This window comes from Thermobia domestica, chromosome 13 (assembly GCF_964235325.1).
Source record: "Thermobia domestica chromosome 13, izTheDome1.hap1.1, whole genome shotgun sequence".
Classification (NCBI taxonomy): Eukaryota; Metazoa; Arthropoda; class Insecta; order Zygentoma; family Lepismatidae; genus Thermobia; species Thermobia domestica.
This window is the reverse complement of record NC_137466.1, coordinates 24562420-24850777: the sequence shown is the minus strand read 5'-3', so window position 1 is coordinate 24850777 and position 288358 is coordinate 24562420. Positions and strand designations below refer to the sequence as shown.

Genomic DNA, 288358 nt, shown 5'->3' with positions numbered 1-288358 from the left:
ATTAACTCTACTAAAACCTACAATGGTTCAAATCAATTATAATTTCTGCTTTCAATAAATATTGATCTATATATAGCAAAAACGGTTAAAAAAAAACAGATGAAAACGGTTTCTTCCAATCGAGCAGGTCTCAAGCGTCTCAGGTGTACCTTTCATCTCCTCTTGTGATCTTCAATTGAAAGCTCGGTTTCAATAGTGATCTCCATAGAACAGGAATGAAGCGGGTTTTTGGTTTTTATTCAGCTTTCTAAAAATAACTACTATATTCGGTCTTCCAAAAGATGTGGAAATCAACTACGTCCGATTTTAACTTTGATGGCTATAGAATAAAAACTGTAATAGATAAGAAGCGGTTTTCTGCAATTAATTAGGCGTCCCAATAATATATTTCGACTCTAATATAATCTCTCTACTAAAATCGGAAGTGGTAGAAATCTACTACAATTTACAGTTTCAATATTAATTGTGAAAGTAACGTACCACAGATACCAAACTCTTTTGCGTGATGTACATGTGGCACTGCTACTTGTTTTTGAACCATTTTCTTTATCTTGTGGATAATCGTGGCCTCTATTTTTTAAATAATAAAATAAGTCAAACTCGAGGTCATATGTAAACTAGTTTTACAAATGATTTACCAGTAGAGCACAAATTATTTACTAGTCTGACCATTCATTACTGTTCAAGATTGAATAAGCCAAACCGAGTAGCGTGTCTGAACAAAGGAGTGAGTTAGGGAAGCTAATACATGAGATTATTTGCATGAATAAAATCTACTTTAGATATGTAATAAGGGATAAGAAATCTTAAACATCTGAGAGATTATTTGGTTCACACAGTTACAGTTAAGAAATTGATAAGAGAATAAGATATATTGGGCTGGAGCCTAAGTTAGGATAAAGCGGGAAGTATAAAACACATTTTTGTAATGAAAGTCTTGATTCTGAGCGAAAACAGCTAGTTGACCTTTGACCTCGAGTCAGACCGGTTTACGGTCACTTCTTAAGATTGAGACCGAGATCAGTCGAATTAGCACCCTCAAGTTGCAGTTATTCATTAAAAAAAAAAAAAAAAAAAAAAAAAAGAAGGGGCCATGGCTACAAAACTTTTACTTTATTTAGATTACATATGGATAGAAATAAGTTTTTTTAGGCCCATTCTTATGTAACAGGGGGTTATGAAGGACGGGACCTACAGTTTAAAGTGGGTTACAAACCATTACTCGGTTTGAATCGGAGAGAAATTGTCCTCTAGCTGGGCTCAAACCTGGGACCCCTGCTTGATTACAAAAGTGACAATTCTACAGACTCATCCACGGAGAACACCTGATAAAGATATATTGTACTGATCTTGCATGTACTGTACTTGTGAATATTTTAAGAATCACTTTACAAGAGGAGAAAAAAATGCACAAGTGAAATCAGTACAAAGTACAGAAGATATACTTTATTCCTCCAAGTTAGTTCACAGAGTCAAAAATTTAGCGACTTAATTTAATTTGCATATAAATATAAGAAGTGAATAAAGATATGAATCATTTGAGTTCACTCTGGTTCTGAACCATTTCTATTATTTTATTGGTTTCAATCAATTGTTTGTTTAACATACACATACAAATTCTAATTATATGTATTTATTTGAACTTCAATAGGAAAATAATTTTGGATCACACACAGCGGAACAGGGATGGGCACCAGTCGAGCTAAAACTCGACTCGACTCGAAACTCGAGTCAAGTTTAGAGTCGAGTCAAAGGTAATTTTCTCGAGTGGAGTTCCGAGCGGAGTCACTGTTTTTGACGTCGAGTTTCGAGTGAGTCGAGTTTGATAAATGGCTCGCTCGTTCAGCTCGTTTTAACTCGTTTTGAAATCATGGTCTGATTAGACTGGAAAGCGAAAGCCATGAGAAATGTAAGCAGTAGTGTGTAATACTTTTAGTGTTGCTCAGGACAAGGAACACTACTCGCATCTCGTCTCGTCTCGATAACGAGACGACAATAATTTTTATAACGAGAGAGCCTCAAGTGTCATGAGCACCAATATAAGTATATACTGTAGCTCTTACTATCAAAGCTGAGATCTGCACGTTCGAATTTTTGAGCTCAAGCAGAAGCCCAACCCGAGTGGTGATGTCAATCGGCTCGGCACTCGGTTCAACTGAGCGAATAACTCGAGCCGGCTTGGTTCAGATGAGCCATCGGCTCGGCTCAATTGAGCCAATGGCTTGAGCCATCTCGGTTGAGACGAGCCGTCGACTGGCACAATTGAGCTTTTGGCCCGAGCCTGCTCCGTTGAGATGAGCTACCGACTCGGCTCAGATGAGTCACCAACTCAGCTCAGATGAGCCATCGGCTCGAGCCAGCTCCATTGAAACGAGTTCATCGCCTCGGTTCGACTCGGCTCAACTGAGCCGATTGCTCGAGTTGGCTAGGTTGGGTGAACTGTTGGCTTGGCTCACTTCTCGGTTCGGCTCGATAGTGAATGAGCTATGAACCAAGCCGCTCGAGCCACTGACAACCCTAAACCCGAGCCGAGCAGTTTTGAACATGTTTGACCGGTGCCCTATAACTTTTAACAATTTTTGGCTCGAGCCTGAATACTTGCTTCTCCGGAACTCAAACCCAGATCCTCGTGAACAATGTCCTTGTCTCCTGAAGACTTCTCGGCGACCGAGCTCGGAAGTCAACTAATTTTTAGTATACAGGTACACCCCGCCTACTTTCTTGGTTATACATGATATAATAATAATAATAATAATAATAATAATAATAATAATAATAATAATAATAATAATAATAATAAGTAGTAGTAGTATTATTGACCTATTATCTATGTTGGATACTTAAAAATAGTAATTGAAACTACACACGACTCGACTCGACTCGAAACTCGACCTGAATTCGGAGCTCCCTCGTGGCTAAGCGGTTAGCATACGCGCCTTTGGTGTGGGAGACCCGGGTTCAATTCCCGGCGGGAGCTCATGTGGTTCGGATTCCACGTTAATCAGTAGGTCCACGTCTCATATAGCCTCGCTGCTGAACGGGACGCTAAACTAAAATCACCTCACCTCGACCTGAATTCGAGTCGAGTTGGTGGAAATTTTTCGAGCCAAGAACGCGAGTCGAGCTCAAAGATGTCTGCTTCGAGTCGAGTCGAGTTTCAAAGAAAACTCACTCGTATCCATCCCTACGGTGGAATAGGTATGAAGTTCGTGACCCGAGGTCTCACTATGTATGTTCACAGGGTGTTCGAAAACGATATCAAATTACTTAAGGAAATTAATCCTTACACGAGAACATAAAATAAAAGTTACGGGTCACCGTACTATAAAGATTTTCGCTTAAATGTTTGAGTTAAATCATATTATGTTGCAGTCAAATACAACAAAACTTTAAGGCGTTTTCAGAAAACTCCAAAATATTGCTCGAGTTGTTGCTTTCTTGTACCGTTACGACCAATTTTCTGTGGACAATATATCTGAAATAACGCAACTGTGCACCAAGGTTGGTCTATAGGCTTTTTCATGTTTTCGTCCCAGAATTCACATCCCGAAGTTATTTCCTGACACCATGTGTATATATTATATTTGCTTATTTTCGAGTAACAAGATCTAGAAATGTTCGAGGTCCTAGTTCCACTTATATTTATTACCATAATGAAAACTTTAAAAAATCGTTCACGTAGTCTAAATTATAGTGACATTACTATGTCCGTTCTTCATTAGCTTGGTTGGTTTGGTGGGTTTAGAGTTTATTGTCCCTTTCTGTACCGATGTTATAAGAGACGTGAGCCTTCAGTGGAATCCGAGTCCTTAGTGATCTGTTGATATTTCAAGGCTCTTCCGCCGGGTATCGAACCCGAGATCTGTGACCCAAAGTTGCGCGAGCTAGCCACTAGACAGACGAACGGGAAGGGTTATTGTATTTTTTTAGAATGTTACCTATGTATGTTTATTCACGGGAAAGTTGGTTCATCGGGTTCAATCCATCGTTTCAATCTGTTGAATTAAGCTTGAAGTAAAGTTGATTTTTTTTATTACATCCAGAAAAATATGTGTTGAATAGCTAATGTTGCCAGAAAGTAAAAGTAACTACCTGTCACGAATTTCAAATCCCAGTTACTAGAGGGAATTTTGTAGTTTGTATCCATGCAAACGTCTCATACAAACTTAGTGCTGCAAAGGAAGGCTAAATTTCAACCATGATCTGTATCAAATTGTTGATCCTCCTCTTTGGAACGTACTAATATGAAATTAGTGGTTAGCAATAATTATCTAACTAGAGTTACTAGTAATGAAGAAATTGGCGTTCTCTACCTGATCTTTGCTTTCGCAGTATACATCATACAGTATGAAATCGCAAGAAGCAAATATTTCAAATTGTCTTGGAAGCAAATATTCTTTCCTTGTGACATTTACAGAAAATGTATCCGCTCTGCAGAAACGAAGGAAAGAAATGGGATGAGGGTGGCACCCCGCGGCGTTCTACCACACTCATTGGAAAAGGACTTAAGAGAGGGAGGGAAATACCTGCCTGTCAGCACGACATCAGTTCGCGAAGATCACATTGGAACACACAACCTTCAATATATAGTCCATTACAATGTTACTTTAAAAAGTTCATTACTCTTGATCTACGTCATTAAGCGTGAAATTGAAACAACAATTCATTTCTATTGCTTTTCTGTATACATATGAAAAATTTTAAGTTGTTACGTACCGGTACCATATTTCATTAGATATTCATGAATTACAATTTACATGTTGTCTTATGGGGACTGAGAAACCAGTTGAAAAAGGTATAAGTTCCCCTTAAGGGGATGTCTTCCCATCATCAGAGGCTTCAGAATCTTCATAAAATAACATGTAAAATTTAATTCATAAATATCTTAGAAAATACTGCATTTAGGAAATGGTAATTTTGTTGCCAAAGAGTAATACAATTCAGATGACTGTCACAATTTTGCACCTAATTACTTGGATTAATTGTAATGCATTCTTCCGTATTGAGTTACTGCAGGTAAAGAGTCAAAAGACCACTTGCAAACCTCATGAACTACTATGGATGACATTCTTTGAAGAACAAATGCTGAGGAGGGATGTATTATGACAATTTGAAAAGTGAAACCCGTGTCTACCCCTCCAGTTTCATAATTATTTATGCCTTGAGCAGTTTTCCTTTCCACTCCCACCTCCCACTTCCCACTGATTTCCCACAACTTTACGACACAACTATCTGAATGTGCTTTTTCGGCGTAAGTTGGTATGATTCACGTGTCAACAAAATACTTCATAGAACAAAGATAATGATCTTTAAAACCTCAGTATGGAATGTCTTTCCAATTGCTTTTCTACATCTTTTGTTGGTTAAAACGGATGGATTCTCCTTCGAAGCAGTAGCTTTAATCTCTTCCACTCACAAATGTACAACCAAAAAAAGTCTAAATGTTTCTTATAAATTTGCCTATTTCTTTTATTTTCTGGAAGGATAGATTTCTTTTCATTTTATAATATTTATCACAAAAACGCTCACAGTGCGATGTTTCTGTGGTTAGAACGGATTAATTGTGTGTAGGGATGGCAAAAATCAAGTTTTCGTTTTTTTTTTTTTAAATAACTAGAGTTTGGTTTATCGAAACTCCATTATATATTTACCATATTCGCGTGTGTCAGTGTGTGACAAAAATAAATATATAAATAAAGTATTTCATGGATCATCACCAAATTTGGTAAAAATACAAAGAGTCAAGAATTAGGAAGTGAGTTTGTTATTAAAATAGTCTTCTCAAACCGAAAGTGTTTTAAATAAACCATTTCCGGTTTGATCATTGATCATCATAGATCGAAAAACGTAATACGTATTAAGATCCGGGTTTCTGTTTCGTAAGAACATATTTAATCTCTATTATTAACTCTCTAATAAAACCGGAAGTGGTTCATTCAACTATAATTTCTCGTTTCTATAAATATTGGTCTAGATAGAGCAAGAGCGGTAGATGAAAGCAGTTTTCTCCATTCGGATAGCTCTCAAATGTCTCAAAAGTGCAGTGGCGTAGTCAGAGGGGCTCACCCGCCTCAAGCTCTCCCCATTAGTGTTGTAATGTTGAAAGTGGATTCTGCTTACATGAAGTATGTTCCATTTGTAATGTTAGAACTTTTCTTTTTAGTTTCCTTAGTAAGCATAAGGGAGCTTGTAGTTTTACTCCAGATGTAATTAAGTATGTGTGTATGTAGTACTTTATTCCTCGGTTTGCTGCAAATCATCAAGGAGGGATGGGAGATTTATGGGACTATGTTTACTGGTTTAAATTCATCCGAGGTAATATAGAGCAGGCCGCAGAAAAACAGCAAATATTCGCCATTGTACGTTACAGTTCGAATGAGATATTGGATATTTGAAGCGAAATCACATGTTGAATAGAGATTTCTTGGGTGACTTAGAGTCGGTACCTGACATCTTTCACAACATCCGCCAGCGAAGTCCGATGCTTCCCTGTCTTCCTCAGAAGCGATCCTGTTTCCTGCAATTTATTCAGTAACGACCATATTATGTCCCTGTCTGGGGCAGAACGTGAGGCAAAGTTGCGTGTAAATGCCCTTTACGTAGCAACAACAGATCCCGTTCTCCAAAAACTTTTTAACGATAAAATCACGTTGCTCCAAAGAGTACATTATTGTAACCGTGTCCTGATCATATTGATACAGTAGCACAGCATAATTCTCAATACAACGGCCCAGTTTCTTGTTTCTTATTGACCGTCGCGAGATTGCCATCTAACAAAAAAACTCAAATCTCCACACCGCATCTCACTTAATTCCAATTCGATACAGTGGTGAATATTTGCTGTTTTTTTTTAGAGGCGTAGCCGATATTACACCAAATGAATTTAAACCGGTAAACATAGTTCCATAAATCTCCCATGTTCCTTGATCATTTGCCACAAACCGCATGAAAATTGGACTTCAGTTAGAGATTCTAGACCCAAATGAAATCCGTGAGTTTTAAAAGAATCACCTTGTATATCGTCGGCGGCAATTCAAAACCTGCTATGTGCATTTTGCAGGAGAAGCGAAAAACAGTTCCTGGTTAGCTTTTTGGCTTTATAAAAGTGATGTTATAAGTAATATTTGATGCTGCACGTAACTTGATATCTTTTCAAGTAACTTGAGAAGGTACCAGTTACGTGCAGCATCAAATATTACTTATAACATCACTTTTATAAAGCCAAAAAGCTAACCAGGATACTGTTTTTCGCTTCTCCTGCAAAATGCACATAGCAGGTTTTGAATTGCCGCCGACGATATGTTCTATGATGTATTATAGGAAAGGTGTTTTTAGTTGTTCCTATAAATATTCTCTGAACTTATAATTGTTTTATTTCTGACAAAAAGTGTCAGCTTCATTGTGTGATGAAAAGTAGTTTATAGTAATACCCCGCGAAAGACATGCAAGAGGTAGTGGACTGAAGGCAAAAAAGTAAATTTGCTTTTCTTGAAATAGGAAATACCATTTTATTCATTACATTTTATGGTTTTCGTTTTCACAATATGAAGTGTCGTAAATTATCGTAAGTAGTAATATTCAATATGTATTACACCGAATCTACCTTACACCTAAATTTCCCCACACCGAGTTTTCCGTACACCGAATTTTCTGTACACCGAATTTTCCTACACCGAGTTTTCTTACACCGAAATTTCCTACACCGAATTTTCCTAGACCCGGCCTACATGTATAAACTTTCAACATGAGATTGATTTTACTAACTCCCTTCCCCCTTTTATACTTGATGAATTGCAACCTCAAACAACAGCATTATTCCTTAAGTAAAAGGAAGGCACATAGCACGTAACCGGACTCCGCTAGTCTACCGTAAGCTTTTCCATTGTCTCAAGATACTGAATCAACGCCGGAAAAGTACTTTAGCTCCCACTGGAAATTGAAACCAAGGCCTATGTGGGGATCCACAGGATTCAGATTCCTCCCCACAAAACTTCGCAAGTCGACGAACATTTGTGAACTTTCTTACTATAAGTATACTTCTTTGTCATCGAAATGATTGACATACCCTAAAAATTTTAATACCTTTAGCTCTATCATGTTTAATAAGAGGCACTAATTAACAATTACTTGTCGTCTTTTCGGGTGTTGAATAACACAGGTTAAATACTACATATACGTATTAGACCTGCAAAAATCTTTGGATCCCTCCAAACAAAAAAAATTCTGGGCGCGTGCCTGGCGTGCTCTAAACATTCATTTATTTATGTAAAATATTTCAAATGCAGCTTCTAAGGCCAATTTACAACAGAATATTTTAATATCAATAAGGGAAAAAGGAAAGGAGAAAATCAGGCAGGATTTATGCTTAAAGATAACATCCCGACATTCACTTTGTGGAACAACGAAAAAAGCTGGTAAAACCAGTCAGGGTAGCAGGCCACAAGCTTTGAACCCAGGATCTCCCTTTTGCGAAAGAAGAACGCTAGCCACTAGGCTATGCTCGCTAGACATAATAATAATAATAATACCAGGTAATAATATAGTTTGATTCAATATAGTGAACAAATTGGGGATGTGCCTGGATTAAGAATCAGCAAACAACGGTGAAATATTCAAAAAATAATGCAGATTGATAGCCAATGACGTGGCCATGCATCACACAATTTCCTAGCTATTTTGTGGGCTTTGTTTTAATAATAATAATAATATGATTTTCACAGGCTTGCGCCCACCATTCATGGAACAGTTCTTACATAAATTAATCCTACTCTTGTTGTGGACAGCGAAGAGCGCTATGAAAACAAAGCAAGATGAAGAATGAAAGAGATTGTCTATTTCCCCCCCCCCCCTTTGCTATTTTTGTCTCACTCTGTGCTTCCCCCTGACCCTGCTGTCCCCTTCCACCTGCCTTTTTCCTTGTATGTGACTGACTTCCTCCTATGATATTCACAGAAATCGATCTCTTTTTTCTCCCTGTCTCTACTTCATATTTGCAATAACAAAAAATGAAAGTGAAATATTCATTCTGCTTCACCACCTGAAGAACGAAATTCAATGTGACCCTCTGAAGAACAATACAATAGATACCATGTCCGAGGAACTCTCCAAAGATCTGATAAGATCTGTAACTGATGAACACAATACCTTTACCAAACCTGTCTGGTCAACTGTGTTACTCATGTGGCAAATAGTATTTGTAACGAAATAGCTTCTGTTCCACACATTTTCGTTCCATTAGATACCCGCAGAGGAAAGAATCTCATTCAGCTGGTACCAGTTGTTGATTTTCTCCCACCAAGCGTGAAAGGAATACCCGAAACAAATTTGTTCCTTCAATTAGTTACGGTACAATAACGTTACATGCTCGAATAACGTTACGGTGTCGTAACAAAAATTGGTGTTATACCTTGTACCTACCTACATTAAATAACCAATAATTTTGTTACAGAGAACTATTTTCGTTACGTTACAGTTACGTTAAGTTATCCACCCCTGATTAAATTTCCGTGTAGCGTAAATTATTTAGGGACGCGGTCCTTGGTTTATGAACCTATAATTAAATTAGAATTCGTAACAGCAAATGTTTTTAAAATTACTGTTTGAATAGTATTTGGTTAATCTTGATTAAACGAAATATTGCATTGTTAGAATTCCCCTCCCCCACCCCACCCCTGATTTTTTGTAATAGTAAAGAAATTTACTTTTTGGTACCTATAACTAATGCAAAGGAATTCTTGTTACTATTCTAATGAATAAAAGGAAATAATTGTAAGATATATTCTTCTTAAGGAGATTTCGACTTGGAATTTACTTGATTGTGACGTATGACTATTCAATACCCAAGTAGACATTTTTAAGTAAATTTGAATTGGAACAGATTACGTTGCCGTAAAAGATTTGTTTGATAAAATTGCAATTTGAGCTAAATAATATAGAGCAACTCAAGGTAGGACTAGATTCTTGGCGAGTATTTGGAGCTGTTTTCAACTTGAATATAAATTGTATGATTAATTATAATAAAGTTTGTTATTTGGAATTTATTGTTGTTATTTATTATATATTCTTAATATTGTTGGTATATTTTGTGTAATAACTGGATTATCAATAGTAGTATTCATTGAACAGGTTCCCCCGGCTGGTCTAAGCCTCCGTAGTTCCTTCGGCAGCCTAACTATACGGGCTTAATCTTGTTATATTTGGTTTATGTGGAGCGGTAGTGGACAGGAACGTTACAGAAGGAAATAAAAAAAAGGTCATCTCACGTCAAGCAAACCAAACTTTTGTCAGTTTTGAACCTGACCATCTTTGATTTTATTCATACTTGGTTGTAATGAAGTATCACCTGAGGCAAGAAATATTGCAAAATATTAATTTTTACACGTTTTAGTTTTGAATTTGAATTTGAATTTCTCTTTATTTCAGCGGGCGAGGTTCAGCCAGAGGCTGCTCTGCCACCTAACCCTTGTCATCATTACAAAGAAAAGAAAGAAAAAAAATAAAGACACAAATAAGATACAAGATACAAATAACAACATAACATGATACATTCAATAATAATAATAATGATAAATAAAACAGTAAATGTAAATGAAAAAAAAAAAACTATACTCATACTGCTAGTCCAATTTCATACCAATTTCAGTCCAATTTCAAACTGTAGTAAACCTGTCATGTGTGCCAATGCTTTGTCTCTGATCTCTAAATAATAATGTTTGGAGTGATGATTTAAATAAATTATACGATTTGCCAGTGATTGACTTTGGTAGGGAGTTCCAGATTCTTACTGCCGAGATTGAAAATGCCTTCTCTGTTATTTTTAAAGAATGCCGGGGCATATTCAGCTTATTACTTCCTCGGGTATTGTAACGGTGAATTTCTGATCTACATGTTAATTTATGATGCAAGTAAGGTGGTGCTTTATGTGAATTTATTTTGTATAGTAAACAACAGTATCGGAGATATCGTCTTCTGGACATGGTTAGGATATTGTTTTCATTAAGTACCGGCAGAATATGCTGAGACTTCCTGTAATTGAGAGAGAAGCGTATAGAGTAATTCTGTATTTTCTGAATTGCTCTAGTATTTTGAATGAAGAGAGAGCTACCATATATTGAATCGCAGTAATCTAGTTTTCCAGTTAGAGCTCTCTGAAATATGGAAAATAGCGCTATTTTTCGCACACGTACAATCAGAAAATCATTCGTATATCAAATTGACGTAGGACCTAATTGTACGTTTTGCTATGAGCTCTAATTAGACTCACACCACATGACTATCTTTTGAAATTTTTCTCATCAAGGCGATTCATTTTTTTTTTTTTTTTTTTTAAAGAATTTTCAAAAACCTAGAAATATATAACCCATGTACAAATATATATATTTCATTAGCGTGTCTTAAAGTTCTATTATAGGATTACTATGGAATTATATTTTTCTACATTTCTTTTCCTTCGAGAGGTAGTAACTACGGCCACTGAGACACGTGGGTGAGGATCTGAAAGACAGGCACTTGTAGTTTATATGCGGTCACTTTTCAAATCAAACGATGGGTACAGAAACTCCATTTGTATGGCCTTGACTGTCCTATTCTTGTCCAAAATTACATCAAGTCATCAATTATTCTTGCTTTTACGTTACCTATCCTTTCAGCCTCTATCAGTATGACTGTTCACTTGTTGAAAATTATCCTATCAACAACTCTTTACCTACCACCGTGATGAAACTTTGGAACTTCAGTGTGCCTGGTATTGGTATTGAATCAAGAAATCTACCTGTTTATTTCCTTCTTTACTGTGTTACTTTTCATTCAAGAGGAACTGTGTGTAGTCGATATTTTTCTCACTCCCTGTAAAAAGCTGTGATGGTGTCATTACTTGATCGTCATAGAATTCTGTAAGACTTTTATCAGTACCTGCCGATAGTATCACACATTCTTTTCGCATGGTCTGTTTGGATAGAAATGTCACTCCGCCAAGACTCAAACTATATTTGAGAGATGTTTTTTTTTTTTTTTTTTTAAACTGTACAGTTCACACCTCTGAAAAGTACTAATTTTTTTTTTCAAATCACTAATTAGTACCAATCTACGATTTTTTTTTTTTAAATAAATGAATAAATGAACGCAACACTGCCATGCTGTAGGCTCTCAAGAGACATAAAATGATCCTAAATTTTACATTATGAACCTTGTAGTAAACTGCTATTGTAAAAATAGTTGCTTCTCATTGTTCAAATAAACTATTCATATTTTAATTAAAATGAATAATTCTATCTGCTAAGCCCATAGATGCCAAAGCCTCATTTTCTCCGATATTCTATTTCAGGTAATTGTAATAATCTGTCTACTTTCTTGCAATAAAAGAATGATATTTCACAACCAACAACTGTTCATAAAAGGATTCTATAAACTCACCTGCAGTTTTGGTGAATGTTACTAAATTATATCTGTCAACAGCCGCCCATTGTCTGTATGTAGGTGATCCACCAGTTCATTATCTAGCTGCAAATGTAACTCATCTTTCAAATTATCTACAACTCGACATATAAGATATTCATTAGGGTGACATGCTGTACGTGGCTAAAAACATACAGTATTATCTTCGCTAAACAGCATTTATGCTCACAATTGCGACATCATTCAATGTACTTTTTTTTTTGGATTTCAGCAGGACTTTTGCCTATCAAAACACAATGTTTAGGCTGTGAAAAAGCGCACTTTGAAAATCCAGCATTATCAGTAAAATTCTTGGTTCTGAGTAGCTTAACAAAGTTTCTTCTTTTATTTTCAGACATACGACACCAGACATCACTGTTGAAACTGGACTTTTCAATTACAGATCCATTTAAACTTTTCCAATTTAGGGTTGATTAATTCCAAAATACTCTTTCCTTTAACGAATGCTTTAAATTTTCTTGCCATTTTGGTACTAACTTGATTTTTCTTTTAGGGCCCATCACCAGTTTTTAGATAGTTCTGTTTATACTCGTATTTGCCTTTGTTCACTGACGCTTATATTTTCTTGTTGAAACTTTCGTTTCAGCTAACTGATAATTACACATTTTGAATTATTTTTAGCAGTTTCATCTGCGTCTTTACATATTTCTGGTAGTACTTTTCATGTCAAACATTTTTATTGTAATGCTTTTCAATCACAGTACGATTCCATCTGTTACCTCCTCTTAGCAACAGGTGATTCTCCTAGGGAGCTTAGAGACTAAGATAGTTTAAACGACATCTAAGGCCACAAGTGTACCAACACTACTAGATTCTGGCCTACGCTACGGAACAATCATCTGCCTCCTAATTTGTAATGTATTGCAACTTCATTTGTTTACTATAACTAACATACTGTAGTACTTCTCACAATGGCACGTCACACATTCAGTCAGTAACAGGCTGGATACTTCTTTTAACATTCTGCTGCCTGTCTTTCTCAAAGGAGGCTAATTTCGGTAACAATGACTATATTCACTGAGTCTGCTACTTCACTTGCTGAAATGCAGTTTGAATTAACAAACTTATACTGGTTTGAGCTGCTTCAAACTTACATCCACTACTGATGCACGACTGTGGTATGCTTGCAGACTGCTCAGTTATACCCACTTCATCATTTGGTCATGTTGGTAAATAACATAGTTTTTCTAAAAAGAAATGGAAGTTTACAATTAAAAATGCAATATTTCCCTGTAATATGGCTTTATCTGGCGTACATAGTATTCTTTATAAAATTCAGTTAAAAAACTTTGAATAACCTTGAAGTATTAAAAAAAGTAATAATGTGGCATAGCAATTTCTGGCTTATCTCACCTTTCTATGTCAATTCTAGATTGCTTATGAGTGATTTTGTGACAGCATGCGTGCGGAAAATTGCACTCTGTTCCATATTTCACGTGACTCTAACTATAATATTACAACATATGATATTTTACAAGTTTTCTTACCTCAGGTGAAACTTCATGGCAATCAAGTATGAATAAAATTCTTCCCAGGAACTTTTTATTGGTTTACTTGACACGGAATAACCCTAAAGAACTAAGAGGAAAATCAACTTTAGAGGAGAAGCAGTTCTGAAGAAGGAGTACAAAACAAACGTAGGATGGAATAGGGAAAAAAAATAAAAAAAGAAAAAACGCTGGCATTACACAGTTTACATAGCGGTTAATGTAAGAAGTTTAACGTGTTAAGTGGGAAAAATTTGAATAAAGAATATAGTCGGAGAAACTACGGCCTAAGTACATTGCGCTTAACGTACAGGTAGGACTTGCGACAACGGCCGTACGCTTCCCGTCCTTATCGAGGAATACATCCACTAGATACGATAACCATCAAAAACTACCAACTATAGAACAATCCCATTTAAATCTATAATGAAATGAGGAAAGAGATTTAATTGGACTATACAAGTATCAAGGAATTAACTATTCTCATGAAATATCTCAATTCCTTTTCTTCTCCCTTTCTAACCTTCTACTGTACTATCCCGATCTTCCTCAAAATGAATTATAAATGGATTTATCATCGTTACCCTTACTCTTGTGAACTTCCTTCTCTTTTCCTTTAACTCATCGAGAAATAGGTTTGCGCAATTAGACACGCTTATTATAAATTATACTAAAATGTCTAGGGGAATTTATGTCTTATTTATCTTAATCTCTCGGGAACGATTTTTAGACATAGAAATCATATAACACCTTTTTTGATTTATTAGTTTATTTACTAATTAAAAGTGTGTTTTGGTGTATGAACTTCTCTAAGTTAAATTTTATTTGTTCCTGACTAGAATTCTCTAAATTAACTTGTATCCCTAATTATTTACATGACACTAAATTGGGGTAGGTCTGTGGAGTACTAATCCGCGTTCTCTTTCAAGCTGTTAGTACACTCCTTAATTTGTTTATATCAGCACTGCTAGTCACTTATAGAGTGCGTCACCTAAAACCCTGTCGTGGAACTCATCGGACCTAGATTCCGTTCCACTTAAGGAAACTAAGTAATTTATTCAGGTTATGTGTAGGTTAGGAAAAGGTACATTTTGGATCCGTACATCGAATCCCAGGTAGAATTCTTAACTAAGGAAATTCTCTATCAGCTTCGTCTATGTTTCAAGACACGGTCTCAATAACGCAAAATCCCGACTATAGAATTCTTACTCTTAATAATTCAAAACGTGCACTCGCTGTGTGCTCTATGGAACATCACTTATGTCCAATTCCACTATTCCTTCCCTAATCTTGGGAATCGAGAAATTAAATATTAATTACTCCCTAACTAAAATTCATCTAAAACACTTCTCAAAATTTTACGTCCTACACTTCGAACAAATTAAATATTATGAAACTTAATAAAACTAAAATAACCAGGAACTAACGGATTCCTAAGGGAAAAAAAGCCCACTAACTTTAATATATATATATATATATATATATATATATATATATATATATATAATATTGGTTCTCGCTCAGAACCAAATAACCTAAGACCACATTACTCAGTGGCATTCCTAACAAACTGAATCCCTACTTTGGTTCTCACTAAGAACCTCCTATACAGCCACATCTCTCAGAGCTAGATTCAAAGGTATTTAAGCCTAAACAGATCATCATTCAGAACCTCCAACCAATAAAAACCACATCATTCTGTGGCTGTCTCCAGAAAGTGATGCCCTCTTACCCAATTTCGTCTCGTATTTATAGGAGTCCACGAAGACTAGCTAAGGGACGTATCTCGGAGGGCGGGGAACAAGTTTCCTCTCCAAAGAAGAAAAAATCGCTTCTGCAAACCAGGCGAGAATTCTACCCTAAAGAAAAGTTATTAAGCACACATGATATACAAGTAATTTACAAATCAATATACAAGTTAACTAAATATAATACTAATATATATATATATATATATATATATATATATATATATATATCTGGATTATTAATTTATAAATATAACTAAGACCAGGCCTGGTGTTATATACTAATTCTATTTTGCATATGTCGAGCTCAGTTACAAAACGTCTCTTGTTTACAGCAACATGCCGGACATTTTTGAGCAAAGTAATTTCAAAACAAAATGTCCCTTTTCACAATGATCTTAGATCAAAATTTCAACTGTTTTGTTTCAAAACGTTTCTTTTCCCCTAAATTTAACTGAATGTTACTAGGATTTAATATACTGTTAAATTTTTAGTTTTGTAAATTAGTGATGCTCTATTCGTTGATACAGACGAATTTCGCGGCATTCCATTGAATTACGCGCCAAAATACCTTACGTTTCAACGATAGGTTTTCGTTCCGCTGTAGTGTTTTAGGAGGTTCCATAGCTACTGTTCGCTTTGAGTAAAATATACGTTATTTTCAAGAAAGGAACATTCAGACGTGATTTCTTAGTTATGGTAGCTATCGCAGAAGACAAGCAACAAAAGTATATTGTTCTGTGCAGACATGAGAAAGGAAGAAAGTAGAAAGTTAACCCTGCAATATGTCAACGAAACATAGCAAAGAGTCAGCGGTATTCGTCTAGAGCTTTACCTCGGATACCTGACTGTTACCATGTGGGTATGACTTTTAAATGTAAAGAACTTTCTCTACAAGAAGTACGCAAGTTCCACCAGCGTTATTAGAGGACAAGAGCAAAGTGGTCCAAGACAATTTCATACTAAAACATACAATATGCGTATCACGTAAACGGAAGCGAACAAGGAATGAACAAAAGCAAACTAATGAAATATGAGTTCACTATTTTGTTTCCAAATCAGAAGAAGATAAGAAATCACTTCTACAGGTTTGTAAGAAAACATTTTGCAATATACTGGTTGTGTGTGAGAAAAGGGCTCAGCGTGTTTGTAAACCTTAATTTAACAGTGCCACGATGGCAGTGGAGAAGAATGGTTGGCTACATCGGATTTGCCATTCTACAAGGAAATATTTCGTAGGGAAACTACCGAGTAGGCTTCTGAAGATGAATTTGAAGAAGGAATGATGGAAGATCCGGAAGATCTTTAGTGTAAAAGTAAATGCACTCCGTTGTATTTTTTTCTAGTTTCACACTCAACTACTCAGAGCATTCGCGAGAATTTTTATACAATAAGGTGTTTTTTTTTAAAACATATTTGCTGACATTCTTTAAAAACGAGCTATTTTTTTCCTTAGTAGAATTATTCTGTTTTAAGGTAACAGTAAACATATACATCACATGTCCGATAAATATAAACCCTTTTCCTTTTATTGCATACATTTAAACGAAAAATGATGCTTACCAAAAGGTTTTTCTTTTCAAACTGTCTTTTGTCCTGAGTTTAGTTTCAAAACGTCCCTTATCCAAACAAATTCACGTAATTTCTCTTTAATATTGAGCACTACAAAGACATTTAGCAGGAAAATAAAATATTATTGGCTCTCGAGAAGCTTTCTGAGTAATACAATGCATGGCACGACGAAGACGTTAAACGTTTTTCTTGTTTTCCCAAAAATTTAGAAAAGTGGACAAGAGACGTTTTGAAACTAAGCTCGACATATTATTCATTACAATATAAATCTATACGTGTATATAAGAATATTAAATAACCAGCAAGGTGCGTTTTGCAGACTATTCTTTTAAATGTACTTTTTTGCTTTTTAATATATCAATATCACAGAACCAGCTAACGAGCTTGCTTTCTTTGTGCGTGATCCCAAATTCGATCTGACAGTGTGGACACAAGATCATACGTGAAGTCCCGAGTGGGATTCGGATCCCACTTAAGTAGTAGGGAATTACCTTGGTGCTGAAAAGGGGTTTTATACTCCAGTTATCAGCAACAATGTACTGTACACATATTTCTGTAAGTTTTATGTTGGATTCGAACAACATGCTTTCCCATTGGGAACTGAACTAGTCTTCCGCACGAAGGACAATAAAGGCACGAGGGAGCTCATTCTGTACAACTGTCTGTCTACAACCGAGATTTTAACTTTTAGTTTTGCAACGACATATCGTTTTGAAGAAATATAATTTTTTTTTCTTAAAACTTACCCTTCGATATTTTCATTTTCGTCTTCTGCAATATCATCACCAGAAACTAATTCAATGATACGGTTCCTGGCACTAGATATGATATTCTCTTCCACAGAATCATACGTAGTTGATGAGCTGTTTTCTTCCACAGAACCATTGACAGTGCCTTCGTTTATTGTAGTATCAGAACTTTCAACAACAACAACAGTTTTATTATCATTATGATCCATAGATAAACTGTACACAACTTCTACTACACTAGAATCACTATCGTCAACTTCCTGATTCTGCTTCGTTCTCAAAGCTGCAAGATATTCTTCGGGAACCACGTATCCATCCTCTGAATCTGCTAGATCTATTTCAGTTACAAGTGATACTCCTTCAATTGGGAAGTATTCTTTCCCATCGCTTGGCGATTCTTCCTTGATCAGAGATTCCAAATCGTCAATACTATTCATATTGATACATGTTACCATCGTTTCGAGATACAATATTTTCTTTGAAGTTACTTTGTTCAAAGAGTTTATCTGTTACCATTACCGTACTTTCAAAAACAGGAAGAAAGCACTTCTTATATTGTATTTTAATATGGTACACGCTATTGAGTTTTTAACAACGAACTTCTTTATCCAGGAATATTAACTCCCTGAACAATGTAAGTACCTGTAACAAAAAAAAAAAAAAAAAAAAGGAAGTTTTAACATTTGAAAATGCAATTAAATTACGGCTTTGATAACCCTTATAAATGTGTAGGTTTGTAATTAATCTACTAAATAAAAATAGCGATTAAATTAATCAGTTAAAATGTTTAATTTTTTCTCAAAAACCATGCGAAATTATTATTATATAAGGATATACGAAGTCTGTTCAAAAAGTATCGAATCTTATTTTTTTTCCCCTCGTAAAGCAATGAAGCGTGGGAGACTACTTTCAGTGTACATGTAGAAGGGCACTCACGCGCAGTCACGAATTTTTTCTCTCACGCAAAAAGCGTCAGGCGCTGGCAGTCGGCCAACAAGTGAAGACGTGTAGTGAGCGGTCGTCGGATTTTAGTTTTTTGTGAAAAGAGAGAAAAATTTGAGCAGCGAATTGCATCAAATTTTGCCAAAAGTTTGGCAATACCCAAGCGGAATCCATTGAATCGGATCGATACATTCAATTTTGAACGAGAATTTGGGCATGAGAGTATCCGCGAAATTTGATTGAGGCTTTCGTCGCCAAACACAACATTCCTGTGTGTCATAAGGTTCCCTATTCACTTGACATGGCTCCGTGTGACTTTTGGTTATTTCACAAGCTGAAAATGCCGCAAAAAGGGACCCGATTTGAGTCAAGTGAAGAAATCATGCGGAATAAGACGGCACGGTTGCTCACCATTCCAAAAACTGCGTTCCAGAAGTGTCTCCAACAATAGCGGTTGCGCTCAAAGGAGTGTGTTCATTACCAAATAAACTACTTTGAAGGGGATTAGTGTTTCAGATTTCCAAATCAATAAATATATTTTTGCCAACCGAAGGCTCGACACTTTTTGAACACACCTCGTACGTAACATTGCCATGATATACAATAATCACTGTTACTATTATCTGTTCCGCCTTATCTCTAAACCGCGATAAATGTAACCAACGCACGCTGATTTTCTGTTGGCCTACCGACGTTGTACTCCTCAAAACAGTTCACCACTTTTAATTAGAAGACTTTTACTACGAAACAACCATACACAACTATAGCACTACCGGTATTATAAATGACAAAAGTATAATACAGATTATCTAATAATATTGCAATTGAATTTGCTTAGTGAAATAATGGAAATATTACATTAATCATATTCAGTAATTATGGAGCCAATTCAATTGTATAGGTGTATTCTACTTTTTCTACTGCAATACTTCCTAACACTTAAAATACACGTGTATAATTTGCTTCTTTCCGTGCGAAAGTAGGAGTAATGTATCACTAGCCAATCGTATTTTTGAACAGCGGAAGGATACGGATATTGTTGTTTATCTCCGTTTAGAGGTAAGGCTGAACAGATAATATATTTCAATGTTATATATAAACAATAACTTTTCATAATAATGATTTTCCATGCTCTTAATTTTTATCTGCTAAATTTTACATTAATTTTCACAACTCACGGACATCTCATTACACAGCAGTGAAAATTATTAATTTAAGTTTAATTAGTTAATTTTAACAGTTACTTTTTTTCTAACATTAACTTTAATTTATTCAATTATGTTTTCATAGCTTTAATTTTTAATTATAGTTCCTTAAAATTTACGTTTATTTTTCCAACTAAAATGAATAAAGCAAAGAGTGAAAAAGTGATTGACTGGACCGGGACTCGAACCCGGAACTGCCGGCATTACCGTACCGATGCGTTAACCACTACGCAATCCAGTCCGCTTCCCAGAAAGCCGGTTTTACTCTCTGTGTTAGAATTCGTACCTATAGAGGATTTGGCGTGTAAAATAAAAAATCGATTGTTTCTTCTTTCATTAGTGTATATAAAATGCATCATTTAACAAACTGAGCCAAAATATCGTAGTTGTTGTACCGTACAGAAAGTTCAAACCGAGGAAAATTAATTAAATTTGATTAAGCACTAGTTAAATTAATGCACCAAACAGCTGCCTTCGGCTACATTTCAAACCTGAATCAGTATTTGAAAAGAAGAGCTACGGCGTGCCCCTTGCTTTGACAAATTAGTTCTATTGAGCGACCACCACTGGCTCTACTGAAAACGGTTGTATAAGAAGGATGGTCGATTAATAGGAGTTGACTTAAGGAAAGAAATTCAGTATCATTGCTAAGCTTGCGAAACACGTACAATACAGTAATACGAATATGAGTAGGGAGACATCCGAAAAGAATCTTTTGCCACCTTTAATTCCCTTACAACCAGAATTTGTAAACACCTGCATTTTTTTCTGAACAATGAGAAAAAAAGATAAGAATAAAAAGCTAATCCATCTAGACAAATGAAGATTTTTTCGAGTTTAATTTGATTTACTCGGATTCTGTAATTTCTTTGGAGCAAAAATCTTAAAAATGTAACTTATACATGAAGATAATATCATTATTATAATTCAACAATTTTCTTTTCACTGGTAGATAAAACATTTTCTAATTTTATTTTCGAGCGACGAATATGAAAGAACTAAGTGTAGGTATTGCGGACAACACTCGATTTTGGTATCTCAACGAATCTAAACGTTCCATGGTTCCTACATGTCAAAGAATAAATATATAAACAAATAAATAAAATAAATAAATAATAATAATAAATAAATTACTTATTTGAATGTATGTTCGTCCGTTCGTTTGTCCCGATGTATACTTCAAGCCCTGGTCATAGTTCACGTAGGAATGGCATGTCTCACAGCTGTTCTCTACAGATCCGGTATCTACAATCAAAAACAAGTTAAAAAAAAAAAAAAAAACTTGGGTAGACATTTTGAATTCCGGGTAGATTTTTTCTATGACATCAATATGGCCGCCAACAAATTTCGACTTACCAAATTTAAAAATGTTATAACTTCGTTACTATTCAAAATAAAAGCTTCGTTCTTCTTTTATTTATCAGAGAATATAATGGGCTTTTATTGTAATTATAAAAGTTTGAATTCTATTACCGTCATTTTTGAATATGGTCGCTCAAACTAGAGAAATGATAATTTTCACATTATTTCTTAAAATTTTATGGCAAATAATTTTGAAACGGCTATGTTTAAAGAAAAACATCTTCAAACAAACGTTATGGAGCATTACAATGCTTTCAAATGCGAGCAGAATCATTGATGTATCTCAATTAATAACGAAAATATTCAATTTTATGTTAGGTTAAGTGTAAAATTTTCTTCAGTAAGTTCGAAGTATTAAAATTGTATCCATTGATGTTGGCGCCGTGAACTTTCGGTGCCATAGCTAAAAATGCCGAGAAATAAGGTTTGAAGAAATGTTTAGAAATAATTTTGCCTTGGAAACGAGAAGTAAAGTTGGATAGCTTTAAACGACTAAGCCGCAAAACTCGAAAATCAAAATTAGGTTGGGTTGCAGATTTTTAAAATATTAATCATTTCGAACCTTTGGGCTCCGAAAAATAGCGTACCCATAACTTATTCAGTAGTCTGACATAATTATTATTATTTTCTGTAAAATAACACGATACTTAGCAAAACTAAGCACTACATTCTTTCAGGTCTATATTAATATTATTGCTACTGGAGTTAGGAATTTCTTTTGATATTTACAAAAGTACTATTTCCACTTTCAGGATGATTACGAGAGGCGCAATTTATGTTTAAATTATTTATTCGGATTATACGAGGGTCATTCGGAAAGTAAAGAACGTTTTGCGCTAGCGCGTGCGCGTGTTCCCCCACCCCCGCTGCCGCTGGGTTATTGACCTGGGCACGCTTTAGCCTCAGTCTGGCACCAGCTGCGATCCGCTACGGTCCGTTATTGCTTCGCTGTGCGACTGTAAAATGTGCGATACAATTACTGATCCCGCCAAGTGTGAGGTTCGTAGTGTGATATGTTTTTGAACGCAAGAAAAGTGCGTCCGATAGAAATTTAGACAAATCACTGAGGTGTATGGAAATGTAATGAATGAAGCATCAGTTCGTAAGTGGTGCATTATGTTTAATGACGGACGGACGAATGTGCACGATGAGGAACGCTCGGGCCGGCCTTCTGTTGTGACTGACGAACTCAAAGGAAGAATTGAGCGTAAAATTCAAGAGGATAGGCGAATCACTATTGATGGGCTGCAGGAATTCTTTTCTGAAATTTCAAGAACTGTGTTGTACGAAATTGTCAGTGGTGAACTTGGTTACAAAAGAATTAGTGCAAGGTGGGTGCCTCGACTATTATCGGAGGAACACAAAACCAAGCGAATGGGAGCAGCATTGACTTTTCTCAACCGTTACCATAAGGATGGCGATGAACTTTTAAATCGTATTGTTACTGGAGATGAGACGTGGATTTCGCACATCACTCCAGAAACAAAGCGCCAATCCATGGAATGGCACCATTCAAATTCTCCGAAAAAGCCGAAAAAATCCAAACAAATTTTGAGCACCGGAAAGGTTATGGCTACGGTCTTTTGGGATCGTAAGGGTGTTTTGCTCGTTGACTACATGCAGAGAGGTGAGACCATAAATGCAGCTGCCTACTGTCAGACGTTATGTCGACTTCGCCCCGCGATTCAAAACAAAAGGCGCGGATTGCTGACCAGCGGCGTCATCCTCCTCCACGACAACGCCCGTCCTCACTCCGCGGCATTGACGAGGGACTTGCTTCAGAAGTTTAAGTGGGAAGATTTACTACATCCACCCTATAGTCCAGACTTAGCTCCCAGTGACTTCCACCCATTCCCAAAGTTGAAAGATGAACCTTTATCTAAAATATCTTTAATTAATGGAAAAACATCTTGCAACATTTCTTCTTTGTTGATTACCTGTACTGACTTTTCTTTATTTTTATTTTCTTTCTGCTTTCTTCTGTACTTTATAATGTAAGTTTCAAAACATATCTTGTGATAGAACAGGTCAGCTAAAAATACAGATGTTTCATCTTCCAAGTCTCAGCTGATGTTTCATCTTCCAAGAATGTACATGATCTTTCATACAGAAAGTTGCTTCAAGAAATACTGAATCTCTGGAACTTTCACAAACACGATACTTTTCTTTGATATCGCCACGTTTCTTATAACCACACACTACACAATTCATTCCGAATAGATTTATGTTTTGGGGTGGCTTTTCTCGAGATGTGATACTTGATCGAAATTTTTTTCCTTTCCTACTCAATATTATCAAGTCCATCATCATCATCTTTTCCTTCTTCTCCAATTAAGCTTTAATCTAACTTCAGCAATGTCTTCTTTAAATTGTACTGTTTGTAACATGTAGTAGTGCAATAATAAATAAACTCTATTCCTGATTGGAGAATTCTTGTAGAAATTCTTTGATAAACTACATCTTTCCTTATTTCAACAGCATGAAGAATATTTTTCCTTCCAAGGACTGACGTACATGTTTTTTCTTGAAATCATAGTTTGTGCACAGAAAATACCTTAGTTAATGTCAATATGGATACTAGTCTCATGATCTTTCATTCTTCCTGCTGGCAATTTAATTATAACTAATGATTGAAATGAATAGGGTTTTGATGCCATGATACACGATGTTTCTGATCGTTACAAATTCAATACTTCATATAGCCTGAAACGAAGAAAAATATAATTAGAATTATTGGTGTATATATATATAATCCGAATAAATAATTTAAACATAAATTGCGCCTCGCAATCATCCTGAAAGTGGAAATAGTACTTTTGTAAATATCAAAAGAAATTCCTAACTCCAATAGCAATAATATTAATATAGACCTGAAAGAATGTAGTGCTTAGTTTTGCTAAATATCGTGTTATTTTACAGAAAATAATAATAATTATGTCAGACTACTAAATAAGTTATGGGTACGCTATCTTTCGGAGTTTTTTTTTTTTTTTTTAAAGGAATTACAGCCGAAATTTTAAGGTAAATAAAGTGAAAAGGCATTTAAAAGGTTCAAAATGATTAATATTTTAAAAATCTGCAACCCAACCTAATTTTGATTTTCGAGTTTTGCGGCTTAGTCGTTTAAAGCTATCCAACTTTACTTCTCGTTTCCAAGGCAAAATTATTTCTAAACATTTCTTCAAACCTTATTTCTCGGCATTTTTAGCTATGGCACCGAAAGTTCACGGCGCCAACATCAATGGATACAATTTTAATACTTCGAACTTACTGAAGAAAATTTTACACTTAACCTAACATAAAATTGAATATTTTCGTTATTAATTGAGATACATCAATGATTCTGCTCGCATTTGAAAGCATTGTAATGCTCCATAACGTTTGTTTGAAGATGTTTTTCTTTAAACATAGCCGTTTCAAAATTATTTGCCATAAAAGTTTAAAAAATAATGTGAAAATTATCATTTCTCTAGTTTGAGCTTTCATATTTAAAAACGGCGGCTATAGAAGGCAAACTTTTATAATTACAATAAAAGCCTAATATATTCTCTGATAAATAAAAGAAGAACGTAGCTTTTATTTTGAATAATAACAATGTTATAAAATTTTAAATTTGGTAAGTCGAAATTCGTTGGCGGCCATATTGATGACGTCATAGAAAAATCTACCCGGAATTCAGAATGTCTACCGAAGCTTTTTTTTTACTTGTTTTTGATTGTAGATACCGGATCCGGAGAGAACACCTGTCAGACGTACCATTTCTACGGCGCCTATGGCCAGGGCCCGTACTAGTATGTACACTCGCCCGGAGGCCATGTAGGTCGACGTATCCCCCATTAACTCTTCCACTTAAAGTTTTTATAGGATTACCCATTTCCTTTTCCAAAATTTTCTTTCTAATTCCAAAAATACGGGTAGTTTACTGAAGGGAAGAGAAAAGTGCTATTTTCTTCAACGGCTTAACGGTTTTGTTTATATTTCATACATCTATTTTTAATAACAACAACCCTATACTGGCATAAGCCCTATGGGGAAATCTAGTAGTAGTAAGTAGTTTGCTCTTGGAGATGAGTTCTAGACGATTTTCCCAAACATGTTTCAGTCGATTTTGTTCATACTTCATAAATAAACGTTGAAATACTCCCGATAAAACGGCTTAACTTGTCCTGAAAAAAACTCTCACAGAGTGCTTTATTCTTGGGGGTGAGGTCTATACGGACGCTTTTCTCTAAAACGACTCAAGTGATTTTGTTCATATTTTATCAATAAGTATGTTATTATTAACCCTATAATACGGAATAAGTCATTCCTCATTTAAAAATTCGTAAGAAGTGGCTGTGGTTTAGTCGTAGAGCGTTCACCTTTAGTGTGTGGGGACTCTGGTTCGATTCCAGTTCTTGACAAATGGAGTTTGTGGTGGGCAAACACCGTGTGCGTGGGGTTTCACGAATTTCCCGCGTTTTAGAAAAAAAATCGAAAGCGTAGCTTACTCTTGGAGATAAGTTATATATGGATGATTTTCTCAAAAACGATTCAGGCGATTTTTTTTAATAATCTATAATGCGAGATAAGTCATTTCTTATTAAAAAAACAACACAAAACGCTGCTTACTTTTGATGCTTAGGTTTATTCGGACGATTTTCTCTAAAACAACTTAGACGATATGTTTTTTTATATATTCCATAAACAAATATTTCGTTAATAACCCTAATCAGGGCCGGATCCACAAAATATAGCACCCGGAGTAAAGACGTTTTTCTGGTGCCCCCTTCCTCCCAAGTCTATATACGTTATGTTAGGGATTGGAACAAATCCTAGGTTAAAATATAAATTGTAAAAAGTTTAAATCATTTGTCATCTTTCTTCCTTTTATAACTTTTACTGAAATTTGTGTTCACATATGAGCTTGAAACCAATTACGAAGCGTATCTAAAAGTTACAAAGTGTGAAGTATTAAAAGTACACTGCAGAAGACATTTTTTCATTTAATCGAAACACAATCCGATACATTATGCAATGTTTACGTTTTATTTATATTTATTGAAACTTAGATTCTGAAACCGGTTCTTTTGATTAAGCTCATTTATTTCCGAAATAAAATACTTTGTTATACTGAAAACAAAATTCTCAAGATCTTCCTCGTAAGAAATCTACAAAAGATATAGTTATAAACGTTGCAACTTTGTTGCATACATTTATTAGGACCTATTGTTAAATGTCCTACAGATTCAACGCAAAGTAATATTAGTGTTGTAAAAAAATAATACACAATAATTCAAGCAATCTATTTAGAAACATTTTTCCATAAATACGAATCCTTAACTTGACAACCTGTAGCTTCCTCTTCTTCTGTTGACTCAGGAAATTCTTCTTCATTGGCTTAGTTTATGATTCCTCTTGTACGAGTATATTGGCTCTTCAGTTGTATGCTTCACTTTACTCTATGTGCGGGCCTTCCACCTGTGTGTAGACAGTTCTTCTAGTAATGTATGCTTAAGTTTAAAGTAGATAATTAAACATTTCACGTCCATTCATATGTACCAATAAATATAGAGAAAAAGCACTTTTATTTATAGTACCTATTAGTAACAATATTCTATATAACTTCCTTCTCGTTTTGAAACGTGCGCTCACAAAAATACTTTTCTGACGTCCTTTTCTGCAAAGTTCTCAATAATATTTTCATAAGAAATTGATTGAGCGATCTTGTTCTCTATAGCTAATGTTGCCAAATCTGAGAGTTTTTCCTGTCCCGTGGTTGAAAGTAAGTATGTTTTGATGCGTTTTAGTTTGCTGAAACTTCTTTCACAAGATGCCACACTGCACGCAAGGGTAAGAAAAATTTAAGAGACATTGAGACTTTTCATAGGCACTTTGAAGATCATTGGACATCTTGAGGACAGGCAAGAATACATCATCTTGGTCTTTAAGATTCAATTTCTACACATAATTCTACAGCATTCAAATCGTCTTGGTATTACAAAGTGAGATTTGAGCACGATGTTTCAAGTCCTTTGAAAAAATTTCACACAGTGAGCTTCCTCTAAGGAAGCTGAAGTCCTTGCTTACTTCTTTGAGCCTATTCTACTAAGGCTAACAGTTCTTCCCGTAAGAGGTCAAGAATTCTGAAGAAAGATCGTCTAAGGCGATTCTCTTCAGTAAACATTTTGCTTCATCCTCTCCCTTCTCTTCTGGCATTCTCGTCTTCTTCGAGATACGCTTTTCTTTGAACTGATCTTCCACATCTATCAAATTAAATATAACCTTTGCTTCCGACAGTCATCTGTCGAATCCTTGATTCCTGAACCTTTAGGTGGTGTTCAAAAGACCTGATAACAAATCAAGAGACCTTTGAAAAGTCAATCCTTATTCTCTATTTCCTTTTGATTTTCTAAGTTTTTTTTTTTTTTTTTTTTTTTCAATTGATTTGACTTCTAGTTATAATTTCACGAAATGCTGCTAGATCATTTTCCAGTTCAGATTTCAAAGCTGTCACTGCTTCTGACTTTGCACTCCATCTTGTGTCCGAAGTACCTTTGAGAGTGATTTTCACGTTTTTCAAAAGATATTGTACCTTATTGTCGATGAAATTTAAAAATTGTACACTTTCTGAACGATTCTAAACAGGTTTTCAGTTTCTGGTTCTGATTCCAATGCAAGATTCAAGATTCCTTCTATAAGATTTAAAGAATGTGCTATGCATGGCACAAACAACGCAAGGTTGTTTAACGATTGGATCCTTGCCTGAACTCCACATTTCTCAGCAATATTTGCACCATTGTCGTAAGACTGTCCTCTACATTCTGCTAAATTGAGACCATTTTTCTCTATCCTTTGTACAATATTTTCCACTAAATCTTTGTCAGTTTTCCATGAACTTTACTGAAATCAATGAAGCTTACTTTTATCTCACACTGCTTCACTTTCTTTAAACGTGACATAGCGTAGAACCTGAATCATTTGCTTAGTGTGAGATACGTCTGGAGTCAAACATTATGTATTAGTATTTAGCCTTCCGCACTTCATTAAGAATTTCTTGCCTTAATTAGTTATTAAGCCGATGAATTCATTTTGAATGTCATATGAAATATAAAACCTGGCTTTTATTATTAAAAAAAAATCACCGTTTCTCGTAAGGTAGGATTGTGCTTTGAGAGAAGAATGAGTGTAAGAAAGTTCCCATTCTCTAGGTCAAAACGGTCAGGGCAACGTAGTTCTGTGTTGCCTCCCTTACTATCATGGAAAGATAAGTAACATGTTGATAAAACAACACTGCATCAATAATACCCCTTCCACTTCTCCTTTTCTGTTCGAATGCATTTTACTCCTTTGTCTAAATTGAGGGAGTTCAGTAGACACTTCTAATGCACAACAAACTTCTTATGGGAGACTGAATTTTCATGATTTGGTATTCTTTCAGATACTTTCTTCCAACCGCTAAACCCAGAACTTACTAATTTTAATATGGCACTAGAAGACGAAGATGTAATTTGTTTGGAGTCAGAAAATAACTTACAGGGAAACCAAAGGAGATTCTTTTCACTTTTTGAATACACGAGCCAGGACCAATTGGTTTTCTCTCCGTTTAGAAGAACTTTGTATCACATGTGGTGAGTTAATCGTTTTCCTTCTCTGGTTGTACAAGAAAAGTCTATGTTGTCTGGATTCAATGACAAAACCCTGAAACTTTGTGCAAAATAGCAGCTTTCTCTTTCTGATATTTCGCTTGGTCAAGTACTAGGATCTTCAACGCACATATCAACTTTTTTTCTCACATCTTGGACTTGTCGTAATTTCTTGTACTGGTATTTGACTATGTGTAGCAACTGGGAAAACAGTGTACTCATCTGGTTCAGAAGGGTCGTCACTATCATTGCTAGAAAGCAATTCAGGAAAACTGTCTTCATTTTTTACAATACTTTGAAATGCTGAACACGGTCGTTTTCAAATTTTTCCATATTTTTGGAAGAGGAATTATCGAAGCTGTGAGAATCATCCTTTTTGTGTAACCACTTCATTGCCATTTCATATACCTTATTTTCATCCTCTCTTAGTTCCCTTTTGTTCTATTCTCGTTGTCAGAGAATTCCTTTCTTCCAGACTCCAAAGCCATTTCGTCAACGTTTCTCTAACCTACAACATAAAAACAGTATGCTCTTTAAATCGAAGAGATATCGTAATTTCATAACGAACAGCTTTGATTAAGAGAAGTAACGGGAAGACAAAGAGAATCGTGCGTATCAAACCTAAAAATATTATACTCTGACTATGGGGTAATTTTGTTTCATATTTCTTTTCCATCTTCTACAACAATTGAAGGGTTTACCGAGAGAGAGGGCCAAACCACACACCGACGAAAAATGAGATTATGGAGGAAATGCATTGCGCTGTCATCTGTCTATCAGTTTCCGAACTAAGTGTGTGTGTGATTTGTTCCCTGTGTCTTCAAAAATAGGAATGAAAATATGTGATGGTTTGAGGCACAATAACTAGTGTCCTGAGAGAAGGGCTCAAACCACAGTCCAGCTAGAACCACCAATCAGAAGACATGTCTGCTTGTACAGGGTGTTTACTGAGTTGCATTTTCAAAATTTCAGTACCTAATACTATTTTATTATTATTATTATTATTTCACACTCTTGATTACTGTAGGTTTGTAATTGTTTTATCATCAAAAAAAAAAAAAAAAAATTAATAAATTTAGTTAGCCTTGATTTTTTTTTTTAAATTCAAATGATTTTTTAAACATTTTTAAAGGATCTCCCAACTTCCCTTACAGCCTTCGACTCCACTCATTGCTTTAAATGTCTAATTACAAAATGTATACATCTCAATGAATACAAAATTGTTTCTAAGATTATCAAAACAATTACAAAAAAGTACTGCTGACAAATTACCAGTTTTACATAAATGATGAAAATCGTTGTATAAATTTATAGCTTCATATGTAACTGTTCATTTTTAATTCACAATTGTATAACACACACAAAATATATTTGAATAGTATTATCTAATATCACTGCATCTAAGTGACAATGCATTTTCGGCTATGTGGATCACTTCGTGAAGACTTACACCCAATAAACACAGCCAAAGAAACAGTATCACACAACATACACTGTGCAAGTAAACAGTTCTTCAGTAGATTCTATACCAGACTTATTCTAAGTAAAAACTTGTTCTAAATAATGTCATAAGGCAGACATATGCAGATATGAAATCAACCATTTAATATACAACAGAGAAAAAAATTTAATACATTAGCCTGCATACAGTACTTTATACGCTGTATAAAATATGTAACACAAAACTTTATGTGCTATGCTATATAGTTTACAGTATACATCTTACAACAAATTTGTGAATTATTATTAATTCACAGTGATTATACCTTATACTCAAAAGATACACACATTTAAGATAGTATCTTTTCCAAACTTTTCATCTTCTCCAGTTCTTTCTTCCTTAGCACTCTGCATAATACATCGTTTCTTTAATTCTAATTGTTTTATTTCCTCTGCTGCTAACTTTATTTTGGATGCATTGTTATTTTCACTTTTCTAAAGCTTCATTTCTCAATGTTGATGCATTTTTGGACGCATGGATCATCTTTTTTTGAAACACTAATAGCTAATACCTCGCCAGCTGCAGATACTGCATCATACACCACATGCTGTGCAATCAAGCTATTTTCATGAAGGTTCTCTATAGCTATTTCTTATTTGTGGAAAAACTTCATTCAATAGCAGTGGTGCAGTGAAACAAAACCAGTACTTTTTGTGTGAAGTGGATCAGTTCTTTGGAAATATTGTGTTTGAAATAGACAGTGCTTAGAAAATGGTCCAATCGATCAGTTTTGGGATCATAGTTGTTAGATATTTCACTACTTCTTCCTTTGATGAGAAATCTAAGTAGTCTCGTTTAGCAATGTCAGCTTCCATACTAAAGTTCATTCAACGAACCTTCTGATCCTGATGTAAACATTGCAGAATTGTATTACTCCGCCAGTCATCGGATGATTGGCTATCAGTCAGAGCTTCTTTCGAGAAGCACGTTTTACTTATTCCCCGCATGTAACAATATGACCATATTGTTAACTCTGATTCGCGCTAAAGTTGGGTTGAAACCACTTTCAATGCATGCGTATTCTCTTTTATTGCATTAATTCAATTTAGTTCTTAGATAAAGTGTTGTTTCTGTTGTCTAATTCTAAGGAATTCTGGTAATGAGCCTTATAAGCAAGGACTATTTTCTTCTGCCGCATGGGTGTTCTAAGGCTCTCTAACCAATAAAATCAAACAATCACACATGTATTTGTTTACATGAGGTACTGAACGTTCCTTGAATAAACTTTAGATAATTGATTTGTCTCAAAAAGAACTTCTAATGCAGGAGTTACCCTGTAGGTCTTAATAGAAGAATTGCTTATAATTACAGGATTGAAGCAGCTGGCACCTTTAACAAACTTGAAAGCAAGAGGATTTTGACAAAAATCTTCATGTATATATTAACAAGGAACTTTCTGCAGTCTTCATAGAACTGAGGAACTTTCCCATCTTTTATTACCTTACCTTACCTTTTAAAGCTGCTGAGGCTGCAAATCCAATATCAACAGCACGGAAGGTTTTCAGGTTTTCTGCCTTCTTCAAATCAATTCAGAGAAGTTTCTTATTAGTATTTGCCGACTTCGAAACCTGATTCTTTACAATGCTTCTCAACAGGTGTCGAAGCATAGTTCTCAGATCAGTGAACATAAAAGGCAAAGAGGATCATTATTCTGATATTTGGAAAGATACTGTTTTACTTCAAGAGAAACTGAACGCATGAATGTCAACTGGGAGCATGTCATATCTTACAAAGCTTTTTATGATTACGAAGTTGTATGATGGAGGTTATTTCACAAAAGCATCGACATACTTCTTAATGTGTGGCAGCACTTTCACAGCTCTTTCAATAACTTTTGAGTTTTCGCCCCATATGATAGAGCAAAACTTCAGCGGAAAGAGATGTAACCCTGTTACGCGTTTGTAATCTGCACCTCTACTTGGGTAGTCCTTGAAGAAGGAATACAGAGAGCGTAACAATCTGTGAATGTTCCATTTGGAGTTGCTGTGTGCTGTTTCATATGCACCATCAATAATATCCAAGGAGCACGTACCGAAGTCCACCAACTTCGGATCTGAAGGTGAATCACTTAAGTACTTCTGTAGTTGTTCGAAAACTTATGGTTTACATTCGACCCGTTATTGACACTTGCAGCATCTTTTTCTCATCCAAACCAGTAACTCTCAAGTTTTGCAAGAATGTCATCAGAAGGTTCTCAGCAATAGCATGACATAAAAATGCGGACGTAAGATATCTTGTTTGAACCAAGTTTCCGTCCCAAAATCTAATAGCTGTGTCCTTTGACCCTTGACAGAATTTAATCTTTCATCAAAAGAAATACAGACAAAAGGACCACGTTTGTCAAAGTAAGGACCAAGTTCATATGTAACTAAGTATCCAAGTTTATCCTTGTGCATCTTCTCAATTTCGCTGTCGGGAAACATTACTTTTAAAAGATCACTAAAAATGCCAACACTTCTACAGTGTCTCCACTCTAACTCAATTCTGAAATTCCCTGACATTTCCCGGTTTTCCCTGACAACAGGTAATTCCCTGACAAACAATTTCAGCCTATGAAAGGCATTTTCTTCCATATACAATATTAAATTCAATGATTAAAAGATGAAATGTTAAGGCATACACTAAAAACGAAGATCCTAATAAAGATTGTAATTACTTGCCTTTATATCAACTGAACACTGTCTTGTACATGTCATAAATATGAGATAGGTACGTACTTACTTTGTTTCATGATTCTAATATGATCCTTAGCATGATCCTGGTATGGGTTTTGCACCTTTCTTCCTTTCTCTTGTGTAACTCTTCCAAATAACTGAAACTAACTATTGGTATTGCCAGTAACTATATTGTTAATTAATATCTACAATTAATCATCACAACTTTTATACACTGGAAACTACTGCAGTCCTCTTCTTTCCACTTGAAAACACATTTATATTCTTCTACATACAAATAATTATAAAGTTAGTAACTTACATATATGTAAAGAGTTAGCACATATCTCGCTGTTTAATTGTCACTATTTCTTCTTCAACTGCAGCAAGGGACTGTCGTGCCTCCTGCATGATCTTCCTTTTTTTCTCTTCTAAGTTCTTCAGCTGTAGGGCTGTTGTCCTCTTCTTTAATTTCTCCGCATCACTTACCGCTTTTGTCTGACTCTTTTCTTTCAGCTTCTCGGTGTACATAGCATGAGCATTGACTGCAACATGGGTCATATCCTTTGTAACTACAACCTTGTCAATGTCTTCCACGACAGCTACAGCATCATACACTTGTCTTTGTGCTATGAGAGATTTTTCTTGCATATTTTCAACTAGTATCTCTTTATTAACTGAGAACCCGCGTTCCAGAGATGCATTCCCATTAAATAAAATGAGTATCATTTTGAGAAATGATCTCAAACTCTCTGTAGCAAATGGTACCCCAGGAAGAACACTGCGAAGCCAGAAGTAATCTAATCTCTAATTTTTTGGAACACAATTTAGAAGCATGTCACTAAATGTTTCTGTATTACAGACAGAATTAAATTCTCGCAGTATTTTATCAGCTTCACTCCCTGAGATCCACTTATTTTTCACAAACACATTCAATGCAAGTGTCATTCGCTTGCTTCGCTTATCAGGAAATCTAGCTACTTGTGGGTCAAAGTAAGAAATTCCGTTTGTAAGCTTATAAGCCAAGGACTTTGAGAGCAATTTTTTTGCACAAACTTATCATTGCCTTGCGACACTGCAATCTGAATTCAAGGATATCTCTTTCGTTTAGTTGACCTGTAACTCGAAGAGCTGCTCTCGAAGCAAAACCTATGTCAACATTTCTGGCTGATAGGAGATTTTCTGGCTTCTGCAAATCAATATTTGTGAGACTTTGGGAATTCTGAAGGACTTCTTGTTTCACAACTCTTGTCATCACATTCATCATAGTTGCAAGAATGGCCTCATACAACATTGGCGCTCATGGAAGATCTGATTGAAAGCTTTGTAAAAATATTTCTACATTGGTTGCTAAGGAGAGCAGAAATGATAACCTTGCTTTCAGAAGTTAATCATCAATAGTAGTAAAAACAATGGCAAAGCTTTTACAACTAGGTACTTTCTGGTCCTCTTTTACTCCTTCAACATATTTCTCCACATGTGGTAGCATCTCAATTGCACGCTCAATCACTCTGGAGTTTTCTAGCCATCTTATAGCACAATACTTCACGGGAAATACATTCGATCCTGAATAATGAAAATAGTCGGCGCGGGTTGCAGGAACGTTACTGAATAAATAATGAAGAGCACGAAGAAAATTTGCGATGTCGCAGGTAGTTTCCCTTACCGCTACTTTATATGAATTGTGTACTGTATGTAATCCACAAGTTCCTATACACAACAACACAGGGCAACTCGGATCCTCATTAAGATAAGATTTTATTTCTTGAAAAAAACTTCATGTTGACGTTAGGTCCATCCATTGAAATTTGTAGCAGTTTCTGTAAGTTGAGTCCTTTTAGGGCAGAAATAAAACCTATAAGTAAATTGGCAGAAGTACAATGACCAAGGAATACAGAATCAAAGTAACAAGTGTTCACTTCATTGGAGTCCGGGTTCAAGAAACATATGACGAAGTCCATTTGTCCCTTCTGGGCAACTTTATTTAATGATTCGTCAAACCCAACAGTAAAGTGAGAGCACTTACTACATAAATCAAGAAGTTCTCTATGAAAATACGGACCTAAACCATGTACAATTGAGTATCCAATCTTCGTTCTCTGCAACTGCATTTTGGATGCAATCTCAGAATCCGAAAACATTAACGGAAACAAATTAGCACTTGATGCACTTGCACGTAATGAATGATGCTGCATCACAGTGTGCAAACACCGAATGATTTCAGCCTTTGTGACTTGCTCTCGAAGTAGATATTTCTTAATGTTTAGTTTTTGTCATAGACATTTCAGTCGATGAAGCTGTTGCAGTAGAGGGGCACGAATTGTTGGCGGTATCAAGTATATGCTTGGAGGAAACACTGGTGGTGGCACTATTTGAAGAAATGGCACTATTGGATGTGGAAGCAGTTCCATGTGATATATCTGTACAGCCAGTTCCACTTTTCAGGAAATTGTGGAGTTTTAACGATGACTGTCGACACTGTATTTGGCTTTGATGCTTCTTCCCATTCATGTGGCTGGTTATAGCTCTTTTCCCCTCCCCATATTGCTCAAGGAAAAAAAAGTTCTGCATACCATACAATATACCGAGAAACTGTCGTGAGGTTGTGGTTTTAACCAACTGGAAAAAGAGTCATCCAGTAGCCATCGCTCATTGAACGATGCCTTCCTTGGTTTTGAGGCAGACATTTTACCTGGAAAGAAACTCTGTGTTACTGCAGTACATTAAAAAGAAAAAGTAGACTCTATTTCTATGGCTATTACAACTACTAGGAAAGTTTCGCAATACGACGCAACCCTTGGTCGCAGAGTCCATACTTCCACAGTAACCGGTGCACCAAGTCGATGATGGCCTAAAGTGCTTGCCATGACACCTTGGTCACGAAATGAGATACGAACAGTTTTGCGGTATAACTTGGCAGATCTCGTTTAATGATTGGTTTCAGAGGATGGAGAGTTGTATTGAATGTGGTAGAAATTATTTTGAAAAAAATAAATATATAAAACTGATTGCAAAATTTTCCTAGTACCCTTTGTAACAGGGGCAGGTCAAGAATGAAAGCTATTCGAAATGTATAGCACGTTTATTTCATAGAGGGTCTTTGGCGAAGACTAGTACACGTTATGTTAAGGGGCAGCGAGACTTAATTTAAAATTTAGAGGGTTTAAAATTTCTCAGTAAAGTTACAATTTTCCGCCATTTGCAAGTTTTCTTGCTTTTTAAACACATGGGTAATATTTGCGAGCAATTTCTCTCTCATCCAACAAATACCATATGCTGTACATACATAATTTGGAATCTATTTTCCGAGTTGTTCCTATAGTTCGTTTCTTGTTGCTGATAATAGCAAATGCTTGAAAGATGTCCGCATGGTAACCTTTTTATGGTCCGTCTACAAACGCACAAGGTGCAGTTTTTAATGCTTGGAAGAAAGAATTGGTATCTGCAAGGGAAAGAAAAACACATGTGTCTTGACTTTCAATTGCTTATTTTAACTAAATTTTTAAAAAATAGACTTTTTCAACTGTCGTGTATTAACACTGAGTTTTTAACTTAGTATTATCTTAGATTGGAGTGAATACGGTATATTTACATTTTCTTCTTCCCGCAATTCCTGCACCGTCTCCTAGAACTTCCTATTTTGCAGATACTTGCATTACCGCCTGAGCTGCGACATTCATTAACAGCAAAAGAAAGGAAATTCTAACTAAAAATATATAGGATCTTACCTCTAGAAAATGCTTATCGATTTAAACCAATGTGCAATAATGTACTGCATAGTGTTGCCAACCCAACGAGAAAAAGTGACTAAAATCAGAAGCTAAAAGTGGCCAGAAATGGCTTTTAAAAAAAACAAAACAAAAAAAACTTTAATAAAGCTGAATAACGAATTGATTCAAAGATAAAGCAATACTCACCTAACAGAAATAAATATCATTGTCGCCATCATCATCTTCAAGTGAAGGCAGAGCTTCTATTGTTTGGTCTGTCTCTACCGGTGTACGCTGCTTTTGTCCCAACTCTTTGCAAAACTGTGGTTGGAATTTCGTATGAAAAACAGCACTTTTGCACGCGGCGTAATCTAAATCTCACCCTTAACATTGAAGATAGTACTTTTGTTTTCAACTTGTTTCTGAGTTTATTTTTCACTATATTCACTTGGCTGAAGACACGCTCAACTTCCGCGTTTGAGGCAAGGGATGCAAACACCTACACACCCTGATGCATAAGTCAATCTCGCTTGCGCCGTAATTTCGACACAAATTTTCTTCGACAGAGCAGACTCGCAACTAAACGCAAAATATTCACTCAAATTATTTAAATTTAATTGATTTTTTGTTGTTCTTTTTTCTGAAGGGACAAGTAGTGGAAAATTCCCTGACACTGTACACTTTTTGACTGAATTCCCTGACATTTCCTGGTTTTCCCGCAAGTTCCCAAATTCGCTGACATTTCCCGGTTTTCCAGACGGGTGGACACCCTGTTCTAGCAAAAGAATGGGGTCATAACTTGAATAATAGCCCACAATATTACTGCAGTAACAACTTCATCATTGGTGATAAAATTGTTAAGAGTACTTCTAGGAATAACACAAGTACTGAATGTTGTGACTCTGTTATCAATAACTCAAGTATGTTCGTTATTAACAACTGAAGTTCGTACTTCATAAAGTTCAGCTTTCACTGGAACAGAGTTTGTAGGTAGTTGAAGGAGCAGCATTCACAGGAACAGAGTCCGTAGTTGCTTCCTTGGCAGGTACCATGTGAAACAGTATTTTGCTCGAACTTGTTCTTACTCTTTCAATATGCTTTTTGTGTTTGGCATAAGATCGAACTGAAGACACTCTTATATTGCTAATATCAAAACTAGTCATACACAAAGAGCAATACCCTTTATAATTATCATTTTCCAACGTTTGAAGCCAATTCCAATTTAAATTTATTGTTCTGTCCAACCATTCATCTTTGAAAGAAGTCTTTTCTCTTATTTTACTCACTGTCTCTAAGAAGATAAGTGCAACACTAATGTAAGTAAGTAAATAATTAACAATGGATGCAGTATATTATATACATAATATACTCAGAGCTGTAAACTAGTTGTAGGGTAAAATTTACTGACTAAAAATATGGAAATACTAACTAAATACCTGACATTACTGACATCAATTCTCCTTTAAATATGAAGTAGGCTAGGCTATAATAACAAATCAAATAATTGTTTTTAAAATTGACCACCTTCTCGCAATACGCAACTACGAAAATTGAAATTTGACCTTTAAATGATAAAGAAACGGGATAAACAGGTAATGCTGTGCAATCATCGAAGCCCAGAGGAAGTCACAGCTGCCCAGTCGAATTTCCTTGTCCTTTTCAGTACACAATATAAAAACAAAGAAGTACATACACAAAAATTTACACTGCATTGCGTACGAAAAAAAAAAAAAAAACTATCAACAAATGCTTCGTAGACTTCCTAAAATATTTCTTCAAAAATCGATAATTAATTCGACCTGCCACAAGAAACAATTTAAATAAAATTAAAGAAGAGTAGTGCTGTTAGATATATGTAACTGCTCATGAAAGCGTTGAAATCTTTACACAAGCAATGTGCCACATCCATATCGAGCATTAAAACTGGCCCTCACCTCAGTTTCCCACCATTGGGCATACTTTTACTGACTTTACTGACAAGTTTGTAGTCCTGTATACTGTACTTGAAGTATTGCATATAATACAATGCATCCATTGTTATTATATGTGAGATATTGAAAAAGAAAAAGAAAGAAGAAAAAAACAGAAACTGAAAACAGTATTAGTAGAGGAGGAGGAGTTAGTGATTATTTGCAGCCCCAAGAGAGATGGCGTCACGTTTTAACGCCGGGCGGTCATTGGGCAAAATCACAATTTATTGTTTCACTGTATATTGCATAAGTATTGTTGTTCTATATGATCACCTTTCTTATAAACTGAAACTCAACTTCACTACTTTCATGATCCTTTGACCGACAACCCCAATTCATGACTTTCATGGCCCGGAGACACCCTGCTCAGAGGCCTGATACAGTGAGCCAAGAGCATTATTTGTATTATCTAAATGGATTATTAAGTTATATTTATAAATAATTGTATATTATTCTATTCTAGTTATAATGTAAGATTGTTATTATCCTGTAAAAAAAATCCAGAGTAGATTATAAAGAATGATAATAATTGTATATTTCATAATTTTTCCAGTGTGTGGATCAAAATTCCAGTATATTTCAAGTATTTTCAGTATCACAATTAAATTCCAGTATAATTTCAGTATTTCCAGTATCAGTAGACACCCTGTTGTAAACAAAGATGAAAGAGCCTGGTAGGACGCTACCAAACACAACGGCAACAAAAGGTCGTAAACGTGTGTTGAATGCGGAACAGTGTAAACAAAATGCTGCTAAAAAGGAATGAAACAGTGGACAGCAGTGCAATATGAAAAGTGCCTTCATGTGTTATGTGGCCAGAAAGAGTAGTATCCCGTTGTTCATCTGAAATCGGATCCTGCTTGCTGGAATTTCTTTTGAATCCAGACCATGTTCTACACGAGAAAAAACTATGTTTCTTTTCCACTGCTCATGTTTTGAAGAAAAAGTACATATCCATTTCCTTGTTGTATTACATTCTGGTACACTCACACAAGTTTGAAGAAATACGTCACTACTACTTGGTTCCTAGCCACACTTTTCAGCCGTGTGATGCTGATTTTGGAGTTATTGAGAAAAAAGTCAGGAAAACTAGTCATATATACATGCCTGAACAGTGGTACTATCTTGTTGGAAGAGCCAGAGTGTGGGATCCATTTCATGTATGATGTCATCTGATGTGAAAAATGTGTAGTCCATTACCAAAGTGTTATTCAAAAATATAGTGGATGAAACTGGCAGTAAGGTCAAAATACGAAAGGTGACGGCTGTCAGAGTATCGGCTATTGAACAACCTGGGTCCATCTTGGTTAAGTGCTCCTACACTGCAATTGATATTACTTATACCTTGAAATAGCTCGCTGCGCGCACATGGTGCTCAACGCTGCGTTGCCAGCTTTTGCATCGAATATTGAAACTACACGAATAGAACAAGTGAATTGTTTCTTATTCCATATTAACATTTACTAAATGTTGAATGCTAAATGACATAAATATGAACTAAAAGGAATGCTTTCAATAACCACAAGGTCCACTACTCAAGTTGACATTCGACTAAAACAATGTGCATTTATTTATATTCACACTGGCAACGTGCGGAGAGGGTGGAATGTTTACCACTGCAGAGCGAGAGAAATGAGCCGCTATAATTGGCTGAGCGTGGTTGCCATAGAAACAGTCCTTCTTGGCTGATCATTATGACCACGTGCAGGAAGAAAAAAAAAAAAAAAAAGAGGAAAGCAACTGTCACAAGGGACAAGTTGTATCAATTGAATTATACTCACCTGTTGAAGTATGAAAGAAAAGTCGTGTGTTCCAGAAACACCCAGGCACAAGATGCAAATGTGTTGTGTCCGATACGGATGACCTATGGCCTCTGTTGGATAGCTTGCACGTGCTGTATCCTGATAGGAAGAAGATCAATGATCTGAAGTACCGTGATCTGATAAAGATGATGCCATTATACCACCCGTGTACCACCCACTGTACGGTAATCTGAAATTAGCTCATAACACGGACAATATTGGTACAATGTAGTGCTTGTAGTATTGCAACGATTTAAGTCATTCATCCAGCAGTTACATGAGGATGGTTGGAAGAGGAGTTCGATTAACTATCATATAATATTGGATAGTTATTACAGGTGTAGAGCATAGTACTTTCGGGTATGTAATAACAAATTACGTTGGATTAGGTTAGAAATCTAATCTACCCTAACCTAATTTGCTTAGGTTAGGTTAAAAATCTAACCTAACCTATTATATTTAGTGAGTATTAACCAAACTGTCAGATATCATCATCACTGCAGAATATTTCCTTTACATTACTAATATTCGTTTATTACTCTTAATACAAAACACTTTACATCATGTATTACAGGTTAAAAGTTGCACAGATACCTGTAGTGGTATCCAGAAATAAAAGGCACACCTTCACAGGGGAAAATTTGCAGTTATTTGTCCTACACTTTATCCTTCAATTTCTGGGAATTTAGTTTTTATGGCTTGGCCCCCTCCCTCGGCCTGCTCTTCAATTATAATATTGTCAGATTATTGACAAATTGTCGAGAATTATAAACTCTTCTACCCAAAGTAATTGCAGTCTTACCTCAGTAGACTCCAATCTTCAGAAGAGACCTGGAGGTATGTTTCGACTGATTTTCTATAATTTTCATATTCCTTTCTTAATTGTGAAATATCATCGTTTAAAACGTTTATATATTAAAATGTATTTAAAAATATGTTTAACACATTCAGCTGTCTTTATTAAATAAAAATAGAATCAATTTCATCTGACAAAATTTAATCATTACATATAGAAAAATAATACCACCTAAGTACGAAAAGAAAAACATATTTTCAGCACTTTTCAAAAGACCAATTCATTTATTTTTGGCCTAACAAATTGTAAATTCATTGAACTAATTCCAGTGAACAAAATTAATAAATGTAGGAAACGTGCCTATATTCCTCTTATTTGTCTCGTGTGCGGGGGTTTTCTCGGGCTTCTCCCGTTTCCTCCTACTTTCTTAATTCCACCAATAATCCCATAAGCGTCTATATGGCCTGAGTCAAACTTGCCAAGCTTAATCTTGCATTCGAAATGGCGCCCCCTACATACTCTAAACCAGCTGCGCCCCGTGGCAAATGCCCCGAATTGCCACTCATCCACCCCCGTAGATTCGGCCCTTACCCTAATATATATATAGCAGTAATTCTTGAAACAATTTTCTCAAATATGAACCATGCAATTCTGTTTACATTTCATAAACAAATATTTCATTAATAACCCTAACATACGACATAAGTCATTTTTCATGAAAAAATCCACAAAGTGTGGTTTATTTTTGGATTTGAGTTTTCTTCAGACCATAGGCGTAGCCAGGTCTGTTTATATTTGTGTGCACAGTGTGCAAATTAGATGAGTAATATTGAGAAGGGAGGGATATAAAATGAGGCCCAACATGACACAGAAGAATGAAGGTGAAATAATTAAAAATGAGGCAAAGACGTCCTCCCCCTCTTCCTATACATAAATAAATAATCTGACAACCGTAGTACATAAGTAATTTATTAAATTACTAAACTTACTTAGCAACAATAACTAAATTAAGTATATATCGCGCGAGATACCCTATCGAATCTTTCCGGACGTATTTGAGTGTAAGTTTACACTGTAAATGCAAAATGTAAGACGTTTGCAAATCCATTCGTAGGTTCGTTGTATGTAGTAAGCACGTCCAACGACGAACTGGAGGTTAAGATTGCAAGTAACAACTATAAGTATAACAAAACAGTTGAACTGGGCGACAGTGAAAACAAAGAAGAAGAATGTATATATTGTGGTAGCAGTGTATAAAATTACAATAAGCAAAAGAGAACAGTCTACTTCTTTAACTTCGGAATACAAGCAGCAGTTGGTGCCTTCCAGTTCAATTCAGGCAGAGCATGTACGGTACCATCACAATCTCAGATATTGTTGAAACTTTCTTTTTATAGCAACTAGACATGTTTTTAAGAGACCCATATTTTTTTGTTTTGTCGAAAAAAAATTTTCCGCCAAGTAATGGGCCATCAAAGATGGGGAGTACAATTTATGAATTGTAGAAAACATGGAAAATGGTGAACTTCTGAGCCCTATGAGCCCTACCATTCAGCTATGAAGACAGGTAGAGTTATAATTCTTGTTGTGATATGTACACAGGGATATAAATGAACTATATTTTATTATAGTTTGGTTTGCGCATGCATATCTTTTTCTACATAAATTAATAAATGAACGTCAGTTTATCTGAAAAGTCGAAGTTTGCGATTTTTTTCGAGCACTTCCGGTTCGAATTTTAAAATTCTATTTTCACGGTTGGTAAGACCTAGTTACCCGCTTTCCGAGAAAAAAATTGTATCGCTTCTGTGTGCAACTGTTTTGTCGCAAAAAATTCCAGAAATTGTAAAATTTTCAAATATCGCCATTTTTGGGCGCCATTTTCTCGAAAACGCCATCTTTTAAAATTTTGAAATTTCGTCAGATGGTTCAACTTTACATGAATAATAAACACACCAAATACCATTCTCGACCAATGCTTCATGAATTAACTACAGCCTTTTGAAGATAGCAAAGTTTCATTAACTTTGATGACACAGTTAGCAACACTGGAAACTATAAAAGTGCAATGATTTGATGATGTTTGTGGTTCACATTCATTAAACGAAGAATGAAAGGTTTTCTTGACATGTTTTTTGTTATTTTGATCAAAAGGCTCTCTGAAATAGTAAAATGAGCCTTCTCCTCCGTTTTTTTTTTTTTTTTATTATTATTATTCCGAAGGAATCTGAGATGGAAATTACGATTACGAAACACACAAATTTTAAATTTACTTGAAATGGCCATCCAATAAATTCTGATGATCTATAAAAAGCCTAAACTATTAGCTCAGTGATGATTTGGAATGCTCCAGACTAAGTCTGAATTAAGTACGATGTCATTACAGTGATCGAAAAGTTAAAAAAAAAAAAAAAAGTTTAAAGTTAAAAAAAAATCGAAACGTTTTCTTACGTGTTCCATCAAAGAAATTTACGGACTTTTTAAACAGAAAAATTTCAGCATAAGAATGGGTCACTCGGAATTTTATAGTATTCGACTAAAGTGGATCAGTCCGCAACCTGCGACGGAAGTGTGTGTGTATTGTGCAAATTTTAAGTTAGCTGCTACTGCGTTAAAACAAATCAAAGGTGCAGCCTGTATTGAAACTGTCATGAGTGATCTATTTCCTTTAGTAGTATGATCCGTAGAAAATGACAGCTGTCTTCTTCAAGAATGTGGTGAATGACCTGGAAAGGACGGAATAAGTGTGGAGTCTTTAATTATTGATCCTGATGAAAATGAAAGTGTTACGTGTGCCATATGGGAAAACAATGATCTCGTTAAAAAACTGCCACTTTCTGTTTTCGTATCGTACATTGCTGGTTTAACTTTAAGAACTGTAATTCATGACCACATCAAGAAAATCCAAAGAGAATTAATTCCTACGACAAGCATCGTATTGAATTTCAAGATACAAATTCTATTTTACTTCATGTGGACATCGTTGAAAACTGGTTTGTTATTCTGCAAAGTGAAATTCAGAGTTATCACCGGAATATGAAACAACTGACAGTTTTGTTGTAATATGCGACGACAAAACACACGATTCGGCTCATGTATTCATAGCCATAGACAATTATTCTAAAAATACTCGAAGAAAAGCGAAAATATAGGTTATAGAAAAAGGTTCGAATACGAGAAAATAAGTGAGTTCCCTCGTGGCTAAGCGGTTGGCGTACGCGCCTTTAGCGTGGGAGACTTGGATTCGCTTCCCGGCGGAGCTCATATGGTTCAGATTCCACGTTAATCAGTAGGTCCACGTTTCATATAGCCTCGCTGCTGAACGGGACGCTAAAATCAACTTAACAACATGAAAATAAGTGTCTACAATTTCCCAAACCGTGTCAGTGATTTCTGATGGTGCTGCATCCCACTTTAAAAATCGCTTTCAGATGTTCGAGATGCAGACAGGTCCGATAAAGCAGTGTTCTTGCAGTGAAACCGGCCATGCAAGAGTCTTTGCGACGGTATTGCGGGGAAGGGGGGGGGGGTGTAAAGAATGTGACAACGCGGCATAACCTTAGGCAAAAACAGATACACAGTATTAAAACCGCACAAGAATTCGTGAGTATAGCGCAAACTCCAGGTATTACTCTCGTTTTGTTGTCTGGAACTGAATTCGACAACTTCCGAGAAAAAAAAAAAAGCAAGAGTGGGAAAGTGTGCGACTGGTAACTGGATTCAACGAAGTCACCCTTGGCTTTCGGAAAATGGCGAAGTTTTTATGGCAGTAACGGGTCACCATGAACTAACTTCATGCTTCCCCCAAAATCGAGCTTCTGCAATTCAAAGTGTAGATTTAAGAAGTCGGCAAAAAGGAACTTTTGTTACATACATATACGTATGATAACCAGTGGTGCGTAGCAGAAATAATATGAATAAATCATGAATTACGTAAAGTTGAAGTGCTGTTTATGCTTCAACATGGACCTTCAGCAGGGTACAGGTTTCCAGAAGAGCATAAGAGAAGTGAAAATAAGTGTTTTGAGGCTATCGACAATGTGCTACGCAGTGGCGGATCCAAGACGGATTTCTGGGGGGGAGGTTCTATTACTGCTATTTAGAGCTACTTTTACGAGCTAAAATCTCGGGGATGGGTTTTATTTATATACAAATGAGAAAGTTTCTTTTTCTGGGGGGAGGGGGCGATCGTCCCCCAGGATCCACCCCTGGACGAGTTGTGAGTGCATTAACACCTATTGGAGCATCTGCACGATTACATGCTATTAGCGAAGAAGACACCAAGCAAGCAAATGATTGGTTCATGTGAAAAAAAAATCAGTGAAATTTTGTTTCCGAAGACCATTTTAATTACGTGAACTTGAAATTTGTGTGTTTCGTAATCGTAATTTCCATCTCAGATTACTTCGGAATAATAATAAAAAAAAAAAAAAAACCGGAGGAGATGGGGGAGGCTCATTTTACTATTTCAGAGAGCCTTTTTGATCAACATAATAAAAAAAAAACAGTCAGGAGAACCTTTTATTCTTCATTTAATGAATGTGAACCACAAATATCATCAAACTAACTAACTCTATGGCCTATGGAACCCGGAGGTTCAATGCCGCGTTCACAAAAGCTCTCCACTGACTTCTATCCTTAGCTAACTGCATCCAGTTTCTACTTTGTATTCCAATCTCTGCAAGACCCATCTTAATATTGTCCTCCCATCTGCGCCTAGGTCTTCCTAATGGTCGTTTTCCGATTGGTCTTCCAGTCAAGACTGAAAGCGTTTCTACTTTCTTCCATTCGAGCTACATGACCCATTCTAGCCCACCTAAGCCTCCTAGATTTGACGACCCTAACAATGTTGGGTAAACCATATAAATTATATAGTTCCTCGTTATGAAGTTTCCGCCATTCCCCATTCCCGTTCCTCTTGGGTCCGAATATTCATCTCAGGATCTTGTTCTCAAATACTTTCAGTCTATGTTCTTCCCTCAGAGTAAGGGACCATGTTTCGCAGCCATACAGAACAACAGGCATGATTATCGTTTCGTATATTTTAAGCTTCAAATTCCTCGACAGAATTCGCAACGACAAGAGATTTTGACTGAATAATAACACGAATTCCCTGCTTTTAGTCGACATTTAATTTCTTCGTGAATATGATTTTCCTCTGTTAATATTGATCCTAGATATTTGAAACTATCCACTTTATCAAAAGTATTATTTAATATTTTAACGCATCCATAATTTGCTGTATTACGGTCCCGACGCACTTCCATGTATTTAGTTTTCTCTGCATTTACTTCTAAACCCATGTCCCTGCAAGCGTTTAATAAGATCTCTGCATTTATCTCTATTGTTCTCCTATCATCCCCTATTAAATTTACATCATCAGCATATGCCATAACCTGCTGAATACCGTTCAACTCTAGGCCCTGGTTGTTATCTTTGATTTTCCTTATAGCGTATTCCAGAACAAAGTTAAATAATAATGGCGACAACGCATCTCCTTGTTTCAGGGCATTTTCGACGTGAAAGCTCGTGGACAAAAATTTTCATACCCGGACTTTACTTTAGGATTCATTTAAACATATCTTAATTAATCTAATTAGCTTTCTCGGTATTCTAAGTTCTGTAAAAACGTTGTATAATGTTTCTCTCCTAACCGAGTCGTACGCCTTTTTAAAATCAATAAATAGTTGATGTACCGGGGTATTGTATTCTCACTTTTTTTCGAGTATTTGGCGAATGGTAAATATTTGGTCGATAGTTGATCGATTTCGTCTAAATCCGCACTGATAATCTCCAATAATTTCATCTGCGTATGGGGTCAGTCTTGGTAATAGAATATTTGAAAGGATTTTATAGGATGTTGACAGAAGAGAGATGCCTCGATAATTATTACAGTCAGTTTTGTCGCCTTTCTTGTGAATTGGAACAATAATTGATTCTTTCCACTCTTGTGGCAATTCTTCCTTCTTCCAGATAAGGAGAATGAATTTGGGTATCTTGTTCTACAATTTTTCGCCTCCAGCTAAAATTAAGTCAGCCGGAATTTCATCTACACCCGGAGATTTGTGTTTCTTTAATTACTTTATAGCGGTACTTCTATTCGGTTGGGTTCTGGAATATACGGTTCTGTGGTGTGTATCTCCTTTTCTCCACGCACACTAGTTTTTGGTTGCGTGTTAAGCAAATCGTCTAAGAAATCTTTCCATCTATTTAGATGCTATCCGTGTGTGAGAACTGTACCGTCAGATTTTTTTAATATATAAGCACGAGGTTGATAGCCTTTCTTAAATTCGTTGCTTCCCTTATACATATCCCGTATGTTTTTATTTTTACTATTATCTTCAAGTTCCTTAATTTTAGCTTTCAGAAAATCGCGTTTCTTTGTTCTAAAAGTTTTGGAAGTTTCCCGCCTGATATTTGCGAAATTTTGTGTAGTCATTTCATTCGGATTTTGTAGCCAGCGTAATTTTGATTGTTTTCGCTTCTCTGCTAGTTTTATGCATTCCTGGTCGAACCATGGTTTGTTCCTACGTATTTCCGCGTGTCCCAATTTTTCTTTTGCTGAAATCTTAATGCTATCTCTAATTTCAATCCAGGTATCCTTAACACTAATGTACTCCGAATCTTTTAAAGCCGAGAATCTATTCGAAATTTCAATCTGGTATTTCTCTCTTACCTGGCTCTCTTCTAATTCTTTAAAATTGAATCTCTCCATTTTCGGACAATGAACATTACCTTTATTCAACGATAACCTCACTCGTATTATCGCTGGTACCAGGTAGTGGTCAGTGTCACAATCAGCCCCTCTAAACGACCGGACATCAATTATGCTAGATTGCCTTCTTCTATCTACTAAAACGTGATCAATTTGATTGTGTGTTTTTCCGTCTGGTGATGTACAAGTGTATTTATGAACGTCGCGATGTGGGAATTTTGTACTCTTCACGATTAGGTTTTTGGATGTTGCAAAGTTCTCGAGTCTAACACCGTTGTCATTACTTTCCTTATGCAGACTTTCGTTCCCTATAATCGGTTTGAAAATATCCTCTCGTCCTACCTTCGCATTGAAATCCCATAATAGAATTTTCATATGGTATTGCGGGAATTGGTCAAATATCCGTTTCACTTCTTCGTAAAAACTGTCTTTTATATCGTCATCCTTATCTTCAGTTGGGGCATGTACATTTGAAACAATAATATCACACCACCGTCCCTTAAGAGTAATAAAAGAAAGTCTGTCAGTAACAAATTCAACCCGTTTAATTGCTGGTAATATACGTTTATGAACGAAAAACCCTGTTCCTAACTGGTGATTTTTATTTCCTCCCCGTAAACGAACGTAAAATTTCCGGAATTCACAGATCCATTTCCTTCCCACCTAACTTCCTGAACTCCTACTATGTCCATCCTGTATTTCTCTAACTCATTCGTTACGGATTTTAACGCGCCTGCCCTATAAAGACTCCTAATATTTTATGTTCCAAATCTCATGTCCATTTTCTTTTGCTGAGGTCGTGCCAAGTTATGAGTCCTTGTGAGTCCTTGTCCGAGGCTTTTGTGAATATTTCTGAACAAGTGCTTTATATATATATACAGGATGAGGTTGTTAGCCCTACCCAACCCCCCAAACTGGAGGACCACTCCTAGTCGGCTGTCCGCGACTGCTTATTCAGTATATTCGCAGCTAACCTCTATATCTACGATCCGCAACCTGAGAACGCGCCATGCCGTGGTGACAGGAACCCACGTTACACGGCAAATATCATCAAATCATTACACTTTTACTGTTTCCAGTGTTGTAAACTGTGACATCAAAGTTAACGAAACTTCGCTAACTTCAAAAGGCTGTAGTTAATTCATGAAGCATTGGTCGAGAATGGTACTTGGTGTGTTTATTATTCATATAAAGTTGAACCATCTGACAAAATTTCAGAATTTTAAAAGATGGTGTTTTTGAGAAAATGGCGCCCAAAAACGGCAATTTTTAAAAATTTTACAATTTCTGAATTTTTTTGCGACAAAACGGTTGCACACAGAAGCGATACAAACCCTTTTTCGGAAAGCGGGTAACTAGGTCTTACCAACCGTGAAAATAGAATTTTAAAATTCGAACCGGAAGTGCTCGAAAAAAAATTCGCAAACTTCGACTTTTCAGTAGAAAAAGATATGCATGCGCAAACCAAACTATAATAAAATATAGTTTATTTATATCCTTATGTACATACCACAACAAGAATTATAACTCTACCTGTCTGCATATCTGAATGGTAGGGCTTATAGGGCTCACGTCAGAAGTTGACCATTTTCCATGTTTTCTACAATTCATAAATTGTACTCACCGTCTTTGAAGGCCCATTACTTGGCGGGAAAATTTTTTTCGACAAAACAAAAAATATGGGTCTCTTAAAAACATGTCTAGTGGCTATAAAAAAGTTTCAACGATGTCTGAGATGGTGATGGTACAAATTTATTTATTTTTTATTTAATTTATTATTATTTTTTGCCTGAATGGAAGGCACCAGTTACAATTGAACGAAAGGATAAAAACCAGTATTTTTTATCACTAAACATGGTTTGCAGGAATGGGGTAGAGGGAGAAGGGTAAGCATCTTGGCAGGAATCTTTCAGTTAGATTTTTGGTTATTGAAGAACTACATTGTGACTGAGGGGGAAAATGCCCCTCATTTCCCCGGTAAATCGCACACTGAGTATGCACAATCGTAATTTCAACATAACTTTTCATATGAGTGTGTACCAACCTAATTAAAACCCACTCAGCCTTTCACTTCTCACGTGCTCATCTTATTGGTTTTAAGTGTATTAAAAATCTGATTAGACGTTATTTCAATGAATTAAAGAATTACAGACAAAAGTTTAGAATTCATGACGAATTGACGAATGAATAAAAAAGAGAATCAAACTATTTTATTAGGGTGAGGACAGGTACACCCCGTAGCTACGCTTATGATTCAGACAAAGCTGTTCTTGTATTTCACTACTAAGTAAATATTTCAATAATAACTGTAGCATAACATTTAGTTTACAAAATTAGAGTGAGAGAATTTAGTGCGCTGGTCTTTTATTCTGATTTAGTGGTTGAATTTTGTGCTGTTCTATATTTGCTTATTACAGTTTAGAGTCTCTTTTCAGTACCAATTCTATATAAGGCATGGACCTACAGTTTAGAGATGGATTCAGAACCACTGTAATGCGCTGAAATTTCAATACGTGCTCACAGGCTTTCTAGTCACCAGAATAGCGGGAAGGGATGTGATGTAATATGGGGAAAGTAGTACGTTAGAAAAAAGAAAACCGCGCTGCGCCAAACTCAGTACACTTGAACTTTCCATGGATGGAGAACAAGTTGAGTTCAGAGACAATAAAAACAGCCTGCCACTTTTCATTTGACAATATAGTGAAACCTGTTTATCTTTTTGTTTGCCACCATCGCATTGTGAGCCAGAAGCAGAATCTGACTGGAAAAAAGTAGTTTTGGCAACTATGTCTAATCTACATTCGAACAGCATAGTTGTGTTAAGTGATAAGCAAGGTTTCTTGCTGCATATCAGTAAACACAGATAACAGACTGTAGTAGTGGTAGCAACACGTCAAAGTCGATAGTTCATTATCTGTTTTGTAACGCGCTGAATTGGGATGGTATGAGCGCAAGGTTTGTGGTTCAATAATAAATGTGAAAAGACAAGGAACTAAGCTATCAGTAAAGGTATGTATGTGTACTTGCTGCTTGACTAAAGTTTTGTTTGATTGGCTTATGCTGCTTTTCTGTAGAAGTATCTCTAGAGAGGAGAGAGCCGGACATGTTCGTCGTGATGCTCAAGGACCTGTACGAGGTGTTGTGTTCTAAACGATCAAATGAAGCACTTTCTAGTTATGTTGCAAACAAATATGGAAAGGAAAGCCTTTCTACGGATGTTCTTCGCAGTGTGAAAATGACTTTAATGCCTTCAAAGTGATTTCGCGAAGCGTTGGAAGCTGTGTAATAAAATGACTGATAGATTTTTATCCAAAAATAATGGTTGGTTGGAAGGGTATATTAAGTTTAAGTTCTCTGATGAAGTGGTTACTGCTTTCAAAACGATCTCTCGAATCCAAGAGCATAAGCTTTCAACACGCAAATCACGCAGATCTAGTAAACCCGTCGAAGATTCGGGAATGAAGTCAAAGAAAAACCTTGAATAGGCACTTGTTACAAAGCATTCTGAGCAAGAGCTGGTATTGGTTACCCAAAGGTCATTGACAGCTGCTAGAAAAAGAGATGCCGCAGATTATATTAGAAGAAAATCACTCAAACAACACCTAAGAAAGCAGCGAAATACGAAAAGGCTTATCATTCGCTAAAACTCTATCCAAACACTTATTCTCTGGCTGAAGCCATGGCACTTAATGTAGATAACTTATCAAAAAGGCAGTATATCAATTTGAGACTAAACACAAAGGTGAAACATTGTAACATATATACTTCGTATAATGTGGTGCGCGAAGCAAAATTAAAGTGTTATCCCAGAGAAGAGAATATTATGGAACTGACATGTCAGCCGCAGATCAGACAACTGAGTGCATCGTGACTTTACAGGAAGATGTTATTAAACAGTGCATCAGAGATTGAGACATCATCAAATTAGTGTGTAAGAGAGGGTTGTGATGGAAGCAGTTGCAATAGTGTACACAAGCAGAAAGTTCGAACATGAATCGAACAGTGTATATAGTGACTCAGATATTCTTGCTATTTCCTTCGTTCCCCCACAGCTGTATTCATCATAAGATGGGAGGGTTGACAAGGCAATTTTGTACAAAATCCCAGACCATCGTCGCCTAGATTTTGTGGACCTATTAAATTGTTGTACCAAAAAGAGACCCAACTGAACTGTCGAGAAAGAAGGTACGTTCAACAGAGTCGCAAATACGTAATTTAAAGCCTACTAATGTACTAATTCAGAAGAAGGAAGTAAATGTTATCACTGAACTTGTGTTTACAATGGTGGATAGGAAAATGTGCAACTCTGTTACAGAAACTGCCTTTCAAATGTGCTATATAGGTGGATCTGCTCCTAAGACTACGAACAAAGCAATAGATAATAGCAATAGTTTGGAATCTCCTCCCTTACATGCTTGGATCCGATTTTTCGAATGCCTAATTCACATAGCTTATCGGTTGGACATTCACAAATGGCACGTTAGGGATCCCGAAGACAAAGTCGAATTCTCTGCACGGAAGGAGCAAATTATTCAAGAGTTCCGAACGAAAATGGGATTAATTATAAATCCGCTTAAACCTGGAGGAGTAGGAAATTCTAATGATGGAAACACAGCGGACCATTTCTTCCAAGATTCATCACAATAAGCTGAGATTACAGGAATTAATGAAGAACTGATTCGGCGATTTGGTATTATATTGCGAACCATATCATGTGGTCTTCCAATTGATGTAGAAAGATTTGATGCATTCATACTGGAAAATACTAAACTGTATCTTAGTCTATATCCATGGTTCCTTATAACGGTTTCTGTTCACAAAAATTCTAAGTCATGGAGAAAGAATTATAGAGTCAGCCATCTTGCCTATCGGAATGCTCTCCGAGGAAGCTCAAGAAGCAACACATAAGCACATTAGAGTAGACAGGGCAGTTCATGCAAAAACTCGAAAAGAGAAAATTCGCGATGTATTGCAAATGCTCCTCCTCAGTTCCGATCCTATCATTTCAAATCAATCTCCTTTCCGAAACAAAAACAAAACTCATTCCCGTGATGTCAGGAAGTTACTTACAGAACCTGCTATTAAATGTGCAGCATCTCAGGAAGGTGAAGTACGACATGGCCAAGATCGCGATAGTGATAATGATGATAATGACAATGATGTAGATGATAATGATGATTATAATAATAATAATAACGATGCAGACGGCGACAACGAAGACTACAGTGATGAGTTATAGACCTGTTGTAGAAGATTAGATGCATTCTATCTCCAATCTTTGAAGGTAAAGTACATTATTGCTCTATTCGGCTAATTTATTTTTGTCTTGTTTTTATCTTTTTGTTCATTACTATTCTCTTACGCATAGTTTTTCAGTTGTTTTGAATATAATTGAATATATGAATTATTACTCATGGCACCAAGTAATAATTTTACTGGTATAATAACCATATATTGCATGTATAGGTGGAGTACTAATTTTTTCCAGTCAGAATCTGCACGTGGTCCATGCGCATCGGTTCTCTGAAAAGTGGCGAACTTAAGAAAATAAGTGTATTTTGACGCAATAACTACTTATTGCCTATCTATTAGTTTACATCATACGAGGGGGGATCAAAAAGTAATGTCTCCCTCATTATATATTTTTTTCTATTACAACTACTGACTTGTCTATGCATGACGTTATAGAGGTAACCTTCCTTCACTAATGTAGTATTTTCTTTTTCAGATTGAGTTATTAGAACCATGGATCTGAAGCTAAAAGAAAGAGTCATCATCGAATTTTTGGCGAAAGGTTGACCACCTACGGAAATCCATATGCGCTTGAAGAATGTTTATGGAGATGCGGTAATGGACATTAGCAATGTACGGCGTTGGGTGAAGAAGTTTAGCAACAGAGAAACAGAAATCGCTGATAAACCAAGAAGTGGCCGGCCGACAACATCGATCACAGAATCAAATCGAGAACGTGCTGAGGAACTGATTCGAGGACACAGGCAGAGTGTTGCTGATGCATTGAACATTTCGTATGGCTCTGCCCAAGGAATATAGAAGGCTGTTTCATCCTTATGGTAGAAATTTGCAGTCGCCACCAGAGGCTCTAGTTTCGCGTAAGCAACGTGACGCACGCAGTACGGAGTAGCCAGACACTTGTGTACAAGCCGTGCAGAGGAGAGACGTGTGTGAGCAGAATGCCGCCAAAAATCGACTCTTTTTGGGAGGGTTACATCGTAGAACTTTCTGATACAGGCTACAGCTATAGCCGAATAAGAACACATTGCAAGAAGAAAGGTTTCACAGTGTCTGATAAGGGAATTAATGCAGCCACCCATCGCAATGCAAACCCAGAGCAAACCATTGCCATGTGTCGTCAAAAGGGGCAAAAGAAGCAACCGGCTTCACAACGCAGTCAAGACGTCATTGCCAAGGTTCGCCGGTTTGTGACCCAGGAGAATCCACCCACCCAACGTGACATAGCGAGGCGTGTTGGACGATTAACTGCAACTGTACACCGAATCATACGCGACAATTTGGGACTCAGAAGTGCACACAAGCAGCGGGTCCATGTTCTGAAGCGAACGCACATCGCAGAACGGCGGGTGTCATGCAAAAGGCTGTATGAAGGTTACCTGTCAGGTGACAAATGGCGTTATGTGATCACCTTAGATGAAGCATGAGTCTATTTGACAGGATCCCAGCAGATGCGTACAATTTACTATCGCCGCAGTGATGGAACCGATCATGCAAAGTGGGTTCGCTCCTGCAAGGAAAGTTTTCCAAAGGGATTTATGGTAGTGATGGGTTTCTGTGCAAAAGGAAAGCTTCCGATACACCGGGTGTCATCAAATGTCAAGGTGAATGCAGCGTATTACATCGAGCATGTACTGGAACCCATTTATCGCCAACATGCCCCGGCTTTGTATGGCAATGACACTGACAGAGTGTTCATCCACCAGGACGAGGCCAGCAGCCATACTGCCAAACAAACGGTGGCCTACATGACACGTATGGAACAGGATAGGTGTAAAGGCTATCCCATTTCGAGACATCCCCGTCAAGTCACCAGATGCATCCCCTATGGACTTCTGTGCTTTCGGCCTCCTCAAACGGAACATCAATAAGCGTCGTCCGACCACACTTGGTGGCCTTTGGAAAGTGTGCAAGGAGGAGTGGGCGAAATTGGATCAGGCAGTGCTCAATAGAGGTCTCCTTCAGTGGAAACTACGATGTCGAGCAATCGTTCACCAACGGGGCTCTCACATCGAACATGATCGCTGGTGGAAACGGGGTTTTACGTCCTAGGGCACAGGTCTGTGCTTCACTACCATAAGGCTGAAACAGCCTTCTGTAATTGCTGACTTGGGATATCACAAAGCGTGTGCTAAGTGGGTACCTAAGCAATTGATTGTTAATAATCGGAGGCGAGTGGACATTTGTCAAGAGCTCCTGGACGAATTTGCAGTTGACAATCAAGACTTCAAAAATGTGGTAACTGGAAATGAGACGTGGGCATACCTGTATGACCCTGAGAGCAAAGTTCAATCCAAGGAATGCCGCTACAGTGATTCTCCCCGTCCCAAAAAAATTCAGGTCTTCCAGACCAACCCAGAAGATTATGGCAACAGTCTTTTGGGATACACAGGGTGTTATTCTTGTTGATTTCCTGCAAGATCATGCCACAATTGACAGCGAAACCTACGTAAACACACTTAAGAAACTTAAGGAAGCGCTACGAAAGAAGAGACCACTGAAAGACATTCATTCCCTCAAACTCCATCATGATAATGCATGCCCACACACGTAATTTTTCACAAATCAGGCGATTGCGAACATGGGTTGGTCAGTTGTGCCTGACCCACCCTACAGCCCTGATTTGACCCCTTCTGACTTTTATCTGTTTGGCCCTTTAAAAGAACATTACGTGGTTGCCGACTCAATGATTTGGATGAAGTTAAAACCGCTGTAAAATCATGGGCCAAAAAGCAACCTCCTGAATTTTTCCAAAAAGGTTTTGACGCCTGGGTTCAAAGATGGCGTAAATGTGTTCAAATTCATGGAGACTATGTTGAAGGGTAGGATTCTGTAGAGGACAGTTCAGGCTATGCTCTGCAATACCTTGTCTTTTTCTATGTTCATTAATACATTTTTTGTGAGACAGGAGGCATTACTTTTTGATCAGCCCCTCGCATAAATAACATATATACATACATTATACATATCACACAGTACACAATACATATATACATACAATATACATATCAGAACTCCCTCGGGATAATATGGTTGGTGTACCCAACTTCGGCGCACGAGTAGTGTTGTAAATAGAAAAAAAACCGTTTGTATTTTTTCAGAAATGTACGTTTTTTTTTAGAAAAAAAAACATCGCCTCTCGTTTTTTTCTAAATTTCGTTTTTTTTCAAATAGTCATTTGTAATGCATCTTACGTCTATTTAAGTATTAAATATTTGTATGTAGGTATAATCACCGTAAAATGCAACATAAATTAAATGCTAGATACTGATACGCTACAAATATTTTACAATTTACATGAATACCATATCTATTAACAATTCGGGTTTCAGCAGTTTTCATCAATATCAACTAAGAAATAAAAGTAGAAATGAAATTTTGTTTTTTCGTGAAAGCAGGCCTTTAATAAGTACGAAAATAATGTCACGAATAGCAGTGGTGCCCATCCCCCCTCAGGTCCATGACGCACCCCCCTGAATTGTCTATCCGTAGGTGTTCTTCCAAGAAAAAAAATCTTTTCGATTAATTTTTACACCCCCTCAAACATATTTATATAGATTTAGCCCCCCCAAATATTTCAATGACGCAGTTTGCGTAATAGTCCTCCCTTGTGGGCACCCCTGCGAACAGTATAAAATTCAAATAACTTGTCTGAAGATTAAAACTAATACTAATTTGCCTAATAGTATTTTTCTAAATGTCATATATAAATAATTTGTTGACAAGATATATATGATATGCAGAGCCATACCATATATGCAACACGTGCATTTGCGTGGAGCGGCAAGTTTGGATGGTCCGGCAAAATCTGTCATAAGTATATTATTTAAATTAAATATTTCTTGTTGGAAACAGACTTCATGATGATGGTAGTTACATTTACTAAGCTGACCTTCTATTTGAATACTACATTCATAAATTATGTTTAGGTTGCATTAGTTTAAGGCCACATGGACAATGCTAAAGCAAATGGTCGAATAAATCCGAGCACAAATTGCTTGATTATTGCCAAATGCAAGAATTCAATTCTCGAATAGTAGTGAATATCTGTTCCATTTAGTAAGTTATCACAGTTTTGATATGAGAACTAGTCGTGTTTTTGTCAGAAACAAGTTCCTTATCATTGAAGATAGAAACAAGTTCTTTAAAAAATGTTAACAGATATAAAAGAGAAATCAAGAAATAAAGATAAAAGAGCTAGTTGCACTGGAATTGCAAACTGATACATTGAGATTGAAGCTCGATAGTGAATTCTATAAAAAGGATTACCATCTTTCTTCTGCAGGTGTGTTTGCTTTATCTTTCACTAACATAATAGATTAATATTTAAAGAAAAAAACAGACACAAGGGGATTGCATTTTTAGTAAGTATTTAAGCCTTTCTGAGTGCAACTGCACTTACCCTCCCCTTCTTGCTGGAGTAGCATAATTAAAATCATGACTTTTAAGATTTATTCTTTCTATAGAAGGGGGAGGCGGCAAATTATGCCATTGCTCGGGGCGACAAATTGCCTAGGGCCAGCCCTGATGATATGTATATACAAGACATGAATATAGGATGACACAATTTGAAGTAATGCAGGGTGTTTCAAAATTAATATAAGGTTTTGAAACTTTGTAGTATCTATTACAATTAACTTACAATTATAAATATTATATCAAATGAAAGAGCAACTCAAACAGTTTTGTACTCACGCATGTACGTGCATTGTTTCTTCTGCCTGCCGTTAGAAAGAGCAAGCAGCAAAGATGTAGACTAGAGAGCAGAAAGGGTTTTTTTTTTTTTTTTTTTTTTTTGTGCTTTAATAAAGACTGAATCTGTACAGTGCAACGGTCTGTGTGAAGAATATTAAGGAGACGCTTGCAACTACGTCCTTATCGTTTGCAATTGCTACAGGTCTAAAGCCTACAGACTACGGTTTAAGTGCCAATTTCGCAAGTGAAATATTGCTGCATAACAATGAAGATTTTCTGGATCGTGTCGTCTTCAGTGATAAATCGACATTTCACCTAAGAGCTAATGTGAACACTGATAATATTTGTATCTGGCCGTCAGCAAATCCTCAGGAGATGGTACACTTGAAACGAGACTCCCCTAAATTGAATGTGTTTTGTGCCATATGGCGGAAAGTTTATGGGCCTTTCTCGCCTATCGACTAGATGTGTGCCGTGTGACGAATGAATCTCACATTGAACAATTGTAGCAAAGACTGTTTGAGGTGCCCTTTTACTTGACGCATTGCTTATAATTGTACGTAAAATGTAATAAGTACTGTACTACGAAGACTTAAAACCACAAAATTCATTTTGAAACACCCTGCATTTCTCACCAACAGTGTTGGAACTAAGATGTAAAAAGGAGATAAAATTTTCCTTATAAAATTATTGTTTACAAAACGATATTATTATTAGTCGAGACTATAACTACAACAAAAACACGAATTAGTAGTCAAAAAATGTAATCAAATGTATACTCGGTGGCCCAGGTGGCCAAAGTGGCACACACGGGTGTGTCATTTGTTTAATCCACTCCTGTGTGGACACTAATTAAGATATCGGGATATTATTCTTTCAAAATATGGTTAAACTATAGTTTATCATATTAATTTTTTTTCTTCTGGTGTCGAATTTCCTTCTCAAATTTCACCCGTCAAAAATTCGAGAATTTTCTGATTTCGTATTTCCTTTACTTCTTTTTTCCTTGTAGCTTCCTTCGTAGTAGAAAGACCTCCTTAAGACTTGCTAGGTAGATACCTCGGATGGATACCTAACTGTTGACATCAATTAGACGGGCCTGCGCGCAGTGATGCTAATTAGAGAAATTAAATTTTCCTAAAATTTGGGCAAAAAATTAGAAATTTTTGTTTATAAATCCGTACCTATACGTCCGAGTGCAAGTCAACTTACGCCAATCGAACATTTGTCCTTACGTAACAAACGCAAGTACAGATCGTTACAATGGGGTAATTAGGGAACGCACGAAAAATTCGTATTTAGGTTCTAACCCTTGATTTTCTAGTTTTTCCCTACTTTTCTGTTTACCGTAATATATTTTTGGTAATTAGAAGTTTTGTTCCTTAAATATCGTCATAATACTTGTAGGATATATTAGTGGTGTAGCAATGTTTAATTTAAGATAGTTTACGTCTGTCTGGTAGCAGTGTTACAAGCTACAGAAAATTTTAATTCCAGATTTTAGGAGCAAATTCTGGAAAAAAATCCCTTTTTATTTCTATTATTTCCTTCTTGTTGGCTACATTCGAACAAATGTAACAATGTCTAACAGCCTCATCCTTAGCCTACACAGCGTACCATAAAAAGTTTCACTAGAATAATTAGGGAAAGTACAGTTGAGGTTTATAATAAACCATGTTCTGTAAATGGTAAGAAAATGGTGAATTTCTGAGGTAGAATGAGATTTTTTTTAAATTTCTTGCTTACTTTGTTATATATCGCCATGATACTTGTAGGATATATTCTTGGAGTACTAAGGTTTATTTTCAGATAGTTTTCGTCTGTCTGATGGCAGTATTTCCAGCCAAAACAATTAATTCCCGCTTTCACGTAAAAAATTCGGAAAATTTCCCTTTTTCCCTCTATTATTACCCTCTTACTGGCTACATTGAAACAAACGTACCACTACCTGAAAGCTTCCTCTTTGCCCTACAGAACGCACCATAAAAAGTTTCAATAGGACAATTAGAGAAGCTGTAGCCCCGGCATATTTGATTTTTGCTTGTGAGGAGTAAAAAGTGTCAAAATTTTATGTGTATGACAGAATTTTTTCTTTCCCTCTTTGGATGGAAGCAAGCGACTTCAGGCTTTCACTGTACCTTGTCAACACACCAAAGATTCTTTTAGGTGATTTGAACCCATATAGCAGGAGTGGTACTAGATACAAAAAAAATTAAAATTCGGTTAGGGTTATTTTTGTAAATTTTCACCCCTACATTTCCCTCAATAATTTCCCACCCATTGGCAACACTGTAATGCAACTTACACCAAAAAATAGTCACATCCATTTTCTAAAAAACAAGGCCTTAACAATACCAATCGAATGAATGGTTTTTGAGCAATAAGTCACTAACTGGAAATGTAGGAAAACGCCAAAAATGACCTCGGGCCGAAAGAAGTAATCACACAATTTTTGCTAGTATATAGGTACAAAGAAACAAAAGATTTGTAAGTTACGAGGGCTTCGACTCAAGTTCTGTTGATTATTTCAATAATCTGCAACGTAAATCAATAAATAATAGTTGCCAGAAAAAAAAAACAGACATTTGAAAAAAAACATGAAAAAGAACGATGTTTTTTATTGAAAAAAAAAACTTCACAGAAAAAAAACCGTTTTTTTACAACACTACGCACGAGACCCGAGTTTGATTCCCGGTAAGAGCTCATGTTAATTCGGTTGAGATTCCATGTTAAGCTGTTGGTGCGCGTCACAATAGACTAAGTGCTGGAAGGGATATCAAACTTCGAATAATCAACCAAATAACGCATAGCAAAAATAATTTCTGCAATGTAAAAACGTTGTATGTAATAAATATCTATCTGAATTTCGCATTCGCGCTCTATGATTTAAATGTAACTTCAAAACGCTACGTCATATTCTTTTCTTCTGTCAGTTATAACAACAGACGCAGATAAGCTCTTCAATTTCAGAAAAATCGGAATACTCATGCTACCCTACCCCTACAAGCTCTTAGCTCTAAATTCACAAACATATTCATCTTTTTACTAGGTTTCGACAATCACGGAGTGGTAACAAATTATGGTAATTATTTTTCTTACAGTTTGCAACAAGAATCCGAACGTCATTTGTTATAAATTTCTTGCAAGCTTCCCACGAGGAAAAAGATTCGAATACATGACGAAATGAAATCAGTCAAGCTGCTTTATACGTCATGATGCTGAATTCGGACTCGCTCTTCTTGCGGTAGCTCTTTTGACTCCAGTACTAACATAAACATCATACACCAATAACCTTCCTCTTTGTCCAAGAATATTTAAAACCGGCAAATATTTTTGCGTGATATTGTTGAATTCAAATTTTAACTTTCTTTAGTCCACGCCAAAATTAGTAATATATATATATATATATATATATACGTCTAGAACCTTCTCTGCGGGTGTGGAAATGGGTTGCTATCCATCGCTGCACCACAGATCAATCACGGCCAACAGGGTTGCCGATTCGACGAAAGGACCAACCAGCGTCTCTAAGGCCACAATATGACCTCGTTCGAACTCACTCATTTGACTGCATGGAGCACGATTGCGTCATCGTGGCATGTTGTCTTGCTTGTGTTTACTGTATGAGTCACTTTCATGCACCCGCTGATCTTCGGCCTTTGCTAATTCACAACACAGACTCGGCACAGGTGGCGCAAAAGTCCCTCCGTGGCGCTGTCATCTGTTGGCCGAAACTGTTACACAGTTATCATCTACTTCACTATCACCAAAGTACTATACTCTAAGCATATCAATCTCCCTCAAGTTTTACAGGGTGTTGCAATTTTATTTTCCGGCATTGTATATATATATATAATCTACAGAGAGAGAGAGAGTTCGAATCTTGCTAAACACTGTGTTCTCGAAATTTTATTACTACTGCTTTTCGTTTTACAAAATACGGTTTTTTTTAAATTTTTAGAATTGAAAATTGTTTTTTCTTTAGAAATATAAACATACTCTACACATAATTTCTTATTCAGTTTATCTTAAAATAAGGTAAATTTCTCATCCATTCAGTAAACTTATAATTTTACGATAGTCTTAGTAGTAGGATCTTATAAAGGTAACCAAGAAAGTTCTATCGCGTTTTCACCCACCACTTTCGAACATCGATATGTCACAAAAGACGTACCTGGAAGATCAAAAATAGTCCCCATCAGCATCGACGACCTTCTGCCAACGTTCTGGAAGGCCATGGATTCCATCGCAGTAGAACTTCGTGGGCTATGAAACGAAGAAGGTATTTGCATTTTGCACATCTGCTACAGGGTGTCTACTGAGTTTCATTTACAAAATTCCAGCAGTGGCGGTGATTGGACGTTAAAAGTGGTGGGGCAAGACATGATCTGAATATTTGTATATCAATGTTAGTTTACCTGGTTGGTGCTAACACTTTGTTTGACGAAAGATTGTATAACTAATAGGATACTATCTTTTTCAGTTAAAATACCGTATATCGTATTTATTATTTTATTAACCCTTTGCTTCCCAAAGAATGAATTTATGAAGAGAAAGAAAAAAACAAACTTTCAACATCAATTGGCTATACAGTTTCAGAACGAATGAAAATCCTGGAAATAATTTAAACTCCTGTCCTTAGATGGCTTGCAAAGTTGATACTAAAATATGGTTTCCTTCTAAATCCACTAGGCTGCACGGAGAAAAGAGTTAAAACTGTGGTTTCACACTGAAACCACTGGGCCGGAAAGGGTTAAGTAAATTGATAAGATCAACGGAAGTAGGTACTAGCACTTTGTATTGTTAAACAACGAAAGTGTAAGACGTTTGATTGCTTGCTTATGAACATCTTAAAATTCTGTCTGGAAAATTGTGTGATCTTATTATTTAATATCAAATTTGCAAAACAAATAAATAGAAAATATAATATTAATCACAGTAATGAATAATGAGGCTTGTTTAGCAAAAGTTACATTGAAACCGGGGAATAATGAACAACTTATTTTTAATTCCACACATGCTATTAAATAAATGTATGTTATTATTCTTAAAAAGACAGTAAATACTACGATTGTATGCTACGACATTTAAAGAAACACTTTTGTAGCTTTCCGAAACATGTTCGTTGCCATTAGGTGCAGTTTTCACTTTCTTGGAATACATCTAAACTCAACAATACTTAGAATCACTCCAGTTATACGAAATAATTCTGAAACCTGGGATTATGTTGAATTCACTAAATTTAATTATATATACAGTCGTACACCCCTAAACACACCACTTTACTCGTATATTACACTGCAAAACAATGGAAAAGGTAAAAGTTGTTTCTTGTTACTCTGTTTTTATCCAATATTCCTTACTGTTAGAAACAAGAAAATACATTTTAGGAACTGTTAATTTATGCAATTAAAGAATTGCAATTAAAGAATAACTTGTGAAAGACTTTTTTTTTTTTTTTGACGAAATGTTATCTCAATTAGTTTCAAAGCGGCTGAATAACATTGTAAGTAAGAGATGAAAGTACGCTGCAATTATTGTGCTCCAATAGGTTAAATTTTGGACCATTTTCCATGGCAATTAAAACTCAATTCCTGTAGCTTTCTTAACACCACAAGAAGAGAAATAACCAATACGTACTCTCGCAAGAGCAAATATATGGCATCATTCTTTTCTATGAACCAGTAATATATACAATAACTTCACATTTCCAAATGAAACTATATACATCAATGGGTCACTTCAGAAATGTGGGGGACAACTGCCCCCCATTGTCCCCCTAATCGCCGCCCATGATTTCCAGTATATACAGTATAACTATCAGCAAAATTCCTGTACCTAATACAATGATTTTGTTAAAAGTTCTTTAGGAATAGTCACACTCTTGATGATTTCAAGGTTTGTAACTGTTTTACCATCAAAAGAATACTTTATTTTTAATAAATTTAGTTAATCTTGATTTTTTAAAACATTTTTAAAGGGCCTCCCAACTCCCCTCACAGGCCTCCACTCCACTCCATTGTTTTAAATGTCTAATTACAAAATGTATACAACTCTTGCTTTGGAAAAATTTACAATCTCAATGGATACAAAATTGTTTCTAAGACTATTAAAATAATTACAAAAAAAGTATTGTTGACAAATTACCAGTTTTATGATTTTTCTAGTATGTGGATCAAAATTTCAGTATATTTCCAGTATTTCCAATATCAAAATTAAATTTCAGTATAATTCAAGTATTTCCAGTATCAGTAGACACCCTGTACTAGGGATTTGAACTGGCGTCCTCTAAGATGATTGATCAAGGAATGGAACAGGTGATAATCGGACGGTACAATGTCCGGGGAGTATGGCGGATGCAATAGTGTTCCCCATCCAAGACGTAGAATGGTGTCACGGGTCATCCTAGCCACGTGGGATTTAGAGTTGTTCTGTAACAGGAGGATCACTTTGCGATTCAGAAGTGTTGGTTCCAGAGTTTTGAGTTTTCCTTGAATATGGCTTAACTGCTGACAGTACACAGTTGCATTGACGATCTGACCAGGTGGTAGCAGTTTCCGATGCACGATGCCGCGAGCAGTCCACCAAACACACAGGAAGACCTTCTGGTGCAGTGCTGGTTTCGGCTGTTTTGGAACCGATTCATGGGATGCTAACCAATGATGAGGCGCCGGGGAGCTTCGTACAGGACCCATTCTCATCACATGTCAACACTCTGTCTAGAAATGGCTCCTTCCTCAGACTAGACAGCAAAGAAACACAGTTGTCTGCTTGTGTTGTCTTCTGGCCTGGGGTCAAATCGTATGGAACTCATCGACTCAACTTGTAGTGCTTCCCAAGTTGAAGATGCTTCCGAATGGTTTCTCCACACACACTGAATTGTAATCCCAGTTCCTCACCTGTCTGGCAACGGTTCGCCTCAACTGCTGCCTGCAGATCTTCATTTTGTACACTTCTCCAAAATATAATTACATGCCCGATTTTTTTCCAAGTCCCTTAAAATTGTAGGTTTGGCAACAGCGCAGTCGACGTAATGGTAGGGGAAGTCAAGGGGAAAAAGTAACGAGACTTCCGAACACAGTTTACAGTTTGCTGTCTGAAATACTCAGTTCTCTTTTTATAACTTAATGTAATGATATAGTTAAAACATCATAGTGTTTGGTAAATGCAGAAAATTTGGTTGTAAAAAAAAAGCACACATGCTTTTCAATCACAATATTCGTTAAAAAAGGGAGGGGGAGTTTTAAGAAATTCGTTCTCTATCCATAAAATGGGAATAAAACTTCATAGTTATTTCGATGGCTATGCGTGCTAAGTTCTTGCTTTCTGTGCGGATTTAGTACTTTTGAACCTGGTTCGAATTCCACTCGATGCCCTTACATTCTTTCATTTTGTAATTTTTCATTTACTTTTCCCGTACACTTTTATAGTGTATATATTACACGGACTTTTATAGTGTATATATTACACGGAGGTGATGAACAACTTTCTAATTTATCCAAAAATAAATTTATCCAAACCTTTTTTATATATCCTATTTGATTCCTCCTTAGTGCAAATCACTTCTTGCATCTATCCGTAAGATTTTCGTAAACCTGAACATAAATTCGGAGTTCTAGTGTCCAGGAAATCACTATCAGCCATAATACCTCCTTCATCAGTACCAGAATGCAGTTTATATTATGCGCGTCTCTAGCGTGGGAGACCCGGAGGGAGGCATGTGGTTCGGGGCCTATGTTAAGCTGTAGGTTTACTTCTCATATAGTCTCGCTGTTGAAAGGGGCCCTAAACTCAAAAGCACATATATTATTATTAAGTACAGAATAGAAAAACGGTTTGAGGGTACTAAATTTGGTGAGACATTTTATTTCCTCCCAGTTTGTTGTTACACACAGGGCCGTAACTTGGGGGTATCGGACAACTGTCTTCCCCCAGGGAAACTCCCCGCCGTTCGACGGGGGCCCATTTTAAGACAATTTCTTTTACTCCTTATACGATAGGAACATTGAATTATAAATGGAGCATCAAACAGGTTCACTACGTTACATAAACAAAACAGCACACAAAAGGTAAATGAAACAAAAATGAGTCTAGGGCCCATTTCAGTAAAAAAAAAATGTCTACTATTAGGTGCTCTAGAAATAATATGTATTAGCCCTATGACGGCAACCTCGGGTCCTTGCGGGCCCCAGGCTTCATTATGTTCATATATTTTCTCTGTTTGTTTTATATTCCTATCCGCGACTCAGGATATCTCTTTTTAAGATGTTTTCAATTCACTCATAACAATTTACTTGTTGTACGCTTTTGTATTTAGAAATTATATGAATATTTACGAAGCAAATCGCATTTAGCACACCTGGGGTCTGTGCGGACCCCACGGTTTTCCATGCTCCGATATGCGCAGACAGAGAAATATAGCTTGCTAATTGGTAGTTCCTAACAATGACAACCTAAATAAAAATAAATTCCTCTGACAAGTGAGTTGTGTTGTCAGATGGGGTGCGGGTGTCTCAGTGGTAGAGCGTTCACCTCCGCTGCTTGGAATCCGTGGTTTGATCTCAGCTCGCGCCGTGTGGACTTTGTGGTGAACAAACACCGTGGTCGTGTGTTTTCTCGGGGTTCTTCCGTTTCCTCCCACTTTCTTTATTTGCACCCTTTTTCATTCATTTCTCATTATCACCGTCTTCTTTAGCCTAACCGGCATAACCGTGGAAAGTAAAACTTAAAGATTTCATTTCATTTCAAAGACTACAGAATTTACGGCTCCACGTGGAAGAAACTCAAGTGCACAGGACCTGTCAGAACACCAGATGTTGGCAGCAAATGTAGTCAAGGAATCAACAGGCTTCAAACCAGCGGAATTAAGTGTTCTGAATGAACGACGTGCCTTCAAAGTTGTCAAACTCCAGAAGTAGCAAATCTAATTGTGCAGGAAACAGGACCTCAAATCTATGTTCAGAAAGTAAAAGAGTAAAATTCAGAAAGCGACGAAACTGAAATATATGCCTTCATAGACTTCATTATTTTGGCTCTAGTGCAAAAATCGGCACGAGATAGCTTGAATGAATTGTGGCCAAATGAAAATGGAGACGTCAAATATTCCAAGCAACGACGTCGCTGAATCGTTTCAACTATGTCCTTAGTTTTTGTTGATTTCATAACATTCCAAGCTCGTCAAGAGAAGTTGGAAATATATATATATCAGCATTCCGTGAATTCTGGGAAACATTCATTCTGGATTTCCATGACTTGTACAGATCTGGAAATTTCTAAACTATTGATCAGTACCTGATACCTACATGTGGAAGATTTTTTTGTGTGTTTACATTCCAAGTATGCCCGAGACATACGGTATAAATATTTTCTGAGTATGCAATACTGAAACATCATATTCATTCAGAGACAAAGTAAATGTTTGTCAGCACGTAGGGCTCGAACGAGGCAATGTAAAAGAAATGGTGAAGTAACTTGTAAAGCAATGGTTAAATAAGGGAGAAAATATAACTATGGAGATTTATTTCACAAACACCGGGCTCGCCGAGAGTTGCGTCTTCAGATAACAAGAGTTGTTGGTGCAATAAGACGGTGCAAAAGTAATATCCATAGGGAAATATTTGAAAGCCGTGAGAGATCAGAAAATAAGTAGAAATAAAGAGAATGTATTATATAGAAAATTTCAGTAGAATGTATCGTATAACAAATGTTCCACAATATATATATATATATACAGGGTGGTTCAGTAATGTTGGACAGCCCTGAATAAATCGGAAACCAGAAAAGATATTAGCAAAAGTGTGGTGGGTTCAGATACTTGTGAAAGGGGGACGTCTTTTGAGGTACCACACAATGTTACCAGGTCAACAGTGTTGCCAGTACAAAGTTGTATTTTTTTTAAATGGAACATATAGAAGTTTATGCCATCAAAAGAAGAAGTACAAAATGTGAATACCAACAAGCGAAACCGCACCTGCCAGTGTTGCCAAATAAGGAAGTTATAAAGCTTCAAAGATCAAGAAATTAAAGTGTTCGTAGAGCAAAACTAGCAAAAAGGCAAGAAAAATAATACTACGGAATGAAAAGGAGTAACCAAAAGAGTAAACCAAAGAACGCACAGCATCCAATGAGTAACAGGGTTGGCACAGCAAAGGGGGAAAAAATTGAAAATTTTGCAGTTGCCATAGGAGGAAAAGTGCCCATTGCGTGGGAAAACACTGCAGAGTAATTCCCTCGCCCTCCAAACTACAGGAACGAGTAATGAAAATGACACGCCCAACAAAACGTATAAGAACTACACGAGTCTAATCGCCAAATAGAAGGCAATGATACCTGTATGTTTACAAGAACATATGATGAAGTGTGGGATTTTCCCCGTAACTCTTATGGGACACGGAGACATCGTTGTCACGCAACGTCCGTGACAATATACACATTAGGGCACACTAATACTATACTCTCTCCTTTAAATCCCCTAAAAATTAAAAATATTCACTTTTGGCAAAAATAAAAAATTCCAACTATAGAGTGGTCTTATAGGGAACTGAAAAATCTTTCCCATGTTATTTATATTTAACACCTTTTACACCCCCAAATTATTGGGCACTTCCTGTAGGGTTACAATGCTTAAATTTGACATGATTGTAGTTTTTCGGGACTAACCGACAGAAAAATTGCAAAATTGAATATTTTTAATTTTTATGGGATCTAAAGGAGAGGTGAAGAAATTCCCCATGTTATTTAAATGGGCCTTTTTTTGAACCTATAATCTCATATTTTAGGTACTTGGAATTGAAATAAAAACTTAAAATTCGGTATGCTTATACGTTTTCGTTAGCGTTAACTAAGTAATTCGCTAAGAAAAAAAAAATCCAAAATGTAGAGTGGTTTTATGGGAAACTGAAAAATCTTCCCCGTGTTATTTATACGGGACATCTTCTACACCCCGAAATGTTTAGAGACTTCCGGTAGGACTAGAATGATGCAATTTCGTAAGAGAGTAGCCTTCCGGGACTAACCAGGAAAATTGCCAAAAGTGAATATTTTTAGTTTTTAAGGGGTCTAAAGGGGGAATGAAGAAATTCCCATGTTATTTAAATGGGTGTTTTCTTAGGATAAAAAATCGTATCTTTTAGATAGTTGAAATAGGAAAAAAACTTGAAATTTGGTAGAATTGTGGATTTAAGAGGTGCGAGGCCGTAGGCCGAGTAAACGTGAGGACCTAGGGGACGAAGCCCCCAGCTGGGAAATTCACGAAATTTGATTAAAGAGCAAATGCACAAAATTCACTCTTCGTGCAAAGGCTGATACCTAAGAGATGGAGGCCGTAGGCCGGGCAAACGCTGGGGCATGGGGGCGTATACTAATACAAAATCATTACATAAATTTCATCTTTTGGACAAAACAGACTCTAAGTACGCTAAAAAATGGTGTTTTATAAGCGTAGTTGCAATCCTTGATATAAAACTTATCTCTACTTTAGAAATTCCATCGTTTTCTGGTTAAAGTGCAACTCAATTTGCATTTAGAGGAAAATTATGTCATTTCTATGGTAATAGTTTCTCAGAAAACGGCAGTTAAACGTTATACATTTATTTATAACTAGATGTCTCTACGGTGCAGATTAAGGATACGTGTACAAATACAAAATCATTACCTAGATAGATAGGACAAAACACATTCTTAGTACGTTCAAAAGTGTAATTTTGTAAGGGAAGTTGAAATTCTTGGAGCAGCTTTACTTTAGGGGCTTAAATATCATGGCTAACATTGCATCGTTTTCTGGGCAAAATTCGACTCAAACCTCAATTAGGGGCAACTAAAACTACCTTTATGGTAAAATTTTCTCAGCAAATGACAGATATATTATACATTTATCTATAACTAGATGTCTCAAAGGTGCAAATTAAGAATAAGAATACAAATACAAAACCATTACACAAATCCGATCTTTTCAACCAAACGGACTTAGTTCCTTCAAGCGTGGTATTTTGTCAAGTTGTATTATCGTGCAGGTATTTTGTAGGTTGTGTTCCCCAATGCATGTATTTTGTAAGTTGAATGTCTTAGTGCAACTTTATTTTAGATGGCATAATCATTATGACTAAAATAGTGAACCAAACACGGCTATGTTAAATGAAAACTATCATCAACTTTTACTAGGTTGCTTACTTACACAGACAGATTTGTTCCACAGTCCAGGTTGAATGAGGAATCTGAGATAGGGCTTTATACAGGATCATTTTGACGTATGATTAGCGTCATATAAAAGGCCTGACTACTGCAGGTAACATGTTAGTCGAACTCTTTAGTAATCACGCGTCAGAATGATTCTGCATAAGTTCCCAAGGGAGTAAAACTACGGGATTAGCACGGGTGTCAGGGTGCCGAAGGTGCTATTTGAATTTTTCTGGTTTAATATTCCACGGTTATAGTCCGACTCTAAAAGGAGCAGTGATGATGATTATCAAAATGGTGGACTGAAGGAAGTGGGAAAACACCGAGAAAATCCAAGCACACTATATGTCCTACATAAAGTCTTCCTGGCGAAAAGTGGAATCGAAACAGCGATCTCGTGCGCCAGAAGTGATCTATCTACCGAGTTATTTACAGGTAATTTTATTAAAATCTGCTACTATATTTAACCTACTTCAATTCTATAAGTGTTTTGCAAGTACTTGCTTTTGCACCATGATTGCTGTACTTCATATATCACATGATCTTCAAGAATAACAAGCTCAAGTATGAATTCTCTAATTCTTGTTTATAGTGGCATATATTCAAAACAATTTCACGCTATCTTTCAGCACTGGTTCATACTTGATACTATGCACACCTGAAGATAATAACAGTTCCGAATAAGAACACTTTTATCCAGAAACAATCGCAGGAGTTTTACAAGGGCGGGGAAGGGGCCAAAAGACCGACATACATTGATGCACATAACGCATAATGCAAAACAATTATTATTGAGGCTTATTGCGTAACTTTGTGGACTACATTAAATAGGTCTATGTTAAATATTCTAGTAGGTTTAACCAAATATCATGTGCCTTCACGTGTGTTTCTGGATAAAAGCATTTTGAAACAACCAAACACCTTTCGAAAATGCAAGGTAAAGCGATTGTCCCCTTGCCTGCGCTGCGGACGCTCATGGCCTTATCGTTGACAGAGCATATTGCTTTGTGTCATTCACCTAGTTTGCCCGAACCGGTTATTAAAATTTCTCAGGTTCTTGGAACCGGTTGTTAAAATTATATCTCCACTTCCATATCCGGTAGTTACGGAAACAACAATTTTCTAATGTTACGAGGTGTCAAAAAACCTTTAAAACTTTAAAAAAAAAATGAATGAGTATGGAACCAGGCCGGTAGCCAGCCCAAAAACACCGTCTTCCACAATGAATACCATCATGTCCATGGGTTTTCTCGAGGTACTCCTGTTTCCTCCCTTCTTATTCCATCAATTCTTCCATCACCTTAGCCTAAAGAGTATAATCATCGGATGTTAAACAAAAATATTTCATTTTTTCCACAATGCACAGAGGTCTGCTGGGTTGGGAGTCCCGTTGAAGTTAGTTCCGCAGCCAAGCGTTTCGGAGACAAATGTCATTGTTTAATGTTTAGGTGGCCACACGGGAAAGTGACACTTGAATGGTAATACAGGTTGCTATCAAATAAATTTTATTAGCCTATTTACCCTGTGTGCCAAATAGGATGCAATTTGCAAGTTGAAAGACGCCATTACTCTTCAACCCTTCCCCAATAAGTTTCCGTATCTTGCAAAATGCGTACGTTTTGACCTTACCATTCTGTCGAGCACCCAAGAAAACACCCCAGTACTAAAAATGAAGCGTGTATCTAAAAAAGAAATGGTTTCTTCAAACTTTTTTCAAAATTTGTTCAATTTTGAACTTTTAACGCTCATAATTCGAACAAGCTTGCGATCGAGGATTTCTCCGGTTGCCTAAGTGTTTCATATGTAAAAAGAAGTCGACTGAGCAAAGTATCAATATGAAGTCAGAGTAACACCCCACAACCTTCCCTAATAAGTGAAATTAATTAGTATTTTCCACTAACGGATTCAGGCAACTATTCGTGACTATATGAAAGCTCAAAAACATAAATATATTATTTTCAAGAAGATATAATATTTTACCTAAGCAAATTTTCAGCAAAAATAAAGAAAGAAAGGAAAGGAAAGAAGAAAAAAGAAATAACACATATTAGGCTACATATTTAACGTTTAAAATGGTCGTCAAAATAAACTATCTTTGTATTTCACGTGTGTATAATATTTACGTGGAAAAAATGTAAAACATAACACGAAAAACAGTACTATAATGTTCATATTCCGTAATGAGACAACTACTTGTAAAATAATTTATGCTTGTAAGTAAAAATTTCATAAAACTGAGCACAGGAGTAGCAAAATCTAACAGCAAGCGCCATCTTGCGAACTCATCTTAAAACTGATTAAGTTTTCCTCTTATATGTTACAAGGTAGGTTTTACGTCATTTCTCTTCCCTTTATCTAACACTAATTCCCACATTTATTGTTACTATTAGTATAGTCAATATACTGTATTCATACAGTATGACAGTTTGGCAAGGTTGGCAGTCACTTGCTTTCAGCTTGTCACACTTCATGTTGTGAGAACCATCAACAAGCATGATACAAGCTTGTTGAAACAACATTATTGATGATTGTTATAACTGGCCTATTCCAGCGTTCAGTAAAACGTATTATTATTATTATTATTATTATTATTATTCAAAACCATGGTTCACTGCTACAAACATGTAATTATTATTCTTTCTAGATTTGGAATTCTTATGTGTGCAACCGATTACATCCTAACGCGAAGCCAAGGAACGTTAGTAAAACGTTTCATAGTAAATCGCCTCTATCTAACGTAATTATAGTGCTTGTTGAAAGAACAACAACAGTAGCCCTGAATGGGATCGAACCAACGACCTACGTCGTAGCCCGAATCGTTAACCACTACATCACGAGAACACCTGATCTAGTTTGTGTACCATAATATGTATATTGTCACGGACGTTGCGTGACAATGATGTCTCAGTGTCCCATAAGAGTTACGGGGAAAATCTTACACTTCATCATATGTTCTTGTAAACATAAAGGTATCATTGCCTTCTATTTGACGATTAGACCCGTGTAGTTCTTACATTTTGTTGGGCGTGTCATTTTCATTACTCGTTCCTGTAGTTTGGAGGGCGAGGGAATTATTATGCAGTGTTGCAAACCCCGCACACCTTTGGTGTATCTCGGGAACGGTTAGAGATATCGCTTTCGAACAAACGCTATTAGGATCCCTGAATCTTACATAGACTTTCTATGGTGTTTCCAGCATTATGTCATATGGGCACTTTTCCTCCTATGGCAACTGCAAAATTTTCAGTTTTTCCCCCTTTGCTGTGGCAACCCTGTTACTCACTGGATGCCGTGCGTTCTTTGGTTTACTCTTTCGGTTACTCCTTTTCATTCCGTAGTATTATTTTTCTTTCCTTTTTGCTAGTTTTGCTCTACGGACACTTTAATTTCTTGATCTTTGAAGCTTTATAACTTCCTTATTTGGCAACACTGGCAGGTGCGGTTTCGCTTGTTGGTATTCACATTCTGTACTTCTTCTTTTGATGGCATAAACTTCTATATGTTCCTTTAAAAAAATACAATTTGTACTGAGTTGGCAACACTGTTGACCTGGTAACATTGTGTGGTACCTCAAAAGACGTCCCCCTTTCACAAGTATCTGGACCCACCACACTCTTGCTAATATCTCTTCTGGTTTCCGATTCCGATTTATTCAGGGCTGTCCAACATTACTGAACCACCCTGTATATATATATATATATATATATATATATATATATATATATATGTGTGTGTGTGTGTGTAGTATGAAATCAAGGATCTCTAATCAGGAGAATAAAATTTGTTTGTGTTTAATATACTCTTCATATATATATATATATATATATATATATATATATATATATATATATATTGTGTTTATTTTTACTATATTATAGTAAATAAAACTAAGCAACTGTATTTAACATTATAATAAAAAAACAAACCTAATATGGTTGGAGTCCGCACGGACCCCAGGTTGACATTAACGTAATCTTTGAAAGGTTGGCGTCATAAGGTTAGTATGACTGAGATTTGTCAATATTGTCCCCTTAATTATTTGGTCTAGGAATTAATTCGTGCGGTTGGTACGCACACATTGAAGCTGTAGTACAAACACAAAATACATAAATACCTTAAGAAAAATATTGTCCATCGCTAGCCACCACTTTCGCCCATCTGTCAGGCAATGTGCGGATTCCGTGGCGAAAGAAGTCCTCATCCTTGGAAGCGATCCAGTCAGAGACCCATGTTTCGATATCTTCTGAAGAAGTAAACCGCTGTCCAATCAAATCGTTGTTCATGCAATCGAACAAGTAGTAGTCCGAAGGAGCAACGTCTGGTGAATACGGCGGGTGGGGTAAAACTTCCCATCCGACATTTTCTAAATAGGTTTTGACCGGTTTTGCGACATGTGGGCAAGCGTTATCATGTTGAACAATAAGTTTATCATGTCTGTTCTCCCATTCTGGTCATGTTCTGGCCAGAGCTTGCTTCAAACGCATTAATTGTCGTCGATAACGTTCTCCATTCATAGTTTCACCCGGTTGCAGCAGCTCATAGTACACCACACCTTTCATATCCCACCATATGCACAGCATAACCTTTGCACAGTGAATATCTCGTTTTGGTTGTGATGGACCTGGTTCACCTGGTTTCACCCAGGCCTTTTTTCGTTTAGGGTTCTCGTAATGAATCCACTTCTCATCACCCGTAATAATTCGATGCAGAAACCCCTTTCTGCTCTGTCGTTGAAGCAGCAATTCGCAAATGGTTTTTCGTCTTTCAACGTCTCTGTCTTTCAATTCATGTGGAACCCAATGTGACATCTTTTGAATCATTCCCATGGCTTTCAAGCGTTTGGAGACTGTTGTTTGATCAACGCCTAATGCTGCTGCAAGTTGTTCCTGCGTTTGACACGAATCCTGCTCGAGCAATGCTGTCAATTCTTCGTCTTGAAATTTTTTTGGCTGTCCAGCTCGCTCTTGGTCTGCCAAGCCGAAATCACCACTTCTAAACCGTGCAAACCACTTCTGACACGTTCGCTCAGCTAGAGCATGGTCACCATACACTTCCACCAAAATACGATGACTTTCAGTCGCACTTTTCTGCATGTTAAAGTAATGCAGCAGGACACCCCGCAAAAACACTTTATCAGGCACAAATTGCGCCATGTTCACTTAACTACAAACTGGTGTTGTTGACGCTTTAATCCACTGCCCTATACTACGAACGATACGCGATGACAGGGGTTTGCAACACATGTGTAGATACACGGAACTGTGGGACGCTCCGTTCGTTGCGCCATCTCTTGTTCACCCGCACGAATTAATTCCTAGACCAAATAATTTCTCATGTATGAAACGGGCCCAGGGGCGCAACTAATGGTCCCGCAGACCTTGCTGTGCGGGAGGGCCCACAGGCTTCGGGGATCCATAAAGAGTAAGAGAAAGATGGGGCCCAAGAATTAGAAAAACAACTTTTCTAGGATACCCTAATACGCGTATTAATGCTTGCCTCCTCCTCAGAAAAAATATAAGTTACGGCGCTGGTTACACCTATAGACTTTATTGTTGTCTTGGTGTATCAGAACCATTTTAGATAGGTTTTCACGACGATTCGCATTTTTTTCGCTTAAAAGCTCTCAACAGTATCACCGCTTGCTAGAGTCTATCTCACAAGAATGCATTGTTTCATAAGACATTGGCCTTACCTTACCCCGAACATTCCCACTGAGTATTTTACGAGAGGAGATTATGTGTGTTCTCTATTGCTTTCAAATCGGTGTTTTTCAGGTTCCAAATTGTCAACGGCTAGAGCAGCTTGACTCCCGGCTCAGTCACCACCGAGTCGAACTGAGAAGTGAGCCGAGCCAAGAGCTCATCCAACCGTGCCGGCTCGAGCCAATGGCTTACCTGAGCTGAACAGAACCAAGCTTATGGCTCACCCCAACCGACCCGGCTCTAGCCAATGGCTCACCTGAGGCGAGCCGAACCGAGCCAATGGCTCATTCCAATCGACCCGACTCGAGCTGTTGGTTCAGTTGAACCGAGTCGGAGTTCAAGCTGAGCCGGTGGCTCAGGGCTCGAGCCGAGCCGGTTGACACCACTATTTTGAACTCCATACAGTTTTTGCATAGTTATTGTGAAGAATTAATCGATTTAAGCAATGTTTACTAGTTTTCATCGGTTCAGGTGAGTAGGGCTATGGTTTTCTTGCCCCTTCTTTGGTTATGACCCGAGTACTCTAAAACATATACTTAACTTTTAAGAGTTTTCTGAGCATACAGAAAACCAACTGAGAAAGGTGATACATTTCGTTCTATCGCTTGTTGAAATCGAGAAAAGCAAGATTGCCAAGAATAGACCCGAGACGCACACGTTGAAGGCAAGTATTTAGTATATTTACCATTTGCCAACATTATTTTAGTATGAGCAGTGATCGGAAAGCTACTTTTCAAAAGTAGCTGCTCTATAGCTACATGATAAAAATTGTAGCTCGCTACAACTATTAGCGTTTTCCAGAAACGTATTCGCTACTTAAGCTCTTGTCACAAATGCAGTTTACTTGGCATCATGTATCATAATATATGTCATGGCATCTACATGTGTTACTGAACTTAAAAGTTTGGTTAAAATGTTACATAAAAGCTTTGTCTGTCAATTTGCATTTCACAGTAAAATATCCAGTTTGTCTGTTCTTTGTAAAGTATATATATATATATTCCCCTCCCCCCAAAAAAATGTAGCATGAAAAGATGTACATGCCATATCTCTTAAAGAAGATGTACATGCCATTCTAGCTTTCGTTGCTAGAATGGCATGTACATCTTTTTTAAGAGTCATTACTATCCTTTTGACCGATCGTCAATACGCAATTTATTTCAGAAAATTTTCTTGTAATGTTGCAAAATAATTGGAGACAGAAATCAGAAAACAATCATATTTTCTTCCTATCATCATATAAAAATTTACTAAAAATTGTGAGGAAATGTTGGAGTTACAAACTATTTTTGCGTCCTGGAAAAGATTTATTTGTAGTTTTAGTGCAAAATTCGCTATAAACTATAAAAATATGTAGCTCAGCTACAGCTACAGGTTGACTTGTAGCGCAGCTGGAGCTAGAGCTACAAAATTTGTAGCTAGCTATTGGAGCTTCGCTACAAATAGCGCACCACTTCCGAACCGACTACGAGTTATATTAGCAACAACTATCACCTAGTATAACTTATGTCATATACTGTATATAAGGAAAAGTTGATGACAAAGTAAAGCGTTACATTTTAAAAGTAACTTAACCAACAGATTGAACTTTAGACAAGATATTTCTTGTTTCTGTCAAATTATATTTCTATATCATCATTTTGTTTTTAATGTGCCTGTATTAGGCCTATTCAAAATTACCCTATATATATTCAAAAGTTTGGACTACTTTTTAGAAAATTCATTTAAGCTAATTCATGAATCTTTACGCTTACGCTGTGGAGCATGAGAGAACATCAGCGTGTCGTTGTTGCCCAAATTGATACTCATTAAACACTTTTACTGATATCTCCAACACAACAGCAGAGTGCATTAACAGTAAAGAAAATGTGAGTTAATTGTCACTTGAATATCTTCAATGAAAATCTTGCGGTGTTCTATGGATGCGAACCGTGTTGTAAACAAAACCTGTGAAATCTTCAATAATAATAATAATAATAATAATAATAATAATAATAATAATAATAATAATAATAATAATAAATCATAGTTCTTTTTAGTGTTTGTTTTACAAATGTTCAATGAAAACCCATGAAAACACTACTCACATGAACCGACCAAAGCTACTGAACACTGCGTAAATCCATTAATTCTTCAAGGCAACTATACAAGAAATTTATCAAGTTGCAAATTTACACCTGACTTTACAAGAACTTTGTAAAATTTTGTAACAATCCTCTTCACAGCCGAACCAAGGATTTCTTTAAGGAGAGATCAGATACAAGAAGACCCACTAAACCGAACATACAGTCACTTGCATAAAAGCGACAACTGATCTAAGCTTTTAACAAAAGAGACACTGACCAAAGCTTAAAACTCACTATTTTAAATTATAATTTGTAACTGTTTCGGATATCTAGCATATCCTTCTTCATTAATTTCGATAGTGTCTGAAGAAGGATATGCTAGATATCCGAAACAGTTACAAATTATAATTTAAAATAAAGTGAGTTTTAAGCTTTGGTCAGTGTCTCTTTTGTTAAAACAATCAACCCAAAGCCATGAATAGTCTTATGATCTAAGCTCTAGCGACTAAACTCAGTTTATTTGAATGCGTTGAATGAAACGTGGCAACTCTAATTGTGGAATTGGTCGGCTCGCGCCTTGTTCACCACAGAGCCAAGTTCAGAAAGGCCGCTCATATATCACGTCTACCGATGGCGCACCTCAACCGAGCCGACTCGAGAGGATGGTTCATTTAAGCCGAGTCGAACAGAACGGATAGCTCATTGCAACCTAACCGGCTCTGTGGTGCGCATTACCGAGCTTTTACTGGGTACCTCTACTAGAAGGATATCACCTCAAAAATCCATCTAGATATGTGTCAATTGTTGAGAAACCGTGGTACTCCTAATGCTACTGTGAGAATTTGAGTTGCAGATTTCTAAAAGGTCAAAGGTTCATTGTTAATGAACTTCGCTCCAGTGCACCTTCAATAATACTGACCCAGAAAACATTGATATTATCCATGACAGTATTGCAAAATCAAAACCTTTGGTGTGCTATAGAGATTATAGGCATTTGTATCAGAAGTTACAACATCCTCTGATGAAGTCTTGAAGAGCACAAATGTGTGGCAGAGCATGAGAAAAATATTGACGAGACAGGTTCCCAAATCTGAATGCTGAACACAGTCGGCAGCGAGTTCAGTGTTTTTTCTAGGTGTCCTTTCCCCTCGTAATTGAAACATTGCCCTGTGTAGGATCTAAGATACACTAAATAGTGTCCCATTATGGCCTCATTTTGATTTCTCTTCAGACAAGCTTTTCTATGGGAAAATGTGAAAGAGATCTCACTTTTGAGCACATCATTTATCTTTAAAAAGAATATACAACGTTTTTTTTTTTGTTTTTTTTTTTTTTTAAATCGTAATTCAACGTATGGCTTACAAAACCGATTTGAAAACAGTAGAGAACACACATAATCTTCTCTCGTAAAATACTCAGTGAGAATGTTCGGAGTAAGGTTATGGCCAAGGTATTATGTAACTGAATGCATTCTTCTGAGTTGCAATTGACTCTAGCAAGCGGTGATACTATTGAGAGCTATTAAAACTTTTAAGCGAAAAAATGTGAGATCGTCGTGAAAACCTATCTAAAATGGTTCTGATACACCAAGCGAACAATAAAGTCTATACTGGGAAGAAATAAAATGTCTCACTAAATTTACACTAAGGGGGACTCACATTGGGATATATAGAAAAGGTTTTACGCTTATACCGTCAAACCTTTATTCTGTTCCCTACTTATAATAATAATAATAATAATAATAATTGATTTTGAGTTTAGCGCCCTCTTCAGCAGTGAGGCTATATGAGAAGTAAACCTACAACTTAACGTAGGCCCCGAACCACATGAGCTCCCGCCGGGAATCGAACCCGGGTCTCCCACACCAAAGATGCGTATAATAATAATAATAATAATAATAATAATAATAATAATAATAATAATAATAATATGAATTGCGTTCTGGTAGTGATGAAGGAGGTATTGGATCTGATACTGATTTCCTGAACACTAGATCTTCGGATTTATTTACAGGTTTACGAAAATCTTATGGATCCATGCAAGAAGTGATTTACACTAAGGGGGACTCACATTGGGATATATAGAAAAGGTTCTACGCTTGTACACCTTATTTTTGGATAAATTAGAAAATTGCCCATCACCTCCGTGTAATACATGTACTAAAAAATATACGGCAAGAATGACTGAAAAATTACAAATTAAAAAAAGAGAAATGCATGGAGTGGGATTCGAACCAGGTTAAAAAGTATTGCATCAACACAAAAAACAGACTACTTAACACGCATGGCTATCGCAACAACTAGAGAACGCTCCTTCAGTTGCCTTGATAAAGAACGAACTCCTTAACTACCCTTGTTTTTATGACGATCTTTATTTTTCGTCGAGAAGTGTGTGTGTTTTCTTAGAAAAAAAAAAAAAAAGGAGAGAGAGAAAATATTGTTGCATTAATGCTAAGGTACTGTTTTGTACTGTAACTATCATTATAAGAAGTAACAAAAGAGGAACTGAGAATTTCAAACAGCAAACTGTGAGCTGTGTTCGTAAGTGTTGTTTCTTTTATCATTCCTTCCCCTCGTCTCACTCAGAATGCGTTGTTGACAAACATACAACTTTAAGGGACTTAGAAAGTTTTACTTGCGCATTTACAAATTGGAGAAATGTACATGTGTTGGTCTTCCGGTACGTGGTGCGTCTTTGAGTGTTTCGTCACCGTCGTTAAACTTGTTAAACCACCGCTACACTGTTCGCGTAGTCACGGCAACCTGACCATATCTTTCGGCTCGCTGCAGCGGCGTTTTACCCTAGTTTGAACTCGTACAGCATACACGTTCTTATGACGCTCTGTGGAGGTCCCATGTTCAGTCTGTTTTTATGCAAGTTCACGGTGTAACTAAACTGCCACAAGCAAGTAGTATGTTGGATATCCCTCACCAACAACCGACCTTCGCCTGATCTCCATTCGCATTCAACTCACGGTGTGAGGCCAAATTGAGTGTTCAGTCTGTTGTTATGCAAGTTCACGGTGTAACTAAACTGCCAAAAGCAGGTAGTATGTTGTATATATACCCCCACCAACAACTGACCTTCGCCTGATCTCCATTCGCATTCAACTCACGGTGTGAAGGCAAATTGAACACAGACCTCCACAAAAAGCGACAGTACTTTCTTGGTTACCTTTATAGTATTTATTACATTTTGGACGAAGAATTGTATACCTTAATAATACATGAAAATGTTTTATTATCGAATAAAATGAAACATTCGTGAAAGAAGAAAAAAATATGACACAGGTTTGTTGAACGATAATTGGCTTACCTAGGTACAGCTCAGAAATCCAACTGGGCATATAATCAAGTTAACTGTTTACTGAGCAAACATCGATTATAAACTGTCTCTGTTTAGTACATTTTTCTTGAATAACTACTTTCTTAGGTGGGTGTGTAAGAATCTGAAATAGCTTATGACTAGGCACCCTCTCATCAGAATTTGTAAAATTGCAATCATATGCAATTGCTCTACAATTTTCACTGATTTGTACAGCGATATTAAATAAGTTTGAAACAATTTCTTCACTATTACTTTCTTCAATCATTATCTGCAAGAAATATTTATTTTAAGTATTCTTATGATTTAATAGAGGATAATTTTTAAGAGCTACCATGTAATATAAAGACATTTAAATTTGGTTATTTCATTTGAAGCTTACGAAGAACACTAATATGTAAACTTATTTTATTATTCTAATTGAAAATTTCACTTGAATCTCAGAGTTTTTCACATTCTGAACTTGAGTATTTTTCACCTTGTTGCACAACATTTTAGCTAAAGGGTCGATGAAACATCTCCAAAATACACCTGCCACACCCCTATATAAAAATCTAACTGTTGTTTCACGAAAATGCTTGTACACTCCCCGCTGGTAGTAGTTGCTTGTGAGTCCCGAGATCAATTCCCGGTGAGTAAAACTTGAAATTTGAACGTATTATAGTGATTTGGATTACATTTCAAATAATACGTCCCCGTCTCAAATAGCCTCGCTGCTAATAAGGGACGTAAACCTCTTACCAAGAAACGAATCTGGTCGCCAGCTAACATGGTCAAGGATTACACTGGCGATCCCTAGGCCTATTTTTTCAATTAAAATTCTTTTCTGAGTTGCGATATTCCACTACAATTAGAGGCCATGGTTGCTTCAAGAGCGGTCCTACTTTCGCTATTCACTATTGTGTGCGCGCACGAGTGTGAATCGAACTCTTCGCTGGAGATGTGTCGTGTTCGTACGCGCGAGTGAAGCCCCTTAAGGAGGAGGGAACACTGACGAATCTAGTTGATTCATAGGTTTCGTAGCTTGCAATTTAATATAGATTGTATGATTACGTAACAAAGGTTGGAGCGACACCAATGCCAATTTAAACTTAAACTAGACATCAACATTAAAGTCTGCATAAGAGGACTTTAGTATGTAAACTGCCGTAGTCAAGTAACTGCACAACCTGTACACACAGGAAACTTACTATAAGTGATCGATATTACAACTAGGGTACTTTAGGGCATCACAAGAGAAATTACCACAAACATAATATATAAAATGAAGGATCAGGAACAACTTTTTAAAATTTATTTTTAGAATGTTTTTCATATTTGTCCAACTTATTATCACTATGTGCGGTGAATGATTTAAAACGCTTAAATGTTTTAATAATAATAATAATAATAACGAGCGTTTAAAACATCAGATCTTTCGACCTTTGCCCCGCAAGTAGATTCAGCATATTAATTAGTTCCTGTATTTCTGGATCTACTTTACATCACTTAACCAGAACTTCTTCACGAAAACACCGAGAAGTATATCTAAATGAGACGACACAGTGCGAAGTTGATGGCACGTCAGGGAGCGTATCCGCAGGAAGAAGGCCCGTTAGGAAGGTGGGATATAAGGATGTAAGTGCTTGGATTGTTAACATTATTGTTGATTTTTTGCTCTTGTGAAAGAACATTTCATATTTATTCGATGTACTTCTATAACATAATGGCATCTAAACCACTATACTTGATTAATATTTTATATACCTAGTGTGGTACTTGCCGAATAGGTAGAGGTGCACAGTTTGTTTTATTAACACATACTATAGATTCAATATTCACGGTAACGGAAAATGTAAATTCGTATATCCATTATCGCTGACCTGCCTGCTCCTTACGGACCTATTCTTGTGTGAAACCCCTGCTGTGCCAACGCCCTTACTCAGTTAGATAGCATTCGTGCTTCTTAGTGACCACCTAGCAAAGTTGGTTTGTGTTATATGCAGTGTAGTTTTTGTCATATGATCACTGTTTTCGAAATTTCCGAATATGGTAGAGTTTGCAGCAATGAACACTTTAATAGTGTGCGTTTGCGCAGTAATACAATATGCATACAAACTGCATACTGCAGTGAAGAATAAAGGAACCAGGAAAATAAATATTTGCGAAATACAATTACACCTATAGTATGGAAATGAAACAGGAGTAATCGTATTTTAACTATAATTAAATAGTAAAATAACATTTAAAACAGTTTTATACTTCTATGATCATGGGGTCATCAGCGGAATTATAGCCTTTTCTCATTAGTATCGCAATTTGACCCTATAACATATTTGTAAGAGAAATTTCGTTACGAATAGTAAATAACTTTCGGTTTTGGTCAAGGTAAGGGACACGTTTTTGCAAAATTTAAAGGAAAATTGAAGACATATTCATAAGGAACAAATTTCTGCAGGCGGCAGGATTAAATACTATGTAACATAGCTGTATTTTAGGTTTCAAGTGTGCTTTAGGAGTATTAATACTATTTTCGACCGGCAGAATTTCTGCAATGTAGGTTTGGTCAAATGTTCCCTTCTTTTCTGTAGTTTCAATTCGTTTTCACATTTACGACAAACTGTTCGCCTGTTTAGTAGACCATGCCTTTCACACAATTTCAACAACTGACACTCTTTAGTTTTGTACAACTCGATAAACCTCAAAGACGATATGAACCAATCTTGTCATTTACGCACCATTTTCACACTGCCTTTCCCATAAATCTCCGCGAAATAGTCCTTCCCGCTCCCACGTATAGTGCCGGTTACAACCTCAGAAACAACTAACAACAAAAGTTATGCTCTTAACTTCAACTGTTTCCCTCACGTGACTTTCAGTCACCTTTCCTCAAAAACTAAATTATCCAGTTCATCTGGCAAATTTTCTAAAATTGGTCCGGCGTTACAGCAGTTAACCCCTGAATAGTGTAATTTGCAACTTTTAACAGCTGGAGAAGTTACTAATTTTGCTAAGTAATACAGTATAGACGAATGAGTATCTAGTGAAGAGCAAAGAAATATTAGCGATTAAGGCAAGACTTCACTTAGACTCAAACAGTGACTTTAATTGGTTCTTATAGATTCAGTCACTTCCTGGAACTGTTACTGCCTGTTTCACTTGTTGGGACTATTCGTGCCTTTGGTGTGACGTCCTTAGTTGAAAGATAGGTGGTAGTTCATATTTTTCCCACTAGGTGTCTCCGTACAGTCATATGATAGTTTGGTAGTGTGATGTATCTCTCAAAGAACTGAATAGGAATGTAATAGGGCCTTACTGGGCTGCGGTGGGTCAGTGGTAGATCATTCACTTCTTGTTCGTGGGGTCTCTGGTTTGGTCCCAGCTCTCGCCGAGTGAAATTTGTGGTGAACAAACGAAATATGGTCATTTGCTGCTGACCATAATACTGCTAGAATAAAATAAAGAAAATGATAAATGTGAGTGTACTTCATCTGAAATTTTGAGTATATTGTATGAAGAGTTGTGTGCCTTAAAAAGTGAAGTGGATTATTTGAAAACCGAAAATGCTGAACTACGATATAATGTAAAACAAGTAAGTGAACAGGTTAAGTTTGCAGTGCAAGGTGTTACTCAAGAAGTTAAGTTGCAGGCAGCATGTAGTAGCAGTAGTGTAAATAAAACTAAAAGGTTGAAAAATAGTGAGGCCAAAACAAAGGATGCGTTGAAAACCAAATACTCAATTCCAGTGAAAAACCGGTATGAGCTACTGGACATCGAAGTGACAACAAACCAAAATCGAAAAGTAAAAAGTGTGCAAGGCAAACAAGAAACGGTAAACATACCTACGAAAACAATGCATGAGGAAAAGCGTCACCCTAGACAGAAGAATAGCAAACAAAGTGGAAATAAGAAAATATTAATTCTAGGGGACAGTCACGCCAGAAACACAGCAGTTCTGTTAAAAGACGTATTAAGCAACAGTTATGAAGTGTCATGTATCACGAAGCCGGGTGCCACCATGAGTGAAACAATGAGAGACTGTGGTTCACTGTGCAAGGATATGAGTATGAAAGACACACTAATAATCATTGGCGGGGGGGACGATGTTGCACGTGGTGAGGGTAACAAAGCTGTGGTAAATCTGTACAAGTGTCTAAATATGTTAAATAACACTAACGTAATTGTAGCAGGTATTCCACATAGACATGACTTAGACGGTAACTCCTGTGTTAATGTACATTTAAAACAAACAAACAGCAAAATTTCCAAAATATGCAAAGGTTATTGTAATGTAAGGTACGTTGATTTGGGCTTTATGGAAAGGGATAATTTTACTAAACACGGACTACATTTAAACAACACTGGAAAACGTTCAATGTGTAATAAATTTGCTGAACTTGTAGAATCATCATCTGTAGTCTCGACAAGCGTCATCCCTTTACCATGGCAAACATCGTTAGACAATAATGAAAGTCTAGCAGCACCTGTAGTAAGAGACAGTAGCAATAACGTATGCAAGACACTTGACACATACTCCAATATTAACGTAGAGTGTGGTAGTGTAGGAGTAGATCATATTGATAGGATTAGCTTAATACAAAGGCCAAGTAGTTCAGTGCATAAAGCAGAAGATTGTAATAACATAACTGGAAATGCTCAAAAGATAGAACGACGGAAGAGAATGCGTAAGATGTTATCCAATGATTTTTTATGGTAGGAAATACTGATTCTTTACACCTTCTTTTTCATAATGTGCAAGGTTTAGGGAACAAAATTGATCTTCTGGAGGTATTGTTGGAAAGCGACTTCTCAAATGTACAGCTTCTTTGTATATGTGAGCACTGGTTAGATGCAAATATCGTTAATATGGTTAGTTTAAACGGTTTTAATATTATTACTCACTACTCTCGTACAGTCAAAAGTCGAGGTGGTGTCGCAATTTTTGCTCGCTCTTATATACATGCAACTGAGATTGACGTTTGGAATTTTTGCGTTGAAATGCATTGTGAGGTAGTCGCATCAAAACTTCAAGAGTTAAATATTTGTATTGTGTGTATCTATAGGACCCCTTCTGGTGATTTAGGAATTTTCTTTAAAAATTTTGAGAAACTTCTAGCGAACTTACGTAGAAAATTTAGTAGTGTAGTTATCTGTGGGGATATAAACATAGATTGGTTAAAGAATTCAACTGATAAATCTAAATTTCAAGATATGTTAAATTTATATGAACTACAAACTATTATTAACGTACCTACTCGTCAAGGAAAGACAGCTATCGACCAAATTATTATTCCAAAAAGTAATCTTAAATGTTTCTTTGAAGTTACTGAACTTGGATTTTCTGATCATGAAGCCATTTATTGTAGAATACCTACCGGGAAACTGGTGAAGGGAAGTCCAAAACCGATAACGAGAACAACCAGATTATTTTCAACGGAAAATATAAATTATTTTTGTTTTCTATTATCTCGTGAATCTTGGAATCCCTTGTACGACTTACCTAGTGCTAATGACAAATTCAATTATTTTGTTGATGTTTTCTTACATAATTTTAACATAGCATTTCCATTACAGTTACGGAAAGATCTTAATAAGATGAAAAAGTGGGTCACGCAAGGAATAAAAATTTCAAAGCAAAAGCTTGTATATTATCATAAACTTAAGAAAACCTGTGTTAATTTACCAGATAAAGTTATTTCCCATATAAAAACATACAAAAGAATATATCAGAATGTTATTCGAACAGCCAAAAGAATCCACAATGACACTATAATACACGGATATAAAAACAAAATGAAAGGTGCGTGGAACGTAATAAACAATTCATCAAAGACTGTTCCAATGCGCGAAATATCACAAGTTAATTATAGAAACAATTCTTTCGCTGATCCTGCTGTTATTACTGAAGTCTTTAATCAGTATTTTCTTGATACGAATTTACCACCTGGAAAGTCGGATCTCGCTGTAGAGCCAAATATTGCATGCAACAAACATAGTATGTATGTAACTCCGGTAACTGAAGAAGAATTGTTGGACTGTATCAAAAGGCTTTCTAGTACCCGTTCTGCAGGTATAGATGAAGTCCCATCCCTAATTATAAAAAAGAGTGCGCATTTAATAGTGAAACAACTATGCTTTCTTGTAAATGTATCATTTGAATCAGGCATTTTCCCCGACAGATTGAAGACTGCAAAAGTTATACCTTTGCACAAAAAAGGAAATACTTATGATGTTCAAAACTATAGGCCTGTTTCTATTTTGTCTGTTTTCTCGAAGATTTTTGAATCACTAATGTTATCGCGCTTGAGAAATTTTATATCCTGCCATAACCTAATCTCATCTTCTCAACATGGCTTCCAAAAAAACAAATTAATTGATACAGCGTTGTTTAACTTTATTAAAGAAGTTTCTAAAGTACTTGATAAGGGAAAATATGCAGTAGGTTTATTTGTTGATTTCTCCAAGGCATTCGACAGTGTTCAACATTCACTTCTACTGGCAAAACTCCAGAAATATGGTATTAGGGGTGTAGTACATGAATGGTTTCGCTCGTACCTGACAAACAGAAAACAAGTAGTAAAAATACAAAAAATAATTAACAATAAGCAAGTCACATTTTCATCCGAAACTGCTACTATCTCTGCTGGTGTTCCTCAAGGCTCAATTCTTGGGCCAATTCCTTTTTTATTTTACATAAATGATCTTGTTCAATATATGTATCCCCAACATATTGTACTATATGCTGATGATGTAAATGTCCTTGTAACAGCGGACAATACAATTGAACTAGAAAGTAAATTAAAACAAACTGTGGAGCGTTTGATAAAATGGACATCTCAGAATCAACTGCTGATAAATGCAAAGAAAACAAAAGCACTAAATTTTCATTACTCATGTACACCTCGAACAGTACCTCCCATTGTGATAAATTCAACTGATGTAGACTATTCAAAATCCACTAAATTTTTAGGTGTAACAATAAGCAATAGGCTTACATGGGATGCACATATTACTGAGCTAAACAGCAAATTAAGCCGTATCTGTTTTGTCATTTATAGACTACGTGGTTCAGTGTCAAAAGAAACTTTGCTGTTATTGTACTATGGTAAGTTTCAATCCTTGTTAAATTGCGGAATAATTTTCTGGGGAGCCTCCTATTCCAGTGTTACTACTTTTCGTCTACAGAAAAAGGCAATAAGATCTATTTTTAATCTATCACCAAGGTCCTCATGCAAAAGGATCTTTCAGTCAAATAAAATTTTAACTGTGCCTTGTCTGTACATATACAAAAGTATCATATATGTAAAGAGAAATGAAAGTAGCTTTCTTCATGTTGACGATGTACATTCATACAACACACGACAAAAGAACAACATATTCACAGCATACCAAAACTATGCGTGCACCAAAAGAAGTGTTCTTCCTATGTCCGCTAAGTTGTTTAATAAGCTCCCAAGTTATTTAAAGGATATCAAAAACATACGCAACTTCAAAAATGAACTATTTAATTTTTTATGTAACAAGATGTATTATCATATTAATGAATACTTGGATGATAGTTTGTAAAATAATGTAGTATCAATTATATTGAAATGCCTTCTTATTATTTGACAAGTCCTATGTACTAGTCTCTGACCAATAATGTACGACATGGATGAATAAAGAATGAATGATGTCACATGTTCTGTCTTCTTGTAGGAAGTGTGAGGAAGCACGTGGTCGAAGACTGAAGGTATTTCTGACGTATGATAAAAGTGAGCATTTATTGTTTTTTTTTTTTTTATTTGTAATAGTAGCAAGTGTACTCGCTTTAATAAAACGACGTCTGTGCGAAAGCAACATTTCTCAGTAATGGGAAGTTGAGTATTGCGCAATTGCGCTTGCTATCTTATTTTTTCGTGTGTGGAATCAGCAATTATGCATTTTTACTGGCATTTATGGCGGCGTAAATTTGCTGATAGTTTGTCACTTGGAGAGCGATATTTTAAATTTTTACGCCATGTCTATCATTAGCGGTGAGTGTTTTCATTTTTTAATTGATATTAATTTTGTTCTTGATTTTTTTTTCATTTGAATATTTGGCAAGATTTTCCTTTGTATAGAACAGTAATATCCAGTGTTTGTAATATCCTATGTGATGTTGTAAACAAAAACTCCACGCATCAGTGTTTACAAACACCACCACGTGGTTCGGCAAGAGGATCTCTCACCAGATGGATCTACAGTCATTTACAGACAACGGCTTCTGGCCTCTCCCACGGAGCAGAAGACGACATCGGAGCAGCAACGCCACCGCCATCCAAAGGACCCTATAAATTGGATGGACGAAGACAGCTCGATACCAGTTTTCTGGTGACCCTCCTCTAGTCTGCTTCGGGACTACGCCTATCTTTTCTCCTGGCTTAGCCTGCTTCGGGGCTCTGACTGGGAATCCTAACCTCAGCCGCTTAGCCTGCTTCGGGGCTCTGTTGGCCATCTAACCTGCCCACTGCTTGCTTCGGAGCTTTGGGCACCTAATTCCACTCCTCTTAGCCTGCTTTGGGGCTCTGTTGGAGATCCTGTCTGCGACCTTACGGTCAAACCTCTGATATTAGAGAGATTAATTTATACAGTATTTTGTGAAAATACTTTTATAGTGGAAGCTTTTATAATAAAACTGGTAGTGGGAGTCGATTCCAGACGCTCTTTTTATTAAATGCTCTACCCCAAAATCCTATATGAGACAAAGTTTTACATGGTAGAGGCTTTGACAGGCTCAGTATCGATCTGAATACTCCCCTACCGGACAGTATTTTTATTAACTTGAAAGTGAACTATTTTTTTTAAGGAAGTACGCATATGCAGTAGCAGAATGCTGATCCTTTTAACTTGTCGCTTCCTAATACTGCTTGTAGACGACATATGTGGGAATGAACTTGTATTCGCACAATATGGGTTATCTATAGCTAAGTTCAAGCCTATAATCAGTTATGACAAAATCGAATTCTTACCTTATAGGCTCCATTTAGACTTTTCGGCAGTACACCTTCCGAATGATTCTTGTACTGGATATGAACAATTAGTATCGCTTATGCACGATAAAGAACGTCAATTCACTAATAAAGTCAAAGATATAATACCTTGTGATTTTAAAACAGGATGTTCCAAAAGACCGCGACGGACTGGCAAACTTTGGACTTAGTGGATATAGTCTATATGAAGTTCATAAATTAAAAGCAGCTATTAGTCAAATGCAGGCACAAAATGATTATCTAAATTCTCAAATACAAGAAATTAAGAAAAGTAATTTTGAACTCACACAATTGTGGCAAACTTTTCAGTAGCTGTCGAAAAATTAATAACCGAAACTCATCATAGTATTTTGCAATTGATATGTACAACGGCCACAAACGAACGTTTTCTGATCGCTCTTCTTAATTTTCAAAATGTGGAACAACACTTTGATACTATAATACAAAGCATTCTTCAAAATACAGTTAACGATATTTTAATAAAACCTGCTTTAGCTAAAGAAATGATTAAACAGAATATAAACCTACGGGGCACACTAATGGAAAGAGATCTTGGATTATTTTGTCAGTGTTCAAAAGCATTTTTAATCTCATTCGACCCAGAATCTGCCAATTTAGACATTACAAACACCAATTGTACACACTAAAGATTATCACATTTGATATAAAATTTTTAACAATGGATTTTTAACTAAGACAGCTCGTATACGTATTCAAACACCTGAATATGCAATCTGGACGGACCAAGGAATCTATGAGTTAGACTTATCACTATGCCAATCTCATATGTTCTCTATATGTAAATTACAGGCACAACCTCGCTCTCAAAAAACAAACTGTCTTTATAATTTAGTTTTTCGAAATACAACTGATAGCTGCCATCTGAAACCTACTTTATCACGGACAGAGGAATTTTATCTATATACACCCATGGGACTTCATCTTACACGTAAATCTGTTAAAATAGCGTTCCAAAGAAACCACATGTTACCCGCTGATGCAGTTAATCGCTCATCAACTTACTTTTTTAAATATGAAGAATTCCAACGTATAATAACGGATACTTTGAATCTTCGCACTAGAACATCGGCGAATTTTACATTAATATATAGGAAATGACCAAGGAACCCAAATTTGAACTTCACCTACAATTTTCAAAATCTACAATGTACTATTACTTCCATGAATTCCTTACTCCAACATGAACAAAGCTCTTTGCTGGATAAGATGCCGGAATTTCATCTCTCCAATGCATTCCCATGGACCATATTTGCAATTGCTACCCTCATTATTATATTATTGATTGGTCTTGGCATATTTTTATATTTTGTTTATAAACGCCTTATTAATAGCAACGCTTCATAAACATTTTACTTTATAAAGGATTTCCGATAATTACCAATCGTAATTTGAATTTTCTCTTCTTCCAGTACGGAACATCTATATATCTCAGTGTCAATAGCAGCTTTTTTAGTACTTATAACTCTAATCATTTTATATATATTATATATCCGTCTTCGCTCGATACCAAAAATATCCAAAATGCCTCGCTTAGAAATATCTCCTCCAATTCCGATGGACACATTTAATACCAATAATATAACTAGGGAGCCACCGACATTACAGGCTCCAACACCACTCACTATAAATGAACTAATATATGTGTATCAAGCCAAAGCTTAAAACAGCCCTACCTCGAGGGAAATGAAGTGACATATACTATGCACCGATCCTGCCTGTGATTAGGGACTAACTATATAGTGCTTTCGTCCGCTACCTTATTACTGCTCCGAAAAGTGATTTTTTTCAGTGTTGCAAGTGTTATTAATGTTTTTAGTGATTTTTTGTGTGATACTTCTGTGTTGCCAACCCTCATATAAAGAAAAATAACCCTTCGGCTTATTTTTTAAACAAGCCAGGGGAGTGTAATATCCTACAGGGCGCGAGGGATAGTATGAGCTATGACCTTGAAATCCGCCACCAACACACTTGAAAAGATCACGCAATCGTAATACTGTTGCTAACTACCACAGCGGTGAACTAGAATTTGGCGATTTGAAGCATTTCTGGGAAGGGATGACAAAGACACTTTGAATCAATCTGCAGCCTGCATTTCTCATCTTCATTTAGAAAAATCTGAACAATAAAGTTGCATATCTATTTAATATGATGTAAAAGTGCACTCGGTCCGTTAAAGGTTTCCTTACTCGTTTATTTTTTTTTTTAATACATGATGATCGTAGAGTAAGCTAAAATAACTAAAAATTATATCACATAACACCACTTATATTTGCAATCCATTCATTCTGGGGACCACGACTCATGTCCTAGCCTTAGGGAAATCGTGGCTACAGACCTGTCAACTCCTTCCCCTTTCATACAGGGAAGTTTGTCATTTTCTCTGGTAAAAGAAAGTGGTCCTATTGGTACCCTCCCTCCCGGGGTGGTTATTTATGACACAGATGGGGGCGTCTTACGAGACATATACAGAAGCCAAACTGGACACAGTGTACTTGTGTTCAGTGAAGAGTGGTTCTTTGTGCATAGTTCTGTGTTGTTTTAATCTGTGTTGTGTGCTGGTTTATTCCTTTTTTTAAATCATAATGGAGGGTAAGAAGAGCGGAAAACTTGGAGGATCGAAAGTAATTCACAGCCAAAGCAGAGAGATTTTGGTTAATGTTTATGATTTTATGAAGAGAGAGGCTGACAGTGGAAATCCAATTAATGTAAAACAAGTGCAAAAGCGAGTATCTGAAGCTACCGGTGTTTCAGTAAGTACACTAAAACGTGTTTTGAGTGAGCGGGAAGAAAACAAAATCACGGGAACGAGCTTTTCTACTCCGAATAAGAAGCGAGCACAACGAAAAACGAAAATCTCAGTGGATGATTTTGACAAATGCGTTAATCGTGGAACAATTAATGAATTTCATATTGTTCACGGTCAACGACCTTCTGTAAAATCACTGTTGCGAGTACTTCCAGAAAAGATTAATTTTAATGGAAGCACTTGGTCTTTACGGAAAATAATCCGTTCCTTAGGATTTAGATGGATTACGGCTGAAAACAATAGACGACTACTTATTGAAAAGGATGAATTTCGGTCAAAGAGGTTGGCTTATTTGCGGGTTATAGATCATTACAGAACGCAGAACCGCCCCATAATTTACACGGATGAGACGTACTTGCATTCATCGCACACAAAACAACACGCGTGGAGCGATAAGAAAAATACAGGTTTACTCACACCAATTTCTAAAGGACAACGCGTAATAATCATGCATGCTGGCGGAGAAAACGGTTTCATTCCAGACGCGTTAGTCATGTTCAAATCTGGAACGAAATCTGGCGATCATCACGACATGAATTATGAAAACTATGAAAAGTGATTGAAGTCACGGCTAATTCCTAACTTGCCAAGTAATTCAGTTCTTGTGATAGACAATGCACCATATCACAATGTCTGTTTAGATCCTTCACCTCCTTCAGTAACTTTTGTAAAAAAAAAAAGTGTTATTTTGATAAACGTTGCTGTACTTTTTCCTTAATGCTTAACCTTTTAAATTATATCACCTATTTTTAGATGATAGGGTAGAATCTTCATTATTCAATTAAAAAAATACGAATAAGGCTTTTTACTTCGTTTTCTTCAAGACAGGAGGCATTTTAGAACACGTTACATAGGCTTTCACGCCTTTCTACGTTGAGGCATAGTGTGATGACGTCATAAATTTAAAAAGATATATTTTGTCATGCGTATTATTATTATTTTTGGCGGGTTACATTTTGCATTCAGAAGACTGAAATTTTGCACACTCGTTCAGTGCACCCCTTAATAATTTTCGGATGTTTTCAGATATCTGCATGGAAACAGCTGGGTCCAGAAGGGAAAAAATATGTTAAAAAAAAAAGATATTTTTAACAAAAAAGTGTTTTTTCGTGATTTTCCCGCCTCAGATGGAGACATATGAATGGTACCGTTTGAAAGACTGTTCTATTCTGAAGAAAATGATGCACGTACTATGTTCCTAGGATAAATAGGGATGTCTCAGGAAACTGTTACCTGAGATCCTGTTTTATACGGGAATCTGGGATATTTGGGGAATATTATCTTTCGCGGGCTTACTTTTGCACGTACAAGATTGAAATTTTGCACATTTACTCAGTGCACCCCTCAGTATTTTTCAGATTTGTTTCAGATCTCTGCCTTAAAACAGAAGGAGGGGCCCACAGAGGTAAAAATTAAAAAAGAAGATATTTTTCACAGAAAATTCCCTTTTTTTTTCGTGATTTACCCGCCCCAGATACACGATGGAGACATTTGAAGGGTGCCGTTTGAAAATTTATTTTATTCTGAAGAGAATAATGTACGAATCATGATCGTAGGATAAATAGGGATGTCTGAGGATTTTTTTATATTACATCCGAGTCATCTGGGTCATTGTGGAAATGTTCTTCGCTCATTGTTAAATAGTTTCCTCACCCTTACTACTCAAGATAGAAGCTTGAAATTTTGTACACACATTTAGTACACCCCTTAGTATTTCCCAGTTGATTTTGAGATCTGTGCGGTAACACAGGGAAATCCAGAGGGGATCAACATTTTTAAAAAAAGAGTAAAAAAAAAAATGCCAATTACTCTCAAAATTACCCGCTTCAGGGACATGATAAGGAAATGTGAATGTTACCGTTTCAAAAGCTGTTCTATTCTAAAGAGAGTGATGTATGTACCATGATCCTAGGATAAATAGGGATGGTGCTGTAGTTGCTTGACTGAAAGTCTATAATTTACCTTTAAAAAGAGCCATGATTTAAAAGGGTTAGGAAACATTGTTTGGGATTGATATATGTTAACGATTGGGGATAATTCAAAATTCAACCTCAATACTTTCACATAAATGGCATAATTAGCATTTAATACTAATTCCCAATGCTTTTTCTTCAGTTCGTGACTTGTATTATACGAGGAGAAAGATTTGATTTAAATTTAAAAAATCGACAAAAATGATTTTTTTTACAAAAAAAAAAAAAAAAACATGATTTTTTTTTCCACCCTGAGGAACACTACCAAAAAATCTTCCCTCTCTCTCCACTGTCACCCTCCTACCTCCCGCTTCCCATAGCTCATGCTATCTCTCGCGCTCTGTATGTGATATTGTAAACAAACAATTCCACGCATCAGTGTTTACAAACACCACCACGTGGTTCAGCAAGAGGATCTCCCACCAGATGGATCTAGTCACTTATAGACGACGGCTTCTGGCTCCTTCCACGGAGCGGAAGACGACATCGGAGCAGCAGCGCCACCGTCACCCAAAGGACCCTATAAATTGGATGGACGAAGACAGCTCGATACCAGTTTTCTGGTGACCCTCCTCTAGTCTGCTTCGGGACTACGCCTATCCTTTCTCCTGGCTTTGCCTGCTTCGGGGCTCTGACTGGGAATCCTAACCTCAGCCGCTTAGCCTGCTTCGCGGGTTTGGGCACCTAATTCCACTCCTCTTAGCCTGCTTCGGGGCTTTGTTGGAGATCCTGTCTGCGACCTTACGGTCAAAGACTAACTATAACTAACCTCTGATATTAAAGAGATTAATTTGTACAGTATTTTGTGAAAATACTTTTATAGTGGAAACTTTTATAATAAAACTGGTAGTGGGAGACGATTCCGGACGCTCTTTTTATTAAATGCTCTACCCAAAAATCCTATATGAGACAAGGTTTTACAATATAATGTTAAGAATTATACTATAATCTTAAGTACAAGGGGCACATCAGCTTGTTTTAAAAATAATGAATTACTTATACGAGGAATGTTTAATAACATTTTGGCCCTTGTACTCTTAGTGTACATTACTTTGACTCGGATAGTGACTGCAACAGGGTCAGATGAATCGATTGCAGTCGCTGTTTGAGTCAAAAGACTTGTCGCGATGAATTGCTAAGGCTGAATGATGAGAGTTCTAGATAAGATATATTAAAAATAATGGGTTCACTTTGCCAGATCCAGTTGCTATCCTTAAGCAAAAAACACTATTAGTTTTACAAAATGGGTCCAAACTTTTCTAACCTGATCTACCCTACCTACCCCTGCCTTACTTTACTCTACTATTACCTTTTTAAACCGGTCCTACATATCGATACGCAGCTGAAGCTTCTATTGTAAAGTTTATCCAAAATAACAAGTAACAACTCTAAAAACAGGTGCATGTATCTGTGACACAGGGCCACCATCTGCGGAAGATAAACCGAATGACCTGAACAATACCTGCACGCAAGTTTCAATAGCGTATTAGTATAAATTTCCATTTGTGTCTTGATCGTGATGTGCATCAAATTTTACACAATAGATTTTTGAGTAATTTTTGTGTAGGCTATATATTGGAAACGATGTTCACATATTCTTAATCTATAGCATAAACAAATAGAAGATATCTTCGTATAAGTGAACTTTAAAATGTGCCGTCGACGTATCAGAGCTATAAGTGTTAGAACAGGGAAAGTAGCACCTCAAGGTAAAATAAATAGTTACAATTATGTCTAATTTGAAAATATAATACATAAAATTCGTACCATACATTGATTCAAAATTAAGCTGTTTGATTTTCTTCGTTTTCTGACAGTCTATATTACTTCTTCTTCTTCTTTAGGGTATAATATGTTGTTCCTTTATGTTTTAGCACTTTTTTTGTAACGATTTTCGTCTATGCTACACAGAAGCTCTGTCTAAGTTTGTGATTAGTTGCATTGCTATAAACTATAGGTGATGTTTGAATTTTTTTTTTTTTTTTATTATTATTTTCTTATTTTCCGTTGCATCTACAATTTTTGCAGAGGCCACTACGGGATGAGGGCTATTGAGCCTGATTTTGTACAAGCCTTTGCAAATATTGTGTAGCGTAACGCTACGTACATTTTTGCATTATTTGTGTTCCATTAATCAAATATTATACTATTAAGCCGCGCCTTCATTGCTTCCCAATGCGAATGCGAACTGCGAATTCATGTACCTCTAATAGATCCGAAGTTTTGCGAATGCGAATCAAGTTGCAATGTCTCTTTCAAACCTTCAATGTGAAATATTTTTACTCGAAAATTCGTACCATAGGGCCTTATGCAGAGTCGATCCGACGATTGATTAGTATCATACTAAAGTGTTAAACCAACATATGTTTCCTGCAGTAGTTATGCCTTTAATATTACGCTAATCATACGTCAAAACGACTCTGCATAAGGCGGTAAAAAGTCTTGAGAATACGAAGAATACGAATGACGAATGTTGATAAATGACATATTTTTTTTATCAAGAAATGAGGAGAGAGAACTTCTGAATATATATATAGCGGTATACAGTGGTCGAAGTGAGACGGTATTCGGTGGTATACCATACCACCTCTAGTTTTTCAGTGATGAATTCATACCGTCTCTGGTGTTTCAATGATTAAAACATACCGTGATTGAAAAGTAGATGCTAAATATCTTTAACAAATCCATTTTTATACACAGTAACTGACAAATAGCTTTTCACAGGGACGTACACAGGGGATGGGTCCTGGGGTCCCGACCTTCCCTCCTCCGAAATTTCGACTTTTATGTAAATTTAGCCTAATTTTAGGAATTTTGATATAAAGTACCCTGATATTGAGTTTGAACCCCTCCCGATATAAATTTCTGCGTACGATACTGGTTTTGCACGTAAAAGATTTTATTTCTTATGTAGAAATAATTACTAAGTCGACAACACCGGCATTTTCCCCTACCTTTTGTTTTTAAAATGAGGTGTTTGCAAAAAAGTTCACCTATTTTATACGTGGCCCAAAAATAGGTATACACCCCTGCATAGATCAAATATAACATTCTAGCTTATGGGTTTATTTGCCACGGATCTTATGAGCTTAAGATATAAGTAAAAAGGTTTTAAGAACAAATAATAAAGAAACTAAGTATATCTGATGGATAACAATAAGAAATTATATAGAAAGCAATGAGTTGATCAGTGCCGGGCTGTATACGTACTTTCGTGCTACCCTGTATTTTGATGGGCCATAGTGAATTGTTTCTTTGTTGTGTATGTGTATGTCTTCTTCCCTTAATGCATTTAAATACCGTGTTCTGAGCTTGGGCGGCTTTAGGGGTTGTCTGTTGTGACAGCAGATCTTCCGGGTGTTTGGAGTACTCCACAGTAGTGTGGGGAACCAGGGGTTTTCCAGCAGCAAATTACTAATATCCTCATTCAGTGTTTGAGCATGTTCGTGTATAATTCTCTATAATACAACATAAGGGGATATTTTTTTCCTACAAAGTTGGAGAGAATCAAAGTCTCTCCATGACCCTCTCCCCGTGTTACTACATACCTAGAAGCTTTCACTGGTTTTCAGTCATTATTTAAATAGAAATACAATCTTTTAGGCAACATATCCTCTTTCATTTCAACATTTAGGTAGCCGGTATGTCGAGCCAAAATCGTAATAAAACATACCGCCTCTGGGTTTTTTCCACACTGGGGTGTACACTAGTTTGATTATTATTAATAATATAATTTTTAAAAGATACTATTTGGTTCATTTTGAAATGTAAAACTCTAACAATTGAAATAATATTACAATAATTTTCTGACAGCAAATATTTGAAGAATACATATATACAAGTACATACTTATACATTTTTAAATGATAGCAATATATTACTTAATTTACATTTTGGTATATGAATTAAACACTCTTTCAGCTCAACTTCCATCCGGTAGAACAATTCTGTACAATGCTCTCCATTATCAGTACATCGTTTCATACTTCAAATATATATAAGTAGAAGAAATTCACTTGGTCAAAATGTGTCCTTTGACCCTTAGTCTCGGCCTAAACCAGGCTGAAACTAGTCTGTTGCTATGCTGGAATAAGGTATAGTATGCTCTTGGACGCCTACCGGTTGTAGAAAGAAGATGAAACATGCTTTTCCTCTTCTTCTTCTTCTCGTCGTGTATTGGGTAGTTATTTTGGCCCCCCACCCCGCCCCTCCTGCGAAGAGCGTAAGTGTCCATGGGAGCAGACTATATGAAATTTGTCCTTTGATCGAATTGGTCTTAGTTGCTAAGGTGAATCTCGTATTTCATCATTTTCTTTGAAAGCGTGGGATGAGAATTCGTATATGCAGGTGCCCCCCATAGACATTGAATAGGCCTTGACGTGAGTTTCCATGAGAACAGGTTTTGATATTAGACTGTATGAAATTTGTCCTTTGATCGAATTGGTCTTAGTTGCTAAGGTGAATATTGTGTATCATGATTATTATTATTATTATTATTATTATTATTATTATTATTATTATTATTATTATTATTTATTTATTTATTTTATTTTATTTTATTTATTTATTTTTTTTATTTATTTTTTTTTTTTTTTTGAAAACGTGGGATAAGAATTCGTATATGCAAGTGCCTGTCCTTGGGTTCCACGTCAAAGTTGTTGCAACATCATCATCAGCATTGAAATTTAGCCTTGGACCTATCAATAAGTACGCCAGAAATTTTTACTTGGGGGGGGGGGTATTCAAAATTAAAGGGGGGTGTACTCTCAGAATAGTGATATAATTTTTAAACAAACTCAAACAACAAAACAGTATATTTTATTACGCAACTATTGCAATACTACTACTATTATTACTACTACTACTAGTACTAGTACTGCTGCTATACTACACTACAAATAATAATAATAATAATAATAATAATAATAATAATAATAATAATAATAATAATAATAATAATAATAATAATAATAATAATATCAGCTCTTCGCAGTGGTAGATTCAATAAAGTAAGTTCACACATTTGAGCATTTATTATTATGAAACTAAGTAATACAGTGAAACCTCTCAAAACGGACATCGGTAGAACACGATTATTTGTCCGTAACTGAGAGGTGTTCCTAAAAGGAAGGGTTCCCTCTAACAACACCACACCACACATATTTATGGAATGGAAGAATAAGAAAGTTTGTTCTCTTATGAAGATGTCTACTATTGAGAGATGCCGGTTAAGAGAAGTTTCACTGTATTAGGAACTAACCTCTACTATTTTACCCCGTAATTACACGTGAATTGATTACATACAAATTATTGTAATTATTTTGCAAAATTCTGCTGTTATTTCAATTTATTCACCCCCAGCAAGTTTTAGTGGGTGATATTTTTCCAAAATATTAATTGGGAAAAAATCCCTCGTCACATGCTGGAATCACATTCGTTTAGTAATTTATACCGTACATAGTTCCAATTTCATTATTTTAATATTCTAACCCTGTTGTTAACGTTAATTGTTGTAATATTATTTGATCTCTTAATCTCCCTTCCTGTCCCTTCCTGGCTACGTTATTGGCTCTGAATATCTTTCATAAGAAAAATATTCATTGATTTAGTTGTTTTCCAGAAATCCAGTTTTTCAATTTACAAACATTTTGTATCTTTCTGTTTTGTCTTCTTTAATATACCATAATTTTAATAATCCCTGGGCTCATAGTGGTCTGGTCTCTTGTAAATAGTTAAAAAGTGACCAAAAATGGCCAAAAGCACACGAAAAAGTGACCAAAATCTCATCATGCCCCTTTCTTCCTTTGTCAATTTCTCCATCACCTCTCTCTTTGTTTGTTGTTTTGTTTTTTCTTTACTTCTTCTTTTTGAGCTTCCTCCTTTCTTAGGTTTTCAAAGTAAGCTTTGTAGTTACGGTAAGCAGACTTAGCAGATGTAAAAAACTTCTGAGTAAGTGGAACCAGTTCTGGCCTATTTCCGAATTTCTTTATCCCAGACATTATATTTAACTTCGCATTAAGAGTTCTCAAACACGTGAAATATTTAAATTCATCACCTACTTTTAAGAACATACAAGAAGCATAACACAAGACGAACATGGTGAACCACACAGACACACACACACACAACGTTCAACGGAGCGTTAACTATTACGAGAGAAAACTAAAAGATTATTATGATAGAAGAAAAAATAGACACAGAAGGGACCCCACCTTGAGAGCTTAAGCATCCACCAACCGTCCACTGTGCTTTAGAAAGAATAAAAGCTGAAGTGAGAATAAAGCTGATTGTTTCACATGTGGCAGCAAGTACTGAAGATTTCAGAAGAGTAATGAGTAACAAGTTTCTGCCTTTTTCCATTTGTTTTTATATTTTTCCTTAAAAACTGCCAATGCAAAACATAAATCACACGAAAAAGTCACTTTACCTTTCAAAAAAGTAACTTTTAGTGACAAATTTGAAAAAAAAGTAACGTTTAGTGACCAACTTGAAAACAAAAAGAGTAAATTTTAGTTAAAAAAAAAAAAGTGACTCGCTATGAGCTCTATTCCATTCTATGAATTTACGTGAATAAAAATATACTTACAAATATTTTTAACTCCGGATCAAATTACGTGAACGAATTTAAAGTTAATATAGTCTTGGGGTAAACTATATGTTAGTAAAAATTAAGCTAGCGCCAAATGCGTTCCTGCATAACACTAGATTCAGTCTAATATATATATATATATTACTTCGATCGATCTCTTCATTTCTATAAAGGTTTTGACTACACCCTTCTAACGCCCGTCCGCTGATACACCACTTGCAGAGAAAGCTCGAAACCAGCCACAGAGCTTTGGGGGGCCATCAATATGTTAGGAGGGGCCAAGTCATTAAAAATTCTCTTACGAATATCTAAATTGTGTATTTTGTATTGAGGGCTGAAGGGGACATGAAAAATTAAGGGAGGGCCAGGCCCTCCCTAGCCCCCCTCTGGCTGTGAACCTGTTGCAGAGTAGCAGTTACCAACTGAATCTCGTATTATTATATTGTCACATTTTTCCTTATTGAGGAGGAGGTAAGTGAATGACCGCTCAAGACGTTGCCAATTTCAGTCATCTGCATCTGTCTATCAATCTCTTTTCTCGGAAACGACCGCGGAGCCCAGGAGGGTAGTTATGAGCGGGTCTGTTTTGTCAATTGTTTCGATCGAAACACCGCCCGAAACAATGAGGTCATGTGGTTCTCGAAGTCGTACATGAGAACGAGGTCTTCGTATTTTGAAGTGAAATAAATAAATAAAAATATTGCCTTCTTTCCTAAACGCTAAACCTTTTTTAACTTGATGTAATAAATAACCTACATGATACTGTTTGATACAATTGGATTTGGGGGAGTGTTCCTTTTCCTTCCAGGGGTGTGTGTACAGAAATTTGGAGGGGAGTTAGGGGGGTGTTGGGGGTTTAGATTACTCCCTGGGATCTATTCCCTCGGAGATGCCTGTATAAACAAGACAAAACATGACTTTCTCAGGTCTTGAGTGAATAGTTGTTATTTGGATTCCATTGAGCATGATCTAAGATCTGAAGCTTCTCATAGCATTTCATAATGTTTTGAGAACGTAGGATAAAAATCTGTATACCCAAGTCCCTCATTGGGCTTGCGTTGCACGTGAAAAGTGTTATATGAAGAACTACATGAACGAAAACTATAATAGATGATGATGATGCCTGTGTTGAAGCCGTGATGAGATATTTTTTTAAACACATCCTCATAGAAAACGATGTCTGGAAATGAAAGTCATTTATGCAGAGAGCCAAAAGATCAAATTACGTGAACGAATTTAAAGTTAATATAGTCTTGGGGTCACACGAGAAATTGGATGTGGTTAATGCGTCCCTGAATATTAGAAGACATGTTTGAAATTGAATGATGCTTTGACTAATGTTTCAAAGCCATCTTCTTTTTAGCCTGAATCACATGATAACGTAATTACTTCTTAGATTCCATAGAATAAACTTCCTGATTCATGTTATGACATGTTTTAAATCTTTAAGTTTTACGTCCCATGGTTATGCCGGTTAGGCTAAAGGAGACGGTGATGATGAGAGAAATAGTGGAATGAAGAAAGTGGGAGGAAACGGTAGAACCCCGAGAAAACCCACGCACACAGTGTTTGTCCACCAAAAAGTCCACACGGCGTTTGTCCACCACAAAGTCCACACGGCGAGAGCTGGGATCGAACCAGGGACCCCAAGCACCGGAGGTGAACGCTCTACCACTGAACCATGTTTTGTCGAAGGTATTCACGTGTGTGTGTGTGTGTGTGTGACGAAAGCTTGTAAAGGACAGGGAAAGAATAGTTGTAACTGATAAGTGATACAGTGTACATGTATGCAGTGCTGCGTCTTCCGGTGAAGTCAATATATAAGTTTACTTGCTGTTTTTATTAAAATAGGTAAGTAAAAGAAGAACTTAGAAATATTAATAATAAATAATAATAATATTTAAGTTACGCGTCCCATGAATATGTCCTGAAGCATTAAAACTGTATATCTTCGTTTATTTACAAAGGAGCTTAAAGAATATAGGAATTACTTGGTAATGACATTGAATTCTAATGTTTGCACTTTCTCTTCGTTATACATTGAATTAAGCGTTAAAAGGTGTTTAGTTTCAGGAACAAAAGATAAAATAAGATGCCAGAGTTTTGATGATTTTTATTTCAATTCATTCACAGCTGTCGAGGGAAAATGTCTGGAGTCTTGTATATGGGGCGTTTACACTTGGTCGATTTAGTCGCACGACTAAATCGATTTAGTCGCACGATTAAATCGACTCGCTGCATTTGCCACTAAATCGAAGCAACTAGGCCGAATCAGATCGATGGATGTGTTCAATTGTTTCAACCACAGAAAATAGAACGTCTTTCAATTCAGTTGCCAGTCGATTAGTCGCCTTCGATCAACAAGCGATTAAGTTGAAGTCCCGTTTACACGGTCGATTAAGTTGAAAGTGACGTCAATTCAACTGAATCGAACGCTAATCGACTAAGTGTAAACGCCCCAATACAGCAGATGCTGAACGTTGAACGAAAAAGACGTATTACTTGTTTGTAAAAATAATATTAGGAATGAAGAGGTGTGTTTCTGTTTTAGTTTTGATAATATCAAATGATAGCTTTAGGTCAAACCACAGCACATATGCAATTATTGTTTTTGACACCCCATGAATTTTTTAACAATGAAGAATCGGCCCTATACCTACGTATGTAATATAAATAAAATAGAAGTGTTTATCTGTCTGTCTGTAGTATGTGCTTGGGGGCCACCAAACATTGAACAATACTCCCATGGTAGAATGTAGAAGAAAGTGGGAGGAAATGGGAGAGTCCCGAGGAAACCTACGAGTATAGTGTTTGTCCAATACAAAGTCCACACGACTCGAGCTGGGATCGAACCAAGGACCCCAAGCACTGAGCCACCGCGCCCCTAAGTGAACGATAATGGAATAAAATGTGATACGAGAGAGGGAGTACATCGAGAAAACTCACGGGTATGATGTTTTCCACTACAAATTTACTCGCTTGGAGATCGAATCAGGAACCGTAATCACCAGAGATAAGTACACCCTGCCCTGTAAGATAGAGATGAAACCTTTCAGTTTAACGTCTCACAAATATGCTCCTTACGCTAAGGAGAAAGTGGGAGGAAACGGGAGAGCCCTGAAAAAACCCCACGAGTACAGTGTTTGTTCAATACAAAGTCCACACGGCGCGAGCTGGGATGGAACCAAAGACCCCAGGCACTGAGCCTCCGTGCCCCTAAGTGAATGATAGTGGAATAAAATGTGGTACGAGAGAAGGAGAGAGTACATCGAGAAAACTCACTGGTATGATGTTTTCCACTACAAATTTACTCGCTTGGAAATCGAACCAGAGACCATAATTACCAGAAATAAGTAAACCGTGTCCCGTAAGGTAGAGATGCAATCTTTCAGTTTAACGTCTCACAAATATGCTCCTTAAGCTAAGGGAACACAAGATTAAGACAAGTGTTGGAATACAATGTGTAAAGAGAGAGTACTCCGAGAAAACTCACGGATACGATGTTGTCCACCACAAATGTACTCGCTTGGAGATTGAACCAGGGGACCCTAAACACCAGATAACGTTAAGCACTCTTTATCATTCAGACACCGTGCCCCGTAAGGGGGATATGAAAGTTTTCAGTTTAATGTTCGAGACATATACCCTTTACGCTAAGGGGATACATACAGTGACGGCTTTCAGGGAGAAAGTCAATAATGTCAAGTTCGATCTCTTGCAAGTAAGTTTATGCTGATGTAACGTCGTATGAGTATGTCCTTTTGCTGAAGAAGACAATGCCTAAAGCAAGTGAGAGGAAACGGGAGTACTCTGTAATACATGTAGAAATGACTGATTAGTGTTGCCACGAGACGAGGCGAGACTTCAGGCTGTCTCGTCTCGTCTCGTGCAAAGTATGTCTCGTCTCGAAAAAATGTGCTCGTCCCGTCTTGTGTCTCGTCTCGAGAGGCTCTGTCCCGTCTCCTCTCGTTTGTCTCGTTTTGTCTCGTAAAAAATATAGCAGCCTACCATGGGAACGAAAGTAAAATGTAGCAGCCTGCACCATGCTAATCAAGATACAACTAAGTTATTACCCAGAACACACAAGACAATAAATGTCACGCTAGCTACATCGTGAAGCCTTCACCTCTGGTGTATGTTGTAGCCGGTTCGATCTCGGTTAGTGCCATGTGAGCTTTGAGGTGGACAAACATCGAATGTGTGTGGGACCGCGGTGGCTCAGTGGTAGAGGGTTCACCTCTGGTGCTTGGGGATCTCGGGTTCGATCCCAGCCCCTGCCAAGTGAACTTTGTGGTTTACAAACACCGTGTGCGTTGGTTTTCTCGGGTTTCTCCCGTTTCCTCCTACTTTCTTCATTACTCATCATTCATACACCATTTCATTCATTACTCATCATCACCGTCTCCTTTAGCCTAACCGGTATAACCGTGGGACGTAAAACTCAAAGATTTCATTTCATTTCATTTTTCGAATGTGTGTGTTTTCTAGAAGTTGTCTAGTATCCTACCACTTTCTTCATTCCACGAATTTTCCCATCAACATCCATTCGGGGCGGGCCAAAGTTGCCTAAAGGTCTTAAAAATAAATTCAAATAAGCTCACAAGGCAAGGACAAAAAGGTTACAAGATAATATATGTCTGCTGTTAGTTGTCTAAGGCTTCTCGACCCTGGCTTTTATTTATTTATTTTTTTTAACATTCTGAAACATTGAAATTTGTTTCACCAGTTTCAATACACGAATTTACAGTAAATTGCTCATAGGCACGTCGAAGATGAAGACACTAATGTCAAATAATGTTTACACGACAAGCATAGTTCGATGTAAAGGTATCACCGTTCCCGACACTATCGTATACTATCAGCCCACTTGCTTTATAGTGTCTGAGAGAGAGAGAGAGAGAGAGAGAGAGAGAGAGAGAGAGACAGACAGAGACAGAGATAGAAAGATATATAGATAAATAGAGAGATAGATATGTGTGTACACTTTGATTTCATATATTCCAGCCTTTAGGTGTCACATTGTTAACCCATATTAATCCAAAAACTACTTTCCATTTTAGCATGTTTAGATTTGTTGCAATAATGTTTTTTTTTTTTAAAAAAAAAAGCTCGGAACCAAATAATTTTATTGAGTAATGGAAAGTATTTGATTGAAATTTTATATGTTACTGCACAGTAAGCTCTACTTAAAGTGCCATAGTAATGGGAGCTGAACGACATATCGGACGAAAGAATGCTTGGATCAGTCTTCACCTCCATGGTACATATCTGTTCCCATAACCGCGGGGTGTGTGCCACTATATGGTGGTTGCCCCGTTTGTGTAACAAACTCATGACAGTACACCCAGATTAGCTAGTGGTCTAAAAAAAGTTGATTTTTGGGTGGCCATTTTGGATTAAAGTTTCTTATATTGTCGTGATCTATTCGCAATCATACAACGTACATCTTCATACCAAGCCGAGCGGTCTGCGGCGATAGGCCATCGGCTTGAAGGCCTCGGGTTGAGTCCCGGAAAGGTCATGTGTATGGATTTTAACAGCATTTGTTTTTTCGTATTATATCAGGAGGCGAAATCGTACGGGATAAAAGGATTTCAGTCTGAAAAAAATTGGAGAGAATATCCTCCCCAGGATACTTTCATGGGAGTAAGGAATTAGTAAAAATATAGGATATACATTTTATAGCAGGTTTAAAAATATGGTTTGGGTATCCTATTCCTTTTCTGTTAATTGTGTTCTTCAATGTTCGAATTTTGATCATCCTCATGATATTTTCTGCTTTCAACGGAGTTCCATGAATATTATACCAAATGTTATTTACACTCTGTAAGAAACCATTTCTGAAGATAATTCAGGTCCTAATGAATATTATTCACTAGGAAAGGGAAGTATTCCTCTCCTCTCAACATGGAAGCAGAGGGCAATTTCGCACTCTGGTCAGATCAAATATGTCCGTGTAACAAACCGAAGGTCCCCCTGTAAAACCTCTTCACTTCCAGTGTTATTGTTAGTATCATAAATTTGCTGAAAGCAAACAATTTGAAGGGTTCGTCGATAATATCTTTGCTTTCTTTGTCCTTCGCCCGCCTTCCAAACGAAGACGTGAATTTTACAACATGACTGCTGTATAATAAGTAAGGGATTGGTAAAATGGTAAAAGTGTGTTTTTATGTTTATGTGTGTGTGTGTGAGAGAGAGAGAGAGAGAAGACAAAATTTTAGTTGCGAGATGACATACTTCAATTGCCGTTTTCGCTTCATTTCGGTTCATATAGGAAAAAGAATACCGCCACCAGAGAATAAAGACAAGTGTAGTCTGTTCTGTTCTCTTCCGCCATCTCAGCCAGAACTTTCAGCTACAGCCTGTAATGAGTGTAGACCTTACACAGTTTTCAAATTGAATAGATGGTGGTGGTAGTTCGGTTTCTTGACCTTATAAAAATCTTCCCTGTCTTTGATTTTGTTTGTCATCATTCTAGCCAGAAATGAAAAAAATGACAATTCCTCAGTTTACAGCAAGGGGAATTGGGGACAAGACATTAAGGATAATATTCCTGGAAGCTCATGTATCACGATTGTTTCATTCGATAGACAGAGGACACTTTCCTATGAAGGCTTTTCAACATGTTTTCTCACAAAGGGGATTTTCCTTTTGCAATCTATATGAGCACTGGCAATTTAAATCTTGGCCATTCCTGCCAGCGCTTTCATTTTCGAGACGAGACAAATAGTCTGTCTCGTCTAAAAGGGTTCTGTACACGAGAAATGTCTCGTCTCGTGGCAACACTATGACTGATATTACTATTTAATTCACGAGTGCTGAGATCAATGCCGAAACTCCACATGCATCCATTGCATTCGACTACCGTAGGGAATAGGGATAGCGGGATATGTAAAACGGTCGATATTAGTGTCACATACATATTTTTCGTGGACGCTGAGATGAATGATAAAACTCTGGAAGAATAAGTATAAAAAAAAACACGTACATAACGTTGGTTTATCAGACAATACACCTGAAGCAAACCGTGAACATACATTTGTTTCACTCACGTGGAGTACGAGAAAAGTTAAAAAAAAAATAGTAGACGTGTGATACTGAGAAAAAGGTATGCTTTTTGATTCAGTGACATCATAAAGTTATGTCTTACCTGTTCCCTATAACGAATTGAAGTATATGAAATGAAATGAAATTTGAGTTTTACGTCCCACGGTTATGCCGGTTAGGCTAAAGGAGACGGTGATGATGAGTAATGAATGAAATGGTGGAATGAAGAAAGTGGGAGGAAACGGGAGAACCACGAGAAAACCCACGCACATGGTGTATATTCCATTTTAAATACTTATATATATCCTCTCTTATATAGTTATATATTTTGTTAAAATACATATATTTACATAAAAATACATATATACCTATATATATTTACATATAGGACTATATATATATATATATATATACCGTAAATACGCGCGTAATTTTCGCCCTCGCATAATTTTCGCATCCCAATTTTGAAGGGCATTTTCTGTATATTTTATTTTCCTCGCGTAATTTGCGCACGCGGAAACTTTTTGTGAAACAGCATTTTTCCAGGAATCAATTACGGTAGCTAATGATCAATTGGCAACGCAGCAAAGCCATTGTTGTAAGGTAAGAAACCACATGACTTCTTAATCAATTTTTTAATGTTATTTTTCTACAAATTTAGAATTAGTTGTTTGTTGTCAATTCTTGCTACAAAGAAAATGTGTACCGGTATTTTCGTGTTATTTGACTGGGGAAAAAAATAGATGATGTTCACTGATAAGGCTAATTTTCCCCCCGCATAATTTACGCACCCTTGTTTCACAAGAACTTTTTTCGTCTAAAAAAGTGCGAAAATTACGCGAGTAAATACGGTATATACCCCGTTTTACATACATACTTATAGGGGGAATAAAATGAAAAACAAGAAGAGACGCAAGAAATATTAAAAGAGATTACAGACTTTATTACGACATAGAAGAAGAAGACGTACGAAATAAAGAGAAGTAAGACCTGCTATTGGAATTAAATGGTGTAATACGAGTATGTTATAAATAAAGGATCTGCCCACATGTATCTTCATCCCATTAAATCGATGAAGCCAAAATACAACCCGGCACGTCTGATTGGCTACTTTCGTTTCCGCCATGATTGTTGGCTCAAAACATTGCGATCTTATTGGGCAGACGAGGGGTGGCGAAACTCTGACGTGTGGCTTCAAGATTTTGTTGTAAGGGCAGATCCTCTATTTTATAAGATTCTTGGTATAATAGGATTAGAAGAAGGAGAGGATCATTATGAGAAGAAGGAAGAAGAAAAAGATGATGATGAAAGGAAGAAGGAAGGAATAAATAAGGAAGAAGTAAGACTATCATAAGATGTAATTGCCGAAGAAAGAGATTCAGTTAGGCGAACTATACACTACGAGATCAATCCTAGGAAATATCTTAGGATTTATCTTCGGAAAAATGTTATGACATATCTTGTAGGAAATCTTACCCCTGTGTGCCATACACATGAAGAGTTTTCCTGTCTGACCAAATGACATTTATCAACATTGTGAAATAGTTTTATTTAATAAAAGTACAAAGTTGAAGAATTACTGGCCAAGCCACACTGCACATCCCACTGATATTAATATCAGGCTCTATAGTGTTAAATTGGATACCTCTAAAAAAAGCATAAAAGTCAGAAGGGTGCTGGTATACTTTTGGCGCACCACATTTTAGAAGATTTAAGTAAAATTTAATACTTAAGCCGGTCTCACACGGATCTGAACCAAGGCCTCAATCCAGACTACAACTAAACAGTGTTGCTTAACTCAAATTTCCATACAATTTCTTTTATCCGGAGGTGATGTAGGGGTCTCAGACGATCCTTAAAACTAGGTATTTTTTTACCAGCAGAGCCTCTCGTGGTCGGTGTATTAAGCAGACAAAACACTTGAAGAATGTGTTACGCACAGGGCAATTAACTGTCGTAATTGTAAATATTATTGTTTATCTATTTCAGAATATGAGTTCATCCGAAGATGAAATAGCCGTAGCAGTGATATTTGCTCCGTTGTTGATACAAAATCCGCCCTCTCCACCCCCAAAAAACGAGAGAGAAAGAGTAAAGAGGAGGTGCTGGTCAGGGAGTGAATTCTTCGCCCCAATAATGCACAGTAAAACACCGTATTTTCAATGGTGAATAATGAACTACATACAGAAGATCCTCGTTCCTAAAAAAAAAAAAAATCTACAGAGTGGACTATTCAGAATTCCATACGCTATTGAAATTAGTAACTCCGAAAATTCGGCAGCGAGATACGAACAAAAGGGAGTCTGTATCAGCTGAAAAAGGTCTGTAGATCCTTGTATCCACCAGATTGTAGAACTGAAAATCAAATGACTTGTTCACATATGTAAATGAGGACAGTTATTAGGCGCGGAAAGCTAAAATAAAGAAAGAGCAATTTTCTAGTATAGGTACTGAGAGTATTCACTCAGCTCACTACCCACAAAAAATGCCCACATAAAGTAAACTTATACCGCGCCTGGAGCTCCTCTCATGCACTACACCCGGACTTTCTGTATTGTGCCAGCATTGTAGAACTGTTCCCTAAAATTGCACGAAGGCCACACAACATTGATGACAATTAACTCTCATTGTTTCTGTTTCTGGTGCTAGTATACTTTTCGCGTACCACACCTGAATTTTATATTTATATGTGTAGAATTACTAATGTAAAATTATTACATATGCTTTACGACGGATAAAATAAGTGGGTTCACATGAAAGATGCCCGTATAGAAATTATTTTCCACCGGCGGTAAATTTCCGCACAAGTGTAGAGAAGTTGTATTTTGTTTACAAGTGAAACGCTACTAGTATGAAACCATGACAAATGCTATTGAAACTCGTATCCTTGCCAAAACTCATTCGTTTCCACTACCCTCGCTTGTACGGATACCCACCTTCACTGACGCACCCCTCGCTAACACTTGGGCCCTCCAGCTTCGGTTAGATAGCATTCGTGCTTTTTAGTGGTGACCTAGCGCAATTGTTTTGTGTTTTTTGGGCTGTAGTTTTTATGAACAATAAAGACCAAACTAACCGAACTAAATAGGCCAAAATAACCAGCATATTGGGCGGAATTCAAAATTTTTCAGATTCAACAAGGGGAAAACGAACCAATTGACGCATAGTTTTTAAGAAAATTAAGAGTTATTCCTCAGGCCACCGAGGAACATAAAATAAATTATTTATCTTTAGGTTCAAGGATTTTTTTACAAACAATCGCATTCGAATCATTTACTCCGGTTCAGGCTTTGCGGTCACACTTACATAACTTGGAAAAGGTACACGATCTTATGAAAACGCATGATTATGTAGAATTACGCAAAAAATTTATTCACTTAGTAGTAATTGCCCCACTTGGTCTCACTTTGGACTTTGACCCCGACCTTTGTGACGTCATAGGTCAAAGGTCAATGACCTTGGCCCAGGGTCAATGACCTAGGGGTACCTAGGACCACCCCCTCTAAATTTTGGCAGGGGTACCTTGGCCCACCCCTAAATTTTGGCAGGGGTACCTAGGACCACCCCCCTTAAATTTTGGAAATTGCCAAATCTAAAAATTGGGTATGGTAGCCTAGGACCATAGTATGTACCTCTAGCAGTATTCGGGGTCTATGTCGTTCCCTTTCATGGGTAAAAAATTGCCAAAAATTCAAATTTCGGAGGTTTTTGACCTAATTTATCCCCTTTGATGAGGTATTATTACCTTATATAGTTATATGGTCGTATACAGGGGTCCATTCCCTTTCATAAGACATGGGTATATTAATGCACCCCTTCAAAAATTTGGGAGGGGTACCATGGCCCACCCCTTTAATTTTGGAAATTGACCAATTTCAACATTGGGTATTATAGTACAGGACCCTAATATGTATTATAATAAATTTGGGTGGTCCACCTCATTTCCTTCTAGGGGTACAAAATTGCCAAAAATATAAACGTAAGCAATACGTTATACCACGTGTTTGGTTTTTGGCTCAATTTATCCCCTTTGATGAGGTATTATTACCCTATATGGTTATATGGGCGTATACAGAGGTCCATTTCCTTTCATAAGACATGGGTATATTGGTGCACCCCGGGAGGGGTACTTTGGCCCACCCCTTAAATTTTGGAAATTGCTCATTTTATATATTTGGTATTATAGTACTGGACCCTAACATGTATTATGATAAATTTGGGTGGTCCACCTCGTTCCCTTTTAGGGGTACAAATTGCCAAAATATAAACGTAAGCAATACGTTGTACCACGTGTTTGGTCTTTTGACCCAATTTATCCTCTTGGATGAGGTTCTATTACCTTATATGGTTATATGGTTATTATAGGGGTCTATTTCCTATCATAAGACATAGGTACATTTGTGCACTCCTTTAAAAATTTCGGAGGGGTACTTTGGCCCACCCCTTAAATTTTAGAAATTGCTCATTTTATATATTTGGTATTATAGTACTGGACCCTAACATGTATTATGATAAATTTGGGTGGTCCACCTTGTTCCCTTTTAGGGGTACAAAATTGCCAAAATTTTAGTACAACCACGTGTTTGGTATTTGGTACATTTTATCCCCCTTTGATGAGGTCCTATTACCTTATATGGTTATATGGTCATGTATAGGGGTTCATTATCTATCATAAGACATAGGTACATTGGTGCACCCCAGGAGGGGTACCTTGGCCCACCCCTTAAATTTTGGAAATTGCCCAATTTAAACATTTGGTATTATAGTACAGGACCTCAATATGTTTCGGTGTTTCTATTGTTAAATTTTTAAGTACAACCACGTGTTCGGTTATTGACTCAATGTATCCTATTTGATAAGGTATGGACGGGTATCCCCTTTCAATTTGGTAGGACCATTCGGGTGTAGTACAGTCACGTGATCGATGATTTGGTTTTAATGTGCGACGAGGTCCCTGGTCAATGTTCTCTAGGAATTAGGTGGAAACTTTGTACATGATTCTTGGCATTTAAAACTTTTTTTTTTCAACTTTTCAAACTAAAAAAAATCAAAACAAAAATTGAAACGAAAACTTTTAAACAAAAATCTTGAAACTAAAAAATTTTTCAAAACAAAAATTTGAAACGAAAAATTTTGAAACGAAAAAAGTTGAAACAAAAATTTTGAAACAAAAAATTTTCAACCCAAAAAAATTTGAAACGAAAAATTTTCAAACAAAAAATTTTGTAACAATAAATTTACAAACAAAAATTTCAAAACAAATTTTAAACAAAAAATATTTGGAAACGAAAAACTTCAAAACAAAAATTTCGAACAAAAAATTTTAAACAAACAATTTTCAAACAAAATTTTGTAAATAGAATTTAAATCAAACAGTGATCAGCTTTCACGGTTAACCGTTAAACTTTATCCGGTTTTTAACTATTCGATTAACAAATAAACGGTTTTCAACTATTCGATTAACAAATAAACGGTTTTCAACTACTCGATAAACAGATGAACTGTTTCTTTCCTTTTCACACCAGTGAGTGCAAGAATTGTTGTACTCGCTTTAAATACGCATCATTTTTGAAACAAGGTGTTAGTGTTCATCATGGATACACAGTGGAAACATCCATTTACCTGTATTCTCGCAGGGCCTAGTGGGTGTGGAAAAACGTATTTTGTGAAGCGATTACTGTCACATCTCCCAACCATGATCAATGCAAAATTTCGTAAGATATATTGGTATTATGCAGAATGGCAAGACGTGTATGCAACAATGCCAGTTCCAGTAGAATTTCACGAAGGACTTCCACGAATGAAAGATTTTCAGCCTCAAGATGGACCACATTTGATTATTATTGATGACCATATGCGAGAAGTGAATAGTGATATTGTTGATATGTTCACAAAAGGATCACATCATCGAAATATTAGTGTGATTTTTATAACACAAAATGTATTTCATCAAAGTAAAGCAAATAGAAATATGAGTTTAAATTGTTCGTATTTGGTGTTGTTTAAAAATCCACGTGACAAGTCACAAATCAAGCATATGAGTTATCAAATCATGCCTGAGCATCCACTGTTTCTACAAGAAAGTTATGCAGACGCAACAAGAAATCCACATGGCTATTTACTGCTGGATCTTAAACAAGATACACCCGATGAAATGCGATTTCGTACAAATATTTTTCCCGACGATTTGCATCATTATGTTTACGTACCAACAAAACATGTTTAAATTATTGTGCATGTGAAAAGAATGACTTAGTCTGTCACGATGTCTCCTACAGTGAAACACGCTGATCTGCTACGTGCTCTGCACAAAGCTAAACCAAGATTGCGTAAAGCTATTATTGCCAATGCAGACGCTTCATTAATTCATAGTATTTGTGAATGTTGTTATAATGTCTTAAAAGGCAATGTTCCACTGACAAGTGCGCAGAAGTCAAGATTAAAGCGTTACAAGAACACGCTCCGCTATCTCGTAGACAATACAAAATCATTGGATAAAAAGAAGAAACATTTAGCCGTACAACAAGGAGGATTCTTACCTGCATTACTTGCACCTATTGTAGGAAGTGTGTTATCCAGTATTTTGTTTAAACAATAAACATCATGGAACATAGCAAGAAGATGGTTTTAGTGCCACCAGAAATGCTTCAACGAATGCATGCATCATCATCCCGTGTGAGTGAAAATCGAGAATCTAATCTCGATCGTGAAATGCAATCTATATTGAATACATCGTATCCAAGTGATGAAGAAAAATGGAATCAGTACAATAGAATATTACAGAAATATCTTTATGTGATACGTAAACAAGAAGAACCAATACCACTTACAATTACATCAATGAAACCTAATGGTGACGTCCCGAATGTTGACGATAGCACGAAACAAGAAATTTTAGCCGCAATACCACAAATGTATCGTAAGAAAGCCGAACTACTATTCCGTCGTTTAAAACAAGATGACGCAATTACGTGGGATCAAAAAGGAACAGTGTACATCAACGATAATAAACTACATGGATCCAATATTGTAGATTTAATGTGCGATGTGACTCGACCGAGGAAACATTCTAATCCTCAAGGCTGGGAATTGTTTTGCAACTACCTTGCATCGTCAAACACACCTCAAGAATTGATTGGTAATCCACGGAGATTAAACTATATTGTCAAGCATAATAGTACATCAGCATCTGAAGGATCTGCACCACCAAAACCGGCACCTGAATTATTTTCTTCCGGGGAAGAAGAAGAAGAAGATGATGATGATGATGTTTTAGAAGTCCGACCAAAAAGAAAACGTATCATTCCACAATGGTCAACGTACAAACCATGAACAAAAAGTTGAAATCCATTTATTACAATCCAGCACACCCTGCATCGTTTTCTACTGCAAAGAAATTATGGCAAGCCACAGGAAAATCTATACCTCTAACCAAAATAAAACTTTGGTTAAACAAACAACCTACCTACACGTTACATCGTCCTGTACGTCGTCGTTTCCGTAGAGATTTTTATCTTGTCAACAATATTGATGATCAATGGGAATGTGATTTAAATGATTTACAAGCACTTCAAAACTATAATGACAATTACCGCTATATTCTTACAGTGATTGATGTGTTTAGTCGGTACGGGTGGGCTGTACCACTAAAATCAAAAAGTGCCGAGGATATAGTGAATGCATTTGAAATGATTTTCCAGGAGAGGAAACCAATTGTACTACGTAGTGATCAAGGAACTGAATTTACCAACAAGACAGTACAAAAGTTTTTCAGAAAACACAACGTGCAACATGTTACAACAAAGGATCCAGATATTAAAGCCAGCATCGCAGAAAGATTTAATCAGACATTGAAACATCGTATGTGGAAATACTTTACCAAATATCAAACATACAATTACATCAAAGTATTGCCTTTACTTGTAAAAGCATACAATGAAAGTCGGCATTCCAGTATTAAAATGGCACCTGCAAACGTTTCTCAGGACAATTTACTGGAGGTGTGGCATAACTTATACGACAAAAAGCTACAACGTTCAAAACAAGATACGGATTTATCTGTTGGTGATACTGTTCGTATAAGTAAAACAAAACGTATCTTTGACAAGGGTTACCTCGAGAACTGGACTTGGGAAATATTCAGAGTAAAAGCCATTGTACCAAGAAACCCACCAGTGTATCGACTAGAGGATTTAAATCATCAACTTATCGATGGTGTTTTCTACAGAGAAGAATTACAACCAGTGCCGCTCCCTTCGACGTTCCTCATCGATAAAATATTACGTACAAGAACAAAAGGTCGCAGAAAGGAGTATCTCGTCCAGTGGAAAGGATATCCTTCCTCATTCAATTCGTGGATCCCTGCAACTTCATTGAAGAAGAAGAAGAAGAATGGAACCTGATCAAGATTTTTACGTTACACTTCCCAGTAATAGTTCCATGGATTATTTTCCAGAAAATACATTGACTTCATATATTACGAAATTACAACGACGTGTAGAGTTTCGCCAGAAATGGGATGTGGCAATTGTAGAGATTCATTATCCACATTCTTTGCTGAACATTAACAGTAAAAACAATAAAATATATTACAAATCATCAAGTAGTAATGATCAGGAACCGTGGAAGGTTGTAACGATCCCTGTACGCTATTATAACAATATACGGGATCTTATTCATGCAATTAATATACATCATAAAGAAACCAATTTATTTATATCTCATGACGCAGCTAATAATATATGCCTCATAAGACATCCCAAAAAGGAAATCCATACTTCTGTACAATTGTCACCAAGTGTTAGTTTAATGCTTGGATTTGACCCGAAAAGTGATTTAAAAGATATGGAAAAGGGACAATATACACCGGATGTACGATTAGGCTTACCATCACAAATGTACGTCTACTGTGACATTATTGAATCTGTCATTGTTGGAGATACAATGGTACCCTTGCTACGAATTGTCAACATGGATCCTGTGAATCATACTTTTGGAAGTCATGCAGTACAAATCTTTAATCCTGCACATTATGTTCCGGTGGAAAAAATGAATTTTGAGCAAATACAAATCGATATAAGGGATAGCACAGGTCATCGTATGCCATTCACCTTTGGAACGGTGTGTACAAAACTACATTTCCGTCGTCGTCGTCATGACTGATCCGTATTTGCAATACTACCAAAAACAAGCGTTATCCGGTATCGGCAACGTCTATGTGGGAAGTCCCTATCAAGCAGGACATGGCATTGGAAGTTTCCTTGGTGGCTTATTTCGTTCAGTGTTACCACTTGTGAAGCAAGGAGCTAAAACTGTGGGAAAAGAATTATTAAAATCAGGTGCCAATATGATTAATGATGTTGTGATCTCGAATCAACCGCTGGAAGAATCGTTTCATCAACGGATGCAAGAGGCAAAATCAAATTTACAAGAAAAAGCTAAAAACAAGTTGAAAACTATGCTGGGAAGTGGATATCATAAACGAAAATGGGATGACTGCTCTCAGTTTGAGGTTGACCTTCCAACGATCAACAACACCATCAATCCTACGAAGAGACGTAAATTATCACATAAGAAGAAGAAGAGATCATTGGCATCGTCACCAGATATTTTTGATTAATTCAACGATGGCTTTCTTACATCATCAATCCTGTGAATGTGTAAAAAGTGAATTGGACATTTTTTCAACGTTGCCCACGCAAACCAGTGTTCTGGACAATCGTATTATTGGCTACAAACCAATTAGTTCAATAGCTGAAAATTCACCAATAGAATTTGTAGTGAGTGGTAGCAGTGATGAATACATTGATTTACCACAAACCTTATTGTACATCCAAGCACAAATTGTGAAACCAGATGGTTCCTCCTTCATCAATACGGATAAAGCAATTGCACCTGTCAATGATTTTCTAAATGCTATGTTTAGTGAAGTACAAATCTACTTGAACAATAAACTGATTTCATTTCCGTCACATAATCATCCATATCGTTCGTACATGGAAAAACTGCTCAATTATAGTGATGGAGCTAAAAATACACATTTACAAACAGCAATGTGGTTTCAAGATACGGCTGGTCATATGAACGCAACCACAAGTGAGAACAAAGGATTTCAACAACGCTATGAACTGACAAAACAAAGTATGAAATTCGATATGATTGGACATCTTCATTGTGACATTTTTAATCAAGATAAATTTTTAATTCATGGAGTGGAATTACGTGCGAAACTTATTCCTGCAAAACCAAACTTTTGTCTCATGGCCGGTGAATGTGGTGTCAATGCAAAAATCAATATTCTAGATGCATCGTTACAGGTGAAAAAAGTCAGCATCAGCCCTAGTGTCAAATTGGCACACAATAAAATTTTACAATCTACACCGGCAAAGTATCCTCTGACAAGGGTTCAAATGAAATCATTTACCATCCCGAAGGATATACAATCCAAAACTATTGATAACCTGTTTATGGGAACATTGCCAAATCGTATTATTGTAGGATTTACATCGAATGAAGCATCCAGTGGAACTATTACCACCAATCCATTTGAATTTCAACATCTAAACATTAATTTCTTTACATTGTACGTGGATGGAAAAGCTGTACCTTCAAAACCATTGCAACCCAACTTTGAAGAAAATCTCTACATTTCATCGTACCACACATTGTTCTCAGGCTCTGGCATACATTTTACCAATACTGGAAATACAATTTCAAGAGCCGACTACAAGAATGGATATACACTGTTTGTATTTGACCTAACTCCCGATTCTTCTGCTGGAGATTGTCACTATTGGAATTTACAACGACATGGAGCCATCCGATTGGAAGTTCATTTCCAAGAGAAATTAGCAGCACCTGCAAACTGTATTGTGTATGGAGAGTTTTCCTCACTCCTAGAGATAGACCACCAGCGCAACATTATCCTGGACTTTTAAATTACAAGGTACGTATACGTTATGTATCATTTCCATTCACGATGTTGAATACATTACAATTAGCTAGTGCTTTACACGGTAGTCCATTATTCAGAAATCATTTTACCGGGGTATTTGCAAGCGATGAGTTACCCTCACGGATTTCTCTTCCTCTGGCAATGATTGTAAATACAGATCCATCCACAAAACTAGGAAGTCATTGGATTGCAATTTATATTGATCATCGCGGTGTTGGAGAATATTTTGACAGCTATGGCCTTCCTCCTTATGTACCACAACATGTTGCATTCTTAAAACTTCATTGTATATACTATAAATATAATAATAGCCAAATGCAAAGTCTTGGTTCATCCGTATGTGGCTATTATGCTTATTTTTATTTGTGCTGTAAAGCCCAAGGAAAATCTCTGCGTGAAATTCAATATTTGTTCACAACAGTACCCACGGTTAATGATCGTAGACTGCTGCAATATACCTTCCAGGTAATTTTATCATATTTATCATTGTAAGTGTATTTGTTTAATCATCATCTATTTCTATACTAATCATCTTTTTCCTCGTTCTTTTTTACAGAATTCACAATACGAAGCTTTGCAAACGGGTGCTATGCTGCAAAACATGGAAACAAATCATCGCAATCAAGAAGAGGAGGCGGTCTAATGAAGAAACATTGTCAATAAGAAAGAAAAAGAAGAAACCAGAAAAATGAATAAAATACAATTTATACTTATTTATGTGTTTTTATTGTCCATTCCATATACAACGTTATCAGATTCTCCTAAAGAACTGTGCGATATAAGACGAGAACCCTGGACAAAGTTTCCACCTAATTCCTAGAGAACATTGACCAGGGACCTCGTCGCACATTAAAACCAAATCATCGATCACGTGACTGTACTACACCCGAATGGTCCTACCAAATTGAAAGGGGATACCCGTCCATACCTTATCAAATAGGATACATTGAGTCAATAACCGAACACGTGGTTGTACTTAAAAATTTAACAATAGAAACACCGAAACATATTGAGGTCCTGTACTATAATACCAAATGTTTAAATTGGGCAATTTCCAAAATTTAAGGGGTGGGCCAAGGTACCCCTCCTGGGGTGCACCAATGTACCTATGTCTTATGATAGATAATGAACCCCTATACATGACCATATAACCATATAAGGTAATAGGACCTCATCAAAGGGGGATAAAATGTACCAAATACCAAACACGTGGTTGCACTAAAATTTTGGCAATTTTGTACCCCTAAAAGGGAACAAGGTGGACCACCCAAATTTATCATAATACATGTTAGGGTCCAGTACTATAATACCAAATATATAAAATGAGCAATTTCTAAAATTTAAGGGGTGGGCCAAAGTACCCCTCCGAAATTTTTAAAGGAGTGCACAAATGTACCTATGTCTTATGATAGGAAATAGACCCCTATAATAACCATATAACCATATAAGGTAATAGAACCTCATCCAAGAGGATAAATTGGGTCAAAAGACCAAACACGTGGTACAACGTATTGCTTACGTTTATATTTTGGCAATTTGTACCCCTAAAAGGGAACGAGGTGGACCACCCAAATTTATCATAATACATGTTAGGGTCCAGTACTATAATACCAAATATATAAAATGAGCAATTTCCAAAATTTAAGGGGTGGGCCAAAGTACCCCTCCCGGGGTGCACCAATATACCCATGTCTTATGAAAGGAAATGGACCTCTGTATACGCCCATATAACCATATAGGGTAATAATACCTCATCAAAGGGGATAAATTGAGCCAAAAACCAAACACGTGGTATAACGTATTGCTTACGTTTATATTTTTGGCAATTTTGTACCCCTAGAAGGAAATGAGGTGGACCACCCAAATTTATTATAATACATATTAGGGTCCTGTACTATAATACCCAATGTTGAAATTGGTCAATTTCCAAAATTAAAGGGGTGGGCCATGGTACCCCTCCCAAATTTTTGAAGGGGTGCATTAATATACCCATGTCTTATGAAAGGGAATGGACCCCTGTATACGACCATATAACTATATAAGGTAATAATACCTCATCAAAGGGGATAAATTAGGTCAAAAACCTCCGAAATTTGAATTTTTGGCAATTTTTTACCCATGAAAGGGAACGACATAGACCCCGAATACTGCTAGAGGTACATACTATGGTCCTAGGCTACCATACCCAATTTTTAGATTTGGCAATTTCCAAAATTTAAGGGGGGTGGTCCTAGGTACCCCTGCCAAAATTTAGGGGTGGGCCAAGGTACCCCTGCCAAAATTTAGAGGGGGTGGTCCTAGGTACCCCTAGGTCATTGACCCTGGGCCAAGGTCATTGACCTTTGACCTATGACGTCACAAAGGTCGGGGTCAAAGTCCAAAGTGAGACCAAGTGGGGCAATTACTACTCACTTTGTGACCAAAATCCACCCGTTAGTAGTCTAAATTCATCGGCTGTTGCTAGCGCGTCCTTTCCCACACATCATCAAAACCAAATTATCAGTTATGTAATCAAACATACATTTGGCATCACCACCAACAACCTGCTCCAGTATTTCCTGTACATTCTGCATCACACTACAGGGACACTCTAAAAATACCTTAAGTTTTTTGCTTACGAAGTGACACCCAATCGATAGAGGTCAAAGTTTTGAAAATCGGTAGAGGTCCCAATAACCGCTATAGGATATTTTGTCAGTTATGGAGAGGAGGGTCCCACAAAAAATTATTTCAGTTTGTTGCTTAGAGAGTGAAACCCTATCGAATGAGCACAAATTTTGAAGATCGGTAGAGGTTACCTTAATCCTTGTTGCTTATTCTATGTCGCTTATGAAGGCGTAGGGGGAGGTTTCGACCAAACATTATTTCAGTATATTGCTAACGCATTAGAACTCTATCGAATGAGGTCAAAACTTTGAACATCGGTAGAAGTCCTAATAACCCTTGTCAGTTATTCTGTCTGTTATGGAGGGGATGGGGGAGCTCCAGCAAAAAATTGTTTCAGTTTCTCAGGTAGGGAGTGGAGCCCTATCGAATGAGGTTAAAAATTTGAAAATTGGTAGAGGATCACATAAGCATTGTCGGTTATTCTATATTGGTTAAGGAGGGGAAGGGGAGGTTCTGACAAGAAATTGTTTCAATTTCTTGGTTAGGGAGTGGAGCCCTATCGAATGAGGTTAAAAATTTGAAATTGGTAGAGGTCCCCATTACCCTTGTCGGTTATTCTATGTAAGTTATGGACCCGAAGTGGGAGTTTCCGACGAGAAATTGTTTCAGTTTTTTGGTTACGGAGTGGAGCCCTATCGAATGAGGTTAAAAATTTGAAAATTGGTAGAGGTCCCCATAACCCTTGTCGGTTATTCTATTGGTTATGGAGGGGACGGGGGAGATTCCGACAAGAAATTGTTCCAGTTTCTTGGCGACGGTGAGAATGAAAGTATGAAAAATGAGAGAAATGAAGAGACACATGCAAGCTGCTATTTGAGCAGGAATATTAAATGTGAAGGTAAACAAGGGGAATAATAACATTTTCGAATTTGAAGCAGTTGTAGAATGGGGGCTTAACAGGTCAGAACTTAACCTAACGAATTTCATCTTTTTCAAAGATTGATCAGTGCCAGTGATTTTTTTTATTCCGTTGACATATGAAATGCTTCTAATTTGAATGAATTTATTGGGATCATGTCTCCATCAAATACTTGTATTGCCAGGATTTTTTTTTGTGCATCCGTGGTATCTAGTTGTGTGATGTTTTTATCTATCTAAATACATAAAAGGCTCTTTCTATTTAGGCTCTTTTCTATTTTATTCTTTTATTATTCACAAATCTGCTAACTGGTCGTATGTTACGAGTGAGTTAAATATTAAATTCAGCTCTATGTGGACACAGCTGAATTTGCTTTGACGGAGTTCGCTTAAGTTTTGGTTAGCCAATAGTAAACGAAACCATGTTTCAAACCCTTTGGACAGTTTAATTTGTCAAAGTTCTACGGACAGTTCTGAACGGTACGATTCGGTTCGGTTTGGGATCAGTTCGGTTCGGTTTGGGATCGGTTCGGTTCGGTTTGGAAACGGTTCGGTTCGGTTCGGTTTGGAAACGGTTCGGTTCGGTTTCGGTTAACCGTTCCAAACTGGTTTAAGTGGCAAACCGAAACCGCGGTTTACGTTTTCAGGAACCGTCCACCCCTAGTCACGGGTTCTTGTTTTCGTATTAAATGCAAATATTTTTAAGAATATTATTGATTCCAATTTCTTCATCACTAAGCGATGATAACTAAAATCTTGCATTTCTTGCTCCAAATTAGATTCACGTTTCTCCAGGGCTGATGATGACAATGCTGGTGTTTGTATACGATTAAGAACTTCAGGTGGAACTAAAATAATCTTCTTTGCGTGTTCTATTGCACTAACGGAATAGTAAACTTGATAATGTACCAGTTAAAATAGGAGCTAATAATGCCAATAGGAACCCACCCTGCTGCTGCATTAATAAATGCTTCTTCTTTTCTTCACTAGATATCGAAGCGTCCTCTTGTATCGCTTTAATCTTGCTTTCTGTGCCTTTGTAAGAGACACATTCCCTTTTAATACATTATAACAACATTCGCAAATACTTCGAATCACAAGAGTCTGCATTGGCCACTATAGCTTTACGTAATTTAGGATTTGCTTTGCTGAGCATACGAAGAAGATCCCCGCGTTTTACTCTTGGAGACATTGCCAGAATGAAGAAACACAGTTTAAAACTTTCATTATAAACACATCTTCTTCTATTTCGTTGGAACATAAACGTAATGATAAATATCATCAGGAAATATATTTGTTTGAAAACGAAGTTCATCTACAGTATGCTGTTTTAAATCAATAAATAAATGTCCATATGGTAACTTTGTTGCGTCGTTGAAACTTTCTTGAAGAAATTTTGGATTCTCAGGAGTTAGTTGATAACTCAAATGTTTAATTTGTGATTTATCTCTTGCACTTATAAATAATATGAGATAAGAACAATTCAAGCTCATATCTCTGCTTCCTTTTCCCTGATGAAATATGTTTTGTGTAATAAATAGTACACTAAGATTTCCATGATGAGAACCCTTTGTAAAGAAATCAACTATATTGCGGTTCTTCACACATTTGATCATCAATAATAATAAGATGTGGTCCAGTTTCAGGTAAAAAGTCTTTTGTTCGAGGAAATCGTTCAATAAATTGTACTTTCGTCGAAATTTCTTTAAATGCATTTTGCTATTCTGCATAATACCAATAAATATGACGAAACGATGTATTAACCATACGTGATAAATTGGACAGGAATCGTATTACAAAGGAAGATTTTCCACATCCACTTGGTCCGGCAACTATACATGAAAAGGGATGTTTCCACGTCGTATCCATGTTATAGAGTATGATCGTTCTTTCTCCATACGTAATATTTTTATAGGGCCTTATTACATTTCTCTTCTTTTGTTGGAAGTAGTGTAGCCATATGGAAGAGTATCATATGAATTTGGTATTCTACGTCGTTTTATATAATTTATCTTATAAACTTTTGTTTCGAGCATGCTGACGATAGTATGGGCTTTCCTGCGGCAATTTTTTAGCTCATTAGTAATTTTGACTTCAATGGGACGAGATTCTTCTTCTTCTTCTGCCTCCTCTTCATTATTTACTATCATTTTCTTCATTACATCAAAATTTAGTTATTTAGATGATTTATAGTTTAATGAAAAGCCACGTATCTTGCATACTTGAAACTCCTTCTTCGTACTGGGATCAAAAATACGTAACGCGTAGTTCTTGGGTCCAGCCGAGACGTATTCTGAAATATAGGCCTCTTTACCATATTCGAGCAATTCATTTGTTAAATCACCTAAAAGTGACCAGTTGGAATTGTACTTTCACCAGGTTTTTAAGTATAAATTACTGAATCAGTATCAAAATACAATACCCTTTCTTGTAGTTGATCTAAATACTTATACAATTCTAATCTTGCTTGTGCTGTTGTCTACTCGGCTATGACGACGTTTACTGTTGGTAGTGAAACAGGAACTTCATCTGTGTATTGCCAATATACATATATCATATCTTGATTTACTGGAAATATTTAATGAACGTCTATATCATGAGATGTTAATTTGTCATATAATTCTTTGGGGTCATTAATAATGCTTAATTCAACGTGACCCATGTTCTCACGTTGTCCAAATTTTCCCCAAAATGAATTTAGCATTAATTTACCTAAACTCCTAAGTGCTGGATTACGTTGAATTTTATTTTCATCTAGACGTATTCCTTACTTTTCATAACATTGCTGAATGTACTTCTGCTTTAGCTCATGTCTTTCACACCATGATGGCCATCCACTAGCTTCCGTTTTTGCTTTCAAGAAGGTGTTTATGTATTCTGGAAATAAGCCGCCACTTTTTGTTTCTTCATCATATTGAAGAACATCATATGCCCAAATTTCATGAATATCTATTACTTTGTATCCTTTTTCTATTGCTTTTCTTTCTTCATCTGCTACCCATGTACCACGTAGAACTCGCTCTTCATCGCTGTGATTACAAGATGACTGGTTTAATTCATCACAACATGTACGACAAAGTGGAAACATCAATCTATCATTTGATTTGTAAGGGAGTACTGGGTGTAAGAGATTTTTTGGAGGTAGAATACTTAGTTTAACTATCCTTCTACTTCTTCAATGCTTGGAATATTTGAATCTCCAGGCAGATAGATAGTAGGATGACGAATAGGAAATTTCTTAGTCTTAGAGATATATGGGTATAGCGAAATAGCTTCCTTGTATTCGATTGTTTCTCCTTCGGATTCTTGTGCTTTATGATACAAACGTATGGCATTCACACGTCCTCCATAAAAAGCGTCACGAGGATTTAATGGTGTTTTCTTTTTATATGGATGCTTACTAACACCCTTCTTCATCTCTTCATTTCCTGCCAATTGTTTTTTAAATTCATAGCCCCATATTTCGTGCACTTCACAGTGAAAATCTTTTAATTTTTGAATTTTCTTTGTTGCTTCATATCAAAATTTCATGGTATCTGTAGCATTGTTATAGATGGGTTTATCTCTGTCGCTAAGTTAACAGAAAATACAGCCATATGTCCAATCCCTTTCATATTCCCACACGTGTATTCTCCCTGTGTTGGGATCTGTCCATACATCATCTACTTTCATTGATGCTATTCGTTTTTCCTTACTACGAGCAGCATTGGTAATTTGGATGTTTCTTGCTTTTTCTTCCCATGCTATCCATTGTACTGCTTCAATTGATTGTACATCTCTCCATCGATACCCGTTCTTTGGTATGATACGAATCGTATTACCCTTTAAGAAATTTCTTCGATACACCAAATTACATGCACTGGCGATTGTAATGCATTCAAGTAAGGGATTTACATTTGTTTCAGATTCATAAAGGAAATACATGCTTGGCGTAATACTTCAATATCCTGTACACAATATTTGATGAGTTCTTCTTTCATTTTAAAGGTGTCGTTTCTATGTTCAGTATACCATTGGAGAAACTTGCGTCTTTCGTCTACTTTCATTTTATCTGCTCCATAATACCTAATGTCTCGAAGTGTACCTTTAAATGTTTGGTTCTCGCGTCGATTGAAAAAGTGTGGGAAATATCCTTTGCAGGATTGAAGACCAAACGCACCACTTAATTTACTTAAGGGCATAGGAAGAAAACTTAGTGAATCAATACAGGTTACGTTCTCTACTTTAGGAGAGAGAATTTTCGTCCCATTCATGATTACATCTGGAGTCCAATTCATCTTCTCAACAATGATCTTAATGATGAAATGTGCATCATAGCCCTTAGAGTTGTGTGCATGTTACTGATTTAATGTTTGAACGTCGTTTTTGTAAATGTTCTAGAAAGTCTTCTATTACATTTTCTCCGTCAAATATATTTTCTCGTTTTTCACAAACGATACAATCATTATGTATGTTGTTACCTTCATAACAACGGTAACATGTATGCTGTCTAACCAAGACATTAGGTATATGCTCATATATGTTTGCGTCCTCATCTTGTATTTTCGTATCTTGTGTACATTCAATATCATAAAATACAATCATATCTTTATTCTCCATGATAGTTTTTCATTGGCTTTTTTAATTTTCTTCTTTCATTCACTTTCATGTAACATTAACGATTAGGTGGTACTGTGGTATAGCAAATATTGCAATACGTTTCTCCACATCGTGAGATCCTTTTTCTTTCACTACATACATTTTCAAACACTGGGCAGAACATTGCACAATGGAACATAAAGGCGCATTTTGATAAGGAGCTGACTTGTGATAATCATAGCATGACTGGTCATAAAATTCTCGATTACAATCATTGCATGTAATATGGGATTCTTTAAAGTCACATGGTGGCTTCTGATGACAACGATAACATACAGCTGTACAATGTGTCGAATGTACCTTTAAATGTTTGTTGTATATTTCTTATGACAACATGCTTTGTCATAAGAAATGTACCTGAACAAGCTATGTACCTGAACATGCTTTGTTGTATATTTCTTATGACAACTTTCGCAATAATATCCGCAGCTAAAACAAGCTGTTAAACTTTCAATGACGTTGTAATGATTATCTATGTAAAGTAAATTTAAAGACGTTCTCTCGTTATCACTTGGTAGTGCTTCGAGCATGACATCACTTCCTGAAAATCCCATATACACTGTGATTTTATAATCCTCTAAATATTCCTGAAATTTACGGATTTCAGGAATTCCACCACCATGACTGAGATACGCATCAGCTGCTTCACACAGGTCTTCTGCTTCTTTTTCTATTATATATTTATTTTGATATACATATCTTCTGTATTCGGTTTGATTTTTCCATTTGTATTTTATTAATCCTATGGCAACGACGATTGCATGCGCTAAACATCTTGTACCTGTGTTCTTAATTGTGATAATACCACGTTTTGCCTTTACGTATTCCTCAGTATTCATAATATGTTGCTTCAAACGACTTTGACCTCTCGGCATGCGTACATGATGAAAATTCACCATATAATCTTCATTGATAAGGAAAGCCGCATTACCTTGAAGTACTTTCTCATAACTTGTCCATAGAACTGCTGAGAGATTTCTTGCTTCTCTGAACGATAACCAAAAAGGGCGATGTCCTTCTCTTTCATTTGTGATTCTTATTCCTACGTAATCATGCTGGTCCACATTACGTAGCAAATAATCTATTAGAGCCCGTAGACTTGTTTCAATTGCAGTAAAAGGATTTTCATCTGCACGCCCGGGGGCTAAACGGATTCTTAACATTGTACCCACCATACTGTATCTTCTGTATTGTCTTCTACGTTATTCTATTATATGAAATCTATTTTTTCCATGGTTACGCCTGTTATTTCCAAATCCCACTTGTACATTTGTTTCATTCTGCTTCAAATACGGATAGCAATTCATCCACTCTTTTTTGTATTTCGCCTAAATTGATTTCTATATCTGTGTGTTCTATATTAGCCTCTGCTAATATTTCCATAATTGATGGATATATTACTTCGTGTTCTTCTTCTTTTTCAGGATTAGGAAATAAATTGTTAATCCATTTTTCTAGCTCAGTTTTGCACAGTATTCGGTATATATAAGTAATTAACAAAGGAATAATAATATCAATAATGATAAGGAAAGGATTATACAAGTATCTTTATTTGTATTCAACCTAAAATAAAAAAAGAAATGCATCTCGTTACTTATAACCATATTTCAAATAAATATAAACAGTATATATACACATAGATTTCAATTCGTTATACGCCGCAGCAGAAATTTCAAGGGAAAAATAGCATACCTTTTAAGTAGTTAAAATGATTTGTAGCTTTTTTTCGTATTCCATGGGAGTGAAACAAATGTATGTTCACAGTTTGCTTCAAGTGTGTTGTCTAATGTATAAACGTTCTGTACGTGAATTTTATACTTATTCTTTCAATTTTAGCGACCACGAAAAATATGTATTTGACACTAATATCGTCCGTTTTGCAACGTAAGGAGCATATTTGTGGGACGTTAAACTGAAATATTTCTCTCTCTCTCTCTTTCTTTCTGTCACGAAGGTATGATGTCTGAATGATTACGAAAGCTATCACTTAACTCAGTATGATATTTTTATTCCGTAGCAAATACGGAATCTCAATTTAAAGGGCCGTCCAACCCCTTACATGTGTTAATGAGTTCAGAGTATCATCATTGAACACAGCGGCCCCGAGAACTATGAAATTTACACTAATATCGTCCATTTTAAATTATTTTTACGTGACTCGATACCAACCCTGGAGACTCCCAACTCCAACCCCTTAGATGGTGTACTAAAGAGTTCAGAGTATCTTCATTGAACACAGCGGCCCCGAAAACTATGAATTTTACACTAATATCGATAATTTAAATTATTTTTACGTGTATCGGTACCAACCCTGGAGACCCCAACTTCAACCCCCCTTAGATGGTGTACTAATTAGTTCAGAGTATCATCCTTGAACACAGCTGCCCCGAAAACTATAAATTTTACACTAATATCGATAATTTAAATTATTTTTACGTGTCTCGGTACCAACCCTGCAGACCCCAACTTCAACCCCCCTTAGATGGTGTACTAACGAGTTCAGAGTATCATCATTGAAAACAGCGGCCCGGAAAACTATGAATTTGACACTAATATCGATCATTTTAAATTATTTTACGTGTCTCGATACCAACCCTGGAGACCCCTAACTCCAACCCCTTAGATGGTGTACTAATGAGTTCAGAGTATCATCATTGAACAAAACGACCCCGAAAACTATGAATTTGACACTAATATGGAGCATTTTAAATTATGTTTACATGTTTCGATAACTCGCACTCCTATTAGTGGAGTGTTCCTTACCGCATGAGGGGTGAGATAACTTTGAAAGTAATGTAAACTCGAGTTTACCACCCCAAAACGCTTCGTCTTAGTCCGAGACCATGACCAAAGTTTGGTGCCTTTTCGTCTCCTTTGTCTGACCATCCACATCACAGACATACAGATATACACTTTTATTTAAAGCTATTATATAATATTAATGGCTAAAACACACATACACATATCTTCGCTTCGTCTTGATCTGAGACCATGAGCAAATTTTTGATCACTTTTCGCCTCATTTCTCTGATCCCCAGACCACATAGAGACACACGGACAAACAGACAGACAGATATACGCTTTTATTTATATTTCATACGTATAGGAACGAAAGTTTCATTGTTAAAACATTCATGGGGTGCCAAAACAATTATTGCATGAGTGTTGTAGTTTGACCTCTCTTTCGTTCCAGGAGGTCTCGGTTGCTCAGTGGTAGAGCATACACCTGTGGTGCATGGAGGTCCCAGGTTCAAAATCCTGTTCCCACCAAGTGAACTTTGTGGTTGACAAACACCGTGTACGTGGATTTCCTCTTGGTTCTCCCGTTTCCTCCCACTTACTTCATTCCAAGATTTCATTCATTTCTCATCATCACTGTCTCCATTAGCCTGGCCGCCCGGCTGTAAACTTAACGATTTCCCATTAGCCTAATCGTCATAATCGTGGGATGTAGAACTCAAAGATATCATTTCATTGTTTCCCTCGTTCCACATTTTTATTCTATCATCATTCACTTAGGGGACACGGTGACTCAGTACTTTGGGCTCCTTGATTCGAATCTTAGCTCGGGGCCACGTTTCTGACCATATTTTGATACCTTTTCATCACGGGGGCCTCAGTGACTCAGTGGTACAGTGTTCACCTTTGGTGAATGGGTCCCTGGTTGAATTCTCCAAAACGCTTCGTCTTAGTCTTACACAATTTGACCTCTTCCGTTCCAAGGGGTCTCGGTTGCTCAGTGGTAGAGCGTTCACCTCCGGTGCGTGGGGGTCACAGGTTCAAAATCCTGTTCCCACCAAGTGAACTTTGTGGTAGACAAACACCATGTACGTGGATTTCCTATGGGTTCTCCCGTTTCCTCCCTTTTTCTTCATTCCAACATTTCATTCATTTCTCATTATCACCGTCTCCATTAGCCTAGTTGGCATAGCTGTGGGACGTAAAACTTAAAGATTTCCCATTAGCCTAATCGTCATAAGCGAAGGACGTAAAACTCAAATATTTCCCATTAGCCTAGCTGGCATAATCCTGCGACGTAAAACTCAAATATTTCATTTCATTGTTCGTGCCGTCAATGATTGCTCGCCCCCGAGCACATACTACAGACAGATAGACAAACAGGTAGAAATGACATTATCAAAATTAAAACACATAATATACCTCTTCTTTTTATATTATCTTTATGTTCACTATCTGCTTTATACAAGACTCAAGAAATTTCTCACGTCAGCTGTAAGCGAAATGCAAGAATTTTATCTTATCCGTTACTCGGAATTAGATGTACAGCGAGGAGAAGAAAGCATTCAGTTCAGATTCGCTTTTATGTATGTGTTTTTAACGTTAGAATTCCGTCTCATTATCAAATACGGAAACGCTAAGTAAATACACCGTCTCGAGTCTCTTTATAGTTAAATGAATACATAACACTGATTTTTTACTTGCCTATTTTAATAAAAACGTCCGATGATAACTCTTGACATTCAGAGGCCCAAGCACACATACACAAACACACACGCTATTGCAAGTTTAAAACGAATGACGATGAAGATTAAACACAGCTCTCTATGTTAACTGTCTCACATCTATTATCTTTCCGTCTTACACACAACACACATGATTACCTTCGACAAACATGTCATAACACGTCAACACACATCTTCAATAATCGGGGTCGCATAATAGTAATCGAAATCATATCTCGTTACGGTTTCAATACAGACATAAGATAATATCTTTCGCATCAAGACTTGGGAAAGTCATGTTTCATTTTGTTTATACAGACATCTCTATGGGAATGTGCCCCTGTTGAGTATGAGTATACAGATTTTCATCCTATGTTGTGAAAACATCAAATTATATGAGAAGCTTCCGTTATTAGATTATGTTCAATCAATGGAATCCAATACCTTTTAAACCGATCATATTCATCTTAGCAACCCAGGAAACGTTCCCAGGGCGAAAATTTTTCCACGCGTAAACCTAAAACTTAGCAACACGATTTTGTATGGGTATGTGTTTCGCTATGAGAGTCATATATCGTTTCTCATCTCACGTTTTAAAAAAAATCATGAAATACATTATTTACCTTAGCAACTAAGACCAATTTCATACAATCTGCTGAGAAGTTTCGATCATTTGAATATCACATCTTCAGTTCATAACCAACAGGCATTTCATGGGAATAGGACAAAGGGGCTAAATCGCTTATGCTCTTCGGCTTTCCAGGAGCGCGGGCGCGGGGGTTCAAATAACTAAAGAATACACGTCGAGAACACGAAAAAGGCATGTTTCATCTTGATTCTACAGCCGGTATGCGTCCAAGAGTATACTTCCTTATTCTAGCATACCAACATACTGTTTAGACCTATTTAGGGCCCATGATAACGGTTTTAGGGTCAAAATTTTCCCACACTGATGAAGTGAATTATTCACTACTCTCGAGTGAAGCATTATATTATAAATTCACGGGCCGGGCCAGGCCCGGGCTAAAAATTCCGACCCGTGCAGACCTCTAGATGTGTTTAATTAATTAATTAATTTATTTAACAATCTAACTCCAACAGGGACGATCATCCCCAATTATCGCAGCTTTTACTACAGTTGATTTACAATTTAACTTATAGTTAAGCAAAAAGAAAAATACACATAATATACACATAAAGAATTTTACAAAAGAACATAAAAAATAATAATCATAAATATATAAATACAATTTTACATACACACATTTTTATACTGTTTGATAAATAGTTTATATATAAATACTGCACCTTTACACACGTAAACATACGTTTTACACTGTTTACATATTTACATTTCATATACATTCAAAAATTTGCAGCTATGTACTAGAATTAATTTATATTTTAAATGCGTTTTGCATAATAATATTGTACTTGTTATTGAAAGTGAAATTCTTACAATGTTATTGTAGTTGCTTAATATTCTAAACAGTGGTGAATTTTTATAACGGTTCGTCTTAGGTATTTTATTTACGAAAAAGTTCCGTGTTCTTAAGTTACATTGACCTGCATTAAAGTAAATATGTTTTAAAATGTCCCTACTTTCAATGTTTCCGTTCATAAATTTATAAAAGAAACATTTGTTCATATAACATGTGCCTTTTATGTAACGGGATAAACTGAAATTCCTGTAATATTTTATTATAAGAAATTCCCATTCTATACGATAAAAAATTATATTTCTTATAAAAAAGGAAACGTAAAAACTTTTTCTGAATGTTTTCTATTTGTCTCTGATAAGAAGTATAATTCGGTGACCAAATTATTGACCCATACTCCAGTTTAGTTCTAACAAGATTATAATACAATAGTTTAATAGCCTCCAAATTTGTAGTTTCTTGTGTTTCTAATAACGAAACCTAGTTTTTTTTATATGCTTCTGCCATAGTAATTTGAATATGATCATTAAACGACATCTTAATATCAAAAACAATACCAAGGTTTTTAACTTGATGTTTCTTTTCGAGTTCAACATTATTCAAATAATACTTGTAGTTCTGTATGTTTTTATAAGTTCCAAACCTTACATAATGACATTTCTTTACATTTAGTTCTAAATAATTATCTTTACTCCATTCAAATATGATATTTATATCTTCTTGTAAATTTTTCATATCACTTTCTTTTAAAGATATTTTATATAATTTTATATCATCAGCATACATTGTACATGTAGAATATTTTATTTTTGCATTTACATATATAATAAATAATAGTGGTCCTAAATTTGACCCTTGCGGTACACCTGAATTCATATTATAATAGAATGATGAAGCTTTATATGCAACATATTGTTTCCTTTCTGAGAGATACGAGGCAATTAAACGTAGGAAAGACCGATTAAGTCCAAAGCTAGATAATTTGTTTAATAAAACACATTGATTTATTTTATCAAATGCTTTGGTGAAATCAAAATATATGCTATCTATACATTTCTGGAGATCTAAAGCCTTATATATATCTTGAGTAAATTTTTTAAGGTTGGTAATTCTCGACCTACTTGGTATAAAACCATGCTGATTTACACTTATATAACTTTCCACATGATTAAATATTCTTGCATATATTATATGTTCAAATATTTTAGCTGGGGCACAAATAATGGAAATAGGTCTATAATTTTCAATCGCAGTATCATTTCCTTTTTTAAATATGGGTATAACTCTTGATATCTTCCATTGATATTCGGAAATGACTCTTAAATAATCAAATTGTGTATGTAACATAAGGGATATCTAAGAATATCTAAACATGCTTTAACCGTTTAGATATTGGTATTCCATCCATCAACACCGCAGGATTTCCTTGGTTTCAATTTCTTTATTGCTGTTTGGTATTCATCTAATGTAATTAATTCTAAAGAAAGTACCTTATTTGCTTGCATATTATTATTATTGTCATCACAATTATAGCTAGGTTTAACATTTGAAAACACAGACAAATTAATTGGCAAATTCGTTAGCTATTATCTTATTATCTGCTAATTCCTTTCCATTCACAGTCATAAGTTGAGGGTATGATTTTTTTTTTATTTTTATTGCATTTAATAAAGTTCCAAAATGTGCTAACATCACCTTTAATAAACATCTCTGAATTCTCTACAAACTATTTATATGTTTTAGAGATCATATCTTTGAAATTTTTCCTAATTTCATTAAATTTTCTTAAGTTGTAGACCGAATTCTTTTTGTGTTTTCTGTGGTACTCCTTTAATTTTATCATCCTAATTATATCATTAGAAAACCAGCATGGATACAAATTTGAGGAACTACAATTCTTTTTCGGAACTTGTTTTCGAAAATACTATATATGGTTGTATTGGAAAAGTCTACTGCTTCGTTTACATTATCTATATTTTCTATCAATTACCAATTAATATCTTTTAATAATTTATAAATTGAATAAAAATTAGCTTTCTTAAAATCTAAAATTCTAGTTGTAGTTTAATTAACATTTTTTAACAATTGTATTCATAACTTTTTGTGAAGAACAGGGTGATGAACGTCAGGATTCACAAGACAATTTCTTCATTGTACACTTGTACACATGGTAAATTAGTTATTATTAATTCAAGAGTCCGATTGTTACAATTCTGAATATTATTTATAGATTTTAAATTGTTTAAATTTATAAAGTGTTGCAGTGCTCTATAGCTTGGACCCCCTTTCATTGTCATAATTTGAATTAGTTATTAACGGCAAATTGAAGTCGCCTACAATAAATAAATTGCCATGGTATAAATGACCGAAATCTTCCAATATTCTGAAAAAGTCTTATAGGTGTTAACACTAGACGATCAAGTAAAATATACACAAATAAACCAATATACTTTCCCATTAATTTTAAACTTTATCAATAAATGATCAGTCATTTGTTTCAACAACTCTTTCCTCTTTTGACATTATATTTGCATTTATTGCAATGATAACTCTCCCTCCTCTTTTCATACCAGGTCTATCACATCGATACACCTTATATTGTGCAGTAAATAGTTCAGAGTCGAATACACCAGCCTTCAACCACGTTTCTGTTTATATAATTACATCATATTCATGTAAACTACCTATAAGATTAACCCTAAATTCATCACATTTCGTATTTAGGACCCTAACATTTTGATAGTAAATAGACAAAATATCAGAACTATCCATTTCCCATCAGAGTTGATATATCCTCATTCGTTTTAATTACAACAATTTTTCTATCTTCTGCAAATTTTCTAAGTTTAATATTTCCCGAGTAATCTACCCATAAAAGTGCATAATTTTTTCTTTCTGTAGTTTCCTGGCTTGTCCAAATAAGCGCTTCAGATATGCTGTTAAACTATGATTAATAAAGACTGGGAGATTATTTTGAAATCCTATGTCATTCGAGTTTAAATTTCTCTTAACTTTCCGTTTTTGCATAATTTTGTCTTTTATATCACGATTTACAAATTTTACAATAATACCCCGGTATATCTCGTTTGGATATTTCTTTAATTGATGAGACGCATCAATATGTTCTAGTTTCACTTCAACGTCAAGCATTTTTCCCACATTTTTTACAATTTCACGCGGATCTTCACTCTATTTGTGCGGAACACCATAAATTTCTAGTGTATTTCTTCGCCCATACTGATAGAGTTCGTCCAGTTGTAACTGAGTATCCTTTAGTTGTTTCTCCAATAATTGCACTTTTACATTCAAAGCTTCTACTTTATGAACACACTCATTCATTACATCAGCTTGTTGTTTTATTAATCTAGAATTCAAATTCAGTTTTTCGTGTGCAAGGTCTAGTGACTTTCCTAATTCACGCTCAGTCTTAACACTTTTTTCTTTATTTCCGAGATCTCAAATTTCAAATCTTGTAAGAGTTTATAAACATCTAATATAGTAGGACAATTTTCCCCATCTCCTAAACTACTTTCATACTGTTACGCCTTGATTTCGCACAGTTTTTACACCTTCATATCTGATTTTGCTCCTTCAGAAATTGTATATCTTCTTCCTTTAGTTGTACACATTTTATATGCCAGAAATTATTACAGTCCTCGCATTTAACTGTAGTACACACATCTTGCCTCGGAACACTTTTCATACACTCTCCACAGGTGCTCATTTTTATTTTTATATTTTGCACGAATTTTAATGTTTTTTTTACTTGTATTCACTAAAAAATACACTTCACTCGAAAAAATTGTAACAAGAGATTAAGAAGAAGAAAAAAGCTACTTCGGTATACACCTTACATACTTGTCTGGCAACAGTTCTATTATCGAACGTCCTTTGTTTGTTTACATCGCTAGCTCTTTATCTAACGAGATATTATGCAAAAATAATGTATTTCAGCATTTATATTACAGAAATATATAACGTTTTATATCACTAATCAAGTCTAGTACTTATTGTGTTTTCCCAATCCACTTAATTTTCACTAGAAGCCTTAATTCCATTATAGTTAATAAATATTACGGATCCGAAGTCGCTCACCATTTCACTCCATCAGGGTTTCCAACTAAGTCAGCGGATCGGCTACCCTCGCCGTTAATGCTGGCTTCCTGGATTGCAGTTCGCTACTTTTTTCTTTCAAGTAGCTTCCAATTGTCCTCATGACGCTGGTTGGACGCCGCAGCGCCAACACCGTCTGGTGAGTACAAATAGTCACACCTATCTCTCCTCTCACCAGACCCAGGACTGGGGTGACTTTCCTTATCTCATGGAGAATGATATTCCAGTATGGCTAGGACTTTGGTAGTAAAATAATAAATGCATATTGATTTAATGAGGAAATTAACTAGGAAATATGGATAAGTACTAAACTGACTCTCTGGAGCCACGGTCCATGAGGAGCTGTGCCTGCCCAATTTCGCAATACAACAAGCATCAGCTACGCACTGAAAATATTCTAGATAGGAAGATCTCGGTTTTTAAACTGTGTTGCTATTCCTTTACGCAGTGATCGAAGTGGAAGATCTAAGGAAGTATACCCCGCATACTCCCCCTCTTCTATTTAGAGCATTGTCTTTACGTCACTTATGGAAATAACATAATGCAAAGGCTTGGATTAGGAGTAAGAAGATTTTCTCTATTCGATAATACTTACACACTTCCCGACATAATTAACATGAAAGTAATTTGTGTTTTAAGCTGAACAAAATAGAATAAAATAGCTTTCATATATTGTCGCATGATGTGGGTTGATTGCAAAGCCTAGCTACCGAAATATACGTTCTTCAATCACGCTGTAAAAGCTACAGACGCCAGATGGAAAAAACGCTGTACGACGCTATTTTGATAACCGTAATGAGGTTAGCCATACTGAGAACCTTATACAGTTTTACCTGAGTTGGAGCGGCAACGCCGGAATCTAGTCACAATGAAGAGTTTATGCTACGGACAAGTAAACCCTTAGATCTTGACCTTCGACGGAAAAAATGGTTATGTTTTGTCGCGTACTAAAGTGCGAAGTTTAAAATGAGGCGGTGCAGCACTTACGTAAACTAAATAATAATTTATTTGATAATATTCACTAGTCCACTATACATTTGCGAGAGTTTGCTTTGGGAAATGAAGTTCATAGAGCCTCTTTTGACTTTTGTGCAAAGTGGTTTTCTTCTAGTCTTGGGGAGTAACGTAACGGAAGTAATGCGTTACTTGTAATGCGTTATTTTCATAAGTAACGTTTCCTAGTAGTGCGTTACATATTTTCAAAGTAACTGTAACAGTAAGGCGTTACAAATTTTTAAGCAACGTATCTATTTTGCGTTACATTTCGGAGGAGTAACTACAATATATGTATATCTTTTCCGGAAACAAATGTTTCTTTCCTGTAAGTGCATTCTCACAACTAAACCTTACGTTTGGTTGAATCGAGTTGCTGACTGAGACACATATGAGAAAGTAGTACTAATTGTGGTCAGTATTTCAGTGAAGTTATAGGTGCGAAGCTCCAGGGGTTTAGGAGATACAGCTACCAGAACATCACATGGAAGTACAGAATAGTCTTCTTACAGTTGAAGGTAAAAGCTCTGTAAGACCTTTTGTAACGACAAAAGGTGAATAAAAAATATATGGGTACATATTAGGACTAAATGGAAGTCATATAGTAAGGGTATCCTTGACGGCGGCCATCTTAAAATCCGCCATTTTGAATTAAGGTTAAGTTTTTAAAATAGTAATAGGGTCATGTGATACATGATTTAGGGCGCAAATATAATCAGAAGAACAATGGTGACGTTAATTTTGATTTACGCGCAATTGGTAAAAAGTTACAGGGAAATTAAATATTGTTGCAGCATATGTATTAGACCTTTACCCCACCTTGTAAATTTTGTGTTAATGATAATAATTAAATAAAAAGCAGGTGGATAAATACAAGAGGTGGTGGTTACAAGAGGTCTTACAGAGCTTTTACCTCCAACTGTATGAAGACTATTCTGTACTTCCATGTGATGTTCTGGTAGCTATATCTCCTAAACCCCTGGAGCTTCGCACCTATAAGTTCACTGAAATACTGACCACAATTAGTACTACTTTCTAATATGTGTCTCAGTCAGCAACTCGATTCACCCAAACGTAAGATTTACTTGTCTGAATCGAACAATGGACATGAACTACGTATGTCAGTTACCGTCACAGATAGAAACAGATAAGGTCATAGTGCCACTTCCTATTTTTGGAAGATGAGGACAGCATCAGGGAAATCACGTGTACTGATTGGAAGCACCTGGAAGATTTTGTCATATATTTTCACGGCTCCAAATCAAAGTGAATGTACTACGAGTGCAATGGTATCGGTAGTTTATTTTACTTTGATCCCTGGTGTTTGTATAAAGAATGAGAACGAAAATACTTTGCTGTTCGAACATTTGTAGAAATACTTTTTCTTAAAAGCTGAGGTAGATAGTGGAGAGAATTTAAAAGTAAAATGTCTGAAGTGCCCCGGCGGTATATATTTATCAACATCTAGGGTGCCATAATTAACGATATATACTAAGGGGTTAATATGAATAAACTGTATTCTGATGAGCAGGCCTACTATATTACTAGAAAATAGTTTGTTGATGGTATGTAACATTTGAGTTCTTTCAAATAAATTTGCGTATCCTAGAATCCCATTGATTATAGAGTTTTGAACAACTAGCTTTAAAAAGGATGTATCGATTTTGGAATTATTGACAAGTTTTGATCCACCTCCAGATCATGTGCTCTCATTTTATTAGTTGTAGTGTAATGCTTCTCTATATTCTGTATTTTTAATTTTAGATAACATCATAGTTATTATCATATAATTAATTTAGCAGAATAAAAATAAGCATCCATTTTCTTCTAACGCATAAGGATAGGCAAGAGTCGAGCTAAAACTTGACTCAACCCGGCTCGAATTCAAGTCAAGTTTCGAGTCGAGTCAACGGTAATTTTATCGAGTCGAATTCGAGCCGATTCACTGTTTCTGACGTTGACTTTCGAGTCGAGTCAAGTTTGATATGTAGTGTACGCAGATTCGCAAATTCCTTTTTGCTTTAATTTTTTCTTTTTTGCATTTTTTAAACTGCAACAGAATTCGTATTTCACTGACTTCTTTTAAAATACAAATTCGTGTTGAGTGTTGTTCTTTTCTCTTAGTTAGAACGAAAGACTTTTCGTTCTTCCCGTCTGAGCATCCGAGTTCCCCTCTGCTTGAGCTCAGGGGTCAACCATCTGGTAGATTACAATATCCCCTCTCAAGAGGGTGATATCTGGCTCTGTGCCTGACATATATGTAGTCTTAGTTATATTATTATTATTATTATTATTATTATTATTAGTGGTAGAAGACTTTTAACGAAGTTCATATAATCTGTTTAAAAATCATTTCATTTTTGCTTCTAAAAAGATTATTTTTCTGTCCTCAAACTGCAGATGTTTATATATATGTTATCTTAGAAGGGTCTAAAGATAAATTACAGTAAGAAGATCCTTGGTTCAAACATATATAAAATCTTTGTTCTTTAGTATTTAAAACCATTTATATTTTATATTTTAAGTGATTCAATGTATGAATATTGTATATCTCGATGTATACCACTCTTCCAGAGTTTGGGGATAACACGTCCAAGAACAGGAGTACATATACACGCATGCGCACCAACATAATCTTCTCTTCTCATTTAGCGCCGCCCAGGCACCCAATTGTAAACCAATCTTGGTGTTAGGAGCATAACGTGTTCCAATCGCTTTTCTCTCCGCCTATCGGAAAAGCACTTTTCTCTGCTGACTGCCCTTAGTGTCGTGTGCACATCAATCAGCTTTCTTTTCAGGCTGCTGACTACTCTTGGGTTCCTCCCCAGGGAGCTTTCGGACTACCACGCATGTCCAACCTCTGACCTCACGGTCCGAGTGCAATGTCTGCACACGTTACAACGCTGCACACGGAACGTAAATTGGTGACATGTGAAAAGCTGATCGAGGACCTTAAAACTCGTGTTTTTGGCTCGATCGTCGGACAACGTCCCTTTCCTGAGGCCCCTCAGAGTCATGCTATCTAGACAGAGTCCGCAATGTCTTAGGCACGATTCAGCCTTGGATTCCCCTAGTAAGTTACTCGCTGTCCTAGCCGTAATTCTGCCCCTTACTCTCTCGGCTTCTTCGGAGGTCTCCCCACTCTCTTGGGTACCATCGATACCTTATCCTAGTGGCTAACTTGGCACTCTGATTCAAAAAGCTTGACGACAGCCAGGGGTTTGCCCATAATTGCTGGTCGACTTAGGAAACTGACTGTCAAAGTTTCCTCCTTGAACTTAGCAATCTATTTCTGAAAGCTAGCTCCATCCAGGACCTGTGCGCCCAGAAATTGCTGGCGAGCATAGGAAGTTGACGGTCGAAGTTCTGTCACTCCCCTATTTGATGTGTGTTTTGACAGACTCTAGGTTTATTGCCTAGCTGGCCTAAACATACGAATAAAATCAAATAGTTACACCTTGGCACCTAACCTTCTACTAGGACTGACTCGTGCCCTCCCAGTTTAGTGAAGTTTTATTTTATTTGTGATTGTTTCTCTGCGCAGTTGATTATCGATTGGAACGTGTCACGTAAGTCAAAATTATTTACCATACATATAGTCACTCTTTGCGCCCCAAGCGCATGGACTTGTAATAACATTAGAACAATAAACTGCAGGCTTACTGCAAGGAACTTTATTTCTGAGGTTTGCTTTCAAGTGATATCCCAAAGGGTTGGTAACTATCAAGTTTTCGTCGAGATAACGATTCCACCGTTCTCTAGTTAGAAGTCTTGGCCGAGGCCATCGCTACTTTTTAAAAGCTAAGATCTTCAGATTGGTTGTTAGCTGAGTTCCTGTTCCAGTATAACTTTGCCGCTCGAGTTATGATTGGTGATTTTGCAGAAACTTTGTTGACCAATTAGGAGTATTTTTGGTTAATTACTAAACTCTCTTGTGTGGGTGCCGGTCTACGGAAACGCATACGCCGGCTCGCCACATAAATTTGGTGGCAGCGTTGGGATATCTTGAACAACCCTAGGATATCTTGAACAACCCTAGGATATCTTGAACAACTCTAGGATATTTTGAACAACCTTAGAATATCTGGAACAATCGTGAGGACGTAAACTTTGATACCAGTTTAAGTTGTTTTTGGTGAACTGTATTATGTGCATGTGCATTTTGCATGTGCGAAGTCTATTGTCTGCTGAAAGTTTTCCCATCTGTTTAACTTTCATTCCATCCTCCTTTGCGGAAGCGATAAAGAAAAAAGGACGCTTTTGTTGTTTGACTGGCCATTAATCAGCAAAAGTTCCTGCTCACTGTTCGTGACGCCACACGCACATTAGTGAATCCAGTTCATTAAGTGATATTAGTGATTAATAGATGCAGTGCAAATTAGTGTTGAAAAATTAGGCATTTAAAGCCCCATACAGGTGATAAATTCATCGTGAATTTAGTTTTAGATAGATTTAGTAAGACATTCCTCTGAGAAACCATTGTTGCTCAAACCTTACGAGTTTTCGCAGAATCTCTTGGAATTGATTCATTCAATTTGTTGTTTCCACGTAGGCACGTATATTTGAATTTTTAAACATGGCAGAAGCCGACGGCAATTCAGTACAATCAGAATATGTTAAAGTTTCTCAGGCGAATCAAGTTATTGTAGAACCATTTACAGGAGATCATTCTCAGTTAAGACAATTTATTGTTAGTTGTGAAATTACTTTAGGGTTAGTTAACCCCCGTGATAAACCTGTATTGTTGAAGTTCATTAAGTCGAAAATTTTAGGTAAACATAGAAATCGTATTTTAGTTAGTTAACACAAATTCTTGGGAAGGAGTTAAGGAAATTTTAGAAGAGAATTATGCTACGCATAGATCCATTGATTATTATGCTTGTTTATTGTTTTCTGCGAGGCAAGGCAAAAATGAGAGTATTAGCTCATGGGCTAGCAAATTAGATGTTATTCGAGCTGATCTGAAAGCTGCTGCTTCAGAACTGTCGTGAAACGGAAAGAGCCGGTGCTCAAGCACTCATTGATCGTTTGAAAAAGCATCTTTTGTCCAGGGAATTAGCGATCCTCGCATTGAAACAGAAATTCGTGGTAAGAGTACAGAAGAAGATAAGTTCGCACAATTATTTGATTTCGCTGTAGTTGAAGAGTCGCACATTTTGTCTCAGAGACGAAAGCCATTAGATTCTAGAAATGAAGATAGGGCAACTCCTTTAAACCATAGTCGTGACAAGTTAGAAAAGAAAGGAAATAGAAAATTTTCCCATAATAAGAGTTCTGAAAGCAAACCCAGAGATTCCCATCACTCATCTCGTTCTCGTAACGATAAGGCCAAATTTAAGAAAAAGTTCATTGTTTAGAAGATTGTGAACATTCAGTAGATTCTCATGAAGATGAGCATGATAAACATTGTAGAGAAAGTAATAAAGTTGAGGATTCCAAATCTTGTTGTGCTTTACGTTGTACACACTCCTATGATTGTGGTGAAAAGCGTACTCATATTTGTGCGAAGAAACGCATCCATGTTTGTACCCGAAAGAACAAGAGTTCTCTGCGTTGCTCTTATCACCGCCAAACGCGCAGCTCTTCTCCTTGTAGTTCGCCGTGCCTCAAAACGCGAAGCCCTTCCCCGCGTCGCATCCAGCGTCGCCAGCGCGAAATCCATCTCTGCGCAGTCCTCAGTGTCATCGCCCAACGTGTACTCATTCTCCGCTTCGCACCCCGCGTCGCCGGTCGCATAGTCATTTTCCGCGTCGCACTCAGCGTCGCCCAGCGCGTAGTCATCCGCGTCGACCAGTGTATGGTTTTTCCTCAGCGCCGTACATCGCGCAAACTTTCTCCGCGACCTAAACCGAAAGGTGTTTCGCCGCGTCGTCATCCCGTCATTGACACGCATGAATGTAATTTAAGAGATAAGTGTCGTGCTGAACACAGCACCAAACCACAAACTTTTAGTCAGAATAAAACTTTGTGTTGTCTATCGAAACATAGCTCTTCAAAAGGCAAAATTGAAAAACGTGTTGCTCGCAGTAAAAATCAAAGTGATAGGGCTAAGATGATTTTCCTTTGTTCCGTAGAACAAGCAAGTAATAGTTGTACGAAGGTGAAACCACCTCAGCAATCTGATCGTGTTGAAAGAAATTCGTTGAAGTCTGATATAATTGGACGTTACGACCATATATGCCAATGTTCTACCAAGAGTATAATTGAGGAAAAGGATGGATTTGAATAAGAATTATGAGATGTTATTAGATTCAGGCTCAGATCTTTCGCTCATCAAGTATAGCCATTTACGTGAGTCAATGTTGAAAAAGATTCACAAATGTGAATCCACTCCGGTGCATGGATTTAATAATTTTCATGCCCATACTTTAGGTACATTAGATCATAAATTAGAAATAGGTAAGAATAGAGTGACTCATACTTTTTATATAATGCGTAATGACTTATTACCTCCTAATGTAGCCAGTATAATAGGTAGAGATTTCGTTCTCAAACATAATTGTGTGATTTCATATGACGGACAAGCTGAATTGAAAATAGATGTAGGCACTCGAGTTAAGGTCCCTGCACGTACCGAAAAACTAATTGAAATTAGGACTGAGAATAGTGGAATAGGATTTTTATCAAAACTTAATTTGGCATACAGTGTATTCCTGCCTGACGCTATAGTGAAAGTGTATGATAACAAATGTTTCACTAGTATTATGAATTTGACTGAAAATGAAGTAGATATACAAATTTCTCCAGTTTCTTTAGATTTTGAACCAGTAGAAACCATGACGAATTGTCCTAGTGTTTATGTGTTGAACAAGTCTGATAGTGTAAACCAAACCAAAGGGTTAAAATCCCGTTTAGAATTACTTAGGAAAAACTTGCGATTAGATCATTTGAATGCTGAAGAAAAAGCTTTAATTTTATCGCATTGTGAGGAATACCTTGATTTGTTTTATTTAGAGGGAGACAAGCTCCCGTATACCGATATGATTGAACATAGCATCCCTATTCATCCCGTTGTAACTCAGAAACCGTACCGCATTCCGGAAGTACATAAAGCTGAAGTACAAAATCAAATCGATAAGATGTTAGATGAAGGTATAATTTCCCCAAGTAAGTGTCCTTGGAATTCTCCGATATTGATAGTGCCGAAAAAGATGGATGCCACAGGCAAACCTATGGTTCGTGTATGTTTAGATTTTCGTAGATTAAACCAGATTACAATTGATGATAGTTTTCCTTTACCGAACATTACTGAGATTTTAGATCAGTTGGGGCAATCTAAGTACTTTACGACCTTGGACCTAGCCAGTTCGTACCAACAAATTAGAATTAGACCTCAAGACCGTAGGAAAACCGCCTTCAGTACCCCGTATAGTCATTAGGAGTATAACCGAATGAGTTTTGGTTTATGCCGTGCCCCGCAACTTTTCAGCGAATGATGAATATTGTTTATCCGGATTACAAGGAATGAAGTGCTTTCCTTATTTGGACGATTGATGTATATATAGCAGAGATTTAAAGGAGCATATGTCGCGATTGAAACTTGTATTTGATAGGTTTCGAACCTGCAACCTCAAACTTCAGCCTGATAAGTGTGAATTTCTCAGAAAGGAAGTAACGTATTTAGGACATCAAGTAACAGATCGAGGTCTGAAACCAGACCACCGTTTAATTGAGAAAGTGCTGCATTTTCCTCAACCGAAAAATGTCAAACAATTACGTGGATTTTAAGGATTAAGTTCTTATTATCGTAAATTTATCGAGGGTTATAGCAATATAGCCAAACCTCTCACCTTTTTGCTCAAGAAAGACGTTCCATTTAACTGGGGAACAAAGCAAGAACTAGCTTTTCAAAGTTTGAAGGAGAAATTGAATTCACCTCCACTCCTTCAATATCCTGACATTTGTCGTCCCTTCATTATTACCTGTGACGCCTCAGGTGACGCCTCAGGTGACGCCCAGTGTAAAATCAAATAGTTACACCTTGGCACCTAACCTTCTACTAGGACTGACTCGTGCCCTCCCAGTTTAGTGAGGTTTTATTTTATTTGTGATTGTTTCTCTGCGCAGTTGATTATCGATTGGAACGTGTCACGTAAGTCAAAATTATTTACCATACATATAGTCACTCTTTGCGCCCCAAGCGCATGGACTTGTAATAACATTAGAACAATAAACTGCAGGCTTACTGCAAGGAACTTTATTTCTGAGGTTTGCTTTCAAGTGATGTTCCAAAGGGTTGGTAACTATCAAGTTTTCGATTCCACCGTTCTCTAGTTAGAAGTCTTGGCCGAGGCCATCGCTACTTTTTAAAAGCTAAGATCTTCAGATTGGTTATTAGCTGAGTTCCTGTTCCAGTATAACTTTGCCGCTCGAGTTATGATTGGTGATTTTGCAGAAACTTTGTTGACCAATTAGGAGTATTTTTGGTTAATTATTAAACTCTCTTGTGTGGGTGCCGGTCTACGCAAACGTAACCGCCGGCCCGCCACAGCTACATTTATTTATTTAACAATCACTAGATACAGCTCAATGGCCATTTTATACGGAATGTTTAACAACAACAACAACAACAACAACAACAATGGAATGGATTTTGGGAAGGTATCGGCCAGGGCCTGTTTAGGTACCATCCAGGCATTTGCCTGCTAAGACTGAGGGAAACCCTGGAAAACCAAAGTCAGGATGGCCGGCAGCAGGAACCGAACTCACATCCTCCCGAAGGCGGAGCTAACGCTCTACCACTTGAGCTACTTCGCTCGGCATGCTCGTTCAGCTCGTTTTAACTCATTTTGAAATCATGGAATGATTACACTGGAAAGCGAAAGCTGTGAGAAATGTAAGCAGTAATATGGAATACTTTTAGTGTTGCTCTCGACAGAGGACACTGCTCGCATCTGGTCTCGTCTCGATAACGAGACCACACCAGATTTTTATAACGAGCTTAGTTTGGCTGCAGCTGGCTTGGTTGGGATAGACCACCTTCTCGGTTCGACTCAACCGAGACGAGGGCTGTTGGGTCGACTCATTTCTGGTTCGGCTCGATAGTAAATGAGCTGTGAGCCGAGCTGCTCGAGTCATTGAGAATTCTAAATGGAGGCCGAGCAGTTTTGAACAAATTTGCCCAGAGCCCCATAACTTTTAACAATGTTTGGCTCGAGGCCGAATACTCAACCTAGACCCTCAATTCAAATTCAGAAGCTCTTGAACAATGTCCTTGACTCCTAGACATCACGACTACTGAGGTTGGTAATCAACTATTTTTTTTAGTATTTAGATACAAACCGCCTATCTTTCATGTTTATACACAGTGTTATTATTGTTATTAATAGTAGTAGTAGTAGTAGTAGTAGTAGTATCATTGATAATAAGTATATTGTTTATGTAGGATACTTGAAGAGAGTACTTGAAACTCCACACACGATCTAGCTCGACTCGATCCGAAACTCAATCCGAATTCGAGTTGAGTTGAAGGGAATTTTTCGAGACGAGTTCTCGAGTCGAGTTCAAAGATGTCTGTTTCGAGTGGAGTCGAGTTTCAAAGAGTACTCGCTCGAACTTGCTTGTGCCCATCCCTAAGAGTAATGTAATATGGCTTTTTAGTCAGTGTTTCAATATATGAAAATGTTCATATAGCTGTCAAGTTGTTGCATCTAGTTACATAAAGCGATTGACAACGTGCTATAATAATAATAATAATAATAATAATAATAATAATAATAATAATAATAATAATAATAATAATAATAATAATAATAATAATACGGAAAAGTGAAGAAATAATAATTTTTTCACAATACTCAAACTTTCGGACCTAAATGTAACACGTTAGTTACGCGTTACTTACGAAGTATTGTAACAGTTATTTTTTGGAGCAAGTAACGCGTTACATTTTAAGGGAAAGTAAAGTAACTTGTAACGCGTTACATTTTTACATGTCCAACACTGTTTCTGCTCCACACTCGCTTTTGTTTGTATCGGTACGACCATGAGTTTGTGGTGAATATTTGGACGTTACAGGTCTTCCAATGTATAAAAGTATTTTTCGTGTAAATTATATTCGAGTTTACGTCCTAATAAGTTATATACAACAGGTTGAATCTGTGAAATGATTAGGATTGGAGTGATCGTAAATGTTTTCATAGTTAGGAGTCTGGATATGCAAACCCACTTAATGTGGGGATTTATTTATGTGAAATTTGGTACCGTGCAATGTCACACTCGAACTCTTATAATTTGTTACTTTGTATTACGTACTATAAAGTCCGGAATAGATCTAAACGTTGAAGATGAAGAGAGAACAGAAACGATAAAAGCATTATAACCTTCCCTAAATTGTAAAATATTGTATTGAATAATAACAGTAAAGTAGATCATATGTGCACATTTTCTTATGTTTACTATTGATTTGAGAAAGAGGTAAGGAAAAAAACGTGATAGTGCGCTAAACTGGAACGGAAGTTTAGTTTTTTCGTAATGTCTGCTTTTACATCACTGTAGACGTTCGTACAAGAATGGCACTTTCAAGCTATTTCAATGTGTTCTTCCCAGACACAGGTAAGTAGAATATGCGTCCGTCCAGTGTCTCTTGAAGGAGATGCCATTGAGTACGGGAAAGGCGCTGAGCTTCAAATCAAGGAGTTCTGAGTTCTAATCTTTCCTACAGCTGATATTTTTAAAATATGTTTTTTCTATATAGTGATTGAAACCTCAGCATTCAAATCAAGTGAGAAATCTTCTGGAATATATTTGTTAGCCCTGAAAAGGGCTGTTTTGATTATCCAATTATTAGGACGTTCATTGTCCCTCGACATTAATAACCGCCTGGATCCTTCTCGGCATCCCTTCAATGAGAGTCCGAAGGTAACGCTCGCTTAAAGCAATTTGCTTCCAGGCATCATAAATTAAATTCTACAATTCTGTTTTCGTGGCGGGTGACGGATTAGGCCAGTGTTCCTTCATAACTCTTTTAACTTCCGCCCACACATTCTCGATTGGGTTCATTTTGGCACTACTAGGCAATTCAGAACATCCACATCAGCCTGCTGCGCCAGCCAATTTTGAACTATCGGAGACATATGGACGGGTGACCTGTCATGCTGCAAATGGATCACCCCATCAAGATAAATCTTTCAAACACATTTCAGCATGACATTCCGAAGAATGTGCACGTACTGTTCACCTGTTAGACGTCACTCTATCTGATGGAGTACTCCTAACCCCTTTGACGTCAAGAAACCCCAGGCAAACACCAAAACACGCCCACAGTGTCGTCTGTGGTAGACATATCGCGGGTCATACCTGGTTTTTCTTGGTCTATACACGACAGGTGGTCCTGAGCTTTCAGAGACGAACACGCATTCATCTGTGAAGATCACATCACTCCAATTGCGATGCGTGTTCGTCTCTGCAAATTCAAGACGCAGTCTAATATGATCTTGTGAGAGGACTTCCTTTCTTGCAACAGAACGAGCGTGAAGGCCCCCTGTCCTAAGCCGTCTTGTAGCAGTAGATCGGGAAGCAGGAAAATTTGCTATCTGTCTCAGTAGCCAGGAGGTCGTGTGTGGTCTCTGCTGTGCAACAGCAATGAGTCGATTATCTTGCTCTTGTGCTGTAACACGTTTTCTTTCACTACCTGGACGTCTAGCAGATTCTCCAGTTTCCCGATATCGCTTTACCCACCGTTGAGCAGTCCTTGTGGTGCGCTTTATTGCTGCTTGTGCAACGCTAAAGCCGACATTTACGAGAGCTAAAATGCAGTCCTTGGATTCTCGTCCATTATCTACAACAACGTGGTTTGATTAACCTCTGTTGCAACCATTCGTCTGGAAAGAGCCTGTGTGAATGATTGATAGCTACACAATATATTGACAGAATGCTAGTCTTAGAACTGAAGCTGCCCACAGGCAAAATGTAACGTGACTTTCTACTACTTTCTGTACTTTGTAACATAGTGTTTAAAAACAAACAGGAACAACGATAGTTGCTTAGTTCTTTGTAAAATAACTGATAAGACGATTTTGTCTTTTATAGAAATAACATTTGTCAAATTTCTGTTTGATACCATTTTATTCATAATAAAAACAATACATCCAGATTCAGGGAAGCCCACATAAATTTTAATAGAAGGTTGAAAAAATATCTTTATCATTCAGATCTTTTATTATTTGAAAGTTACTATTGCCACGTATAAAAATGAAAACTGTGTTCAACATTGACTACGCATAAATCAAGGAAATTTTAGATTAAAAAGAACGTAGTGGTTACACCTTTTCAAAAGTAATATAATTACTAAAAATTGCATTCATTGAAACACAGGGGTTGCAAGCAGTTTTGTAACTATAATAGAGCGAGTGGAAGGGTTGTTCCAGGGCGCACAGTAAAAGGGTGCAAGGGCGAAAAAAAATACGGAAAACCGTTCCTCATGCAAAGAACGTTTGTGAACATTTCAAAAGGTAAGTTATGACTATTAGCAGTTAATTGGCAATAGCCGATATCAGGAGTGGATCCAGGAATGTTTGAGGGGGGCGCAGATAAAAAAAAAATAAACTTGAGACATTTTTCAATATTTGATTCGCTAACTAAAAATGTGGACTCCAGTGCTTAATAATACGTATTTATCTCTTCGCCCTTCTGGAGATGGCATTGAGAAAAGCCATGTCGTTCAAGAGACGAGAGAATACAGGATTACCATGAACTGAAAACGCATACATTATCTGCAATGAATGAAGAACGCACGCAGAATCTTTCTTTTAAGAGAAATTGAAAAACATTTTTCCCCACAGCCTTTGAGCAAGCGTTTCATTAGGGACTACTTTATACATATATACATTTCTGCTCTCTTGGAGGGGCGCACGAGCCTCAAGCCTCTTTTGTCGATCCCCACTAAACGATACCCGGACAATCGTCACTGCAATGTTTGTCTAGCTAGCTGCTTAGTGAAAGTATTGCATAATGAGTCATTGCAATCAGCGCACCGTTCCCCACCCGGAATAAAACGAAAGTTGGGCTTGTTTGAAACCTAGTTGACACTTATAAAACTATTTTGTACTCCCCACTTATATTAAGAATTATAAACAATAATATCATTCTACCTTTAATATATAAAGTAGCAGGGAAAAAAGAGCTTTCGCTTTTTACGTCTCAATTACCCTGATTAAAATAATAAATAAACCTGTGTACTAACGTAATCACTGATAATTAAAAATATAATTTACTTTTTTACAAGTCATATAAAACAATTATTCGCACATTCTCCTCCTCAACTCAGTGTGAGGGGAACATAATTCATATTAAGTATGTAGTGATAAGTTAGGAAAAAATAAGTAAAAACTTAGGTTTCTTAATAAAAATAACTTTGTACACTGTTAGTATATATATATATATATATATATATATATATATATATATATATATATATATATATATATATATATATATATATATAACGCATTAGATGAAACGCGTGGGGCAGGGGGTTAGTATGAATAATCGATATTCGATCGATCCAGGGCGCAGTAAAACTAGTTACGCCAATAGTTGCAAGGCATCTTCTTAAATCCGTTTGAGAGCGTTCGAATCCAAACTCAAGTAAAAGCGTGAGAAAACCGGGTTCGATTCCCGGTGGGAGCCCATGTGGTTCGGATTCCACGTTAATCAGCTACTCCACGTCTGACATAGCCTCGCTGCTGAAAGGGACGTTAAACTTAAAATCAACTCAAGTCAACTCAAGTAAAGTTAAAAGAATGAGAAAGTTTTCAACTGTTTTGGCGTATGCTATTCTACGTTAAATAAAACTACATATTTGATAATGGGAGCATCTTCAGAAATACAGTTTCCAATAGAGGAAACCATCGTCGAATATTTGTCTCAATATAAGTATACCTATTGAAAGCAGTTGAAAAAATTGCATAATGTAGAAATGCTATTTTATCGCGTGTACTTTTGGTTTCTGGCTTTGAATTTTCATCCATGTAGTGTGTGCTAATGTAATTCGTGATTTAAAAAGTATTTTAAAAAATTACAGAGTGAGGAGGACTCGAACTGTCGCGCAGAAGACATGGATTTATTAACTCGCTTCGCAACCAACTCGGCCAAACACTTAGACTACACTGCTTACATTCTTTTCCTTCTATCTAAAATAGGCTAATCTTAAATTCGCATTACCGATTCGGGTTTTCTAACGATATCTATTATGTCGCAACTTAATTTGAATGTAAAACCCTAACTTAATTAGTATTTGAGGATTTTGCAGAACTATGTGCATTGAAAATAAAACAGAAATATTGTGAAATCTCGGTTTTAAACTTCACCTCTCTACCTTGATTCCAAATACCTGTGCTATCATTTCTTTGTTCATCCAATGTTTGTAGTAGCCAAAAGGTGCTATAGATTTCTATTTTTGGCTTATATCATCTTTATTTCCCACTATTTTTGCACAAAATTTTAAACAAATATTAGTTTCTAAATTCTTTCTCCCATGAAGACACAAAGAAAAAGTAATACATTACGAAAACAAAGTTATTACGTAAAAATATAAGTTACAGTATACGCGCCATTTTTTTGAACATGAACATGGTGGTACATGCAGTTCTTTAGCAATGGGAGGTATTGCAAAGAATTTACTACTGTTTAAATTTAATTTTATAATTAGGTTTGCTTTCAGCGGAAAAGCAAGTCAGCATTTCTTGTTTCCTATGCGTTAAGTGTGCCGGTTCTCATTTTACGTACCAATGCGAAAAGAAGACCAGAGGCACACCAGCAAAATGTGTCAAGTGTGAAGACATTCATCCTGACAATTATTCCGGATGTCTGTCAATACAACAAATTCTACAGGAAAACGACACCAGCAAGCACAATCTCACATTCTGCACCTCTTGAAAACACCATTGATACATCCACTTCAAGACCTGAACCTACAATATCGCGAACTATCATAGCTTCAACACCGATGACGTTCCCTGATATTAATTCATCATCTGAAGATATCATCCAAACTATTAAATAACTTTTTGCCCTTCTGAAGGATTTAAACGTGACCAACAAAGTACACGCTATGCACCTACATGTCAAAGCTGAAAGCTGTCCGAGATCTGCTCAGCAAATTCATCATTTTGGTGGATTTCTTCTCTGAACAATTGCCATGAAATCAAGAAACATTTCCAGCACGTCATCGCTTGTTAAAATATACATTTTCTTGTTTTATTTTGTAGTTCTGTATTTTTGTATTATGTAATTTTATATTGTACCTAGCCAAACACATCAATCAATAAATAAATCCTGTTATCCGTCTCCAAATTAAACTAGAAATAAATGACTACTCAAGACTCATTAGAAGGCGTTACCTTCTGTGCCCGACCATCTTCAGATGGGAATGAAATTGCACTTTTAAAATATCCGCAGTGCACATTTTTTTCCAATTCTAGGAGTTGCCCAAAGCAAACATAAAACAATAATTGTGAGACTAATCTAATAAAGCAAATTAGATTAACCCTTGGGCTTAACCCGATCCTTGACTTCCAGTATTTTAAACTTTACCATAGACTGCATCTTACTACTGATTCCTACCAGTCAATACTGCGTCTTAGTTACGTATTTCAAGCTTAAGATTGGAATAAACGCGGCATTAACACTGTGTTAGCAATGCGCAACAGTGAATTTACTTTGTTGGTCTACACGGACGCTTAAAACGTCAGATTGGGTTGAATTTTTAAAACATGATTATTTTTTCTTTATCTTTTTATATTACAAAAATGTAGTTGTTTCTCGAATAAATAAACATTGCAAATAATATTGTGCACTCGAATTCACATCCAAAATCAAACAATACAGGAAACAACTGATACTTAATGTGTAAAATGTAAGCATAAGCGTTCAATGGATTCCTAAACTACAAGGGGAAATATATTTTTCTCATGCTTCTGGCTGTCAAGTGCACGGTTACTATGACACGGATCCCGCCGTTACCATAGTAACAGTCAATGGTATCGAGTTTCCATGCATACAGATGGTTGTTAAAAGAACTGTTCCCGAAAGGTTCTCGTTTAAATGGCAAATTAAAGCAGGCGATGCTCCGTTGCCTAAGTGCACTAATTTTAACAAACAACATAATTTGTTTGGTTAAAATATTTAGTGAAATACAATTGCAAAGATAAAACAGGAAGTTCACTTTTCAAACTGAAGTCCGAAACTAGTCAAAATACATGAAAACCAACCATGTACTTCCATCTGAATGTAACATAGCTTGTTTATGAAGAAATAAGTTTATTTCTCTCAATAGCCTTAAATGGCCAGGGAAAAACCAGTCAAATATGTCGTTCTGTGTCGGACTTTGCTTCTTTGGTTAAAATATTCTAAGAAAATTCACAGATAAACAGGAAGTTAATTCTTTACGTTCTGAGCGGAAGGCAATACTACCAAACCCAATTAAATATATTGATCTGTATCAAACTTCATTTGAAAATGCATTTAAAAGTACTTAAGGTCAAATTTAATCAAGAATGGGTTATTTTTGCTTATTCGTAAACGCCAGTCGCTGGTGGAAATGTTCAAAATTCCCAAGATCAAGAAAAACTAGCACCTCAAGACCAAAATTCAAGGCAATGTTGCTTGTCTTCTTCGACATTAGCAGAGTTGTAATGATTGAGTGGGTTCCCACTTGTCAAACTATTAATCAGCACTACTACATTGAGGTACTGAAAAGATTTTGTAAAATAATTAGGGAAATGAGGCCACAGTTGTGGAGTGATAGCTGTTGCACCATGACATGCACCAGTTCGTGAGGACCTATCTATGAAGCAGTTTCTGCCCAGGAAAAATATTACTATGATGAAGTATCTGCTTTATTCATCTGATTTGGCCCACTGTGACTTTTTATTTCCTAAAGTTAAGTCTTGTATTAAGGGAAATCATTTTACCTCAGTTAAAGAAGTTCAGGCGAAAATGAAGAAGCTCCTAGGGAGCCTTCCAAAAACTGAGTTCCAGAAATGTTAGGAGCAATAGCACCATCGAATGCAGAAGTATGTGAATGCTGAAGGGAACTACTTTGTAGGTGATAACATTGCGGAGAACTAATTCTGTAAGTACACTGATTTATGGGAATAGTTCCGTTTTTTTTGTGTGTGTGTGTGTGTATCACTTTTCGTATATAAGGAAATATTCCATATACATAAATAGCATAAATCACATGAAATATGTTATTACCTATGCTAAATTCATGTTAGGATATATCCGTAATCGTATTATTTGCTTTAACTTCTTTATATGGATATATCCGTGCTTGAAGGACAATGGTTAAAGCGGGATCTGAAGTACTAGTTGATTCTATTTTCAAGGCAAGTGCCGCTACAGGACTCGGAAATGAACCCGCGACCACAGAGTCATAGTGGTCAGCGAACATTGTGACCACAGAGATAGATTCTGTTAGATTTGTATGTAGTGATGAGCAATTGCAAGACCAAGACCAAGACCCGGGTGGTCTTTGTCTTGGTCTTGGTCTTGCACATCCGGTCTTGGTCTTGGTCTTGCACTGGAACCCTTGGTCTTGGTCTTGCGTACCCAGTCTTGGTCTTGGCCTTGGTCTTGCTTGCAAGAGTCTTGCAAGTCTTACTTCTAAGAAATCTTTTGTTTTTCACATGAGGGATAATAAATTCTACAATGCGCCAATAGTAACGGAAATACAGTGTATGTTTCTAAATGTAATACTGTATAATTTACCTTCGTGTACGTATGATGATAGTGTACAACATAGGCGATCATCTTTATTTTTTTTTCAATGATTGCCCACACTTCACTACTTATCAAAACGTTTCGTAATCTTTTCATATTTTTAACGGATCCAATATTGCACTGAGTCCCAAACTGGAGAGGCTACCCCCGAGACGTATGAAAGAAAATCAAGACGGCAAAGATTTCTGAAATATGATGAATTGACAAATTATTTTTACATTCTAAAGGCGTCAGATATTTTTTCAACCACAATTAGCTAATCTTTGTATTGAGAATTTGTTTTACTGATTCCAATATGTACTATATAGGACAGAAACATGTACTACCATGAGCAAAATAAATGACGCGTCTCTTTATTTTGAAGTTTTTTGAAAATATCTCCGTTTTCTTTATATGTTCGAAATTTCGGAAGGTTTCCCCAGCAGGACAGGTTAATAACAAACCCGTTTTTAATATTTGTGTTAGATATTAGCTTAAAATAAAGAAATTAGAAGCAAAAAACATTAAATCGACAGAAATCTCGAGAATTACCAACTCTGCTAAAGTGGGAAATTTTCAAGAACACGAGGGAATTCTGCATTTCAACACGAAGCAGCGACATCTATGTCATTGAGAGAAATGTGGATTAAATCTACAAACTAAACTTTTAACGAATATTTCTAGTATGTCTTATTATATGCATTATCTGCAAACTCCAAATATATGAATATATGCTAAGTATTAACATAAAGATAGAGCAAATAGTGGAAATTATCTATGGAAAAGGACGAATTGGTAGGACGATCGTAATGAAATATCGTCTTTACCGGAAGAGGCTCAGTTCACGTAAAAAAACAAATAGCTCAGTTAGTTAAAGCAACGAGTCTGTATGCTGAAGGTAGCGGGTTCGATCCCGTGGAAGTGCCGTTATCATTTTTATCACTACACTACGGTTATTTTTTTTATTTTTTTATTTGGGAAAGAATCAAATTGTAACGTATGTGTAAAACTCATGACGATACCAAAAAAAGAAAAAATGCTGTTGTCGCACTTGCATTAGCGTCCCTAATTTTGTTTGCAAACAGTTTCGTAATTATTTCCCCTGTGCTCACTGCTCACCATATGCTCGCTGGCGCATAACGAATGTTTCCCAGTAAATGTTAATTCTAATTTGGAGAATTTTATAAAGTTTCACAATATTTCTCACTAGATAGTCTTCTATCTACGTGTTTGGATATTTTGATAACAGATTTCCCTATTAAATGTTTAATTTTCCCTAGATGTTTAATTACGGAAAAGTTTTACAATGTATTTGTATTGAATTGAAATTGTTTTGAATTTACTACATAAGGTAAGTAGACCGAAGGAGGAGAACTCAAGTAATTGATATTCTACGTAAAAGCAACCTATTGTAGAATGATGATGCTTCTTACCTTCAGCATATAATCTTTACGTTAGAGAGTCAGACAGAGAAAAATCCTGGTTTTTCCTCCTCTATGACCACCCATCTTAAACCTCTACATATCATTGTTCGTCTCACAAAATTTCGGTGCTCCAAAAACATTCAAATAATAATAATAATAATAATAATAATAATAATAATAATAATAATAATAATAATAATAATAATAATAATAATAATAATAATCCTAATCCTGAATATGCCATCCTCACATAATGTAGGATATCTTAGTTTCCTAGTTTAAATCTTAAATATCTTAGTTTAAAATGCTTTCTTTAGTACTTATTTGAGCAACCATGTAGGAGGGGGTACGACTTTTTATTTTGCCCCTCTCATTTCAGTAGCCTTCCAACAGAAAGTAATTTTTGATAAGCAGGACAGACAAAATGAATAAGAAATATATTTACAGCATCCTCTCCCCTTTCATGATTGGAATATCATGTAATATTTTTTAGTCTACGAAAGATGGCCCTGTGCGGTTAGGGGTAGGTAACTAAAAAAATACCTAATATATAGCGCCCCTTGATTGTAATATTACCGCTTCTTTATTTGTACGAGGGAGCCCCTACACAATCAAGGGTGACAAAAAGAATAGGAAGAGTGTCTATTGATTCCAGTGGTGGATCCAGCACGAACTCCTGGGGGAGGGGAGGGGAAGTGAAACATTCTTTTGATGATGTGAAGCTGTCACAAATTACCACTTAACTAAACTAAACAATATTGGGGGGATCCGGAACCCAGTCAGTTTAAATTGATGTAAAAGTTTAATTTTTGGATTCATATTAAAGTTTTGGTTTCAAATGAGAATTTCAGTCCAAGTGGTCAATGATCAAATCTCGTGGGGCTCTTCAGTGTAGGCTAATACGGCCCCCTTATGAGAAAAGGCAAAATTATTAACATGTTTATAACTTTCGAATTTTTCGTCTATTTTAAAGAAATATTTTGCTTCGTATTAAAGTGTTGGTTCCAAATGACAAACTCAGTCCGAGTGGACAATGATCAAATCTCCGGGGGGGTCTTCAGTATAGGGGGCTACGGCTCCCTTATGGGAAAAGGCAAAAATATGAAAATGCTTATAACTTCCGAATTTTCCGTCTATTTTAAAGAAATTATTGGCTTCATATTAAAGTCTTGGCTTCAAATGACAATTTCAGTCCGTGTGGACAATGATCAAATCTCGGAGGGCTCTTCGGTGTAGGGGTTTCGGCTTCTTTATGGGACAAGATTCACGTAGTTGATATTGCAAAATTGTTTTGTATATATAAGTGGAAACTTGCACCATTTGGTTAATTTTACCTCTTATGTTTTGCAGATTCATATTCCAAGCAATAGTTACTTCGCAGAGCTAAAAGAAGGCACTTACTAGTTTCATTAAAATGAAATGTCTTTTATGAGAGGAGCAGACGAACGAACAGGCACCCAAACGTTGGTTGAGTCGTACGGTTGAAACTCGTTAAGCTCGCTTCAATTATTATTATTATTATTATTATTATTATTATTATTATTATTATTATTATTATTATTATTATTATTATTATTATTATTAATAATAATAATAATAATAATAATAATAATAATAATAATAATAATAATAATAAAGCATTGCAGGGACCTTTGGTGCAGGGGGTCCGTGGCTCGATTCCACTTCGTACCAAGTGAAATTTGAGGTGGACAAATACCGTGTGCATGGGTATGTGTTTTCTTGAGATTTTCCATTTTCCTCCCACTTTCTTCATTTCACCATTTCATTCATCATCATTCTCCCTTAGCATAGGTGCATAATCGTCCAACGTTAAACTAGACATTGCAATTTCAATAATAATAATAATAAAAATTAATTCAACTGAAAGGACTGTAATTTATGTGGACAGCAATTATCATAAATATGCAACCATTATAAAAACAATGCTTTGAGTAGAAAGATAATCCTTCCCAAGTGTTAACGAATGCGCACGAGATAAGACATGTCTCGAGAAAGAAACAAGACGCGCTTTGTGACATCCAAGATAATACTAGGCAAATGTTTTGGACACGAGATAGCTTGTAAAATGTCTCGTCTTGTCTGGAATGTCTCGAAAACAAAAGTCTAAGTTTTAAAATTATTTTTCAAGATCTATTCTCTCAGAAGTAGTTCTCTGCCTTAAAATTAATAACGACATTTGTGATTTAAAAAAAGATAAACAATGCCTAAAGTTAATAGTTAACTTTTCGAAAAGAAGCTTCATTAAGGGTGAACCTGAAAGAAGTCCACAAACTTCGGGAGGTGATTCGTGACATCAAAAGGAGACAAATGGTCCTCTTGCAGTTTTCGAATTCAGCTTCTTTGTCGAGATACAGGGTTGCCAACTGGTCGTGTTTGAGAAACTCACTGGGAATAAATTCAAGTCCAAGAATAAACTACTACTCATATATTTTTCAGGTCAATTGACTTATATCATGTTGTAAGGTCAAATATTTATTTATGAAGTGTGTACAAAATTCGCCAGGGTCTTTTCTGAGAAAATCGTCGAGAAAAAGTCACCTCCAAGAATAAACTACCCCTCGTAAATTTTTCTAAGAGAAATATCTGATACTGCAATATAGGGTTGTTAATAAAATATTGATTAATGAAAAATAAACAAAATTGTTAAAACCATTTTTGAGAAAATAGCGTTTTTCGATTTTCGGCTGTTTGTAAACCACACTTATTTTAGGTGGTAGGAAAAAATGGAAAAGCTCCTGTAAGAATACTAAGTAAACCCTAAGTTTAAAATTTGGTGTAGATAAGTTGAACGGTATGGCCTCTAGGCGAGTGCATATAAAAGTGTGCCGAACGGACGGACCGGAAGGACGGGTGTCGAAAATTCACATTTTCGGTATGTAGACGCCATGAAACATGTAAATCTGTTGAAATCTGAATTTGATATTATTTTCACAATCACTATATTTTCTTCTCTCTTTTGTCGCTCGAAAAAGAAAAGCCTGAGTTTACCACAAAAAGCTAGGGAGTTTCTAAAAAAATATTCAATTACAGGGCCACCGCACTAAACTTTTTCAATTCAATTTCTTAACTGTGTTAGGCCGCAGTTGTTACTGAAGTGTGTATTTGGATAATACGAATAAAATTATCGTATTATTCAAATACATCGAATGTCAGATTATCGAATAAAAAACTTCGATTGAAGAAAATCCATACTACAAAACTAACTCACACTTTGAGCACATTTTCATTAGACATATAATAGACCAATTACTGGAATCATTGTTTATGAAATATGAAAAAAATTCAAATGAGTCACTTTGAGAAAGTCGTTCAAAAAGAACACGTCAGGAGTAACCTACCTCTTGTGAATTGTTTCGAACAATGAGTTAAGAATATACTTTTGGTTATTAATGAAATATTTATTTGCGAAATTTGAACAAAATCGCCTGTCGTTCGAGAAAATTGTCGGGGAAAAAACCTTGACCCCAAAAATAAACTATCCGTTGTAATTGTTTTTCATAGAAATGACTTATACTAAAATATAGGGTTATTAATGAAATACTTATTTATGAATTATCAATAAAATTGTCCGAGTAATTTTTGAGAAAATCGTGAGGGAAAAATAACTCCCCGAATAAACTATCTCTTGAGGATTCTTTCAGGGTAAGCGAGTTATTCCATATTACTAGGTTTTTAATGAAATGTTTATTTCTGAGTACGAACAAAATTGCTTGACTCATTTTTGAGAAAACCGTGGAGGAAAAACACCCCCAAGAGTAAACTACCCCTCGCATAATTTTTCAGGATAAACGAGTTTTGCAATATTGTTCGGTTATTAACGAAATATTTATTTTTGAAATATGAATAAACTCTTTTGAGTCGTTTTTGAGAAAATCGCCCAGACAATACTCCACCAAGAATAAACTACCCCTCGCATTTTTTTAGGACAAACGAGTTATGCCATATTGATAAGTTATTAATGAAATCTTTATTTATGAAATATGAACGAAAACATTTGAGTCCATTTTGAGAAAATCACTGAGAAAAAACTCACCCCCTTAGTATAAACTACCCCTTGTAGATTTTTCTCAGATAAATGCCTTATACCACAAAATAGGGTTGCTAATTAAATATTGATTTATAAAAAAAAAAAGAAAACAAGATCGTTAGAGCCAGTTATGAGAAAATATCTTTTTTTTTTATTTTCATCGTACAGGAAACTACCCTTGTTTTGGGAGTAGGAGGGAAATAAAAAAACTATAGGAAATACTATGAAAATCTTAAACTAAAATTTGGTGCAGATAAGTTGAACGGTATGGCTTCTAGGCGAGTGCACAGAAAAGTGTAGCGAACGGACGGACGAACTGATGGACATGTATCGAAAAATAACTTTTTCGGTGTTAGGGGCTATAATACGTGTAAATTCGTTGAAATCTCAAATTTGATTTTTTTTCGAACACCATACTTTCTTCTCTCATTTGTCACTTCAAAGTAAAAGGAACTCAAAACTACAGATAAAAGACACCTACTTTTACATTTATTGATTTAAAACTGTTTTAGTTTGTGTCATTTCACTTCCAATTGAAAGGTTTTACAATGATTAACGGCATACCAATGACGAGACGGAAGTTTTCAGGAAGTAAATGCATTCAGAAGTCTAGACTGCATTACAGCCTGTTTTTATTTCTGCAATTGTTAACAGCTGTAATTTCGTCCAAACGCTACATGAAATAATTTTTGGTTGACGTTATTGTATTACTATTTTAGTATTGTTCTCTTCAGACTTGGTTGAAGTTTTGTCTTAACGGTTATACATTTTTTCTTTCTTATTTCATCGTTACACATAAGAACAAAATGTTATGGTGAGTGGATAGATTCGAACCTACGAACATTGAGGTTTATATTCTTCCAACACTTTACCAATGGACCAAGCTTTGTCTTCACGTTAACGCCCGGTTACAGGGTTTACTACGATTTAAATAAAATGGCTGGCTGTTAGAATTCCCTGCTCACATATTTCGATAAATAATTTTCATTGCTTCGTAGATACGTAGAGCAATCTTTAGATACACATTTTAGGAGAGTGAATTTTGGAGTATATAATAATTTCATGCCAGGTAAAAGCTAGATAAGTTTTGATAAAATGTTTCATATGTAGTTCTCAATAATAAGCTTGCTGTTCGGAGTGAAGTTCCAACGTTCAGCATTGCCTAGCAGTTTTTGCTATTAATATCCCTTCTAACAATATTGGCAGTGGACAAAAGTTAGTCCGTGTTGAAGCTTTTTGCTCCTAATTTAGTTATTTTACTTATTTAAGGAATATATTGAAAATTGTCAACAGGCACGTATGCAGTAATTTATTTCGGGAGACGTCCGACTTCAATATTAGGATAAGTTATAATAAAATTTAAAAGATAATCCTTAAATTTAGACTAAATTTACAGAGAAGTTGGGATTTCAGAGGGGAGTCCGGACCACCTGGACCCACCCCTAAATGCGTCCTTGTTTGTCAGTAACGTTTCCTCATTTTGAAACCCTCAAAAACTTCGGATATATAAAGGAAAACGAGTTATTTTCGATAAAATATCACTTCAGAAGACGCGGCAGTTTTATTGCACATGGTGGTATCCCAAGTTCACAAGGGCAAGAATTCATTAATTTTGATTCTCTGTCATTGTGCTCTATCGAAAGGTTAGGTTTGTAACATATTACTCCTACGAACAAGCATGATTGGCAGATAGGAATACTGAACACAACTCCAGAGAAATGCATGCTGAACTTACATTTATAGCTACGCTTTGGTGATTTGCCCTCAAGGTCAATCAAGTGGTAATTCAGTTCCGTCTCTGTTCTTAAGCCATGTTCGTATTGCTTCGAACAGTTTTGATAATGAAAAGCATGCCTCTTAATATAACAGACTTCTTTCGCGTAAGAAATCGAAACTCAGTTGGTCAGAGCAACTAGTCTGTAAGAATTAGGTTGTTAGTTAGTTAGGAGCCCAGTACGAGTAAGGGTTTTTATTACTATTGTTTTTATCTTTTTTATGTGAGGAAAAATCAAATTGTGACATAGCGATATCAAATGTATTTGATTAGGTAGCTTTGTCTTAGCTAAACTTTAAACATCAGTAACCGTCGAAATTATTTCACCAACTGATCACCTACTGAACATTTCAAACACGTCAAACCAGTGGCATAACATGAAGGTTAACCTCTCCTCCGCAGTCCTTAGTTATGCGTCCGTACTTTCAAGGGCGGGCTAAGGGCCAGGCGACTGCCCGGGGCGCCAGAGAAAGAGGGGCACCAAAACGAGCATCAAAAAGTAAATTTTATAATGTGCTTTCTACTGACGTTTTTGGTTTATATTCTTGTAAAGTAGTGGCAATTATATGATCTTTTTCCATTTCACTATGGAAGAAGAGAGTTTCATTACTAAGGGGGCTGTATCGAAAAATTGAGAGATGGCATGTAGAATAAAGAGTGCCGGGAATTAAGTATTGTTTGTTTGTTTGCTTCAGTTTAGCGTTCCACGGTTATGCCTTAATGGGCAAGGGAGATGTGGATACTAATTATAGTGGAATCCGAACCACTTTTATCGTTCAACAGTAACCCACCGGGAATTGGACCCGGTACCACAGAAGGCAGGCGTGCTACCCACTAGACCAGGGGGGGTGGAGTTGGTATTGTTTATAGCGGGCCATATTCTTTGTGAAGTTTTCCTAGGTAATGGATTTCTTTTTGAAAATGGGTTTAAAACAGGGGCGTCATTTAGGGAGGGCAGGGAGGGGCATTTGCCCCCCGTGAGTTTGAGATGTATATAGATTTTATCATTAGAATAGTAGTAAATCAGTGAAAAACGCGAAATTTTACTTATATCAAGAGGTCTTGCCCCCCCCAAAGCAAAATCTGAAATGACGCTCCTGGTTTAAACTATTAAAAAAACACTATGATAAAATGTAAAATATAGGCTACTACTGGGGGAAGGGCGCCAAAAAGTCACTTTGCCCGTGTGAAAATTTGGCCTGCTCCGCCCCTGCGTACTTTCTGTATATTTTTTGGCCTTGCAGCTTGTGCGGTCCCCACGCCACATTGTTGCGGGGGCGCTATTTACGCCTACCCTTCGAACGTAATTCAATAACTATTTAAGAAATTCTACCATCAGCGTGAAAACGGGAATATATTTTTCTAATAGTCCCATAGAACTTTCACTCAGAATGCCAGATGCAATTTTTCAGAGTGGGCTCTGGCTAAGTAGAAGGAAGATCTGTTTCCTAAGTAAGTTCCTTTCAGAAAGTTTGCTATTTCTTTAACAGTGATGTAAATAAACATACTCATCGTTATTAGCTCGACACCAAACCATCCTGGACAAATCCCTCTAGAACAATGATCGGCAAAAGTTATTCTGCCTAATTTTATAAGCGACTCAAGGGTGAAACACTTGTTAACGAAAGCAATGTTGTGTATATACTGCCTTGTTTCTGACAAAATATAAAGTCTTTTGTAATCTTTAGACACTTTTCCTATTCTTTTTGTCACCCTTGGTTGTGTAGGGAAGCCTTGAACAAATAAAGAAGAGGTAATATTACAGATAAGGGGCGCTATAAATATATTAGGTATTTCTTTTGTTACCTAACCATAACGGCCTAGGGTCGTCTTCAGTAGAATAAAAAATGCTACGTGATATTACATTCACGAAGGAGGAAAGGATGCTCTAAATATATTTCTTATTCATTTTGTCTGCCCTGCTTCTCAGAAATTATATACCTCTGTTGGAGGGTGCTGAAAAGAGAGGAGGGGAAATAAAACGTCGTGCCCCCTTATACATTTTAAATTTTGTGACGTGGTTGCTCAAATTATTACTAAAGAAAGCACTTTAAACTAAGATATGTAAAGTTACAACATTATGTAAGGGTGGCATATTCATTAATAATAATAATAATAATAATAATAATAATAATAATAATAATAATAATAATAATAATAATAATAAAAATATGAATGTCTTTGGAGAGCCGAAATTATGTGAGACGAACAATGATATGTAGAGGTTTAAGATGGGTGGTCATAGAGGAGGAAAAACCAGGATTTTTCTCTCTCTGACTCTCTAACGTTAAGATTATGTGCTGAAAGTAAGAAGCATCATCATTCTACAATAGGTTGCTTTTACGTAGAATATCCATTACTTGAGCTCCCCTCCTTCGGGCAACTTTGCTTATGTAGTAAATTCAAAACAATTTCAATTTAAGACAAATATTTATAGAGAAAATTAAACATTTAATAGGGAAATCTGTTATCAAAATATCCAAACACGTAGATAGAAGACTATGTAGTGAGAAACATTGTAAAACTATAAAATTCTCCAAATTAGAATTAACATTTACTGGAAAACATTCGTTATGCATCAGTGAGCACAGGGTAAATAATTACGAAACTGTTTGCAAACAAAAATCAGAGACACTAATACAAATGCGACGATATTTTCTCTTTTTTTTTTTTTTTTGGTATCGTCATGAGTTTTACACATATGTTACAATTTGATTCTTTCCCAAATAAAAAATAAATAAAATAACCTTAGTGATAAAAATGACAACAGTACTTCCACGGGATTCGAACCGTCTACTTTCGGTATATAAAGTCGTTGCTTTACCTAACTGAGCTATTTGCTCTCTTACGTAAGCTGAACCTGTTCTACAGTAAAGACGATTTTTCATTACGATTGGGCTAACAATTCGTCTTTTTCCATAGGTAATTTCCACTATTTGCACTATCTATACGTTAATACTTAGCATAGATTCATATATTTGGAGTTCGCTGATAATGCATATAATAAGACATACTAGAAATATTTCGTTAAAATTTTCGTTTGTAGATCTAATCCACGCTTCTCTCAATGACATAGATGTCGCTGCTTCGTGTTGAACTGCAGAATTCCCTCGCGTTCTTGAAAATTTCCCACTTTAGCAGAGTTGGTAATTCTCGAGATTTCTGTCGATTTAATGTTTTTTGCTTCTAATTTCTTTATTTTAAGCTAATATCTAACACAAATATTAAAAACGGGTTTGTTATTAACCTGTCCTGCTGGGGAAACCTTCCGAAATTTCGAACATATAAAGAAAACGGAGATATTTTCAAAAAACTTCAAAATAAAGAGACGCGTCATTTATTTTGCTCATGGTAGTACATTACGCAAAAGCGATGAAAAAAATTGGAGACTATACAAACGTGGGCATGGAGAAGAAAGGAGAGAATTAGCTGGGTTGAACGGAAAGCGAATGAGAAGGTGTTAGAAACAGCAAAAGTAGGGAACAAAAGAAGAATTTAAATGTAATTAAGAGAAGGAAGAGGAACTGGTTGGGACATTGGCTGAGGAAGAACCGTATTATGAGTGACGTGCTAGAGGGTGTGGTGGAAGGAAAAAGAGGGAAGGGCGAAGGAGACTCTAGTTGAAGGAACGTATTAAAACAAAAAATTGCTACGTCAAAACGAAGAGACAGCTGAGGACCACCGTACATCGAAGCTTCTCAGTTGCAGTAAGTGATCTGTCTATAATGACAGAAAGCTATGATGATGATTATATGTTTAGCAATGTTGGCCAAGAAAGAGACAAAAAATAAAATAATAATGATTATAATCACGATTCTTAATATTTTAATTTGAATGAAAACTGAAAACGACTTAACTGTCTATGTTTTTTGTGTAAACTCCCAGGCACTTAGCCAAGGGGTGGGTCCGGAGGTCGGGGCCCCCCTGCTTCGGAACCAAAAATGTAAAAAATTAAGGAAGGACGAAATAAAAAGAAACGAGAAAAAAGAAGAATCAGCGTTAAAAATGTAAAGTTACAGCAAGCGTTTGGTTACTCTTTCTTATGAGGAGCTTTGTGTGGAGGAAACTGGGGGAACAGTTAAGCTGAAATTGGATATTATCATAACGGAGCATTCCGAATTTCATCTAGCTTCATGGTAATCCTATGGACTACAAATGACGATCGATAAATCGATTCGATCAGGTAGTCTCTCAGGAGAACTTAAGAAGATTGAAAGAATATATCTTTTTCAATACTTTTTTATATGCTTTTACTCGAGATTCTTCATAGTTCTTTATTAAAATACTTACTAACATATCGTAATTTAATAGTCCTAACAAACCAATATGGGTATGTTGCCAGTAATCAGGGGTGTAGCCATGGGGAGGGCCATCGGGGCCAGGCCCTCCAAATGAGTTCTTGGCCCCCCAAATGACCAGCTTATAAAACAACATGGTAAGATTATTACCCTTCAGTCATTTAAAAATAACAAAGTATACATATAATTAATAATTTACGGTAAAATAATATGGAAAATACTATTTTACCATACCGATCGAAAAATGTGGTACCCAGGGGCGTCGTTAAGGGGGTTAGGAGGGAGCCCCCCAAAGTTTTCAATTTCTTACAAGTTGGCAAATTAAAATACCTAGTTGGCAATTTGAAGAATGCCGCTTTGTTCGTGCTGCAAATCATTGTCAGTTCTTTTATAGACTTGGCATAAATTTTGTGTAGTTTCCTATATTGAAATAAATTGATATATTCGTTGAAAGCTTCTTTACTTGTTGCAAGTGATTCGTGCCGGATTTACATATAAGCTAAACAAGCTAAAGCTTAGGGTCCCACTGTCTTGGGGGCCCCGAAAACCTGAAGAAAACTGGATATCCATTTCCAATGTATAAGAAAACCAATCAATAAAATAAAATTTAAATATACGTAGGACATAGCAACAGTGCTTCCTGTTGTGTAGGCTACTATGATGTATCCCTTCTGCTAGCCTGCTTCCTAAAATATCACTATTCTGATTTTCACGAAGCTTTGCACCCCTTGTAAACAATGCAGACTGCAGTGCACAAATGTTGCCAACTAATTAAACAAAAAATGTTATATGTACTTTTGTGCTAAGAAATGAACAAACTGAATGGGGAAAAACAATGAGATTAAAAATGAAATGGCATGGGCTTGTGATAGGATAATCAGGAATCATTTTCTCTCGTTTGCAGTGGCGTACGCACTGCTCTCCTGAATCTTACAACTACTATGTAAACGCAGACACGTACCAAAAGAAAGAAGGGCAGAACGTTAGATTCCTTCTGGCAGTGTAAATTATAACTAAAACTTACTATCCCCACTCCTAACGTTTCCTCTAGCTGAGAATCTACCTAAAATGTTAGGATTCAGAGCCACTATTACATGATGACTTAGTATTCCTACTAGCAGATCTATGGTTGGATGGATGGATTAAAGTTTATAGTCCCCTTAAACACAAGGTTCTATGACATTTGGACCTACAGCCGAACGAGTGATCCGAACTACATGAACTTCCTCCGGAAATCGAACGTGGGTCTTTCGCCCGACGACGGGTACGCGGATCATATAGCCACAAAGAAGTTAATTATCAGATCTTGAAACATGTACAGTTGTACTCACGACTTCTATTCAAAATTGAGCTCTTGGCAGGACGCGGTAGCTCAGTGGTAGAGTGTTTACCTCTGGCACACGGGGTTCCTGGTTCGATCCCAGTTTGCGCAAGTGAACCTTGTGGTAGACAAACACCGTGTGCGTGGGTTTCCTCTGGGTCCTTCAGTTTCCTCCCACTTTCTTCATTACAACATTTAATTCATGTTTTCATCATCACCGTCTCCTTTAGCCTAGCCTGCATAATCATGGGACGTAAAACTCGAAAAATTTCATTTCATTTCAAAATTGAGCTCCTTGTACGTTTCCATTATACGCGAGCGAGTGTTAGGAACAAGCAATTGTTCATTCTGCAAGAACTTAAAAAGTAGTGAGTTTACTTATTTATTGAATAGAGAATTTATTATTTTATTTCCTTTGTTATATGTAATAAAATACCTATAAAATATATTTTGAATTTTCGTGACTTATCCTTTCATTTGATATCTAACAGAAAAGTTACGCCATAAACTAATATCAGTCATGAGAGTATGAAGACTCTATCGACATCTTATTCAACAAATTCCAAGAAACTTTTAAGATTCTACATAGGAACAAAGACATTTTATTTAACATGCACATAGTACCTCCTCTTAATTTCACTGCAGACAGAAAAATATGACTCAAAAGTTATGAACATTCCTATCCAATATTATAAAAATTCTTAAATGTTGAAGATTCCTTTGTACTTTATTTCATTTCTGGCACTGAATATTCGGTTTTTGCATCTTTTAAATGGTAATTTATTCTGATCGCATTTTAAAAAGGCGATATACAAATTATAACTGAAAAAATTAGCCTCATATTACTTCGTAGTGAATCACTAAACCAGGTCTTATCCTCTTTAACTTCTCTCTATCTCCCTCACACACATACTCTCTCTCTCTCTCTCTTTTTAATTGACTATTTCCTCATCTCTAAGGAAAGGTCGAACAAGGATCTGAAACACTATAAGGAACTTATTATCTTCAATAAGAACAGCGAGTTCACTTGATTTCTCTTTTTCATTTTCTTAGCCCATTTTCATAAAACGACACAACTGTTTGACAACCATTCTTTGTGAAAAACTCTAAAATAACTATGAGTTAGCAACATTGAAACTGAGACTAATAAGAGTTTATTCTTCCATGAGCAAATAGTACACAACAAATGCAATGTATTATGGTAATTCATGTATTGTTAAGACACAGTAAGAACATTTAGGTTTCGACTCAAAGTATGTATCTATATGGGATCGAAATCTTGAACCAAAATCGAATTTGTAAGGAAAAACTGTTACAACAAATGACAAAACACAAGAAGTGCGCGCCACAATTTAAAGATGTCGCCCAAGAGAGCCAGTAAGTTACCTGCTGCTCCGAGTTATTCTGTTAAACATAAACAAGGCAAACCCATAAGTGCAGAAGAAAAGCAAATCAAACGATATCAACGTTATTCAATTCACTTGAAGAAAATTAAGACCTATAATAGCTAATTTTCATGTTCTCATAGAATATTTATTTACTTACTTTGTTAGTATTTGTACATTCGCATGCTAAGAAAGCACATCAATAAATTGAACTAAAGGAGGAAAAGTACCATCTGTTTTTCATGGATATGCTTAATGATTTAGGTAATACATGAAAAAGAAATAATTTCCCATAATGATAAATATGCTTGCTGTTACATACCAGCGCCATCTCTTTATCGTTCAGTTGATAATTTGACATAACTCATTATAATTTCATCTATAATTACAGTTTGTGAAAAATAACAATGTTCAGTTGCTCTTAATGAGGGGGATTATATAGTATTGGGTATTTTGCCCTATATCACGGCAATGGTGTGAGAGTGACACGACTAATGCACATCGCAATAGCAGAAATACATACACGTGCTGCAGCAGAAATATTGCGGGAAACAGATTAAACAATTTCCTCTTCACCAATCAGCAAATAGTAGTGCGCGCAGTGATACAACATCAAGTTACGCGGTTTGTTTTTGGAAGGCGGAAAGGACTGTGAAAAACGCTTTAGTTTATCCATTTCTGTATATAGGGAGCCTACGTTCACTTGGACACGTGAAGGGCCCCATTACCTTCAACAGCTTAGGGTCCCACTAAACCTAAATCCGACTCTGCAAGAGATCACACTTCACATATGTTCATCTGATATTCCTAAACGTTTTGAAGAATCTTTAATGAAAAATCGGGAAATTGTACCATTGACAAAAGCTGAAAAGATGTGGCGTGCAAAATTAAAACAAAGACAGACAGAAGAAGCGTTTCGGTTGCAGGTAGAGCATTGGACGCAAAAGCATTTGATACAAGAGCCTATACAAGACAACAGGCAGATTATGGAGATTAATAAGAGAGTAATTAATATTATTAAAACAGAAAAGGCAATGACTGGTTAGTATAAACTTTTTACTATGTATAGTATGTAAATTTGTCAAATTTAAGAGATTTTTCCCAATAGTAAAATAGCAAAGGGAAGTAGATTTTGATAGCAAAGTGAATATATTGTGTAACCGTGTCTGCTTTGTGTGACATTTCCCTTTGAACAAAAAAGTGATCATATTAATATGGAGGAAAACAATAGATTATTTCAGCTGTTTTGCAGTAAGACTCGATTTACAGGGCTTTTCGAGTAGGAAGAATTGAACAAAATGTGTTTTGGGAATGGTATCACAGTAGATTTCTGGGGGTGTTGTTCGGTGGGGAGAAAAGCTACAATGGATGTCAAGCAGTGCCGTGCCTTGGGGTGGAGCGACCGCCCCGGGTGCAGATGTAAAGGGGTACAAACTTTCGGGAGGAAAATGCATGTGCGTACACCTGTATAAAATGCAAGGAAAAAAGTAATTAAAAGTACTCAAAATCAAGAAAAAGCAGGGTTTAATTTTGAAAATTTTCTACCGCTTTGCGCCAAGCATGGTGGCACTTCGCGGCTGGTCTGTCGATCTCACTCATATGTACGGGGGCACCGTCATATACTCTGCCCCCGAGAGCTGAATTACCACGGTACGGCACTGGAGTCAAGTAATTTCGTCGCTTCCGCTGTGAACGAACCTAAGTGCAAGATTCCAAAAGTCACATTTTGGGGTTCAAAACAATACGTCTGCTGGGTGAAAGCATAGACCGGTGTGTGTTTCACTTCATTTTCATACAAATGTAATAAGGCCTTTTCTACCTTATTTTTAATCCCGTAATTGCTTCTTTCGAAAGTTAAATAAAAATTGCAATTCTTCCTTTCTTTATAGCATTTGTAAGTCAAAGCATTACATATACCGCTGTATGTTACTTATGTAGCTCACAGGGCCGCAAGTATGGGGGAGGGAGCAAGGCACGTGCCCTGGGAGCGTGGTTGAAGGGGTGCCTAAAAGGGAGGTTATATATTAGTATTTTTCCTGCCGGTATTTAATATATTTCATCAGAGTGTGAAATCATGAAATCGAAGTGGGAGGAGACGAAGGCTGAAGAGTTAAAAAAAGAAAAAAAATTGCGCACTTTTACGCTTCAAAGTTTCGATACAGAAAGTTAACGTATTTGGGCAACCAGAAGTAGTAAACTATACAAAGTTAGGTATTACGAGTATACCGCTGATCACTAGTTCATCTAATAATTAAATATGAAATACCCGTTGACTACATATGAATTACGGTAATTAGTTTGGAAACTTCTGACATTATTTCAGTGTATTATCCCCACCAACAAGGATTCAGTGAGGGAATTTTGTCCAAAAATATTGGGTGGGGGAAATTTCCCTGTTCTCCACAGATTTCGCACCCTGTTTTTCACAATAAATTTCACTATTTCAATTCGATAATAAATAATGAATTTAATGTAGAATCAAATCTCATATTATAATATATATTATAGTGCATTTTTCTCTTCTCTAACTACATACACTATTCATTTTGGTAGAAAATTATTCTACAAAGACATTCTCTCAGGCTTTCTCTTACTTCTCTGCCAGAGCCTTTTTCCGCACCCTACCCAACAAGATCCGGCGTTTTACCAAATGTCCTTAAAATATGAAGTAGATGATCTAAGGATGTATTTGTGTGCAGGTTAGCCTGGTCTCTCACTGAACCCCTCAATTAAATGTTTATGTGAATTATGTATCTCTGTATCACAAGCAGTAAATATAGCCTACCTTATTCTATGTTTTTTAAATGCATTTCTACAACAGATTATAGCTTTAGAGTTCTCGTGACGATTGGGTGACGCGGATTACCTAATCTAGCCATAAGTTGTCAAATTAGCAGTTATGCATCGTGCATGGTGATAATGATCCTGAGTTGAGGTGTAAAATTGTACTCGAAAGTGGAACAAGGGCTGTTGGTATTCGTATCACAGACGAGGCATGGAATGAGACTAATATGAAAATAAGGTTGCTGTAATAGATTTCCACAGGGTTGGTAAAAGCGAGACTAAGATTTTCGAAACAATTTTCATTTTTTAAATAAGACTTGGCAATTTTTAAAATCAAGACTTGGCAATGTCAAGTTTCATCCCCCCCCCCCTTCTAACCTTGTAATGTTCGTTACGCCGCTGATGGTATATCTTCCTTATACCGATCGGAAAGTAGCATGGAATACTTTTTTGTGACAGCAGATTACACAATTTACTGCGATTTATATTTGACAGTTTAATGGCAAACGTTTTAACAAGGTACTATAAATGCTACCATAAAACATTGGTATTAAATTAATTTGTAAGTACTTTATATTTTTATATGCTCTATCTCGTGTTTTATAAAACATATTTTTATCATAATTTAGTGAAAAACAAAATTTTTATTCAATTTTTCAGTTTGAATTTCATTCGCTTTTTAAAATGCTACTTGGTGTAAAACAGGAAGATATAGCTGTTAATAAAATAATTATGTTTGTTTAGTCACGAATAATAAATATTTTTGTTGGGAAATCTTAAAGAAATTAAGTGCAATTTCAAAGAAAATCAATCTTATGTAGATAGGTTCTGTGTACAAACCTTTAAACTGAAATAGTTACGCACAAAGGTATAACATTTGGTCCGGGACATTGGTTCTGGGTTATATATAATAAAAACTATCTGGAATATAATTTATGGAGAAAAAGTAAAATAATAATAATAATAATAATAATAATAATAAGTTTAAGAAGGAATGGTTTTAGTTTTCCGGAAGGAAACCAAAATTTTACGGTTTTTTTCAAGCCTCGAAAACACTAACTGCAACACTTTTTTTTTTAGCTTGGCCCCCCTTCAAAAACGACGGGCCCCTCCTACATGAACCTGCTGGCTACACCCCTGCTAGTAATATAGTTGAGATTGATCGAGCCCCTGGTGTGTAACCAGACTATTTCATGTCATGCCCCTCCCCTCATTACGAAATCCTAGCTAAACGAACCAATATATCTTTGCAGTAAAATAGTTTAGAATGATGGAACCCCTGGTGTGATAACCGCAGTAATTTGTCACGGACCCCCTCTATTACGAAATTCTGGCTACGTGCATGCCTACTGTATATTAGAAATACAAAATAACGTGATATTTTCCATAAGTAGAAGCTTTGCTTTGTTATAATTAAATATAAACTAATTATTTGCTGAGCAAAACTACATATTTTCCTGTATCACATAGTGTCTGATGAAGCCAAAGAGTTAGTTGGCGAAACTGTAACACGTGTTGAATTTTAACGAAAATATATAGTTTTGCTCAGCAAATAATTAGTTTATATTTAACAAAATAACGGATCAAACTCCAAGTTATTTAAAAGAACTGTACAAAATCACTTTCATTTGAGAATATGGATTATTTATTGTTGAATAATGTTATATCGCTCAATCCTCGATGTGATGTATAGATAAGGAGGCTAAAAGTTATATTGATAAACAATTATTCAACGTATAAACACCCGCCCATGAAATCAAACTTGCAGTCAGGTGCACTAAGTTTGTGTCAATGTTATGAAAATGTTATTTCGATATTAATTTCATGAACACACATCAAAAATTTCCAATGAATGCTTGAGCCTAGGTGCCAAGGCCACACCCGTGTAGTCCGCACCTATGGTGTACGGATTGATTTGATTTGATTTTTGAATTTAACGTCCCGTTCAGCAGCGAGGCCATATGAGACGTGGACCTACTGATTAACGTGGAATCCGAACCACTTGAGCTCCTGCCGGGAATTGAACCCGGTATGCTAACCACTTAGCCACGAATGAGCTCGATGGTGGACGGAATTAACGATGTTCAATACTACATTTCTCCTTAGTTTTGGAAGAACACCACTAATATGTTTAGATATCTAGTTTAACGTCGCACGATTATGCACCGAGGCATAGGGAAACGTTAATGATGAGAAATGAATGAAATGATGGAATGAAGAAACTAGGAGGGAATGGGAAAACCCCGAGAAAACACAAGTACAGGTGTTAGTAAACCAACAAAGTTAACATGGCGCAACCTGGAATCGAACCAGAGACTCCATGGACCCGAGGTTAATGGTTTACTACTAAACCGGTATTTGTGCAAGACTCTTGCGCAAGAGTCTTGGTCTTGGTCTTACAGGCATGGTCTTGGTCTTGGTCTTGGTCTTGCACTACTTGGTCTTGGTCTTGGTCTTGTATCGTGATTCCTGGTCTTGGTCTTGGTCTTGCATGCAAGACTCTTGCAAAAACTGCAAGACCAAGACTCTTGCGCTCATCACTATTTGTATGGCGTGTTAAATTCAGTACTACGTATTCATATGTTTCTCTAAATTAGTTAGAGAGCTATAAATTGAATATATGATCTTTATGTTACAGGTTGTATCTGCATAAGGCGATAAAAAATGTTCTTTCTACTTATGAAATCACATCTTAATTTCTATCTTTTTGCAATACCGTTCCAAACTAGAGACCTGCACGGGGCGGGCTTGGCCGGGCCGACACTGATTTCTCTTCAGGTCGGGCCCGGCTGGGGCCGATTAATTGCAATTCTTTAATAATTATTGACTTTTGTTAAACGATAATTGGAATAAAGCCAAACGTTCAAGAAGTGTGCCCGTGAAAAATGTTACAAAAAATGCAATAGCTATTTACAGTTTGTGTTGCTCAGCGGCTTCACTTTCACAATAGAGGATTGCAGGCATTGCGCGGTAAATTGAGCTCTGACCTTGACCTTCACTGAACCCAAACTATGACAAGAAGGGATGGATAAGTTTTGCCTGTCCCTAAATAATATTGCCATCTTCACTTTATGCTAAAAATAAATTGTTAGATTTTTGTTACAGGAAATTGAGTTTCTGTTCTCTCGATGACAGGCAAAGTTCTAGGACGCAATGGTACCTTCGGGAGGCAAGCGTCAGGTTGTAAACCAGAGTTTAGAAAATAAGTGAAGTTTAATACTAAATTTTGAGAAAGATTGGGGCTCGAGCTAAATGTTTTAGTCGGGCCGGGGTCGGGTCAGAAACTTTTAAAATTTATCGGGCTTGGGACAAGAATATTAAAAAACTTATCGGGCCGGGCCGGTCTGAGGCCAAAAATCTCAAAAACTTTTCGGGTCAGGGCTGGGCTGGGCCTAGGTATATTCGGGCTGGATTGGGTTCGGGCCGAAAAGTTCGGCCTGTGCAGGTCTCTATTCCAAACAGATTGGATAAGAAATAGTGGTAACGATGTTCTCACGTCAGCGAGTTGTGATTCAGCACAAAAGACAGAGAGTTGTGACAAAAGTTCCGTAGCTGATAAAGAAATGTAAGACGATGAAGTGTGACGAATGGTAACGTCTGTGTGTTATTCAGTCAATAGCGCCTTAACAATATGTTTGAAAAAGACGAGCAAGGTGAATGAACTAAAATTGAAGTGGCGCGTGGGTACAGTAGACAACAATGTTTTCAGAGACGTCGTGACTACCTTCTCGGAGGAACCAATTTACGGGAAGCACTGCAACATACGAGAAGCCATCATTCATGCCATATGGCAATCCCCGTGGGACATCGATAAAGACTGTCGTGTTAATGCGTTCCACACGTGTGGCAGGAGTGATAGACATGGGAGGCGTTTACATTGAAAGAATACAATAGGTGTTCTTCTGTAGATAAAACAAAGTACGGATTATAACAATTTCTCTTATCTGGCCCTTGTATAAGAATATGTTGGTAAATGTAGCCTACTTACATAAATTTCTAAGAATAAAATACACAAGAAAATGTAAAGAATAATATATGATATTAGTATAAATGAAGTGCACCAAATGAAAGAGAATAAATATTTTTCTGATAATTACATGTGACACAATGAAAGAGAAATACGTTTAAAAAAAACTGTATAATTTAGTGAAGTACCTCGGAACACATTTCTTCTTTTGTTGTTATTTAATAATTCTAATGCTAAATTTTCAAAATATCAATCACTGAAATGAAAAATAGTATTGCTCCAAATGAGAATTTCAAAGCTATATTATGCTGATGATACAACTTAATCAAATGCAGAAAATGAGCTATCTTCTTTTACGTACAATAACATCTGCTTACAAGAAATTTAGAATATGAGATATTGACTCTTCGTCATCGTCATTCGGGTCATCGTCACTATCTGTTTCAGAACGAATTTTGAAGTAATTACGCATTTCGTCTGTACAGATTCTGAAATGGAGGCAGTTTGATTTTAGGAAAACGTGACACACATGTTTCTCTGGTAATACATTGTACTGCCCAACGACAAACTCTTTAAGATTTTCAAGCTGGACCAGTTTGTCACCGAGAATTGTGAAAATTTCTATTTCCTTTGAAAAGATGCAATTGACAGTCATATTCGTTATATATGGTGCAATGGTCAGGATCTCGATAACTGTATTGGCTTCGATACATGCCTGAAAATTCACTTCTTTCAAAGACCACCATTGTAAATGAAATCTATTTGGAGGACCTGACCAAGTAATGAAACGACCAGGCAAGAATTTAATCTTTTCCAGTTTCGGGAACTTTTGGTAAAAGTCGTAGAAGTTCACCTCATCTACTAATTTGTATTTCAGATCTAATTCTTTTAACTTGCTCCAATCATTTGATAAGAACTTATGCAGTTCCTCAGCTTGATCAGGATGAGGAGGAACTTGAAGCATTCCGTGAAATTCTTCTGGTACACGTTTGAGTTCTTCAAGAATTGTCCTCACTTTCTTAACCTCTTTTCCGATCTGCTTTAATTTTAAATATTTAAGTTGTTTAAATCCACAGATGATTGAAATTGGTGTACGCACTGGTATTGTACAAATTAAAGATGAGAGAAACGGACACATTGCTAATACGGTCATCAAATGATGCTGCTCCACCTTCATAAGCTTTAAATTTCTTATGTTCAATGCAGGGAAAGCCAGATCTCTCGCAAGATTTCCTCGTACGTCCCACATTATGCCTATATTAAGGAAAGATTCTGCGTTTAGAATAGGACCAACATTCTCTAAATTAGGGGCAAGTTCAAGAAGACAGAGTATTGATTTAAAGGATATATCAACACTTGTTACATCAAGTTGTACTAGTGTATCACACAAAGGATTCTTTTGTCGCCGATATTTCTTGGTCTCGCCATTGTTGTTGGTGAACATTGAAGGCCAAATCTTCTCCACAGATGGATACAGATCGTCCCGATGCCACATTGTACTTTTCCAATCATTTTCAGTAACATCAAAATCTTGACGAGCTTCAACAATACTCTGTGTCAGATAATGAACACTGTAGCGTGAAACCTTAGCAGAAGGTATCTTTAATGTACGTAACTTACGGCAAAATTCTCCAATTATCTTACAAACATCATCCGTAACAATAAACTGTATTTCGAGATGCGTCAAGTTGTCGTGGGAAACAAACAGTGTTTTAAGAAGGGAGATATCTTCTGTACTGAACTGCAAAGAAATATCTTGAGTTAAGGTGTCTTGAAGAAGGCGCAATGTAGTAATACTGTTACTTCGTATGGTTAAAAGCTCCAACAGACGAGTGAAACAAACAGATCCATTTCGATGTGGAATATAAATGTTAACTTCCTTTGTATCGCCAGCTAGAAAGGTCTCGAATAAGAACAAAGTTAATTTAATGTCCAAATGTCTCCTCTCAGCAAACTGCCATTTTTGTAGAGACGAAAGAATCGTAGCTGGGATTGGAGATGGTAACGTACAATAGGTAGAAGAGCATTTGGTGAAGACCGATTGAAAATGTTGATGAAAACCATCCTCAATTGCAGATAAACTTTCAATAAGAGAACTCACAACTTGTTCATACAATATAGGTTGTAATTTTCGAGGTGGCTCTAATGTTTTAAGCACTTTTAATTTTGGTCCTCTGTATAGTATATTCATTGTGCCTAAAGAAAAATGAAAGACATTTTGTAATTATAACCATAAAATTACGCAATAAAATTTAAATGAAGCTGTATTACTAATTTTAATTAGTAATCTGAAAATGTCTTAAGATTACACAAATAAAATTAATGATTTAAATATAATTATATTAATGTTCTCATAGTCTATGTTTTTTTTTAAAAAGTTGTTTCTTGTACCGCATGTCATTCAACATTGAAATAAGGAATTCATTGTAAAACACACACAAAAAAATCATACTTATAATTAGTCTAAAGCGGCCATTTGAAACTCATCGATGTGATGTCGTAGCTGTGAGTTGTTACAAGCAGAGCCAGGGAAAATAGAACAGGTTAGGTAGAAAGGGGAGGAACTGAAATAGGTGGAATCAGATGCACTATGGCATCAAGGGAAGGGAGGCACCACAAAAATTTTCCATAGCCGAATTTACCATGGTTCATGGGTAGAGATGCAAGGGCTCGGAAAAAAACCGGCTTTTTTGGAAAAAAACTCGGTTTTTTCTGCTTTGCTTTTTTGCTTCGGAAATTTTGGGCTTTTTTCAAAATACTGCTTTAAATTGATAAAACAGACTTTGTATCGCTTCTCTATAACACAAAAAATCATTTAATTAGTGGTTGATGCTGATAATAATATAAAACATCGAAAATAAACTATGAATTTCGAAAAAATATTTCAAACAATTTTTCTTCAACATATTTACATTATGAATTCCACAGGATTAACCAATGTATATAATAAGAATTTTTTAACCTCCTATATACAAAAGTAAGCAGAGTTGGCAAGAACCGTGGTTGTTTTTGAAAATGCCAAAAACCCGTTTTTTGGGGATGTTTAAACCAGGTTTTTTTGGTTTAAACCAGGCTTTTTTGACTTAGATTTTTTGCTTTATGTATTTATATTACATATTCACAGAAATAGCCTAAGTTTGTTTCGCCTTGATGTTATTATGCAACAGCGGGGTTATGCCGGAAGAACTCCCATAAGCTTAAAGAAGTGCGGTCAGTAAATTTCTTAATTTGAGAATCTCCCGCCCTAGCCATTGGGAAAATCCCGTCATTACTTGAAATGTAAGATAATAACGGGAAAATTCTGTTATTGCTTTGCATGTAAAATTTAAAGGTCAACGTACCATAATCAGTACGCTAAAACTGAGGTATTAAATTACAAATTTAGTACCGGTACGTAGATATCATTGAAAGTCCAATCCAAGCTAATGTTGGAAGCTACGTAGGCAATCGATAAATTTTGCCAATTTCTATCAATATATTTAAGCAATATTGGCTTCTTTATAAAACAACACGCATTTAGGCATGTAGAAATATACAATTTGGTTTGTTTCGTATATTTAGGCTTAACATCCTTACGAAATACCGAGGTTATCAAGAAGACTCGCTTAAAGTGACATCCGAACCGCTACTTGGGTTACGCATGAAAGAAGGATTGTGGTTCGACCGAGAATTGAACATGGGACACCTTGATTAAAAGGTGAAAGGGAAATAAAACTATTGCAGGTAGTTTGATATCTGGAAACGTCACCATGAAGTTCACACGATTCGCATTTTTCATTCTTTTTATTTTTGTGGTTTAAACCAGTTATTAAAAAAAAAAAAAAAAGTTGGTGTAAACCAGCCAACCCTAAAAGTAAACACTTCTTTTTAAAGAATACACAAATAACTAGCAAAATAGTATGTAGTATTTTTACTTCAAAATATTCCATACCCTCTTTTTGAAACAAAATAAAATTAAAATAAAACATAAGAGAAATACTTAGATTTATATGATACACTTAAAGGCTGCACATCTAGAGCTTTTGGTTCTGTATATTCTTGAAATTCTACAGTTAAGTTTTATAGAACCACCATCACAGTTTACCCAATCCTCAAGTTTTCTGAATTTTTAACAAGAGGGATTCAACATATCAATACGGAACTCCCTCCGCCCCCCCCAAAAAAAGACTACGGAATATATTTAAGTTAAGCTAAATACAACTGCACAACAAACATGACTGAGTGATTAGCTTTTGCGCTTCTATCGGGAAGTCCGGGATTCAACCAGCATTCGACCATTCTGACAAAGCTTTTCTTCATTCCATCTGTGAATGTAGAAATAGTGCGTGTACTGTGAGTTGGGCGACTTCCTTTTTTATTGTTTTTAAATCGTTATTATTACTAATTACCAGCAGTGACGGTTTTGCGAAGGTTAGGGGGGCGGTCTTTCGGACTGAAGCCCGTTCCCCAAAGTTACGGAATGTCTGCAACAAACGAAATATCTATTATTTATGCCTTTACTCATAAACTTTAAGCTCCCGAAAAATTACGAATGTTTAAAAAAACTAAACATTAGTAAGAAATCCTTCCCAAAATACTTTTCTAAATCCGCCACTGATTCTCAGTATAAAATGATTTTTAAAGTTGTATCCGGAAGATTATTGCTAAACATATAAACGAAACGAAATATTAGTTATGCCTGTACTCATAAACTTCAAGCACTTCCCAAATAAAATTAGGACTTTTTAGGAAACGAAACAATGAGAAAAACCCCTCCTAAAGTACTTTTCTAAATCCGCTACTGATTATTTGTATAAATTGGTATTCAAGGTTGTGTCCGGAAAATTATTGCTAAATCACTTCACAGCTACAGTATAACAGAAATGTGGAAGTACGGTTTGACGGATATATTGAAAAACGTACGCTTTGACGGATAAATAGAAAAACGGGCAAGTTTAACTTTTGCGCTAGAAGCTAGAGTACTAAAAGCTCTTAGAAATGAAACACGGATGACAAACTAGAGAAGAAAAAATATCGATAACTCAAAAGTTAAAATAAAGTTAAATAGCCTCTAAAATTACCCTCAAATACTACATTCTTCATGTTAGCTTTAATTCGTAAAACATGTGCTCCATCCATCTTGATGGTGGAATTTTTATCTAACTATAGAATATACTATAAGAAAGCTATTTAGATAGAAAAATCATGAAGTTGAAAAAAGCCAAAATTTTCAAAATTCTCGTTTTTTTCCCAAAAAAAGCCGGCTTTTTATGTGAAAAAAACCATCGATTCAAAAAAGCCGGCTTTTTTGCATCTCTATTCATGGGTCATCTGGTGAAATACAGCTGTATCAGGATCTACATTAAGTGAAAAATTTACATGCAGGTATATACAATAATAACAAGAGCATTCAGAGAGTGACGACCTGTTCCAAAGATTATGAAATCGAAGAAGTCCGTCACATAGCTTAAACAAAAATACGGGAAACTAAGTATGCAGTCTGTGAAATTCGTATTCATTCTGTATTACGTCAATGGGAAAATACACATAGAAACATTCCACCTACGCCGAAAACAAACATCCTTGATGAAAGTAAAAATAAAAATAATGACTAATATCACAGGTAATGATTGAACATATAATCAGAGCCGTAGATAAGGAGGGGGGACGAGCGGGGCGGTTGCCCCGGGCGCTGATAGCAAGGGAGCGCCGAACGAGCAACAAGAAAGAAAAGGCGTCGAAAGCAAGTAAACGACGCGGCGCCCCCTAAAAGAATTGGCGCCCTATTAAATCAATATTGTTGTCGATTTGCAAAGAAATACACTTGTTAAAATTTTCTTGCTCGCTCCGCTCGCAACCCGAACGTTTCCATTACAGTCACATCAAGTTTTACTTATTACTTAAAGAAAGTTATTATATACGATTTGTTAATGACGATCTGATATACAAGGTGTCGAGTAATTACTTATAGTGCACGCAGGAGAGTTTTCAAAATTGGAAAGGTCAAAGTCTGAAATACGTGTTCCACGTTGTGATGGTGATCAGTTTGCTTAGTTAATCAGGCTTTTCTACCCAATCGGATTAATCACGATGGTGAGAATGAAAGTATGAACATGAGAGGAGTAAAGAGACATACGCAAGCTGCTTTTTGCGCGGGAATATTAAAAATGAGGGTAAATAAGGGAAATAATAACATATTCGAAATTGTAGAGTAGGGGCTAAAAGGGTCAGAACTTAACCCAAATAATTTAGTATTTATCAAAGACTAATCACTACCAGTGCTTTTTCACTCCATTGACATATGAAATGCATCCAATTTGAAGGCATTTATTGGGATCATTTCTCCATCAACTACTTGTATGTTTTCTGTGCACACGTATCAGTTGTGCTCGTTGTGCTCTGTTTTATCTTTCTACACACAGACAAAACGTAAACCTTCTGAATTTTCCTGTTATAATAGGAAAAACTCAGGATGGTCAGCAACTGGTATCGAACCCAGGACCATTCGAATGTGAAAGCGAGAGAGAGGGTAAATCTGGTGGTCATATTTTGAAAAGAAAATAAGGAAATGGATTCCACTAAAAAAAATGATTCACGTTGTCAATACATTTCAAATCTTTGTCTGGGTTTTCTGCCTTTCAATTCCAAGTTTTTTTTTTTTTAAACCACGAAGGCCCTAAATAAATTAGAATATCGACTCTCCCGTGTGTGTGTGTGTGTGTGTTTTTTTTTTTTTTTTTTTTAAATATTGGCATGGCTCTTCATTTTATATCAGATTCTTCCCGCACTATTCTGTTATTTGCCACAGATAGAATCCTTTGAGAAAGAGACAGGCGACAAGTGCTTTAGTTCTCTATGGTATCTTTGTGACCGTTGTAGATATTTGAGTGGCTCTCTGACACGGAGCTGACGGCTGATATCATGTTGGTCCCTCTTATTTATTTGTTTCTTCAGTTCTGTTTCTCTTTTAGCCAAAAGAAAAGAATTTCACTCTTCTGTCCCATTTACAGCCGTAACCATCCCCCTCCTACGCTGTCCAACTTTGACCACATGCAGGGGAAAACGAAGGAAAAGGACGGGTGCATTTGCTTTGACGGCATTTCAGCGACAACCCCATCTGTTGCCAAAATAAGGAAACACTTTGAACTGCAAGGAGAAACTCTATCTTCGATTTCTCAAGGTCACTTGAGTCCTGCCGGCTCTTAATGCACGTTATCCGATTGGATTTCCTGTCAAAACTTGGAAAGCGCTTCTGCTTTTTTCCATTATTGCTACACGCCCTGTTCACCGGAGCCTCCTAAATTTGATGACCCTAACAATGTTTGGTAAAGGGTGTAAATTATGCAGTTTCTCGTTATGAAGTTTCCGCCATTTCCGATTGCCGTTCCTCTTGGGTCCGAATATTTGTTTCGGGATTTAATTCACAAATATTTTCAGTTTGCGTTCTTCCCTTAAAGTAAGCGACCATGTTTCGCCACAATACAGAGCAACAGGCATGATTTTCGTTCTATATATTTTGATCTACAAATTCCTCGGCAGAATTCGCGACGACAAAAGATTTTGACCTGAATAATAACACGAACTCCCTACTTTCAGTTGACATTTAATTTCTTCGTGGATATGATTTTGGTCTATTAATATTGATCCTAGATACTTGAAAGTATCCACTTTATCGAAAATATTATTTGATACTTTGACGCGTCCAGAGTTTGCAGTACTATAATTCCAGTGAACTTCCATTTAAGTATTTAGTTTTCTCTGCATTTACTTCTAAACCCTTGTTCCTTGCAAGCGTTTAATAAGATCTCTGCATTTCTTTCTATTGTTCTCCTGTCTTGTCCTGCATACGCCATAACCTAGTGAATATCATACAGTTCTAGGCCCTGATCAGGTCTGTGCTGGCCCACCGGGATACCAGGACGTGTCCCGGTGCACCCTTCGAAACATCACAGTATAAATAAAGGTACAAGTTTTTAGTAATAAATTCTTACCGCTTATTGGTAAAGAACCCGTGAAAGGTGCAGTATGCCCTTTACATTCGGCGCCCTTGCGAAACTACATCAAAGATGAACGATTTTATTCACTCTTCTGATACTACAGTTCTGTACAATGAATATATACAATTACTGTTGGTAAAGAATCCGTGAAAGGTACAGTGCGCCCTTTACATAAAGCGCCCTGCAAAACATCACATTATAGATAAGTGGTTTTAGTTATGCTGTATATCAGCTTTGTATAATAAATTCAAATAATGACTGTTAATAAAGAACCTGTGAAGGATACAAGGCGATAATATGATATGCGAAATATCATATTATAGATATATTTTTTTAAATTTTATTCTTCTGTATTTCAGTTTCGTATTATAAATTCATACAGTTGCTATTGGAAGAGAACAGGTAAAGAGCATAATCACTTACAAAAATATTATAAAGTTATGTAGCTACAAAACGAAGCCATGTGATACATCAAGAATAGTTTGGATAGTCAAACGTACGATGTATTCATGAAATACTACATTGACACTAGTCTCTAATTTACGATTTTTACGGTATCTAAGCTTTCACAGTTTTAATATGCACCCATTCCGATCATATTGAATGTTCCTGTGTGTTTTAAAGCAGTGTTCGGATAATCAGTACCTATTGTATTTCTAAAATATAGCTATATTAATATCCGTGAAATGTGTTCCTATCACCACAGCATGGCGCGTCCTCACGTTGTGGATCGAGGAGAAGGTCTCTAGATATAGAGGTTAGTTGCGAATACACTGAATAAGCAGTCGCGGACAGACGAGAAGGCGTGGTCATCCAGCTTGGGGATTTGGTGTGGCGATAACAACCTCATCCTGTAAAAAAAAAAAAAAAAAAAAAAAAAGGCTAATTCAGATATATTCGCAGAATCCTCGGATCAGAACTGATAACTTGGCACGAACTCAGCAAAGTAAAATCGACATGACATTTGGAACATGGAATACAAGAAGTCTCTATAGAGCAGGCGCGTTAAAATTTGTGGCGAATGAGTTTAGAAATAGAAGACGGGCCTAGTGGGATATCAGAAAGTTAGATGAGAAGGAAATGGAGGAATCAAGTAGGGAAATTTTACCTTCTTTTACGGGGAAAGAATTAAAAATTACCAACTAGGAACAGGGCTTTTCGTTTACAAACGAATATCAGCAGTTACATGGGTTGAATTTGTTAATGGTAGATTTTCTTTCATTTCTCTTAAGGGTCGGTGGTGTAATATTATTGTTTTAAATTCACATACCCCAACAGAAAATAAGGATGACGATAAAAAAAAGACAATTTTTACGAAAGAATAGAACGGGTATCATCTCCCGCAATACCATATGTAAATTGTGTCAGGCGGTTTCAATGCGAAGGTAGGATGAGAGGATATTTTCAAACCGATAGGGAATAAATGTCTGCATAAGGAAGGTTGTGACAATAGCGTTAGACTCGTGAATTTCGTAACATCCAGAAACCTTACCGTGAAGATTACAAAATTCCCATATCGCGACATTCATAAAAATACTTGGACTTCATCAGATGGAAAAACACATAATCAAACTGATCACGTTTTAGTAGACAGAAGAAAACAGTTTAGCACAACTGATGTTCGATCGTTCAGAGGAGATGATTATTATACTGATTACCACCTGGTAGCAGTCCGCGAATAAAGGATTGAATCCCGGACTGTCATAAACGCCTAAGCTTTCATAGAAATCCACAGAACTCGAACCACATACAGTCATAAAATATCTTCCCGAACAGGGACGTACGAGGTTCGAACCCAGGAAATTCATAAATACAGTCATAAACCGTGAACGTAAAACTTAAAGATTTCATTTCATTTTTCATATATAGTTAACTAATGCATCTATTTTACTTACAACCATTATATTATCCTATTGCACACCAATATCTCGTATATTTATTTGTATGTAAATGTCAACTGTACGTCTTCTATAATTGGAGTTACATAGTCGACTGAGGGAATAATTATTAAGAAACTAAATAATGGAATCAATAAATAAATCAGTCCATCACTGCGTACAGAGGAAACAACGTCTGGCTGAGAAAGGAACGCAAGGTAGTATTGACTCTAGTTACCTCTGGTGACAAGTATATTTGGAAAATATGTGCGATCAATTGATCAACCTGTTTGGTTGCACATGAAACAAATATCATTCACCACCAACTAAAATAACAGAAAATCATGGTAAACGATTAGATCCTGTAGTCCTTTTATTGGAAAGCGGGATTGCACCGCACAAACACCGGTCTTTTGTTTCATTTTTCAGATCTGGTACAAACACCGGTCCTTTGTTCTTCTGACTTCTGAGAAAGAGCATCAGAACCTTTTCTAGATTTTTCTTACATTTCAAAAGCGGGACCACTTTTATTACATAAAAGACTAACACAGGAACCGGTCTCTATAGTTTCTTGAAATCTCAGAACCTGTTTTCGTCTTTTTTTTATATTCCAGAACCTGTTCCACAACCACTTCGCAATAAACCAAGCAAGTTCTTGAACCGGTTCCTGAACCATGACCAAAACGCAGAACCAGTTTTGAAAGCAGTTCTTAAAGTTCAGAAACCAATGGAACTGGTTCTGGGAGCGGTTTTTAATGTTAACAAAACAATAGAACTGGTTCTGAGAGCGGTTCTTAATTCAACAAAACATTGAAACCTATTCTGGTACCGGTCCTAACTTTATCATGGGTTATCCGTTTCTGAACCAGTTCAGAACCGGTCCTGGAACAAAGAGAACGGCTCTTTTTCCATCCCTGGTTTGCAGTCATGAATTCACGAATAGTATACCTGCAAAATTATTTAGTCTGTCTTGTCTGCCAAAGATCTCTGTCTTCTATCAATGACAGGTTTGATATTTTCCTCCTGTTCTGTGCGAGGGGTTTACTGGCAATCCGAGCAGGTAACTGTGACATCGTGGGTTATCTAGTTAGAGATGGGTGGTCGGAAGCTCAATCTCACTATTGAACTTTTTGACTCATAGAGGCTTCTAATTTATCAGATGTGTGTTGAGATTTGTAATATTTTTCTATAGTCATTTTTCGAATATTTCCATACCATCTACGAAGTCCCGACTATTAGGCCTAATGTTGCAGAAGAGCAGGACGGATAATAAGAACTTCTATAATTACGTATTTCTTGTCCCACTCATACAATTAGAAAACACATTTCTTCCGTACCAAAACCCGTTCTCCTATTCATGCTTTCTGACCTTTTACTACGCTCACTGTGGAACCTTATGTGGTTCGGATTCCATGCTAATCAGTAGATCCTGTCTCATATAGCCTCGCTGCTGAAAGGGACGTCAAACTCAAAATCAATTCAACTCTTACTACATTCAGTACTTTATTGAAGTTTTCTATGTAGTGTGCTGTTCTTTTAGGACCTTAATACAGAAAATGAAAGTCCAAGAATAAAAATATTGTACACACTTTAAGATAAATTTTATGTCTAACTTAAATGCGGAAAATATAAAATGATGTACACTGGACAGTATAGATAGCTATACAATTTGAAAATTAACAAAGCATTAACGTAAAAAGTTGGTCTTATTCTCTTAAAAAGAGACTGTTTAAACATATTTTACTGTTCACTGGTAAATCATTACACAAATTGGTAGAGCTAGGCTTAAAAGAGTGAAAACTTAGCTTGTAGTTTCCGAAAAAGTCGTACATAGATGACCGGTTTTCCTTGACAAACTCGCATTTTTATGAATAGATTACAAGTCTAGTATATAGTAAAAAACATTCCTTGTTGAATTATGGAGCTTTTTCTTTCTTTTTTTAAGTAGGCCGGATAGACGAAAATGTATTGTACCTGTATTTATCGAAGTTTATAATAATAATAATAATAATAATAATAATAATAATAATAATAATAATAATAATAATAATAATAATAATAATAATAATAATAATAATAATAATAATAATAATAATTATTATTATTATTATTATTATTATTATTATTATTATTATTATTATTACCCTCGTATTGTATATACACTCAAGCATGTGTTAAGCAAAGCCCCTCCAACGTTCTAATTGAGATACATGATTAGTGCACCCATGGCTTCTTAGCATCCAATCCTGCCTCTCACTGCCTTGGATTGTCTGTCCTGTCTCTTTTCAATATACGCACGAGTTTAGAATATCCTCTCAAGGTCGAAGAATCAGTCTCCGATTTACCGACAACTGCTATCGTTTCCTTGATCCTCTAAGGTACTAAATTACATTGTATGTGGGTTTACACTAGAGACCTGCACGAGCCGAATTTTTTTGGTCCGAGCCCAATCCAGCCCGGACCCGAAAAGTTTTTGAGATTTTCGGGCCCAGACCGGACCGGCCCGATAAGTTTTTTAAAATTCTTGACCAAGCCCGATAAATTCTAAAAGTTTCTGGCCCGACCCCGGCCCGATATTTTTTAAAAAAATTAGCTCGAAGTCCAATCTTTCTCAAAATATAGTATTAAACTTGACTTAACCCTCAGAAACATTTTCTAAACTCTGGCTTACACCCTGATGCTTGCCTCCCGAATGGTACCATTGCCTCCTAGAACTTTGCCTGTCATCGAGAGAACAAAAACTCCATTTCCTATACAAAAATCCAACTTAATTGATTTTTAGCATAAAGTGAAGATGGCAATATTGTTTAGAGACAGGCAAAACTTACCCATCCCTTCTTGTCATATTTTGGGTTCAGTGAAGGTCAAGGTCAGAGCTCAATTTACCGCGCAATGCCTGCAATCCTCTATTGCGAAAGTGAAGCCGCTAAGCAACACAAACTGTAAATAGCTATTGCATTTTTTGTAACATTTTTCACGGGCACACTTCTTGAACGTTTGGCTTTATTCCAATTATCGTATAACGAAAGTCAATAATTATTAAGGAATTGCAACTAATCGGCCCCACCCCGGCCCGACCTGAAGAGAAATCAGTGTCGACCCGCCTAAGCCCGGCCCGGCCCAAATAAATAACAGCGTCTGCCCGCCCAAGCCCGGCCCGTGCTGGTCTCTAGTTTACATACATCATTTGCTCAGAGAGCACAAGAGTTGCGAGAGATTCAAGATAGAGGACTGCACGGGCCGGAATTTTTAGCCCGAGTTCGGTCCGGCCCGTGAATTTACAATGTGAGGCCCGACCCGAGTCCGAAATATGTTTTAGCATTTAGGCTCGAGCCCGCCCCGAGCTTGAGTGATAATCAAATTAGCCCGAAGTAAGCCCGAATTACAGAAACTTAATAATTAACACAAAATTATATTTTATTGACAGCAATTAGAGGTTTAACTTTGCAGTTGTGCTTTAAAAGCTCTCCAGAAATAACGGTATAATATATATTATTGCACAGTATATTTACAAAATGAGGCTCGAAAAGGCCCGAGAAATATGGTCGTATATTTAAAAATTTATGGCCCGAGCCCGGTCCGCACCCGAAGTTATATATACTTTGTTTAGTCACTGGATTTATGATTTCAGTTGGAGTAGTAGTCTGAAGAAGGAAGTGATTTACTTCCGAAACTGTAACATTTGTAGTTAATTTATAATAAAGATTATAGACAGCCTTGTAAGAAAGTTGTATTTAGTTTGTGTTTAAGATGGACACAAGGCCTTTTTATCATAATATCAGTGTATTTTTATATAGCTTAGATCAAAGGAATTTTATGGTCTTTCTAATGTTTGGTTATACAAGAAAAAGGTAGGTTTAAGTACCTAGGTAGTAAGGTAGTTCCGCCTTTTGTGGGAGACTTGAACAGAATGTTATATCTATTGATGGCGTAATTATTATACAATAGAAAAGATCTTCCCTTTATTTACAGAGTAATTGATTTTATTATATACGAAACAAAATTTTCTCATGTGAATAATAGCTTAAAGCTTAAAGATTAATTCCGCTTGTGGGAGTAGAGATGTACACAATGTTATTTTACACATGGTGTTATTATTATACAGTTTTTATATGTGTGCCTACACATGTATCATGTGGAAAGGAAGAAAATTTAAAAAATTGAAATTAGAAACAAATATTGTAAATACTTCCTTGTACTTCATTTAACAGCATATTACTTAAATTAGGAAAAGGATAGCGCGTCGTTTCTTAATTGTTGAAACTCGTTTGAATCTATATTATAAAATTGAAAATGACTATGCGACCGTTAATCTCTTGAACCGCCCGACCGATCTCTATCAAATTTTAAACGTAGATGCGATTCTGGCCTGGGAGTGTTTTTAGCTATTTATTTTGACGGTACAACTTAGAGGAGAGGGAGGGGGAGGTACCTGGCTCAGTTTCGCACTTTAATAATAATTTGTTTTCATGTCGTCACTTGGGACATGCATATGTCATATTCTAGGTACGTTATTTAGGTACATACTGTTTCAGATACTCTAACAGCACAAGATGTGCTAGACATGCTACATTAAGGTGTTCTAAATTCAACTCCCACATTTGATGCATTTGTTGCTTCTTTTTCTAAGTGATTGTGTACTAGCCCTAACAGCACAATTACATAGCAGGCATATGCCTATCATGTTCCCTCAGGTACACCTTGTCTCAAAAAGGTTGAGCGCATTCTTTATTGGTATTTTGAGGCAAAAATTTTCTAAGTCCAGCTTCGGGTATCTTCGGGAAAAAGTAAGCCAGGTTCGAACCTCCAAGCCAGCCTTTGCAATCGGGAAAAAGTTTGCAGATGTGTTTTTCTTCTTTTAAATATAATAAGACTTGTTACCAAGTGTTTAAAAAAGCAACATTGATTGAAATACTTAATGATACAATATTTCGAAACCTTTTTTTTTAATGTTAGCACATGCTTGTTTGTCATTTAGCTCTCCATACGTAATGGAACATTTAAATACGTTAAGGAATCTTTCCATATGTAAAAGAATGCTCAAAGTTAAGAAATAGAACATAATTATTGCCTGAGTACTAAAATAAAAGTCAAAGTAGAACAGAAACAGCGTTTGTAATGGATATGAATGTCATAATTACCTTGAGATCCGTTATACCTCGCTAGAAGGTTGTGTTAGCTCATTGGTAAGCTGTCGGATTTCAAATCATAAGGTTGAGGGTTCGAATCCCGTCTAGGCTAATCCTTTTTTTAAAATTATATTTTCCGCAATGCATGAAAAATTATATAAAATAATTACATTAGAATACATAAGTTGTGTATATATAACATAATCATTGCAGAACATAGTAATTATTATGTTTAAAATATAACATCTGAGATAATTTTCACAGTAGGTCGGTATTATATATGAGGATGTAAATACAAGTTAGGAAAATCATTTAATAGCAATAAATAAGTTATGTAGTGTATTTATTTGCATCTATTTGTCATACAGATGTAACTTCTCAATATTCTCATTACAGCATGTCATTTACATTCGTGAAATACAATATATTCCTACGGATATAGAAAGTGTATAAACAGAGTATCCAAAGTCGTATCCTGCTTCAAGATACATAACTTTTCCCGATCCCCTTAACGTCACGGGAAGAAACACAAATTCTCTTTAGAACGGAATGTCGTTACTTAGAGTCTCATTCGAATACGTTGAATATGCTTTTGTATATTCATCTCTCTCTCTCTCTCTCTCTCTCTCTCTTTCGCTTTGTTTATGTGTGTGTGTATGTGTGTTGCGGAATATCCCAAGTTGAATACAACATTTGCCAAGTATATGAGGATCATTGTCATCGAATACCAGAAATTGAAAATCGTGTTTCTTCAGATTGGGTTTGCGTGTTCATGTTAGCTCACTGGTAGAGTACGGACTTGCCAATAAAGAGGTCTTGAGTTCAAAGCCTACAGCTAATTATCATTCTTTTGTTGGTAGGATTGCACAGAAATCGGATACAAGGAGTGGTTTACTTCTAGAAATATTTTCAGAAGCGTTTAGGTAGCCCTGAAAAGGGCTGTTTTCGGGAGTTAAGGCTGGGACATTAATATTGTGTCCAAGACCCTTCTGAATTTATTACACGCTCCATTCTTCTGGGCATGGAATCTATTACATGGGTGACAAATCTATCTCCTTCCACTAGCTCCAGCCATGCTTCGGAAACAAGATGCCACAGGTCATCCTGAGTTCTTGGTGGATCTGCCTCAGGCCAACTTTCCCTTAGAGTACGCTTCACTTCTGCCCACATATTTTCCATGAGATTGAGGTCTGCTCCACGAGCGGCCAGTAAATTAAATCAATCTCAGGATGCCCTGCGAACCATTCCTGAATCACACGGGAAGTATGTATTGGCGACTGGTATTGCTGGAACTGAATTACACCATCAGGCTGAAATACTCGTACAGATGGCACCATGATATTACTGATAATGTCTAAGTACTGAGCATTGTCCAGATGTCCTTCAATTCTATGAAGCTGTCCTGCTCCGCGACTGGAAATCCAACCCCAACATAAAATAGATACATGGCCACTGCGATTGCAAGCAGCCACATATCCATGGTCATATCGGGTGCCTCTCGGACGATACACAAAACGGCGTCCCTCCTTTGATGTTGTGAATATGGATTCATCTGAGAAAACTACGTTTTCCCAATTGAGACCCACATTCGCCTGTGCAAACGCGAGACGGTAAATTTTGTGGTCGCCTGAGAGTTTTTCCTTCACGGCAGCAACACGGCCACGTAACCCAGCATGACGAAGCCTTCGCAGAGCTGTATGCTTACTACCAGGAAAGAGAGAAACTTCCCTTAGCTGTCTAGACGTCCTTAGTGGGTCTAACCGGGCTTCGTTTACTAATCTCGCATCTTGGGCTTCGGTTGACACATGCGGACGACCAGGAGATCGTAAATTATCAGTCTGACCTGTAGCACCATATTTCCGAATCCATCGCCTTCCTGTACAGGCCGGGACACCTACTCGCCTGCTAGCTGCAGTTGCAGAATAACCTTCCAACTCCCATAAAGTAATTACTGCTGTACGTCTATCCATAGTTACCAATGTTCTGAGCTGTGAGAAGGAAGCAATAGGTAAAAGCTAGTACCTGACGTGTGATTGGTTACTTGCACGACACGCCTATTGTGGGGAACAGCGTTGCCAGATCTAGCATAATGATGCTAGATCTAGCATAATTTGCATGTATCTAGCATCTAGCATCTTGCTTTTAGCATCCTGCCCAAATCTAGCACAATTTCAGCAAGTTTATCAAAAAGCCGTAAAACCTGGAGATGAGAAAGAAGTTGGTCGTGGGAAGAAAAAGAACGGCAGAAATGTATCCTCTTCCATTCATTCATACAGTCGGTAAACCATACAGGCAGTCTTATTTTTCGAAGTAAGTTCGAAACGTCTTTGGGCTTTTTTGTGGCTCCACCCAGGGTTTTCTAATCCTTTAACTCCGACGCATGGGCGGAGCTATGGGGGCCATTCTCCCCCCAACTTTTTGACAACTTCACCATCTTTATTTCTGACTTCATGATCATATTTATTTCTGAAATGACAGCTCCGAGACCGACCAAAAATCTTCCCCCCCCCCCAGCAGACGATTCCCAACTCCGCTTATGCTGCGAAGTAATTTTCTTTCAAAATATGTAAACAAAAACTTTGCATTCATTTATACGACATATACGCCATTGAATCTGGCAACGACTGCATTAATTTAGTTGAGTTAAAATTTTGGTGCGTGAAGTATTGAGTTCTATCCATGCATTCTTGCTCTCTGTGTATTTTAAGTTACGTTATCGTATCTCAACTTCGTTTTTTTAAACTCCTGAATTAGTAATTATGAGGATCTAGCATAATTTGACCGAATCTAGCATAAGTTCGATCAGGTTTTGGAATAATTTCGAGCTGTGAGTCTGGCAACGCTGGTGGGGAACGACTTGGTCAACGACTCGCGAAAGAAATCTGAAAATGGTGCGCCGTAATAATAATATTAAAAACAGTTTTTATAAAGGAATATTAATACATACGAAAAGCTGTTTAAAGAATGAATTGTTATACTGACTTTACACGTATAAAAACATATACCATATACCAAACAGATTGAGCGATATGATGATAGCTGTTTTGAGACAAACACTTTCGAAGTCCAACTTCGGGTATCTTCGGAAAACAGTAAACTAAAGCTGCTGGTTCGAACCTCCAAAGCCAACCTTAGTAATCGGGAAACGATGTACAGATATGTTTTTCCTTCTGTTAAATATAATAAGACATGTTCAAATGGTATTAAGTGTAGAAAAAAGTAACATTGAAATACTTAATGATACAATATTTCGAGACTATGTATTCACACTCTCGTTTCGTCATTGTGATTTCCATACGGAAAAAAGCATTTACGTATGAGCTCAGTTATATTTCAGAAGCAGCTTCCGAAAAGCGGTCATATTAGCTCAGTGGTACACCACCGAGCGCTTAAATCGTGAGTTCGATACCCGTTCAGGTGAAATTCTTTTATGATATTTTACTTTCCTCAATGCATGAAAATTATGTAAAATAGTTACATTACAATTCATCAGTTGTATATATCAGTTGAATATATATATTCATATCATCAGTTGTATATATCAGTTGAATATATATATTCATATCATTTCACGACATAAGTAATTCTTATCTTTAAAATATAACATCTGAGGTATTGACAGAACGTCGGTGTGTTATGTGTGAATATTGAATACAAATTTAAAAAATCGTGTAATAGCAATAAATAAGTTATGTAATGTATTTATTTGCAGCTACTTTCATCGCAGATAACTTCTCAATATTCGCATTACAGCATTTAGGTAGAGCATATCGAAAATCGGATCGTGGTCCAAGACAAAAAACTAGCTAGCCCCAAACTGTCACGCAAGAAATTCGCGAATCGCAAAAGTAAAGTGAAGAGATTGAGAGCGGCAATTCCTTAATCGCTCTCTCTCAACTCTCTCTTATCTGCATTTATACACATAAAAGTGTATGTATGTATGTTCCAACATAACTCATGCATGCCTAGAGCAGGGTTTCTCAACCTGGGAGTCGCGGCCCCTAGGGGATCGCGAAGATAGGCGGAAGAGATAAATATAGTTAGAATCTAATACCAGAAATTATTTTTAAATATTATTTTTAATTTTGTTCTGATAAGCATACTTTTATTTTTTATACACACTGTAAAGAACAATAAAAAATAAGTCTACTGAACATTTTCAAAGGGTGTAGAATTCGTGTTACTATTCGGTTCAAAGTCTCTTGTCGTCGCGAATTCTGTCGAGAAATTTGAAGCTTAAAATATACAAAACGATAATCATGCCTGTTGTTCTGTATGGTTGCGAAACATGGTCGCTTACTCTGAGGGAAGAACATAGACTGAAAGTATTTGAGAACAAGATCCTTAGACGAATATTCGGACCCAAGAGGAACGGGAATGGGGAATGGCGGAAACTTCATAACGAGGAACTACATAATTTATACGGTTTACCCAACATTGTTAGGGTCGCCAAGTCTAGAAGGCATAGGTGGGCAGGTCATGTAGCTAGAATGGAAGAAAGTAGAAACGCTTTCAAAATCTTGACTGGAAGACCAATCGGAAAACGACCATTAGGAAGACCTAGGCGCAGATGGGAGGACAATATTAAGATGGATCTCGCTGAGATAAGAATACAAAGTAGAAACTGGATCCAATTGGCTAAGGATAGAAGTCAGTGTAGAGCTTTTGTGAACGCGGCATTGAACCTCCGGGTTCCATACGCCATAGAGTTAGTTAGTTAGTAGAGTTGTTTAAAAATGAATTTAAATCAAAGAGGTATGATATAAAACTAATGAGAACTGTATATAGAAATACTAGAAAAATACACATGCAACAAAACCTGCACATTGAAATACAATTAAAATTAAAACCTAATGAGATACCTAAGCATGGTGTAATTTCACTAGTGCAGCAATGTCCGGTTCAATCTTCATGACGAACATTATCAAACCATTTTCAACTGATAAGCGATTTCTTATCTTTGTTTTAATGTTTACCATAAAAAAACACACTTTCGCACAAGTACGATATAGCAAATGGAATTATTACTTTTAAAGCAGCAATCCCCAGACCAGGATATTCTTCTCTCCTCATCAGGCAGAACTTGTCCAAGTCTTCGTTACAAAAAACCAGTTGCAAAGACTTGTAGCATGATCATTCTATTATTTGGTCAAGAAGTTGTGGGCTTAGATCGGATACGTTAATGGCCTCTTCAATGAAGGAGTTTAACATCCATCTTGAACCAGCACCTTCGTCATTGGGAATATAGATATTACAGTTACTGTATCCACTGTCAGTGCCGGGCGCCGAAAAAAGGGGCCACACATTTCGGAGGAAGTGTGTTACTCATGTTAGGAAAGTACATGTGCTCATGTGTAAAATAGAAGGAAAAACGTAATAAAATGTGCTCAAAATTAAGGAAAGGTAGGGCTTATTTTGAAAATGTTATTGAGCTTCGTGCCAACCATGGTGGTGCTTCGTAGCTAGTCTGTCGACGTCACTCATATATACGGTGACATCGTACTATACTCTCGCCCCGGGCACTGATTTTCCATGGCACTGTTCACTATAAACAAAAAAATGGATTCTACTATTATAGAAATAGGTATGTTAAAAATCTCACACAAGCTTATTATAAAACAAATTATAAAAGGGTCGCTGGCAAGAGCGTGTGATAAAAGGGGATCGTGATAGGAATTAGATTGAGAACCACTGGTCTAGAGTAATTTTAACCACATTTCTTATAGTTTCAAAAAGATTGCTGTCGGGTTACCTATGGTGAATGGGAGGGGGATACATATAAAAGATTGCTAGAAAATGATCGATATTAGATTCATAGTTTTCGGGGTCGCTTAGATAAATAGTGAGACTTTCAATTTCGCTTAACTCCGATTAAGCTCTCATTAGTAGGGATGGGCACGAACGACTTTTCTTTGAAACTCGACTCGACTCGAAACAGACATCTTTGAGGTCTACTCTTGGACTCGGCGCGAAAAATATCTTCCAACTCGACTCGGATTAGAGTCAAGTCGAACCAAAACGAGCCAAATCCTGTGTGTAGTCCTACCTAGACAATACATAGACAATATTTATTCTATCATCAATTATACTACTGTTACTACAAATAATAATAATAATAATAATAATAATAATAATAATAATAATAATAATAATAATAATAATAATTATTATTATTATTATTATTATTATTATTATTATTATTATTATTATTATTATTATTATTATTATTATTATTATTATTATTATTATGACAACACCGTGTACAAACATGAACAATAGATGGTTAGTAAAGGAATACTAAAAGCTAGTTGACTGCCGACGTCGGTAGTCATGAACTCTACAAGGCAAAGACATCGTTCATTACTCTAAGCTGTAAGCGTCGGTGGACTACAGATGGTCAACTATTGACCTCTCGCCAGAAATTGGTGGCCCCGCAGCGACGATCCGTGGTGGCCCAAGTTCCATTTTGAAAACTTTACCACCAGCAGCAGAGACGCGATGAAACGCCAACGAACCACAAAATTACTCTCCCAAAATATGTCAAAATGCCTATATGTGTGATTTGTTTATATTTAGGTGAATCAAAAAAACACAAAACAAATACCCGGGGTGGACGCAAACTATCAATATTACGATTACTAGGCACGTGTTCTCCTGACTTCCCCACGGAAACGATCATAAAAGGCTTGGTTGTTGAAGGATAAATCATTGACGTCTTAATTTAGCCAATCAGACAAACCCCTACATCTCGAGTTCTAGAAGGTGATACCGTGAACCGTTTCAGATTTATTGCTTCCTGGTGGAGTACTATCCATGAGCAAAATTTGAGCATAATAGCCGACATGCATCTTCGGTGCCTCTTATCTTTAGTACAATTTTAACCAGAGATGGTGTGGGTCAATGAAAATTTGATCCACGACCCACCATGACCCACTATCACCCACCACCCAAATGCCCCATTGGCCCACTCTGACCCATCAACCATCGTGATCCACTCTGACCCACCACCAACTATGAACCACTCTGAACCATTGCGACCAACTCCGACCCACCAAAACCCATCGACATCAACTCTGACTGATGGCCCACGTCCTCCTCTCCATTGACTAAAGAGGTTACACTTGTAATAAAACAAGACTGTGAAATTATCACTTATCGGAGTTTGAATTTCTACCGTCAATGGCTCAAGCACCTCTCTGTTACAATACTGGTGGGTCTGACCTTTACGATATATAATGGCAAAGTGTTTCTCATCTTCCAAATTAAAATGAATTTAAATTTATCATATATAATTATTTCTTTGTTGCCTTACAGACACATTTAAGTAGAAAATAGGGTGAAATTTGAAAGTTTCAAATCAAGGAAAAGTAAACCAACGTAAAAAAAAAAAAAAAAAAAAAAAAAAGAGAGAGAGAGAAACTAATTTTCTATATAATTAAGCATGCCGTACTAATTGAAAATGCCCATGTAATTAAGTTTAGAATACAAATTTTATGGCCATTTTTCTCTAACTTTATGGCTTGATTGCCTTATGCTCGGAACGCTCCATACATTAAACACCAGTTTCAGCAATTATAAATAGAAAGCAGTGGGTATAAAATTCAAAAAGAACTTTAGTATGCATTACTCAATTTGTTTCTCAACTAATATCAATCGTTTTCGATTATTTTTACAAATCAACCCACTACCAATTTCCAATATATAGAAAATGCACCCCCGTCCCCCCGCCCATAAAAGATAATTTTAAAAAATGCCAGGACATATTTTCTTTATTTTTAATAAAGAGTTATATGTTGAATTTCAGCTCTCAGTTGAACGGCTTGTAAGATACTAAATTTTTCGCAAAAATTCGGACTTCTACTCCCCCTAAGGATATGTATTATAATGAAAGTGACACGCGTATGGTAACTTCCCAGTTGGGAATGGAGCCTGATTATATACCAAACGTCAATTCATTTGACTTTGCAATTTGACCGTGATGATTACGCAGACATAGTTACTTTCAATTTTTTATGATACATATCCTTATTTCATATGTTACAGATGATTCAAAAATATTTTTTCAAGCAGTTAGCTCCTCTAGAATCTCACAGGCTGCATCCCAAAATCCAACTCCTACTATCCTATGACAATCCAAAAGTGACTGAACTTTTTTTTATTAGGAACAAATGACAAAAGAAAAATGGAGATCTTGAAAGTAAAATGTAGAAAAGCTCGGTGCCCCCAATAACTACATATTTCTCCACCCCTTCATCCCGAACTTAAAAATAAAACTTAATTCGAATATGGTTAATTAGTGAATTTATTACAGTTAAATTCCACTCACTACATGCTACAGCTACAACTATGTAACAAAAAATAACAACTGTGAAACATGTTCTGAATTACTATTAGATTTCTTACGCTATTATTAAACATATTAGAATAATAAAAGAGGATTGTTCGTGAAATAGTATATTTGCTCTTGATTTATAACTTTTTCATACGGAAAAAATTAAAATATTATTCAAGTTTTAAACTTTGCACTCTGCAAATATGTTGCCCTCTAGGCAATGGGACTAATGTGAAATGTGGACTAATGTGGACTAATGGGAAATGCTGCACTGTTAGCGGCGCTGAAAACTTACGATTCGATTCTAATATCGAATGATTTCGATATCTTTATGTCGCTACGTAACCACCCTGGGTGCTAATGGAAGCTTAATTGGACTTGAATTGAAAGTAGAACTATTCACCTAAGCGACCACGAAACTATAGATTCGATACTAATATCGACCCGTTTCTAGCATTTTTGATATGTATCCCGACAGTACTCTTTTTCCAGACTGTAAGAAATATAGTTAAAATTGCTCTAGATATATCAGAATTATGTTGAAATACACACATAAATCCACTTTTATATTCTGTATAAATAGAGTGAGCGAGCGAGCGAGCGAGCGAGAGAGGCCGACTCAAGGCATCACCACCTCCACATTGCAAAAGCATATATCAGGAATTGAATTGAAAATCTATGTAAAGACTTTCTGCTGTGGCATGCTTCATAAGGACAATTCCAGTCTGCTCACGTGACCTTTGGGGTTCATGAATTTTTTTGCGAGCGTTCCGACTTTGGATTCCCTGTTTATACCTTCTGTTTATGCATCGAATAACTTTTCAAGAACATAAATGACATTCTGTATTATGAATGTTGAGGATTACCCTCTATATGACAAATAGCTGCAAATAAATACACTACATGATTTATTTATTGCTATTGAACGAGTTTCTTAACTTGTATTTACATCCTCATATATAATACCGACCTACTGTGAAAATTATCTCAGATGTTATATTTTAAACATAATAATTACTATGTTCTGCAATGATTATGTTATATATACACAACTTATGTATTCTAATGTAATTATTTTATATAATTTTTCATGCATTGCGGAAAATATAATTTTAAAAAAAGGATTAGCCTAGACGGGATTCGAACCCTCAACCTTATGATTTGAAATCCGACAGCTTACCAATGAGCTAACACAACCTTCTAGCGAGGTATAACGGATCTCAAGGTAATTATGACATTCATATCCATTACAAACGCTGTTTCTGTTCTACTTTGACTTTTATTTTAGTACTCAGGCGATAATTATGTTCTATTTCTTAACTTTGAGCATTCTTTTACATATGGAAAGATTCCTTAACGTATTTAAATGTTCCATTACGTATGGAGAGCTAAATGACAAACAAGCATGTGCTAACATTAAAAAAAAAGGTTTCGAAATATTGTATCATAAAGTATTTCAATCAATGTTGCTTTTTTAAACACTTGGTAACAAGTCTTATTATATTTAAAAGAAGAAAAACACATCTGCAAACTTTTTCCCGATTGCAAAGGCTGGCTTGGAGGTTCGAACCTGGCTTACTTTTTCCCGAAGATACCCGAAGCTGGACTTAGAAAATTATTGCCTCAAAACACCAGTAAAGAATGCGCTCAACCTTTTTGAGACAAGGTGTACATGGGAATGTGTCCAGTATGTGCCTGATGTAACTCTGAGAGGAGGAGATCACTGGATTACAAATGTTAGTCACAGTCTATGTCCGCCTCTAGGCACGTACCTAATATGTACACCTTGTCTCAAAAAGGTTGAGGAGCTCCTCCGTGGCTAAGCGGTTAGCGTACGCGCCTTTGGCGTGGGAGTCCCGGGTTCGATTCCCGGCGGGAGCTCATGTGGTTCGGATTCCACGTTAATCAGTAGGTCCACGTCTCATATAGCCTCGCTGCTGAAAGGGACGCTAAACTAAAATCAACTCAACTCAAAAAGGTTGAGCGCATTCTTTATTGGTGTTTTGAGGCAAAAATTTTCTAAGTCCAACTTCGGGTATCTTCGGAAAAAAGTAAACCAGGTTCGAACCTCCAAGCCAGCCTTTGCAATTGGGAAAAAGTTTGCAGATGTTTTTTCTTCTTTTAAATATAATAAGACTTGTTACCAATTATATGTAAAAAGCAACATTGATTGAAATACTTAATGATACAATATTTCGAAACCTTGTATTAATGTCAGCACATGCTTGTTTGTCATTTAGCTCTCCATACGTGATGGAACATTTAGATACGTAAACGAATCTTTCCATATGTAAAAGAATGCTCAAAGTTAAGACATAAAATATAATTATCCCCTGAATACTAAAATAAAAGTCAAAGTAGAACAAAAACATCGTTTTTAGTGGATATAAATGTCATAATTATCTTGAGAACTATTATATATCGCTAAAAGCATGTTAGCAGAAGTTCTTGTGGTAGCTCACTGGTAAGTTGTCAGATTTCAAATCATAAAGTTATGAGTTCGATTCCCATCTGGGTGAATGCTCTTTTTAAAATTATATTTTCCGCAATGCATGAAAAATTATATAAAATAATTACATTAAAATACATCAGTTGTATATATATATATATATATATATATATATATATATATATATATATATATATATATATATATATAACAGAATCATTGCAGAACATAGTAATTATTATGTTTAAAACATAAAATCTGAGATAATTTTCACAGTAGGTCGGTATTATATATGAGAGTGTTAAATGCAAGTTAGGAAAATCGTTTAATAGCAATAAATAAACTATGTAGTGTATTTATTTGCAGCTATTTGTCATACAGATGTAACTTCTCAATATTCTCATTACAGCATGTCATTTACATTAGTGAAATACAGTATATTCCTACGGATATAGAAAGTCTATAAACAGAGTATCCAAAGTCGGATCCTGCTTCAAGACACATAACTTTTCCCGATCCCCTTAACGTCACGGCCCCGAAGAAACACAATTTCTCTTTAGAACGGAATGTCGTTACTTAGAGTCTCATTCGAATACGTTGAATGTGCTTTTGTATATTTATCTCTCTCTCTCTCGCTTTCTCTTTTTCGCTTTGTTTATGTGTGTTGCGGAATATCCCAAGCTGAATACAACATTTATAAAGTATATGAGCATCAGTGTCATGGAATAACGGAAATTGAAAGTCGTGTTTCTTCAGGTTGGATTTGCGTGTTCAAGTTAGCTCACTGGTAGAGTGCGGGCTTGTTAATGAGGTCGTCTTAAGTTCAAAGCCTGCAGAGAACTATTTTTTTAGTAGAATTGCACAGAAATCGGATACAAGGAGTGGTTTACTTCTTGAAATATTTTCAGAAGCGTTTAGGTAGCCCTGAAAAGGGCTGTTTTCGGGAGTTAAGGCGGGGACATTAATATTGTGTCCAAGACCCTTCTGAATTTATTACACGCCTCATCCTTCTGGGCATGGAATCTATTAAATTGGTGACAAATCTATCTCCTTCCCCTACCTCAAGCCATGCTTCGGAAACAAGATGCCACAGGTCATCCTGAGTTCTTGGTGGATCTGCCTGAGGCCAACTGCCCCTTAGAGTACGCTCCACTTTTGCCCACATATTTTCCATGGGATTGAGGTCTGCTCCACGAGGCGGCCAGTCAATTAAATCAATCTCAGGCTGCCCTGCGAACCATTCCTGAACCACACGGAAAGTATGTATTGGCGACTGGTCTTGCTGGAACTGAATTACACCATCAGGCTGAAATACTCGTACAGATGGCGCCATGATATTATTCATAATGTTTAAGTACTGAGCACTGTCCAGATATCCTTCAATTCTGTGAAGCTGTCCAGCTCCGCGACTGGAAATCCAACCCCAACATGAAATAGATACATGGCCACTGCGATTTCAAGCAGCCACATATCCAGGGTCATATCGGGTGCCTCTCGGACGATACACAAAACGGCGTCCCTCATTTGATGTTGTGAATATGGATTCATCTGAGAAAACTACGCTTTCCCAATTGCGACCAACATTCGCCTGTGCAAACGCAAGACGGTAAATGTTGTGGTCATCTGAGAGTTTTTCCTTCAAGTCAGCAACACGCCCGAGCATGACGAAGCCTTCGCAGAACTGTATGTTTACTACCAGGAAAGAGAGAAGCTTCCCTTAGTTGTCTAGACGTCCTTAGTGGGTCTAACCGGACTTCGTTTACTAATCTCGCATTTTCGGCTTTGGTTGCCACATGCGGACACCAGGAGATCGTGAATTACCAGTCTGACGCGTAGCACCATATTTCCGAATCCACCGCCTTCCTGTAGAGGCCGGGACACCTACTCGCCTGCTAGCTGCAGTTGCAGAATAGCCTTCCAAGTGCCATAAAGTAATTACTGCTGTACGTCTATCCATAGTTACCAATGTTCTGAGCTATGAGCAGGAAGCAATAGGTAAAAGCTAGTACCTGATGTGTGGTTCCCCATGCGCGACACACCTATTGTGGGGAACGACTTGGTCAACGACTCGCGAAAGAAATCTGAAAATGGTGCGCCGTAATAATAATATTAAAAACAGTTTTTATAAATATTAATATTAATACATACGAAAAGATGTTTAAAGAATGAATTGTTATACTGACTTTACACTTATAAAAACATATACCATATACCAAACAGATTGAGCGATATGATAACAGCTGTATTGAGACGAACACTTTTGAAGTCCAACTTCGGGTATCTTCTCAAAACAGTGAACTAAAGCTGCTGGTTCGAACCTCCAAGCCAACCTTAGCAATCGGGAAAAAATGTAAAGATATGTTTTTCCTTCTGTTAAATATAATAAGACATGTTGAAATGGTATTAAATGTAGAAAAAAAGTAAAATTGATTGAAATACTTAATGATGCTATATTTCCCAACTATATATTCACACTCTCGTTTCGTCATTGTGATTTCCATACGGAAAAGAGCATTTACGTATGAACTTAGTTATATTTCAGAAGCAGCTTCCGAAAAGCGGTCATGTTAGCTCAGTGGTACACCCCCGAGCGTTTAAATCGTGAGTTCGATACCCGTTCAGATGAGATTCTTTTATGATATTCTACTTTCCTCAATGCATGAAAATTATGTAAAATAGTTACATTACAATTCATCAATTGTATATATTAGTTGAATATATATATTCAAATCATTTCACGACATAAGCAATTCTTATCTTTAAAATATAACATCTGAGGTATTCACAGAACGTCGGTATGTTATATGTGAATATTAAATACAAATTAAGAAAATCGTGTAATATCAATATATAAGTTATGTAATGTATTTATTTGCAGCTATTTTCATACGCAGGTAACTTCTCAATATTCGCATTACTGCATTTAGGTAGAGCATATCGAAAATCGGATCGTGGTTCAAGACAAAAAACTAGCTAGCCCCAAACTGTCACGTAAGAAATTCACGAATCGCAAAAGTAAAGTGAAGAGATTGAGAGCAGTAATACCTTAATCGCTCTCTCTCAACTCTCTCTTATCTGCATTTATACATATAAAAGTGTATGTATATATGCTCCAACATAACTCATGTATACCTAGAGCAGGGTTTCTCAACCTGGGAGTCGTGGCCCCTAGGGGTCGCGAAGATAAGCGGAAGAGATAAATATAGTTAGATTCTAATACCGGAAATAATTTTTAAATATTATTTTGAATTTTTTTCTAATAGGCATACTTTTATTTTTATACATACTGCAAAGAACAATAAAAATAAGTCTACTGAACATCTTCAAAGGGTGCAGAGTTGTTTAAAAATGAAATGAAATGAAATTTTGAGTTTTACGTCCCACGGTTATGCCGGTTAGGCTAAAGGAGACGGTGATAATGAGTAATGAATCAAATGGTGGAATGAAGAAAGTAGGAGGAAACGGGAGAACCCCGAGAAAACCCACGCACACGGTGTTTGTCCACTGTTTAAAAATGAATTTAAATGAAAGAGGTATGGTATGAAACTAATGAGAACTGTATATAGAAAAACTAGAAAAATAAACATGCAACAAAACATGCACATTGAAATACAATTAAAATTGAAACCTAATGAGATTCCTAAGCATGGTGTAATTTCACTAGTGCAGCAATGCCCGGTTCAATCTTCGTGACGAACATTATGAAGCCATTTTCAACTGATAAGCGATTTCTTGTCTTTGTTTTAATGTTTACCATGAAAAAAATCGCACAAGTACGATGTAGAAAATGGAATTATCACTTTTAAAGCAGCACATACCAGACCAGGATATTCTTATCTCCTCATCAGGCAGAACTTGTCTAAGTCTTCGTTACAGAAAACCAGTTGCAAAGACTTGTCGCATGATCATTCTATTATTTGGTCAAGAAGTTGTGGGCTTAGATCAGATACGTTAATGGCCTCTTCAATGCAGGAATTTAACATCCACCTTGAACTAGCACCTTCGTCGTTGGGAATATAGATATTACAGTTACTGTATCCACTGTCAATGCCGGGCGACGAAAAAAGGGGGCACAAATTTCGGAGATAGTGTGTTACTCATGTTAGGAAAGTGCATGTGCACATGTATAAAATAGAAGGAAATACGTAATAAAATGTGCTCAAAATCAAGCAAAGGCAGGGTTTACTTTTGAAAATTTTATTGAGCTTCGTGCCAACAATGGTGGCGCTTCGCAGCTAGTCTGTCGACCTCACTCATATGTACGGAAACATCGTCGTATACTCTCGCCCCGAGCGCCGATTTTCTATGCCACGGCACTGTTCACTATAAACAAGAAATGGATTCTACTATTGTAGAAATCGGTGGCCCCAGTTCTATTTTGAAAACTTTACTACCAGCGGCAGAGACGCGATGAAACGACAACAATCCACAAAATTACTCTCCCAAAATACGTTAAAATGCCTATATGTGTGATTTGTTTATATTTAGGTGAGTCAAAAAAAAAAACACAAAACAAATACCCAGGGGTGGACGCGAACTATCAATATTACGATTATTAGACACGTGTTCTTCTGACTTCCCCGCGGAAACGATCATAAAAAGCTTGCTTGTTGAGGGACAAATCATTGACGTCTTAATTTAGCCAATCAGACAAACCCCTACATCTCGAGTTCTATGACGTGATACCGTGAACCGTTTCAGATTTATTGCTTTCTGGTGGGGTACTATCTATGTGCAAAATTTGAGCATAATAGCTGACATGCAACTTCGGTGTCTCTTACCTTTAGTACAATTTTAACCAGAGATGGTGTGGGTCAATGAAAATTTGATCCACGACCCACCATGACCCACTATCACCCACCACCCAAATGATCCATTGGCCCACTCTGACCCATCATCCATCGTGATCCACTCTGACCCATCATCCATCGTGATCCACTCTGACCCACCACCAACTATGAACCACTCTGAACCATTGCGAGCAACTCCGACCCACCAACATCCATCGACATCAACTCTGACCCATGATCCACGTCCTCTTCTCCGTTGACTAAAGAGGTTACACTTGTAATAAAACAAGACTGTGAAATTATCACTTATCGGAGTTTGAATTTCTACCGTCAATGGCTCAAGCACCTCTCTATTACAATACTGGTGGATCTGACTTTTACGGTATATAATGGCAGTTTTTCATTTTCCGAATTAAAATGAATTTAAATTTATCATATATAATTATTTCTTTGTTGCCTTACAAACACATTTCAGTATAAAATAGGATGAAATTTGAAAGTCTCAAATCAAGGAAAAGTAGACCAACGTAAAAAAAGAAAGAAAAACTAATTTTCTTTATAATTAAGCACCTGGAGTGCTAGTCTTTATCTAATCCACCCCGAAAATTCTGGATTCGACACTAATGTCGGTCTTTTTTATATAATTTTGATGTCAGCCCCTTTCATTTCTCCTACGAGAGCAAACGGATACTGCCACCGTTAGGACTAAATTTGGTCTTAAATTACATTATAATTTCTACCAATTAATTTAGCGACCAGTGTTGCATTTAAAAGCTCGGCGCCCCTACGCACTTTTGCTCTCGGCGCCCCCAATAACTACCTATATCTCCACCCCTTCATCCCTAACTTAAAAAAAAAACTTAATTCGAATATGCTTAATTTATTACAGTTAAATACCACTCACTACATGCTAGAACTACGTAACAAAAAATAACAAATGTGAAACATGTTCTGAATTATTTTTAGATTTCTTACGCTATTATTAAACATATTAGAATAGTAAAAGAGGATTGTTCATGAAATAGTATATTTGATCTTGATTTTTAACTTTTTCATACGGAAAAAATTAAAATATTATTCAAGTTTTAAACTTTGCACTCTGCAAATATGTGAAACGTGGACTAATGTGGACTAATGGAAAATGCGGCATTGTTAGCGGCGCTGAAAACTTACGATTCGATTCTAATACCGGTTGATTTCGATATTTTTATGTCGCTACGTAACCACCCTGGGTGCTAATGGGAGCTTAATTGGATTTGAATTGAAAGTAGAACTATTCACCTAAGTGACCACCAATCTATGGATTCGATACTAATATCGACCCGTTTCTAGCATTTTTGATATGTATCCCGACAGTACTCTTTTCCAGACTGTAAGAAATATAGATAAAATTGCGCTAGATATATCAGAATTATGTTGAAACACACACATACATCCACTTTTATATTCTGTATAAATAGAGAGTACGCGAGCGAGCGAGAGAGAGAGCGACTCAAGGCATCATCACTTCCACATTACAAAAGCATATCAGGAATTGAATTGAAAATCTATGAAAAGACTTTCTGCTGTGGCATGCTTCATAAGGACAATTTCAGTCTGCTCACATGACCTTTGGGGTTCATGAATATCTTGCAAGCGTTGCGACTTTGGATTCTCTGTTTAAACCCTCTGTTTATGCATCGAATATTTTTTCAAGAACATAAATGATATGCTGTATTATGAATGTGGAGAATTACCCTCTATATGACAAATAGCTGCAAATAAATACACTACATGATTTACTTATTGCTATTGAACAAGTTTCTTAACTTGTATTTAACATTCTCATATATATAATACCGACATACTGTGAACACCTACCTATTTCAGATGTTATATTTTAAATATAATAATTACTATGTTCTGCAATGATTATGTTATATATATACACAACTGATGTATTTTAATGTAATTATTTTATATAATTTTTCATGCATTGCGGAAAATATAATTTTTAAAAGAGCATTCACCCAGATGGGAATCGAACTTACAACCTTATGATTTGAAATCCGACAACATACCAGTGAGCTACCACAAGGGCTTCTAGAAACATGCTTCTAGCGATGTATAACGGCTCTCAAGAAAATTATGATATTCATATCCACTACAAACGCTGTTTTCGTTCTACTTTGACTTTTATTTTAGTACTCAGGCGATAATTATGTTCTATGTCTTAACTTTCATCATTCTTTTACATATGGAAAGATTCGTTTACATATCTAAATGTTCCATCACGTATGGAGAGCTAAATAACAAACAAGCATGTGCTGACATTAATACAAGGTTTCGAAATATTGTATCATTAAGTATTTCAATCAATGTTGCTTTTTTTCAACACTTGATAATAAGTTTTATTATATTTAAAAGAAGAAAAACACATCTGCAAACTTTTTCCCGATTGCAAAGGCTGGCTTGGTGGTTCGAACCTGGTTTACTATTTTCCGAAGATACCCGAAGTTGGACTTAGAAAATTTTTGCCTCAAAACACCAATAAAGAATGCGCTCAACCTTTTTGAGACAAGGTGTACCTGGGTGACGTGCCTAGTATTTTCTAGGTTGGTTCTCCATGCCGTACGCGTCAATGAATCACAAAATTACTCCCCCAAAATATATTAAATCGCCTATATGCGTAATGCGTTTACATTAAGGCGGGTCTATAAAACGCTTTAAACAAGTAAAAAAATGTACCCCAGAGTGGGCACGAAACACCAAGCCTTCGATTACTAGGCATGTGTTCTTCCGACTTGGCCACTGAGGCGATGAAGAGATTGTCGTTTGAAGAGGGATAAAACGTTGAGTTCTTTTGAATTTGGCGATATAGAGTGCTTCTTTAACTGCATATATTCGACGATAACCGTCTGGGAGCAGATAAAATCTGCTCGCCATGTAATTTTATAACAAAATGACGAGCTCTATTTACTTTATTTCATGGTTCTTCCATATTCACTTTCAAATGATCGACGACAGTTCCCATCTAACAAAGTTGATGCGTTTGTTCCTTCTAGTACACAATACCTTAGAAAAAGAAACACAAATGCATCAAATTTGGATATGAATTTAGAACATCTAAATGGCGTATTCCTTGCACATCTTGAGCTGTCCGAATATCTGAAACAGTATGTATCTAAAGAACTACCTAGAACATGACATATATATATATATATATATATATATATATATATATATATATATATATATATATATATATATATATATATATATATATATATGTTCCAAGTGACGACATAAAAACAAATGACTGTTAGAGTGCGAAATTGGGCTGTATATAAATGCTATTTTTGTGGTAGATAGTTGCAAATATCTCTTAGGTGTAACAGGTACCTAAAAGTGTATGTAGCTGAAAAAAATACATACTTAGCACATGACTATCACATGTGCCAAGTGTCGTGTACCTAAAGAGTAGCTGGGACACCTAAATGGCACATGCCTAGCACATATCGTGCTGTTTGGGGTAGCTGTCGCCGAACATTTGAAAGTGAATATGGAAGAACCATGAAATAAAGTAAATAGACACTAGTCATTTTGTTATAAAATTACATGGCGAATAGATTTTATCTGATCCCAAACGGTTATCGTCGAATATGCGCAGTTAAAGGAGCACTCTGATTAGCCAAATTCGAAAGACCTCAACTATTTATCTCTCTAGAAGCGACATTATATGTTTCACCTTTGTGGCCAAGGCGGTAGAGTGGCTAGTAATCCAAAGGTTGGTGGTTCGCTCCCACTCTATTATAGCCCTACACTTTTTTACTTGTTTAAAGTGATTTTAGACTCACCTTAATGTAAACACATTACGCGTATAGGCGATTTAACATATTATGGGGGAGTAATTTTGCGTTTCATTGACGTTTACGGCATGGGGAACATACCTAGAACATACTAGGCACGTTCCGCAGGTACATGTCACTCATGTGCTTAGGAGCGCACATAGACTGTGGCTATCATTTGCCATCTATGTGATTTCTCTCTCAGAGGTACATAAGGAACATACTGGACGCATTCCCATGTTCCTAAGGGAACATGATAGACATATACCTGCTATGTAATTATGCTGTAAGGGTTAATAACTCTTGAACCACCGGACCGATCTCGATCAAATTTTCAACATAGATTAAGTTCGAACATGAAATTATTTTTGTCATATCACTTTGACGATGTAACTTAAAGGAGAGGGAAAATATTTACAAATTGTCGAAAATGATCGATATTAGTGTCGAATCTATAGTTTTTGAGGTCGCTGAGATGAACAGTGACACTTCTGATGCCATTTAAATCCAAATTGAGCCCCGCAAAAATTGTGGGACGGCAGGAGGATATATATAATCAAAATTACCAATATTAGTGTCGAATTCATACTTTTCGGGGTCGCTGGGATGAACAATGACACTTTTAGAACGCAGCGCTAATGGTGCTGCTTTTTATGTTTCTTTTATTATTTTATTGGAAGGACAACTACATAAATCAGCTTCCTTATTGGTTATATTTCACTTTCTCTTCTGAATGAATATATGAATAAATAAATGTTTATTTCCAGAAAATGGCCAGTATTTGCTTTCATGAGTTACTTAAACTCGAATTTTGGGTAGTCAAAAATTTACAGTAGGCAGTTTATATTATATCTACTTATTTATAAATGTTGCAGTATGTAAATCTATAAAAGTAGTAAAGCTATGAGAAAACCGTCTTATGCATATTAAACTGACGAAATCTAATATTGTAAGATCAAAGGTGGATTCTGAGGGAAGAACGCATTTAATTTTTTCAAACATTCTTGAAATGAAGAATCTTTGGATTTTCACTTCATGAAATTTTTAAGACAATAATTATTACCAATAAATTTTACGGCTAAACAACGATGTAGGAATAAGTGGAGTATGTTTTCATGAATCGGAAAATGTTCATGACTTTTAATAAATTGAAATTTTAAATAATAGAATGTTATGTTTGTACTCTCGAACTCAAGGTATGTTCTCTGCACTTTGCATACACACACACAGAGAGAGAGAGAGGAGTTGAATTGAGTTGATTTTGAGTTTAAAGTCCCTTTCAGCAGCGAGACTATATAAGACGGGACCAACTGATTAACGTGGAATCCGAACTACATGAGTTCCCGTTGGGAATCGAAGCCAGGTCTTCCATGCCAAAGGCGCGTATGCTAACCACTTAGCAACGAAGGAGCTCGCAGAGGAAGAGAGAGAGAGAGAAACACTGTGTAAAATTCTACTTCCCGACTTGAAATATTAGAAAATTTTCCGGCTTCCGAAAGCTAATTGGAAAATTATAATTTGTAGCTGACTAACTTTCCTCTAGAGAAATTCAATTTTGTAGTTAAATGCAGTTAAATATAGTGGAAAATTTTCCACCTAACATCACTATACATAATATCGAAAATTGTCTGGATTACGAAAAGTCTTTTCTACTTGTTTCTACATCGTGATGAAAATTTTCCGATCTATGAAAATTCCTTTCGCTTGTTTCTACAGAGCAATAAAACTTTCCCATTCACAAAATGTTGTTTTACTCTTTGCTTCAAAATGTAGAAACAAGTGAACACTTTTTAACATTTCTGTACATGAATTCAACCAATTTTATGATTGCTGAGGAATTGTTACTTGATTACTGATATTTTTTAGAACGGAAAATTTTCCGGAAAAATATAGCGGAAAATTTTCCACCTCACGTCCATAATTAGGATGTCCCTTATTTTGGGTAATTTCGTGTTGCGATAGGCACACTCCCCAAATGTATTCTATGTGACCGTAAACACGCATTAGTGAAATAGCTGCTCTCTATGAGAACGTTAACCCGTGCCGACTTGACGACAAAGGCATGAAATGACGTTTTCGCATAATAATGTAATTTAGAATTTCCAACCGTGATAACGGAAAAACTAAAAGAAACGGAGAAACGAAACTTTCTATGAAGCAGCTAGAGAAAGGACGACATCTGACCGTGTATTAAAGAACATCATCAGATGAACAGTGTTGCCAATCCAAGAGAAAGTTATGTTTTGGTAAATCGAATGACCTAAATTGGATATCATCATTTTAAGGAGCAATGAAAATAAAGACAAAAGAGATTATAAACGCAAATCCGTGTCGCAAACTGTTCGAGAAATAACGTTTAACATGTGTTAAATACAAACATCGTTACTGCATACAGGTCAGCAGGTTAGGTGGTTGTACAACTGAAATTAAATGTTGACAAGAACTTTTTACCCTGACTCTAAGTCTAGAAGGGTCCGCTGTACTTTGTTGCCATCAACAGAAAAGAAAAGTTGAGTTTGGAAAAGGTACAATAGCTCGGAAAAGGTCACTAGTGCTGTATGGTTTAAATCCTATAATGCAAGGCGGTAGAGCCGTGGTTATGTGAGATCGATAAGTCACATACTGAAAGAAATATATGGTAACTTGTTAAAGTTTAGAAATGAGGTTTGTAAAAGGTGGCAACGCTGAACAGGGGCGAGTTTTTACTATTGACATCATAATCGTTATCAGCGTCCTCAAAAACCCACGAGTAGGCCTACGTAAACCCATGCAAATTGCACGCTGTTTTCATACTTTAACCTGGTTGTTGGGATTCCAACTCACATTATTAAACATATAAACATAAAAAAATATTTTAACAAAGGCACTTACTTTTGGGACGAATAATGAACCACTAAATAAATTTACGCAATGGAAAAACTTTGTCACTAACTTGTCCTTGATACGTTTAAATTTTCACTAAGAAGAAATAAAATTGTCTCGTGGAGAAATGAAAATCACATTATTGAATATCAAAAGAGAAAAAAATATTTAAGAGAAAGAACGCTTACCTTTGGAACTTTCAAATTTATAACTGTGCGTTTGAGAACTTCATTAACTTTCGATAGACACGTTCAAGCTTTAACACGGAACAAATAGATTTTGTAAACATATTATTAAAAACATATTGTTGTATATCAGAATAGAAAAAAAATTCAAAACAAAAAGGGCTTACTTTCCAGACGAAAAATAAACCACTAAATATTTTATATAATAAACTGCGTATTCAAACACTTCGTGTCACTAACTTGACACAAATACGTTCAAATCTTTAAAAAAAAGAATGAAATTGTCTAGTAGGGAAATTAAAATCACATTATTGAATATCGAAATAGAAAAAAAAATATTATTTAAAATAACGAGCGCTTACTTTCGGAGCGCACATGAACCACTAGGTATTTTATATGATGATATTCGAAAAATTCACTAATTTGCCACAGATACTTCAAGCTTTCACTAGTAACAAATGAAATTGTCTCAAAGAAAAATGAAAACGGCATTATTGTATATGATGAAAAAAAAAAACTTAGAAGAAAAAGCGCTTACTTTGCTGATGCACAATGAACCACTACATACTTTTCCAGGTGTTCAGGAGTTAAAGCGAGTCGTTGGTCAGTCGGGATTCTTTTATAGGCTAAGACCTCTCCACGTCGCAGGAGGTGACAGGCGCGAACTTCAACAAATGACATTTTCCAGGGCTGATTTCCTCAGGGGCCTCGGTTTCTTCTCCATCCAATATCCTGTATGCAGTCCTCAATGTTAGGTATTCTGGATTCCTCTTCAAAACTGACTGGAACTTCCGGGTAATTTTCGCACCTGTTTCTTCTTGCACAATGTTGAGTTTCTTCCCTACATCATCCATTGTTCTTATCGCTTCTTTCAAAGTAAGTCCTGAAGTTTCTAGTTTCTCGATAACGTTTGCAATCCACACGAAATTACTTGCAATGTACGCTAGTGAACATTGAACAACAGGATTTTTGAACGCACTTGAGAATCATGGACTCTGCAGGAAATGTGGTGACAATTGACTTTACAGCATCAAAATTTTCATTGTAGAAGTTAACAGCATGTATCCAGGTGCCACCGTGTCAGGGCTGGCTGCGGTGGTAGCGACACATTTGGTAGCATATTGCTGTAGCACTACACATGACCAGGGGCTTTCACAATATCTTTCTTAGTAGAAGAAACAAGCTCATTGACTTCAGGGAAGTTGATCCGCACTTCCTCTGATACACGATGTAATCCATGGACCAAACAGCACATATTTATGAGGTTTGGGTAGAACACTTTAAGCGCTTCAGCAGCTCTTAACATGTACGCCGCAGCATCAGAACACATCAGAAGCAGTTTTTCTGCAGGAACACTTTCTGGCCACAACACTCTCAGTCCATCATTTACGAAACGTCCAACTGTGTGTTTGTTTTGTCCAAAACTTTTGAACAGATCAGAAATGGTCGTGATGGAGAATCAGGGTCAAGCTTTCCTACCACCAGATTGGCAACGAAACGTCCTAATACTATGTCGTGCATGTGCACATGTGAATTTGCATGGATAAAGTACACATTTACATAACCCGTGCCTAAGCCGTTACATACACATGTGCATTTGCGTGGATGAAGCACACATACAAAACCCGTGCTTAAGCCGTTATGTGCACATGTTCATTTGCATGGATGAAGAACACATTTATATAACCCGTGCTTTGGCCGTTATATACACATGTGCATTTGTGTGGATGCAGCGCACGCACGTAACCCGTGCTTTGGCCGTTATATACACATGTGCATTTGTGTGGATGCAGCGCACGCACGTAACCCGTGCTTAAGCCGTTATGTACACATGTGCATTTGCGTGTATGCAGCGCACGTACAGAATCCGTACTTAAGCCGTTATGTGCACATGTGCATTTGCATGGATGAAGCACATATTTATATAACCCGTGCTTAAGCCGTTATGTACAGATGTGCATTTGCATGGATGCAGCGCACGTACGTAACCCGTGCTTAAGCCGTTATGTACACATGTGCATTTGCATGGATGAAGCACACATTTATATAACCCGTGCTGTAGCCGTTATGTACACATGGACATTTGCACGACTACTGCACGTGTGTATGAGACGTCCATAATACCGCGCAAGTGTATACTTTTACTTTCATTCTTTTTCTCTCATTCTCATCAACAGAAAGTAACCTCCATTTTTGGTAGGTGTCGTTTTTCTTCCAGGCGGTGTTATAGAGGCTTTTCGACGAATAACAGCTTAATGATTGTAAAAACTCCATAACGTCCACTGAGCTAGGATACAAGATCAAGAGGTGGCAGCATTGTACTGATGTAATTACTGTCAGACAGTTCATAGGTTTACAAAATTATTTTCGTGACCGATTACAGCAGAATATGTTGCGTTAGTTGTTACTTGGGAAACATGTCAAAGATACTACCTAAAGCTTTGCTCGTTGCAAATAATAAACTCCAAAACTAAAATTCTCATCGACAATTATGAGTTACTTATGATATACTTTGAAGGTGATGTTTTTGCTGGGATCCATCAGTTTGGGTTTCGTGCCCAACATAGCACTACTACACAACTCGTACGAGTGGTGGACCACTTAACAGCGGCTTTTAATAGGAAACAACACACTCTTGGAGTCTACCTAGATGTCACAAAAGCCTTTGATAAGGTCTGGTTATCAGGAGTTATATAAGATATACACTCAAGGTTTTCCGGATCGTCTTCTACTCTTACTTTATTCATATCTCATTGGCAGAAAATTTCATGTGTCTGTTGACGGTGTCAAATCCACGTCTAGATCTATCAAAGCAGGTGTACCACAGGGCGCTGTACTTTCACCGCTCTTATATAATCTATACAGGCAGATCTCCCGACCTTACTGCATTGCTTTTTCGCAACATATGCTGATGATACTGCCTTCTTCACGACCAGTAGCTCACTTGCGCAGTGTTACATCTACATGCAAGAACAACTAAACGGTTTTCAGGAATGGGCAAGACGTTGGAGGATTAAAATCAATGCAGACAAAAGCTGTGCTGTCATTCACAGTAAGAGACGCATCCGTGTTCCACGAAATTTAACCTATGAGAATGCTCGTATTCCTCACGCTATGCACGCCAAATATTTGGGTGTAACCTTAGACCGTGGTTTAACGTTCGCCGCTCACATCAGGGACATAAAACAAAGGGCCTTACGAAAAAATTCAGCGTTATACCCCATCTTTCGCTGCAGTTCACTTTCCCATGAGGTTCGAGTTCACATCTTCAAGATGATAGTCCTGTCTACAATCTCTTATGCATGCCCTGCCTGGCAATATGCTTCACCCAGTCATATACAAACACTCGAAAGTGTACAAACTCGAGCTGGTCGTATAATCACTGGTCACGACAGATACACACGAAAGAGTCAGATTAGAGCTACCCACTATTAGAGAAGTTCTACGGAATTTGCACAGTAAGTTCTGGCGTACTTTACCCAGACATATTAATCCAGCCATAGCTAACATCGGCACTGAATGCATTCTCCGGAACGTCCATCGCATGCCACGTCTTTAATACCTTTCCAGAGCTCGTGATGAAACCATAATCAGCTACTCTGCGACAGTTGCAGATGTAGACTTCCATCCATCACAAAACAATAGTAATTTCCAACTAACTATCAACACATCTTTACATATATTTTTATACAGTCCTACTCATGGAGTCAGGGGCTCCGGCCCGATACTCTATACAAAACTGCAACGTTACCGTGACCGTGACCGTGACCGTGCTGGGCATATACTTTTCCAGAGCTTGCTCTGAAGCGTTGTAAAGTGCATGATAACGAGTTTTGAACTATCCTTCCTGTTCCACATCCTGAGCTTCTTGTCTGTCTCTATCTTGAGATCCTCTCGTCAGACTTATCCAGTCAAGGGCGATCGGATCTACGGATCGAGCCAGAGGGGCTGCTCCACCTGGACAGCTATCCAAACGGGTTGTCCTACCTTCATCATCTCATTCATCTTTCATCAGAATCTCATCGGTCAGAGTCACGGCTTATTACTTTCCCGGTCTGCAAGATGGCGGACCCAAATGCTTTGGGTGGACCCATAGTGGATGGCCGACACGCTAATCTACCACTGTTTTTCTTCCTCCTCCCTCCTCTTCGGCCACGAAGGTGGTCAAGCGGAAGGATACGGGTAACAGACAGCGAACCCAGTCGGGCAGTTCAACTGCTTCTACGACATCAAACGTTTCCACGCGGTCCAGATCACCACGAAGCAAGCAGCTGTATTCTGATACTGTAACGTAGCCTCGCTATCAGGCGAAAAAGCAGCATCGAGATAAACCATCAGACTCTTCAGATATGGATGCAGCCGATGACCAAACTGCTAATGAAACCAATCATACTCAGTCATCACTCATCAGTCATCACATCTCTCCGGATAAGCCCTTTCTTCACTCATTTCTCCTTCAGCAATACGACACAAAGTTCAGCAACGAAAAGTTCATAACAATTCAACTCCGAAAATACCTACCTAGTATATCTTTAACAGAAGTCATTAAAATTAGGAACGGATACATCTTCAAATCGCAAGACCCACAATTCGCAACTACAATCAGGAATAAGGCTTCATTCGAAATCTTCGGCAAACAGGCTACCATCACCGCACTCAGCTCAACTCGACGCAAACAAGCACCTCCACCAAAACGACCTCCACTACTTTCAGTAGTGATTCGAGGAGTCGATCTAATCTACAGTGATGAAGAGATTTATGAGGAACTTCAATACGAAGGACATACCATCAGCAAAGTCCTACGTATTCGAAACAATGCTGGTCCCACTTACATGGTACGTGTCCTCACGTCATCTCAAGACACCACCGATAATCTCCTCACGGGAGGGGCACTTATCTATAAACGAAAACATTGTGTCGAACCATCACGTTCTTCTCCACCTTTGCCTCTCCGGTGTGAAAAATGCCAGGTGTACAACTCTCATCCTACTACTCAGTGTACAAACTCTACTGTCTGCGGTTATTGTTCAGGGCCCCATCAAACTCGCATCTGTCCAAACATGCAACAACCTCCGAAATGCCCCACGTGCAATGATCAACATCCCGTATATAGTTATAAATGTAAAGGCAAACCTACAGCTCAAGAATCTCATCCAGAGCTTGTTGTACCTTTACGGGCTGCAGAACAGACCGCTTCTACCAACCGCACTGTTGACGAGCCTGTCACAGTTAGCAAACTACTTGAATTCATTGCCTTGACATTACAAAATATACATCCATTCCAACGTCAACATGTTCTTCAACAGATCATTACTTCCGCCAAATCTACTTTTCATGTGTCATTATACGCTACATACTCCAACAACTACGTTCACTTCCACACCACCAAACTCGAAACAGCAGTATAATTCTAGCAACTATGGATACCATTTTCTTATTTCTCAATATCCGATCTCTTAAAAACAAAGCAGTATTTGAGACTCTCTGAATGGAAGAAAACGTTACAGCATTTCTGTTAAATGAAACCTTTCTAAAGGACAGTACTTCCTGCACTATTCCACGATAGACCTTATTACGTCATGATAATTCCATCCCAGCAATCAGAGCCAACGGAAGTGCTGCGATAGGTTTTCGTCATTCAATTCCGTTTCGTTCACATCCATGTCCTGTGTTACATATCTCCGAATACGTCATCGCTACCTTATATTTTAAAAATATCGCTCTTATCGCCCTTACGCACAATCTACATCCGCCCAGACCTTCCCATTCCTCACGAATTTTTTTCACACATCTCTCAATCGCATAACCATTTTATTATTCTTGCCGATATCAATCTTCATAGCCGTTATCAAGCAGAACGCGATGACTTTACGGACTTCATCACAGTCCATACCAGCGGCACTCTGCTTGCACTACCGTCCCCAACTCGTCCCATCAGTAATACTACACCGGATATAGCATTGGTCTCCGACACTATCATCACCCGTTGTACAGTAACTGTTCTGGATTTAATGGGGAGCCCATCAAGCTCACTTATCATTCCAGTCTTACTTCTCCTACAACATCACCTTCACCACGTCTATCACCACGTTACGATAAAGCTGATTGGCCATCGTATCGCTCCTATATATCAAACGCACAGGCAGATTACGAATCACCAACTACGCAAGATGAACTCACACACCAGGTTGATACAATCACCACTGTAATTCAACAGGCTTCCTCTCTATATATTCCACAGTCTGAATCCATCCCATATCGGCCGAAACTTCCACCACAATATCTGGCTATTGTTTGCCGCTCACGACAGTCATATCAAGAATTCTCGCGCACCCGCAATCCTGAAGCTCTACGCCTTCATCGTCAACTCCAAAGAACAGTTCATAACTACATTTAGGCTTATAAATTACCCAGTGGGTGAAAACCTCCAATCATCTTTCCGACACAGCTCATCCTACTCTGTACTGGAAGCGCTTCAATGCACTCTGTGGTAAACACACCAGGACCCCATACCCTCTTCTACTACATGATGCTCCACTTCATTCCGACACAGATAAAGCAAACGCCTTTGCTGACTATCTGCAGGGAATTTTCACTCCATCCGAGTCGGACAACCCAGACATACCTCATCCAGTCGATGAAATCAATCTTAACACTAGATGTTTGCAACCGAACATCACTCATGCACTTCCCGACCATGTTCTCACTAGCCCTATCACAGTTTCTGAAATCTCATCTGTCATCCAGCGAAAACGAAACACTGCACCTGGCTTCGATTCTATTACTTACAGACACATTAAAGAAAGTCCTATAGCGCTACTGACACTTTTGGCATTTATATATTCGTTTATACTCCGAACAGGATTTTTTCGTACCGACTGGAAAGTATCTAAAACACTCATGTTTCCCAAACCTAATAAGCCTCCATCAAATGTCATCCTATCGCCCCATACAGTTAACGTCTACATTCAGCAAAATATTCGAACGAATACTTGTCAAACGCCTACATCCCTATTTACTTGACCGCCAACTACTCCCATCACACCAAGCCGGTTTCCGAACATCATTTTCAATCAACGATCAACTACTCCGCCTCACAACTCTTATCACCAATCATTACAACTCCATTCAGCCCTCCGTTCTTGTCCTCTTTGATCTCGGAAAAGTATTTGACAAGGTTTGGCACATAGCACTCATATTCAAGCTCATCAAATTTAAGTTTCCGATAACCTATGTTCGCATTATTTACCAGTTTATAGCATGTCGCATCTCATACATTGCTATTAATGAGCAGCTTTCCCATCCTATTTTTCTTATGTGTGGGGTCCCTCAAGGCTTTCCCCTCTCTTATACATCCTGTTCGTTGCAGATCTTCCGCAGCTACCTCCCGACGTTCACCTCTTCCAGAATGCTGACGACACTGCTTTTCTTGCTCTAGACAAAACCATCCAAGCCATAAACATTTCATTATAAGCCGCTATAAATAGTTTCACTCACTGGTGTTCTCTATGGAAGCTCAAAATAAGTTCCTCCAAAACTCAAGCCATCACTTTTGTTCCACCTCGGAAACGTACCAAAGTTCATCGCAATCCATCCCTCCTATCGCTCACTGTCCATGATATACTCATCACTCCAACTCGCACTGTCACATACTTGGGCATTATCTTCGATCACCATCTCACCTGGAAACCGCATCTCCAAAGTGTCAAAACCAAAGCCTACAGCCGACTGAACTTGCTCAAACGCCTGACCGGTACTACCTGGGGTCTTAAAGCTAATGTTGTATTGAATACCTACAAAGTCTTCCTTAGACCAGTTCTTACGTATGACTTTCCGGCTTGGATTTCCGCTTCTTCTTCCTACTATGACAGACTAGCCATTCTTGAACGACATGCTTTTCGCATTGCCTTCCGAATCTCTCTGCCAAGTCCGACTCGAGATCTCTATTCCTTGATCTCATTTCCTACTCTCCGCTATCACCTTGAAGAACTCCGTTTAAAGTTAATCACTCAAGGTTACAAACATCATTAACCTCTTCTCTTTGACACAATGCATTACCTTGCACTTCGCTCCGCTCCCGCACGGTATCATTATATCCCACTTCACCTTCTGTTTACATTATACTGCTACACTGTACCACCAGACCACCTCGATCGCCAACTTCTTGACGAATATCGCCTGCATGTTCATCTCCCTCATATTTTCCCATCATTTTGTGCACAGTGATTCCATAATTTACTAACAGGGCTCACCACGTCCTCATCAGCCTAGAGCAGCCCCTAGGCAGAAGATAACCACATTTGTCTCTCTAACATTCCTCATGATGTGTTGTGGCGTCAAGTGCACCTCACTTCATCTCTCATCTCCATCAGTGCTTATAATTTCTAATTTGTACCTTAGTTATATCCTAATTTCGTGAGTTTTTTCCTTTATTGTTACTTGTTCTAAGTTGCTCCGTTTACTGTTTTATTTTCGCTTTTATATCTTCCTATTTTAGATAATTTTGTAATTACTCGTTTCTTGTTCCGTACTCTTTCATTTACTGTATTATTATTTGTTGTTTTCGATAAATCTGTACAATGTATAGTTCCTTCTACCTCTGCTGTATGTTTATGATCGCAAAGATCATAAAGACCTTAAAGTGAAAATGATGAAATAAAGTTATAAGAAAGGCCCATAGCCCATCCATCCTCTTCCAACTCCTACTAGACCTCCAACCTCCCTTCCCTAAAATAGGGTGTAGCCCTCTGACAGATTGCTAGCCGACGGCTAGCCTTAAAAAAAACTTTGCTGGGATGGTGTTACTGCGTAAGACACCAAATATATAAACTTTTTTTTGTTGCATCTCGAATATGCTTTTACATCACCTCTGTACTACGAGGAAATCACCTGTGCCCTACATGTAAGTCATCTGGGTACTGCGTGTAAATCACCTGTGTGTTACGTGTAAATCATCTCTGTCCTACATGTAAATCACCTGGTTACTGCGTGTAAATCACCGGTGTGCTACACGTAAAACACCTGTGTGCTACGTGTAAATCACTGCTGTCCTACACGTAAATCACCTGTGAACTACATGTAAGTCGAATACGTGCTACTTGTAAATCACCTGCGCGGTAGATGTAAATCATTTGTGCAGGACGTGTACGTGTGCGTTGCGCATGCTCTGTGCACGTGAAGATGTTGAATAGGACCTGTGACGTATATGTGCATCACATGTACAGGCGTGCATTTATACAGATGATGCACATGTTGCATCCGTGCAATTGTACATGTACTATATGGATACTGTATGTGCTTTGTACTGTCTGGAGTGGTTCAAGAGTGAAATCACATTAACAGTCACTTTCATTTTCATTTTTTTTTACATATATCTCCGCCTCCCCCTTACCCTCCCCTACGTTGCATCGTCAAGGTTAAATGATAAAAATTATCCCAAGCCCGAACGTCATCCATGTTGAAAATTTGATCGAGATTGGTTGTATAGTTCAAGAGCTATTAAGTTTTATTTATTTTTATATATTTGTCCAATCAACTTCCCCTCCTTTAAGGTCTACCGTCAGTGATATGATAAAAATCACCACAGGCTCGAACTTTATCCACATTAAATTTGATTAAGATCAGTCCTGTGTTTAAAGCGTGATGAAGTCACAAACAAAGACGGTGAGTTTATTTTTATTCTTTTTATCCCCCTCCCCAACCCCTAGGTTCCACCGTAAAAGTGAAATACCGAAACATCCCAGGCCCGAACCTTATCTATGTTGAAATAGTGTAGGCGTACCAGCTCAAAATTAGGATCAACCTAGAAGTAATTGGTATAAAGCTGATTTTGGTCTCATTTGATGCAGAATCTATCCAAAATTGAGACATTAAAAGCCCACCGCTATCCAAGTTGAGGCAATGCATACAGGGTGGTCCAAAGTTGCTGAAATCTATATATATAAAAGAGAACGTACAAATCCTTTGTCCGCTCATCACGCTAATACGGCTGAACCAATTTCTTTCATTTTTGGGGGGTTATTAGGATTTGGACCCTAGATGGTTTTTATCATATCACTTTAATTTTCAATTACCAGTGTCTTGAGATAATTGACCATTCAGGTGTCCATTACGTACAAATCCTTTGTTAGTTCATCATAGGTATAAAAATAAACGTATGTATATGCAACCCGCATGACCGTGTCACTCGGCGGGTTAACATAAATGACAGGCGTTATAATGGTTTTTATCATATCACTTGAAAGCGAAAAAGTAAAAATTATCTAAGTAACAAAGTTTATTGCGTTCGGGGGAGACCGCAGCGAAGCGGGGCGGGTTAACATAAATGACAGGCGATATAATGTTAACATTTACTGCAATCTTCTATGGTTTTTATCATATCACTTGAAAGCGAAAAAGTAAAAATTATCTAAGTAACAAAGTTTATTGCGTTCCGGGGTGACCGCAGCGAAGCGGGGTGAACGCTGCTATCTATATATATAAAAGAGAACGTACAAATCCTTTGTCCGCTCATCACGCTAATACGGCTGAACCAATTTCTTTCATTTTTGGGGGGTTATTAGGATTTGGACCCTAGATGGTTTTTATCATATCACTTTAATTTTCAATTACCAGTGTCTTGAGATAATTGACCATTCAGGTGTCCATTACGTACAAATCCTTTGTTAGTTCATCATAGGTATAAAAATAAACGTATGCATATGCAACCCGCATGACCGTGTCACTCGGCGGGTTAACATAAATGACAGGCGTTATAATGGTTTTTATCATATCACTTGAAAGCGAAAAAGTAAAAATTATCTAAGTAACAAAGTTTATTGCGTTCGGGGGTGACCGCAGCGAAGCGGGGCGGGTTAACATAAATGACAGGCGATATAATGTTAACATTTACTGCAATCTTCTATGGTTTTTATCATATCACTTGAAAGCGAAAAAGTAAAAATTATCTAAGTAACAAAGTTTATTGCGTTCCGGGGTGACCGCAGCGAAGCGGGGTGAACGCTGCTAGTTACCATATAAAGTACGTAAAATGATATTGTATAGAATAACTTTATGTAGTAAAAATTGATTCACATGAGCACTTTAGTTCCTTCAAAGTGGAAGACTGTACAGTTTTATATGTGGAACAAGATGTTATTTTTCCTTTACGTAATACAAGCACATATATAGCAAAATGCAGTCTGCTGAACATATGAAACTCTTTTGAATATTACAATTTCGTAAAGTATCATGTTTGAAATATTTTGCGGTATGAAAGAAATGCAGGCTTCTGAATTTATAATTATGCGTAACAGCTGCTACCATCTGTATTAAATCAGGTAAAACAAAACTACGTAACTAACAATAAATTAATATCTGATCATTTTATAAATAAACAGGCTCTCTGAATTGCAACTGAAATTGAACACTTTTTCCTCCGTCAAGAGACCCATTTCTACTGCGAACACGTGTAACTGGAGCTACGCCCCGTCGACAAACGCAACCACGTATTCGAGATGCGCGAATTTCAGTACTGTATATTTTGGCGTATACCACATGTTTCCTGGCTGATGCAGATGCCTATGGAAAAAACATCTGGTTCATAATAATAACATGTACTCCCATGCGCAAAAAAATTGCGCGTATACTGTAACTCACGATTTTTCTCAATTATTTCATTTTCCATATGTTTATGGGTAAAATTCAGTTATTAACAAGTGGGCATAATACAAACCAATCCATCTAAGGAGATATTTCCAAAAAATATAATAAAATAATAAAAATATAAACAAAAAACAAAATTATGTTCGGTTTTGTGTATACTGGCAATAATGTTTTCGAGGGAATTTTTGCAGTAGCACAGCACTATTGTAGAGGGAATAACAGGGTTGGTAAGGGGAGAGTTGAATCAAGGAACTGGAAAGTGGAGTAAAATATTGCATTTATTAGTTTAAATCTAGGGTGTAAATTGTCTGCCAAATATAAATTAGCTTCTGTAACCAAGATGTTCTACGGAAATATAGAAACAAAGAGGAAAACTGTTATCTTAAGTTTGGAAGTGACATGCTCTATAGCCATGAGCATTTATTTGTTAAGGAACATACAGGTAGTAAAAGAGCGTCTGTGTGGTTAAGTGGGTCAATCGTGGAAATTTCATGGCTACTGTCTTGAACAAAGAATTTTGATTGTTAATACATATATTATATCTCACCTTTGGTATTTAAGTCCTGTTTTACCGTTGCCAAGTCGAATTACCCGCTCTATGCAAGCTACAGTTTATTGGTTTGTTTGGAGAGGTAACATTTTTAAAACACCCATGTATGTTCTTACTCAATCTAAAAATGCTGGAGGTCTCAACATGGTGGATATATATTGCAAAAGCACTGTTTTATATTTGATTAATTGGATGTACAAATTACAAGTAAATACACCCAGTTTTGCTAAAATATGGGGTCTCTATTGGGTACAGGTCACGGCGGTCTCCCCTCGTCTTAATATGTCGATTCTTTCAAACACTGTAAAATATTTGTATGGTGTACTCTTGAATTCTAGTTACATGGTTCTAGACTTAGATACTCCCAAACGTCAGAATATTAAAATTTTGTACAGCTCATATCAGTGTAAACAAAATGTTACTATTAAACGAAAAGACAACTTTCCTAACTATAATTGGGATATGATCTGGAAAAATATCAATAACACAGTCCTAAATGTCAATCAACGCTCTGGGTGGTACCGGATTGTACATGACGTCATACCAACTAATATAAACTTACAGAAGATTAAGCTGATGTCTATCGGAACATGTTCGCATTGTAGTAGAGACGATACTTTACAACATCGGCTTTCAACTTGTGATTTGGTGCACGACATATGGTTGACGTTCGCACGTATCATGTGTATTCTAGTTCGTTGTGGGATCCAGGATATTTCCCCGCTAATGATTTTATTTCCTGCTTTTTCATGTTATCCTCATTACAAACAAAATAGTGTAATCTGGTTGTGTGGTGTAACTGTGGAATATTTGATTCCAAGTCAAACGCCAACCCTTGCAAGCTACTATTTTCACCTGTTGAAAGAACGATGGAATATAACTGAAAATATCAAACAAAAGCAGTTCTCGAATTATTTAGCTGTTGTTGATGAAAAATTAACAATGATGTATTCATAATTTTTGCATTACTAATGTTTTTTTAACGTTTCTGCTGTTTGTGATTTGATTCCTTGTTATTTGTTCATAATACAGTATAAGTTATCCTTTTTGGAAAACAAATTGTTATGTATTCCAATGTATAATACTTTCCTGCATCTAAATAAAAAATAAAAATGTGGTTAGAGTGACGGACTAGTAATTATTATGCTGTTTTGACACCAGATCGAATCTCAGCCGATCCCGTTCAATTTTTTTTTTACAAAACATTATAGAAGGGTGTAATTTTTATGTTAATAAGAACTGAAACAATACAATAAGGAAATAACTTTTTGTTTCCTCTGATAACGTATTTATTTAGAATTAGCGCACTATTAGTAATAGCTATTGCGTTCAGTTTATGCTGTTGTATAGCTTCTTATATCATCCTCTTTTCTTGAAAAAAAAAAAACACAAATTTTTCTGCAATAAAGTATGAAAAATATATAAAGACAGAAACAGACATCTTAGTATCAAACGTGATTTATCGTGATAAAATAAACAAGTTTCCCGTTATTAAAAAAGAAAACTATAGAAAATCATTGAATTTGGTCTTCAGGTTTTTTGCATGCTATATATATTCTTTATAAGACTATACTTTATAAGGCAAGATGTGCGATCATACCTACAAATTTAGCTAGTGAGTGAAAGATGTTTTCGGCACAAATATTTTACAGGTTTAGGTGCATGAAACACTAATACGCCATGGTCTCGACCTTAATTTATTTCACATTATTATCCGACATATCATAGCAGGTAAAAAGCAGGATCAATCGACAAGAAGAACTGCAAGTTGTGGTCTTAGTCTGTTTTTGATGCTCCGGACTCGATCGCCTAGCACGCCCGTCTATAGCTTGATTCATACGTCTATCATTCAGTGCAGGCACGTATCCCGCTTTTCTTTTCGGAGGGGGCCCAACACGAATCCTCGTAAGCACGTAATTCTAATGTTTCAAAATTAATATTATTATTAATAATAATAATAATAATAATAATAATAATAATAATAATAATGATAATAATAACAATGCAACAGTTCTGTATTTCTCTTAAACGTTTCTTACTTTTCATTTATGAACCGGTCAAACTGCATTCTAACACAAACGAAATCAAAAAATAGTTTCTGCTACGTATATCACATAACAAAAATAGCAAATGGCAATGAATGTATCGTTCTAATACAGTAATATTATAAACAGAACGGAAACGAAATTGTAATCCCATTTAAAAAGTGTTCTTTAATTCCACCTAGTACCAATGGCATTACGGTATATTCTTACAACTAACACTTCCCAAGTGTAACACTCCAATTTTGATAAAATTCGACAGTCAGATACTACACATAAAATAAACGAATACATGTTTTTTTTTCTGCGGAAAAACGGCTATAGGGGGCAAAAGCACCCATCCAAAATTTTGAAAGTTGACGCCCGAAAGGCAAGAAGAAGTGAGCCGAAATGAATGAAATTGTGCACAGATATTGTAGACGAAATATGAGGGAATACGGGTTTTGTATTTTCCTGAAAAAAAGAAAAACGTTTGGGTGGGACACAGACTTCTCCAAAACTTTGATCGTGAAATATCAAAAGTGCTAATAACAGTATGTGAGAAGTGCTTAAGGGACATGAAGAATTGGAACGACACATTGTGTAGGGACAATACGCAAAAAACAAACGAATACGGGTTTATTTTCTGCGAAAAAATGGTTTTAGGGGCAGAATTCCCCACCCAAAATTTTGAAATCGTGCACAGATATTCTAGACATAAATTGGGGTAATTGTGTTGCGTATTTTCCTGAAAAAAGCGGTTGAGTGGGGCACGGACCTTCTAAGCTGGTGATTACGAAATATCAAAAGTGCAAATAAGTATACGTCAGAAGTTCGTAGAGTATGGAGAATTGCAACGAAACTTCGTATAGGGACAATTTGCAAAACAATAAATGAAATGCGTTTTAATTTGTACGGAAAAACAGTGTTGGGGCCTAAAGCCCCTCCGAAAACAAAGTAAATATTACCGTAAAAGTGCAGGAAAAAGTAGACCGAAGCAAATGAAATTGTGTGTAGGTATTGTATGGACTGTATGTAAAATAAGGATGTTCGTGTTTTTAAGATGTCCGTATCAATTTTGGCACATCAACAGCAAACAGGAAATTAATCGGCACGTGTTTTTGTTTATGCGGAAAAACATTGCAAGGGTTAAAGTTAATTCATGAAATACTATAAAATACGCTATACTGTTTGTGTTTGTTGTTGATCTGCCAAATTTGAAGAAATCTGATGAAGACACTAGCGAAACACGAGAGGCTTTATTTTTCATACCCAATATCTAGACAATTTCATTCGCTTCGGTCCACTCCTTCCGACACTCAACGCCTCGGTCCACTCAACAGGTTTTTTCTTTTCAAGAAAATACGAAGCACGTATTCCCTCTTCTTACCTTTACAACATGTGAACAATTTCATCAAGTTCGGTCCATTTCTTCTTGCCTTTCGGGCGTCAACTTTCAAAATTTTGGGTGAGGACTTTTGCCCCCTAAAACCGTTTTTCCGCAAAAATAAAGGAGCACTTATTTGTTTATTTTATGTGTAGTATCAACCTGCCAAATTTTATCAAAATCGGAGTGTTACACTTGGGAAGTGTTACTTGTTAGAATTATAACAACAACGCATTGCCCACAGTTTGGACACTGACTCAAAGTAATCTGACATAAAATAATCTCAAAAGGGAAAAAGTAGGTTTATTAAAAAGTGCTTGAGATTTGGTAAGGAACAGCTTCCAGGACCTCACGCTGGATACGTCACTGAGTCAATGCATTATATTTGATTTTTGCAAAACATGATTATTAGATGCGTAATATGTAAAATTATAATTTGACTTTTAATAGGTCTTTCCTTAACACATCCATATAATCCGAGGTTCTGCCTACCTGTTTTATGTCGGATAAGCGACACTCTACTGTATTTTTAAAGATAGCATACACAGGGATTAGAGGTCTGCACGGGCCGGAATTTTTAGAACGGACTATATTTTTAGGACGGACTGATTACTATATTTTATAATCTATAGGCATTAGCGGAGTAAGGGCGGAGCCAATGGAGCCCAGGCTTCGGGGCCCCAAGCTCAGGGAGCCCTTTAAAATCCCTCTCTTTAATACTAAAATATAGTAATTAACTTATTATATTATAGGCTTCAGGCCGATGCTAATTTTTTTCACCGCTCGTTACGCTCGCGGTATCGCTAGATTTAAGTCTTTCCATCAGCGGAATTTACCTGTTAGTAATGCATGCAATTATTTAATTGTTAATAATGAATTTAACTAAACTAATTATTGTAAACTTGGAGCACATTCAAATATTACAGCATAGTTCTCGGTAGTTCCATAAGCCTATGAGGCTGTGGAAGGCAGGAAAGAAAATTTATGCACTGGAACTATTCTTAACATAGGGCCCCCTTAAAATAGTCGGCTCTAGGGCCCCAAAGGCCGTAATCCGCCCCTGTCTATAAGCAATATTTCACGAAAAGCTGGTATTTTTTAACATGTGTTCGTCATCAAGTTTTCATAAAGTGGTTCCTTTCTCCTCTAAATAATTTCAGAGACCACGGCGTTTCAGTGGTAGAGCGTTCATCTCTGGTGCATGGAGTCCTTCTTTCGATCTATGCTCGCGCCAAATGAATCTTCTGCTGGAAAAACACTGTGTGCGTTAGTTTTCTCGAGGTTCTCCCGTTTTATTCCACTTTCTTCATTCGACCATTTCATTAATTTCTTATCATCACTGTCTCCTTTAGCCTATCCGGCATAATCGTGGGACGTAAAACTTAAAGATTTCATTTCAAATCTTTTCAATCAAAAAACAGTTGCAGGAAGTATGTAATTTCGAATAAAACAAACTACTATATACAATTCTGACTACTCGCGAACCTTATTTCTAAATCAAAGGGTAAGAAGATTAAATTCACTCTCTTATAGATCCATTTAAATTGAAGTTGTTGGAATAGTTTGAAAAAATTTTAAAAAAATATACCCGATATTCCAGTGTGCCACAATCGGTATAACGCGGCACACTGGTGTATCCAGGAAAGTGAACTTTTCCTATTATTTGCAAGAATATTTGTCGAGTTTTTGTTATTTATTATTATTATTATTATTATTATTATTATTATTGTTATTATTATTATTATTATTAACGATTCTTCCATGGATCAGCTGTCTGTGTACGGTTAAGCAACCACAAGTATTACATTGAAGGTATGAGTATAATTATTTACTTTAATAGTAATACAAAAGTCTATTTCCTTGTATATTCTACCGGGAATAACTGCATCCGTCTAGAAAGCTAGGACTAACAACAAAGGGATCCGATGTTGTGACCACACACCGCCCCAAATCGTGAGTGCCACAAGTACTCTTCTACGGCTTAGCACAATAAGGGCTGTTGTGTTCAGGGAGAGAGAGAAACAACTTAATTCCATTGCAGCTATGTTCTTATTAAATGTTAACTTATGTTTATAAATTATGTAAGTGATCGTATTGTTTTCTGTTTATTATTATTATTATTATTATTATTATTATTATTATTATTATTATTATTATTATTATTATTATTATTATTATTATTATTATTATTATACATTTCTTAATACGTTGATTGCCATGTGTATGGAATTCCATACACACGACTCTCCTGTGCAGTAGAGCGTGATGATTTTCCATACGCAAACAACGTAGATATTCCAAGTTTGTTGTGTTCGTTCTATAAGTGTGTATGTAATTAGATACATATGGCGTAGAAATCAAAATTTAATGTCCATGCCACGTATATGCAAAACCATACACAAAGAAATTTATGAACAAAGACATTGAGCTTGAGTTTAACGTCTCGTTCAGCAACGAAGCTATATGAGACTTCGGCCTACTGATTAACGTGGACTCCAAACCACGTGAGCTCTCGCCTGGAATCGAAGCCGGGTCTTCCACGCCAAAGGCGCGTACGCTAACCGCTTAGCCACTAATGAGCTCATGAACAGAGATATTTATGGGCTATAAGAAAGGCGAAAACAAAGATGTGTGATGTGATTTTGAGTTTATCGTCCCTTTCAGCAGCGAGGCTATATGAGACGTGGACCTACTGATTAACGCGAAATCCTAACCACATGAGCTCCCGCCGGACGAAAACAAAGACCTTTGAAATTGACAATAATCGTTTGGACATTTCAGTCGCACCTACCTAATATTAACAACGTTTCTACGATAATTTTGTAACATTGTATTATTTCTTTTGTTGATTGGCTTGGTTAGGCTTGTTTAAACACTTTCTTCTTTGCACCGACGTGTCACATCTCTTGGATGAAAATACAGTAGCCCTTACTGGAAATCAAATCCAGAACCAATGCATTTGAACCATTTGACCACAACAAGGCACATTTAAAAAGAAGTTTCGATTTTGTTGAGAAAATTGTGATTAGGTGTAACAGTTAAAAATATATTTAAGAAAGGGTACGGAGCAAACGCACTGTACTTTCTCGCTCGAATTTTTTACACTGATTTACGTTAGGCTGTAACTATTATTGAAACATTTATTTGGGAAATTGCGAATAAGATAATGTTTTGGAAAACTTTGCTAGAAGAAACTTCAGGCCCAAAAGTAAAGTAACCATTGGTCATATTTCCGTTAGAAATAACTTGATCCATATATTAGAATTATTAAGGATATAATTGTATGTGAACTATAAGCAAAAGCGTCTGAGTAATTTCTGAGAAAATCATGAAAAAAATCACCCCCAAGAATAAATTATTCCTTGTGGATCTTTTCAGGACAAACGAGCTTTGGTATATTGTTAGTGTTTTCATAAAACATTTATTTATGAAATACGAACACAATCGCCTGAGTCATTCTTGAGAAAATTGCAGGGTAAAACTTACTGTCAAAAGTAATACCACTTCTAGATTTTCAGGATGAGGAGATTATACCATATAGCTAAGTTATTTATGTAACATGTATTTATAAAATATGAACAACAAACATCTCCTGAGTTGTTTTTAGGAAGGTCATCGGGAAAAGCTTACCCCCAAAGGTAAACTCTTCTATCTGTAATTTTGACAGTATATCGAGTAATTTTAAACAAATCGTCGGGAAAAATTTCACTGTCAAAGTAAACTATCTCTTTTGGATTTTTCTTTTCGGAACAAACGAGTTATACCATATTGTAAGATTATTACAGAAAATATTTTTACTGAAATTAGAACAAATTTGTCGAATACTGAGAAAATTGTCCAAAAAAAATCAACCCTTGAGAAAACCACTTCTTCTGTATGTTATCGAATTAAACGAGTTATGCTGTAAGTTAGTTTATTAATGAAACATTTCTTTACGAAATATGAACAAAATTGCCTGAGGAGTTAATGGGAAAACCATCGGGGAAAAGCTCACCTTAAGATTAAGCTACTCCTTCGAACGAGTTGTCATATTGTTAGGTTATTAATGATACGTTTATTTATGAAATGTGGTTGAGAAAATTGTGCAAAAAGAACGCATACCATACAATAAATTACACCATATATATTTTTCAGAAAAATTATTCATATGCGGTGGAGATTTGTTAATAAAATATATATATATATATATATATATATATATATATATATATATATATATATATATATATATATATATATATATATATTATAAAAAGTAAATAAAATAGTCACAGCGTTTTTACTTGAGAAAATTGAATTATTTTAAATTTTAATATTTCAGTAAATTACCCTTAATTTTAGGTGTCGAAGGACATAAAATTCGAAAGATAGTATGTTATTAAAACGTTATGTCTAGAATTCGGTCCAGATACGTTGAACAGAATGGCCTCTATTTGAGTGCGTTTAAAAGCGGGACGAACCGAGAGACGAATAGATGGAAAGACATCGAAAAATATTTTTTTCGATATGTAGAGACATGTAAATTGAAGTAATTGAAATCTGATATTCGGTTTCTATAACAATCACCACACTTTCTTCTTTCGTAGCTCGAATGTGAAAACGAATATGCCTACACCGACACGTAATGTAATAATTTGTAATCCCAAAAAAAATAATTTATGTTTAATGTGTTGTCACGCTAGAAAAAAAGCGTATGCATGTTACATCATTTTTTTATCAGTTTTTCACGCTACTGTATAATTCGGTACGATTATAGTTAATATCCACGGCATCTTTTGGAAGCATTCGTGTGCCTCACAAAGAGAGCTGTAAAATTTAGTTTTGATTAAAGAAAGCATTCTTGATTTCTTACACAGACTTGCATTTGTTGCACTTGTGGATATGAAATAAAATGAGAGAGAGAGTTAATACTCTAAAAAGAAATACACACACAGAAACACTAGAACAGTAATTTAACATAAGTTTTTTTTTCTTCATGACAACGAGCTATCGCTGTTACTGTGTTCGTCGCGCTGTGTGTAAAGCTGCAGGTTTTGGTTTTTACTGTTCCTGACTCACAGACACACTCGCACTGAGTTGAAGTTACTTCTGCTGTGTAAAATCGGAGAGGGAATGATTAAGCATACCATACCATAAACCAGTGGTGTAGCACACTTTTGCGGGCCCCCCCGCAAAATATAGAGAAGGGGCCCCACTTGTAAAGCCGACACAAGTAAGGTGGAAGTTCTACTTCTTTAAAACTTTATTCATCGCAAGACTTCGGGGCCCCTATACATCGGGGCCCCCCCGCACTGCGGGGGTTGCGGGGGCAGCTGCTACGCCACTGCCATAAACTGAAAGCAATCGCTATTAGTAATAAATAGTAAGCTAATTCTGAATAAATACATCAGAAAAACAAAAAAGTTATTTCATTATTATATTGTTTTGGTTCTTATTAACATAAAAATTATACACTTTCTACAATGTTTTGCAAAGAAAAAAATTAAACGGGAACGGATGGGATTCGATTTGGTGTCAAAACAGTATAGGAATTACTAGGCCGCCACTCTAACCACTTGACCACACAGACGCTCTTTTGTTACCCGTCTTTTTCTTAACAAATAAATGCTCATGGCTATAGAGCATGTCAGTTCCTAACTTAAGATAACAGTTTTTCTCTTTGTTTCTGTATTTCCGTACAACATCTTGGTTACAGAAGCTAATTTATATTTGGCAGACAATTTACACCCTAGATTTAAGCCAATAAATACAATATTTTACTCCACTTTCCAGATTCTTGATTCAACTCTACCCTTACCAATCCTGTTATTCCCTCTACAATCGTGCTGTGCTACTGCAAAAATTCCCTCGAAAACATTATTGCCAGTATACACAAAACCGAACATAATTTTGTTTTTTGCTTATATTTTTATTATTTTATTATATTTTTTGGAAATATCTCCTTTGATGGATTGTTTTCTATTATCTCCACATACTAATAACTGAATTTTACCCATAAACATAAGAAAAATTGAATAATTGAGAAAAATCGTGAGTTACAGTACGCGGATTTTTTTGCGCATGAGGGTACGTCTTTCGCGTTCATGACTCTTCGCATTTTGAGAATCATATCCATCAAGTACAATGGAAACTCCACGTTCGGACGTCGACAATACGAATAAGCGGTATTCCTCGACAATATCACCCACTCGCACCTCTGAATTTTTCTTCGTTCAACGAACTCGATCAAGTGCTGTTCCAACATTCAGAATGAACTTAATCTTACATTTTTAATGAGGACACCGTGTAACAACCTTTTATAATTACTATGGCAAGACTTTTTTGTCTGGTTTCTGCATGAATATATTTGAACAATGATGTTGGCGTAGGAGTAAGCTCATACGTAACGGCGTTGATGTTATGATCAATGTTGTCTGCGGCCCATTGAAGGAAATCTCCAGGATAGAACTCTCTCAAGATGTTGTTACCACTATCAGAAGCTATTACGGCGGTTTGTAACACATGACTTGGCTGTAAGGCACTGAAAAACCAAGTTGGTACAGTTCTTCTATCAGCCAGTGAGTTCCAAATGCATGATTCATATACACTCCAACACTAAGCATTGTTGGGGGAATCGTAGATCTCTGTCTGCAGCATAGATGAACACATGACCAAGTGATGCCTGTTTTCTCGCAGAAGGAATTAGATGCTGCATCAATGTTTGCAATGTGTTAGAAGCCATGACTTACCTAAAATGGATCGCATTTCTTCTATTTCTGGATAAGCATTAACATTGTACACGTGCTGAGGAATCTCCGCCTTTATAATCTTTGCTGCTAATGTCATTATTCCAATTTTCTCATCGTCATAATTTTTGTGTGCATTTTCATACCAGTTCCTTTGCATCAAATACTTCACATGTCACACAAACGTACACTTTCTGGTTTACCAGGAACAGTACTAATATACAGTTGATCACCATAGCGTTCTATAGGTTTTTGCCTTAATCATTTCACGGAATATATTTCTTCTTTCCCAGCTAGATTTTTCACTTCATCATGTAGGTTTGTTACTGTCATAAATTCCTGTCTGATTTATATTCCAGCTGCTCATACAACGAAATAAATGCTTCGTCTTTCTAGTTGTTCACTTTCTGTCCAGGTGTATGACGTATTGGATTGCTCGTTTTCCTACTTTCTGTAGATGTCTGCACAGGAGGTTGTTGTTTTATCAGGCGAAATCGATCATGGCAATCCTGGTGATAAATAGCTTCATCTTCAACAAGATCAGCACAAGTATAAAGCCTTTCTGCGATTTCCAGCTCCCATGTGTCATTTCGGCTGCTGCAATGGGAAAAAATACTTTCGCGAATTTGCAGAGCGTTCACCTCTGTTGCTTGGGGTCTCGGGTTCGATCCCAGCCCCCGCCAAGTGAACTTTGTGGTGGACAAACAGCGTGTGCGTGGGTTTTCTCGGAGTTCTCCTGTTTCCTCCCACTTTCTTCATTCCACCATTTTCATTCATTTCTCATCTTTACCGTCTCCTTTAGCCTAACCGGCATAACCGTGGGATGTAAAACTCAAGGATTTCATTTCATTTTTTCAATAACGTCAGGAGTCATTCTACCATATATACGACTATGTAACAATCTTATTATTATTATTATTATTATTTCTTATTATTTATTGTTTATTGTCAAGACAACATGCTATACCCCAATTACAGTGTTGTAAATTACTCAATTACATGTTCATAACTCTTGATAACATGAGTTCATAACTCTTGATAGCTCATGATAATGGTATTCCGAAATTTTTAGGCGAAATATCACATATATAAAATTCATTGTTATTTGTACACATTCTATTATACAATGCTGTTGTCCTCCAGATTGGTGATTTCATCATTATATTAGTTCTTGATTTTTTGTAGTAATAAAGACCAGCGTGTCTACGTACTTTTAATGTGGGGACATGAAAATTCAATAAACAAAATCAGGACAATCCAAAATATTTTGCGTTACTTTTTGAATGAATAATAAATCAATCATATGTCGCCCTTGTTCTAGTGTAGGAAGATGAAAGGTAGCAAGTATGGTTTTACAGCTGTCATAAGTAGGATAAATGTGAGTTTCTTTATATGTTAGATATTTTTTTAAAAAAAATTGTCTGTATTCTTTCTAATTGCTTACGATGTTTTATGTGAGTCGGATTCCAAATAGTAGAAGCATACTCTAAATTTGAGTGAACATATGCATTGTACAACTTCTGTAATGTTGAACAGTTCTTAAATTCTAATTACGAATCCTAATAGCTTGAATTCTTCACTTGTTATATTTACAATGTGATTGTCAAACGTTAACTTAGCATCAAACCAAGATCTTTTACTGAATCAAGCCTATTTACTGTATATTTATTAATTTCATAATTAAAGTGACGAGGTGATTTGCTCCTAGTGAATGATAATACTTTGCACTTGCTTGCATTGACCTCAAGTTGATTCGAAGAGCACCAGTTACCAATATAATCTAGACCTTGCTGCAGCTTTATGTTGTCGTCCACAGAATTGATTTTAGCATATATTTCTATATCATCGGCATATAATAATTTTTCATGCTCAGGAATACAGCCAGGTAAGTCATTAATAAACAAGAGAAATAACAATAGTCCTAAATTTGAACCCTGAGGGACTCCTGAGGATGCAATATATTCTTTAGATTTGTATGCATTAAAAAGAACGGATTGTTTACGATTAGATAAGTATGAGGAGACGAATTTAATCGGGGATGGAGAAAAGTGGAAAAGCTTTAATTTTTCTAGTAATATGTTATGATTAACTTCAATAATTGCAAGATTCGTTCTTGTGGATCATTGTGAAATAAAGCCATGTTGTTTAATTGAGATGACCGGTTTGACATGATTAAGGATTTGTCGGTACAAGATATGCTCAAATACTTTGGCAAAAGCAGGTAATATTGCTATGGGTCGAAAGTTGGTAATATCTTGACTATTGTTGGACTTCGGAATTGGACAAATTAAAGCTGTTTTCCATTTGTCTGGGAAAGTGCTTGTTCTTAGTGATAAATTGAATGTAATTAATAGGGGATATTTAAATGTATTAGCGCAACCCTTCACAATGTAGAAGTCCGTCAGAACTAACTGCCGTTTTGGACTTAAGGTTCTTAATAGCCATTTCTATTTCTTTCAAATCTATCTGGCAAATATTTAGTGTTCGTATGCTACAATATCTGTTATCTCCCAGATCTATGTTGGGATCAAGTATCGTTTCTGAAGAGGGAACATATATTGATCTAAAATACTTCGCAAAAGTATTAGCTATTTCCTTGTTACTACAAAGATTATGACACTGAAACTTTAATGATTTCGACGGTAGATGTCTTTTCCTATTTTAAATAAAATTCCACAATTCACTTGAATTCTTAGTAATAGTATTTTCAGAAATCAATAAAACCAAACCATGCTCGCTTTCACGGAAGTCACAATCATCCATTGATAATGTCGATTACCCAAGAAAGATGATCTCCAAATGCAATAAGCTTCTAGCAAGATTAAAGTTAAAGTCTTCTACACCAATGTTGCGCAGGGTACCTCGAGGGGCTAGAACTACAGCGGCAGACTCTCTGTGCAAGGTATTGCAACAGATAGTACATACAAACGACTCAGAAGCTTGGATGGATCTCTTCTTTTTTCCTTACGTTACACTGTGCGTTCCATGAAAAGCTGACAAAGTGAATATTTTAACATCATGGGTTAAAAAAAGAGTGCAAAGTTGGTCTGATTCTCGCTGCGAAGCCCTTCCTAACCACAGTAAAAAAATCCTTCAAAGCTCGACAACCAGCTAATTCAACTTTTAACATCAAGAGTGTCGAGAACAAGTTAGTAGACGGTGATGCCCGCAGCGCAGTACGGCTTCTCATCTCAGAAGATACTATAGCTTCTCCGAATGTAACTGTATTAAAGGATTAAAAGAGAAATATCTGGTTCACAGCCACCCTTTTGAACCTCCCAATCTCATTGAGTCCAGTATTATAGCGCCTAGAGTATCAGCTGACGAGTTTACGAAGGCACTTAAATCCTTTCCCTGCGGGTCATCAGGAGGTATGGACAGTCTCCGTCCTTCAATATTAAAGGACCTCCTACTATCCCAAGACTGTAAAGCTAAAGACCACCTGACGAATGCCATCGTGATTTTCTCCACCTGATTATTTCGGGTGTGTGCCCATGGAAATTAGACCTATTTTCTTTGGAGCATCACTAATAGCTTTGAGGAAGAAAAGTGGTGGCATTCGTCCCATCGCAGTAGGCAATGTCTGGAGGAGATTGTCAGCCAAAATCATTTGCCATAGAATTAAAGAACCTCTAACACATTTTCTATCCCCACACCAATTTGGAGTTTGCGTCCCACATGGAGCAGAAGCAGCAGTCCACGCTTCTTTATGTACTACTCTTTTCCACACCATCAGGAGAAAGTGTTTCTGAAGATAGACTTTAGAAATGCATTTAAAGAGTTGAATCGTGATTCTATGCTCATACAGGTAAGAAACAGTTTTCCTTTAATTTATCGATACATCCATCAGTGTTACTCGCAACCGAGTAACTTATACTTAGGAGACGAAATAATTCTCTCTCAGCGCAGCGTACAACAAGGCGACCCTCTTGGCCCTGGTTTGTTCGCACTAACTTCACAATCCATCGTTAACAGTATCAATACGGAACTGAACATATGGTATTTGGATGACGGGACTGTGGCTGGAGACAAGGATACAGTACTAGAGACATTAGAAATGATCCGTAGACAGGCTAAGGAGATCGGATTGCAAATGAATTTCTCCAAATGTAAGGTCAGCTTTCTCGGAGTGTCCAATGAGCAGGCTAATAACCTCTTCAAGCTGTTTGACGAAGCCGCGCCTGGGATTCAAAGAATTTCGACAGATAACGCCAGCTTACTGGGAGCATTATTATCTGATGAAGCAAGACGAACAATATTAAAAGACAAAATTTCTAAATTAGAATTCTTCTTTACACATCTTTCCTTGATTTCACCACACACTGCCTTTTACCTACTTCAAAGAACAAGCCTCATTGTTCATGCCAAGGCTGCTATACTTTCTACGCTGTGCTCCATCTTGGCGGGATGCTGATCTTCTGGAATGCTATGACAACACCTTAAAAACCGGTCTAGAATCTATCCTGAATTGCTCACTCAACAATAACTTTTGATTGCAGACGTCCCTCCCTCTTAACTACGGAGGTCTCGGCATTTGCCGCGCCATGGACCTGGCTATTTCATCATTTCTGTCTTCATTCTATGGCGCTAAACCATTGATCGAGACCCTTCTCCAACAAGATATTAGCCTTGTAACGGATTCGGATGTCAACGATAGTATTTCTAAGTGGTCATTTATCGTGGGATCAGACCCCCTGATCTTGATAAGAGAGGATTACAATCCTCTTGGGATGACCCCATTATAATCATCACTTTTCTTCTCTACTTCAGTCATACGATAACCCAAAAGACAAGGTCAGACTCCTAGCTACATCATCTCCTGAAGCAGGCGCTTGGCTCCATGCTATCCCATCACCTTTTTTAGGACTGAATCTTCACAATGACAGTTTTCGAATTGCCAGTGCACTGCGTTTGGGAGCAGATGTTTACGAGCAACACAGATGTCCTGCCTGTAGAAGTGTCGTAAAGAAGAAGGGCCTTCACGGACTCTCCTGGGCCAATAGTGCGGGCAGACATTCACGCCACTCCAGTGTGAACGATATTATCATGAGGGCACAAATTTCGGCAGGCGTTCCTTCTATATGTGAACCGTTCGGATGCAGCCGTGCAGACAGTAAGAGGCCAGATGGTACGACCCTAATACCAGGAAGACAGGAAGAGCACTTCTATGGGATTTTACTTGTTCCGATATCTTCGCCCCATCAAATCTACATTCTTCTTCAGCGCAAGCTGGCAACATGGCTGCTCGCCGTGAAACAGAAAAACGCAAAAAGTACAGCAATTTATTTGACAAATATCATTTTGTCACTATAGCCATCGAATCAAGTGGTTCCTGGGGTCCCGAAGGTCTTAACTTTATAAAAGAAGTCGGACACCGCATTTATTTATCGTCAGGAGACGCTAGAGCAACCTTTTTTCTACTGCAACGCATCAGTATGGCAGCACAAAGAGGGAACGTTGCATCAGTTTTGGGAACGCTACCCTCTGGTAAGGAACTGGAGGAGATCTTTTTTCTGTAATCATCTCGTAAAGTTTGAAAGTGATATTGTTTTAAAGTTTCTCGACGATTGTTAATCATTTTAAATTAACCTATATATGTTTTTCTTGTAATTATGTTCCTTTGCTTATTCTTTTATATATCGCAACAGTTATTCTGGAGGTGTTGTCAGTTTCCAATATTATTGTTCTTATAGTCTATGTTTCTACACATATATTGTTAATTTTTTTTCCGTCTAATTTCAATATTTTAGGCAAATCTTTTCGGAATTAGTGATAAAAAATTGAAATAAGAATATAATGCTAGCGAAGAAATATAAAGGGAAATAGAACGGATTTACTAAATAAACTTAGAAAAACAAATCACTGTCCAACACCATGTTTATACCATGTTTTTAAGTAAAAAATTTCATCCAGCTCTTGTACTGATGGGAAGGATTTTAAAATGCTGACTGCATTTCCTCTCTGTATTGCTAGGCTTATTCGTTGTATTAAATAGTGTTTGCTTCTTGCGTCGCCTGACTTCTTAATTAAAGTTGAACCTAACTCATTCAAAAATTCACTGGCTTCTTTGCTAAAACCCCCCATCGTTTCTGTAGCCAAGGCAACAAAAAGATGATCTTCTTTCAGTCTGGAGTACTTTGTATGTTTACGTTTAGCGGCTGCTTCTGCTGCATTTCCTGCTTCCTCACAGGTTAGTGTTATGTATGAAGGAGCGAAAGTATCAACACATGTTACATCCCATACAAGACTTTGGCCCTTTTTCCAAGGAATTAAAGTTAATCCGTCCGGTCTTTTACCATCATTTCGATACAATCCTTGTGGCTCAATGATGCTAGGAACATCGATGCTGGCGAGTGCACGTTTGATTATTTGGTTTAATTCCGTGTGACGTGTGATTCTACCCCCACTTCTAATGCAGCTCAAAGCATGTAAACCTTTCTCGTCCACTCGATCTTGACACGCACATGTGAATGGGTGGCAAACATTTAGTCCCAAGCGTAATGGTACACATATTTTGAAAATATTATCGTCTAAAAAAGTTTCGATGTTTTTTGAAGGTGTAGCTTGTAACCAGGCGCCAGACTCTTTTTTCTGAAGTGCTTTTAGGCGAGCAACGTCAAAACTATTTTGTGAAATTACCTCCTTCCCAGCTATCTCGTTTAGTAGGATTTCATCCCATTTTCTTTGTAATTCCATGGCCTCCGGAATGGTATTATTATAGATGCCTTTCCATAATTCCGATGCTTCTGACAGATGAGGGATTTGCACTTCGTCAACTGAAATTTTCAAAATGTTGGAGACTAGTGACAACACCCCACAGCAAGAAGACAGAAACGCAGGAAGGCTCAAATCGGATGCTCTTCGAATATTTAAACCACCGAATCGTATTGGTAAACTTGCCTGAGCCCATTGACTTTCATTTAAAACTTGATTGTTAAATTGTCTTGCATTGTTAAATTTGTCTATATGCTTGTGTTGAGTTCCTTCTTCTAGTATAAACAATTCTAGATTTAAAAAAATATTTTCAGTATTATGTAAGAATGTTTCATAGGTTAATTTGACGTCAGTTTTAACTTCTCAAACGAGCAAATTCCATGTAATAGGAGGTACTATTGCTAGTTTTTAGTTGAAATTTCCTACGATAATTTGCCTAGCCTTCAATTTATTAATTATATCCTTAGTGAACCAGCACGGAAATTTCAAGGCAGAGATTTTCCTGCGAGGGGTGCAAGTATCGAATACTTCATAGATAATATCATATAGTCTACTCACTAGGTCATTAACATTATTGTATCCCCGTAGGCATTCTCAATCGTCGCACATTAAACTAGTATATAATTTCATAAAATTCGCCTTTCTAAAATTGTAGCCCAAAAATTAGAATTATGACCTACTTTTGAACAACTTTCATGATGCTCATTTATTACTGTAGCGGGATGATGTTGATCTTCTGGCACTAATGGGAGTAATTCTCTGATAATTTTAACAGATTCTAGTGTGAAACTAAATCTAGAGTACGATTATTATTGTTTTGTATCTGATTAAAAGATTTCATATAACAATAACCATAAAATTATGTAAATTTTGACATTTTACGTACTATTTTCCATATTAAATTTATTATTTTCTATTTCTCTAAATTTAAAATCACCAACCAGGAGAACACAACAGCCCTGGGGACACTTACTTTCAATACGTTCAGAAAAATATTATGCACATCTATACTTGAGTTTGGTTGGAAATAAACTACACATATAAAAATTGTTTTACCCCCAGTCGTGATTTTGACAATAACACAATCTATTTTAATAACGTGAAATACCAGTAAATATATAAGTTAACCAAGAAAGCTCTATCGCTTTTTCACCTACCGCCTTCGAGCATCGATATGTCACCTAAGACGTACCTGGAAGATACAAAATAGTTCCCATTAGCATCTATGATCTTCTGCCAACGCTCTGGAAGACCATGGATTCCATCGCGGTAGAACTTGGTGGACCGTCAAGCGAAGAAGGTATCAAGTGCATTTTGCACCTCTACTAGGGATTTGAACTGACATCCTCTAAGATGATTTCCCAAGGAATGGTAGAAGTGATAATGGGACGGTGCAATGTCCGGGGAGTACGGCGAATGCAATAGTGTTTCCCATCCAAGGCGTAGAATGGTGTGCGGGTAGCCACATGGAGCTTAGTGTTGTCCTGTAACAAGAGGACCTGTTTGCGGTTCCGAAGTGCTGGCTACAGAGTTTTAGGTTTTTCCTGAATACGGCTCAACTGCTAACGGTACACAGTTGCATTGATGCTCTGACCAGCTGGTAGAAGTTCCCGATGCACGATGCAAGAGTCCACCAAACACATAGGAGGAACTTCTTTAGGTGCAGTACTGGTTATGGCTGTTTTGGAATGGGTTTATGGGATGCTAACCGATGGCGACGACGCCGTGGAGCTTTGTACAGGAACCACTTCTTATCACATGTCAACATCCTGTCCAGAAATGACTCCTTCCTCAGACGAGACAACAAAAGAAGTACAGGTGTCTTTTTTGCGTTGCCTTTTAGCCCCGAATCAAATCATGTGGGACCAATAGATCCAACTTGTAGTGCTTCCCAAGTTGATGGAGGTGCTGCCGAATGGTTTCTCCACCCACACTGAATTGTAGTTCAGTTCCTTACATATGTGGCCACTGTTCGCCTCAATTTCTGCCTCAAGATCTTCATTTTGTACGTGCTGCGTCTTCGAATGTTTCTTCACTGTCCTTAAACTTGTCTTACCACTGCTGACTGCCGCGTTGTCATAACACTATCACCAAATGACTGGCACATATACCGTCCCGCTGCAGCAGCGTTTGATCCCAGTTTGAACTCGTATAGGATATACATCGTTATGATGCTCTGTGCAGGTCCTATGTTCGCTCTGTCTTTACGCAAGTTCATGGTGTAACTGAACTGCCGCAACCAGGTAGTATGTTGGATATATCCACGCCAACAACTGACCTTCGCCTTATCTCCATTCGCATTCAACTCACTGTGTGAGGGCCATTGAAATCGAACACAGACCATTACAAAAGCAACCAAACTTTTTTGTTACCTTTGTATTTCACATATGTTGAACGTGTTTTGCGGGGCGGGAGGAAGAATTCGAAGGTGGTCAAAGAGTTCTAGAGTTCCTGCTAGGTGAGACCAATAGTTCTGGGTAAATAAAGATTTTATAGCGATAATAAAGTTTCGGTGCTAACTTCACGCAAAACCGAAAATCTTAAAACGTCTATATTTTTTTAGAGTTCTGAGTAGCACTCAAAGAGTTCTAGAGTTCCTGCTAGGCTAGACCAATAGTTCTGGGTAAATAAAGATTTTATAGCGATTTTAAAGTTTCGGTTCTAACTTCACGCAAAACCGAAAATCTTAAAATGTCTATATTTTTTAGAATTCTGAGTAGCACTTAAAGAGTTCTAAAGTTTCTCATAAAAGTTTAGACGAGTTCTGGCAAAATAAGGGAGTAAACGGGAAATAAATGATTCCTCATAATCTACTGACCACACATGCAATCGGTGCAAATCATTACAAATTTCTAGCACACATCTCCCTCCGTTGTTTAGATTAGGAGAAAAAAATACCGTTTCCTATTTCGGACTTAGTGACGATACGTTATATTGGTGGCAGTAAAATAAATTATTTTGGTCGAACTGTATATTAGACTGCTCTTTAATGACAGGTAGTAATGTGTTAATAGTTACGTATTTTGTAATATCCAGTTATTTAAATTGTGAGTTAATTTTTGGGTATAATAGCAAAATGCAGCGTGTGGAAGATAGCCCAATTAGGCCTCAGTTAGTTTTGAACTCGTTTCCAAATGGAGATACCGGAATCATAAAACATCCTTTGGATTATTCTATGCTGGATTTGTCATTTTTTGAGAGTAGCCCTGTTTATGACGTAAATGTTGAATCCAGAATGTTTAACACAAACGATCGTGTTGTGGACGCCACGGCATATCGTGGTATAGCTAATTCACGATCTTTATCTTCCAAGGTCGTAGGAGCAGGTGGAAGCGAAGGCGATAAAGAAACGCATGTAAAATCAACTTGTTCTGTATTTGTACAAACGAGTACACCTGACGAGGTCATTGGTTTCGAAGAAAAAGTGTATATTGTAAAGTATTGTATATTCGAAGAATTGTATATTGTGTATTGTATATTCGAAGAAAAAGTATAAAGTGTAAGAATCACATATATTGTGAACGTTACACAATATATAACACCTTATAAAGATCAGGGCTAGAGTTAGTAATATTTGGCTTTTTATTTTAGATGGCATGATAGTGTAGGGGTAACGTAATTGTCTTATAAATAATACAGCTATCGAACGTAGGTTCAAATTCTGTTCACGTCAAAGTTAAACTTTTACGAAGTGATTGTGAAGAATCGACTTGTCATACTGGACAAGCAATACATAAGAATGTGGAAGCAAACACCTTATCATGATTGAGATGATTTATGAATGCTGGTTGGAAAAGGGCAACGGAATTAGCAGGACATTTCAAAGACATCATTGATCTGCAGTATACACTTTTCGTGTTATCGTTCTCAGAAAGAAACACTACACCATTTGTTAAACAAAGTTTGGCTAAAGCAATCGGTGGTGTAGTGGTAACGTGTCAGACTTCCAAATGGAAAATCTAGGTCGAATTCTCCATGAGGTAGTATGATTTTTTTTTTTGCATAAAATAATGGCTGCAGAGATTTATCTTCTGATGGAGAACTTGCAAGGCATCACTGGTGATAATTCAAATAAACAGTGTGTGCGTTCTATATCATACACTGTAATGATAAGTATGTTTTATATTTATATTGATCCCTCTCTCTCCGTCTCTCTCTCTCTCTCTTGATGTTTCCCTATCCTGTCTTTGCATCTTTCACTTCTCCCCCTCTCTCCCTCTCACACGCGCACGCACTTCATGTTCCAAAGTTAAAACGGAGCAAGAGCCCGATATAGCTGGTCTGGAGAATCTAATTAACTGTTAACTTCGGCGTCGTGATTTTCGTGCTCTGGGTATAACATCTCCAGTCCTGGTCATCTCTGACAGAAATACTGTTTAAACGCAAGGGAATAAGTAAAATCTCTTTTTTATCCTCTGGGTTATTGAGTCTCAGTCGAATTACCGGGTCACTACGGATTTGAATACTAGATCCAGTGATGGTCTAGGGGTGTGAGCTCTAGCGTGTTCATTCTTACGTTATATCCGGAAAAGGTGAAATCAATGCTGGATGTTCGGAACAGATAAATCTTCGAAAAATACTAAAAAAATGGCAACTCTTTGGTTATTTGAAAACAACATTTTATTTATACTAATTCGACACAAACTTTGTTCCCATCCTATAATTTAATGTGTTTTCTTCACGTTGAAATTTGAAACATGCTACATCTATGAGGAATATAAAATTTTCCTTTCCAACATTTGTAACTTTTCATTACGATACAGTTTGGACTTTTAATATAGGGTATTTCTTTTTTTCTCTTTCTTTCTTTCTCTTTTTTGTTTTCGTTCCTTTTTTCTCTGTTCAGTTTGCATTAATAGTCTGAAATCGAGGATATGACCAACGCTATCTACTGGGTTTATTAGAATGTATTTAGGAACAGTACGTCCAATGAACACTACCGATTTGCAATTGAACCACGCGGAAACAAAGCACGTGTGTTAAACTTTGACATTATCTCAGATGTGTCTCGGAGATCGACAGTTCTACTTGAAATTTAGTATGCTATCCATTATGAAAGTGGCATAATGAATGTTTAAAGCATCCTCTATATTTTCGAACAGTTCTGAAAAAATATGTAAAAATAAACGTTATTTCTATATTACTGTTGGATCTCTGGAAACAGAACTTTATAATATTAGTTTTTTTTTTGACTAAGTATGAATTCCAGTTTTATCTGTTATCCCTTTTCTTTTTCTTCTTCTCTCTTCTTCTATAGACATCCATTGGTTTCAATTTTTCATTGTGTATGTTTCAGTTTCTCCCTACATCAACTTGTGAATCTTGTTTCGTGTCGGTTTTGTTATTTCATTTTATCGAAACTAATACATGTGTAATTTGAAATAAGAATTGCGCTCATGTTGTTAGCTAACTTTAGTATAGGAGAGAAGAAAGGAGGAGAGGGAGGGTGTCTCTTTATCTGACACGATTATGGGATAATAAGGTGCATATTGGGTGGCCTAACTGCACGGCGTTAGCTGTCGCAATTTTTTTGATCCGGAGTGTACCATGTTGTGTGAAATATTGAAGGGAAAATTCTTCTAGATACTCTACAATACTAGTAGATAAAGATGCAGTGTTGCCAACGCAAAATAAAATTGTATTTTCTCAAATTGCACTATGTAAGGTATTACCGATTTCTAATTTAGATATTAAATAAAACCACAATACCACATACATTATTCAGTGTAACAAAGGACAATACAGTATCACCAACATCAACATTTTAGAGATCTCTAATAACTCAAATGGCATAGAGGTGCAATGCACATCATTTGTGTCTTAACGTCACATACTATGATCGTAGTATAATGTACATGTATTTCGAATGCATGAAGAAACAAAGTTACCAGAAATGGAACATTTAACTTTTTCTAAATACTTTACTTCGAAAACATGCTGACATATCACGCCTCATCATGTCATCAGATGCTTCCAAAAGACTTTAGTGATCATAATGCCATTTACAACAATAGTTATTTCAAACTGTTTCAGAGATACCAAACACTTGAATAGTGATTGTTATACTGCTTAAATTAACGTATTTGTGTTAATTTTTATAATGATTGTTACTTTCGTTTGCTTCTATAACATTACAACAATAGTTTTTGGTTTGTTTTAATTACAAGTCGCAGTTCCATTACTTTAAGCAGTGTTGCTAACTTAAATAAATTGCTAAATATTATTCTAATATAGTGCAAATAACGTAGCGAAACTGCAAAATATTTTAAAATTACTCGTAATTTGTTTTATGGTGCAAGAATGTTTTCAAAAGACGATGTTTTTCATAGTCTTTGTAATGTCAATATTAATGTTAATGTCAAAGTTTTGGTTCCAGCAATACATGTAAATGCAAATTGTAACTGAAATTAAATGTAACTGATAACTTTTCAGTAACACTAGTTGTTCCCTCAAGTCTTATGCCTGACGTACACAAATCCATGCTTATTTAAAAGTTCTAATTACACCCTAGTTACATTTCACTTGTTTTAGTTTTACCACCGATCACCTCGAACTCGATCCATACCACATAGCTGTATGCAATTATTCAAGGACTTACAGTTAGTAATACACATTGTGTTGATTTTTGGTTTGGTTTGTTTTAGTTTAACGCCCCTCGATTATGCCAGGGAGTCTAAAGGAGACGGGAAGCTAATGATTATAATTTAATCCGAGCCACTTTGGTCGTACAGCTGTACCCCACCGGAAATCGAATTCGGGACCATGCGAACCGAAGTCAAAAGTGTTAGCCGCAAGACCAAATGGAGGTCCTCACATTGTGTCTATTTAAATAATTGAGTCAATCTTGTCAGATTCGAAGTTCAAAAACTAGCTTGTCTGCGCTCCAAAAGTAGCGGATTTGAACTATTTGTAGGCCAAATATATACAGTAGAAATGAATTATTTGGCACCTAATAACTGGCATTAATGAAATAATTTTTAACATGGGCTGGAAAATGTGCTGGATATATTGCAAGAAATTATGATCGATGGACAAAAACAATTCTAGACAGAGTACCACGAGATAAAAACAGCCTGGGAAACGTTCTTAGCCTCAAGAAGGTTTGACGAAATCAAGAACAACTGGGGAGTAACCTGAAAAAGAATTGCTCTAAGTTGTGAAGAAGACTTAGAAAGACATTCATCCAGCATTGGACTGATTGTGGCTGATTATGATTATAGTTATTATTTTATTATATCTGAGCCCCAGAGATAAACTATACAAAGTCATAATTTCGTAATTTTACACAAGCGAAAAACCGGTTCCTTAAATAAGACCTAGTTACAAAGTAGTAGGATGCTTTTAGACTTACATTATTACACCACTAGGAAGAACATAGTCTATTAAAAAGGCATTGTTAACTCAATTTCACCAAAAAACTGACTATATATAAAACTTTTACTAGGTAAGGTAGGGAAAAAAGGATCCAAAATTTAACAAAATTCGTACAGCGGAAAAAAATTTTATCCTTCATATTGCAGCAAAACTACGAAAATTGATACAAAAGAAAACTAGAAAATTAAGGATCACTTGTTTTGCCGGAACAGAGAAAATAGATACATATAGCTCGAATTACCTATATACTTATATAATATGTACACCCAGCCTTCAAAGTATCTCTCCCCCCCTAAGCGCTCTAATTCCATTACTTGGGGTCCAGGTAATTTGAGTTGTGAGAACGCTTAGACAGATGCAACCCAACTTACACGTAACTTTTCGCGGCACTCACAGCAGTTGGTAGACCTGATCCAGGTGTTTATTCAGGTAAAATTGTAAAGTAGGTGACTAACGAAACAGTTCTCCATTCTAAAATTAATCTGTATGGTTCGGATCGTGTTTTCCAAAGAACACCATATAGTAATATCAATATTGCTGTATATGTAATATATTATTTTTATATACTGTATGTTTACAGAAATATAAATACTGACCCTGCATTTATCAGGAAATGCTTCAAAGTAGCTGAAAATATCAAATCTAGAACAACTGCTGGAAATAAGTTTGTAAATGATTGCCTCCATTGAGAGACCTTCTCCAATTCTCCTCATTCCAACATAATTTTCTTTCTGGAGAAAAGAAGATCTTGCTTGTCACACTCAGTATGTATTGAAATTGAAACATTTGAAAAAGTTTCAACCTCGCCGGGATTCGAACCCGGGTCCGTGAACGGAAGTTCAATACTCTAACTACTCACCTACCGCGTCACTTCTCCTTTTATCTAAACTTTTAGCTAGTTAAAATCGTTGCATGTGAGACTATACAAATACTATAATAAGAAGACGTTCCTTATGAGTGTCACAATGACTTACTCGAGATTTCCTTCTTTAACACAAGAACAAGTTATATAGACCTTCGTCAGTGAGCAAAATATCACAAAACCTTCTTCAAGTTGAGACTACCTCATCGTTTTTAACTGCTCCCGATTTACACTACTACTACTCTTCCTCATCGTATCTTCTATTTTCCAAAGAGGAAAACCCGGCAGCATTAAAAAACCCGGCAAATTTAAAAACCCGGAAAACCCGGCAAATTTAAAAAACCCTTGGCAGGGTTCGAACCCACGCCAAAAAGGCTGACAGGAGTTGGCCTTAATTTCCGCTATATGTAGGTCATGACTCTTGATGTCCTATCTGTATCGGCCAATAAGATCAGAGGATATCTGAAATTCTTGGAATCCGCGAAAATGCAAGCTGGCTGACAGGCACGTAGCCAGGATTTTGTAATAGCGGGGATCCGTTATGAAATATTGAGGTTATCACACCAGGGGCTGGGTCATTCTAAACTATTTTACTGCAGTGTTGGGTAAGTTACTTGTAAAAATGTAACGCGTTACAAGTTACTTTACTTTCTCTTAAAATGTAACTCGTTACTAACGCGTTACATTTAGGTCCGAAACTTTGAATATGTGAAAAAAATCTTATTACTTCAATTTTCCGTTCTACTATTACTACCACTATTATTATTATTATTATTATTATTATTATTATTATTATTATTATTATTATTATTATTATTATTATTATTATTATTATTATTATTTTTAACAAAAACAACACTGTGTATAAACATGAAAGATTGGCGGTTTGTATTTGAATACTAGAAAACTAGTTGATTGCCAATATCGGTAGTCGTGAAGTCTAGGAGTCAACGACATTGTTCACGAGCTTCTGAATTTGGGTTAAGGGTCTAGGTTGAGTATTCGGGCTCGAGCCAAACATTGTTAAATGTTATAGGGAACTGGCCAAATGTCTTCAAAACTGCTCTGCTCAGGTTTAGAATTGTCAACGACTCGCGCAGCGTGGCTCACAGCTCATTCACTATCGACCAGAACCGAGAAATGAGCCAAGCAAACAGCTCACCCAACCTAGTTGGCTAGAGCCCTTGGCTCATTTGAGCCGAATCGAGCAGATGGCTCATCTCAACTAATCCAGTTCGAGCTGGGCCATCGGCTCAGCTGAGCCCAGACGAGACGAGATGCGAGCAGTGTATCCTCTCCTGAGCAACACTAAAAGTACGTATTCCATATTACTGCTTACATTTCTCATGGCTTTCGCTTTCCAGTATAATCAGGCCATGATTTCAAAACGAGTTAAAACGAGGGAGCCATTTATCAAACTCAACGACAAAAACAGTGAATCGGTTCGGTGTTCGACTCGAAAATATTACCTTAGTCTCGACTCGAAACTCGACTTGAATTCGAGTCGAGTCGAGTTTGTAGTGCTCCACTACGTGGGTTACAACAGTTAATTCTATGGCTTGATGTGCAATTCGCAGTTCATTTTAATGTTATGAAAGTTTGTTGTAAAACAGTTGAGAAATTTATATTGTTTAATTAATTTTATCAGTAGTACCCGTATTATATATCTGTACTTAAGTTCATTTGAAAACATCTTTATAAATAGACCATGAACACTCTTGAAGAAACTTATTCTCTGAAGTGAAAAAAAGAAAATATTATTCTGTTATTGAAATAATTACGTTTTATATTCTGCAATTATTAAACGTGAAGGGAATTTGTAAAATTTGTGCAGATAAAGAATAGCAATAATACAAATTATTGAGGAAATTCTTTCTTCAGTGTGGAGTGAACCAGATAACATTGCCTGAGTAAGAATTGAGTATTTTTGTAATAGAAAGATATGACAAACAAAATGATAGCTTAATTTGTTTCAGGCTTGAGGGTCCCATTCCCTCAACACCACCGAAGCCTTCAGACATGATATAATCTTCATATGGATAATTCTGTCAAAATTATCAGTACTAAACATGGCATTTATTCCGAAGTTGGGCGTCCGCTTTTGCCACGTTTTTTCGCTGTTATCTCCTTTCCACACTTTCTGCAATTTGTTATTAGGTTCATTAACCCGTGCTCTTCACAAACTTTTAGAAGATTTTGCTCGTTATCAACGTATTGCTTCACAAGTGTTAAAACTGTTAGTTCATTGCCCTTGCACATTCGCCATGTTGATACCATAAATGCTCGTTTCTTTCCCACAATGCAACTGTTTGGTTACCTTGCGCCAAGTAGTTCCCTCCGCTCGCCGTATAGTCCCATGTTTATAACCGCTTATATATAACAAATAAACAGATTTTTCGAGACTCTTATACACTATCAAGCACACAAACGATCAAATTATCCATATCTTTATTGTAAATTTTAAAAATTTTGCTAGAAACGGACGCCCAACTTTGGAATTTAACCCCTAAACATGCAATAATAGTTGATAAAATTCCCGTACTTCAATAAGTATTGCAGTATGTTTTTTAAGATGATGGTAAATTTTCTGATTATTACTGAATACGTCTTTCTTTTATCTGGATCTTTTGCAATGTATATCAGGTCAAGAAATATTGGATGTGCTGCGGTGATTCATGGGTATCGAAGCGAATATATATCTATCGAGGAATTTCATAGTTATTCTCCAGATTTTAAGGCTATCTAGATAGAACACAAATATGTCTTCTTCGAATTTTAAAAATGTATTAAAGGTGAAGTTAAATATTACATAGTAAATATGAAATACGAATGAATTACTTTGATATGACCGCAGAGGCATATCGCATCTTGTATGATAGTAGATATTAATTGTATTTTGTGTTTCGTGGAGATAGTCATGCCTATTAACTTAGGGAGAATAGGAACTGATTTACTAACGATGTGTATATTATTGTTCTACATCGTATTTTTGTTCGCTATCGACTTTAATAGCCCACTTGGATAAACAATGATAAACTTATAATCACTCATCATCGCACTTCTGTTACTAAGAATAATATCTACCATCCTACTTCAACTACTGCTGCTGATGTTATGTATCATGTTATGAAATCTAACTTTACATAATCTACCTTTTTTATTTTTTTCTACTAATATTCATAAATTAAACAAGAAGTATGGAAATTTTATACAAATTGAGATTCATCATAGAAGATACATACCGAAGTTGTCCATAGCTAAGAATTACATCAGAAATCCTTGATTATTTTCTTTTGTATCTGTTTCTTGTATTAATATTAGTTTGGTGATAATATAATATCAATTCTATTCTAAATTTTGGTTATTGTCTATTAAGATCTTTATTAATAATTTGTCAATAACGTGTCATGCTGCCTCCTGGATGTTGGCTCCAGTATGTCGTCTTTAAGTCCCTATCCGACGTGTCACACTCGATATCAACGAATCCGGAATGAAATAATCTACAGATGCGTGTTCTTACGATCCCTGTCAAATAGAAGTTTTCCGTTGCGCAATAATACTTATTTCGAAAGACAGAAGCTACATAGTGTATTGAACAGTGCTATTACAAGTTGTTGCTTCACTTGTGCCCATCCCTATGCGTTAGAAAAAATGCGTGCTTATTATTATTCTGCTAAACTAATTATATAATAACTAGCAGCGTTCACCCCGCTTCGCTGCGGTCACCCCGGAACGCAATAAACTTTGTTACTTAGATAATTTTTACTTTTTCGCTTTCAAGTGATATGATAAAAACCATAGTAGATTCCACTAAATGTTAACATTATATCGCCTGTCATTTATGTTAACCCGCTGAGTGACACGGTCATGCGGGTTGCATATAAATACGTTTATTTTTACCTATGATGAACTAACAAAGGATTTGTACGTTATGGACACTTGAATGGTCAATTATCTCAAGACACTGGTAATTAAAAATTAAAGTGATATGATAAAAACCATCTAGGGTCCAAATCCTAATAACCCCCCAAAAATGAAAGAAATTGGTTCAGCCGTATTAGCGTGATGAGGGAACAAAGGATTTGTGCGTGCTCTTTTATATATAAGATTACAATATTGTTATGTAAAATTAAAAAATACAGAATATAAAGATTACACTACAACTAATAAAATGAGAACACATGAACTGGGGGTGAATCAAAACTTGCCAGTAACTCTAAAATCGATACATGCTTTTTAAAGCTAGTTGTTCCAAACTCTATAATCAACGGGACTTTAGGATACGCAAACTGATCTAAAAGAATCCTAATATTACATACCATCAATATTACATCAATAAAGTAGGCCTGCTCATCAGAACACAGTTTATTCATATTAATCCCTTACTGTACATATATCGTTAATTATGGCTGATGATAAATATTTCCCAGAGGGGCACCACTTTACTTTTAATTTCTGTCCACCATCATCTTAGCTTTTAAGAAAAAGTATTCTTTCAAATGTTCGAACGATAAAATATTTTCGTTCCCCATCTTTATAAAAACACCAATCTAAGTAAAATAAACTACTGGTACGATGCACACATAGTTCACTCACTGAATGTATTGATTTGGGACTGTCAAAATCTACGACAAAATCTTCCAGGTGCTTGCAATCAGTACACGTTATTTCCCTGAGGCTGTCCTCACCTTCCATAAACAGCAAGTGGCACTATGGTCTTATCTGTTTCTCTATGTGTTGGTGACTGACTGTTGGTCAATGACATACGTAGGTCATGCTTCATTGATCCATTATGAGAAACTCATAGGAAAGAAACATTTGTTTCCGAAAAAAATATATGTATATTGTAGTTACTCATCTGAAATGTAACGACAAAAAAGTAACGTAAACTAGGTACGTTGCTTAAAAACTTGTAACGCGTTACCGTTACAGTTACTTTGAAAAAAATGTAACGCGTTACTTAAAAAGTAGCGCGTTACAAATAACGCGTTACTTGCGTTACGTTACTTCCCAAGACTGCTTTACTGGTCAAATATTTTGGTTCGTGTAGCCAGGATTTTGTAATGAGGGGGCGTGACATGAAATATTGTGGTTAGCCACAAAAGGCTCGATCAATCTATACTATTTTACTGACAACGTACCCATATTGGTTTGTTAGGACAATAAAATGAGGATATGTTAGTAGGCCTAAGTAGTTTAGTAGCAAACTATGAAGAAATCTCGAGTAAAAGGATATACAAAAAATTGAAAAAGATATAGTCTTCCGAGGTATTTCGAACTTGGTTTTTCTTCTCTTTTCTTCTTTTTCTTGTCTTCGCTTAATGCCGTTAAGGATAACAACGAGATCTCTTGGCAGTGAAAACATCCTGTCGCGAAATGGATTAGTGTTGCCGCGAAATTGAAAATTTCTTTAACAAGTGTCACTGGAACCTATATTGTCAGGTTCATATTATTGGGGATTATTGGTATTTCTTAAGTTCTACCTGAGGCTCTATCTGATCGTCATTTGTAGTCCATAGGATTAGCATGGAGCTAGATGCAATTCAGAATGTTCCGTTACAATAATATCCATTTTTAACTTGACTCTCCCTTGCTTCCCCCATTGCATCAACACGTGTAGAAAAAGAAAGTTCTATTTTTATCTTTCGTAACTACTAGTTTATTGTTTTATCTTTGTATGAGGAATTTTGTGGTAGATTGGCAAATTATGAAACTCGTATGGCAGAGACACGTGTTCGAATCCCGTCGTGGCAGAGCCGTAACTTAGATTTTTTCTGGGGAGGGGGCAAGCATTAATACACATATTTGCGCCCCCTAGAAAAAGTCGTTTACCTAATTCTTGGGCCCCCTCTTTGCACCCTTCTCCTACTCTTTATGGAGGTCTGCAGGGTCGTTAGTTATGCCTCTGGATCCATTCCATACACGACAAATTAATTAAGGGGACAATATTGACAAATCTGACAATAATATACGAATATATTAATATATTATTTCTAGGGCCCCTAATAGTAGACATGTTTTGCTGAAATGGGCCCACGACTCATTTTGTTTTATTTACCTTTTGTGTGCTGTTCTGTTTATGTAATGTAGTGAACCTGTTTGAGCTTCACTTATAATTTCATGTTCGTATCGTATATGGAGTAAGACAATTTTGTCTTAAAATGGGCCCCCTCGAACGGCGTGGAACTTCCCTGGGGGCAGTGGCGGTTTCAAGTTACGGCCCTGTGTTTACGTTATTGATTTTGTAATTCTGTTATTCCTTTATTATTATTATTATTATTGCAAAGTCGGGACTTGGCTACATATTTTATGTTTTATGAATTTTCTGATTGGATTTCAAGTCTTTTTGTTGAATAATCAACACACTTCACTTTAGGGTGTTTGGAGGAGGGAAAGATTATCCTGTTGCCTTTCATTTGTTTACTTGCACGCTACAACAAGCCTGGATACTACATTTAACCTTTCTATATCTATGGGAAGTACCCTAAAAGTTGTAATGATTATAAGAGAATAAGTGAATAATGAGCATGGGCGTCTCTGGCGGGGGGGACGCGTCTCCCCAATATTTTGAAATACGAAATATTCAATATTTTATTTTAATTTAATTTATTTAAATACTCACTAGCAGTTAGATCATTTCCTTTGTTGTCCTCCCCAAATTTTACATGCCAGAGACGCCAATGATAATGAGATGAATGAACTTTGCGTATTAACAACATCTCAAATATCAGGTTGTCAGAAAAGTCATGACGTATTTCGGTAAAATATGACAAATGATGGTTTGTGGATATACTAGAGTTATTAGGATCATGCAATAGTTTGTAATGAATAGCTAAGATGTTGAGCGTTTTGTGTAGTAATATTGCTCTTTGTTTGGTTTGGTTTTAGATTTCATCAGAGATGGCGTGGGTCAATGAAAACTTGACCCTCCACCCACCGCGACCCACTCTGACCCACGATCCACCACCCACCTTGGCCCACTCTGACCCACTCCGACCGACCACCCACCATGAACCACTGACCTACTAAAACACATCGTCATCAACTCTGACACATGATCCACGTCCTCTTTTCTGCCGACTAAAGAGTTTATACTTGTAATAAAACCAGGTTGTCAAATTCTAACTAATCGAAGTTTGAATTTCTACGATCAATCCCTCACGCACCGCTCTGCTACAATAATGATGGGTCTGACTTTTACGATATAAAGTGGTGAAGTGTTTGTCATGTTCAAAATTACGATGAATTTCAATTAAATTATCATGGTCTAATTATTTCCTTGTTGAATTATCGATACTTTTCAGTGGAAAAATGGATAAAATTTGAAAGTCCCAAGGTAAGGTACGTAGACCAACATACAGAACCTTACATTAAGAATTACTAGGATGACGTAGGTTGAACTTGAAGAACATTTCGTGATATTTTCCTCATTGAGGAACGTCTATATAACTTGTTTTTGAGTTAAACAAGGAAATCTCGAGTAAGTCACTAAGACACTCACACAAGTTGCTTATATTTTCTTGTTTATATTTTTATTTATATTTTGTTTATATTTGTATGTTTCTGCTATATTTGAATATCTTATTTATATTTTTCCATGAAACGATTTTAACTAGGTATTAGTTTAAGTGGGAATTTAAATGGCACGGTAGGTGAATGGTTAGCACATTGAAGTTCTATTTGGTGGATCCGGGTTCGAATCGCGGCCAGGCTGAGTATTTTTCAAGTGTTTCTGTTTCAATTTCAATTTCAATGCATACTCAGTGTGACAAGCAAGATCTTCTATCCTCGAGAAAGAAAAAGATGTTGGAATGAGGAGAATTGGAGAAGATCTTTCAATGGAGGCGATCATTTACAAAGTTATTTCCAGCAGTAGTTCTAGATTGATATTTTCAGCTACTTTCAAGCATTTTCTGATTCATATTTGGTCAGTGTTTTTATTTCTTTGAATATACAGTATATAATGAAAAAAATAAATTACATACACAGCAATATTGAGATTAACATATGATATTCATTGGACAACATGCTCTGAACCAGAGTGGAGAAATGTTTCGTGCGTCATCTACTCACAATTTTACTTCCGTACAGACTTGAATCAGTGCTACCAACTACTGTCAGTGCCGAGAAAAGTTACGTGTAAGTTGGGTTGCATCTGTCTAGGCAACCCAACTGGAAAAGACCTGGACCCCAAGTAATTGAATTAGACCACTTAGGGGAAGAGATACTTTTGTGGCTGGGTGTACATTATGCCCATGTTTCGCAAGTAATTTTCAATCAATATAAAAATTTCAACGTAATGAACGCACTATTAGTTTTTTCGAATAAAGATAACATGTGCTGGTGGAGTGGAGTGCTGTTTTGGAACCGGTCCATGGGATGCTGACCAATGATGACGGAGTTGTGGAGCTTCGTACAGGACCCACTTCTCATCACATGTCTACACCCTGTCCAGAAATAACTCATTTTTCAGACGAGTCAGCAAAGAAACACGGGTGTCTGCTCGCGTTGCTTTCTGACCCGGATGCAAATGATGTGGGACTCATCGACCCAATTTGTAGCGTTTTCCCAGTTGATGGAGGTGCTGCCAAATGGTTTCTCCACTCACACTGAATTGTAGTCCCAATTCCTGACATGTCTGGCCACTGTTCGCCTACATTGCTGCCTGAAGATCTTCATTTTGTACATGTGTTGGTTTTCTTGCACATTGTGCGTCTTCGAGCGTTTCCTCACCGCCCTTAAACTTCTTAAACCACAGCTGCTCTGTCCGCGTACTCATGACACCTTTACCAAAGGCCTGGAATATCTTCCGCCCGTTGCAGCGGCGTTTGACCCCAGTTTGAACTTGTGCAGCAATCACGCCTTATAACTCTCTATGGAGGTTGCATGTTTATTCTGGCCTTACGCAAGTTTTCGGTGTAAGTTAACTACCACAACCAGGTAGTATGTTGGATATACCCACACCAACAACTGACTTTCGCCTTATCTCCATTCACATTCAATTCACATTCAACCAATTGAACACAGACCTCCAAAGAAAGCGTTAGAACTTTCTTGGTTACCTTTATACATAAGACTGATTTTCTTTCAAATTGCACTTAATTTCATTAAGATTTCCTGACAAAAATATTTATTTATTATTCGTGACTTAGTTATTTTGTTAACAGCAATATTTCACTTTCTGTTTTACACCAAGCAGCATTTAAAGAAAGCGAATGAAATCCAAACTGAAAGCTGAATAAAAACGTTGTTTTTCACCAAATTTTCAATGTGATAAAAAATTTTAAAAAAACTAATTGCAGGATATAAAAAATATAATGTAGATCTACTTACAAAGGGCGTGGATAGATAAGTAAATTAAAATGGCCCCAGATGAATCTTGGAACGACAAGTAGGTGGTATATAGGTACTCCCAAGATACATTAATCCCTCACGTTTCAAACATCAACTCTCTTGGTTCATGGGGGCGCGGTGGCTCAGTGGTAGAGCGTTCACCTCTGGTGCTTGGGATCCCGGGTTCGATCCCAGCCCCCGCCAAGTGAACTTTGTGGTGGACAAACACCATGCTCGTGGGTTTTCTCGGGGTTCTCCCGTTTCCTCCCACTTTCTTCATTCCACCGTTTCACTCATCTCTCATCATCACCGTCTCCTTTAGCCTAACCGGCATAACCGTGGGACGTAAAACTTACAGATTTCATTTCTCATTGGTTCATGAGAAATGGCGCAAAAAAGGAAACGTGCAATTAATTTATTTCTCAAGAATGGCTCTATCGATTTTGTTCAAACTTGGATGTATGTATAGGTGCATACGAGGGCTTTGTCTGAAAAAATTAACAGCTCCCCCGACCATTTTCCCCCTCACAAAATTCGATTCAATATTTTGAGCCTGTTTTGACGTACATGGTCTGCGAGCACAATTACGAAAAGAAGAAAAACAAATATTAGATGTGGCTAACCCTACAATCACATATTTTTTCCAAAATTGTGTCACGGGTACGCCATGGTCAAAAGTAGCCAAAACCAACCATACCACCTATAAGGGAGAAAATGCAAAAAGAGCAGCTTTTGATATAGCTTTAGCATATCTGTTAAGTGAATGAATGAGAAATTACACCTGAAGTGACAAATTCACTGAGGGCTCATTCGATGGCCTGTGGCGCCTCAATCCCTAGTTTGGGATATAGTGAAACTGTTGATATTTAACAGTTTGGGAATGAACACCCTTGCCATTTGAAAACAAACACGAAACAATGAATCCTTCTGATTGTGTGAATTTGTCGCGAAAAAAGGAATACTGACAGCCAGGAGCGTCTGTTGCGATTTTTCTTGGAGGGCAAGACTCCTCATCTACATAAGAATTCTACGTTTTATGTTAGTAAATTAGTAGTCAGTTGATTAAAATTTAGACCCTGTGAAACTTATATTGAGAACAAAGGTTATGAAGTTCCTATGCCTGTATTTAAACACAAAAAGATCACAATTGTCCACTGCAGAAACAAATGATACTAGATTTGTTACAGGAAGTCGTTGGGCAGTTGAAGCTACACATGGAATGCTGAAAGAAAAGTATCGTCTGTTGGATGAAATATTTGACAATGAAATGATAGGTAGTATCCTCCCGGATTATGGAATTGCTGGTTCTCTACACAATAAATTCTCCATTTGTGTGACACCAAGTGAAAACCACTCCGTAGTCAAAGCAAACATGAAATCTGTGAAAATTTCAGGAAAAGAAAACACTTTTGCTGCCTTTGTTGAACAGAAGAAATTGCGAAGAAAACTTCCGTTTACATCTATTTATTCACAGGGTCTTGAGGATGGTGACCGAAAAATATTTAAAAGGACTGTTTTGTGGATCCTTCCAATATAAACAGGCAATATGTTATTTGGCTGAAATGTTGGATGAAAGAGGAAATACTAATACGCAGTATATTAAAGACAACGACAAGGTTTTGAAAACGACATTGCATTCAAGACATACGCAAAGCAAGACATACATATGCTTCATCTAAAACCAAATACTGAAGGTTACAAACATGTCATGGGTATTGTTGCGACTGTGCAAATGGATTGCGAACAGTTGGTTCTTGCTCCCATGTTGCAGTCATTATTTGTTACCTAGTTATGGAAGATATTTGTCGAGGATCTGAAAACCAGCACAAATATTGAACAAAATATTCGATCACAACATCATTTGTGTACTGATAAATGAAAAAAACTAATAAGGACTGAAGTACGCACTACAATGTTCTTTTTATCCCTATTTATTTCACACATTCAAATATTAATACTTGTACTTCCTACATGGAACTTACTTTCCGTTTCCATTATATTTTCTTATATTTCTTGGATGAAATGTATCTTTTATTCAAATGTTGCAGCTTCCCACTACTCTACATCTTATCTTCATCCCTCTCAGGAAGAATGGGAGACACTACAACAAAGTAGCATTACATTATGTTGTTGTTGATGGTTATTCTCTTCCATCTGAGGTTATTTTACTTTGATTTGACATTGTAGGTATTGGTAACATTGATTTTTTATATGAACATTCCCACTGAAACTTCAGGCATCTTCAAATAGGATGCTTACGTTAATATAATGACAATTTTAACCTCACATTTATGTTCAGCTGCTTAAAATACATTTATACTGTAATAAATATCAATATCAACAGTTTCACTTTGATTCAAATGAGGATGGGGATGCCACAAACCATCAAATGGGGCCTCAGTGAGTTTGGCGCTTATCAGATGTGATTTCTCATTCATTCATGTAGCAAATATGCTAAAGCTACATCAAAAACTGTTCTTTTTCCAATTGCTCCCTTATAGATGTAGTATGGTTGGTTTTGGCTACTTTTGACCATGGCGTACCCGTGATACAATTTTGAAAAAAAAAATAAATAAATATGATTGTAGGTTTAAAGCCACATCTAATATTTGTTTTTCTTTTTTTCGTAATTGTGCTCGCAGACCATGTATTTCAAAAGAAGCTCAAAATATTGAATCGAATTTTGTGAGGGGGGAAATGGTCGGGGGAGCTGTTAATTTTTTCAGACAAAGCCCTCGTATGCACCTATACATACATCCAAGTTTGAACAAAATCGATAGAGCCATTCTTGAGAAATAAATTAATTGCACGTTTCCGATTTTACGCCATTTCTCATGAACCAATGAGAGTTGAGGTTTGAAACGTGAGGGATTAATGTATCTTGGAGGTACCTACATATCACCCATTTGTCGTTTCAAGATTCATCTGGGACCATTTCACTATACTTATCCACCAACGCTCTTAGTTTAGTACCATAGTTTTATGGTATTTGTTGGAACGTTTGTCTTCAAACTGTCAAATACAAATCACAGTAAATTGTGTAATCTGTTGTCACAAAAAAGTATACCATACTATTTTCCGATCGGTATAAAGAAGAGAAACCATACTATTTTTCGATTGGTATGGTAAAATACTATTTTTCCATACTATTTTACCGTAAATTATTAATTATAAAATATGTAAACTTTGTTATTTTTAAATGATTGAAGCGAGGTAATCTCACCATAATGTTTTAAAAGCTGGTCATTTGGGGAGGCAGGAAATCATTTGGGGGGCCTGGCCCCGATGCCCCCCCGTGGCTACATCCCTGCCTGTACAACACATATAATACGACGTGTGACTTTCAGGAAGATAGAAAGAGATAGTTTGGCAACTACACGATCCTTGTAATATGTTGCGCTACGAACATATACTTGCTGACCATCAATGAATTACGAGTTCGAAGGCCAGTAGAGATAGTCAGTCCGGGGATGAGCACAGAACTCGTACTAGTATTTATCTGAATGTCATGTAACTTGGGACGGACTGTGACTGTCGCCACAGACTGTGAAAGGTCCGTTAACCCCCTCCCCCACATTCAAATAGTACAATATTTTCAAGTCGGCTGTTATGTGTGTCTTATCTGCGTGGAATTTCAGCTTATGTGCGCACATATTTACAGATGAAAAAGGATGAGAGAAAAGTGCACTCCAGGATAACGCCTGAGTGCGACATTCGAATCCAGACTTCTTATTTCTGTGCCAAGTAGTATTCCATACATGTGCTTATGTGCGAAAAAATTTCCATTTGTGCGCGCACAGGAACGAAGAAAATCCGTAGACAAAAATGTGCAGAAAGTTCATGAGTTGCCCTAAATCAAAGAATAACAACTTGATATTTCTGCAAGAAGTAATACTCCATATGTGCGACTAAGTGCACATAATAGTTTTAGTGTGCGCATAAACAAACGCAAGATGTATCGTATTGAAAAATGTAAATCTGTGAAGTTCAAAGGGCGCACTTAAAGCAATGAAATAAGATAGAAACTTGGAACATTTGTTCTTATGGGCATTATATTTGCCCTTATGTGCGCTCAATACCATTTTCTGTGCGCACATACTAACACAAGAAAACGATGATAAAAGTGCACTCCATCAGGGAAACGCCTAAGTATGATATTTGAATTACGACTTCATATTTGGTTGTCAAGTAGAATTCTATATGCGCGCTTAAGTGCACATAAATTTTTCTGTGTGGGCACAAAATAATGCAATACATATAGTAATTGCAAATGCACTTCAGTGTAGTTCAAGGCTCGCACTTAAATCAATAAGATAGAAACTCTAAATAAGATGAAACACCATTTGTTTCTGGAGCGTCATATGTGCTTTTATGTGTGCGCATTTTCAACTTGTGTGCGCACAATATTAACCCATGGAAAGCGACTAAAGTGCATCCAGTGTAGCGCCTGAGTGCGGCATTCGAATGTAGCCTTCATATATATTCCATATTTGCGCATATCGGAAAAAGAAAACACCTACAAAGATAATCAGAAAATTCATGACACGAGTAGCAAGTTGAGAGTTGTGGAGCAAGAAGTAATTGCTTGATCGTAATTGAGAAGTAATTGCATCATTATTAGGGTGGAGCGTTCTGCACTTTTGTTGGAAATTCGATGACGGCTAGTGCGGAAAATATGCCATTAGTGGCACCGACCTTACTGATTTTTTTTTTTAAAAAATTTCTGGACAACCCATTACCCTGCCCCAACGGACTTAAAGTGTTTTAAGTGTTTGTTAGGCAACACACACAAGACCAATGACCGAAAAGCAACTTGTGGTCATTTTTAGAGTTACCTGATGGCTATAATACAATTATTTTATTAAAAGAAACTTGTAGCAATGCCAGTAAATCATTTTAAAATGTTTATGAGTCAAAGCACAGCCATATTAGCTCAGTTGTTTGAATTAATGTCTAGATTTTGTTTGAAATGCCACGTTAACGATGATTATAGGCATAGCCCCTGATATAACACGATTTTCTTTGTGCAACTCTTCGCTTATTTTGCTCTGTACGCACAATAACCCAGAACTCACCACAGGGAGGTGGTTGCACATCGAGTTCCGCCCACCCACCCACCCACCTAGTAGGCATACGTTGACATTTGACCTTAGGTCACGTACTTCTTCTTGGTCTCGAAGCGGGACATTCTTGTTTTAGACTTCAGTTTGACTCTAACGTAGATATCTCTTGCGTTCTGGCCGCACTTTTTCGACGCTGCCTCGGACACCAGTTTCACTGTGCGTTCCACAGCTTGACTATGACAAAGGAATATTGTTGTTAGAGTAGCTGAAGTTCGGATGTTTTCTTCAAGCTGCTGATCCGTTATGTTTCGTGTGTTGGCGGCTCTGTTAGACATTTAGGCCAATTAATCATGTCGTAGTAATTTTCAGCTGTAAAATTTAATTTCGGAACAATGAAGTCACGTGGGCGGCTTGATCTCGGAGTCTTCTGGCTGCGGCACTTTTTTAATCCTTCTCCAGCCTAACGTTCGGATATCCGGATTTTCATCTGCTGTCATCGCTATCAGCAGGTTTTCATGATGAGCGTAGGACCCGTTTGTTTGTAGAACAGAATGAACTATGTGTTGTAGATTTTCTGGCAGAAAACGTGATAGCTTAACTATACACACGAAGGATTTCGCTTTATTAAAACCAGACGGGAGCGTATACTTGAACAATGTACTGGCAAAGTAGACACAAACTTGAACTAGGTTTATCGACACTGATGTAGTGGCGAGGCATCCTACAGGCCAATGTAAGCCATCGTGAATGTGACAATGGTCCTGGTTTTCTGTTTGCTAGATCAGTAGTACACATTCCTGTAGCTACAGCCTTACAAATTTCAAAGAGATAATCGCTGCTTAAACCATCTGGTTTTTCCATTTCAGACACCCATTCAACGGGAATTAGTGTAATGGAGACGATCGGTGAATGTTCACAATCCTTTAATTTCTTTCCGATGGGGCTGGAAATTGCGTTGGGTCCGGTCGTCCCACTATCCAGTTCGAGTATTGGCGTTATAAACGTGTAGATGTGCGTTCGTCGTGTTCCCAAAAAGGAGCTCTGTTTCGCGAGAAGTAGTGCGTTTCGTGTGCAGTGTGTGTGTTCATTGTGTGTGTGAACATTTAGTGAGAGAAACAATGAAAACAGTGTAACAATCGGTTAAGTGGTTCAAAAAAAAAAAAGAAGCAAAGGAAACTTTAATATTTTGTGTTAGTTACCATTAGAAACCAGTACACGTATTATTTAAAAGGAACGAAGATTCTAATAAGTAAAAACTCATGAATCATCACTTCCTGCGTGGCTGCAATGAACTTCAATGTTGAGGTGAGTGATTTGTAATTTCTTATTATTATCGGAAGTTAGGCAATCCTCGTGGCAGTTTGACGGGCCAGGTTGCATAAACACACAGGCGTACGTACACGAACTTTAAGATCTCTCAATATAAACCTATAGTCATCCTAAGTTGGAGAAGCATCAATGTATGCGTAGTATAGGCAACCCTCCACACGTACGCGCGTTGTGGGTTGTCCGTATTTTTAAGGGGCAAGATGCAAAGAACTCCACCATCGGGGAGATCACAAAAACAAGCAAGGGAAGAATCACCATTTGGTCACTCAAACCCACAAGACACAACTTCAAGAATGGAGGAAGAGAAAGCGCGTAAGAGAACAAGGGAGGAAGCATCACCAGAGGTTCTCAAAAAACAATCAATCACTTCATCATACGGATTTGACACTATAGATCAATATGAAAGCGAATTAAGTTACTTAGAATCATTTCTAGACTGGAAAAAGGTAGGGAAGGTGCATTTAGACAAATTAAAGAAAAGAATGGTGGTTTGGGTTAAAGACAGAACACTGCTAGAGAGGAAACTGCAGCAAATGGAGAAAATAAATGAAGAACTTCAGGGAAAATACGAAGATCTCCAAAAAGAAAAATTAATGACTGAAATGGAAATCATGGGTGGACACAAGGGTTCAAGATTAGAGGATAAACAAACAATCGAGAGTCTACAGGAGATCATAAAAGAACAGAAAAAGGAAATAGAAGAGTTGAGGAAGGATAAACAAGAAATAAGACAGAAAAGTGACAAACAAATACAAAAAAATGGAAAGCGAACTCAAAGAAAAAACGTCACAACTGAGTAAATCAGAAGACAAATTGAATCAACTGGAAAAGGAAAATAAAAAACTGAAGGAAGAAATTAAGGAACTTGGCTTAATGGTAAAGGATACGGAAATAAATTCATTGAAACAAATTTCCATCTTAAAAGAAAAAATGGGAAACACAACCATTAACGAAGAACTAAAGGAGATCGCCAAAAAAAATGACAATCTAAAATCAGACAAAATGCACGGAGAAAAATCCGTTCTCCGGACAGCGGTATATTTTACAAACATATGGTATCCTCTTGCTTACTATAGAAATCAGTACGGAGCATATGTTATCCGTATGCAATATAGGCACTGCCCTTAGATGTTATATCATGCCGTTGCAGGATGTATGGCATTTAACAGTTTTCCGTATATCACATGCTTATACTTATGTTACCTTCGCCAGCTATATGTTATATACGTCCATTTGTATGTGAGATCCTGACCGCCTATATTGTTTCATATGGAAAGTACGTATAAATGGAACACTTATACGGAAAGTATTATAAAACATGCGGTTTCAGTTATACGTCTGCTGTACGTTAAGTCCAAAAACTACAGGAATTACGCATGTAACCTATCTTTTTAAGTACGCCACCTACAATTTTTTTTCTCAGTGTGGAAACAGAAGAAGCGTCTACATGTCAAACATGGTCAGAGGTGGTAAGACAGGGAAGGAAGATCACTGAAAAGGAGAAAAAAATCTTGGAAGTATCGGCAAAGACGAAACCGGCACTAATCTTTAGGCCAAAAGAAGGGGAAACCACGAAACAAACAGTTCAAAGATTAGTCGAAGTTATAGACCCAAGGAAAGAAAAGCTAAAGATAACGGGTATGAGAAGTACAAAGGACATAGTAGTACTGGAGGCGGCCACCAAAGAAGACATAAACAGAATCAAATCGAAAGAGGAAATTAAAAGGAACTTCGACTTTGAGGAAAATAGAAAAAGAAACCCACTGATGATCATTTATGGTGTTCCGTCCGACTTGAAAGATGAGGAAATCTTGGAAACAATGATTGAACAAAATTTTGAAGATAATCTTTCGGAAATAGCACAACAAATTAAGGCCAGATTTCGTGAAGGGAAAAATAATCAAAAGAAATGCCACTTAGTAATTGAAGTCTCCCCCAATATCAGGAACTACTTGATAAATAAGGATAAAGTCTACATCGACTACGAATCACATAAAGTAAAGGACTTCCTGGTGGTGCCGAAGTGCTACATCTGTCGGGAGTTTGGGCACATCGCAAAATATTGTGATAATAAAGATAAAGTAAGATGTAGACACTGTGGTGCACTGAGGCACAAAAGTGAAGACTGTGAGGAAAAGGACAAAAACATCTGCGTTCCTTGTAAACTAAGACACAAGACATGCCAAACTCCAAATACAGAGGAATGTGTATCCTATAGAGTAGCTCGTGAAAGGATAATTAGTAAGATTAATTATGGATAAAGACACCACACATAAAGGTAAAGCTAGAAAAAACAAACCCCCAAGCAAAATTAGAAGAGACAAAATAAGACTGGAAGACTTCCTAGAAAGAAAGAAGAGAGGAAACGTAGCAACACAAAACAAATATATTCAAACAGAAGAATCAGAGGAAGCGAAGTCAATTCAGAGTGAATTCACATCTTTATTGGAGAATAGAAAGAAAAACAGAAAGAATAGACATAAATTGGAGGGAAAAATTGGAAATACCTAAATTGGAAAATTCATTCATAAACGGTAAAGAAAAATACTTATTCCCACCCAACGAAAATAAAATTAAAGATCAAACAATTTCATCGTCATCTACAGATATTTTAGATAAGTCACCAATATTTAAAGAACCAAGACCACTTTATGAGAAAATGGAGAGGCAATATAAATTAGCCAAGCTGGAAGATAAGCAGGTATTAACGGTTGCGTTTAGGCAAATAACTAGGGACCTCCACGAGAAGGGAAGATCTATAACATATCCTGTTCTTGAAGAAGTAGATAGGATGGAGTTACGTACATATGATTTACCAGCGAATGGTTGGGAATTAGTAGACTTAGTTGACGATGCATTTGAACGACGCGGAACTTACTGGAACTTAGAAAACGTATATAAACAACTAGTCAATGCTCACTGGCGAATATATTTCGACTTTAGTAAATCCGGCAAGGAGGCATTGGTCCATACCAAATATGCATAACAAAATTACAAAATTAAAATTAGTGCAAAATAATGCTCAAAGATCTAAAGCTGCCACAATGGAATTAAGGAGATTTGCAGAAATAAATGAAATAGACATAGTAAACATCCAGGAACCATATACTGTAAGAGCAAATTAATATCATTCCCACCTACAGCAAGAATAGTAAAAGAAGGAAATGACCCGAAAGCCATAACTGTAATCATGAATAAAAATATTGAAGTTATGAAAATAGCGCAATACTGTGATGAATGGACCGTTTGCTTAGAAGTAACGTATGGTAATAAATTCTTTTGGTTGATAAATTCATATTTCCAATATAGCTTAGACATACAAGATTTCATACAGAAACTACAGACAATAATTTGGGAAAACCCGAGGAATTATTTTATTATTACAATAGATGAAAATGCAAAATGAAGCATGTGGGGTTCATCGATAACAGACGACAAAGGCGAAATCCTAGAAGATTTTATTCTACAAAATGGTTTAATAGTTCTAAACAAAGGTAATAGACCGACATTCGTAGGACCGAGAGGGAAGTCCTTCATTGATGTAACTATAAGTTCCACTGAAATAGAAAAACAAATAGTAAATTGGGCAGTCCAGGAGAGTGTAACAACAAGTGATCACGAAGTCATAACTTTTAACATCGAAGATACTATTCTGGAAACAAAAAGAGAAAATTATAATATACAAAAAATAGACTGGAAACTCTTTGAAAAAAATTTACGTCTACCACAAATTGACGACTACGATGGTGTAGAAAAATTAGTAATAGATATAGAAAATAAAACTAAGATATCTCTAGAGAAATCAATTCTAGAAGGCAGATCAAAGAAAAAATATAACGACTTTTAGTCTCCAAAACTAGAGAGATTAAAGAAAATAACAAAAGCAAAAAGAAAGTTACCAATCCACATTAATCCCCATACTTAAGGAAAGAAGATTAGAGAAGTATAGACTAGCAAAACAAAAATACACAGAACTATTAATCGCCAAAAAGAACAGCTGGGAAACTTTTCTTAAAAATAATATAGAATTGGATCCATGGGGGCTTCCTTACAAACTAATTATGCAGAAAATTAACAATATAACGCTGACAACACTAAAGAATGAAGATAATTCATTCACAAAAACAAGGGAGGAAACTATACAAAAACTGTCAAGTAAATTCTTCCCAAGAGATAATATAAATGAAGAAAAAGATCAACAACAGAAATTAAGGGAAGATTATAGTCAAATTATTCCAAAAGAAAATGAAGAACATATAGACTTAATAACAAATGAAGAGATGGAACACATAATTAAGAAACTGGAATCAGGAAAGGCCCCAGGTTTGGACGGAATAAAAAATGAAATTTACAAGAAGAAAATAGATATATGGATATCTTACTTAGTTAAACTATGTAATACTCTACTAAGGAAACGGAAGTTTCCGCTCTCTTGGAAAGAATCAAAGTTAATAATTCTAATGAAGGGTAAGGATAGAGACCCAACAGATGTGAGCTCCTAGAGACCGATATGCCTCCTCAGGAACATTTCAAAAATCTATGAAAAACCAATAGCTTCCAGATTAAACAAATATAGAAACATTGAAGAAGATAATTTGCAATACGGTTTCAGAAGTGGGAAATCAACTGAGGACGCTCTCAACGCTATCGTGGAGAAAATCATAGAGTGCAGGAGCGCAAAAAATATGTATTAACATTGTTTGTAGATATAGAAGGGGCTTTCGATAATCTGTGGATTCCGTCGCTAGTAAGAAGACTAAAAGATCTAAAAATACCAGAATATTTAGTGAATACAATAAAAGATTATTTTCAAAATAGAAATATAATAATAAAAGAAGAGAACGGAGATATAATCATTAATACGCAAAAAGGATGCCCACAGGGATCTATTTTAGGCCCATTAATGTGGGATATTGAATTTCAGCCATGTTTGGAAGCATTAAATAAAAATAAATGCATAGATCGGGCAATAGCCTTCGCAGATGATCTTGCAGTAATAACATTGGCAAACACAAGAAGAGAAATAGAAGAGAACTCGAAAGAAATAATAAGGATATTGCAAGACTGGAGTTTACAGTGTAAACTAAAATTATCAAAGAAAAAAAACTAAATTTATGATGTTCGGAACAAAATTGGTAAGGGATCCAATTATCAAAACTGGAGAAGAAAAAATAGAAAAAGTTAATGAATTCAAATACCTTGGCATTCAAATTGATGATAAATTAAATTTTGGACAACACATAAACTATATTATTGATAAAGGTCATAAGGTTACTAACAAACTTATAAATATTGCAAGTAACAAATACAAGCTCCCACGAAAAGTAATAAAAATTTATCAAGACTCAATTCTAGGGGCAACCATGAACTATGCTGCTAGCGTGTGGGCCCACAGATTGTTAGAAAATAACACGTTAAAACAGAAAGTAGAAAAACCTCAAAGAAATATAATGATCAGATTAAGCGGGGCTTTTGGTACTACTCCCCACAATGCGTTAGCTGTACTGATGGGGTTAAAGCCAATGCATTTATTAATAATCCAACGGGCGGCAACATACTGGCTCAAAAAAGGGGATAAAAATAGAGTAAAGGACTTAATTGGGATAGAAGTCAATAACATACAAGATATAGAAAAAGGAATATTAGACAAGTGGCAAAGGAATAATTCAGAAAAGGCAAGAAGAACATATAGCTTAATCCCAAACATAAGGGAAAGACTTAAATGGCACCACTTTGATCCATCTGCTGGCCTTGTCCACTTTCTCACGGGACATGGCCCCTATGGCCAATACCTTCAAAGATTTGGACTAAAAGAAGACGGAAACTGTGATTGTGGCGAATTTGGCACACCGGAACTATACATAATGTGGTGCCCTCTACTTGAGGATCGAATAAACGACAGGAATATCATAAGAACAAGAAGAATGGAAGATGTTATCTCCGATGAAAGAGACTTCAAAGTGGTAAATAAAATAACTACTGATTTTTCCCAACGGAGTAAAAAAAACAATACGAGGAAAGAAATTTAGCAAATAGGAACCAATAAGGAATCAACAGATATCAAAGAGAAAGAAACGGAGTGTGTGAATTGTGTGTTTTTCTTTTCGGACCGGAGGGCATCTCCTGGAACGCTGGTATTCCGCGTGCCCCGGAAGGAAGCGCGTGAGTGAATGTGGGCTCGACACATCCCCGGCACAAGCCGGAATGGAACTCCGGATGCGTCGGGCCGGAGTGAATTTTCAGTTTCGGTGGCGGGACGTCGTGTTTCTTCAATAAACAAATATATAAGATGTCATGGAACTAAATAACGATACGAATCAACACGAAAGATAACGTGACCCTCCGTGACTCAGCTGCGTAAGCGCCATTTGCGTTTCCGGTGCGACGGCGGTGGGACACAACTGACGAGGGTCCACACTAAGTGCTCTGAGTGGGTCCTGGGCCCCAAGCCGTTGCTCGAGGGATTGAGGACGTACAAAACAACCGAGAAACATAAATTAGAAACAAAATCATCAAACATGAGATAAACAAGGGATTAGAGAAGAATACATGACAGGGAATGTAGTGAGTGCAATGAGTGTCGTAAAATAGTGTTAAGTTGTGTTTGTCACACAGGAGTGAGATAGTGTGCTAGTGTTTAAACTACAAAAATTTAGTGTGGATAGTGCTAAATAGTGTTAAGCGATGTGTGTGATTAGTGTTATAATTGGAGAATGTGGTAGATTCTCGCACAGGAGAGAGTCAAATTACACATACAGGTGAAACCAAAACAAATCATACAGGGAAAAACTTGAACAAAACGGAAAAAAGAGGAGGAAATAGTAAGGAAAAGCTAAGTATAGATCAGAAGCGATGAATGATGAAAATGATAGGACTGACGTCAAGTTCAACTCGAGTCAGAATCAAAGTAGATTAGCTAGATTACATAAAGGTAGATTACTCATTTTTAGATAACAATTAGTAGTTAGAATCCTGTTTTTTTTTCTTTCAAATTTTGTTTGTTATGTTTTGTTTGTTTTCTTGTTTTCTTGTTCAACGTTGTGATTTGTCAAATCCAACCTTGTTCTCGTCCTTGTCCTTGTCCCCATTCCTGAAATAAAATATGAATGATGAAATAAAGGTTGAAGAATGTTATTGCAATGATGATAGCTCGTTTCGGTTCAAATCTTCAGGTGCCGAAACCGAAGAGGCGCGTCTGAGCAATAAAAAATAAAAAAAAATATCCAATTCGGTAACCAGATGTAGAAATGGCAGCTCGTTGCTATGAAGAAGGCAAATGAGATGCTGCAGTTCTTTTCCTAGGGATCTTTGTATCTGACTTATCACGCCGTTATCCCACCCTGTGTTCGTGGCTTCACCATCGCTGCCGACTGCCTCAAGACTGGACACGTCGTACTGGTTTTTCTCTAAAAGCTCCAATATAGAGTCGGCAATATCCTTGCCAGTGCCTGATTTAGGTGTGGCATGACCCAAGTATTCTGAACTGGGCTCCGATAGAACTGTGATATGCTTTTCTGTAACCTCTCGTCTTCGTAGTTTTGCCGTTAATTTTTTCTTTCACAAGAATTGCATCTTTTTTTCCGTCGAAGTAGATACTTGTAATCTTCCGGCCTAGGTGAGCGTTTTCTTTACGGATCTTCTCACCCAGTTTATCTTTTCCTCTTCGTACCTTAGATCTGTCAACAACAAGATTTTTGGTCTCTGGCGTTATGAGTCTCGCGTCCTGAAGTAGGGCAGAAGCGATCAAAGTAACATGTTTGTCTGAAGCTCAAGTTCTAAACGCTGCCTCCGCTGTATTTTGAAGACAGACGCGCTTTAGGCTATGTTTTCTTCTTGGTCGCGAATCGAAGTCAGACCCCGACGTGCTTACCGATTCAACTACTTCGCTGGATTCCCCTGACGATGCCAGTATCTTTGACCTCTGCCTATGCCTAACCGCACTAGCTGATGGACTTGCTTCAACTACTTCCAGCGTCTTTCTTGGTTGTCTGGTCCTTAAATCTGCTGACTTTACGGGAAAACATCTTTGACAGAGATTTGCTTGTTCGGACGTCAATGTTACCAATGCTCATTTTCCGTGATGTTCTCTGGTCCAAAAGAAACTTGAATTCTCGTTTTGGAATCTTGTGTGTTCTGTTACAGTTGCAATCTTCGGTGGTTTTACATTTGCAAGACGCAATATCAAAAAGAGACTTTTCCACAAGTGCAACAAAATCTGCACGAATCTTGCCTCTTGTCCTTGTCGACTGAAATGTGTTTCCTTGGTGCGAAACTCATTATAAAATGTTTTCAGCATGCCAGAAACTCTTTTTTCTGAAACCACAGGAATGCTTGCTTTACTCCAAATATGTACAACTGTTTGTCCAACTAGTTTACGAATGTCAGTCACTGGTAATTTAGTTACACTTTCGTCACCACTTAAATCACTTCGAAATTAATGATAATGTCGCATAACGTCAGCGTACGTGAGTAACTGCACTTCACTCATTTCACTTGGAGTGCCAAATAAGCCTCGTTTCATAATTTCCCGCGTTGGTCTGCTATGAGGCTTTTTCTTCATCTTGCTTTGCATTGCTTCCGAACTTGGAAACCAAAGTATACAAAATGTCTCCGAATCGTATTACACTAAGAAGACTGTAACTTTAGGTACAATGCACAAACTCTCTGTTTTAACAGAAACAGTAGCGAATTAAGACCGTCAAAGCTTAAGCTGCAATAAACTGCCCTGTTGGATTGGTTGGCCGAAGTACGCAATAATTGTGCCACCGCCGAACTTCGAGCTAGAATATTCTACAAATGTCGGCGTAGGTTCTGGAGCCAACGATGCGAGCGGCAGATGCGCGAACCTTCTGGACGGAGCCGGACGTTGCGACGACGCTCGAAGGGCGTGGCCAAAGTAAGCAACCAAGAAGTTGTGTAGCGCTGTCGGTATACATAACAAGTAAATAGTTGCCAAAAGCAAATCGTGTTATATCAGGGGCTATGCCTACAATCATCGTTAACGTGGCATTCCAAACAAAATCTGAACATTAATTCCAACAACTGAGCTAATATGACTGTACTTTCACTCATAAACGTTTTAAAATTATTTACTGGCATTGCTACAAGTTTCTTTTAATAAAATAATTGTATTATAGCCATCAGGTAACTCTAAAAACGACCACAAGCAGCTTTTCGGTCATTGGTCTTGTGGGTGTTGCCTAACCAAACACTTAAGTCCGTTGGGGCAGGGTAATGGGTTGTCGAAAAAAAAAATTTAAAATTCAGTAAGGTCGGTGCCACTAATGGCACCTTTACCGCACTAGCCGTCATCGAATTTCCAACAAAAGTGCAAAACGCTGCACCCTAATCATTATATAAGCTTGTAACTAAAACATATTGCATTGAACAGTCGCCTACATATTAGTTGTGGGTTAGATATAAGAAGTAATCTGTCTAACTCACAACTACTTATCGAGCCGAAGGTACATAAAGTGTAACTGAATTGAATAGCTTGCTTTACAGAAACCTTGTTGGGTGATAATTTGTCTTGAAATTAATGCCTTGAAGGTAATTGATGAAAGTGTATTGATCGATACATAACATTTAAGATATAGGAAGGGTATGCAAAATTTTACATTATAAAGGATCGCTTGTAAAACAGTAAAAAATGTCCATTTGAAATCAACTAAAAATAACTTGCAACTACTGTATATTCAAAAGTACATAGAACGTATGCCATTTATCTTCGCTTTTACGCAATAACATGAGGATATTGAGTAATGAAATGTAAAGGTTGAATTTCTAGAATAAAATTCCAAAATAGTAATAACAATACAGATTTCTAGCTTTGTGAAGCAGGCCCGTAGCCAGCCCGAAAATTTAGGGGGGGCCTGACCAAATCATATTATACTTCATCACCATATAATAGTTCATTTGCAAGCCTAGCGTGAAACTTTTAGGGGGCCCGCCAAAGTTTAAAGGGGGCTCGGCCCCCTAGCCCCCCATGGATACGGGCCTGCTGTGAAGTCTTTAACATCATCATGCCGCACATGAAACAATAATGAAGCCCCATAGTTATAGTATCTTTAGGATTACTGTTAAATATACTGTATATTAATAGTTAATTTACAGTTATTTCAGAGAAATTTCTAGGCATTTACGAGTTACCTTTAAGATACAACTTTTACCTTTAACGTGCAAATTGAGCATTGCAATACCTGATAATATTTAATTACTTTGATAATTATTCTTAATGATCATGCACTGTTTCTTTCGAGTTATTGCTAACCTAAAATATATACAGGGCGATAGATTATTGCATGCAACAAATTTGATTGTGAGTAGCTCAGCTTAAAATGAACCACTTATAGACCTTGCACACTTTGGAAATCAGAGATGTCTGCCATTTTACATTGTTAGCGTCTGCTCAGTTCACTACATTCTGTCGTTCAACGGATCCTCACGTAATACGAGTTTTCCCTAACACAATGAACAGCCAGCGTTGTGATCGCCATCTGACCTGTGATATATATATATAGACCTGAGACTTGAAACGAATGTGTGTTCTATGTAGATATTTTCGAGATCACGACCGATGATGGAATTTGTGGCGTTTTTGTGTAGTACCGAAAGTGTAAAATAAGGAAAAAATTACAAAATGAAGAAAATCAATATTCATTTGCAGAGAACTGATTTCCTGCGAGTGAATTTCTGTGTATATGTGCAGTATACCTGAAGGTTTATCCATTGGTGCGAAAATGTGACAAAGTTGATACATGTTGCCATGTTAAGTGGCTATTTAATTCAAGTCCGTAAAATGCGTGTTTTTTGACAGAAACGCGGCCCTTGCCAACACTCTTGTCGTGAAATTACTGCAACAGATGTGTTTTAGGTTAATTAATGATAAGTAATAAGCATTTGTACATAATTAATAACCTGAGTTTTTATGAAAAAAATTGCCATAAAATATTACGTACAGCTGGCGATCCTGGAATCCTCATAGAAAGAGAAGTGCGCTTTACAGCAAATTTTAGGGGATTTTTTTGTGACCACATCATCTCGAAACATTTGTGGCCCTCCAATTCTCCGAACTTAACGTCACCTAATTTTCTCTTATTGGGTTACCTGAAAAATGTGGTGTACAAGAATTGCTTCAGGGCCATTGAGGAACTGAAGACGACCATTGAAACAGAAATTCAGTCAATCACCAGGAACACTCTTAAAAAGATGTCAACAAACATGATGAAACGTGTAAATATCTGTGTACAAGAACGCGGCAGCCACTTTCAGCATCTTCCTTCTCTTTCCACGAGGATTCCAGGGCTGCCAGCTGTAGGTCAGTAATTTTTTATCCCCAATTTTTGCATAAAAACTTAGGTTATCAATTATGTGCAAATTCTCATTGCTTACTATTAATTAACCTAAAACACACCTGTTGCAGTAATTTTACGTTTCTGTTAAAAAAAAACATTCATTTTACGGATTTGCATTAAATAGCTTTTGTACATGGCAGCACTGCATCAACTTTGTCACATTATCGCACCAATGGATAAACGTTGATGCGTACTGCACATATACACAGAAATTTACTCGCAGGAAATCAGTTTTCTGCAACTGAATATTGATTTTCTTTATTTTGTATTTTACATTTTCAGTAATTTCTTTCGTTACTACATAAAAACGTTTAAAATTCCTACATCGGTTATGATATCAAAAATATCTCATAGAACACGCTTACATTTGTTTCAAGTCTCAGGTCTTTATCGTTCTTGGTTCAAAGATATATGGAAGGAAACTTTTGGTTGCGATGATTTTTACACTAAAGGCTTAAATTATAAAAAATGGTCTTTTTCAGGAAATTATCCAGTTTCTCCCAAATCCGGATCTGGATCTGAATTCGATTTCCGTTGGAAGTTCATGTAGTTTGGGATCCCACCTTAACCTGTAGGTACACGCAAACTTCAAATCAACCAGCATGTGTATCACATAATTTGAAAGCCTGTTTCGTTCTAAATTAGGGTGACTAGATTCTGACAAGCGAAAAATAGGACACAGATATAATAGTATATGATAGTTTACTGCGTCAATAATATGCATGTAAGGTATACCTTATTTCGTTAAGGTATACCTGAAGTTAATCATTCAGTTTTGTTTAAAAAAAAAAAAAAAACTCAACAAAACTATTGAAGCAATTCAACACAATTCCAAATACTTTCATGAATGACAATACAAGATTGATGAAACGATTTAAAAAATTCTATAGAGTCATATAAAGAAGTCATTTTAATGAAAAAGAAAACTTACCAGTAAATATGTTGAAGCATACAATTTTAATGAAACATGAAAATACTCTTTTGAAGAGTGTTGAAAAACACAATGGTCTGTCATTCAGAAGAAGAGTCTCTGATTCAAAATGTTGTGAATAAAGAATCAAAAATTGAAATATTGCAAATAAGTTAACTGAAGACGTTTCTCAGGACATCTTTAAAAAAGGACATTTCTCGATTTTCTATGCGTCTTCGCAACACGCAGGACAGCTCTTTGAGAAACAGTACTGTACTGCGAAAATCAGTACGCCTGGTCAACCTATTCTAAATATAATGAGTTATCAACTATAAGCCAAAGATAATACGCTGCTAAAATCATCTGCTGTAAATTTTACTGGGCGCAGCCATATTGGTTACAAACAAACTGTTGCTAGGGTGGTTGGTAAGGCAGTTTCAATGGCGTCGTATGTAACACCTGTGAGTCTTGTGAAAGATGAACTTAAAATTATGAAAAATGCGAAAATTTTCATGAATAGCAGTGAATATATTTACTCTATACGTACTGAAAGCCTATATTTATAATAATATGAAACAAAATTACTCTACATTTTAATTACTGCAACCGCCAGTAACTTGTTGGACAATAAATGAGTGACAATCCCAGGTATGTACATAAGCGCCCCTTAATAATTTTGGATTGAGTTTAATTAAAATTATTGGAAATTGTTATGCTATATACTTTTGTTATATTGTTTATTTAGCTTCAGTGAAAATGTTTAATATGGAAGAAACTTGATTTTCTAAAATTAGTGATCAGATATTCGGAGCAAAGGAGTGCAGTGCTAGAATAGCCAATGCATTTTAAAACATACAATTACGGATACTTGATCTTCGAAACTTAGCATTTCTTCGTTGAAATGATTTTCTAATTTATTCTTTATTCTTTTGTTAGCTAGTGCCCATGCCCTGCTTAGCAGTGGTAAAGTTGAAAGGCGTCACCAAAAATAATTATTTAAAAGGTATAATTTTCTAACTATCCTATCGAATGTCCTAATGGTACCTGAATTATTTTCTTTGCGTCTGCCACGAACGGCGTACAGATTTGTAACATTGCAGCATAAACATGTATTAAAACTCATAAGGAAAATACGTACCAACTTACAGTGGCTGGTCACTTCACGTAACACTACATCTATGATGATTCAGGGCAGTTTGAAGCTCGAGCGCATATAAGGATACATCTGTAGGGAGCGGGTGAATCAGTGCAGTTGGGTATTCGTGGAAAGAAAAACAGGTACGAAAAGCATACACCAACCTGGGCTGGTATTCACTACAAGTGGATTTGCACTTCAATTTCTTTGTAACCTTGATACTTGTTTTAAATGATGTTCTATGTTCTCCCTCTCCATAAATAATTTTCTTGCATAGAACTATTTTCGTAGATTAAACGTAATTTTTTAAAAATGATTCTGTATTTTTTATGCCAAACGAAATGAGACAAATTAACAAGTCCATGCCTTATACAGCCTCGCTGCTGAACTCGAACTCAAAATCAACTCAACTCAACTCTTACGAACATTCATATGCAGTAAGGTAGGGTTAGGTTAGCTTATGCTTACTCAAATGCGGTTCTCTTACATATAAGTCTAACGCCGATTTACCAATTTTAAAATCATCCATTGCCTGCAAACCTCAATTGTATCAAGAGTTTAAAATTTTTATTTTTCACGTATATATTTTATTACCACAAGAATAACATTGTTATCGAACTTGCGATACGAGTATACCACGGTAAGGAATTTGGTTTGTATAGCGTGATATCTTCTTAATCAAAATTGAAATAACTGGTTGAAGTAGAGAGATTAAAGTTTAAACGGGATGTATTATTGGGACGCTTATAGTTGGCTGCAGAAAACCGCCTCTCACTACCTATTACCGTTTTATCCTTTAGCGATCAATGTTAAAACCGGAAGTGGTTGATTTCTTACACTTTCAGTTTGAGAGGGTTATGAGAGACATTGGTACATATTCTTAAAACGCTAAATCGATTTAAAAAATAACTTCTTGCTGTCTTTTATCTCTCCTGCTCCACAAAAATCAATATTGAAACCGGAGTAGTAGAGGTTTTCTATCATTTCCTGTTTTGATGTAGAGTTATGGATGGAGATAAAAATGTACTCTTGAGATGCTTAATCATATTACAAACACTGTTTCTATTCTATTTATTACCGTTTTTGGTCTATAGTGATCCAAGTTAATCACTTTCGGTTTAAATATTATCTCAATCAAGAAATTCAGTTGCTATCGTTTGACCCTCCACATCCTGGCCAAAATTGATAACGATCCGTCAAGTAGTTCATGAGATTTTTTGTCCCCTGGGCGGTTGGAAACACGGACAAAGAAATTACAAAGGAGTTCTTGTAGCATATACGAAACCACTAAATAAGTTTATCTCTTATTAGTAAAAAAAAAAAAAAAAAAAAAGTAAAGAAAAGAAAAAAGAGAAAGAAAGAAAGAAAGAGAGACAAAATTAATATGTCATGTTGATTGTGATATAGAATCTGATCGCATCTTTTTCTGCATCCAGGTTGTATTAAATTTGACCTACAGTTTAGAAGGGATTCAAGACATACTTGATGCTGAAGGAATTTTCTTTTAAATAATCTATATGCTAATTAAAATTTCAGAGCGCCAATATGCAAAGAAAATTAAGGGTGTGCTATTCTAGTTAATCAGACTCAATTTACGTCATTGCCATAGGGGACGTACGAACGGATTAGGTTTGTTTGTAAATTTATTGTAATTTTAGGATCGATTTTACAAATTTTAATAGAAATTTTCCTGTTGTAGATATATTTAATTGAGTTTGGAGCTCCAAAGCTTGGATCCCCCTCTCAAAATAAATTCCTTCCTAAGGGTCTGAGTGGCATCGATATTGCTAAATTTGACAAATTTAAAACTATGAGATTAATGACGTAAAACTGAAAATATAAATAAATAATATAGTTTGTTAAATTATTTAAAATTTTACATACTTGACTAAAATTTTCCGTGTCCGTTGAACAAAAACGCAACATCTTTCTATATTGTTTCCGCGTAACCAAACTAATTATTGTGGGCAAGGCGTTATTATTAAGCTAGTTTTGTGTACAAGCTCTCGGCCTTCTGTACACTATAGGTTAAAAACATCTTTAATTATCAGCCCTAATTCTTGCCATTTAATGTTCTTTTCTTATTACTTTGCTGACAAAGCGACATGTGGTTACACAAATATAAGTAGTATGGGAGACGTTAATAAAAGAGGATATTTTTCAGACTTCACAAACAAAAAGATTCGTATTATTGAAGAATTGTCAATGCATTAATTAAACAAAAATATGTATTATTAATGAGATAAAACGACAAAACATACCATTACCGGAAGAAACATTATAGCAATTGTTCCTTTCCTCCCGTTTAAAAGTAGAATTTTCCAAAGACGCTGGGACACTTGTCCATTTATTTTTAATGGGGATTTCATATACTGATTTTCGTAATCCTAAATCCTTAAGCGGGTTCATTGGAGTATAACATACCCCACTGTTAATCTTTACAATGTCACAGTATTGCTTTTAGAATTTCAACTTCCACTGGAGATATTTGTCCATCGTCCTTTGAACAAGTATATGTTGACAGATTTTATAACGTCCTTGAAACAAATGAACTACTCTTTATTTGTCGTTAGTTTATTATGCGTGTCGAGTATCCGAGGATCCTTTTTAATAAGAAAATTGAATAATAGGTGAATTGAATCCAATAATAGACAAACCAAAGGCAATTATTTTCAGCTTTAAAGAGCTCTAATTTATTTAGGATAAATTATGCTTTCGAAAAGAAAGAAGAAAAGACAAATCATGAGAGGGAGTGGTGAGCCTTTTATAAAGTTCAGGAGGAACAAATATGACTCAAACAATTAAGACAGACGAAAAAATTAGGAATCAATGTTCTACAAGAAAATACCGAGTAAAATTAGTTTCTTGGTTAAAATAGTCCACACGTGCATTAAAATCCTTTTTTCTATTTTCACCTGCACAATAATCATGCTTAATTTAAAGGAGTGCTGGTGCAGGAAGTTTGTTCCTTCACCTATCGTAAAATAGCGATACAGAGGAAGCGATACCAAGCGCAGGTAGGCAAGCAATAAGGGGCCTGTCGCCGAAGACGCAAGGTCGGACTCTATTCGCATTCCAATATATATATATACCTAGATAGATAGATATAATTCTTTGAGGAAACAAATCATACAAGGTACGCAAAAGCAATTCTTTACTGGATACCACAAGCGACAAGGAGAGACCTGCACAGTATCTTAATACAGTGTGGTGTGACGAAATTATGTAGCACTGCGAATATGTTGAAAAAGAAAAGATGGTTGTCAAAAAGTATTGGAAAGATCTCACCACTACATTCATGTGATCTCAGTGTTGAATTCAGACTTTTGTACAAGGGGCAATAGGAATTTAAGGGGGCTCTAATCTAAATTGCAATAGAGCATCAGGAATCTGTCGAAAGAAAACTCTCGACTCTGGTCTGTCTGGTCGGTTGCAATAATCAACATATTGCCATTTTCCCCTAACTAACACTGTAAAGCGTTTGTGTGCGTCTGTATCTAATTTCCAATTTTTTATTTAACTTCGACTTTATACGCGAACGCAGTTTGTTAATTAGAATAATTAGGTTAGGAAGAGAAGAAACTAATTTTCTTTTAAAAAACAAAAATCTTTGCTTTTAAGACTTTTACTTCCGAAAAATTAAACAAAAAAAAAAAAAAAGATATTTCAATGCATACATTCTAGAGGGGGCATATATATTCTAGGGAGGTTCAGCCCCCCTGGAACATTTTTGAATTCAACACTGTGTGATCCCAGTTCTCATTCTTAATATCTGAGTATTTGTGATTAAGAAATTGACGGTTATGCTTTGTTCTGAAATATGTATTTAACCCTGGAGTTGTAAGAATTTCTAAAAATAACGATAGTTAAACTAAAATTTACTGTCCATGGGTGCAACTGGGTAAAATTTAGTCTTATGTCTGGGTATAACAAACGGTTCTGCGAACTCGAAATGTTTTAACAACCGGTTCTATAGAATTCATTGTAGTACACAAATAGCTATCGAAACCAGAAGCTACTTCTAGTTTGCTTGTGATATTTTTTCCTTACAACTTGTTTTATTACAAACCACGATATCCCACTTATTGCCACTTATTTGTGAACCATTTAATGACCCATGTCTTATTTCCTTTCTTCCCAATACCAAAATACACCATCCATACTACCATTTCTTGATATTAGTGCTATGGGATTATCACACATGCTCTTTGCGTTCTTTCTTTTGTAGTTGTCTTTACGTTACATGTTTGATGCCTACGTAAACGAGTTTGTTAAATAGGAACAGTTTATGCACATTTAGATCAATAAAAATTACTAATATTATATACCGGTATATATATATATATATATATATATATATATATATATATATATATATATATATATATATATATTCAAACTGTTATTCTCGTAGAACCCTTACATTTGAAAATTACATTTACTGCGATATCCACCCTTTTATGACGACCGTATACAGTCGAAGTATCATTTTCCATGTTTCTCCTCTCTTCATACTTCACACTGCAGCCATCGCTCGTCTACAGTAAACTTATACGGTCGTCAATTTAAATACTATTCCTCATGCTCCTCATATTCCAAAATTGAACTGGTAGCCATAAAACATACGAAATATGAAAACAGTATAAATTTTTAGTTCGCGCACATTCCGGGTGTGGCGTTTCGATCGGAAAATGCATACGTATATCGCGGACAGCGAATCCATGGTAGTGGCATTGTTGCAACCGACGCGACTGTTAGTACTCTTGTCTAGCTGGGTTAAATAGCTTTCAATTGTTCTATAGGAGGGAACAACAGGAGCCAATTAAAAGCCTTCCCGGGCACACGTGATCTGTGATTCTTTCTTTCTCTCTGTCTTCATTTGTATTAGCCCGTGTGTGTAATTTCGTTCCACAGCAAATGGTTGCTTGATAAATGTTAAACATGACGTCATACCATGAAGAATCGAGGCTAACGGAAGACACATGGCTCCACGCCTCCCCAACCCCGTCAACAAAAGTCATATGATTAACTTACGTTAGTGCTAACATTTTACAAACTGTGAACTCGAGTGTTTAATTTTTGTATCACGGGTTCTCAGCATCTACTCGGCCGATTCTAAAAACAATTCACTACTAGGAAGATCATTTAATGTAGATTACGATACATTATAGTTTATACCGAAAAATAGGCTCTCGAGTGCTGGGCGTCATTTTTTCATTCATTATAAACAACAAATTTTCAGAAAGTACTCAACCAATTTCAAAAAAATGCTTTTCCTGTTGTAAATATTGTCTAATGCCAGTGGTGATACACTATATTTTGTCCAGGAAAATGGGCCCCTTGGCGCCGGGCGCGTCATGTTTTGATTCACTATATATAAGAAATATGCAGAACTACTGAACCGGTTTCAAAAATTCTTTCTCTATTCGAAAGCTTGTTTAATGCCAGTGACAATACGCTATACTTTGTCCTACTAAATAAGTCCATAGATGTAGGGGCGCCATTTTTTGGATTCAATATAAATAGGAAATTTTCAGAAACTACTGAACCAGTTTCAAAAATTCTTTCGATGTGAGAAAGCTTATCTAATGCCAGTGACAATACCCTATATTTTATCCTGGAAAATGCTCTCCCGGGCACTGGGGCGTTATTTCTTGGTTAAATATATTCAACAGAAATATTCAGAAAATACTTAACCAGTTTCAAAAACTCTTTCCGTGTTGTAAAACTTGTCTAATGCCAGGGACGATACACTACTTTTTGTCCTGTAAAATAGGCCCTTGGATGTAGGGGGCGACATTTTTTAATAAGAAATTTTCAGAAACTACAGAACGGATATCAAAAAATCTTTCAGTGTAGGGAAGTTTATCTTATGTGATTGATTATACCCTATACTTTATCCTGAAAAATGGGGTCCCGTGCGCTGGGATGTTACTTTTTCCTTAAATATATTTAATAGAAATATTCAGAAACTACTGAATTTGTTTTAACAATTCCTTCTGTGTTGCAAAGCTTGTCTAATGGCAGTGATGATACGCTGTATTTTGTCCTGGAAGATGGACCCTTTAGTGCAGGGGCGTCATTTTTTGATTCCTTATATATATATAAAATATACAAGAGGTACTGAACCGACTTCAAAAATTATCTAATGCTATGATGGAAAGCTTATCTAATGCTATGATGATACGTTATATTTTATTCTGGCAAATGGACTCTTGGGCGTATGGGAGGGGGTAATTTTTTGTTTCGTTATGTAGAAAGAGATTTTCAGAAACTATCCTTAAGCGATTTTAGAAAACTCTTTCATTATCGGAGTGCTTATTTAATGCAAGTGATTATATTTAATGCAAGTAGGCAATTTTTTCTTTATCTAAATGATTTTTTTTTTTAAATTCGCCGTTGGAAAGTTTATATAATGCCAGTGCTGTTATGCTATATTTTATCTCGGAATATGAGCCCGCTCGCTAGGATGTTATTCCTTTGCAGAAATTCTTTTGCTGTTGGAAAGCTTTTCTTATGGAAATGCTGATGTGACGTATTTTGTTCTTGTTGCCCAATCTTTTTTCGTGGATAAGAAACCGTGTTAGGAAGTATTGCAAACATTTAAAATTGAAATTTTAAACTACATAAAATAATTACATTCGGATATTAGAACAGAGCTATAGAAATCCATTGAAATTCATTAGGCAAATAAATATACAATATAGTATTCTAAACAAGTATATGTTTATAGTTAGTCTATATAGTTAGTATATATATTGTTAGTAGTATCAT

General features: G+C 36.5%; 3 protein-coding genes across 7 annotated transcripts in view; 1 reads left to right on the top strand and 2 right to left on the bottom strand.

Moving 5' to 3' along the window:
- LOC145668050 (uncharacterized) overlaps window positions 1-97211 on the bottom strand; it is a 126996-nt gene extending 29785 nt beyond the window's left edge. The window contains exons 1-3 of one of the 4 annotated variants that reach the window (XM_081735528.1): window positions 97060-97211; window positions 40760-40879; window positions 18007-18651 (exon numbers count right to left, since the gene is read on the bottom strand). In XM_081735528.1, the coding sequence (XP_081591654.1) occupies window positions 18007-18464 (458 nt within the window). In that variant the 5' untranslated portion in view covers window positions 18465-18651; window positions 40760-40879; window positions 97060-97211. Of the gene's footprint in view, window positions 1-18006; window positions 18652-23455; window positions 24222-40759; window positions 40880-96601; window positions 97008-97059 lie in introns of those variants that run through there. The other 3 variants (XM_081735530.1, XM_081735527.1, XM_081735531.1) reach the window with 3 other exon arrangements.
- On the top strand, window positions 84947-89202 carry LOC145668049 (uncharacterized). The gene has a single exon (XM_081735526.1). It carries the CDS (start codon window positions 85335-85337, stop codon window positions 86196-86198), a length of 864 nt encoding a protein of 287 aa, XP_081591652.1. The 5' UTR covers window positions 84947-85334; the 3' UTR covers window positions 86199-89202.
- Window positions 97212-177902: 80691 nt separating the features above from the next.
- Window positions 177903-283530, bottom strand: LOC145668047 (uncharacterized). Of its 2 annotated transcripts, none has more exons than XM_081735524.1 (2): window positions 283469-283530; window positions 177903-179953 (listed from the first exon to the last, which is right to left on the bottom strand). In XM_081735524.1, exon 2 carries the CDS (start codon window positions 179946-179948, stop codon window positions 178131-178133), a length of 1818 nt encoding a protein of 605 aa, XP_081591650.1. In that variant the 5' UTR covers window positions 179949-179953; window positions 283469-283530; the 3' UTR covers window positions 177903-178130. The 2 variants fall into 2 exon arrangements, with proteins under 2 accessions (XP_081591650.1, XP_081591651.1); XM_081735525.1 differs by lacking the exon at window positions 283469-283530 and adding an exon at window positions 215188-215249.
- Between the last annotated feature and the right edge of the window lie 4828 nt (window positions 283531-288358).

What these genes read in the sequence shown, in the direction of transcription:
- LOC145668049 (XM_081735526.1), top strand. Translation starts at nt 85,335, where the DNA reads ATGCATGAGGAAAAGCGTCACCCTAGACAGAAGAATAGCAAACAAAGT.
- LOC145668047 (XM_081735524.1), bottom strand. Translation starts at nt 179,948, where the DNA reads ATGAATATACTATACAGAGGACCAAAATTAAAAGTGCTTAAAACATTA.